Source organism: Balaenoptera physalus (genome assembly GCF_965194825.1).
Source record: "Balaenoptera physalus genome assembly, chromosome: 11".
NCBI lineage: Eukaryota > Metazoa > Chordata > Mammalia > Artiodactyla > Balaenopteridae > Balaenoptera > Balaenoptera physalus.
Window position 1 is genome coordinate 61,763,160 of NC_138896.1, and position 224,648 is coordinate 61,987,807.

General features: G+C 44.4%; 4 protein-coding genes and 1 pseudogene across 17 annotated transcripts in view; 3 read left to right on the plus strand and 2 right to left on the minus strand.

Annotated features, from left to right (window-relative positions):
- The window catches only part of MLH1 (mutL homolog 1), a 49,261-nt gene extending 42,785 nt beyond the window's left edge, over positions 1-6,476 (minus strand). The window contains exons 1-3 of the mRNA XM_082412821.1: positions 6,250-6,476; positions 4,338-4,428; positions 2,046-2,144 (exon numbers count right to left, since the gene is read on the minus strand). Of these exons, the coding sequence (XP_082268947.1) occupies positions 2,046-2,144; positions 4,338-4,428; positions 6,250-6,365 (306 nt within the window). The 5' untranslated portion in view covers positions 6,366-6,476. The remainder of the gene's footprint in view (positions 1-2,045; positions 2,145-4,337; positions 4,429-6,249) is intronic.
- A 241-nt stretch (positions 6,477-6,717) lies between these two features.
- Positions 6,718-14,616, plus strand: EPM2AIP1 (EPM2A interacting protein 1). Of its 6 annotated transcripts, none has more exons than XM_082412876.1 (3): positions 6,718-9,450; positions 12,565-12,790; positions 13,444-14,616. In XM_082412876.1, the coding sequence occupies exon 1, from the start codon at positions 6,849-6,851 to the stop codon at positions 8,673-8,675; it is 1,827 nt and encodes a 608-aa protein (XP_082269002.1). In that variant the 5' UTR covers positions 6,718-6,848; the 3' UTR covers positions 8,676-9,450; positions 12,565-12,790; positions 13,444-14,616. The 6 variants fall into 6 exon arrangements, with proteins under 6 accessions (XP_082269002.1, XP_082269003.1, XP_082269004.1 ...); XM_082412877.1 differs by having other exon boundaries at positions 12,762-12,790; XM_082412878.1 differs by having other exon boundaries at positions 6,718-8,956; positions 12,762-12,790.
- Positions 14,617-46,915: 32,299 nt separating this feature from the next.
- On the plus strand, positions 46,916-133,875 carry TRANK1 (tetratricopeptide repeat and ankyrin repeat containing 1). Of its 8 annotated transcripts, none has more exons than XM_082412704.1 (26): positions 46,916-47,134; positions 49,466-49,546; positions 67,767-67,898; positions 70,139-70,189; positions 72,177-72,303; positions 74,034-74,184; positions 76,594-76,712; positions 79,244-79,327; positions 79,924-80,062; positions 81,817-81,948; positions 83,899-84,069; positions 90,261-90,422; positions 90,964-91,218; positions 92,989-93,165; positions 93,806-96,688; positions 103,181-103,380; positions 103,664-103,801; positions 109,317-109,463; positions 110,774-110,930; positions 114,560-114,648; positions 116,958-117,061; positions 117,170-117,302; positions 124,062-124,207; positions 127,293-130,342; positions 131,202-131,300; positions 132,352-133,875. In XM_082412704.1, the coding sequence occupies exons 3-26, from the start codon at positions 67,768-67,770 to the stop codon at positions 132,450-132,452; spliced, it is 8,946 nt and encodes a 2,981-aa protein (XP_082268830.1). In that variant the 5' UTR covers positions 46,916-47,134; positions 49,466-49,546; position 67,767; the 3' UTR covers positions 132,453-133,875. The 8 variants fall into 8 exon arrangements, with proteins under 8 accessions (XP_082268830.1, XP_082268826.1, XP_082268833.1 ...); XM_082412701.1 differs by lacking the exon at positions 46,916-47,134 and adding an exon at positions 63,260-63,324 and having other exon boundaries at positions 47,711-49,546; XM_082412703.1 differs by lacking the exons at positions 46,916-47,134; positions 49,466-49,546 and adding exons at positions 47,711-49,342; positions 63,260-63,324.
- Positions 133,876-148,168: 14,293 nt separating this feature from the next.
- On the minus strand, positions 148,169-153,367 carry LOC309637731 (transportin-1 pseudogene; annotated as a pseudogene). Its single transcript has one exon. The product of its transcript is annotated as a transportin-1 pseudogene (transcript).
- A 376-nt stretch (positions 153,368-153,743) lies between these two features.
- Positions 153,744-203,524, plus strand: DCLK3 (doublecortin like kinase 3). Its single transcript, XM_082412808.1, has 5 exons — positions 153,744-153,966; positions 186,649-188,498; positions 198,735-198,867; positions 200,109-200,276; positions 202,916-203,524. The coding sequence occupies exons 1-5, from the start codon at positions 153,885-153,887 to the stop codon at positions 203,107-203,109; spliced, it is 2,427 nt and encodes an 808-aa protein (XP_082268934.1). The 5' UTR covers positions 153,744-153,884; the 3' UTR covers positions 203,110-203,524.
- Positions 203,525-224,648: the final 21,124 nt, after the last annotated feature.

The following is a 224,648-nucleotide window of genomic DNA, read 5'->3' on the forward strand; positions in this document are numbered from 1 at the left end:
AGGACACCATAGCATAAAAAAATGCAACCCAGGCACTGTGATGGGGTCTGTGTGACAGCATCTCAGGAGACAATGAATACAGCTGCGCCAGACTCAGTTCATTAACAAGGACCATGGCTCAGGCTCAGAGATTACCAGGTCCTAGCTGGATTTCCCTGGTATATGTAATTGAGCTAATTTTCATCATTAAAAATGTAAATGATTTTGCGACCTGTGGTAAGGAAGGACATTAAATACATCCAAAACTACAATGCTACCCAACACCAGGAAAAGAAAGGGCCACTGGCAGATGGTCCTGCTGCTTCAGGGGCCTTTGTACCGGCACCGGAGCAAGAGGACAGGAACATAGACTCTGGAGTCAAACTGCCAGGGCTCAATTCCCCACTCTGCCACTTCCTAGCTGTGTGCCCTGGCCATGTTTCTTAAACTCTGTCAGTTTCTTCGTATGTAAAACATGGTAATAATAATAATAGAACCTACTCTACGGAGTTGTTAAGAGTGAAAGGGTTAATACACACAAAGGGCTGAGAACCATGGATGGCACACAGCAATCCCTCAATAAATCTTCCCTATTTAATTACAACCCCAAAGATACCCTACAGCTGGGCTAAGGCTCCAGGAGGCCATGCACTTAGGAACTGACTCAGGAAGTTGCAAAGCCAGAGTGAAACTGCTTTGCTAGGGTTGACCTGAGGCCTACTTAAAAGTCTGGTGGGGGGGGGGGGGGGGACTTCCCTGGTGGCGCAGTGGTTAACAATCCGCCTGCCAATGCAGGGGACACGGGTTCGATCCCTGGTGCGGGAGGATCCCACGTGCCGCAGAGCAACTAAGCCTGCGTGCCACAACTGCTGAGCCCGCGTGCCACGGCTGCTAAGGCCCGCGTGCCTGGAGCCTGTGCTTTGCAACAGGAGAGGCCACTGCAGTGAGAAGCCTGCGCACCGCAATGAAGAGTAGCCCCCACTCGCCGCAACTAGAGAAAGCCCATGCGCAGCAACAAAGACCCAATGCAGCCAAAAATAAATAAGTTTATAAAAAAAAAAAGAACAGTACGTAGCCATTACAATTTATGTTGCCCTACATATACTGAATGATATCTTTATATCCACAGAGTATTGTCATAAAAATATAAGATACTATTTTTATCCATTTTCTATTTAATATATCCCTATGATACATCATATAATTTCATTCACAGATATTTCAGCATATAACTTAAAAGGACTCAAAAAAAAAAACCCGATGAAACTATTTTTATACCAAGAAAATTAACAGTAATTTCTCCTTAATACCATCAAATAACCAATCTGTGTTCAAATATCTGTCTCAAAACAATTTTAGTTTGTGCAAATCAGGACCCAAGTAAGATCAATACATTGGAGCAGGTTCACATGCCTCTTAAATCCCTTCTAATCTATGCTTCTTCCTCCTTTCTTTACCTTTTTTCCCCCATACAGTTTACTTTACAGGAAACAAGTCTTTTATCATGTGATTTCCAGTCTCAGTACCATTTACCATGCTCCCTTGTTCCTTGTATTTTTCTGTATATGGGTAATTGGATCTAAGTATTGGTAAGATTCACATTTGATTTTGGACAAGAAAACTTGGTAGATGGTGCTATCTTCTTCCAGCAAGAGACCTGGGAGGTCTCTGTAGATACAGTTTATGGTGTATTAAGTATTTATGGATAGGGAGGGTGGGAGGGAGGGAGACGCAAGAGGGAAGAGATATGGGGATAAATGTATATGTATAGCTGATTCACTTTCTTATAAAGCAGAAACTAACATACCATTGTAAGGCAATTATACTCCAATAAAGATGTTAAAAAAATAAATTAAATAAAATAATTAATTAATTAATTATTTTTAAAAAGTATTTATGAACAATTCTCAGTTTTGGAAAATTGAATCTAGTTTGTTTAGATTTGCATATATTTAACAAGTAAAAAGTATCATGTCTTATTGACCTGCTGAGAAACATATGCTGACAAATGGCAGAAATGTCATCACAGGAGGATGTTTTACACATTTCTTCAATCCTCAGCTTACCTCACCCCGAAAGCCATAGGTAGAAATATGAGCTAAATCCTCAAAGGACTGCAGTTTACTTGTGGTGAACCTCTCACACACAATCTCCAGATCTTCTTTCTAGAAGGTGCAAAAAAATCAGTGAATAATTATGTTACTCATTTTTCCAAATCTTTTTTAATTTCCCTTTTCTTGATTGAATCCAGGAAGACATTCCTCTTGGGAGAAGAGTTCTAAATCAGCAGGAGCCTCCTCTCTGGGCATCTAGAACTCCATCAGTCCTGCTGCACCTTCTTCCTCTCTCGCCTCATTCCTCAGCCTCGTTTGCTGCTTCTGTCTCATCTCCCCTGAGAGTGGATAATTCACAGTTCCATCCCTGGACCTCTGCTCTGTCTACACTCATTGTCTTGATGATCTCACCCAGGCTCACAGATTTTACAAAAATCATTACTGTATTAGAAAACTTCTTTATTAAAAATCTATAGGTACATTTAACTGTAGTAATATATACATGACAAGATTTACCATTTTAACCCTCTTTAAGTGTACAGTTCTGTGGCATGAAGTACATTCACATTGTTGTGCAACCATCACCAACATCCATGTCCAGAACTCTTTCATCTCCACAAACAAACTGTACCCATTAAACAAAAGCTCTCGGGACTTCCCTGGTGGTTCAGTGGTTAGGGCTTCATGCTTCCATTGCAGGGGGCAAGGGTTCAATCCCTGGTCGGGTAACTAAGATGATCCCGCAGGCCATGCGGCACAGGCCCCCAACCCCCTGGAAACCACCATTCTACTTTCTGATTCTATGCATTTAACTACCCTAGGTACCTCATACAAGTGGAATCATATAGTATTTGCCCTTTTGTGACTGGCTAATTTCACTTAGCATACTGTCTTCAAGGTTCATCCACGTAGTAGCACTTGTCAAAATCTCACTCCTTTGTAAGGCTGAATAACATTCCATTGTATGTATCTATCACATTTTGTTTATCCACTCATCTGTTGATACTTGGGGTGCCTCCACCTTTTGGTTATCATGAATATGTTGCTATGAACATGAGTGTTCAAATCTCTTCAAGACCCTGCTTTCAACTCTTTTGGGTATATACCCAGAAGTGGAATTGCTGGATCATGTGGCAATTGTTTAATTGTTTTGAGGAATCACCATACCATTTTCCACAATGGCTGCACTATTTTATATTCCCACCAGCAACATGCAAGAGTTCCAATTTCTCAACATCCTTGTCAATATTTTTTTTAATTTTTATTGTAGTTGAAATATTTGGTTTTTATTAATTAATTAATTATAACAGCCATCCTAGTGGATGTCAAGTGGTATCTCACTGCAATTTTTATTTGTAGTTCCCTAGTTACCAGTTATGTTGAGCTTCTCTTTATGTGAGTCTCATGGCTTTTAATACCATCAAAATGCAATACACCAAATTTTTATCTCCAGACTCACACATGTATCCAACTAACAGGCATCTTAAGTTCAACATACCCCAAAATGAATTTCTGATCTTCCCCCAAACCTGCTTGTTCCATAGCCTTCCCATCAGTAAATGGCAACTCTTTTTTTTTCTATTTGCACAGGCCAAAACCTTGAAGTCATTCTTGACTCCTCTTTTTCTTACTCCCTGTACAAGCAAATTCTGAGAGCTTTGGTCTTCCTCATCAACCCAGAATCTCACTGCTTCTTACATCTCTGTCACAACCAAACAGTCCAAGGCACCATCACCCCTCTCCTGGACTGCTTCAAAAGCCTCCTCACTGCTTCTATCCTGTCCTGCTACAGTCTATTTTCTGCATTGCAGACAAAAGAGTTCTTATAAAACTTGCCAAAGCATGTCACCTCTTTGCTCAAAACCCTCTAAAGAGTATCCCACCTCATCCAGAGTAAAAGCCAAATATTTTACAACATCCTACAAGGTCCTACATGCTCAGCCTGGTTATCCTTCAGCCCTCATTTCCTTTTAGGCTTCCACTCCCTCCACCACCCATTCTAGACACACCAACCCCCTTGCTAGTCCTAAAGCGTGTCATGCAAGCTTCCATTTCGTGGTTTTTGTGTGTATTGTTCTCTTTGCTCAGGATACTCAACCTTTAAAGCTTCATGACTCGCTCCTTGACCTCCTTATTCTCCTGAACAGTGCCCAGCATGGAATAGGTACTCAATAAATATTTATTTTTCAAACAATCCCATCCATGAAAGCCTAAAGTTTCCAGAACAGGGAAAAGTCCCACCACTTCCTGCAGATGTAGCACACGAAGCACACAAACATCCTGCTGCTCTGAGGTTTTCCTTACCCTGATCCCGGTGCCATTGTCTTGGATCTGAATCAACTTCAGGCCTCCCTCTTTAATAACCACTTGAATACTTGTGGATTTTGCATCTAAACTGGCAAATCAAACAAAAAAATAATAATTTATTAGTCTGCAACTACTCTAATGCACATATTTTAATACGAGTCAAGGGATAAGAACAAATTCCAGACAAATATAAGATTCAGTGTGTTTTCCCTTTGTCTCACAGGCTCTGTGACTACACTGTTACCAGTTTACATGCTGTGTGAGAGAGAGGGAAGGAAGAGAGGGACGGAGGGGGGAACCATCATTTCCAATAGGACATTCAGCAACATTTCTGTTCCTCTAGGAAAAAAAGAAAGGGAAGTTAGAAGTGGGACCTTTTAGCACATGCCTCTTTCTTACCTACTTTTCAACTAATTCTACCATCTGTTACTCAAACTTTATTCAGCCTCAGGTTCCTAAATGACCCTTATAAAATGTCATTTAAAAAGATTCTAAATGTTTTTCTCCACTATTTTCTTTATGCAAATATATTTATGTTGGGGGAAAGAAAAAATGGCAGTGCAGAAAGTTCTTTAAGAAGTCAACACATGTTTTCATTCCTTCAAAGAGTAACCTACAAGCATAGAGCACCTACAGAGCTAGAGAAAATAAATCCAGACTGAGGCTGCATGAGAAAGAGAAGTTTCCTCCTCCTCTTCACACAGAAAATTCTTTATTCAGAAATAAGATATTAAGTTACTGAAATATTAAAGATCTTTCTCAGGAGCCCCTGAATTGAAGTTGTACTTAGCCGTCTTGACTTACGTATTAAAAAGAGCGTAACTGGACTCCATACAAAATCTCTGCTTAGAGAATTATAATCCACTGATCTAATATGTGTAGCATTGCTGTAGTTTTCTGGCACAGTACAGTAACAGGCCCAAATCGTTCTGTCAGTTAATTCTAACACTGTAGAAACAAAAGCCAGCCTTTGTGAATTTAAAGTCAAAAGGAGAAACCGTCCCCAGTCTCCCTGTTTCTTCTTTTGTCTACCTTCTAATTCTCTTCCTTTCTCTCAGTGGTCCTTTCAGACCCACTCTTCTTTCAGTCCCATTACCCACAATGGTTGTTTGTGTTTTCACAACAATCCCTTTACAAACCTACCAATCTTTGCTGGGACATTTTTTTCCTTTTAACGTATAGATTTTATTAACATCAATGCATTTTAACACAAAGGATCTGACATAACGTTTAGGGACATTATGAGCCTCTGCCCTTTTTAAAATTTACAGTTTACACCCAACTTTCTTTCCACGTTTTTAATCTCTTCCTTCCACAAGGTTTGTGTGACAGTTCTAAACTTCAGAATCCATAAAATCAGATATCTTCGAAGTGACGCCGCAAAAAGTAAAGGGCAGGAAAATCCTAAGTGGGGTCAATCACTTGGCAATAGGGAAATCACAAGTTAAACCCCAAGTCCACCGTCCTCTCCTAAAATCCCAGCAATTTATTTAGAATAAAACTCAAAATGCATTGTACTTCTGAACGTAGATGGATGACTTCTGGAATAAGCGAGAAACTGATAACACATAGTACCCTCTGAAGGATGAAGGAAGTTTTTTTCCCTTTTTAAATTATAAAATTTTTATACATTTAAAAATCTGCACCGTCCGCATATATAATTTTTAAAGGACTTCTCCTAATGGCAACATGAAAATACTGCGTAACCCTCTCCTTGCCCCGCAACAACCCTAAAGTCTCGCGAGGACGCTCGAGGACCCATGAGGGGCGAAGGCAAGACCCCCGGCCTCCGCCGCCGCGGCCCTGCGCCGCACACGCCTTGGCTCTGGGCAGGGAGGCGTGTCCGCCCTATCCTGAGCATCGGCCCGTTAAGTCGTAGCCTCTAAGGAAGCCTTGACTCCCTTCGTACCAGTTCTCAATCATCTCCTTGATGGCATTAGCCGGGCGCTGGATAACTTCCCCTGCCGCGATGCGGTTCACCACTGTCTCGTCCAGCCGCCGGATAACCCCCGCTACCAGCGACATTTTGGCGCCAGAGGAGCCCGAGTCACGGCGAGAAGCTAACTGGAAGTGCCTTCAGCCAATCCCCTTAGAGATTCGTGCCCACATCTTTCCATCAACTCTGCTGACGCCTCCTGCCCCACCTTCTAGCGGTAGCGCCGCTTCCGGGCCAGTAAGCTATTGATTGGGCAGCTTGAATGCCAGTCAAGTCCGTGAGTTCCGGTTCTCTTAGTCCCGCCCTAAAGCGGCTTCAGTCCACTTTGCAGCTAGAAGGATGTGCGCCTGCGCACTAAAAATCGCTGTCCACTCTTCCTATTGGCTCATGTCTGGGGCTGAGGAATACGAAATCTCCAGCCAATAGGAACGGAGGTGTCGGAGCCGCAGGTTGGTGTCCCCAGCTGGGGTGATCTGGCGCAGAGTGGAGGAGGCGCTTGGGGCTCGCTCCTGCTCCTCCCCTCTCCTTGCGGCCTCCCGGAGGTCGGCCCAGCTCCTGTGGCATCCCGTGAAATGTGGATGACGCCCAAGAGGAGCAAAATGGAAATCGACGAGTCTCGGGGGTTCCGGGCCGAGTGGACCCAGCGGTACCTAGTGGTGGAGCCTCCGGAGGGCGAGGGCGCCCTGTGCCTGGTGTGTCGCCGCCTGGTCGTAGCCACCGGCGAACCCGACGTCAGGCACCACTACGAGGCCGAGCACGACTATTACGAGCGGTATGTGGCGGAGGGCGAGCGCGCGGCCCTGGTGGAGCGTCTGCGTCAGGGCGACTTGCCCGAGGCCGCCCCGCTCACTCCGGAGGAGAGAGCTGCTCGTGCAGGTCTCGGGCTCGCCCGCCTCTTGGCCTTGAAGGGTTGCGGCTGGGGCGAGGGGGACTTTGTACACCGGTGCATGGAGGTGATGCTGAGAGATGTGCTGCCCGATCACGTAAGCGTTCTGAATGGCATTGATTTATCTCCGGAGGTCACGCGGCAGAGGGTCCTGGACATTAACCAAAATCTACGCAGTCAGCTTTTTAACCGAGCCAAGGACTTTAAAGCCTATTCCCTTGCCTTGGACGACCAGGCTTTTGTGGCCTATGAGAACTACCTCCTGGTCTTTGTCCGCGGCGTAGGCCACGATTTGGAGGTGCAAGAAGAGCTTCTGACCATAATCAACCTGACTCATCACTTCAGTGTTGGTGCCCTCATGGCGGCAATCCTTGAGGCCCTGCAGACGGCAGGGCTTAGCCTGCAGCGGATGGTTGGACTGACCACGACCCACACTCTGAGGATGATTGGTGAGAACTCAGGACTGGTGTCATACATGAGAGAAAAGGCTGTAAGCCCCAACTGTTGGAATGTGATCCATTATTCAGGATTTCTTCACTTGGAACTGTTGAGCTCCTACGATGTAGATGTTAATCAAATCGTAAATGCCATATCTGAATGGATAGTTTTGATTAAGACCAGAGGCGTTAGGCGGCCGGAATTTCAGGCTTTACTAACTGAATCTGAATCAGAGCACGGTGAAAGGGTTAATGGACGCTGTCTGAACAATTGGCTTAGAAAAGGAAAGACTTTAAAACTAATATTTTCCTTAAGAAAAGAGATAAAAACATTCTTGGTTTCGATAGGGGCAACAACGGTCCATTTCACAGACAAGGAATGGCTTTGTGACTTTGGCTTCTTGGTGGATATTATGGACCACCTTCGAGAACTCAGCGAACTATTGAGAGTGAGTAAAGTCTTTGCTGCTGCTGCCTTTGACCATATTTGTGCCTTTGAAGTGAAGTTGAATTTACTTCAGAGACATATCGAGGAAAAAAATCTAACACACTTTGCCACCTTGAGCCAAGTTGTTGATGAGCTTAAAGGGCATCTTCAAGAAGACGAAAAAATACTCGATCCTGATAGGTATCGAGTGGTGATCTGTCGCCTACAAAAAGAGTTTGAGAGACATTTCAAGGACCTCAAGTTCATTAAAAAGGACTTAGAGCTTTTTGCAAATCCATTTAGCTTTAAACCTGAATATGCACCTATTTCAGTAAGGGTGGAGCTAACAAAACTTCAGGCAAATACTAACCTTTGGAACGAATACAGAACCAAAGACTTAGGGCAGTTCTATGCTGGATTGTCTGCTGAATCTTACCCGATTATCAAAGGGGTTGCCTGTAAGGTGGCATCCTTGTTTGATAGTAGCAAAATCTGTGAAAAGGCTTTTTCATATTTGACTCGAAACCAACACACTTTGAGCCAGCCATTGACAGACGAACACCTCCATGCCCTGTTTCGGATTGCCACCACTGAAATAGAGCCGCTTTGGGATGATCTTGTGAGAGGAAGAAATGAATCAAATCCATAAACTTTTGTAGTACAACATTGAAACACTCAGCAAGAATCCAATTCTAAAAGCAAACATCTGTTTGATTTTCAAGTTTACTAATTTGGATTGTGGGAAAGCACCACATTATTCATCCAAATTAATCACAATTCAGATTCTTCAGACATATTTTTTTTTCCATCGCAAGAGGCAGCATGGGACTGAAACATGCAGACCTTTTTTTAAAACTTAATTTGATGGCAAAGTCATTATCTTTTGCTTTTATGATATAACTGTTTTTAAAGACATTTAGTACTAATAATGTGAGTTGAATTAGAAGTCTGTTTTTAAGGTGTTTCGAAGAAACTTTAGCTCTTATTTTAACAAAGTGTTAAAATTCTGATGCATATAGTCGGAAATTATCAACTGCTTAAATATATGTTTGAGCCAGTTTGCAGAAACTCACATAGCAAGTGCAGAATTCTCTGAAAAGGAGGAACGTACATACAGTGGAGGTATTTTGTCGAACTATCAGAATGTTTGAGACTATTTTTTTTAGACATATTTCTGAGTCAAAGTAAATATTGACATATTTCCTCCTTCTCACCTCCCTCCCACCCGCCCTAGCGATAATGATATTACTAATACAGAAAATAAGCACGTAAAATTTTAGTCAGAGGAGCAAGAATTTTTTTTTAATTGCTAGTTTAGGAGGCTTCCTGCAGTCTGGAGATCAGACTAACCAATTTTTGGAGGTTTCCCCTGAATTTTTCACAATTGGGTGCTGTTTTATGAGCTTGCCTACTAAAGGACTACGGTAAGTATAGACTCTTAGGGGTTGCCCACTAGTAATTCTTTTTTCTACTCTAGACAGTTTGGCCCTGTCAAAAAAGGATGAGGAAAAAAAGATGTTTGCATCCCAGGATCAGGAGGTGTGAGATATTTTAGCTAATTTGTCCTATCTGCATGAGTGTTGCAGCTTTATAAAGAAATCCTGCTTAAAGGAAACCCTTAAAAAAAAAAAAAAAAAAAAGGAAACCCTTTATTTTAAAGTGATATAATATCAAATGTTGTTTGTTGCTGGAAATGGATTTATTATAAATTTGACACTATCCCACACATTGTGTATTTAAGACAGTGCACAAGTGGAAATATTTAACTCTCAAGAAGCAGCTTTATTTACAGATTGTAGCACTTCGTATTTCTAAGTGAGACATCTGCTTTGTGCTAAAACAGTAATTTTCAAACTTATGTTAACCATGAAAAGGAAATCTTACAGTAAAGCCAAATATGTGAAATGATTTAAGAAGAGGACCGAACTTAGAGATCCTCTCAAGTACAATTTGAAAACTTGTGTTCAAGTCCTGTCTTAACTATTGTAATGAATTTTTGTGTGGCCACTAATTCAGCAAATTCAAGGAACCAGAATACAAACAAGAATTTAGAAGGAACTGAAGCCTGAGCTATCAAAATAGATGCCATAAAGAGCCCAAGAACCAAAATTCTGCCAGTGGTTCTCAACCAGAGACAGTATGCCCTCTTTCCAGAGGATGTTGGGAGACATAAAGGGGACTGTTTTAATTGTCACAGTTATTGAGGGAAGTTCTGCTGGCATGTAAGCGTGAACGACACCCCATACCCCACAGTGCATAGGACAGCACAGCACAATAAAGACTTACTCCTCCCAAAGTGCCAGTAGACCCCCTGTGTAGATCCTCTTATATTTCGAGGGACAGGGCAAATTACCGGTAGAAGCAGAATTAGAAGGGCAGGTTGGGAAAACTGATAATACTTGATAGGGGAAACTAATTCCAACATTCCAAGTTGGCTGGTAAGATGCAATCAAGGCCTTGCTAGGTTCTGGTAGCTCACAATAGCATTTATAAATCAGTAATTGGTATTGAACCAGATTAAAGGGCTCTGTTCTATTATACATAATTGGTTTAGGGCAGAAAAGAATGTGTAATGTATTACTAAGATACGTAGCAAGAAGGGTCAAGTTAAGATTTGGGTTAACAGGAAGTAAACTTAAATATCTGGAAAAACAACATAGTGAAAAACCAAACAACAACAACAAAAATCTACCGGTAATTTCCCAATAATTTGGAGTATTGTCTTTCGTGGCAGGTGCTTTATTGAAAGGATAATTGGAAGACCTGAAAGCTGCTTCTGCTTTCTAACCCCAGTTCCTTAAATATTGAACTCTTGTACATTTTGTGAAGTTCCACTATATATTTTGCTTAAGGTAATAATAAGATTAGTTATATAGTCAGTGAATGTGGGGGAGGCATAAGCTAAGAATTTTAAATTCACCCTGAACAATAGAGAATTACCATAAACTAGTCTTTGTAAAAAAGAAAAACAAAGTGTGTATTTTACTGTTTTCTGTACTAAGTAATTCTGTAGCTGCATGGCAGTCTTTAAAAATTTCTTTTTATGAAATAGTTGTTACTAGTCCTGTTGTATCAGTGAATATAGTTAAAATAAGTACTATTTTTTAAAAAACTCTATGTCCCCATATCTCCCATTCCTACTAGTTTTCTTAAAAGATTTGTCTGTGTTTCCACTCTCCCATATTGCTGCTGAGACTGCTCTACCAAGTTTACTAAGTCCTTGTCAATATTCCTACCCTCTTTACACCACTGGCCACCCTTCATTAAATACTTGTTTAGTTTGGCTTCAGGGAGATATCATCTCCAAGTATGCTTTCTCAGTCTTCTTTGCACGCACCTCTTTCCCTTAAACATCTGTGTCCTTGGGATTTTTAAATTTGGTTTTAAGCTGTCTTATTCTACATCATCTCCGTAGCTGATCTCTTTTTTCTTTCATGGCTTCACTTACCAACTTTACGCAAATGACTCCCAAATTCATATCTCCTTTCTAGACCTTTCCTGATTCCTATATCTAATTGCTAACTTAAGTCCACTTTGCTGTCTCATAGGTACCACAACATGTCCTTGACCTTGCCCCCCAGACCTGCTCCTCCTTTCCTGGTCCCTCTCTCAGTAAATGGCACCACCACTGCCAACCATTCAGTTTCCCTGACCCAAGCCCCAAACCCAGTTAGCCATGACTTTTCCCTCTTCATCCATCACATCCACTCACACACACCTTTCCGTTAAGTCTGTTGCCTAAACTTTTCTTGATTCTACAATGCTACTATCCTGATCAAGGCCATCAACCTACCTAAGTTATAGCACTGGCCTTCTCAGGCTCCATTTCTCTGGCTGTGAGCCCTTTCACACTGCAGCCAGATTGTTCCAAAAGACGTATCTGTCATATCACTCCTCTGCTTTCACCACTGCTCTTGGGATAAGGCTGTTCAAGTTTCAGTTTATATGCCACTTCCTCTAGGAAGCCTTCATCAATACCCTCTAGACTAGGTGCCCCTACTGTGCACTCCCTAAATACCCTGTTCTTCCCCAGCCATATACTTAGCACACTTTGTTGTTCCTTCTTATTGATCAGTGCTAGACTGTAAGCTTCACAAGGGCTGGGAACATATATATGCCTGCGCACTGCTATATCTAGTGCTTAGCACAATGCCTGACATTTCAATAAATGTTTGGATGAATAAATACTTGTATAGTGCTTTACGATCTTTGCAGCCCTTTCATAGTCTCCTTTGACCTTCACAGTGGTCCTGCCATACCTGCTTGCTGGGTAATTGTTATCCACATATTACAAATAAAGAAATGAAACTAAGTTCTTTGTGACTAGGGAATTGTATTCCTAGAATTTAGTTCAGTGCTTGGTGTGTGGTTCAAATATTTACTATGTGAATGTTGTTGAGGAAAACCACTTAGATTGCAGTTTGCCTTAGTAAACGTAAGTAGTAAAGCTGAGTATACTCACATAAATCCGCCATGTAATATTGTCTTTACCTCCTTGATGTAGAAGTCTTAATTTTTTTTTTTTTTAATTTCTAAAGGGAGGCTTGCAAAGGAACCTGGATGAGAAAGATTGGACAACTATTTAGTGGACTAAAACAATACCTCAGTAATTAAAAAGTTGCATTCAGTATTGGAAAAAGATAATGCTGCTTAAGAGTTAATATCCATTTTCCTTCTGTAAGCATCAACCCTAGGAGAAAATGGCATCTTATTTATTTGCTCTTTTCCTTTACAGATAATTTCTGGCTCTTCTGGGATTTTAAAGTAAGTAAATTTAACAAAATGTTAGAAGAATGACTCAGTCAGCCCTTCTGGTCACTAGATATTCAGTTCACTTGCTTTCCTACCTGCAGAATGTCCTCATCACCTCCCCAAGGAAGGTAACCCGAAAGTGACATCTGGTCAATGTGTACTTAGATTTGCTATGTTTCTTTGCTTTCTTGTTCACATGCCTCTCTGAACTTACTTTCTGGGTAACTTGGGCTTTCAGGCTTTGTGGGAGAGCCATACCCTTAGTCTCTTTTTCCCTGAGCCATTTTTTTCCAGTTTAAGGGATTAACCAGTGTTACACTCTTCGTTGGACTTTTAATCTGAGGCCCATTAATTAATTCAGAGGTTTTAACAGTAGGTGTGATAGTCATCCAGTGATTTGATCCTTGCTGCAAAAGTGGGTTTTAGTCAACCTTTGGCGTATAGGATTTCTCGCTTTTATCTCTTTGTAATTGAGAAGTAGCCTCTTCCTACCCAGTAAGTACTTGAGTTTGTGAGCTCTCTTTATTCCCTTGCTTTTTTGCTTGCAAACTGATGAATTCTTTTCTGAGTTCATCTCTTTCCTGTCTATTTTGTCAAAAGGGGCCAACAGCAACCATAACATATTTTGTTTTCTTGTCTTTTTTTTTTTTTTTTCTTGAGTAAAGGATAGATTCTCTGCCTTCCAGATTCTCTCGGGACAGTTTCATCACTCCATTAACATGCATCGCCCCTGCATAAGTTATTTCTTCCATCTTCCACTAGCAATTCTTGAATGCCTGCCAACTAAGCCAATGTTCAGTACGCTAGGTTTTTCGAAAACAGAACCAGTTTCTGTATCAGATTGGGCTAGGTTGCTGTGCGGTAACAACCCCAAAATCCCAGCTTTTCTCTTGTAGCTTGGCTAGGGGCTTTGCTCTAAGTCAGGGATTGAAGAACTATGGCCATGGGCGAAATCTGTCCTGCTGCCTGTTTCTGTAAATAAAGTTTTATTGGAAAATACCCTTGCCCGTTTGTTTATGTATTGTCTGGCTGCCTTTGCTCTACAGTGTCAGAGTCGCGTAGTTGTGGAAGAAACTACAAAGTCTAAAATATTTACTGTGTGACCCTGTACAGAAAATGTTCACTGATCCTGCTCCAAGTGGTCCTCATTCTAGGACTCAGGCTGACCAAGCAGTTGTCATGTATGGTGTGGCTACTCATTTTGGGAAATGAAAAAGTCTGACAAATCACTTACAGGCCAGCCCTTAAAGCACTTTCACTGGCCAGAGGAAATCACATGGCCACACCAAAGTTCAAGGAGGAGTGTAATCCTTCCTCGTGCCTTGGAAGAGAACCCGAAATATTTGGAAGACAATACTACCGACTACACGTATAGTTATATCTCCCTATTTGTAAAATTTCTTTGAAAATATTTTTTCTTTTTAATTGAGGTGAAACTACATTCAGTAAAATGCAAATATTTAATGTACACCTCAGTGGATTTTTATATACACCCTTGAACCCATCACCCAAATCAAGATACTGAACATTTCTAGTACCCCAGTGCCCTATGCCCCCCCACACACACACACAAATAACCGCTATTCTGACCTTTATCACCGTGGATTACCTTTGTCTGTTTTAAAGCTTCATGTAAATGTAATAATTATATGTACTCTTTTGTTCAACATTGTGTCTGTGAGCCATCCATGTTGCGTGTAGCAGCAATTCGTTTTTTACTTCTGTGTAGTATACCATTGTATGACTTATACCACAATTTACGAATCCATTCTACTGTTGATGGAAATTTTGGTTGTTTCCAGTTTGTGGTCATTATGAATAAAGTTGCTATGAACATTCATTTTTGTGTCTGTCTTTCAGTGAACGTGAGTACCCATTTTTCTTGGTATTCTCCTTGGTATATACCCTGCTTCCACACTTCCCTCATAATTATTCGCACAGCAACTAAACTGATCCTTATTTTAAAATATAAATCAGCATGCCAGTCCTCTGTTCAGAATCCTCCAGTGGCTTACTATCACAATTAGAATAAGATCCAAGGTCTATCATGGTCTGCAAGATCTGTACCCACACACACCCTTTTTCTTCCTACCCCATCTTACATCATATCCTTTATCCCTTCCCTTCCCCCAGCTTGCTCTGCTGTGTACTAGACATTGCTGGTAAATTGGGGATTGAAGATGAATGGTTTGAGCCCGTCGTTAAAGTGGTTGTAGTCTACATAGATAATTTTAACAAGCCATGACACTGGTTTATGTTAAGTCAATTACTACTTCTGTAGGGAATAAGAGGCAAATACGCCCTATGATTAAAATAATTAGTATAACATAATTTACAGTAATATTTAACTCCTGGAAGGGATTTAGAGAAGTAAGATTAAAATGTAAAACCCCGTTGATAAATTCAAGAAATGTGTAAGGTCTCGCATTTTAGTTCCACTGATTATGAATTAGAGTTCACCAACTTGGTTTACATTATTACAATTTACTATTACATGTTCACTTCCGTGAGGGGTAGGTGGGGGCTGAGAGGGGTGAACAGGGGTGAGAAGGCATTGGAATAAATAAGTGCTGATATTAAGCACAGTCCAAAATAGCAGTCATAACAAAGGCCTCCTTAAATTATTGGTACATTATTGGTTATTATAAAATAACTGAAAGAATTCGACTTAAGCACTTACCACATTTTTTATAACTTTACTGATGTATCGATACAATGAAGTAACAATAAACTGCACCTATTTAAAGTATAAAATTTGATTTGTTTTGACATAAATGCATGAAACTCACCACAATCAAAACATTTCCTCACCCGCAAAAGTTTGCCATTTGGTTTTGACTAATGGGAAGGAAATTTTACTTCAATTTAAGGGGGAGGATGTCTCTCAGAACCACCACTGTCAACTTCCCTCCATTTGCCAGCCAGCCTTGTACACCTCCGTGGCTCTCCATCACTACCCGACTCCAGGGCCACTGACCAACTAACCCAGTCTCATATGCCAGTTCCACATTTCCGGGCAGGAACTTGTGGCAGTCCAGTCTTTGATGTCTTCCCTGAGGCCAGAGTGATGGTTGTGAAGGGAAGGGTCCCATAATGTATTTGATAGGGATTTCTGGTTGTGAGAACCAACAAGCACTAGCTTAAAGGGAAAGAAGGGAATGCTTAGAGAAATACAGAAGTATTTTACAGAAGGCATGTGGGGGAATTGAATTCAGTGGTCATTCAGCAATTATTTAATGAAGGCCCGCTAGAGCCAGGCACTGGTCTGGACACTGGGGATTCAGATTTTGAAGCCAAATAAATTTCCTACCCTCATGGATCTTGTGTGTTCCCTCTGCACGTCTGCTACCTTCTCTTCTCTGAACACCAGCCTCCACTGCTCATATATATTTTTTTAATGGGAGAACATTGTTACGACTGGAAAGATATTTTTCTTGAAAGGGATCCATAACATACAGCTCCAGGCCCCCAGTCCTGCGGTTGGGGTGGGTTGAAGAGGAAGACTCTACAGAAGAGTTTGGGCTGGGCAGACACACCAAAAGTTGTCTATCACATCTCTGGTGGTTAAGCAACCATTGATATTCAAAACCATTCCGATGGATTTATTGTCCCCTGTTATCAGAGTTCTCATTGATCCTTCTGAGTCAGAATTTATAGAACTGAATGTTAAAGAATCCATAGAAAGCTCATTTATCCCAACTCCTTTACAGGTAAAGAAATTGGGTCCCAGATTGGGGCCTAAGGTTATTCTGAATTACACAGCAGAACCGGTTCCCCCTCAAGGGATAACACATAACAATATCTTTGAGCTGTTTAGCAGATACAGAAACGCCCACCAGGTGGGAGAAGTTAAGGACAGTATGCCACCCACAAGCATGTAGACCCCAGGCCAGTTGGAACCAGAAGGTTGATGATGCTGACTCCCACTTACCTCACCACCAACCAATCAGAAGAATGTCCACAAGCTGATCATCCCCTCTTTGAACCATTACTATAAAACTTCTCACTACCCCTCTAGGTTGGGACACAGAGTTTTGAGGACATTAGCCCTCTGTGGCCCCCTTTGCCTGGCAAAGCAATAAAGCTATTCTTTTCTACTTCACCCAAAACTCTGTCTCTGAGATTTAATTCAGTGTCGGGGGCCAGAGGCCGAATTCAGCTTCATTCTGAAACAGTTTAAATACTGTACATATTACTGGTTTCCTGAGGGCTTGGGTGGGGCGCAGGGCACAGCCTTTAAAAGAATGACAGAGCCATTGAGGATACAATAAAACTGGTTAAAACCAACTAGGTCCAAGATGGTCGAAAATTCAACTTCCAGTAGACCTTGAGCCTCATTATGCGCTCATTGTAGCATATTAGCATATGCTAAATAACACACCCACAGGCACCATGACAGTTCCGAGCCTCCCATAAAAGGCTCAGAAGTGGATGGTGGCCCAATTCCTGGAAATCCCTGCCCCTTCCCCAAGCTAGTTGGAATAATTCTCCCACTCATTAGCCTATGAAATTACCCAGCCCCTAAAAACAAACTATCCCATATTTTGGGGCCGCTCTCACCTTCTGAGACGACCTACACTCTATGGAGTATCTCTCTCAATAAACCTGCTTTCACTTTACTACGCAAAGCCCCACTTGGTGGCCCGTCCCAGGAACTCACCTGAGACCTGGGTCATGACCATCCTCTCGCACCCCATTTTCCTGCAACCTCTTTACAAAGGATTTTTTAAAAAATAGACACTTTATTATATACACAGGTGATAAAATCCCAGAGTCACCGTTAGGCACATAAATATAGACCCTGCTAAATATTTAATATTATCAAGCTTGTACAACTTGAGCATGGTTTTGAGGCCAGCAACCTCAATGTCTATCTAAATGGGGGTCTGATCTTGCTAAGATGTACTATCACTTTTTTTTTTATTGGAGTATAATTGCTTTACAATGTTGGGTTAGTTTCTGCTGTAAAACAAAGTGAATCAGCTCTATGTATACATACATCCCCTCCCTCTTAAGCCTCCCTCCCACCCCCCCATCCTACCCCTCTAGGTCATCACAGAGCACCGAGCTGAGTTCCCTGTGTTATACAGCAACTTCCCACTAACTATTTTACACTGGTAGTGTATATATGTCAGTGCTACTCTCTCAGTTTGTCGCACCCTCCCTTTCCCCGTCCCCCGTGTCCACAAGTCAGTTCTCTACGTCTGCGTCTCTTTTCGTGCCCTGCAAATAGGTTCATCAGTATCATTTTTCTAGATTCCATATATATGTATTAATATACAATAGTTGTTTTTCTCTTTCTGACTTCACTCTGTATGACAGACTCTAGGTTCATCCACATCACTACAAATGACCCTACTTCGTTCCTTGTATGGCTGAGTAATATTCCATTGTATATATGTACCACATCTTATCTATTCATCTGTCAGTGGACATTTAAGTTGCTTCCAAGTCCTGGCTATTGTAAATAGTGCTGCAATGAACATTGGGGTACATGTATCTTTTTGAATTATGTTTTTCTCAGGGTATATGCCCAGTAGTGGGATTGCTGGGTCATATGGTAGTTCTATTTTTAGTTTTTTAAGGAACCTCCATACTATTCTCCAAAGGGGATGTATCAATTTACATTCCCACCAACAGTGCAAGAGGGTCCCCTTTTCTCCACACCCTCTCCAGCATTTATTGTTTGTAGATTTTTCTTATTATTTATTTTATTTATTTATTATTTTTTGGCTGCATTGGGTCTTTGCTGCTGCACGTGGGCTTTCTCTAGTTGTGGCAAGTGGGGGCTGCTCTTCGTTGCGGTGCGCGGGATTCTCATTGCGGTGGCTTCTCTTGTTGCAGAGCATGGACTCTTAGTGTGCAGTCTTCAGTAGTTGTGGCTCACAGACTCAGTAGTTGTGGCTCGTGGGCTCTAGAGTGCAAGCTCAGTAGTTGTGGCACACGGGCTTAATTGCTCTGCGGCGTGTGGGATCTTCCCGGACCAGGGCTTGAACCCGTGTCCCCTGCATTGGCAGGTGGATTCTTAACTACTGCGCCACCAGGGAAGTCCCATTTGTAGATTTTTTGATGATGGCCATTCTGACTGGTGTGAGGTGATACCTCATTGTGGTTTTTATTTGCATTTCTCTAATAATTAGTGATGTTGAGCATCTTTCCGTGTGTTTGCTGGCCATCTGTATGCCGTCTTTGGAGAAATGTCTATTTAGGTCTTCTGCCCATTTTTTGATTGGGTTGTTTGTTTTTTTTGATATTGAGCTGCACGAGCTGCTTGTATATTTTGGAGATCCATTCTTTGTCAGCTGCTTCATTTGCAAGTATTTTCTCCCATTCGGAGGGTTGTCTTTTCATCTTGTTTATGGCTTCCTTTGCAATGCGAAAGCTTTTAAATTTAATTAGTTCCCTTTTTTTATATAAATTTATTTATTTTATTTATTTATTTTTGGTTGCATTGGGTCTTTGCTGCTGCGTGCAGGCTTTCTCTAGTTGCGGCAAAGGGGGGCTACTCTTCGTTGTGGTGTGCAGGCTTCTCACTGCAGTGGCTTCTCTTGTTGCAGAGCACGGGCTCTAGGCACACAGGCTTCAGTAGTTGTGGCACATGGGCTCAGTAGTTGTGGCTCACAGGCACTAGAGAGCAGGCTCAGTAGTTGTGGCACACAGGCTTAGTCACTCCGTGGCATGTGGGATCTTCCCGGACAAGGGCTCGAACCCGTGTCCCCTGCATTAGCAGGCAGATTCTTAACCACTGCACCACCAGGGAAGCCACCCATTTATTATTAATAAATCTACTTCTTACCTATCACTTTGCCTCTCACTGATTTCCTTCTGCAGCAAGACACAAAGAACCTGAGCTTCATTAAGTCCTGAGACCAGGTGTGTGGTTTCAGTTGGAAGATTGTGGGTTTGAGTCCCATCTGAGGTGTGGTTTTAACAGGGCTTACACAGAAAGCCTTTAGGAATCTAGAATTCTTTGAGATATAGCTACATGAGGTATATAATAAAATTATAAAATTTTCATATTTTGATGTGTATTCTGAAACAGTTTAAATACTGTACATATTACCTGTTTCTGGAGGGTTTGAAAAAATTTATCTGAAAAGAATGAGACTGGAGCCACTTTAGAGAGTTCTTTGACAGTTTTTCCATTTCCTCTTATATCTCTTTTATATTGAATTAATTCCAATTTTTGGAATATTCCCAGGAAATTTTCCATTAAATGAAGGTTTCCAAATGTATCAAGTTGTTCATAGCATTTTTATTTCATCTCCTTGGTATCTCTGGTTATACTCTCTCTCTCATTCCTAATGTTTGAGCTTTCTTTTTCTTAATTAGCCTCACTGCAGAATTTTTTTTTTTTTTTGCCCTTTTCAAAGAATTTGCTTCTGTGTTAATATATCAGTACCATTAGTTTCTAATTCCTTGATTTCTGCTTTTATTTTCTTTAATTCGTTCTTCCTGTTTTCTTATTCATTTTTTCTGTTAATGTATTTTTCCCACATCCTTGAGATGAATACTTTTACACTTTGTTTACTAACTAACCTATCCTCATTGTACCTCAAACCTATTATCAATATAAAATAAAATTTTAAGGCCTATATTATGCCTTTCATTGCCCTGAATTATTTGACTGATATGGATACTTTGCCACGCCACGACAATACCTATTTCAGCCCTGAAGTTCTTATTTCATCTTTAAAAAAACAAGAACATTTTCTTCTATAATTACAATGCTACTGTCGCACCTAATAATAATTCTTCGACAAAAACTAATGCCTAGTCCATATGCACGTGCCCCCATTTGTTTGTAAAAATGACTTTTTAAAAAAACATCTTTATTGGAGTATAATTGCTTTACAATGGTGTGTTCGTTTCTGCTTTATAACAAAGTGAATCAGCTATACATATACATATATCCCCATATCTCCTCTTGCATCTCCCTCCCACCCTCCCTATCCCACCCCTCTAGGTGGTCAAAAAGCACAGAGCTGATCTCCCTGTGCTATGTGGCTGCTTCCCACTAGCTATCTATTTTACATTTGGTAGTATATATAAGTCCATGCCACTCTCTCACTTTGTCCCAGCTTACCCTTCCCCCTCCACGTGTCCTCAACTCCATTCTCTACATCTGCATGATTATTCCTGTCCTGCCCCTAGGTTCCTCAGAACCTTTTGTTTTTGTTTTTGTTTAGATTCCATATATATGTGTTAGCATACAATATTTATTTTTCTCTTTCTGACTTCACTCTGTAAGACAGTCTCTAGGTCCATCCATCGCACTACAAATAACTCAATTTCGTTTCTTTTTATGGCTGAGTAATATTCTATTGTACATATGTGCCACATCTTCTTTATCTATTCATCTGTTGATGGACATTTAGGTTGCTGCCATGTCCTGGCTATTGTAAATAGAACTGCAATGAACATTGTGGTACATGACTCTTTTTTGAATTATGATTTTCTCAGGGTATATGCCCAGTAGTGGGATTGCTGGGTCGTACGGTAGTTCTCTTTTTAGTTTTTTAAGGAACCTACATACTGTTCCCCATAGTGACTATATCAGTTTACATTCCCACCAACAGCGCAAGAGGGTTCCCTTTTCTCCACAACCTCTCCAGCATTTATTATTTGTAAATTTTTTGATGATGGCCATTCTGACTGGTGTGAGGTGATACCTCATTGCAGTTTTGATTTGCATTTCTCTAATGATTAGTGATGTTGAGCATTCTTTCATGTGTTTGTTAGCAATCTGTATATCTTCTTTGGAGAAATGTCTATTTAGGTCTTCTGTGCATTTTTGGATTGGTTTGTTTGTTTTTTTGATACTGAGCTGCATGAGCTACTTGTAAATTTTGGAGATTAATCCTTTGTCAGTTGCTTCATTTGTAAATATTTTCTCCCATTCTGAGGGTTGTCTTTTCATCTTGTTTATGGTTTCCTTTGCTGTTCAAAAGCTTTTAAGTTTAATAAGGTCCCATTTGTTTATTCTTGTTTTTACTTCCATTTCTCTAGGAGGTGGGTCAAAAAGGATCTTGCTGTGATTTATGTCATAGTGTTCTGCCTATGTTTTCTTCTAAGAGTTTGATGGTGTCTGGCCTTACATTTAGGTCTTTAATCCATTTTGAGTTTATTTTTGTGTATGGTGTTAGGGAGTGTTCTAATTTCACTCTTTTACTCTTTTAGCTGTCCAGTTTTCCCAGCACCACTTATTGAAGAGGCTGCCTTTTCTCCATTGTATATTCTTGCCTCCTTTATCAAAAATAAGGTGACCATATGTGTGTGGGTTTATCTCTGGGCTTTCTATCCTGTTCCATTGATCTATATGTCTGTTTTTCTGCCAGTACCATACTGTCCTGATTACTGTAGCTTTGTAGTATAGTCTGAAGTCCAGGAGCCAGATTCCTCCAGCTCCATTTTTCTTTCTCAAGATTGCTTTGGCTATTCGGGGTCTATTGTGTTTCCATACAGATTGTGCAATTTTTTGTTCTAGTTCTGTGAAAAATGCCTTTGGCAGTTTGATAGGGATTGCATTGAATCTGTAGATTGCTTTGGGTAGTATAGTCATTTTCACAATGTTCATTCTTCCAATCCAAGAACATGGTATATCTCTCCATCTGTTTGTATCATCTTTAATTTCTTTCATCAGTGTCTTATAGTTTTCTGCATACAGGTCTTTTGTCTCCTTAGGTAGGTTTATTCCTAGGTATTTTATTCTTTTTGTTGCAATGGTAAATGGGAGTGTTTCCTTAATTTCCCTTTCAGATTTTTCATCATTAGTGTATAGGAATGCAAGAGATTTCTGTGCATTAATTTTGTATCCTGCCTCTTTACCAAATTCATTGATTAGCTCTAGTAGTTTTCTGGTAGCATCTTTAGGATCCTCTATGTATAGTATCATGTCATCTTCAAAGAGTGACAGTTTTACTTCTTCTTTTCTGATTTGGATTCCTTTTATTTCTTTTTCTTCTCTGATTGCTGTGGCTAAAACTTCCAAAACTATGTTGAATAATAGTGGTGAGAGTGGGCAACCTTGTCTTGTTCCTAATCGTAGTGGAAATGGTTTCAGTTTTTCACCATTGAGAACGATGTTGGCTGTGGGTTTGTCATATATAGCCTGTATCATGTTGAGGTAAGTTCCCTCTATGCCTACTTTCTGGAGAGTTTATCATAAATGGGTGTTGAATTTTGTAGAAAGCTTTTTCTGCATCTATTTTTCATTTCTATTTCTATTGATTTGAGTCTTCTCCCTTTTTTTCTTGATGAGTCTGGCTAATGGTTTATCAATTTTATCTTCTGAAAGAACCAGCTTTTAGTTTTATTGTTCTTTGCTATTGTTTTCTTTGTTTGTGTTACTGTCGATTTCCCCTTGTATGGCTATTAGCATTTGCCTTATGTATTGAGGTGTTCCTATGTTGGGTGCATAAATATTTATAATTGTTATATTTTCTTCTTGGATTGAACCCTTGATCATCATGTAGTGTCTTTCTTTGTAAAAATGACTTTTTTTGGGGGGGGCTGTGTTGGGTCTTTGTTGCTGTGTGCGTGCTTTCTCTAGTTGTGACAAGTGGGGCTACTCTTCATTGTGGTGTGTAGGTTTCTTATTGTGGTGGCTTCTCTTGTTGCAGAGCATGGGCTCTAGGGCGTGTGGGCTCAGTTGTCGTGGCACACGGGCTTCGCTGCTCCACGGCACATGGGATCTTCCCGGACCAGGGCTCAAACCCATGTGCCCTGCATTGGCAGGCGGATTCTTAACCACTGTGCCAGGGAAGTCCAAAAATGACTTTTTATAGTTCATCTCTTGCAATCAGTATCCAAGCAATGTCCACAGAGGATATTTGTTTGCCATGCGTCTTAAAACTCATTTAATCTAGAAGGGTCCCTCTGCCTGCTCCTCATTTTTTTCATGCTATTGTCTTGGAGAAATCATGACAGTTGTTGGATAGAATGTCCCATGTGCTACATTTATTTGTTTTCTTCCTTGGGTTTAATTTGTTCCTCTATCCTCCATGTTTTGTGTTGTCTTGTAGTTCATTCTCAAGTCTTGATGAGATCCAGATTTAACCACTAGAACACTGAAAAGGTGATACATATACTTCTTAATTGCCTCACATCAGGATCACAGACTATGTGGTCGTCCCAGGTTTAGTAATGCCCAGGTTGGTCACTGGCTTCAGGTGGTCACAGCCTGATCTTATCATGTCAGTTTCCCTATCAGTTTTTCACCTGGTGCTTTTGATCCATTGATCACTGTCACCTGAATCTATTATGTCATTAGGACTTGCAATATTGATAGTCTAACTCTATCATGCCTTCTACACTTATTAGCATGAATTCTTCTGTAAAGTAGAACTTTTCCTTACTAACTGGGACTATTTATTTACCTTGAAATATAGTGTTAAGCAAACATGCTAAGGAGTCACAGACAAGATCCATGAGGTAGGAGTTTATTTTGCTTTTTACTGATGAGTCTCTAGTACTGAGACCAGTGCCTGGCACTACTAGGTCTTCATTAAATAATTGTTGAAGGCAGAATAAATGCTCAATTCGTCCCCTTTAATTACTAATTTTCAGAGTTAAGAGTTGGTGTCTCTCTCCTCTTTAAACTTGTGGACTTTTTATATTTTAATAAAAATTTTTATTTATAAACTTGTAGACTTTTATATTTTTAATTGTTTCAGTTGCTTTGCAGTCATTGTTCTTTGTGACACTCCTGTTGCCTCGCCTTTGACCATTGGGAGCTTCTTTGAGTTGGCTTCTGTATCCTTTGCCATGATGCCATTAATCTCTGACAGCGTCCATGCATTTCTGCATAAGGTGTTCTAGGCTCATCTCTACATTCCTACCCCATACTTGGTTGGGAGCCCCATTTCCCTGAAAATAGAGAATTGTAGTTAGAGATCACCATGAGAATGTTGGTGTTGTTTGTTGTTCATTGGTGTCATTGCTTCTAGAACTTTCCAGTGCACAGAACTAAGAAATACACATTTTAAGGTCATATTGATATTTCCAATTCAAATTTAACGTTGCAGAGTTTTCATTTAACTTCTTTGACTTCGTACCGATATTTCTTTTGTACTTAAAATATTTTTCCTAAAATATTAGCGTAATAACTTATGTTTTATCTACAATATACATAAAATACTTTCAAAATAACATTTAAAATAATTTAGTAAAATTACAGTAAGATTATCAAATGAATTTGAGATTTCTGTGCAGTTCTGGTTTTCCTTACAATATATTCCACTAAGAATGTACAGTCAAAATACTGTGCACTAGGACTTCCCTGGTGGCACAGTGGTTAAGAATCGCCTGCCAACACAGGGGACATGGGTTCGAGCCCTGGTCTGGGAAGATCCCACGTGCCGTGGAGCAACTAAGCCCAAGTGCCATAACTACTGAGCCTGTGTGCCACAACTACTGAAGCCCACACACCTAGAGCCCATGCTCTGCAACAAGAGAAACCACTGCAATGAGAAGCCCACACACCACAACAAAGAGTAGCCCCCGCTCGCCATAACTAGAGAAAGCCCACGTGCAGCAACAAAGACACAATGCAGCCATAAATAAATAAATTTATTTATTTATTTAAAAAAAATACTGTGCACTAAAGTCAATTGAAATAATTTCTTTTTTCATTTTTTAATTGAAGTATAGTTGATGTACAATATTACATGTCACAGGTGTAAAACAGTGATTCACAATTTTTAAAGGTTACACTTCATTTATAGTTACTATAAAATACTGGCTATCTTCCCTCTGTTTTACAATACATCCTTCTATCTTATTTATTTTATATATAATAGCTTGTGCCTCTTAATTGTTTGTGTATATTGTTATGTCACTAAGCGGGCTTAGGATTGGCTAGTTTGAATAATTTCAGCCTGTTCTGGGATACTGGGGCTGTCTCTAGTTGTCTAGTGCCCAGCAATATTCCTCTAGGGCAGAGGAATATTGCCTCCTGGTGTGTAGTAGTTCAGAGTATAGGCTCTGGATTAGCTGTTTTGCATATGAAAGGCATTGCGTAAAGGAGAGTAGTTTGCTGTGTCTAAGAATTAGCTAGCCCTAGGAGGGGCATTCTCCCCTGGGCCAGCAAGGTCCCAGATGCCAGAGCATCAAGAATACAGAAAGTAAGAAAATATAGTTAATAGGAGGGGTACCTGCCATTCCTGATCCCATGATTTCCTGGCAGGGAAAAGGCAAGTCCCAGTTCAGGGATAGCTGATGTATGCTTGCAGATATTCAGGGAACTCATTTCAGGAGTTTCCTATTCAAAGGATGTCTGACAGTTCTTTCTTCAAGCATGGGCATGTAAATTAAGGGCAGGTCAGTGGCTTGATGGAGAATTCATTTCTGGCTTTTGTGCTTGGCTTGGGTTCCTCAAGTTTCCATGTAACTGACAAAGTCCACCAGCTCACTAATACTGTCAGATTAAGTACTGCCTACAACATTTGGTTTAGTCTCCATCTGGTGAATCACATGGGTCACCAAGACAAATCAGAGCCTTAGCCTCCTCCTACAATGAGAAAATTGTCTGTTAGTTGGAATATGAAGGGTACAGTCTGAGGGATAAGTGATACTGAGGGTTCCTTTATGGCCCATTGGTTGTGACCTTCCTCTGCTGCTCCTTTACCAAGTATGCTTGACTGTTATTCCATATTTTGAACACAGGTGGAAAGACTGGACACCATTTATCCATCCTTATTGGTCAGGCAGCCTGCAAAAAACTGTTCCTAGTTGGCAGTTCCAAATAGGTCTTTGTCCCTGCTTTCACAGCTACTGTAAAGAAGGTATGTCCTTCTCTACCTGCTATCAAATGTGAATAATTGTGGGTACCTGGAGGTCCTTCATCTTTTGTGTGTGCTTGAAAATTCCATAACAAAAGAGGTTTTAAAAAAATGAATCAAGTTTACACCCATTAGGATGGTTACTAAAACAATAACAACAAAAACAAAAACAGAAAATAAGTGTTGGCAAGGATGTGGAGAAATTGCAACCCTTGCATACTTTTGGTGGGAATGTAAAACGGTGCAGTCACTATGGAAAAGAGTATGGCAGTTCCTCAAAAAAACAGAACTACCATATGATCCAGTAATTCCACTTCTGGATATATATCCCAAAGAAGTAAAAACAGAGACTTGAAGAGATTTGTACACTCAAGTCTGTAGCAGCATTATTCACAACAGCCAAAAGGTGGAAGCAATGGATGAATGGGTAAACAAAACGTGGTGTATACATACAGTGGAACATTATTCAGCTTTAAAAAGGAAGATAATTCTGAAATATGCTCTAACATGGATGAATCTTGAGGACATTGTGCTAAGTGAAATAAGCCAATCACAATAAGACAAATACTGTTTGTTTGATTCCAAATTTGACACCTAGCAAATGAAATTCATAGAGACAGAAAGTAGTAGAAAGGTGGTTGCCAGAGGCTGGGGGACGGGAGAGATGGGGGTTATTATTTAATGGATACAGAGTTTCAGGTTTGCAACATGAAAAGCCTTCTGGAGATGGATGGTGGTGATGATTGCACAACAATGTGAATGTACTTAATACCACTGAACTGTACCCTTAAAAATGGTTAATTTTATACTGTGTGTATTTTACCACAATTTAAAAAGAGAATCTAATTTGACTACCCTATAAAGTTAAACATAACCCCTCCCCATAACTCAGAAATTTCACACCCAGCTATTTACTCAAGAGATATGAAAACATACGTGATAAAAATTTTCATTGTTAAGGAACGTTCATAGCAGCTTTATTCATAATAACAAAAAACTAGCAACAAACCAAATGTCCATCAATAGTAAATGGATAAACAGTATGTGTTCTGTTCATACAATGGGATGCTATTCTGGAACAAACTACTGATACATATAACAATATGCATGAATGTGAAAAACATTATCCTGAGCAGCAGAAACCAGACAACCAGACACAAAAGGGAACATACTATTTATATGAAGATCAAGAACAGAAGAATCCAAACTATGGTGTGTGTGTGTGTGTGTGTGTGTGTGTGTGTGTGTGTGTGTGTGTGTGTTATTGACTAAAAAGGTCCAAGAAGGAACTTTCTGGGTTGATGGAAATATCTTATATATTGTCTGGGGTGTTAGTTCTACAGGTGTAAATATTAATCACAACACTTAAAACTGTATATTTAAGATCTGTGCATTACTATATGTTATTTATACCTCAACATAATTTGTATTTTTTTAAAAAGTCCTCTCTCTGCTCTCCCCCTGGGGTCAATGAAACGAGTATGGAAAAAGTAATGTGATTTTTAGCCTATTCTCTGTGCTTTGATGAATATCATTTAGACAAAAGTGCTACTCATTTCTCATGAGCAGGTTTGCTTGTACCAACATAGGGTGGCAGGTCATGCTGACTGGCATTAGCCCCCTTAGCCAGGGTCCCAGGCCACAGAGAGGGAAGTGAGAGATGGCAGGTGTGAGCTTCCTGCAGCTGGGCAGCTCACACAGGGGCAAGAGGTAGTTCAGAAAGGTGGCATGGCTCAACAGCTGGGTGAACAGTTTTTTCTCTGGTATCAGTGAAAAGCCGGTTTCCCTGACAACCGAGACCTACTTATTGAACGGTGTTGGGCTCAGGCATGACACATCCACAGCACGTGTACACAGAAGAAAAACTCCTCCTCACCAAATACTCCCTTTCAGTCTGCATACTCAGGTCTATGGATTTTTTTTGAGGGGGAGGCCGCAACACGCAGTTTGTGGGATCTTAGTTCCCCTATCAGGGATCAAACCCAGGCCCCAGCAGTGAAAGCTCCAAGTCCTAACTGCTGCTCTGCCAGGGAATTCCCTATGGATGATTTTTAAAAATCAGAAAATGCCAAAAGACATGATAGAAAGCTTTGGTGCCCTCACTTCTGACCTCCTTCATAGCTAAACTGTGCTAATAACCACTTGTAATTTTTTCCTATATTAGTTCTTTTGGTTTCAGATGTATCTCTATATACCACTAACTCAATTTATCAACTCTAGACATTGTTTCTTTATTTCCCACTATGATAAGTAAGGACTTAGCAAATTCATAGCAATTCATACCACCCCATTTCTCCTTTCCTACTCCTTGCCTCACTTTTTTATAGTTGTGCCATTGGATTTTGTTCTATTCGTTACTTTTGCAGATTTAGATTTTATTCTTAAACTATATGTTTGTCCTCTGTCAACATTCACCGTGTCTCTAGGCTCTGCTGCTGCCCTTGACTCCATCTCTCCTCCCACCTCTACTTCCTAGTACCTCTGGCCATCCAGTCTGAGGTTAGAATTGAGGGGACTCCGCTCTCACATTTACATTGCCAAGGTTGAAAAATTTTACATTCTGTTCAGAAATAATAACCATCCCCCACCTTTGGTCTCTAGGTTGATGATACAAGTTGAAAATTAATAAATAGTAAGTGGTTATGACATATTATTACATTTTCTCCTATACTTACAAAGTCACGACTCTCGACCCCTCAAAGGACAATGTTCCTAGAAAATCATCAAATGGCTTTTCTTTTTTTTTTTAACTTATTTTAAATTTTTATTTATTTAACTTATCTTGGTTGCACCAGGTCTTAGTTGCGGCATGTGTGCTCCTTAGTTGCAGCATGCATGTGGGATCTAGTTCCCTGACCAGGGATCGCACACGAGTCCCCTGCATTGGAGGGCAGATTCTTAACCACTGCACCACCGGGGAAGTCCCGGCTTCTCCTTTCTGAAACTACCACAGTTGCTCAAATTTTTACCACACGTTAGTTTACTTCAAATTTGGATGATAATTTTCTTGTCTTCTTGGAATTTTTCTTTATTGTCCTCCCTCACCCCCAAATGGGAGAAGTAAAAGCCTTTTCATTTTGGCACTGACAGTTTCTTTTCTATTATAAAATAGCTCAGGGTCTATTCTAGAGCTCTTCATAATGACATCTTTTTGAAGCCCATTGACCTACTGTTTTAATTTGGACAGATTTCTTTCAAAACCTGCTGCAAACTATCATCCTTGGATTTCTTTCCATTAGATTAACAAGGTTAGTTCTATCATTCCTCATTTTCTACATACTCCTCATACTTGGTTTCCTGGCCAACATTTTCAGTTATCTCCTTCAAAAAGGATAAACAGTAGATAAACTCTCTGAATCTTTGTAGATGTAAAAATGGCTTTAGTCTGTCCTCAATCTTGACTGCTAGCTTGGCTACGCATAGATTTCTAGGTTCAAATTTGTTTTCCCACAGAACTTAGAAGGTGTGCTCCACTAATTCATTAAAGACTTTGAAACTGTGAAACAGAATACATATACAGAAAGATGCCTAAACACAAATGTACATCTTGTTTGTTTGTTTGTTTGTTTATACTGCAGGTTCTTATTAGTCATCAATTTTACACACATCAGTGTATACTTGTCAATCTCAATCCCCCAATTCAGCACACCACCATCCCCACCCCACCGCGGTTTTCCCCCCTTGGTGTCCATACGTTGGTTCTCTACATCTGTGTCTCAACTTCTGCCCTGCAAACTGGTTCATCTGTACCATTTTTCTAGGTTCCACATATATGCATTAATATACGATATTTGTTTTTCTCTTTCTGACTTACTTCACTCTGTATGACAGTCTTTAGATCCATCCACGTCTCAACAAATGACTCAATTTCGTTCCTTTTTATGGCTGAGTAATATTCCATTGTATATATGTACCACAACTTCTTTATCCATTCGTCTGTCGATGGGCATTTACGTTGCTTCAATGACCTGGCTATTGTAAATAGTGCTGCAATGAACATTGGGGTGCATGTGTCTTTTTGAATTATGGTTTTCTCTGGGTATATGCCCAGTAGTGGGATTGCAGGATCATATAGTAATTCTATTTTTAGTTTTTTAAGGAACCTCCATACTGTTCTCCATAGTGACTGTATCAATTTACATTCCCACCAACAGTGCAAGAGGGTTCCCTTTTCTCCACACCCTCTCCAGCATTTGTTGTTTGTAGATTTTCTGATGATGCCCGTTCTAACTGGTGTGAGGTGATACCTCATTGTAGTTTTGATTTGCATTTCTCTAATAATTAGTGATGTTGAGCAGCTTTTCATGTGCTTTTTGGCCACCTGTATGTCTTCTTTGGAGAAATGTCTATTTAGGTCTTCTGCCCATTTTTGGATTGGGTTGTCTGTTTCTTTAAGATTGAGCTGCATGAGCTGTTTATATATTTTGGAGATTAATCCTTTGCCCGTTGATTCGTTTGCAAATATTTTCTCCCATTCTGAGGGTTGTCTTTTCGTCTTGTTTATGGTTTCCTTTGCTGTGCAAAAGTTTTGAAGTTTCATTAGGTCCCATTTGTTTATTTCTGTTTTTATTTCCATTACTCTAGGAGGTGGATCAAAAAAGATCTTGCTGTGATTTATGTCAAAGAGTGTTCTTCCAATGTTTTCCTCTAAGAGTTTTATAGTGTCCAGTCTTACATTTAGGTCTCGAATCCATTTTGAGTTTATTTTTGTGTATGGTGTTAGGGAGTATTCTAATTTCATTCTTTTATATGTAGCTGTCCAGTTTTCCCAGCACCACTTATTGAAGAGATAGTCTTCTCTCCATTGTATATCTTTGCCTCCTTTGTCATAGATCAGTTGACCATAGGTGCGTGGGTTTATCTCTGGGCTTTCTATCTTGTTCCATTGATCTATGTTTCTGTTTTTGTGCCAGTACCATATTGCCTTGATTACTGTAGCTTTGTAGTATAGTCTGAAGTCAGGGAGTCTGATTCCTCCAGCTCCGTTTTTTCCTTCAGGACTGCTTTGGCTATTCGGGGTCTTTTGTGTCTCCATACAAATGTTAAGATGATTTGTCCTAGTTTTGTAAAAAATGCCATTGGTAATTTAATAGGGATTGCATTGAATCTGTACATTGCTTTGGGTAGTATAGTCATTTTCACAATATTGATTCTTCCAATCCAAGAACATGGTATATCTCTCCATCTGTTGGTATCACTTTTAATTTCTTTCATCAGTGTCTTATAGTTTTCTGCATACAGGTCTTTTGTCTCCCTAGGTAGGTTTATTACTAGGTATTTTATTCTTTTTGTTGCAATGGTAAATGGGAGTGTTTCCTTAATTTCCCTTTCAGATTTCTCATCATTAGTGTATAGGAATGCAAGAGATCTCTGTGCATTAATTTTGTATCCTGCTACTTTACCAAATTCATTGATTAGCTCTAGTAGTTTTCTGGTGGCATCTTTAGGATTCTCTATGTATAGTATCATGTCATCTGCAAACAGTGACAGTTTTACTTCTTCTTTTCCAATTTGTATTCCTTTTATTTCCTTTTCTTCTCTGATTGCCGTGGCTAGGATTTCCAAAGCTATGTTGAATAATAGTGGTGAGAGTGGACATCTTTGTCTCGTTCCTGATCTTAGAGGAAATGCTTTCAGTTTTTCACCATTGAGAATGATGTTTGCTGTGGGTTTGTCGTATATGGCCTTTATTATGTTGAGGTAGGTTCCCTCTATGCCCACTTTCTGGACAGTTTTTATCATAAATGGGTGCTGAATTTTGTCAAAAGCTTTTTCTGCATCTATTGAGATGATCGTATGGTGTTTATTCTTCAATTTGTTAATATGATGTATCACATTGATTGATTTGCATATATTGAAGAATCCTTGCATGCCTGGGATACATCCCACTTGATCATGGTGTATGATCCTTTTAATGTGTTGTTGGATTCTGTTTGCTTGTATTTTGTTGAGGATTTTTGAATCTATATTCATCAGTGATATTGGTCTGTAATTTTCTTTTTTTGTAGTATCTTTGTCTGGTTTTGGTATCAGGGTGATGGTGGCCTCATAGAATGAGTTTGGGAGTGTTCCTTCCTCTGCAATTTTTTGGAGGAGTTTGAGAAGGATGGGTGTTAGCTCTTCTCTAAATGTTTGATAGAATTCACCTGTGAGGCCATCTGGTCCTGGACTTTTATTTGTTGGAAGATTTTTAATCACAGTTTCAATTTCATTACTTGTGATTGGTCTGTTCATATTTTCTGTTTCTTCCTGGTTCAGTCTTGGAAGGTTATACCTTTCTAAGAATTTGTCCATTTCTTACAGGTTGTCCATTTTATTGGCATAGAGTTGCTTGTAGTAGTCTCTTAGGATGCTTTGTATTTCTGCGGTGTCTGTTGTAACTTCTCCTTTTTCATTTCTTATTTTATTGATTTGAGTCCTCTCCCTCTTTTTCTTTTTCTTTTTTTTTTTTTTTAATACATTTATTTATTTATTTATTCATTCATTCTTGGCTGTGTTGGGTCTTCGTTTCTGTATGAGGGCTTTCTCCAGTTGCGGCAAGTGGGGGCCACTCTTCATCGCGGTGCGCGGGCCTCTTCACCATCGCGGCCTCTCTTGTTGCGGAGCACAGGCTGCAGATGCGCAGGCTCAGTAGTTGTGGCTCACGGGCCTAGCTGCTCCGCGGCATGTGGGATCTTCCCAGACCAGGGCTCGAACCCGTGTCCCCTGCATTGGCAGGCAGACTCTCAACCACTGCGCCACCACGGAAGCCCTCCCTCTTTTTCTTGATGAGTCTGGCTAATGGTTTATCAATTTTGTTTATCTTCTCGAAGAACCAGCTTTTAGTTTTATTGATCTTTGCTATTGTTTTCTTTGTTTCTATTTCATTTATTTCTGCTCTGATCTTTATGATTTCTTTCCTTCTGCTAACTTTGGGTTTTGTTTGTCCTTCTTTCTCTAGTTCCTTTAGGTGTAAGGTTAGATTATTTACTTGAGATTTTTCTTGTTTCTTGACGTAGGCTTGTATAGCTATAAACTTCCCTCTTAGAACTGCTTTTGCTGCATCCCATAGGTTTTGGATTGTCACATTTTCATTGTCATTTGTCTCTAGGCATTTTTTGATATCCTCTTTGATTTCTTCAGTGATCTCTTGGTTATTTAGTAACGTATTGTTTAGCCTCCATGTGTTTGTGTTTTTTACGTTTTTTTCCCTGTAATTCATTTCTAATCTCATAGCGTTGTGGTCAGAAAAGATGCTTGATACAATTTCAATTTTCTTAAATTTACTGAGGCTTGATTTGTGACCCAAGATGTGATCTATCCTGGAGAATGTTCCATGTGCACTTGAGAAGAAAGTGTAATCTGCTGTTTTGAATGGAATGTTCTATAAATATCAATTAAATCTATCTGGTCTATTGTGTCATTTAAAGCTTCTGTTTCCTTATTTATTTTCATTTTGGATGATCTGTCCATTGGTGTAAGTGAGGTGTTAAAGTCCCCCACTATTGTTGTGTTACTGTCGATTTCCTCTTTTATAGCTGTTAGCAGTTGCCTTATGTATTGAGGTGCTCCTATGTTGGGTGCATATATATTTATAATTGCTAGATCTTCTTCTTGGATTGATCCCTTGATCATTATGTAGTGTCCTTCCTTGTCTCTTGTAACATTCTTTATTTTAAAGTCTATTTTATCTGATATGAGTATAGCTACTCCAGCTTTCTTTTGATTTCCATTTGCATGGAATATCGTTTTCCATCCCCTCACTTTCAGTCTGTATGTGTCCCTAGGTCTGAAGTGGGTCTCTTGTAGGCAGCATATATATGGGTCTTGTTTTTGTATCCATTCAGGAAGCCTGTGTCTTTTGGTTGGAGCATTTAATCCATTCACGTTTAAGGTAATTATAGATATGTATGTCCCTGTGGCCATCTTCTTAATTGTTTTGGGTTTGTTTTTGTAGGTCCTTTTCTTCTCTTGTATTTCCCACTTAGAGAAGTTCCTTTAGCATTTGTTGTAGAGCTGGTTTGGTGTTGCTGAATTCTCTTAGCTTTTGCTTGTCTGTAAAGCTTTTGATTTCTCCATCGAATCTGAATGAGATCCTTGCTGGGGAGAGTAATCTTGGTTGTAGGTTCTTCCCTTTCATCACTTTAAGTATATCATGCCACTCCCTTCTGGCTTGTAGAGTTTCTGCTGAGAAATCAGCTGTTAACCTTATGGGAGTTCCCTTGTATGTTATTTGTCATTTTTCCCTTGCTGCTTTCAATAATTTTTCTTTGTCTTTAATTTTTGCCAGTTTGATTACTATGTGTCTCGGCATGTTTCTCCTTGGGTTTATCCTGTATGGGACACTCTGTGCTTCCTGGACTTGGGTGGTTAGTTCCTTTCCCATGTTAGGGAAGTTTTTGACTATAATCTCTTCAAATATTTTCTCGGGTCCTTTCTCTCTCTCTTCTCCTTCTGGGACCCCTATAATGAGAATGTTGTTGTGTTTAATGTTCTTCCAGAGGTCTCTTAGGCTGTCTTCATTTCTTTTCATTCTTTTTTCTTTATTCTGTTCCACAGCAGTGAATTCCACCATTCTGTCTTCCAGGTCACTTATCCGTTCTTCTGCCTCAGTTATTCTGCTATTGATTCTTTCTAGTGTAGTTTTCATTTCAGTTATTTTATTGTTAATCTCTGTTTGTTTGTTCTTTAATTCTTCTAGGTCTTTGTTAAACATTTCTTGCATCTTGTCGATCTTTGCCTACATTCTTTTTCCGAGGTCCTGGATCATCTTCACTATCATCATTCTGAATTCTTTTTCTGGAAGGTTGCCTATCTCCATTTAGTTGTTTTTCTGGGGTTTTATCTTGTTCCTTCATCTGGTACCTAGCCCTCTGCCTTTTCATCTTGTCTATCTTTCTGTGAATGTGTTGTTTTTTTCCCACAGGCTGCAGGATTGTAGTTCTTCTTGCTTCTGCTGTCTGCCCTCTGGTGGATGAGGCTATCTAAGAGGCTTGATGGGAGCGACTGTTGGTGGGTAGAGCTGACTGTTGCTCTGACAAATGAATATCTTAATGAATTTTTTTATACATTTATTTATTTTATTTTTGCCTGCATTGGGTCTTCATTGCTGCATGCAGGCTTTCTTTAGTTGCAGCGAGCGGGGGCTACTCTTCGTTGCAGTGTGCGGGCTTCTCATTGGGGTGGCTTCTCTTGTTGCGGAGCACAGGCTCTAGGTGTGCGGGCTTCAGTAGTTGTGGCATGTGGGCTCTAGAGCGCAGGCTCAGTAGTTGTGGCTCACGGGCTCAGTTGCTCTGTGGCATGTGGGATCTTCCTGGACCAGGGCTCAAACCCGTGTCCCCTCCATTGGCAGGAGGATTCTTAACCACTGCGCCACCATTAAGCCCCTATCTTAATGAATTGTTATGAAGTAAATACCCATATAACCACCATCCAGGGCATAAAATAAAATTTTGCCAAAACCCTAGAAGTCTATACCAACATTCTCACCTCCCAGCTTATACTCCCCTTCCTGATCACAGTGCTGCCTTTCCCTCCTAGAGGGATCCATAATTCTGACTTCTGTGTACATGACTTGCTTTCTTTCAAAAAATAATATTATTGGGAACTCCCTAGCAGTTCAGTGGTTAGGACCCAGCGCTTTCACTGCCTTGGGCCCAGGTTCAATTCCTGGTCGGGGAACTAAGAGCCTACAAGACGTGTGGCAAAAAAAAAAAAAAAAAAAATTATCATTTAAGTATGCATCCCAAAACGCAGTCTAGTTTTGCTTATTTTAAGCTTCATATAAATAGAAGAATATAGTATATATTATATCTGACCTCATTTGCTCAACATTATATTTTGAAATTCATGTTGTTGCATGAGGCTGCAGCTCATTCATTTTCATTGCTGTATTCCATCAGATGAATCTAATACAATGTATTTAGCCCTCTACTGCTGATGCATATTTACATTATTTCCAGTTTTTGCTACTGTGTATAATGCTGCTATAAAATATCCTTGCCTTGGAGATTTGTAGAAGAATTTTTTATGGGTTACTAGTATAGCATTGTTAAAATCTCCCACCAGCATTGCAAATTGCTCTTTGAAGAAAAGGTCTGACAACTTTTGCTTTACACATATGGAGGTAGTTATTTGGTACATACACATTTAGAACTGTTCATTCTTCCTGATGACTTGAACCTTTTGTCAGCATGAAGTGGCTGTCTCTAATGCTTTTTGACCTAAATTCTGTTTTTCTGTTTTTTGTTTTGGCTGCGTTGGGTCTTCATTGCTGCACCCGGGCTTTCTCTAGTTGCGGCGAGCGGGGGCTACTCTTCACTGCGGCGCATGGGCTTCTCATTGCGGTGGCTTCTTTTGTTGTGGAGCACGGGTTCTAGGCACGCAGGCTCAGTAGTTGTGGCTCGTGGGCTATAGAGCTCAGGCTCAGTAGTTGTGGTACATGGGCTTAGTTGCTCCGCTGCATGTGGGATCTTCCCGGACCAGGGCTCGAACTCATGTCCCCTGCATTGGCAGGCAGATTCTCAACCACTGCGCCACTAGGGAAGCCCCTAAATTCTGTTTTGTATGATGTTACTAAAGCGAGACCAGCTTTCTTTCTTTCTCCCTTTCTTTTTTCTTTCGGCCATGCCATGGGGCTTGTGGGATCCTACTTCTCCAACCAGGGATCAATCCCGGGCCCATTGCAGTGAAAGCACTGAGTCTCAACCACTGGACTGCCAGGGAATTCCCCTCTTTCATTTTTTTAATTGTGGTAAAATATACATAATGTAAAATTTGCACTTTAGCCATTTTAAAATGTACAACTCAGTGGCATAAAGTACATTCACAATCACCACTATCTCATTTCAGAAATTTTTCATCATTCCAAACAGAAACTCTATACCCGTTAAACAACAACTGCCCCTCCCCCTTTCCCCTCAGTCTCTGGTAACCACTATTTTACCTTGTCTTTATGAATTTGAGTGTTCTAGGTACCTCACACAAGTGGAATCATACAACCTTTGTCCTTTGGTGCCTGGCTTATTTCACTTGTTTTTGGAGCTTTAAACAAACTTGCTATAAGACATCACCTTCATATAAATGCACTAAGCAGAGATTTAAAAAAAAACAAAAAACACCCGCTGAGCATAAGGCCCTGTGGTAAAGCAAAAATAAATAAACCACTGTCCCTACAGCAGAGGGCATGGTGGATTGTGAGATGAGTGGCGTGTGGTCTTCCTTTTGCTTGACCTCAGCTGCTGTAAAGAGAAGTCTGTGTATGGCATTTAGATGCCACTGAAGTTGCATCCCTAAGCGTGCGGGGTCAGAGTGGTTTTCACTTGATGGAGGTAAATCCCGAGTCCACTACCCAGGTGTAGCTGCTTGCTCCGGCCTCACGGTGGCGCATTTCCAAAGCAGCAAGGGTGCTCCTACCAGGGGAGGAAACAAACCCCTTCCCAAGTGCGGTGGCCGTCATCAGGGTGCTGCAAGAGCTTTCTTCCTTTCATGATGCCACCTCCGTCGTCCCTACACAACCCTCACCCCACAGTCCCCCTTTAAGAACCTTCCATTACAGTCACTGCCTTTCACCTGCGGTCTTAACAGCTCCCCCCGCCATCCTCACCATCACAGCCCACTAGGGCTGTCCTTTGAGCCTTCAGTTTCATTTCGGGATTGTTCTTCTTTTGCTCCTCCCTCTGCCCCATGAGAATCGGTTTCCACGTTGAAATGCAAATTTCTTGGCAAAATCCTGCTGAACTTTTTTTGTTTGCCCCACTCCTAAGCTCTTAAGATGAGACACTTACTGTCACAAATACCAACTTGGAAATACAGTCAGCAGCTTCGAGACGTGGGTCTCATTACTGACATGTATTGTTTACTCATTCATTCCACAAGCATTGTGTCAGCTAAGTGCCAGGGAGCTGGCAGCACAGAACCAACAAGATAAAATCCTAGGGTTCGACGTATGTGCTCTCCAGGGGTAAATAACAAGTAAACTGTTATAAAACAACGTGGTAAGGGCTGTAAGAGAGAATAAGTGGCAGTGAGCAGGAAGTGCTGAAGACGGGGAGGTGGGGCTGGTGGATGGTCAGCTTAGGCTTCCATGGGAAGTGAGGATGGAGATGAGTCATCCAGAGACTTCTGGAGTTTACCAGATGGAAGAGGGCAGCAAGGTCATATCAGGCTGCAAAAATAGCCCCTGAAAACAACATTATTTCCTCATGCCTGTCTGGAGTTCAAGAGGTCAGGACAAACCACGTGTGGGGAGCTCCCTGCTTGCCTCGGCTTGCCAACTGGGTCTGGCAGGGGTGTTTAGTTTTATTAGTGATGATAAATGTGGCTGATCTATCTTGCCCGTATTGTTGCTCTCTCTCGGTATTTTTCATCTCTTGCGCACTACCAGTTGCCCCACCGTCCACTCTAGCCTCCAGTTTACATTACTGAGAAATAGTCTGGTACAGAAAATCGCTGTGGTCCCTGTCGGAACAGCTTTCTCACCAGTTGGGCTCAGTGGGAACTGGCCAGTCGGCCATGGCTGCCATTGGGATAGGTGCCTGCCCACCCTTGTCCAAGTAGCTGTGTCCAGGGTTGGGATCTTGTGGTACAAACCATGGCCAGTTGTCCCAGAGGAAGCAGCCCCAACTGGTTTATTAGCAAGTTGCTGAGGCCAGGACAGTTGTCCCCTGCTTCTTCAAAGGCAAGGTTTCCCAGTCTCGGCACTATTGACATTTTGGGCTGTGTAATTCTTTGTCGTGGGGGACTGACCTGTGCATTGTAGGATGTTTAGCAGCATTCCGTCCCCCTCTCACTGAGTTATGATAAGCAAAAATGTCTCCTGGGAGAAAACTCATCCCTGGTTGAGAACCACTGTTCTAAGGGGATAGGAGGCTTCAGGATTGGTCCTTCCAGGTGGATGTAGTCAGTGGTCAGGACTGTGAGAATGAAGGCTACTGCGTATATACCTGCCTCTGCAGGGCTAGCTCAGAGGCTGAGAGGGGCAGCTCCTGCTGTGGGCAGGGGTTTGAATGGAGCATTGGTGGGTTCAGACGTGAACAGCTATGCTCAAAGTGGGGAAACCAAGACAGAGTATCGTGTGTGTGCGTGCATGTGTGTGTGTGTGTGTGTGTGTAGCTGCATGGATTTGAATGAGCACGTGCTTTGGTTTACTCTTTGGGCACATATTTCTGAGAAGGTGCAGTTCTCAGTGTGGGTGTACGTATATGCATGAGGACATAGATATCTGTGTGTTTCAAGGTTGGACTGTACATAGTCCACACTGCCCCTCCTCCTGTGTTATCAAGATAAATTAGTGTCATATATGACACTTAATTGGTACTCTCAGAATGCTAAGATTCAGCTCTACTGAAGCTGAAATGAAACTTGGCTCGGAGTGGTTTTTCCTATTGTGTAGACCTGTCTATCTCTAGACATATGTAATGTGTAATAAATGGGTGATAACCCCAACGGTCTCCAATGACATCATGCTTCTTCACCAGAATCCAGGGTGGACTGAACTCAGGGTCCAAGAAGCACAGCCAAGCCCATTCTGAGCTCATCTGTGTTCTCTAGTCTCAGCCCTTTGACCAACTGGTTGTACAACAAACCACTTAACCTTTCATTTCTTTAATTTCCCTTCTTGTAAAGTGGAGTTAATTAATATCCTTCTTAGGGGACTCTCTTGAGTACAACTTACATTATCATAAAGACTTACAAAAATAGTGCTACATAAATGTTGAGTGAAAATAAATTGTTCTTCCTCATTATATAAGCTCTTACCTTAAAAAGTCAGCTGACATTTATTTATGTACTCTGTGTTCCTGCTACTTTATCTAAATATTTGTCTTTCTTACTTGGTTAGCTATGTGGATTGGGTCTGTATCTTCATTTGGTATAGTGGCCATTGTGGCCACTAGTGACTCAATTGTCATTCGTGTTCATGATGTTTTTGACAGTGATGATTCTGGCCTGCCTAATTCCCCAGATCATCAATCAATTTGAAATGAGTTCTTGGACACTTTCAAGAGAGAAGAGCTTGTATTCTTTCAACCAACCAACCAATCAACCAACCACATGTGAAAAGCAGAAAGATACGTGGGTCAAGACTCTGGCCCTGAAAACACGATAGTAAGGGACAAGGCACAGACTTGGAGGAGAGAGACCTATGGATGCTCTTGCCAGGTGACTTTCCTGCTCTTTTAAATTAATATTTTTTTTTTTCCCTCCAACTCTACTGAGGTACAATTGACAGATAAAATTGCTTATATTTAAAGTGTACAACATGATGATTTAATATATGCATACTTTGTGAAATGATTACCACAATGAACACATCCATCACCTTATGTAGCCACCGTGTGTGTGTGTGTGTGTGTGTGTGTGTGTGTGTGTGTGTGGTGAAAATGTTTAAGATCTATTCTGTTAGCAAATTTCAAGTGGTCATTGTGGGTTTTCTTTCTTTTCTTTTCTTTCATTTTTTGGCCACGCTGCATGGCTTACAGAATCTTAGTTCCCCGAACAGGGATTGAACCCGTGCCCTTGGCAATGAAAGCTCAGAGTCCTAACCACTGGACCACCAGGGAATTTCCTCAAGTGTTCAATATAGTATAGTTAGTTATAGTCATCATGCTATACATTATATCACCAGAACTTATTCATCTTACTGAGGCTTGTATCCCTTGACCAGCATCTCACCATTTCCCCCATCTCTAGCCCCTGGTAACCACCATTCTACTCTCTGTTTCTATGGGATTGGCTTTTTTTTCTTTTGATTCCACATATAACTAAGATCATACAGTATTTGTCTTTTTCTGTGAAGCTTATTTCACCTAGCATAATGTCCTCTAGGTTCATCCGTGTTTTTTGCAAATGGTAAGATTTCCTTCTTTCTCATGGCTGAATACTATTCCATTATACTCTATCCATGTATCTATCTATCTATCTATCTCATTTTCTATATCCATTCCCTATCTTGGCTATTGTGAATAATGCTGCAATGAAAATGAGAGTACAAATATCTCTACAACGTACTGATTTCATTCCCTTTGGATAAATATCCAGAAGTGAAATTGCTGGATCATACAGTTCTCTTTTTAAGTTTTTTGAGGAAACTCCATACTGTTTTCCATGGTGGCTGCACCAGCTTACATTCCCACCAACATTGCACAAGGGTTCCCTTTTCTCCACATCCTTGCCAACACTGGTTATCTCTTGTCTTTCTGATGATAGCTATTCTAACAGGTGAGGGGTGATATCTTATTGTAACTTTGATTTGCATTTCCCTGATGATTATTGATGTTGAGCACCTTTTCACGTACCCATTGGTCATTTGTTCGTGGCTTTTTTCAATAGTAAATACTACTACACGATCTGCAGTTGGTTGAATATGTGGAGGCAGAACCTCAGATATGGAGGAACCTCGGATATGGAGGAACCTCGGATATGAGGGCCAACTATAAGTTATACGTGTATTTTCGACTATGCGGAGGGTCAGTGCCCCTAACACCTGCATTGTTCAAGGGTCAACTGTAGTTATTTATTTATTTAGTTATTTATTTTGGCTGTGCTGCGCGGCATGCAGGATCTTAGTTCCCCAACCAGGGATCGAACCTGCGCCCCCTGCAGTGGAAGTGTGGAGTCTTAACCACTGGACCACCAGGGAAGTCCCCTGTAGTTATTTTTAATACTTTTGTTCTTTAACCTTTATACTAGAATTAAATGATTAACACACCACTATGTTACAGTATTAAAGCATTCTGAATTTGATTATATACTTACTTTTATTTTATATTTTCATATTCCTAAGTAGCATCCTTTCATTTCAGCTTTAGGAATACCTTTCAGCGTTTCTTGTAAGGCAGGTCTATTGGCAATGAATGCCTTTGGCTTTTGTGTGCCTGGCAAAGGCTTTATCTTTCCTTTGCTGCTAAAGGACAAACAGCTTTGCTGGGTAAAGTGTTCTTGGTTGGCAGTTTTTTCTTTCAGCACTTTTCTGTATCATTCCACTCTCTCCTGGACTGCAAAATTTCTGCTGATAGCCTGTTGAGGGTTCCTTTGTATGTGAGAATTTGTTTTTTCTCTTGCTGCTTTAAAAATTCTCTCTTTGATTTTAGACAGTTATATTGCAATGTGTCTTGGAGAAGATCTCTTTGGGCTGAATCTGTTTGGGGACCTATGAGCTTCATAAACTTGGATGTCCAAATCTCTCCCTAGATTTGGGAAGTTCTCAGCCATTATTTATTTAAATAAGCTTTCTGCTCCTTTCTCCCTTTCTTCTCCTTTGAGGACTCCAGTAACGCATTGTTTTGTCCGATGGTATCCTATAATTCACATAGACTTTCTTCACTTTCATTCCCTGTGATAGCTTCTTTGCTTTCTGGAACAACAAAGTATCCCAGGATCAACCTGTACATTTCTGCCCCCAACATGGAATTAATGATTTTCTTTAAAGAGTCCTGGCTCCTTGTATTGATAGAAAGGAATGTTGTTTAGGGATCACCTCCTGGGTGTCAGGGATGCATGTGGTTATTAAACCCAGCAATAATGCATCACATCAAGGATGAATAGAATGTACAGAGCCAGACAATAAACTGCAAGTTCATACTGATATTTCCAATTTAGTTTTCAGATTATAGAATTTTCCCTCACTTCTTTGATTTTATATTTGTATTTCTTTTCTCTTACACTGAAAATCTTGATTCTGAATGAATTTACTATAATTGATTATTTGCTTATTCTAACTTATACACATTACTGAGTAATAAAAATATTTCCAAGTCATATCTCTAAATACATGTTTTTAAGAATGTTTGTAAAACATACCAATATTACTTAGTAACAATAAGACTATGAAATTCAAGATTTCTCTGTTGATTCTTTCTTTCCCTTAGGGTATATCCCTTTGGTAAACAGAACTGTGTTTTAAAGTCACTTGAAATAATTTTTGTTTGGTTGTGCTACCCACTTGATATACAGTTAAGTTCATTTGTCTCAGTATGGTTTCAATTTTAGGAACTACTCTTCAGATATTAGATTTAACTTTTCAATTATATTAAAGGTTCCCATGGTTTCAAAGTCAAAACTATAAAACAAGGTGTATTTAAAGAAGCCTAGCTTCCCTATCTTTCCCCTCTACTCTGTTCCTCCTTATAAGTGACCACTTGTCTTAGTTTTTGGTTTTCCTTCCACTGTTTCAGAAAATATAAGCAAATGCATAAAAATATCCACCTCTTGTTATTACTCTAAAGGTAGCATACTATAAACACTTTTTCCCACTTAGTATTTTCTGCCCACTAGCCCATAGTGTTTTATCCTAGTGATCCTCCTCATGACTCAGTGCACAGTTCTCTATGGTGTGAATATATCATGGTTTATTCAATCATTCTCTATTAATGTACATCTGGTTCCCTCATTCTTAATCCTGAGCAGATAACCATCTGAGGAAAATCCATAACAAGGAAAATAAAACAAAAAACAAAAACAGAAAAAGGAACCCGGAGAACAGAGCCTACGTAGAGAAAACAAAAACTACTATATCTGCAGGGAAATTAGAAAAGTTATGTAACCATGGAAAAGAGAACAGGGTACTCCAATGAAGGAATGCTTACAGAATAAGAAAGAGCTCTTGGAAAAATCAAAGTGTGGAGTCAGAAATTTAAAAAAAAAACAAAACCAAAAACTTCATTAAGAAGGATCAGAAGATAAAGTTGAGGAAAGCTCTCAGCAATTAGAGCAAAAAACCAAAAAACCAAAATCCCATAAAGATGGAAAATAGGAGAGAAGTGATTTGAAAATCAGGGGACTACATCATAGAGATCAGTCCTGGAAGTCCAATATTTGAATAATAGGATTTCCTAAAAGAGAGAATAGGGAAAATGGAGGAGAAGAAATAACAAGATTATTTAAGATAATTTCCAAGAACCAAAGAGCTTGAGTTTCAAGACTGAAAGAACTCACTCAGTATACAGTGGATGGATGAATAGGCTTGCATTACAGAATATCATTGTACAACTTCAAAACATTGGGGAGAAAAAGAAGATTTTTTTAGGCTTCTTAAAATTAAAAAAAAAAAGAGGTCACATAAGATGAGTAATTGAATGTTTTCAGAATTTGCAACAGCAGAAGTGGAAGCTAGTGGTCATTGGAGTAATAGCTTTGAAGTCCTGAAGGAAAATGATATCCAACCTAGAATTTTATACCCAGCCAAACTATATTGAGGGTGAAGGTTTTCAGACAAGCACAATCTAAAAAAAAAATTACCCGATGATGCATAAAACTGGAAAAAAAAAACCCCAATAACAAGAAGTAGAGTGTTATTTAGAGACACAAACACAGCCATCAGAACGATCAGCTAACAGAGGTAAAAGTGGTTGCCCCTGGGAATAGATCATGTGGGAGGGGGGGAATGCTCTTTTAACTGTGAGAATGAGTAATTTTGATAAAAATATAAAAATAGCAGATAAAAAATATCAGAGAGAGAAGAAACAATTTTTTTTAAAAAAGATGACTTTTGAGAACTGTTTTAAGTTGATGTGACTGTTTTGAAGACTATGATAAAAGATACAGAGGAAGAAGTATGACTCTGAGATGTTTATGGAAACTGGTTAAAGCATCAAAGTTTAGAGGCACCTTTTAAACCATCTGCACTCACCAATCTCCTGGCTTGCCCTCCTTGATGTAAGAACCTGACTAGGCCTTCTGGAAAAAGAGACTCCTTGCAGTTGGCAAAAAAAAAAAAAAAAAAAGAGAGAGAGAGAGACATGCTGGAAGAGGTGGCATGGGCCTTTCCTAAATACAGAACTGGGAGATGTTGGGAAAAACATTGAAGAAAGGATATGTCAACTTTCTTAAAAGTGAAAGGACCAGTGATGCCAGGGAAATGCCAAGTAGCTACAATGATTTGGAGACTAACAGTGTTTCCCAAATTTATTTCATGTTATAATCACCAGGGGAGCCTTTAAAAATCCTGAGGCCCATATCATACCCCATACCAATTAAATCAGATTAAGATTAAGTAGGAGTAGGGGCCAGACATAAGTATTTTTTTTCTTTTTTTTTTGGCCATGCCGGGGGACTTGCAGGATCTTAGTTCCCCCACCTGGGCCCTCAGCAGTGAAAGCATGGAGTCCTAATCACTGGACCACCAGAGAATTCCCCGACATCAGTATTTTTTGAAAGACCCTCAGGTGATTCCTGTGTGCAGTCAAGTTTGGGAACCACTAGGGTAGAGTGTGTGTATGAGGAGGATAAGACTGGAAGGATAGGGTAAAATTGTGAAGGGTCTCAAATGCCCAGCTACTAGAGGGCAATGGAGGTGCCACTGAAAGCTTTTGAACTGGAAGTGATTCAGTGTGGTACATGGGGAGATTAATGCATAGAAGAAGTGGGAGGAGGTGAGTTCCAGAAGCACGGAGAACACTGGCTAGACTGAGAGTCTAGTTCTTAAGTCAGAGGAAGCAGCGCAGAGAAGTACGCAGGCTGTGTGCGTTTGGTGTGTCCACGGGTCACCGAGTGCTCCCTGCCTCATTGGAAACTACTGTTCCTCTCTCTCAAGCTCCACGGGGCCCGTCCGGTGTAGTGGTCCGCCAGATGGGTGGGAGAACCACTAGGAGGCAGTGTCGGCCACAGCCCCGCCCAAGAGAGGGCGGCGGGCTCCGCTCTCTGATTGGGCCAGATCCCCGGCGTGGAGGAAAGTGATCCCCGTCCCAGAGAAGTTGAGGACCAAGCAGGGGCGGTGGGTAGGAGGCTGTGCAGCTTTTTGCGCCAACAACCGAAGGGGCAATGACAGCCTGAGGTCGTCCTAACTGCCCCCCAACTCCTTAGGTCGTCACTGCCCTTCCAGGAGGTTCCTTGCTATTCCCGTCTGCGGTGAGAGGTTCACTCCTCTGCCGGCGCTGTGAACAAGCCAGTGAGCGTCTAGAAGTCGGCGACCTCGCTGGGCTCTTCCCACCCGAATCCCCAGCACCCCTACAATGGAGAGCCGAGCGCACAGTAAGTACTCCATATGCAAGGAAAGACTCAACGGAGGCAAACAGGAAGTGGGAGCTGCTGGGCACGAGGGCCGTCGACCCCGGGCTTGTCCCCATAGCTTCTTTGTTGTCGGGGACGGGAGGCCAGGGGCAGAGGCGGGCCAAGGCCGTGGGCTGACCATTTCCTCAGTCCCCCCGACAATCGCGGCGACCTAGCTAGGGCGAGAAGTCACGGTGACCGAAACCTGTCGGAGGGGTGCTGTATGCTCGCCCGGTCCCTCGTGGTGACCGGCTCGAAGCACTCGTTTTCCAAAGGCGGCCGAGAGCCACCCTATTGGAGCGCTCGCCCGCAAGATGGGATACATCGAAACGCCTCTTTTGAACACACGGTGACAAAGACCCCCTCCCACCCAGCGGCGACGTGCACGTGACAGTTTTCGGGCCGTCGCAACTACGTGGGAACATGGAATAGGTCTGCGGCTGCACACAGCCGGGCGCCGGGGTCCCCGCACCCACACCCCGCTCGTCAGGGCCCGGGGGCCGAGCCACTGCGGGCAGGGGACCCCCACCCCCACCCCCGCCGCGCCTGTCTCCCGGGAAGCGGCTCCCGAGGCGGCGGCGGCGGCCATGTGGGACTCGCTGGCAACCAGGTGCGTAGCGGCGCGGGAAGTGCGGGGGGCGCCTCCGGCCTTCCGGGCCCCGCGCCTCTTCCCGGAAGGAGGCGGACCCGCGCTGGGGCTGGCTACCCCCGAGGCGGCGGCCGTGCGGGCTGCCCTCGCGCTCATCCAGGTGCAGACTCCGGCCTGTTGCGCGGGGTTGGGCGCGGGGGGCGGCTACGGCCTTCCAGGCGAAGGGGGACCGGGCGCGCGCTGCGACAGGACTGCGGCGGCGTGCGGCCTGCCTCGTCCCCACCCGGGCACCGAAGCTGAGGCTCCAGGGCCCACCTCCCGCCTCCTTCCGGGGACCCCGGGGCCGCGAATGAAAAGACCAGGGAACGCGCCCCCGGGGCACGCCTCGGGCTGGCAGGCGCCTGGGCGCGGGGCGGGATTTGTGGGGAACTTGGGAGAGTGCTGGCCCCTTCCCGGCCGGAGGAGGTTGGCGATTCCAGCTCCAGGCAGGCCTCTCCCCCAGCCTGCTGGATCGTGAGCTGGGCTTGCCCGAAAGGGGCTTCACGGCCCACCGCCCTCGGCTAAACGAGTGGGGGGAGGGGATTGCAGTAGGGGCTCGGGGCTCAGAAGCAGAGTCCCCAGAAGCCCAAGCTTCTGCTTCTGAGCGTTTGCAAACGCGGGCTCCCGGAGCCTGAGAGGCGCAGTCCGCCCCCTTGCCGCGCGCCCACTAGGAGCCCCGAGCATTTGCAACCCGGATGAAATTGTGCCTTTCTGCAGCCCCGCTCCCAGCTGGGGGCGTTTCTGGGAGGCTGCAAGCTTTGGTGCTTCCTAGGGAAAATTTTTCGGGAGATGTGCAATTTGAAAAAAACCCAAAAATTTAAAGAGGAGAGAGAATGGGGGGCTCTGAGGTCTCTAGTCCCCAGCCCAGTTGCCTGTGGTCCAATCAGTCCATACTCGGGAAGAAAGCAGGGAGCCAAGGGCCTTTCGTTCCCAGCACCCAAGGTTCTGCCCCTTGCCTGGTGCTGAGCCTCCAAGGTGGCAGACACCTTTCTGAAGAAAAGCTGTTACCCGGATGGCTTGGTCTTTTGTAGTTCACACTGTTTTGTGCTTTATAGGAAGTACTACCTTGTAGGAGAGTCAGAAGTTTGTTTCAACTGTTTTGTAGTCAACTCTGTTTTGTAGAATTGCAGGATGGATGCTTGAGCTCTGAGTACCCTGTGCCGGCCCTTGCATCCTCCACAGGGCATGGAGGTGGGATGGGTGTGTGTGGCATTCGTCCCTAGGGTCAGATCCCTCTGCTTCAGGCCTATGATCTTTTCAGTCTTTTCCTGATCAAGATCCACAATAGAGAAGCACACCCACCCACATACATCTATCAGTACAAAACTGCAAGAAGAGCTTCACAGGATATTTATTCTCTCTACAGGGAGAGGCACAGTGATATTTTCTATTCTATTTTCTGTTTTTTAAGAAAGCTAGTCATAATCCCTTAACTTGATTTGATGACTGACTAACCAATTCTAGGTGGCAAGCTTTCTTTGGGGCACCCCCAGAGGGTCTGAGGAGAGAGCATCAGCATTTCCCTGGGAACTAACTTTGGAAGGGATAAGCTGGTTGATGAGGAGACATGAAGGAGGCTGAGATGCAAACTTGAGTAAGGAAATTCCTACTTGAGTAAGGAGAGTACTATAGGTTGTGGCTGCAAAGGCGGGTTGAAGGGTACTTCTGGTTACTCTGGTTCCATGTGCCTGGCCCCGCCAAGCTGGCCGCCTGCCATAAACACAGTGAGAGGGTCTTGTGTGAGTGCTGGGAGGTAGGGGAGTAATCGGTTCTTGCCATTATGTCTTTTTTCTTTTCTTTTTGAGGAAGAAGGAAGGTGAGTGCTGAAAGGCTGCCACAAGCTCTGGATTCATAAATTCGAAAGGGAACTCTGTTAAGTCTCTGCGCAGAATTTCACAGCAGGGTCAGGAGCAGGGCTGTGAATATTTTATAGATGAAGAGGCTAAGGCCCATCACCTGGTAGTCATTATAGCTAATTAGTAGTAGATCTGGGGTTAGACCAAAAAGAGACTTTGTCTTTGTGGAATTCTTAAACTTCTCTTTGCTGCCCAGTTCTGTTTTCCTGCACTTGCTACCGAAGTCCCATGGCTATGCTGTGTACCCTCTTATTATTTTATTTTTGCTTCTTGGGATGAAGATTCTGTTAGCAGCCAAAGTAGAGCCTGCAAACCCCATGTTTGGGTGGGGAAGGTAAGTGACCCTGAGGATGTTTTTAAAAACTGAAGTGGGGTTGGGTTGCGGGCCTCTGGTCATTGTCATGGTGTGCATTGCTTTTATTGACCTCGAGGAACAAGCTCTCCTCTGCCTTTCCAGATGAAGAAGTGGAGCTGACAAATCAGTGCCCTGCCTCTGGGTTTCCAGTCAGTGACACAGCTGACCGTGGCTCCTTTTGTAGTAAGTTTCCTTGAAGTGTAGCCTGAGATTCTTAAGGCCAAGAAATCTTTGTTATGAGAAATCTTTACAAGAAAGAAGACTTTGGGGGAAATGGACAGTCTCTTTAGCAAAGATGACACTTTACGTTACTGCTGAGATTGATGGTGTGGACGGTGGCAAGGGTGGGGAGAAAATTTGGGTTTAAACTTTATTTTTCTATTTTTTATTTTTGGCCGTGACGCATGGCTTGCGGGGTCTTAGTTCCCCGACCAGGGATTGAACCCGCGCCCTCAGCAGGGAAAGTGTGGCGTCCTAACCACTGGGCTGGCAGGGAATTCCCTGTTTGTTTGTTTTTTAATATTTATTTATTTATTTGGTTGTGCCAGGTCTTAGTTGCAGCACGGAGCTCCTTAGTTGGGGCATGCAAACTCTTAGTTGCTGCATGCATATGGGATCTAGTTCCCTGAGGGATCGAACCCGGGCCCCCTGCATTGGGAGCACGGAGTCTTAACCCCTGTACCACCAGGGGAGTCCCTCCCTGGGTTTAAACTTTAAAAAAAAGGTATTGAACCAGGTAAACAGACATCTTGTGAACCCCAGAATCTCACAGTGCCCAAACCAAGAGCAGTGTTCTTCCTTTGGTTAGTGAGGTCGTCCATTCTGCCTGATCAGACATTTTCTTTGTCTCAAATTTCCTAAGTAAGCATTGCCTTGTTTCCTTGATTTTGTGGAAAATCTGGAAGTGTGAATGAGCCTTACCTGTGACCCCCTGACCCAGCTTACCTGATCTACTCCATCTTTTGCCTGGGCGTTGAACGTCAGCATCAGTGCCCACCTGCACCCCCGTGGCACATTTGTCTGAGCTTCCATGAGCCTGGCGAGCTGGTGGGACCTCCCGTGTGTCTGTTGGAGACAAGCCACGTCTGGGTTTAGCTATGTCTGTGTTTGAAGTTCCAATGACATCTAGATTGAGATGTTTTTATCTTTTAAGCACTGAGTCCTCCCATCAATGGGGGCAGCACTTGGAAAGTGGGCAGGATTGCTAGCCTTAGAAAATGGTGATGACCTTTTGAAGGTGTAGGGGCAGAAAAATGTTCCCTTCTTTTTTATGTTCTTTGGCTGGTTCTAATAATTAAATTGGCATAAGAGATTAACAGGAAAAAAAACAAATTTAATTTCCTGCATATGGGAGCCCCATAAAAATATGAGACTCAAAGAAGTGACCAATACAGGAAGCTTTTATACCTTTTAGGCAAAGAAACAATACATTTGTGAAGCATTGACAAGATAAAGGGGCTTGGGGTAATAAATTGGTGAAAAAGTAACAAGGTTTGTTTATACAGCCCTCTTGGCCCTAAATTCCCTGTCTCTGGTGACAAGGATGCCTTCTACCCTCCTGGTACAGGGAGGGTGCCTTTCACATGGGAAATTTATTTTCTGCTTCCAGGGGGACAAAGGAGGGTCACAGTGTCCTTTTCGCACTGGCTGTTTGTCAAGTACCTTTAATTAGAAATAATCACTATGCCAGAGGGGCATATCATTGGGTGGCATATTCAGAGGAAACCATGCCATTTTGGGGGAAACTGCACAACAACAGAAAATATAGAGAATTATGTGCTCTACTGAGCAGGTGGATTTACTGTGGAAAATACTCGGATCACAGCCTTGAACTGGGATGACCTTCGTGTCCACCTGCGGCCCCTGGGGCTGTCTCCTTTGGTCACCCTTGGGCCAGCTCATCCTCCGCCATCAGAGTCCACTCTGCCTGGAGGCTCCCAAATGGGTGACTTCCAAGGCTTATTGGCGTCTGGGGTCTGAACTTACTGTCCAGGTACTAAGGGTCCTTAGTCTGGCCTCAGACTTTCTCTCTAATGTACCCTTTCTTCTCCCGTCAGTTATCTCACCTCTTTTTGCTTTTCTGTTTTCCAAGGCAGTTTCTCTCCTCATATACCTGAGGGCCCGTACTGGCCGATGAAGGGTGTAAACAGCCAAGATGTAGGCGCTGCTAACAGGGTCAGAACAGAGGCAGTGCCAGGCAGCCCTGTGAGAAAGGGTGAGTGGACCTGCAGACAAGCCCTCCAGGAGGGTTCCCAGATCCTGAATCCTTCCCAGGACGAAGTCTGGGAGGTCAGCTTTGAGCTGTGCCCGGACAGGTGGAGGGCACTTCCAGCAGGCAGACTGAGGGGCTCCAGGAGCGAGAGGGGACATTGCAGGTAAAAGGGGCAGCTGCTTATGAAGAATAATGGCGAGCACTGTTTCCTTACATACAGACTCGAGGTAATAAGACCTTGAGAGCGTATTTGGAGGTTCTGACTAAGGAGCGCAGCCGCTATTAAACCCTGACTGGAAAGTGGTCCTCCTCTATGGGGGAAGGGCGTCGTCTTCCCCGGGGCATGCGCAGGAGGCCGTGAGGGAGGAGCCGCGGCAGATGCCGTTTAAGGGTACAATCTTAAAACTACTAGTTTTGGAGACCTAATGCACAGCCTAGTGATTATAGTCAACAGTATTGTATATAAATCTCAAAGTTGCCAAGAGACTGGATCTTAGTTGTTCTCACCACAAAAAAGAAATTATACTTGTGTGTCATAATAGAGGTATTAGCTAATGCTATGGTGGTAGTCATATTGAAATAGATAAATATCGGGAATTCCCTGGGGGTCCAGTGGTTAGGGGTCCAGTGGTTAGGGCTCCATGCTTTCACTGCAGAGGGCGTGGGATTGATCCCTGGTCCGGGAACTAAGGTCCCACAAGCTGTGAGGAGGGGCCAAAAAAAAAAGATAAATATCAAATCACAGTGTACACCTTAAACTTACAAAAGGTTATATGTCAGTTACATCTCAATAAATTTTTTTTTAAAAAAGAATAGTGGTGAGCAAAAGGCCTTATACGCACCAATATAATAATAATAATAATGATAATAATAGTAGTTGACTCTGTGCCAGGCTCTATATTAAGTGTATTTCATATATTATTTTATTTAATCCTCATAAAAATATTACAAGCAGTCTCCATTGTACAGGTTTATCTGCACCAGAATGTAAGCTTTATGAGGGCAGCAGAGGTTTGGGTCAGTCCTGCTTATTCCCATGTCCCAGCATCCAGCAGAGTGCCTGGCACACAGGAGGTGCTCAATACTTGTTGCCTGGCGGAGGAAGGAGGGAGTCCAGTCATGTAGGTGATACTGTCCCTGTTTTGCACTGAGGAAACTGAGGCCCAGGGTTAAGGGAATTGGCTACGTGACACCAGGCCTGGGAGAGGCCCAGTGGACCTGGATCCCAGGTTTCTGGACTTTCTCTTCTGTGAGGAGGAGAGAGACACTCCTATCCTCCCCATGGTGCTGGCCCCGGCCCTGTGACACGCTGTGCAAAGGCATGTGACAGGGAGAGAGCCAGATGAATTTGGGATAATGTGGTTACAATATGGAGAAGGCTGGAAACGGAAGTTGAAAGGGGTGTGTGTGTGTGTGTGTGTGTGTGTGTGTGTGTGTGTGTGTAACAGCTTTGTATTTTATTTAGAAGGCTGGGAGAGTGGATGACCACATCTTTTCAGCCTGGCCCAAGTTCGTATTTTTTTCAAGGCCAAGTGCAAAGCCCTGTGTTTCAGGAAACTGTCAGCTGGTGTTAGAACTTGGGCTAGACCTCAGGTCCCCCCATCACTGCTAAGGGATCTCCCTTCGAGGGGGTGCCCTTCAGGGACACCTGTAGACTCTTATTTATGCGGAGCTCCTGGGCACCTCTAGATCCTTCCCATGCCCCAGTGGATGGTGTGTCAGGCTCTCCGCTGGGTTTGTCTTGCCTTTCAGACTGAGGGGAAAGCAGGTTGCTGTGGTCTTAGGGGTGGGAGGTGGGACAGAGGCCATTAATCTGCATCTAAAGTATTACAGAGGGGCTTGGGGAGGGATGCGGAGGTGAGCCTGACTGGGCTGCTGTTATCCAACTTGAGCTCTCCTCTGAATGAGAAAGCACCTTTGTTCATGGGCTGTCACGGGGGCGGGGTGGGGGTGGGGCTTATGCCCTTGTAGGGGCTGCTCCAACTTCACAACCGTCTGTAGCTCCCAGGTGCTCTGAGGGAGAGCGGGAAGCCTAAATGAAGGGGTTGTGGCAGTAGTTGGGCAGCCTGGATTTAGCAGAGATACTGAGTCAAGACTTTCGAGCAGCCTGAGCTGGCCGATGTGTAACTTCCTCATTTATCTTGGGGCAGAGTGTGGAATGCCAGCTTTTCATGGTCGCTTTTTTGCAGGTTTGATTTTAATTTTCAAGGCCACCCTTCCTGTTTCCCCCAGTCCGCCTGACTGCTTGTTCACCTCATCTCTCTGGGGTATTGTGAACACAGATTTTGGTATCAGACTTGGCTTTGTGCCTTGTTTGGAGAAGTCCCTTTTTTTTTTTGTCCTTTTTAAAATAAATTTATTTATTTTATTTTTGGCTGCGTTGGGTCTTTGCTGCTGCGCTCGGGCTTTCTCTAGTTGCAGCAAGCGGGGGCTACTCTTCGTTGTGGTGCGCGGGCTTCTCCTTGCGGTGGCTTCTCTTGTTGCAGAGCATGGGCTCTAGGTGCGCGGGCTTCAGTAGTTGTGGCTCACGGGCTCAGTAGTTGTGGTGCATGGGCCTAGTTGCTCTGTGGCATGTGGGATCATCCCGGACCAGGGCTCGAACCCGTGTCCCCTGCATTGGCAGGCAGATTCTTAACCCCTGTGCCACTAGGGAAGCCCCCCCACCCCCTTTTCTTTGATTAAACCTGTTTTCTGATCTGTAAAATTGGGATCATAATTATACTTCCCTCACTGGCATTGTCAGGGACATTTGATGAGAAAATGTCTGAGAAGGGCTTAGCACAGGGCCTGGCACATAGTAAGTGCTCCGTGAATGTTACCTGTTATCACACAGCTGCCTGGGACTACTCTCATTCGCACTGAGCAGTGCAAAAAGGCCAATCTGTGACACACATGGAGGAGAAATTGTGCCCACCCCTAGCCACCAACTGGGAGGGGGGGCCTCCTTATGGCCTTCCTCTTTGGAGGTCAAGTGATTGAGACTCCACTTCAGAGCCAGGAGTTGAGATGCATCCATCTTGGCCCTTCAGCGATATTTCTTGAGCATCTTCCAGGGACCCGGTGGTTTTAGGTACTTGGAACATCTGCCTCTCAGGGTCCAAACCATCTGCACTCTATCCAAGACTAAAATGTGCTGGAAAGCTCTTAGCTCTTCCTTCCTTGAGAATGAATTTCTTTAGTCTGAGTTTACATTCTTCCTCCTATTTATTTATTTATTTATTGGAGTTAAAATACTCCTTCTCTTGTGAAATTATGGGGACAGCAGATGGTACACCTTTATTTATTTCTTTATAAAGATGGTACACTTAAAAAAATGTTCTGATTTGGCAAATTAAGGAGTTGGCAACCTTATTTAGATTCCCTTCGATTTCTTTTCTGTGTGTGCAAATGTTACTGTTTGTCAGTTCCAAAAGTCTACCAATGATCTACAGGGTTATTCTTTGCTTTTAGCATTTCTGAATCTCTGGGACTATCATTTCACAGGTGATACGTGGCCCTGTTTGCTGACTGTGAATTTTCAACAGGTGCTTATAAATTTGGGTAAACATCTTTCTCCTTTGTTTTCCCCAAATTGCCAACAGCTTTGACAGTTTTATTTTGGTTGGAGTCATCCAGTTGTTTCTGGTTTGTACTTTGTGTGGTTGGCTTTTATTAAATTTGTGTCCTTCTCCGAGGGAACAATTGACGTTTCTTGGCTTTCCCAGAGATGGCCAGAAAGCCAAACCACCAGTGAAATCGGCTAGTTTAAATGAAACCCCCCCAAACCTTTCTTCCGCTCCCATTTCTCCCGCTTAATCATCTGTTTCTGATAGGTAAAGAAAGCCAGAGAATCATTTATTCAGGCAACAACGCTGAGTCCTCGGTTGCAGAAATAATAAAACTTAGTAAAACTTAGTTTCTGCCTTAAGGGTTCAGGCTACTGGGGAAAGGCAGAAAAACAGTGTCTAGCATGGAGCTTTTGAGACCTAGCACAAGGCCTGCAATATCGAGGTTATGGAGGAAATACATGTTGAAAGAATGATTAGATCCTAACTCAGAGCGTTAAGTGGTTATAAAAGCTACACACAGGGCCTGACAGAGGCGTTCAGAGCAGCAGTGGTGACTTCAGCTGAGGTGAGCATGGCCCTTGACAGGTTTGCAGGGATGTAGAGTGTAGGGGAGAAGGTGTCTGGGGAGAAGGGCCACAGAGTCTGAAAGTCCTTTGGAACTTTCATGGAACTTGTGCTTGAGAGGAGGTGGGGGTGGAGGAGGCCTCATTCATGATCCTGGAGGCTTTTTTAACCTGGGCACAGCACATGATCTGATGGATCTGGGGACTGTCTTGCTGATGGCGATGAGGAGGCTGAGCAGGAACTGGGTGAGTGCGGAGCAGGGAGAGCTAATTACAAGGCCGGTATTGTAGCAATGCAGGCTGATGGGGACGATGTCTCTGGAGGGTGTGTCTGAACCCAGCTTGGGGACACCTGTTCCGGGGCCTGCATGCCTCTTTAGGGGAGACAAAGCTGAGGGTGAGGTGGGGAAAAAGTGACTCGCTGTAGGGCACTTTGGGTGTTCATGCTTGGATGCACAAATTGATTTTGGCCCAAGTCTTTGTTATGCAAACTAGGAATGGCACACAGGATTCATCTGGGGCATGAAAGTGTGGCCACCTAGAATGAATGTTGCCAAAAGGATTCTGAGGCCTCCTCAGGCCCTGTGGGCATGAGTACTGTGACCAGAAGCATCAGGTGGGAGGGGCAGGACCCCGGATAGGGACCCTTGCCTAACGCGAAGTCGTAGAGAGGGGTGAAATAGGCAAGCCATTCTCACTTCCTTCCTTTCTAGTGAATGAAAGAAAAAACTCCAAGGACTTAGGCCAAAGGTGGAAAGTTCTGGAAGGCTGCTGCTGTCTTTGGCAACCAGGGAAGGTACAGGGCAGCTGCTGGGCCTCAGAGGCAGGGGAATGTGGACTTGTGGGGCCCCAGAAGGCCCTCCTTCTCCCTCTCCTCTCTCCAGGTATAGGAACTGTCATCTCTCTCCCAGAGTGGTTTCTTCTCTGGGTTGGGGGTAAGGCCACACACACCCCTCTGGAGCCTCCTACCCGAGCGGCCACCACCAGAGCAACTTTTCCCAAAGTTCCAGTCCAAAACCTCCCCGGAAGGGGGACTCTCTGGCCTGGAGGTCTGGCACCCAGAGCCCACTCGAGGCCCTGGGCCTGCCTCCACGTACTTGGGCCCATTCTTTCAAAGGAGCAGTCCCAGTAGAGAAAGACTTGGGGCCATTTTCAGATGTTAACACCGCTGATCCCTCCCACCCTTCATTCAAGGCCTTTCTCAGCTGCTTAACTGGTAATTTCAGGGAACCCTGTGAAAACCGGCAAATCCTAGGGCTGTGGTTTTGCCCCCCCTCCCCTCAGGGCTATGTATATATGCTTGTGTGTGTGTGTCTATATATATATATATATATTTGTTTTTTTAATTGGAGTATAGTTGATTTACAATGTTGTGTTAGTTTCTGCTGTACAGCAAAGTGAATCAGTTATACATATATATATATATCCACTCCTTTTTAGATTCTTTTCCCATATAGGTTATTCCAGAGTGTTGGGTCGAGTTCCCTGTGCTATACAGTAGGTCCTTATTATCAATACTTACCTGTTTTAAGCCAGGACATGGAAGCAACCTAAGTGTCCATCGACAGATGAATGGATAAAGAAGATGTGGCACATATATACAATGGAATATTACTCAGCCCTAAAAAGAAACGAAATTGAGTTATTTGTAGTGAGGTGGATGGACCTAGGGACTGTCATACAGAGTGAAGTAAGTCAGAAAGAGAAAAACAAATAGCATGTGCTAACACATATATATGGAATCTAAAAAAAAAAAAAATGGTTCTGAAGAACCTAGGGACAGGACAGGAATAAAGATGCAGACGTAGAGAATGGAGTTGAGGACACGTGGAGGGGGAAGGGTAAGCTGGGACGAAGTGAGAGAGTGGCATGGACATATATACACTACCAAATGTAAAATAGATAGCTAGTGGGAAGCAGCTGCATAGCACAGGGAGATCAGCTTGGTGCTTTGTGTCCACCTAGAGGGGTAGGATAGGGAGGGCGGGAGGGAGACGCAAGAGGAGATATGGAGATATATGTATATGTATAGCTGATTCACTTTGTTATACAGCAGAAACGAACACACCATTGTAAAGCAATTATACTCCAATAAAGATGTTAAAAAAATAGTTTTCTATTTTATATTCAGTAGTGTGTATATGTCAATCTCAATCTTCCAATTTATCCCTTCCCCCCTTCCCCCCTGGTAACCACAAGATTGTTTTCTACATCTGTAGCTCTGTTTCTGTTTTGCAAATAAGTTCATTTGTACTGTTTTTTTAGATTCCACATATCAGCGCTATCATATATTTGTCCTCCTCTGTCTGACTGACTTCACTCTGTATGACCCCAGGGCTATGTTTTTAACAAAATATTTTCTTTTTGCTGGGTAAACAAAGCAAAGGTTCTGTAAATGCTTCAGGGATCACCATGGCCTGTACTGCTAACCTGAACCTTCCTGAACTGGGGGCAAGACCAGGTTCTGGTCCTGGCTTTCCTGCCCACCCACAGGCGGTGTGGCCCAGGGTGCTGGGTGGGGGCAGGAGTCAGCCCGGGTCTCACCCCTGGTGCTCACCCCAGTGTGACTGTGGTCAGGCCCCCGAATCTCTGAGCCTGGGATTCCTTGCTCTGGAAAGTTTAGTCCAATCATCTCACTTTCTGAAATCCTTTCTCTTTATATAATTCTGGGAATATATTCAAAGAGGTGTTGTATTATGTTCCTAGGTCTGCAGGAAGAAATTGTGCAACCACAAACTGGGTGACTTGACAGAAAGGTATTCTCTCCTCGTTCAGGAGCATCTTCCCCATTTTTTTCAGATTTGCTCCTCAGAGATCACCACTCGTATTCATTTCTTAAGTGCCTTTCCAGAAATTCTCCCAATAGATCAAGTCAACATATACACGTCCACAAATCTATCCTCACTCTCTCCAAGTTGTTCTACAAATTGTTCTCCAGCTGGCTTTATTCACCTTCATTGCATATCTTGGCATCTCCTCCTCTTCCTTTAGATCAGCCTTATATTTTTAACAACTATAGTGTTCTCTACTGAGCTGTACATTCTTTATATAAACGTCTCCACTTGTTGGACTTTTGGATTTGTATCCTTTTTGCCTTGACAAAGAATGAGGCAATTAACATCCTCATGTACTTGAATGAAATAGGTCTGTAGAACAAGTTCCGAGCGGCTGTGTGAGAAGTTTGTGCATTTCTGAAGACAGATGCTGCACCACTTAATCTTGCCATTAGCTGTATGTGAGAGTAATTCTCCACCAATAATCTTGCTACTTAGGGTGTTATTAAACAATTTTCAGGGCTTTTTGATGTACAGAAATTTTAAATTTTTAATGAATTCATGGCTATCACTATATGGTTTCTGCTTTTGGTATCATTAGAATGGCCTTCTCAAATGTGAAGATTACATAACAATTTTTTCATTGCATTAAAACCTTTTCGAATTTATGTAATTCAAGAATCAAAAAATACAGAAAGGTTACAATGAACAGGCAGGATTAGGTCTCCCCGCTCCCTCCTCCATCCCATACCCCAATAAAGGTAAATAATTTTATTTCTGGTGCATCCTTCCAGAATTTCTTTATGCATATATAAGCAATTGCAAATATATATTCTTTTTTTTTTTAAATGTGTACTCACAATTTTTTTTAAAATTTATTAATTTATTTATTTATTTTTGGCTGTGTTGGGTCTTCGTTTCTGTACGAGGGCTTTCTCTAGTTGTGGCAAGCGGGGGCCACTCTTCATTGCGGTGCGCGGGCCTCTCACTATCGCAGCCTCGCTTGTTGCGGAGCACAGGCTCCAGACGCGCAGGCTCAGTAGTTGTGGCTCACGGGCCTAGTTGCTCCGCGGCATGTGGGATCTTCCCAGACTAGGGCTCGAACCCATGTCCCCTGCATTGGCAGGCGGATTCTCAACCACTGCACCACCAGGGAAGCCCCAAATATATATTCTTATTCAGCCCTCCCCTCTGTCTTTTAAAAATTTTGCAGAAAATGGAGCATAATGTACACACCGTTCTGCATTTGCTTTGTGCAAATATATTTTGCAGATTATCCCAGATGAGTAAATACAAAGCATCTTCTTTCTTTTTTTAAAAAAACTTGTGTAATACTTCACTGTGGGGGGGGGGGCTACGCTATAATTTATTAAACCAGTCCTCTGCTGATGGGCATTCAAGCTGGTCCCAGTCTTTTATTATTGTAAACAATTTGACAGTGAATAACGTTGTACATCTACCATTTCCTGTGTGTGCAATCGGTTTGTAACATTGATTCCCAGAAGTGGAACTGCTGGGTCAAAGGCCCTATGTATGTTGCACTTGATTAGATCTGACCAAGTTTCCTCCTGGAGCGGTTGAAGATAATCTAAAATTTGTAGCTGTGGTTTCTTTCTCTCAATGCTTTTTAAAAAAAATGAGATATTTGCATCTAATAAAAGGCACAGATTTTAAGGGCACTGTTCAATGAGCTTTAAGCAATGTATATACCTGTGTGACCACCATCCCAATCACAGTAGAGAACATTCCCATCCCCCAGAAAGTGCACTCACACCCCCTTTCCAGTCAGTCGTCCTCCCTCCTTCCCTAGGCAACCACTCTTCTGCTTTCTTAGATATGCCAGTTCTAGAGCATCAGCCAAATGGAGTCACACAGTATATAGTCTTCTGAGTCTGGCTTCTCTTGCTTAACATAATGTTTTTGAGGTTCTTTGCATGCTGTGTGTGCCAGCAGTTTCTTTTTATTGCTGTGGTGCCTTTCATTTTTTAACCTTTTTTTTTTAAACATTTTTAAAAATTTTATTTATTTTATTTATTTTTGGCTGCGTTGGGTGTTCGTTACCGCACGAGCGCTTTCTCTAGTTGTGGCAAGCGGGGGCTACTCTTCGTTGCGGTACGTGGGCTTCTCATTGCGGTGGCTTCTCTTGTTGTGGAGCACAGGCTGTAGGCGCGCGGGCTTCAGTAGTTGTGGCACACGGGCTCAGTAGTTGTGGCTCATGGGCTCTAGAGCGCAGGCTCAGTAGTTGTGGCGCATGGGCTCAGTAGTTGTGGCTCGCCGGCTCTGGAGCGCAGGCTCAGTAGTTGTGGCTCACGGGCTTAGTTGCTCCGCAGCATGTGGATCTTCTCGGACCAGGGCTCAAACCCGTGTCCCCTGCACTGGCAGGCAGACTCTCAACCACTGCACCACTAGGGAAGCCCCTGCCATGGTGTCTTTTTAACACTAGCATTTTTTTCATTGACTTAAACGAATTTTCGTATATGATGTATTAGTTTTCTACGGCTACCATATTAAATGTCCACGAACAGTGGCTGAAAATCATGCAGATTAATTACCTCACAGTCTGTAGGTGAGACATCTGGGTTTGTGCAGCAGGTTTTACAAAGCTGAAATCAAGGTATTGGCTGGCCGGGCTCTTACAGGGAGGGTCTGCCAAGAATCCTCTTCTTTTTTTTTTTTTTTTTTTTTTTAAATATTTATTTATTTATTTATTTGGTTGCACCGGGTCTTAGTTGTGGCAGGTGGGCTCCTTAGTTGCAGCATGTGGGCTCCTTAGTGTCAGCACATGGGCTCCTTAGTTGCAGCTTGCTGGCTCCTTAGTTGCGGCAGGCAGGCTCCTTAGTTGCGGCTCACTGGCTCCTTAGTTGTAGCACATGGGCTCCTTAGTTGCCGCAGGCGGGCTCCTTAGTTACGGCTCCAGGGCTCCTTAGTTGTGGCATACATGTGGGATCTAGTTCCCTGACCAGGGATCGAACCCAGGCCCCCTGCATTGGGAGCGCAGAGCCTTATCCACTGTACCACCAGGGGAGTCCCCAGGAATCCTCTTCTAAGCTCAGTCGTGTTGTCGGCAGCATCCAGTTCCTTGCAGCTGTAGGACCAAGGTTCCTGTTTCCTGTCACCCAGGAGCCTCTCTCTGTTTCCAAGGCCACCTGCATTCCTCCCCACGATGCCTCCCCTCCATCTTCGAGGCACGAAGTGATGGGGCTAGTCTTTCTCGGGTTTCACATCTGCTGCTGCATCTCTCTTGCCTTCCTCTTCCCCAGCATCTTTCTGACTCCAGCCAGAGAAGGTTTTCTGCTTTAGAGGATTCATGTAATTAGATTGGGCTCACCCAATCCAGGATGATAGCCTTGTTTTACAGTCTGTAATCTTGATTACACCTACAAAGGCCCTTTTGCCACACAGTGCATTGACAGGTTTTGGAGATTGGGGCATTGACATCCTTGGGGAAGGGGGGATGTGTGTGTGTGTGTGTCTATTATTCGGCCTATCAAATAGTATGAATTAGAAATTTAACGTCTTTTCCAGATATTTCACCAGTTGTGCCAACGGATTCATTCTTTCCCTATTTTAAAAGCTACCTTTTTCACACATGGAATTCTTTTATAGTGTATGTTTATTTCTGGATATTCTGTTTTGTTCCACTGATCTGCTTGCTTTCACGTTAGTATCAAACTTTAAAAATTAGTTGTTTTATGAATACATTTTAAAATGTTAGAGAAGGTTTTTCTCTCGATACTTTTCTTTTTGTTAAGAATATCTTGGCTATTCTGTCTTGTGTATTCTGAGATGAAATTGAGAATTCTTGCATTAATTTCTTTAAATATCCTGTTTTTTAATTGGAATTTTGTTGAAAATACATTAATTAATTTAGAGAGGATTTGATATTTTATAATAGTGAATTTCTCCAGACAGAATAATGAGTATTAAAAGTTAAAATTCAAGACTATTTTTTTGAGTAAAGTTTTATTTGTTTTTTTCCATATCAGTTTTGCAATTTTAAGAGTGCTAGTGGCTATTTCATAAGGAGATTTTTTTTTTAAGTTTCTGTGAGAATCTTATGTGTAATATATACTTACTTTTTTTTTTTTAATTAATTAATTTATTTATGGCTGTGTTGGGTCTTCGTTTCTGTGCGAGGGCTTTCTCTAGTTGTGGCAAGCGGGGGCCACTCTTCATTGCAGTGCGCGGGCCTCTCACTATCGCGGCCTCTCTTATTGCGGAGCACAGGCTCCAGACGCGCAGGCTCAGTAATTGTGGCTCACGGGCCCAGTTGCTCCGTGGCATGTGGGATCTTCCCAGACCAGGGCCCGAACCCGTGTCCCCTGCATTGGCAGGCAGACTCTCAACCACTGCGGCACCAGGGAAGCCCTACTTACTTTTTTTAGTTAAAATTTTTCTTATTACTCTGTTTTTTCTTTGAAAATCTGTGTCTGTTGCCTCAGGCTGGACAGATACAAGGTTTTTGTTTCTGCTTATTTGGGTTTTTTTTTTTTTTGTCCTGTGTTAATTTAAGCCTGCAAACATCAAATTGTAAAGCAGTGTAAATATAACTGACTTCCCAGGAGTCCTGCTTCTGCTTTTCTCCACATAGTGACATGTTCCATTTGTAATCGAGAATTTAACAAAAAACATGCTTTTAAGTACTGGTTAGTTGCAGGACAGGAGTGAGTCAATCTGAGGTGAATCGAGTCTTAATATGAATATCAGGGGAAACAGGACTTTCAATTGGCAGTATTGACAGGTCTGAACAGTAGGGATCAAACTTGAATAGTGGACTAAAACTATTCTGTCCCCCTCAGACAGAAACCAAGCTGCTTCATGAAATCACGTCAGAACCTTTCCTTCTTTACGCTTGCTTCGCAAGGTCAGTAACAGCTTAATTGACTTGTATCTTGCTTTTGCACGTCTTTGCTCTGTTTAAGGGAATAAGTAGGATGGAAACTTAAGGTTGTGTATGTATGGGGAAGCTATGGAACAGTGAGCTAGTTTCTAGTTGTACTACTGCGGTCACTAAACGGAGGATATATGGCAACCTGTGACCCCACGTTCTATGCCGAAATGTGGTGCAGAAGTAATTCCATGAGAACTTAGCTCCTGATGGCAGGTATTATTCATCCCAATGTGTTAGATGTTGTGTGGGATAGAAAGACAGCACGGTGCTCAGAGGTGGGAATAAGATAGTGCAAGGAGCGTGGAAATTGCACCCCTTCCCCCAAGAGAAAAAGAAAGAAAAACAAAGAAAACAAATTGGAGTCCCTAGAATGAGTTCTGACTTTCGATATTTATCCTGGACTGTCTGTACCCGCCTTCCTGTGGGGAGCAGGAAGGAGTCGGTTTTAAGAATTGCTGTCTCTGGCCTCAGTCTGGAATTGTCTGTACACCCAGCTTTCCAGAGTTGATCTTGGATCATCCACTAATTTGGGGGTGTTTTGAAGGGATTTTAATTTTTAAAACAACCACCACCACCAAAAACCAAAAAAAGTAAACACATCTGCTGTTAGGATGTCAAGTCATACCCAGATAAGGGATAGGAGAAAAGTGTCTCTCTGCCACTTTCAGCTGCTCCGAGCCCACCCCAGTTTTCAGTTTTGCTCCTACAAGTCAGTTATAGAAAACTTCATGTGTGTATACACAATGGAACTATAATGGAAAAGAATTGAAAAAACAAGAATAGATATATACATATATATTTGTAACCGAATCACTTTACTGTACACCTGCAACTAATACAACATTGTAAATCAACTATCCTTCGATAACCAAAACAAAATAAACACACACACACACACCCCCACACAAAACTACAACAACCTGCATCTGCTTTGTTTCAAACCTGCTTGTTTCAGAACCTCCCCAGTGCATTTGCATTTTTCTTGCATCTACTTCCTCCGTTGTTGCCAGGCAGCCCTGGCCACCTCCCAACAACTGGACCTTGAATCCAGTTCCACGTAGTGAAACTGAGCAAAAGACAACTCTACCCCTGTGAAACTGCCTTTACATTCTAATCTTTTAGCTTTAGCTCCGCTGACAAAACTGAAAGTGCAGGGGTGTGATCGCTCCGTGCCAGCAAGTGTCCCACTCTGAGGGCTCTGGCTGCCTGCTGACCATTTAGCCTCTGCCTTGGCTCTTCAGAGTGGAGTCAAGCTCCCAAAGTCAGCCCACCTACGTTTGGATTCCAGCACTACCACTGTCCCTGGGACTATGGCAAGGCGCTTACCTCTCCTTGCCTGTTTCCCCATATTGTGTCAAATGGGGACACAGTCAAGCCTACCTCCTGGGGCTTCTTGTAAGAATGAAATGACGTGATGTTGTAAAGCATGTAGCAGGTGCTAACTACATATTCGTTCTCAAGGGTATTGGCATTATGGTAAATTATTACCACTTGTATTTAACAGTTTCATCCTATAAATAGACTGCTCACTTGTTAAAAAGAAGACTCAATAGCTGAGCCCTAAGTATTCGAAGGCAGAGATATAAAGCATTCTCCCCTGCAATGAGGATGTAACTGTAAATATATCCTACTGAGAAACAAAAAGCCTTCCCTGTGGTTGGCAATCTCCCTTTCCCCTGTCACGTGATTGCACCAAGAAAAAATAGAGATGTAAGTGGATGAATACATTTGATGTCTACTCACATAACGTTAAGAGCTCACTCTTGGTTTCTAGAGGAGTATGAAAAAAATTTCTGATGTGAATAGTTTTTATTGTATTTGTAAATACAGTGGAAAGGTTTTGTGTTTGAATTCTTCAATTAAGCCCTTAAAGAGTCTCATTTTAATAACATTTATGGTCTGATTATGAAGGTGGCACATTCTTGGGCAACTGGAAATTCAGAAAAGCATGAAGAGGAAGATTAAAACCCTGCCTAATCCCTATGGTGTGGCTGTTAACATTCTGGCGTGTTTTCAATACATTAGATGTGTTTAAAATTTAATTTGGGATTATACGCCTTTTTATGTAGCCCATATCTTTCATTTACTAACTTAGCCTATCATTAAGTGTTCTTTTACAACATGACTTTAAAAATAACTGTGTGGTGTTCTACCATATGGATCTTGTACAACTAATTCAAATCCGTTATACATTATGGAATATTTAGGGTTATTTCTGGTTTTTCACTGTGGCGAACATCCATGAGGCTAAAAATATATCAGCAATGTAGTATATTTACCCTGTAAGCAGGATACGACCGCTCCCACCATTTGGGGTCATTCTTTTAAGTATTTCCCAGTGGTACCTTGTCATTTTAATTCTTCATTTCTTTGCTTACTAGTGACGGTGGACCTGGGTATCCATTCTCCATGTATTTAGCAATTACTTGTATTCCTTTGTGAATTTTCTGTTTAGGGCCTTACACATTTTGGTCAGGGTTGTTGGTCCTTTCTTGCAGTGAAAAGGTATTTATAAAAGAGGGGTATCGGGAATTCCCTGGCAGTCCAGTGGTTAAGACTCAGCGCTTTCACTGCCGTGGGCCTGGGTTCAATCCCTGGTCAGGGAACTAAGATCCCACAAGCTGAGTGGTGTGGCCAAAAAAAAAAGGGGTGGGGTATTAACCCTTTGTCAGTTGTTACAGCCATTTCCCTTTTCTAGCTGTCCAAAAATGGCCAGTTTAAAATTATTTATTGGACACACTGGCCTGCAATATTTGAAAGAGAAACATGTTTTTATTCTCTATTCAATCAATTCTTTAAATTTTTTTCATGTTCTACTCTGTCATCTCTGTATAAATGTGAGCCATAAAACTGAGAGATTATTTAATGCAAAGTCTAGGTGGAATTTCGTATTCTGACTTGTTTAGCGATCACATGCCTCATTCTGGTACAGCACTGCCTGAGGAACACAGGAATGCAGTTCAGAAGCCCAATAAGCTCATATGGGTTTAAAATAAGCCCCCACTTCTATCTGCTTGAGTCTGCTTTCCCAGCCCCAAAACCCCTCAACAAGATTTGAAATAAGAACAATAAGAATTATTCTCTATCCAAGAATTGTGCTGGTCGAGAAGGCCTCTTTTAATTGTATGACCCCACAGGTGCAGGGCCTATGCATCCACCTGAAGTGTCCCCATTTTTAAGACCCTCCCTACTGCCTGGCCTTTGCTGCTGCCGTCTTGGGAGGAGAAAATTCTAAGGGACATCTCTTCTGACCCCTACCTTTTTTTTGGCCACAGCGCGCGGCATGCAGGATCTTAGTTCCTCCAATAGGGATCGAACCTGTGCCCCCTGCAGTGGAAGCACATAGTCTTAACCACTGGACTGTAAGAATGAAATGACGTGATGGAAGTCCCTGACCCCCACCTGTTCCCTGCCTCGTTGGCAGCTGCTTCTCAGGGCTCTCCAAGGCCTCTCCTCTCCACTACCTTGGTTCAACAAACACTTGCTGAGGCCCATCATGTGGGCAGGGCTCCAGGCCCTTCTCTCCAACCACCCAGGCCACACCAGAGAGAATCAGTAACAGCCTGTCTGAGTCTGGCATTCAAATTCATTACACCACAAATATTTAAGTACCCGTTCTGTGTTAGGCCATAGCATTACAAAATAAATAAAACAAGAGTCATGAAAGAGGCAGGTGCTTCCTGGGGGATGCAGACAGGTAAGCAGGCAGTGGCAGTCTCAGAGACAAATACTCTGAGGCTTATTTTACTAGTGTTTTTAGGAAGAGAGGAGGGTGGGAGAGGCAGTGGTGGTGGCCCCGTGTCCTAGCCCCTTGAGGCCTTTAGGACTGTACCTCCCCTCCCCTTTCCCTCCTTCTAAGAGAGTGGAAGGACTGTCAACTCCTTGTATGAGTAGGTGATGCAGGACAGGGTCAAGGGCAGAAACTTGGAATTGGAGTCAGAATCAGGGAACGCCATTAGCAGATCCTTAGGCAAGTGACTTGAACCTCTTTGAGCCTCAGTTTCCTCATCTGAACAGTGAGGACAGAGCCTCCTTCTGGGCTGCTGTGATGGGTAAATCAGAGAGTAATACTAGTGGCGGTTATGGGAAGAGCTGCCACTAGCTGCCAGCTTTATGTCGTCTTGTGCATGGAAGCAGCCTCCTTGCTCAGAGCCTAGCTGGTCATTAACACAGAATAAATGGAATCATTCTGGCTGCTGCTCCTGAGGTCAGAAGAGAACTGAGGAAGAAACCGTCTCATCAGAGCAGACACCCAGTCTGGTTCCCGGGTGGTGAGGGATGTGGTCAGGGTGTAGCCTAGGCCGGTGGGAGGGGCCAGGATGAACAACCTGCCTCCCCAGACTCAGCGATGCAGATGTGGAGGGGAAGGAGGCCTGTTCAGGCGGGCAGCCAGCCTTTCCTCCGTCTCCTCACAGGATGGACCCCACAGCTTACGCTGAGCTGTTGAAAGAATCTGGCAACCAGGTTTTTAAGAATGGGAACTTCTCTTTGGCCATCAGAAAGTACGATGAAGCCATCCAGATTCTCCTGCACTTATACCGGTGGGGGTAAGTGTTTGGATTTTCTCCCTGCCTTTTGTTTGTTGTTGTTTTTTTAAGTAAACGGGGACTCACGCTCTTACTCTTGTTTTTTTCTCATTTGTTATCACACCACCTAGTTTCTGTTTCCTTTCTCCTTCCACTTTCTATTTGTCTTCTCTGCAGTGTTAGCTCAGAGACTAGAGGAATTCAGGAAACAGAAAGTGAAACTCAGGGGACTGTTGATGAACATTACAAACTTCCGCTTCTGTCTGGTTCCAGGATCAGAGTTCCTGGGATGACTGAAGCCCCCAAGCCCCTCACTTGTCATTCATTTCATCTTGTTTATCCATGCCATCAACCCCCTGGCCACAGGGCACACCACCAGGAACTAAGCCTCACCTCTTCCCCTGCCCCTTCAACTTCTAGCAGACCTGTTCCTGAACATTTCAGGATCACGACTGCTTACAGGCAGGACCCCAAAGAGCTTTTGTTGATGTAGTTTGTAACTATCAATAAAGCCCATATTAGAACTCAAAACTGAGAAACATTTAAAATATGTATTTATTCATCGTTTTAAAAATAGCAGTAATAAACCCATGACATGTTAACATAAGCAACATTTTTATGAGAAATAACTATTTTTCAAAATGAAAAATTTGGTGAGAAGAGTTTTACATTTTATATTTTCGCAAGTCTCTTTAATGTCTGTCTCAATGGAAGATATCTGTCTTCTCACATCTGCTTCTGCATTTAGTCTGTTGTGATGCCACACGCCAGGTAGCCTCTGGAAGATTCCCTATCCACGTGTGAGAGAATGAGTGTGAAAAAGGCACACACTGTCTTGGTATTAATTGTATTAGTTTTCTGTTGCTGCTTTAACCAATGACCACCAATTTAGTGGCTTAAAACAATACACATTTATTATCTTACACTTCTGGAGGTCAGAGGTCCGAAAGGAGTCTTACGAGGCTAAAATTAAGGTGTCACCAGGGCTGGTTCCTTGTGGAGGAGACTCCATTTCCTTGCCTCTTTTACCCTCGAATGGCTGCCTGTATCCTTGGCTTGTGGTCCCTTCCTGCATCCTCAAAGCACATCATTCCAGTGTCTGCTTCTGTCGTCACATCACCTTCTCCTCTGCTGTGGCCGGCTCCCTCAGTCTCCCTCTTATAAGGACCTTTGTGATTGTATCATAATCCAGGATAATCTCCTCCTCTCAAGATCCTTAAATTAATCCCATCTCCAGAGTTCTTTTTGCCATAAAAGAAAACATTATTTGACATATATACACTAATATGTATTAAATGGATAATTAATAACCTGCTGTATAAAAACATAAAATTCTAAAATTCAAAACAAAAAAAAACATCCTTTGGAAACCGTTATTCAACCAACTACAATTGTGAAGATATTTTGACGTTGGGAACTACTTGAAATGGTCTTGGGGACCCCCAGAGGTTTCCAGATCGTACTCTGGGGACAGCTGTAGTAGAGGAAGCAGAGGTTGGCATTTGTAGGGTGTATGCAGCCTAAACGTGTACCGAGAAGTGGCACCGAGTTGAATTCCCGACACATGGCTCCCACCTCCTCCCTCCTTGGTGTCTACACTCCAGCTGGACTTGAATTGACTGTAATTGGCCTGAGCCTGTGTAGTTCTGTCATTCTGCCCCCTCTTGTTTCAGGTCAGAGCTTTGTCAGAGCTGGGCCTAGAGCTCCTCATTCGGGGGAAAACATTGACCTTTCTTGAAAAGGTAATGTTGTGTCGTGGTTGTGGCCAAAGACTGACCACACTGTGAGTACTCAGATCTCAGCGCCACCACTTACCAGCTGTGTGACCACTAACGGGACACCTGCCTGCACCGTCACATGCTGCCTGTCATGGGACCTTCCTGACACAGTTCCCCGGGCCCATCACTGCCTTCCTGCTGCTGCCAGCTGACATAGGGGTTTAGGGACTTGTGGTTAACTGAGCAGGTGCTCTCAGGAGAAGGGGACTGAGGGAAGCAGGATAGGGCAGGGATGGTGTCTCCGCTGGAGTCAGCTGCAGCCTGATCCCCTGGGGAGCTCTGGAGCCGGAGTTGTACTGCAGAGCTGTCCCACTTTGGGACAAGGAGGCTGACCTTTTAATTCCCATGTCAGTCAGTCACCGGTTGTAGGCTGTCTGGCCCCAGGAGTTGTCCTAGGGAGTGGGGCTGGCTTAGTCAGCTCAGGCTGCAGTAACAAACTACCACTGACAGGGTGGAATAACAACAGAAATTTATTCCTCACAGTTATGGAGGCTGGGAAGTCCAAGGTCCAGGTGCCGGCCAGTTCAGTTCCTGGTAAGTGCCCCCTTCCTGGTTTGCAGCCAGCCGCATTCTCACTGCATCCTCGCATGGTGGAAAGAGAGAACGGAAACCCTCTGCTGTCTCTTATAAGGGCACTAATCCTATCGTGAGGGACCCACTCTCCTGACTTCATCTAAACCTCATCACCTCCCCAAAGGCACTCTCTCCAAATACCATCACTACGGGGGCTGGGGCCTCAACGTATGAATTTGTGGGGGGAGGGACACAGTCCCTAACGGGGGTGTAACTTTCTGGGGAGAGGGCAGCTCCCATTAGGCTGAGGATAAATCGCTGGAGAACGGGGCGTCAGGAGACCCTAGCTGTAGCCAACACTCATTCCTGCTGGGGTTGGCTGCACTGGCCAGGGTGTCTGGGCTGGACACATGGCGTCTACTACACTGTGGCCACGGCTCCATTGTCAGTTACCCTCTGACAGCCCCACTGCTTCTTCTGTGCTTCTGGGCCCTCATCCTTCACTGGGAGGGAGTGATGGGCAGTGAGAGGAGCCGGATACACCAAGCACTGCGGGTAGGGACATAGTAGAGGAGATTTTTGCTTTGCTTTATTTTCGTGGGTATCTGTATTACCTAACTTTTCTATTTGTATTATTTTTACAGTTAAAGTATTCAATAAAAAAAAAAAAGAAGCATAAGCCTTGCTTTTCCACCTTGTGTGTCTTGAATCAACAGCACTTGGGCTTCTGTTGACCTATTATGGTATATTTTGTGTTTTGCTTCTTGCAGCCTGGTTTCACCACTAACCTTGCATCTGTGTGACCCCCTAGACCCAGGCAGGAGGGGCCCTGCCCTGCCAGGCTTTACAGGCCTGCTTTGGCCGTCCTCCAGCTGTACCCTCCCCACAGGTGGGAGTCTGGGGCCAGGGGCTTTACCCAGCCAGAGCCCTTGCCTCCTCTTTCGTCCACACTGTGGGTACCAGGCCCCTGGAATTCCTGTCCATGGACCCTGCTCCTAGGGCCTACACAGGCCTCTTAGCCGCAGTCCATTCTTTGGAGCGCTGTCCAAGGTCAGGAGTGTGGACAGAGCTTGGGATTGTGTCTTCTGCAGTGCAGGATGAAGGCTGAGATGGAAAGAGAAGAGGGAGTGGGCAGGGGTGCCAGCTTGGCCCACCCTGCCCTGACAGTGCCTGTGTTCTAAATTTGAAGCTTGCCTTTCAGTTATTATAAAGTAGAAGGCTAAAAGATATTTTATTGAACATCTGTAAGCTTGAGTTATGGCCTTCAAATACTTAGACTAGCACTGTCCAGTAGGACTTTCTGTGATGATGCAAATGTTCTATAGTAAAGAATTTGGCTATTGAGTACTTAACAGGTGGCTAATACAACTAAGGTACTGAATTTTAAATTTTATTTAATTTTAATTAATTTTAATTTAAATGGCTACACATGGCCTGTGGCTACTGTATCGGACAGGGGTTAGCCACATGGTGTGAGGGCCTCCTTTTGCACTCTGGCCCCGGGTCCTGCACGCATTTGGGTGGCCCTGCCTATGTAGTAGAACAGTGTTCATCCTGCATCTTTCGCAGGGCCCGTGGGGACAGTGTGGTCATGTGTTCTGATGAGCTCTGCCTCCGTGCATGTGGGGTGGCTCCCACGGAGTCTGTTCTCTGCGAGGGCTCGGTGGGAACGCCCATCCTCTCCGTCCTTTCGTAGCATCTTCTCCAATGGTCTCTAAAGGATAAAAAGACCTGTGGAGATCAGTAGGAGGTAGACCCAAGGTGTTGAGAACATTTGTCACGAAAAGATAGGAACAGGATTTGGGAGTGAGGAAGGGAGACTGGGGCATAGCAAACATCCCAGGCTTTCCAGGCTATGAGGGTCAGATGTCATAGGCATCATTGGGACACTTCCTACTGAAACCCTATCACGATGGCAGCAACCAACACCAGAATGGTGGCCTTCAAGGTTCTGTATTTGCAGGATGAAAGAACTATTTACCGACCACCAGTTTGTCCTTTCTCACAGGGTTTCCTCCAGGGACTTGGCTGTGCTGCTGTGCAACAAATCCAATGCGTTTTACAGCCTCGGGAAATGGAACGAGGCCTATGTGGCCGCCAAGGAGTGTCTCCAGTGGGATCCAACCTACGTGAAGGTATGGTGACCGCCAGACACTGCGGCTGCTGCCTCTTCCTCTTAATCTGCCTCCTTCCCTTCCTTCTTTTTAAAATGGAAATGCTAGGAGTGCTTCTCATTCAACTCTCTTTGCACTTAAGACAGATGTGCACAGAGCATGCGTGCTGTATCTGGAGAAGAGCAAGAAGGATGGTGGCCAAGTGTTGAAAGGCATTTGCAGGGGAGAGCGGAGCCGGGCCTTTTGGCAGATGGAGTCCAGTGGAGATCCTGGTGGAGCTCATTTTGTTCTGATGTAGTTGCACCAATATTCGTAGTCTGTTCATGTTCTTTGCAGTTTGCAAGTTTCACTGTCTTCTTTGTGGCCATAAGAATTCTCCGGGAGAGGGGATTTATGGCAATCTTTATTTCTTGGAGTTTCTGCTTCTAATCAGAGAAGGGAGGCTCCAGGAAGGCTCCTTTCTTTCTTTCTTTCTTTCTTATTTATTTATTTGGTTGTGCTGGGTCTTTAGTTGCAGCAGGCAGGCTCCTTAGTTGTGGCACGTGGGCCCCTTAGTTGTGGCAGGTGGGCTCCTTAGTTGTGGCACGCGAACTCTTAGTTGTGGCATGTGAACTCTTAGTTGTGGCATGCATGTGGGATCTAGTTACCTAACCAGGGATCGAACCCCAGCCCCCTGCATTGGGAGTGTGGAGTCTTAACCACTGTGCCACCAGGGAAGTCCCAGGAAGGCTTCTTTCTGCATCTGTTGAATCTCACATGCCTTCAGCTCAAAAGAATCCTTATGCCAAAGTGTCACATTTTGGGGTGATGTATTCTGATCCCCTTCCCCTCCCTCCAAAATAAAAGGTGAAACTTAGAACTGAGGAAGGCAAAGAAATGGGAAATTCTGTACCAGCTTGCTTGGTTGGGGGGGAAAAAGAAAAACCACCTTTTTTTCTTTCCTTTTTCTGATTGTTATCTACTGTTTTAGACTTTTAAATGACGGTGGAAACAAATCAGTAAATAATCAGAGATTTGGTATTAAGTGGAATTTCAGGTGCTTGCTTTTTTATGAACCCAGTTGGTGAACACCTTGTGTTATCTTAGACAGAAAATTGTTTTGGTAGCTCTTGATACTGATTCATTTTGATGGTTAAAGTGGGGAAAGCAGTACGAATCATTTTGTTCCTTCTCAAGAGTTTGACAGTTTGTATACAGGCAAAACTGACCATTTTCTTGTATTAATCATTGTAATTTTCCTCTCTCTCCAGAAACCAAAAAAATTTTTTGGCCTCTGGTGTATGTTGCCTATAATGTGGGGCTGGGTAAACCTCAGTGCTTGCCATTACCATTGGAAATTGTGTTTACTTTGATTGAAAGGAGCAGGGAACAACTCCTGTGCTGACATGACATCTCATTCTTTTCCAGAACACTGTATTCGTAGGATTGGTTTCATTCCTCCCTTCTTGGCCAGGCTGCGATTTGAGGCATGAATACATAAACCACACATGTCATTGGAACCAGGCCCGCTCCCTCTCTCTGGGTCCTATGTTAGATGCTGTGCATGTCATGGACTCGAAAGGGATTATTTTCTTGCCAGTTAAAAAATGGCAGGAGCAATGTGGAAATCCTGTATCCAGAGCTTGTTAGAAATCTGTATGTACCTAGAAGTCAGACTCCTGCAGTCTGTTTCCTCACAGCCTCAATCTTGCCTTCAGCAGCAGGTCAGAAGAGATGCGGGTGTGTTACGGTTTTGCTTTTCTTCGTTGCAGGGATACTACCGAGCTGGTTATTCCTTGCTGCAGTTGCTCAAGCCTTATGAAGCCGCTCACATGTTTTTCAAGGGTCTGCGACTCGTGCAAGTCAACCAGGACCAGACCCAGTTTGCTGATTTCTTGGTGGGAGTCTTCACCACGATGGGCAGTAAGTCAGGACTGGGGGAGGCCCGCCCTCTTTCTTTCTTTTAAAGTGCTTGTGATTTCTTTGAAAGCCTCCTGGGGACTCAGATTTCTGGGGAGATAATTACAGGGTGTTTTTCTTTTTTTTTTTTTTTTTTTGGGTGTTTTTCTTTGTGGCTTATTTATGTAGCTTGAATGAAACTGGTTTTTACACTAGAAAGCACATGGGAAGCTTTGTTGACTGGGGCCTTTGTGAAAACAACTGGGTCTTTTTGCACAAATCACTTAAAGCTGTCCCAATTTTCCAGTTTTGTTTCAGACTTATCAAGTTTTCTGTGTTGCTAGCCATAGGGATTTCCCTACTTATACTGCGTGTTTTACGTGATTTTTGCATGTATCTCTCCAGTGTGTCAAGAAAATGTTCCTGTTTGCTATGAAAACAATCTGAAAAGGCTGAGGGAGGGGCCTGTGGAAGCTGACAGTCTACGAGGGACACACTGGGTTGGGCGGAGGGTGGCGGTTTGCATCACTTATTGGGTTATTAGTCTGAAGACCTGACCCGTGAGACGGCTTTGTCAGTGGCCTGGAATTGGCAAAAATAGACAGTTATGAAACACAATGTAATATGCTCCCTGCCAGGGACCAAGGAGCTCTTTCCCTGGTTATCACAGCGCAGTCTAAAGTTCTGCCAATGGTCAGGCTGTTGTTTCCAAATACTGTGTTTGGTCAAATTTAAGATTGCACTAATTCAAGATGCGCCACTAATTTATGTTCTGCCGTTGAGACAGCATTGATAACAGCACATGCCCTGATTCTAGAGATGGTAGAATGTGAGCAACGGCACATGTTAGAATTGCTGGAGAATGCTCTCAGCTTCGAAATGGGGAAATTACTGCTGACGATAGACTCAACTGATATAGATCCAGCTCTTCCCATTGCAATTGTGGGGAAGCAACTTTTGTGGTCCGTGGATGGGATCCTACAGATTTTTGGCAAGTTCGGCACAGAGAAGGGGCGAGAGCAGTGTCAGGCAGTGGATGGGAAGGGGTTAGAGGTGGTCTCAGCTGTGTCTCCCGGCAGAGAAATAAGTGTCCAGACAGGTGCTAATGGGTCGCAGCTTTCCCGTCAGCCTTTTGCCGACAGTGACTAAAGCCTGCTTCCCTTTCCTCTGAACCTGATGGCTTGACCCATTCCCTACACTTCTTCATTGTCCTCTGTGTCTTTTAAAAGCCACTGTTCTGTCAGAAGCCAGGCCAGAGTTATGGGAATTCCAGACAACTGTCTCTTGGTGACTGCCCCTCTAAGAAATCTGGATCCTGAGGGGGGCAGTTAACAGGATTTCTTAGGGTAGTGCATCCCAGACTTTTCTACCAGAGTATACCTGTTTGGAGGATGAATGTTATGCCCATGGCCCAATTTCTAAATTTTGAAAAATGTATTTATGAAAATTGTGTATCCTTTTTATACAACATATGTTTGTTTTGCTATTTACTCATTTTTGGAAATTGATAATCCTAAAAGAGGTGCCATGTTATTCTGGCCCCTGACCTGTCGCCTTGGATGTTCTCATCCACGAGTTTGCAGGGTCATGAAATGCAAAAGGCCACTAGCTTGAAAGAGTGCAAATTGACTCAAAGAGCTGCTTGACCTGGGTTCCCGTCTTGGTTTTGTCACGAACTAGCTGCACGATAAGCCACGAAGCTTGATCTCATTTCTCATAGTTTCTCACTGTTGGATGAAAATGATATTTGTCACCTTTCTTAAAGGAAGTGAGTTTTATAACTTCCCTTAAGCGCCCATTTCCTCTTCCATATATGGAGGTAATAGGCACTGCCTTATTGGTTTGAGGGATTAGTATAACACCCATCACTGGGCTTGGCAAATAGAGAAGCTAAGTGAGTGTTAGGTCACATTATGCTGCCTTAGGGGACTGACTTTCACTCAAACTTAAAATGATTACCACTTCAATTATATAGGATTTTATATACTTTGAAAAGGCTCTTCTTTTTTTATTTAAAGTTTTAAAAATTTTTATACAGTTTTTAAAGGTTACTTTCCATTTACAGTTATTACAAAATATTGGCTATATTCCCTATGTTGTACAATACTTCCTTGAGTCTATCTTATACCCAGTAGTTTGTACCTCCCACTCCCCCACCCCTATATGGCCCCTCCTTTTTTTTTTTTTTTTTTTTTGGCTGTGCCACGCAGCTTGCAGGATCTTAGTTCCCTGACCAGGGATCGAACCCTTGCCCCGTGCAGTGAAAGCATGGAGTCCTAACCCCTGGACCACCAGGGAATTCCCAGTTCTCTTTTCTTTTTGATATCTTAAATTTATCATTTGTCTATGTGTGGTCTTAATTGGACTACCTTTTCCTAGATGTTCTAGACTTTCCCCAAGTTAAAATTTCTAAATTCTGGAACTTTCTTTCAGGTGACCCTGTTGTTTTGCAAAGCTTCTTGCCCTGCTTTGATTATATTTTCACTATTGGATTCTCAACTGAAGTGTGGCAATCTGTAATAGAAAAGTTGGCAAAGAAAGGATTATTGCATGTAAGTGAAAGGAGATGGCTCTCTTGTGGGGAAAGTACATTCTTGCTTAAATGATTTCTTTCTGCTGCCACTGGGGGATTATAATTTAGTACTTGCTTATCTTGATGCCAAAGTAACTTTTAAACTTTAACCTCATTAAAGATGGAAAGTCACTGAGATATATTAGTTCGCCAGTTTCCATTTTTTAAGCTAGGAAAAGTTTGTGGCAGCCTCACTCTTTGCTGTGTCTCCACTGTCATCAAAGAAGTGTAAAGTCCAGATGCTAATGGTGATGTGGAATGAGGGAAATAAACAATTGCCTCTTCATCTTCATAATCCTCTTTATACGGCATTTGCTAGCCAGGGCCTGATAACGTGCCTGTGCTTCTCAGAGGGTTGCTGTATGATTTCAAGGGACTGTTACCCTCAGGTAGCAGCAAGGCTGTAGGACCTGAATCCAGAGCCAGGAATCCAAAGGATGGAGGAGCCCAGTGGACTGTGGAAACTGGGCTTCAGTGCCACACAGGTGCCTCCGTGAATCCAAATCCTCCCCAGTCTAGTCTGGGCTAATTCCTTCCTCTCTGAGCCTCATTTCCTCATTTGGAAGTTGCAGGATATAAACCTATTCCCTCCCAGTTGAGGTGAGGATTAGAAATAGTGGACCAAAAGCACCTGATAATAATGTTCATTGAGGGTTTACAGTGTGCCAGACACTGAGCCAAAGGGGTTTTATAACACCTGGCACCTGTATGTTCAGTGCCCAATGAGTAGTAGCTGTCATTGACGGCAGCCTATAAGCGCTCTTGAGAATGGGCTGGCCCAGGCTGGGAGTTTGGTTAGAAAGGGCCTGCAGGCTTTTTAAAGCCAGGCGGTCCAGAAAAGTCACCAAAAGCCAGGGCAGCCTGTAAGGACTCTGGACCCAGGAAGGCTGGATGACTGTAGGATACAGGATTCTTCGGTTTTTGAGAAGGTCACGGGTGCTATTGGGAATCTAATGAAATCGATGGGACTCTCTTTGCACACACACATACACACAATTACGAGTGTAGCTTCAGGGAGTTCATGGGAACCCCCTAAAGTCTGGCCACGGGCTCCCAGAAGCACATCCCCATATTACAGTCTCGAGAACGTGGCAGTGAGGGGGCGGAAAGCAGGCTGCACTCTTGGGGAACCAGGAATCAGAAATCCGGGGCCCTGTTAACAAGAAATCTGGGATCTTCTCTTTTCCGATAAGATGAGTAAACTAAGAGATCTTTCTAGCTTTATTTTAAAAAGTGCTAAAATTCTGTGATTCCAAGTGTTAGGGTAGATCTGTTAGTGGGAGGCCCTAGGCCTCATTAACAGGAAAATAGTTCCATTTACAGCCCCCAGGAAAGAACCTTTTACGTCCCCTCTTCCCCACGTGGGATGAACGTGAATAGAGCTCCATAGTCTATGTAGAGAGGGAGGGAGTGGGAGCCCAGTAGTTCCTGACGGCCTATCACCCAGCCACGGAGGCCCAGGAATCCAGCCCAAGTGGTGGTCCCGTATCCTACCAGCAGTGGAGCCTAGGCCATTTTCAAACACTGCAGACGGAGGCACCTTATAAAAGCCAGGTCAGCCATCAGGATTGTCAGAGCCCTGAACCTGTCATCTGAGAGAGTCTGGGCAGTGGGGTCTGTTGAGGGTGAGCACTTAAGAGTGGGCATCAAACTGAAAGAAGCTGGAAGCAAGATGTAGCCATAGACTGAGTTCCTGTGGTGCCACGCCCACCGGCAAGAGCATACGTCAGGGACGTGGATTTTGAGACTGGGTCTCCAGTCATGGCCATGCCAAGCCTAGAACTCCTGGACCAGCTGCGTACCTGGATGATCCCAGTAGGGGCCTCTCAGGATTTGCTCTCTGTGTGACCTAGGGAAAATTGCTTAACTTCTCTGGGATTCAGTTTAGGTTTAACAACGGACTTTCTGAGAAAAAAAAAAAAAGTCCTGATCTGCGGCATTTGCCACTTCCTGTGGCGTAAATTCTCTCGATTTCAATGGCCAATTTCAAGCTGCTAAGTCGACTGGAGGACTCAGATTTGGCAAGAGATGTGCACAGTGAGCTCTCACTTATAGGAGCTGCCCCAGCACACCACTCGATAGGGTCTCATGGACCCCAAATAGCAGTAATGTGCTAAAGAATTAATTGGGATGGGCTATTTCAAAAGGATTTGATTCTTCTACTTGCTAAGCTTTAAAAACTTTGCAGGAAATTACTTGTTTACCTCCCTGCCCCTGTACTGTCCCAGTGCTGCCTGCCATCGGCTGCTCCTGTCCTCAGCAGGCTTTGAGGAAAGGTGGAGAGAGCTTAGCTCTCAGCACCAACAGGAAGTTTGCCAGACAGAGACACTTTGGTTATCATGGCTCAGGCTGAAGAACTTGGCAGGTGACTTAAAAAAAGAGACAGGGCTAGAGGGTGTCTTGTTCTGTGTTTTTGTTTCTGTGTTTTAAAGCTCAAGATTACTTTTGTTCTAATAACCCATGTGGAGACCATTATTGTTCCAGCTTTTTCTGTTTCTCCCCTTTCATCAGTCATTTCTACTTCTGTCAGCGAGAAAAGACCGGCTACCGAGAAATCTCCGCGTCCCAAATTTATCACTGAAAAGTCTCTTTGAGGTAAGGTGGCTTCTTGACACATACGGTTTCAAGTCAGGCCACTTCCGGCCTGTGGTGTTTGGGACCTTCCCCTTCAGCTACCTCACTGCAAATTTGTTATTTATGGTAATCTGAGGCTGGGGCCACAGCTAATCAGGGGTTTACTGATTCTAAACTTTATGAGTCGGGGGGTGGGAGAAGGGGGAATTGGATGAGGGCGGTCAAAAGGTAACCACTTCCAGTTATATGATAAATAAGTCCCAGGGATGTCATGTACAACATCATGAATATAAGGAACACGGCTGTATGTTCTGTATGAAAGTTGTTGAGAGAGCAAATCCTGAGCCCTCTCATCACAAAAAGAATTTTTCTTTTTTTAATTTAATGTTGTATGTATATGAGATGGTGGATGTTGACTAAACTTGTGGTCATCATTTCACGATGTAGGTAAGCCAAATCATTCTGCTGTACACCTTAAATATATACAGTGCTGTATGTCAAATTATATCTCAATAAAACTGGAAGAAAAAGAACCCCAAACTTTATGGGGAAGGAGTTTGAAGTTTCATATTGATATGGCAACTGCCGTAATTCTTCCTGTGTTTTTTTTTTCCCAGAAATATGTCTTCATTGGACTTTATGAGGAAATGGAACAGGTGCCCAGGCTAGTCCAGTGGCTCATCTCCATGGGTGCAAGCATCGAGACCATAGGACCGTACCCTCTGCATGCCCTCATGCGCCTCTGCATCCAGGCCAGTGAGTTCTCTCCTGGTGGTACGCCCACCACACTGCCCTCCAGCTCGGACTTCAGGGACTGCACTTAGCTCAAGTGAAACCAGAGTGTGGAGTATTCAGATGATTTGAATAGTTCATGATTTGATCATTCAGATGAATGAAGGCAGCAGGGAAACAGCATCATTTTTCTTTCTCCCAGGACCTCATAGCTAGAGGCCCACACTGAAAGGATTCTGTGTTCTCAGACAGATCCTGGCAGCAGAGTGGAGCCCTGGGATTCAAGGACGGGACTTGGGACAGACAGCCTTTGCTGGACAGAGCTCTCAGGGGAGCTGTGGAGGGAGTCTCCTCCCGGTGACAAAGGCAGCCATGGTCTTTTTCCAAGTTCATTTCCTCTCGGCTAGAGGACCAGCTACTGTGGGGAGTGGGAGGGGGGAAGCCCCAAGGGGAAACACTGGCTATTGCTGATACAGTTTGCTTGTGGTTCTTTTAAAGGAATCCTATTTTCATATATGTATATATAATTTTTTTTTAGTCTTCACCACCTGGCTATAGGATTTGAATTTTAAAATATTTTTATCATTAAAACACACACATATAATATCCACATTTACACTTTAGATAGAAGTCTGTTTTTCTTTTCTAAGCATATGTAGCTTCACTGTTGGACACTGACCCACACTATCTTAGAGCCAGAAGGAGCCAAGAGAACTTGTCTACACTGTCTTCCTCTTCTAGGCTGTAGCATCTCCTCAGGATGGGAGGGGGGGTGGCCAGTGGCTTGAAGACCTGAGCCCCCATCTCTGCTTCAGCCAGATTTGCCCTGTTGTTATACATTTCATCTGTTGGAGAATCCATAAAAGGTTTCACTCTTATACAGTGGATAAAACATGTAAAAGTATGAAGTCTGATTAAAAGCAATCTGATCCAATCCTCCCAGTTTCAAATTAGGTGTGCCTCTGGGTATGAAAGTCACAATTCTTCTCTGTGTCTACTTTTTAAGTTTGCTCCTGCGGTTAGAGGCAGGTGTGGATGAGATCAAGTCTTCAAGTTTATCCCCGATTCGTCTCTCAGAGGAAAACTGACATGGTGACAAATGGTGTCCACAGAGTTGGCAGAATTATGTGGCTTTCCAGGACCTACAAGGAAGGAGTCTGGGGAAAGAATTTGAAATCTTCGTCCTATTGATAGTAATGTAGTGGGGTAATGATTGTTGCCCTGCCCAGGTCCTCTTTACGACCAGTGCCCCCAGCCCCACCTGCTGCAGCACAGCTGCCTCCTTTGCCAGGGAGCTGCTCTTTGCCAATAGGCACCATCTCCCTCTCTGGAGGCGGTTCTGTAGCTCTGGATTGATTGACACCGGGGTACAAAAGGTGAGCCCCTGCCTCAAGGTGGGTCAGCACTGTAGTGTAGTTCCTGCTCCACAGCTCCCCGTGGGATCAGGCTGAAGCCGACTCAGCTGAGGCCACATCTCTGCTTGCCTTCATCCCCTGCCCTGCCCTGCTTCCCTCCCCGTCTTTCTCCCTCTGTCAATAAATCACACGTACAAGAATCCCTGTCTCAGGCTGTGCTTCTAGGGAATCTGACTTAAGTTTCCTATGAATAACTTTATATGACTCATCCTTTCAGTGCACAAACTCTGTGTCTCCACACCTGTTTGTGGCAAGTGACAATGTGTGTTGGATGCCCCTTGGGTTCCCTCGGTGTGGTGCACAGTGATTTGCTTTGCAGCTTTTCTGTGTGTTGAAAATAACATCAGTAACTCATTCCTTCAGGGGAAAACCATCTTTTCAAGTGGTTAATGGACTACAAGCCCGAGTGGAGAGGTCGCATCAACCAGAAGGACAACGATGGCTGTACCGTCCTGCACGTGGTTGCCGCCCACTCCCCAGGGTACCTCACCAAGCGTAAGTGGCAGCTCCGTTCGGAGCTGTGCTGTGGGTGGAGTGACTTCAGGCGCTAGGGAACCCACACAACTGACCGCTTTACCCGTGCCATCCCGTGACAGGCTTTAATAGTCAAAAATATCAAATTATGCATTCCTTTTTTTTTTTTGGATCATATGTTCAGTTTGCTTTTCAGAAAGAAGTTTACTCTAATATATTTTATCCTTGAAAGTCTTATCCAGTGATACTCTTCTTGAGCAAAAGTACTTACGTAACTTTAAATTTTAAAAAACTTTCTGTGATTTAAGACTCTAAGCATTAATTTTTTTTCTGGATTTAATTATTACAAAATTATTATTACTACAGAGATCACCAAAGCAACATAAATATATTAAATTTTCTATAAGTAATTGTTAAAAAAAATAATTTTGGAGGGAGGTGAGAGAAGGATGTGTCATGGTGCCTTTTAAAAGGGGCTTGGCAGCTACTTAATTTTCCCTTAGGTTGATACTCTGGAGGTCAGGAGCTTTCACCTCCTTTGGGGCAATACTTTGGTAATTGCATGGGTTTTCTATACTATGTAACAAATCACCGTAAACTTAGTGGCTTAAAATGACACTCTAACTCTGTAGGTTAGTAGTCTGACGTGATCTGACTGAGTTTTCTGCTCAGTGTCTCTTGAGACTGTAATCAAGGTATTGGCTGAGGCTGCATTCTCATCTGGAGTTCCAGGCCTTCCTTCAGACTCACATGATTGTGGCAGAATCCGGTTCCTTGTAGTTGTAGGACAGAGGTCCCGTTTTCTTGCTGGCTGTCAGCTTCTACAGATCGCACACATTCTTTGTCCTATGGCCTCCTCTGTCTTCAAAGCCAGCAGGGGAAAACTTCTTGCGCATCAGATTCCTCATACTTTGAATCTCTGCCCTCTCCTGTCTCTGACCTCTAAACCTTTGACCTTTAGGGCTCATGTGATCAGGCCAGGATAATCTCCCTATCTTAAGGTCAACTGCTTTGGGACCTTAAATACATTTGCAGAGTCTCATCATAGCAGAGTTTAGATTAGTATTAAATGGATAACTGGGAGAAGGTGTGTGTACACCAGGGGTTGGGAATCTCAGGGCCTGTCTAAGAATTCTGCCTATCACAGTGAGGTACTTGATGGGTAAGAAGTATGACTTTTTAATTTTGTCTTATTTTTGTAAAATGGGAGGAAAGCATTTGTGACTGGGGAGATGGGGAAGGAGAGCATCACCAGCAGGACGATACCTGGAGTAGAGGTGCTTTGTTAAGGTGGTGAATTTTAGGAAAGCACGGGTACGGAAGCTGGGAATTGGGCATTGATTCCTTTAACCCTCTGTGCTCACATAAGTCTTGGTACCTCCAGGGATACACCTGTTACATTCTGAAATCTGTTGCACCTGTGATCACAGAGACACCTTGATGCTTGGCAAATAGATATGTCAAAGCAGCAAATGGAGCTGGCAGCCAGAGGTGGGGCTGCAAGGGTTGAAACAGTGACAAGAAGACCCTGATGCAAAAGCAATTGCCACTTCTTCTCTTGTCTCCAGACAGGCTTTTTTTCTGGAAGTATATTCTGTTTCCTCTCTAGGGAATAAAGAAATCTGAAGTCACAGCTTGCTGTCATCCTTACAGCTGTAACTGTTGCCTAGTAACCAGATTCCCCCTCTCCTTGCTTGTTGCCAAGGAGAGGGGAGAAAGGTAGAGGGGAGTGCACTTCTGAACCTCTTAAAAGCTATTATCCTTCACACTCCACACAGGTCTCCTTGCTCTGGGGACTTGGCTGAATTGCCCAAGGCCAGCAGTTCAGTTTCTATAAGCAGAGGGACACTGGTCCCCTTGCCCCGGGCTGTTCAGGCCGGGAACTGGGAGGAAGTGCACTCATGGGGATGTCTCCTTACAGAAGCAACCATGACAAACCGCCCCCCCGCTTCTCACTTTGGCCTGCTCTAGGACAAACAGACGATGTGCAGATGCTCCTGAGCTTTGGGGCAGACCCCACTCTGCTGGATGGACAGTCCCGGTCCGCCGTGGATGTCCTGAAGAGGAGCAAGAAGTTCAAAGCCATTGAGAAAATCAACAGTCACTTGGAAAAGCTGGCAGCATGTTCTAAGGACCTCTCAGGTACAGTTTCCAGGGAATTAACTCTTTAGAGGGGGCAAAACTGGTACAAATCAGTTTATCTTTTCTTGGTACATGAAGATGGAAGTGAGCACCCGCCCACACACAATCTTTGGAAAACTTGTTTGCTGTTTTTGAAAGATAGAATGAGACAACTCTTACTGTGAGAGTGTCTACCACTTTCTGGAAACTTGGCAAGTCTACATTTGGGCAGTAAGGGTGATTTTTTTTTTTTCCATGCGTGCACACAGTAAGAAAGAAAAAATTCAGACAGACCATGAGATAACAAAAATCAAGCCCACTTTTCAGAAACAACCATAGCTAACAATTAAAACTACACGTATAGCTCTATTTTTTGAGCTGTCAGTTTGGGACAGCATATATGGACTAACTGCTGTATAAGGTAAAGTGCAACAAGTCAGCCCTCGTTGTTGAATTTTGTCTAGTAAAGTTATTTGTGTCATTTACATCCTATTCCTTAACTCTGGGTTTTCTGTGCTTCATCTGTAGATTGATTCTGAACATTGAAAACCATTAAATCACATTTACATGGTAGTATGATTTCTACAAATAGTAGCATAGTTGGACCCATAAAAAAGAATCACCAAATGCCCCGAGAACTTTGCTCTTTAAATGTGATACTCTTTAAGCATCCTGGCTTGATGAAACATATACATACACATTATTGTATATGTGTGTGTATATATGTATGTACACACATATATTTTTAGACTTTGTTTAGACTTTAGTTTAGACTGTAGCCCCAGCACATATATATTATGCTTCTTTTAGTTCTTGCGCTCATATGTGGCTCTTGTGGCTCACGCTGTCTGTCTAGATTTTTCTCTTACTCTGCTAAGTACCAACCCCAGTAAGTTTTTCATGGAGGAGATATGCATAGTAGACTCGTGGTGTTTTTGAAAATGTCTTTATCCTTAGATTGAGAATTGGTCTGCATATAGGCATTGTATTTTATCGATCCTCAGCTGCACTTTCCCCCCACATTTTGCCATCTTTGAAACTGGAATGTGTTTCACAATCAGTGACGTGTCACAGTTTAATGGCAGCGTTTTCTGGTGTGTCTGACAATCTGGGATCTCTTAGATTTATGAAATACTCTGTAAAACCTCGTTCCTTACAACTTTGTATTCTAGCCTCCGTTACTGATTAGAAGTGATGTCAGTTTCATTTATTTTTCCCTTTTAGAATTTTCTGTCCTTAGAGTTGTGGAATTTCCCTGGGATGTGTCTAGACGTGGGTCCTTATGCATGCTTCTTGCCTGGCACCTGCTGGCCTCTTTCAATCTAACTTTTTTTAGCTCAGAGAAATTATTTTCTATCATTTTGTTCCCTTCCAGCATCTCTTTGTCACCACTTTTACGTGGATGAGCTTCCTGAATTTATAACATGTCTCTCTACTTTCCCTAACGTCTTCTATCTCCTTGTTTTCTTTCGAGATCTTTAACTAGGACTTTAGCGTTTCCTTTTATAATTCAGCTTGCCTATTGCATTTTTTAATTTGGAAACTCAGTTTTCATTTCTAAGAACTCTTTCTGGTTCTCTGATTGTTTCTTATCTGTGACAACTTGTGCTTGATTGACATTTGCCACTTCTTCTTGAATGGCCTCTAAGAATGGTGAGAATTGTTTTAAAGACCGTTGTCCTCTCTTCTGTGAGTTATTTATGTTTTTTTGGGGCTTAGTTGATCCCTCTTCTTGCTTCTCTTTTGTGCTGTTGCTTTTCCTATTTTATCTTCTGATCTTTGGATGGTTTGTATTTATGAATGAACAACTAGACTTATTAATACTTAATAGATGGTTAGTGCACATTTATTGAAGTTATTTGGATGTGTTTCTCCAGAAACACTCCCCCGCTGGAATGGGTGAGTAGGCGGCAGGTTGTAGGCAGCACATGGGGTGTGTGTGGTGGGGAGAGTGGGAGGCACCCTGCCAGGCTGGGGATCGTGGCAATTTTCAGGGTCAGGAAAGTTTTATGTGAGGGAGATTGGAGCTGCTTTTCCTTTAGCACTGCCCCCTGTTTCCCCATCTATGTTTTTTATTTATTTATTTATTTATTTTTTGACTGCGTTGGGTCTTCGTTGCTGTGCATGGGCTTTCTCTATTTGCAGCGAGCGGGGGCTACTCTTTGTTGCGGTGTGCGGGCTTCTTATTGCAGTGGCTTCTCTTTGTTGCAGAGCACAGGCTCTAGGCACGCGGCTGCAGTAGTTGTGGCACGTGGGTTCAGTAGTTGTGGCTCGCAGGCTCTAGAGTGCAGCCTCAGTAGTTGTGACGCACGGGCTTAGTTGCTCCGTGGCACGTGGGATCTTCCCGGACCAGGGCTCGAACCCATGTCCCCTGCATTGGCAGGCGGATTTTTAACCACTGTACCACCAGGGAAGTCCCCCCATCTATGTTTTAATTTTTATTCATTTATTTAAAATATCTCCTGTTGTTTCTGTGAGAACATGGGAATAAATGTATTTGCAGAGTCCTGTTTTACTGGGATGTTCTTTTAAAGCTGTGATATGTCATGTTTAGTTTTTAAATGACTTCTCTTTTAAGGAATTGTAATTGTAATTCTGTGAGGTGGTGTAATTAATAAATTATTGTGAGAGGCCTCCTGAGAGCTTATACCTGTAACCTCAGTTTCAGGATGGTTTCTACTGTTTGAGAAATTGAAACTAACCAAACAGATTTCTCTGCCAATGAATTTCAAGGTTTTAAAATAAACTTTTAGAGAAGGACCACCAGTGAATGGTAGAAAATGGCTGATGTGCTTGCAAATTTATTGTTCATTAATTCTAATCTTAATTCTTAGAATGCTGTAGACTTTAGCATGTCATGCACTTTTGTTTTTGTTTTTAAAGTTTTGATTTTTTTCAGTTTCCTGGTATAATAGAATCTTAAATATCTGCTGATTCTGCCTTTCTCACTAGCTGCTGGGGGAAGCCAGAGCCCACGGGGAGTGGGCAGGGTTGGGGTGTGAACCTGAGTGGTCCTGGTTACCTCTCTTTCCCGGCCTCTCACAGCCACCACTAGATGGCAGCATGTCCACCTTCTCCAGCAGCTGATGCCCGACTGTCCTCAGGACCAACAAGATTGGAGTCTTTGTTTTTCTCGCAGTTGTTTGTGATTTTCTCTGATTCACTAGTGCGTGGCCTTTCAGAGTGAGAACGAATCCAGGCCTCTGAAGCCTTTCTCTCTGGTCCTCCCCTGGGCGCCACCTGCTTTCTGCTCTGTGAAGGCGCCTCTAGCTCTGCACTAAGAGGACGCGGACCTTCTCTGTGTGTCTGTTTCCCGCATAAACGAAGCCTGTGACTCAGAGGCCATGGTGTGTCATCCTCAAATCCCTCAGCATCACACAATGCCCTGTTTTCAGTAAATGCAGATGTGCGGTATTGATGATACTGTTTCCTCATTATAAAGCAATAGATTCTTTTTTAAAAAAGAAAATTTACAAAACATAGGAACGGAAGACAAGAAAATATTAATTCTGCATAAGCCCACCTGCCTGAAAAAATTAGTATAGTTGTGATTTAGTCATTTACTCTTATTCCATGCATTTATAGTTACACATTTTTATTTTCTTTTATAAAAATGAGATGGTTACATAAATTTCAATTGATAAAACATATGTAATAAAACTTACCAGTTTCACCTTTTTTAGCTCAAAAGGAAGATTTCATGCAAAAACAAAATCTCTTTGAAATGATTTATTTCTATTTTCTAACACTTCTGAGTGCTTGCAGCTTCAGAAGATCTCTTGTAGTTTTAATTTTTAATTTCAAATCTGCTTGTATATATCTACTAAATATGATCATTGTAGAAAATTTGTAAAAATTTCATTTTATATAAAAACAAAAATTTATTGTAATTACACCTTGGCATATTTTTATCCAGTCTTTTGGTTGCTGTTCAGTACTTACGTAGTCATCTTTTTTAAAAATCTTGATTATCATGTATAAGCAACTTTATATTCTGATGTTTCTTTTCTCTCTTATTAAGCTTATGGAAAATTTAGAGGAAAAAAAAAACCAAACAGACAAGTTCAGAGTAATAAACAAATCACCCGTACCTACCCAGAGATGCTGACCTAGGGCTACCATTGTCAGTGTTTCAGCACCTTTCCTTTTATGCTTTTTTATGTTGTTGATATGCCACTCTGGTTTCTTTTCTGATTTCAGGACCCTTCTCTGATCTGACCCCCTTCTTAATTATTCTGAACCACACAACCATGCGTTTATTATACAACTGCATCTAATTGTCTCCTTTGTCAAGCTTGGTATATTTCCGTTCAGTTTCAAGTGACTTTTGTACTAAACTAACTGCCCTGGTGAAGGAATGATGCCCTGAGGCATGAGGCAGGGGGACAAGTCGCAGCTTTCCATCTGCCTGGTGGTGAAGGAAGTTCCTCCTTTACCAAGCGTCCTATTTTCCTGATTCGTGAGTTTTCACTGTTTTCTGTGTCTTCATAGGCATTCTAGGATGAAGGTGGGATGCCGAACCCAGGGGTGCTAGTCGATCATTGGTACACCACACAGTTCATGTCCTTTGCCTCAGAATAGGCAGCTCACTGAGGTGATATAGTCTTCCTTTGCCAAGGTTTTCCATTTTCTTTTCTCTGGAGATTAGTGCTAGGGTTAATGTTAGTTCTTGCTTCCATCTGGCACCGGAAGGTCTCTTGATTAGAGAGCAGTGGGCGTTTGCCCCAGAAGTTGGGGTGTGTGTGTGTGGGTGTGTGTGTTTCTGGTGCTCTGATCTGTTGAAAGGTGATCCAGGTGTGTATCAGAAGGCAAGCAGCTGACATCGGAACTCTGCTTGGGTCCCCTGCGTCCTTTCCCATTGTTGTGTGCTCCCTGGTGTGCCTTCACTTTGCAAAGCCAGCACCTAAGGCTCATTCTCAAGGAGAACCGCCTATGGGTTTATGGAGCCTGTTTTGCTCAGGCTCCTTCAAACCAGAAGTGCCTGGGAATTTACATCCTCCCAAGGCAGGCTGTAGCCGGTGGCAGAAAGAGGTGAGAATCTGAAAGCCCGGTTCCCTTGCCTTGGATGGCACAGCTCTGAGGTGTGACTCACTCCAGATCCCCCCAGGTGTCAGGCAGTGCACCCCCCCCACCCCCACCCCGTGGGACTCAGCCTGAGCTCACACCCTGCTTGGTTCCTCCCCGACCCTGACCCGATCCCCCCACCCTCACTGGTCTCTTCCTTCATAAACTACTTGCACACAAATCCTTGCCTCAGGGTCTGCTGTGGGAGACGTGGCTGATAATAGGATGCTTTTATTTTTTCCATCTCCTTTAAAGTGTTCCTGTTCTGTTAGAACATGACATTGAACATGCGTTCACCTGTTCACCACATGATAGCACTTATGCTGTGGTCCAGGCCCATCTCATTGGGTGTGAAAACAGATGTCCAGTTATCTGTTCAGTAGGATTCCATTTTAACCAAGAGAGCTTTCTGAGTGTATAATCTGATACCAAATAAAACATTTGCCCTTTTTCAACCTTTCTTCAGTGGTTGATTTCTACTCATGACTACTTTCTCAGTAAATTGAACCAAGGGGATAATGTTTTCCCTCTTATGGCCAGAGAGGTGGCTCCTTACTCTTGGCTTTTTCCACTTGCCAGTTAGATGCATGGGTGGCTGGCATGTAGTTGGATGTTGCTGCTGCAGTAAGCCACCCTCCTGCCATCACTTCCCTGAACTGTTGTATCAGTTATCCATTGCTGCATAACAAACAGCCCTCAAACTTAGTGGCTTAGAGCAACAAGCACTTATTTAGCTCATGATCCTGCAGCTCAGCCATTGAGGCTGGGCAGTTCTCATAGCCTTAACAGAGCTCCTTCAAGTGTCTGCTTCTTGCTGATCTTAGCTGGGCTCTTTCACATCTATGGGGCTCAGTTTGGACAACTGAACTGATTCCTCTTTGTTTTATGATGTTTCTTATCTAGCCTGGACCTGAATAGAACTAAACAAGGCCTCTTGAGGCCCAGGCTCAGAACTGGCGCAAAAATCAAACCTGCTGCATTCTCCTGGTCACAGCAGGTCATGAAGCCAGGCCAGAGTCAGGATCTGGGAGGGGAACAGGCACTTCAGTCTCCTGGCTCCACAGAGGAGTGGAAAGGTGTGGTCATCCTTGCAATCTACGAGGCTGTGATCTCTGCAGTCACAAGCAGCACCCGGGGGTATTTTGCAGGACTGAGCAATGGCGAGGGACCAGCTAGCGAGGGCGACATTTTCCGGAAGGCCTCTGAGCAGCTAGTGACGTACATGAATTCCGGAAGCCGCTTGCTGCAGAAAAACTTTCTGAAGCAAGAAGTGGTTCAGCGGTTCTTGCGCCTCCTTTCTTCTCTGCAAGGTAAGGTTTCTCACAACCTTCCATAGTGTTCAAAGATGCTCTACGCACCTTAAAACTCTTTTCTACTATCTGTTTAAACATTGATTAAAAAATAAATGTCATGATCTACATGTAAAACATTCAAACAACACAGAACATTCTTCAGTGAAAAGTCGATCATCCACCCCTGAACTTCAGTCTCTAAATCTCATCCGCAGAGGCAACCTCTGTTATTAGTTTTTCATGCAGCCTCCTGGAATTTGCATATACTATCCTTACTTAAAATACCACAGATGTTTCTCTTTTCTATTGGCTAGAACTCTACACTCCTTGGGTATTTCCAACCTTCCCAAGAAGCTCACACGCCAGTGCTGACACTGAGGTTCACACGTGGTTGAGCAGCATGACCCAAATAACTAAGTACTTGTTTATGGTTTCCCCACGTCTTAAAAATACTGATCTGTAACTTGGGGTGATGATGTCCCTCTGTGTTGGGTTTTGGCTGGGGACAGAAATCACATGAACCTTTTTCTGGAGTGTGGTGTGTTCTTGTTTTTGAAAGAAATCCCTCCCGACCTGGTCTATGACATTGACCGCGACTGTGCCAACGCCTTCATCCAGTTTTTACTGGAAAAACAGAAATGGCCTGAAATGCTTCTGCTGCTGACCCGCAAAGTGAGCGGGGAGCCACCGTTCGGGGACTGTCTCATCAAAGGCTGTGACCTCTCGAACCTCGACCTCTGTGCCATCCTCCCCCACCTCAGCGCCTGGGACCAGCGGAGAACCCTGCTCCTGGGCCACCTGATAGACCACGGAGGTGAGTCCCAGATGCTGAGTCAGCAGTGGGGGGGACATCCCAGGGGAGTCTAGGTGCCGCAGTTCATGGGGCTTTTTGCTTGATTTCAGAGATCCTTTAAATTCTGCCTCATTCTCTTCCTCCTCCCTATCTTCTCATTGGAAACAGTGATGGGTTCGATGCGCTTTTGTGAATTCTTCCCTTTCTCTCTTGTGTAAGAAACCTCAGGCCTGTGGAGGGGGCCTGGGCCCTGGTGTAGCCACAACGGTCATTTCCTCCCAGCCTCCAACTGGACTTTTCCCTGCACTCAGTATGCCACCTGGGTCCTTGTCAAACTCTGTGACATTCTTTTCTGATCCATGGATTGGGATTTGTGATGCTTGTTTTTTAAAGAAACAGCCAAATAATGGGTGGGTGGAAACATCTGCTGTTTTAATCAGCACAATCAGACTTGGCTGGATGTATGTCTGGTGTGTGCAGACGTCTTGCTGGATCAGGTTTTATTTTAAAACGAATTTGGAAGCACTAACCTCCTCCTTACGCTCCCCACTACCCCCCACTAAGGCCACTACTAACTGGCCTTGGGCATGCTATTTATGCCTCCGTGTCCTCATTTATAAAATGGGAATGAAACTAGTCCCCCTTTCTTGGAGCTGTTTTGAATATTCAATGAGTTCATGGATGCAGAGTCTTGGCGGAGCGCCTTGGCTGTGTGGTTTTCCGCCTGCCTTGCCGTTTAAGGGGAAATGACCTTCAGAAAGAGTGATGCCACATTGGTCCCAACTCTCAAAGTGACTTACAACGCCTTCAGGCGTTGGCTCTACCCACGGGTTTCAGGAGATAGATGGAAGGTCGCCTGTGGTTTATGTCTTCAAACCCATTCCTTGCGTGGAGTGTGTTACTACCTTTGCCCAGAAACGATGGCGGTTATGGAATTCCTGTTTTGTTCCTGATGAAGCAAGCACTTATTGAGGGCCTCCCTGGGGTCGGGTGCCAGGGCCCCAGGATGGGCAGTGAACATATGGTTGCTGGTGGGTGGCAATGCAGGAGGGCTGCAGTCCTCGGGGTGGAGGTCAGGGAGCTGGCAGCGCAGAGGGGAGGTGTGGACTGAGCTAAAAAGAAGGTGATGTGGCAGTAGGGATGTGTCAGGGAACATGGCAAATGAGGGCTGATGGGCATTCTCGGGAAGAAGCTTCCTAGAAGCAGAGGATGTGGGAAGCACGCTCACGTCCTGGTCACCGAGTGTATGTCCAGGACTGTGTTGGGCAAACACTGGGAGTTCCGTTGTTCACGCCATCCCTACTCCAGTGCTGATGGTGGTCCTGTGGCGGGGTGGGAGGGGGAGCTGGAGAGACAGAGGAGGTGAGGCCCAGGGACAGGACACCTGAAGGGGGCAGGCTTTCCCTCCAAGGGCACTGGGAAACCCTTGCCTCCCAGAAAGGGGGCGTGGCAGGAGGGCCTCAGAAGTCAGGTCAGCACCCCCTCTTGATTTGGGATAAAGGGCAGAATCGCCCTGGTTCGGGAAGGGAAGATCCCACATGCCGCGGAGCAACTAAGCCCGTGCGCCACAACTGCTGAGCCTGTGCTCTAGAGCCCATGCTCTGCAACAAGAGAAGCCACTGCAGTGAGAAGCCCGTGCACTGCAATGAAGACCCAATGCAGCCAAAAATAAAATAAATAAATTAAAAAAAAAAAAAAAAGGGCAGAATCGGTCCCGCCCCCCTCAGGTGGGCCCTGCTGACCTTGGCTCAGGGATGCTGCTCACCGGGCCCTTCTCTCTGCCTCCCCCAGCCTCGCCCGAGGGTCTCCAGGGCAGCCAGGAGCAGCCGCTTGCCGTGTGCCTGAAGCATGGGGACTTCGAGCTGGCCTTCCTCCTCTTGACCAAGGGTGCGGACCCCCGTAGCATTTCTCTCACGGAAGGCGACACTCCTTTGCATGCCGCGCTCCACATCTTTCTAGATATCAAAGGTAGGCCTTTATTTTGTAAGCAGTCTTTTTCTTGAGGAGGAAGCTGGGTGTTAGAATGGATGCTGTGCTCCTTGGTCTTTCCTACTGGGAAAAGTAACCATCTGGAAGAGGCCCATTTCTTGGCCAGGCCTGTATCTCCTGGCCCCTCACCCATAGCTTGATGGGAAGAAGTGACCATCATGGTGAACGGTCAGGGTGGGTTGATGGAGGAGGATTCTTAAGTTCCAAAGTCGGCTGTCCATAGCTGCAGATACTTTCCATTTATTTACACCATTTCAAGGGTCCTGACATAAAGGCTCTTACTGGAATATTTACGGTGATTTCTGGGTTTCTCCACCTTAGCACTATTGACAGTTGGGCAGGATAAATCCTTTGCTGGGGGCGCTGTCTTGTGTATTGTAGGATATTTACCAGCATCCCTGGCCTCCACCCACTAGATGCCAGTAGCACCTCCTAAATTGTGACCATCAAAACTGTTTCCAGACACGGCCACCTGTCCATTGGGGAGCAAATCGCCCCCAGTTGAGAACCACTGGGTTATCAAATCCTTGGGGAAGTTCTGTGTTCTGAGGACCCCTGGCTGGCGTCTCTGCTCCCCAGAAAAGCCGTTCAGCACTCACAGGATTTTTGTGTCTTTCAGCTGACATCGGTTTTAACTTCCTCAGCCACCTGCTGGATCTGTTCTGGTCCAAGCCCACCGAGTTCTACTATCTCAACCCCAATATCCAGGACAACAGCGGTAACACGCTGATGCACATCCTCTTCCAGAAGGGCATGCAGAAGCGCATGGGGAAGCTGATAGGTCTGCTGGTGAAATTTGACATCAACCTCAACCTGAAGAACAAGGAAGGCAGAGACGCCCGGCACCGGGTGAAGAAGAAGGACGCAATGCTCTTGGCCTGGAACAAAGCCCTGCTGGAGAGCAGGCGCCGGGGCCGACAGGACGCTGCCGCCCACCCGGGGAAGCCCCCGCGCTGCACAGCCCCGGCTCACACGGCTCAGCTCAAGGGCTCCTCCAAGTCGCTGCCCTGCAGCGGCACTGCAAGAGCCCCACCCAGAGGAGCCGGGGTCCCTGAAAGCTGGGAGACCCTGCCGGATGCCCAGACTATGAGGCCAGAGCCTGGGGCTGCCAGGCCCTGTTCACGGAGAGACCGCCTTGTGCAGGACATCACGGCTTTGATTCAGCAGGTGGAATTGGATCCGTCCCTCCAGGAGGACTGTCCACAGGACTCCGAGCCTCTGGAGACAGGAGCTGGCACCGTAGGAGAGAAACAGGAGCTACAGGGCGCCCCGGGGGGCTCTGACTGCAGCGGGAACAGCCCTGCAGTCCTTGAGGCCGTGGAGGGACATGAGCAGGCAGGCCTCGGGACCGTGCAGCTCGTGCCTGCTGGTCGCAGGGGGACAGAGGGCAGCGACGACCAGGACGACCAGAATGTGCCGGAGATGGAGGCCTGCCTCCTGGACTTCGAGAACATGACGTGGGAGATCGAGTGCACTTCGGAGATGCTGAAGAAGCTGTCCAGCAAGGTCATGACCAAGGTCATGAAGAAGAAACTTATCCTCGCCATCCAGAAGCTCGGCAATGGTGAATGGACCAGGGGCCTGCGGAAGCGGCTGAAGAACTTGAAAGGAAGCATCCAGCTCTTCGAGGCCAAGCTGGACAAAGGGGCCCGGATGCTGTGGGAGCTCACCATTGACTTCTCCCCGCGGTGCAGCGAGAACCCCGAGAAGATCATGGCTGCGGAGCGCAGCGCACACCCAACCGAGAAGGCGAGGCAGGTCTACACGGAAATCATCCGGATCTGGGACATCATCGTAGATCACAGCAAACTGTCGGACTCCATCAGGGCCATCTGTAGTGCCTACAACCGGGGCCTGTCCTGCATCCTGCGTAAGAAGCTGAAGGGTATCAACAAGGACCAGGTGTCCACCAGTAAGAAGATCCAAAAGCGGATACCCCGCTGCTACGTGGAGGACACGGAGGCCGAGAAGGGCGGGGCGCACGTGGATCCTGAGTACTTCCCCCCTGCCAGCGCAGTGGAGACGGAGTATAACATTATGAAGTTCCACAGCTTCAGCACCAGCATGGCCTACAACATCCTCAGCGACACGATGGCCACGGTGGAGTACCCCTTCCGGGTGGGCGAGCTTGAGTACACGGTGATCGATGTCAACCCCAGGCCAGCAGAACCCATCATCCTCATCGGGCGGAGCGGCACCGGCAAGACGACTTGCTGCTTGTACAGGCTGTGGAAAAAATTCCATGGTTACTGGGAGAAAGCCGAGCAGGCGGGAAGCCCACTGCTGGCCAGGCAGATCTGGCTGAAGCGAAGGTTGGAACTGGAACCCGGAAAGGAGGGTCCAGGTGGGGAGGAGGAGGAGGAGGAGGAGGAGGAGGAAGGATTCACTGAGGTGGAGACAGTGGACAGCCTAGAAGAGGAGCAGGAGAGTGAAGCCTGTGCAGGGGGAGCCAGTGGGGAGCCAGGGGACTCCGAACAAGGGGTGGAAGGACCCGCCCCAGAACAGCCCCACCAGCTGGAGCATTTACATCAGATCTTCGTGACCAAGAACCACGTCCTGTGCCAGGAGGTGCAGAGGAATTTCATTGAGCTTTCCAAGTCTACCAAGGCCACCAGTCACTACAAACCACTGGAACCCAGTGTCCACAAACTCCAGGACCTACGGGATGAGAACTTTCCTCTGTTTGTCACTTCCAAGCAGCTGCTCCTCCTGCTTGATGCTTCTCTGCCCAAACCATTTTTTCTGAGAAATGAAGATGGCAGCTTGAAAAGATCCATCGTAGGATGGTCCATGCAGGAAGAGTTGACCATCACCAACTGGCAGGAAGATGAGGAGGAGGCTGAGTCAGACGACTACGGTGAGGAGGAAAAAACTGTGGAGACACGCCCATGTGACAGTGACCCCCGGGTGTACGTGACATTTGAGGTGTTTGCCAATGAAATATGGCCCAAAATGATCAAAGGGAAGACTTCCTACAACCCTGCCCTGATTTGGAAAGAAATAAAGTCTTTTCTGAAGGGGTCTTTTGAGGCCCTCAGCTGCCCCCAGGGGAGACTCACAGAAGAAGCATATAAGCAATTAGGGCGGAAGCGGTGCCCCAATTTCAAGGAAGACCGGAGTGAGATCTATGGCCTCTTCTGCCTGTATCAGCAGATCAGGTCTCAGAAAGGGTACTTTGATGAAGAGGATGTGCTATACAACCTGTCCCGGAGGCTGTCGAAGCTCAAGGTGCTCCCATGGTCCATCCATGAGCTCTATGGCGATGAGATCCAGGACTTCACCCAAGCGGAGCTGGCGCTGCTGATGAAATGTATCAATGACCCCAACGCCATGTTCCTCACCGGGGACACGGCTCAGAGCATCATGAAGGGCGTGGCCTTCCGCTTCAGTGATCTGCGCTCTCTGTTCCACTACGCCAGCAAGAACACCATGGACAAGCAGTATGCAGTGCGCAAGCCCAAGAAGATCTACCAGCTGTACCAGAACTACAGGTCCCACTCGGGTACGTCCAGGCCTTGGGCTCTCCCTACAGGGGAGGTGCTTGGGCACTGACCTTGGGCTGCTTTTGAAGCTGTGGCCTAGCTTTTGTTGGGTTCTTGTAGCTAAGGATAATATTTTGGAGTTTGTTAGTAACTACCCATATGAACAAGAGATCTTATGAGTTTTGCCACTAATTCTTTTCTTTCTCTCGCTCTTTTTTTTTTGGCCACTCGGCTTGTGGGATCTTAGTTCCCTGACCAGGGACTGAACCCGAGCCGTCCGCAGTGAGAGCGCAGAGTCCTAACCACTGGACCGCCAGGAAATTCCCCTTTTTTCTCTTTTTTTTATTGAAGTATAGTTGATTTACAATGTTGTGTTAGTTTCAGGTGTACAGCAAAGTAATTCAGTTATATATATATATTTTTTGTCAGATTCTTTTCCCTTATGGATTATTACAAGATGTTGCGTCTAGTTCCCTATGCTATACAGTAGGTCCTTGTTGGTCATCTCTTTTATATATAGTAGTGTGTATATGTTAATCCCAAACTCCTAGTTTATCCCCTCCTTCTTCCCCCTTTGGTAACCATTAAGTTCAGTAGTCATCACTACTCATTCTTAGGTTGATGATTTAAGCTGTGGTTGAATGGAAATGAACCTCTAAGTAATTACAGCTTAAGGTGTTGGCCATGACATGAAAACATTTCAAGGGAACATTTAAACTGCTTGAGAACTTTTGTTAAAGCACTTTGGAAGCACCTGCTTCTAAAATGTAAAGTAATACGTCAATTACAAGTCATTAATCCTGAAAGAAAGCAGCTTTTCTCCCGAAGAGAAGCAAGAAAATATGGGGGGTGGGGTGGGCAGGAGGTGGTGGGAGATAATGCACTCTCAGGTGCTTTTAATTTGTGCCTCACGTGTGCCCCTTCCCTGTGCCAGGCAAGATGCCAGGCAGTTGACATAGGTACCTGCTTTTTTTTTCTTTTTTTTTTTTTTGACCATGCTGTGCAGCTTGTGGAATCTTAGTTCCCCAATCAGGGATTGAACCTGGGCCATGGAGGTGAAAGCCCGGAATCCTAACCACTAGGCCACTAGGGAACCCCCATGGGTACCTGTTTTTAATCCTCCCAGCAACCCTACAAGGTAGACATCATTCCCATTTTACAAAGGAAGAAACTGAGGCACAGAGAATACTTCCTTTGTGGTTTATAGAATGCTCACCAATTCACCTCCTATGTCCTGCATGTGTCCATGAACAACATAGAGTATTATTTTACACATTTAAAAACTTTGTTTAATGGACTCATACCAGACGTACCTTTCTGCAACTTCGTAATTTTGCTTATAATAATGTTTTGGGATTTCTGCATGTTGATACCATGGAGCTGCAGTCCGTGCATTTCTCAGTGCTGTTAGTAGTCTAGTTCATGCCTGCACCACGCTTTGTTATCCACTTTCCAGACAAAATTATTCTTCCTTTATCCCTCAACAAAAGTATTTTCGTTTTTTATACTTCTCTTGCTGACAACGCATATCCTACTTGCTTTACACACTGAAATGCTTCCCTTATCATTTTTACATATTACAGTTTTTAACTTAAAAGACCTTAACAAAACCAAGAAACAAGTAATTGAGCTATTTGTTTATATCAGCATTTTCTGATTGGCAAGCGTAAGAACATAACATATTCCATAACCTCTAAAAACATATATTTTTCTCATAGCACAATTTCTTTTTAATGCGGTACAAGATGCTGTTTAAGGAACCCAAACATCTTTTGTAGTTCTGCTAATTAACCCAAGGCTGAAGTCTCAGGCGAAGTGGGCTGTGTTTGTATTTCAAGGACATGATAAGAGTTAACTTCAAGCTTTCTCCTAGGCATATTTTTGTTCTCTCAGGGTCAGAATTCTGAAAACAGTATTTTATCAAGCTAGCTTTCTCTAACTGCATATGCAGAAAAGAACCAGTTTAGAGTGTCAAAAGAGTTTCATCTTAACCAATTTTCTCTGGAGTCTGAAGAATACTGTTGACCCACAGTGTTAAAAAGAAAATCATCTTTTTCTTAGTCATAGGTTCATAGCCAAAATTTTTCTTAATGAATTGAACCTAAATTTCCCATTTTACAAAAAGCAACAAGAATACCAATCCCACAAATGGAATACACACTCACACACCAAAAGACAGAACTGTCACAAATGCTCTGAGAGGATGACGGATATGGAGTCCCAGACAAACACTTCCCAACACAAATGGTCCTCAACGTCAGACACACATCAGAACCAACTGGCAAAATGCCCAGATAGCACCTCATGCTCAAAAGAAAAGTTTGCCATGTGCGCACCGGTGCCCTTACTCAGTCTTGGAGCTCGTCAGCTCGTCCAGATGCATGTTTCCATTGCACCAAGGAAAAGCATATGTTGGCAGCCAGTGCCGAGCAGGGAAGAAACAGGGAGGATCTCCGAAACAAATGGTTAGGGCAGCTGCTAGGAACGTGCCCGCAAATCCCCCTCCCGAATCCAGTGAGCCACGAGCAGTGGGCTCCTCACAGCCTTCCCAGTGCTGCTTCATGGCGGCAGCTCTTCTCAGGAAAACCCTGGAAGCCAGATATCGCGAGAGCGCAGCCTCACGTTGGGTGTCAAAAACTTACCGCAAGTGGGTCCAGCTGCTCGCTGCTCAAAAGCCAATAAAGAGGTAAGGTTGGGGGAAAGGAAAGTTTGCTTTATTTCAGAGGCCAGCAACCCGGGGCTGGGGTGTCAGATTCACGTCCCAAGGCCAACTCCCCTTCCCCCCACCCTGCCAATCAGTGGGCAAGAGCTTTTATAGAGGGAGGGAGGAGGCTACGTGCAGAAACAGCACAGTCAGCTCTGACCGTCGTCTTGAAACTGGTCGTCTGTGGTCTGATGATGGTCTTACTTAAATCCTTCTGACCTGAGGTTAAGGTAACCTCCTGTATAGTCTTTTAATGGTTTTAAATTGTGCCCCTTATATTTAGGTAGGTGTCAAAATTTAGGTAAATTTAATTAATTCAATTTAAAATGCGTGTGTGGTGTGACATTGTCTTTATTGAAATAACGCTTCTGTGATCTAATTTTCCTTTTTTCCATAGGGATAAACAGTTGTGCTGATGCCATTTACCTCATGGTCCATCCTTTCCCCTCATTTGCAATTCTTCCTTTTCAAATACCTGTGAGTCCGTTTCTGGGCTCACTATTTTATTTGATTTGTCTAATTTGTCTATTCTTGTACTATTATCACACTGTCTTATTTACTGTATTATCAAATTTCTCCAGTGACTCTTTGTAATTTTGATTGGAATTGAATTTCTCACTCTTTGGGAAGAATTCACATCTTTACATTGTAGGGATTTCTGAACCATGACCTTGGCATATTTCTCCGTTCAGATTTTTTTTTACTGCCTTCAATAATATTTTATAATTTTCCCCAGACATTTTACACAGCTGTTTGATTTGTCCCAGAAACCTTATACTTTTTTGTTACTATCATGGCTGCACCTTTTTTCTCTTTTTAAATTTTCTAGCCATGTCTTGCTGGTATAGAGGGATGCTGTTGGTTCTTGTGTATTGACCTGGTATCTCACAATCTTGCTGAACACTCTTACTACATTTACCATTTAGATTTTGACATTTTTATGCAGGTAAGGGCAGGTTTGATCTTCTCTTCTATACTTGTCATTTCTTTTTTGTATCATATTTTATTGGTTAGGACCTTAAACAGAAACAGTATATAGGCATCCGTGTGATATTCCTGAAGTTAATGTGAATATTTTTTTAACATTTCACCATTTAAGTCTGGTGCTTATTGTAGGGTTTTGATAGATTCTCTTTTTCTGGATGCATTTCAGGTAGGCTATGGTTTGATGAAAAGAGAAAACACACACAGACCACACACACGTACATGCACATACACACACACATTGGTACTCTTAACACCCTTACAATGTAAAAGTAGATTAACATTCTGATTTGTTTAGCCAAGGATTCAGAAAACAATTAGAAGTCAGGTGGCCTCCCAGAGAGTAGCATACACCACACAGCTCAGCCCAGCTTTCCAGGGCTCTCACAGTCTTCCTGGTGTTGCCCGTCAATTACAGGGTCTGCCTGGGTCCGAGCCGCTCAGCTTCTTGCTCTTCCATGACTTTCTACTTGTGCTGTGCAGGAAAAACTGGCACAAAGAAGTTTATGCTCTTAACAGGAAATATGAGACTTCATCCATTCAGGAAACATATATTGAGCTCCTCCCCTGCCTGGCACTGTGTAGGGGCTTGGTGACCAAGACGTTCACATTTCTCTGTCCCCAGGGGGTAGCTCCAGATGGCACCCCCCTTTTTTGTTGTCGGACTCTGTAGAGGGGACCTGGCATGAGTAGTTGAATGAGCCCCTTATTCTGATGTGTACGTGGGTTCAGCACCACTGGTCTGGGGCAGCAGCCTTTATGATCAAGATAAGAGTATGGCAAAGGGAATTGTCCTGTGAGCAGTTTTTTTTGTTTTTTTGGTTTTTTTTATGTAGTAAGCAACCCATCCAGATGATCACTACATAAACTCCATTTTCCACCTCCTGTCAGGATAGAGGGAAGACTGTGTGTAAATGTTTCTGTGTATAGAACCAGAAAAAGCCCCAATAATATGTATTAGATTTGAGAGACTTTAGAAAACACATAAAACGTTAAAAAAAAAATTCAAGCCCCCTGTAAGGCTACTCACTACTCACATTTTGTTTCATTTCCTTCTGATCTCTTTTCTGGCCATATACAAATATGCATTTATCACACACATTTATTGATTGATTATGTATATTTACATAATCAATGTTATGATTGATTAACATTGTTTAATCAATCATAATTTAGTGAATATTTAGTGAATATTTCCCCCATCTTTTATTCTTTTTTAAATTGAGATTCACATAGCATAACATTCACCTGTTTAAAATGTGCAGTTTAGTGTTTTTTTAATATATTCATAAGGTTGTGCAACCATTACCACTATCTAATTCCAGAACATTTTTATCACCCCCAAAAGAAACCCCATAACCGTTAGCAGTCACCCGTATCCCCTCCTCACCCCTGTGAACTACCAATCTACTTTCTGTCTCTGTGGATTTGCCTATTCTGGACATTTCATATAAATGGAATCACACAATATGTGACCTTTTATGTCTGCCTTCTTTCATTTAGCACAATGTTTTCAAGGTTCTTCCATATTGTAGCATGTATCAGTACTTCGTTGCTTTTTATAGCTGAACCATCTTTTATTCTTTGAGCATGTTTGTATAAGAAATTTTATCTAGTTCCCTAGAAGGGCATTTAAGTGGATTCCAGTTTTTCACTGAAATGAACACTTCCATGCTTTTTTCTGATTCTCTCATTAATGTACATCTCTGAACCACAGTTGCAGCTGATCTGCTTAAATTCAACAGTTTCCACTTGTATTCTTGATTTCTTTATATTGCATAGTGTTAATAATAATAGCATTGGATAGTAAAATTTCCCTTTACTATTTGGTAATAGCAGTGGGTACACATATGCCCATTTCATAGAATTCTAGCTGGTGTTGGGCAAAGGGCACGTGGCCCCTAAGAATAGTGGGAGACCCAGGATGATCTGTATTCAGTCCAGCTTCTTTTGGAGGTGTTTACTAACTTCTCAGACCTTGGAGTCCCTGTTTGTAAAAGTGGGGTTGTCTGGTCTGTCTCACCGGGCTGTTGTGAGAATTAAACAGGTTAATCTTTATGAAGGTGCCTCTTGTTTAGTCGACATCACTGTCAGTGTTACTTCAGCGCTTAGACAAAAATGGGACCCAAGGAGAAAGCTCGTTGGAAAATCCTTTTAACAGCTCTGACAATTATTCTTAGTATACTCCTCTCTCCGCTGGGTATAAACCTGGTGGAAAAGGGCAATGGAAGCCGAGGTTGTTGCCCCACCTAACATCCAGCTCTTACCATGTAACGTCTCCAGTGCTCTAAGTACCAACGACAGGGGACAGGATAGTTCTTATTTTTTAACTGTGTATATTAGCCCCTGTATTAACATTCTAACAGCTCTAGGTGTTTAGTTACATTTCTGCCTTGACTCTTCTTCATGAGGTCATTTTCTCTCACATGAATATAGTCCAGGAATGAGATTTACAAAACCTTCTTAGGACAGCAAACACATCTCTGCCTTTGTCCGCGGTACCCGGAGTAATACAGCTCGGAGCCAAAGTGATAATCTAACAGGATCTGGAAATTAGCTGCAATTGTATGTACTCTCAGGACCAATACTGCTTCTCAGGAGAAAAAGCAAAACCCAAATAAGAAAACAAAATGTGCGGGAGTTCCCTGGCGGCCTAGTTGGTTAGGATTCCGGGCTTTCATTGCCGTGGCCTGGGTTCAGTCCCTGGTCAGGGATCTGAGATGCCGCGAGCTGTGCGGCGTGGCCAAAAACAAAACAAAACAAACAAATCAAAAAACCCAGCTATGTTGGCGTGATGTACAGTGTCTGACTTGTTTTATCCCAGGAATCCTCAATCTGGCATCTGGAGTGGTAGATTTACTTCAGTTCTATTTCCCGGAATCTTTTGATCGCCTTCCAAGGGATTCTGGCCTCTTTGATGGTCCCAGACCAATTGTCCTGGAGTCCTGTAGTGTAAGTGACTTGGCAATATTGCTTCGAGGCAACAAAAGAAAAACCCAGCCCATTGAATTTGGAGCCCACCAGGTGAGTTTCTTGAGATTGTATGTTTTAAAATAAAAGGCAGTTTGCAGTTGAAAAAAGGTTTGAGAAGCTGAGTTCTTCCACAAGGTAGAATTCAGTAGCCCCTGTCCCAGAACGAGGAAGTTTCAGAGATGGGTGAGTGACTAAGTGTTATTAATACTCCCACCACGACGGCCGCTCCTCTTCAAAGACATTAATTGCCTCCCTCAGAAATAGACTCAGCTTTACTAGATTTCTCTTTGTACAATGTGAAGTTTTTTCTCTTCTGTCCCCCTTTGTTTCCTAGGTAATCCTTGTAGCCAATGAAATGGCAAAGGAGAAAATTCCAGAAGAGCTGGGATTAGCGCTTGTGCTAACAATTTACGAAGCCAAAGGCCTAGAATTTGATGACGTCCTCCTTTACAACTTTTTCACTGATTCTGAGGTATGTCATACTGAATTCTTTTTCTCACAGCGCATGTGTGTGTATGAGCTCCGCTTCCACTCCAGGAAAGAGAATTTTGGAGCTGAGTAGATGAGAGTTTGTCACAGGTGACCGTTTCTCTTTTGGAGCACCATCCATTTGGTGTGGGGTTTTGTGTGTTTGGATGCGGCTTTTGACAATGTCTGTGGGTTGTTTCATAGTGTGTTGTGGGATGGCTCTCCCCGTGCCTTGCCCTTCCCTGTTTTCTTGTATTCATCTTTTCTGAATGCCTGGTACCCAAGCGCCAGCTCCCGGTTTTCACTAGCTACTGTTATCCTTGACTCCCAAGGATCCTCAAGTTGGAGCAAGGTCTAAGGAGAGCCTTACAAATGAAGGCAAGGATAGCAGTGTCCACCCTATGAGGACAGAACCAGGCAAGGTCATTCATAGGGAGACAACTGCGGGAAGACACATGAGCCTTGGTTCCTGCCCACAGGATCAGGTAATGCAGGGGACGAGAACAGCCATCCTGCCTGAGCTCCCTCCGGGCATGGCTTTGCCACCACTGCTTGCCACCCTTGCCCACAATGGCAGCAAAACAGTCCCCGGACTGACCCCCGGTGACCTCTGTGCCAGCCCATTGTTTTGACTTGGCTCCTGAGTTCTTGTGATGGTTTTTCTTCCCGACCTCAGTACATTATAGGTAGAGCCGCCAGCTCAAGGCCATTGTCCTCAGTTTCATAGCCACTGCCGTCTCTTCACCACCGTCTTCGGTGGAGGCTCAGGTTGGCTGCTGACCATGCTGTGGGGTCTCCTTTGGGGACTTAGCTGGCTGTACCCTGGTCCCCGTTGCAGACTTCCCGCTGCACGCAGTGGATGCTTGAAGGGGCTGTTTTCATACCCAAGTCAGGAGCACCATTAGCTTTGACTCCTTAAAATCTGCCCCAGAACTGACCCTTTAAATGGAGTCCTTTGTTTTTTGTTTTTTTTTTCTGGTCTTTTTTTAAATGTCACATTTGCCTCGATAATACCTATGACTAATATTGCTATGGATGTTTTACAGTTTATAAAGTGCTTTTTGAATGCATTGTCTCAATTTATCCTCCACCAACCCTCTGACGTTGTGTGTATTTTTATTACCCTCATTCTACACATAAGACTGAGGGTCATGGAAGTTACATAAGTTGCCTGTAGTCGTAATGTAGGTGGCAGAGCTCGGAGATGAACTCAGATGCTTTGAGTTCCAAATCTCAAGATCTTTCCACTGTACTCCCTTCCTTTTAATACCCTGCATGCAAATCAGCTTCCAGAACCTTCCACAATGAATATATCATTACCATACCTTGAGTGCACTCCTTTTCTATTGACTTTTCTGATAAAATCAGATGCACTCTCATTAATCCTGGAACCATTTTTAATCTCCGAGGACTAACTTTTTTTTTCTCATAATACATCCTTTGGTCATGGTTGGACTGAGGCTCTCCTAAAAGAGGAAGGGGTAAGACTTTGTTGTTCGTGTCCTTTATTAAGTGCCAGTTGTATGCTTGTGCTAGTAAGAAGCTCCAGGAGCTCTGGACTTATGGATCGGTAACTTGTGGTCAACTCTGTTTGTGAAAGAAAAATCTACTTAATTCTCTCTCACCTTGACCCTGGAATGGCACAATCCTGGATCCCTTGACCCTAAGCTCCCACCAATGGATCAGTGAGTTGCATGAAATTAAAACAATCACAAATTAAGTCTTGTGGTAACATCCACTTCATCCTGTACACAGAATGAGAATTCTAAAAAGACTTCTGATGTGATGCTTCCCAATTACCAGGGAATGGAATCGTGCATTCCCCAGCACAAAGCACACCCTCAGTTTATCATTTACAACCACAGCACCAAAAGGCACCAGTCAGCAAATGAGAGGAGATGCTACAATCAAAGGAGAGGAAAAACAGAGGTCACATAAGTCCCCATGCGCCTGTTGTCTGGCTGCTCACATGGGGTTTCTTTTGGGGTGATGGGTGAAGGCTGCTGAACAGTACTTGCTGTTTGACACGGGAGACTGTGGAGGACTCCTCTCTCCATCCCTGGCCTCCTCTTCCACCCCCGTTTATGTGTCTGGCAGGTGCTGTGTGTGTGTGTGTGTGTGTAGGGGGCTTCTTGTTGCCCTGGCTTGTGATTTTTCTCTTCACTGTTACCTGTTCAACCACATGGACACCAGGGTCATCTTCTGAGATGAGGAAGGAACCAAGGAATGGTTATGTCAAGGCCTTCTCTTGTAGGATTTTGCCTCATTTGGGGGAGGGGCAGTGGTTCTCTGGTCACCCCCAAACTCTCCTCCTGTGGGGACTTGGAGGGGTGCTTGCCATTGACACTCTGCCCCAGTGGGGAGTCCCTTCCTTCACACTCATGTGTGACCAGGACAGGAGAGGCTTTCAAAACCACTACTTTTAAGGGTTGCTGAACTAACCTAGAGAACAGGCCCCACAAAAGAAGCCTTGCTGGTAGAGTCTAAGCCCTTTTCCTTCATAATTATTAATCCCCAGAGAAGAAGCTGGAAGACTTCTAGATGCTTCTTCCTTTTATTGCCGGGAGTGCTGCAGGCCTGTATTCTTGCCAGAAACACACGTGCTCGCTCCTGGGAGGCTCTGTCTTGAGAGGGAAATGTGTTTTATTCATGGAGACAGGTTAGTCGTGTGCCATACAAGCAGCTTCTGCGCCTCCTCCGAGCAGTTTTAAGATACAGGTGCTTCAGTGGCCCTTCCAAGTTCAGGCAGCCTGCACCTCTTGCTGTCTGCCGGACCTCCTCAGTTGTTAGCATGTGTGTCTCTTGCCTGCTTTCTTTGGCAAACAATTAAGTTGGGTAAACAGCTTTACAAAGATGAAAAGATAGTCACAGATGTGTCCTGAAGATTTTTTTTTTTTTAACTTCCAACTACTAAAATTGATTACATGACTCACATCTCTTCTCAGAACCTGGTGATTAATTCCCTAATTGGTTAGTAGCATAACCACTCTTATTTAATAGATAATGTTTAAAGCATTTAACCTAATTTTTTTAAAATTAATTTATTTTATTTTATTATTTATTTTCGGCTGCATTTGGGTCTTAGTTGCTGCATGCGGGCTTTCTGTAGTTGCGGAGAGCGGTTGCTACTCTTCGTTGTGGTGCACGGGCTTCTCATTGCAGTGGATTGTCTTTGTTGCGGAGCACGGGCTCTAGGCGTGCGGGCTTCAGTAGTTGTGGCACGTGGGCTCAGTAGTTGCGGCTCACCAGCTCTAGAGCGCAGGCTCAGTAGTTGTGGCGCACGGGCTTAGTTGCTCTGCAGCATGTGGGATCTTCCCAGACCAGGACTCGAACCTGTGTCCCCTGCATTGGCAGGCGGATTCTTAACCACTGAGCCACCAGGGAAGTCCCTAACCTAATGTTTATAGAGTTTACGTTATAGAGGAACTGAAGGGAGGTAATGAACTGTATCCACTCCACCTTTCCATCATCCTTGAAAAGATACATAGGTGGCAAGTAGTGCCATTTTATAAAAAGCTGAAGGATAGGAGAATTGGCTGCCTACTCCCCCAAGACACACGATAAAGTATGAAATCTGAAATTTCATGGGAATTCTTCACTCTAAATACTGTGTATAATCTGGTCACATTTGCCTCCCCAGGGTCTGCAAACCATGGCCCGGGGGCCAAACCCAGCTCACTGCCTGTGAGCTAAGAATGGTTTTTACATTTTTAAATGGTTAAAAAAATCAAAAGGAAAATCATATCCTGTGGCATGCGAAAATTGTATTAAATTCAATTTTAGTGTCAAAAGATAACGTTTCATTGCATCACACTTGCCCATTCATTTACTGTTGACTAGAGCTGCTTTTGCTCTACAATAGCGGAGTAGAGTAGTTGCAATAGAGACCATATAGCCCACAAAGCCAAAAATATTTATCATCTGACCCTTTCGCAAAAAAATTTACGGACCCTGGTCTACAAGTCACCGTGGTTTTGTGGTTTGATTTGGGTAAAGGGTAAAATGGCTAAAATGTCAACTCTCTATCAGGCATTGCAGAGACACTTGACATTGATTATCTCCTTTTATTTTTCCAACAAATGTGGTTAGTTCTGTCATCCACATTTTACAGAACAGGAAAATGAGACCTAGAAGAGGCATTTGTTCAAGGTCACATAATAAGTGGACAAATTGGGATTTAATTTGTTCCGTCTGACCTCAGAGTCCACCTTGCACAGTGTACCCCACGGCTCCTGAATTTCACTCCATCCTTTTTTTTGAGGGGGGGGGGGCGCCTTGTGGCTTGCGGGATCTTAGTTCCTCAACCAGGGATTGAACCTGGGCCCTCTGCAGTGAAGTGCAGAGTCCTAACCACTGGACTGCCAAGGAATTCCCGAGCTCCATCCTTGATTGGATCACTTGGTTAGGAAATTTTGTCACGTGTCTTTTTTTTTAAATCATAAGAAAATAATTTTAATTTTTTATTCTTACATTTCCTAACATTCATATTTTCAGTGAAAATGTTTCAAATTATTTACAGTTTGAATGCAGTTACATCTCTTAATCCTGGGCATTTAATGTAACACAAATTATGTGAAAATTCAGTTATAACACAACTAGTAATTTTGCTGACATAAGGGCAAGACTATATTTTGCAGAATAGATGTAAAAATAATTTATGAATTATTACATCTTTATTTTATTACTCATCTAAACATGGCTAAACTATCCACATGTAACAGCAGTAATTATATTTTTATTATCTTTGTTATTTGTGACTCTTAGTCCATATGAAACCCAAAGCTTAACACAAATTATTTTGTATTTATATTTTTTTAGACTTATTTTTTATTGAGGCAACACTGGTTTATAACATTATATAAGTCACTCGTGTACAAGATTGTATTTCTACTTCTATATAGCCTACAGCATGCTTACCACCAAAAATTTAGTTTCTGGGACTTAGGGAACTAAGATCCCACATGCTGCACGGCATGGCCAAAAAATTGAAGGAAGGAAGGAAAAATAAAATGAACCTTAAAAAAAAAATTTAGTTTCCACTTGTCACCATCGAGTTGATATTTTGCCATTTGTGACAACATGGATGGGCACCGTGGGTACCACCCTAAGCGTCACATGTGTCTTAATGACTGACCCTAAGTGGCATTTTTTAAACACATTGTGAAAAGAGGTGAGGACACTGGTTTTCTCTCTCCATTCTGCTTGTGGACATTCTTTCAACAACAGGAACCTCCAGGCCCTAAACACTCGTGCTAGAAGTGAGCACATGTGCCTGCTTCTTGGCCGTCTTAGCTGAGTGTCTGGGGGTCTTCCCGGTAGCTGCCCTGATCCCTGCCTGCACCACCTGGGCTCCAACCCCCACTCTGAGGCCATAGGATGGCCACCTCCTCACGGCTGGTGCTGAAGCCCTGGCCGCCGTGCCAGGCAAAGGGGGCTCAGTTCTCTGTGAGGCCCAGGGAGGCTGGGTGTGCACTGCAGAAACAAATTCTGCTGGTCTTTCATTTGTCTTTGTTGTTCAGGCTTACAAGGAATGGAAGATCATTTCCTCATTTACCCCTTCATCCTCTGAGTCCAGAGAGGAAAGCCGGCGGCTGATTGAGGTGCCCCTAGAGAAACGCAGCTCCTCCCAGGGCAGGGCTCTCATGGTGAATCCGGAAATGTACAAGGTGAGTATCAGCCACGGGTCCATGAGCTTGCTTGACAGGGAGCCAGTAAGCAGGGTTTGGCCGATAAGATGGTGTTAAAGATGGAGCCTGTGGTGCGGGTCTTCCTGCCCGTCAGCACTAGGGGGTGGAGGTTGGGAAAGGGAATGTGGGCGGCTCAGCGCTGGCGACCCCCTCTTCTCAGCAGAGAGCCAGGCTTGATGGGGGGTGCCGAAGGGGGAGGGTGGCACCTTCTGTTCGCCTCTGGAGCTCTGTTCAGAAACTCTGACATTGCTGACGGGGAACTCAGAAGTGAAGTCCGTGACTGTAGTCAGTGGAGACCATTGTCTTCCAGCCTTGTCTGTGAAGGGACCCTGTCTCCCTTCCCCTGGGCGTCCCACTACATCACCGAGAAGTAGGCCAAAGCCGAAAAGCTCTGTGGAGTTCTAGACCGATAGAGGCTGACAGAGGCCTCAAGAGTGAGGGCAACACCACAGAAAACCGAACCAGAGAAAACCAAAAGCTTTGGGAGAAACTACTGTCCTAGTTTTATGTCTCCTACATAGTAGAAAACAAATAAACAGAAGAGCAGTTATCCGGTTATTTCTGTAACTACCTGGAAGGCTCTGCACATAGATGTTAAATCATCACCAAGCTGTGCAGACCTCTGGGTAGCCACAAATCCGTTGTTTTGAAATGTGCGTGATTTAATCAAGGAGGTCCTCCCTGAGTCTAAGACATAGTCCCCTTACACCCAGAGTCCTCAGTCATGGGGTAGGTCAGGAGTAATATAGTGCTAATAATAGTCACAATAGCAGCGTGGGACTGCTCCAATTTTTTTTTTTTTTTTTCAGTTTTGGCCGCGCTGTGCAGCTTGTGGGATCTTAGTTCCCCGACCAGGGATCGAACCCTGGCCCTTGCCAGTGAAAGTGTGGCGTCCTCACCCCTGGACCGCCAGGGAATTCCCACTGCTCCAATTTTTTAAAATAAGTTACAGTAATTGGGTAGGATCTGACTCTTGGGGTAAACTGAGTGAAAGGTACATGGGACCTCTCTGCAGTATCTTTGTAACCTCCTAGGAATCTATAATTATTTCAAAGTGGACAAGTACAGCAGATTCAAGGGTGGGCCTGTACTGACGCTGCCCCCCTCGCTAGAGTTCGCTTCCCTGTGCTGCAGCCACAGTGGGCTCCCCACGTCCTGCTCAGGCCTGGGCTGTACTTCATAAAACTTACTTTTTGAATATTTCTCCAAAATCAGAATAAGCCCGTTGAAGTGAGACACGTTGTACTGTAGCCTGAAGGCTCATGCCTTTGTCCTGATCTTGTCTTTAGCTCCTGAACGGGGAGCTGAAGCAGCTGTACACGGCCATCACCCGGGCTCGGGTCAACCTCTGGATCTTTGATGAAAACCCAGAGAAGCGGGCTCCTGCTTTCAAATATTTCATGAAAAGGAATTTTGTCAAAGTCGTGAAAATGGATGAAAATAAAGGTAAGCGCTCATTAAAATATTCTGGCTGTTGGACAGAAAGCATATTACTCTCAACTGCTCTATGGCCAGGGGTAAAGGGTATAGTTTTTGGAAAGCACTTTCTTTCCACATTCTTCTGAGAAATGAGTGTTCCTATTTATTGCTAAAGTGTGTGGGAGACTGAAGTTGTAATGAGATTGGGAGGGTTAACTCCTTCAGGGAAGAACTTTTATTTGTCCTTTAAAAGTAAGGATCATGGGCAAAGAATAGACAAAATAGGCTTTATTGGGAGAATACAAATTAACTGTGGGCTTTTGGACAGCTGTTTGGCAATATCTATCAAAATAAAAAATGCACAGACCTTTTGACCCAGTAATTCCACTTCTAAGGATCTATCCAGAGATACTCTTTTATAAAATCTCCAAGATAACATGCACGAGAGTACTCGTTACAGCCCCGTTTGTAATGATAAGAAACTGAGAATGACTTAAGTGTCCATAAAGGTGAAAGTGTCTGCAGTGGCTCCTCTGGTGCTGGGACCGGTGGGTGTGAGGTTGTTAACTAGATGTGGACCTCTTTAACTTTTCACCATTTCTGTGCTGTTTGCAGTGTTTAAAAAAAAAACCAACATCATTATGTATTTCATAATTTACAAAGGCTAGCTAATTAAAAAATGAATGAAGGTCTCCTGCTGGGATAACTGGGAGGTAAATAATCAGCCCTCATGAAGGAGAAAATTGTTCTGTTTCTTGGGGGTTAGCTGTTGAGTTGGCCGCTCCAGGCCATGGTGAATTTCTCCAAAGATGGGGGAAAGCCCATGGCTCTGTGGCTGCAGAGAGGTTTGTTGGTTTCCTGAGCATTTTCCAGCCAGTTTTATGGAGAGTGTTTCTGGTTACAGCCAATGACTCAGTCGGGGACCAGGATTAGATGCTCTTTTCCTGGGACCTTACTGTGGTGCCATAATGTGAAAAGTCGAAGGCTTGGGGTTAACCTGGCTTCTCATTAGAACTTTCCACCTGTGCAGCCATGGGACTTAATTCAGCTACCACTTTCTCCCCCTGGGCCTCCACTTCCTCTGCTAAAAGGAAAACGAGTGCGTTGGCCTACCGTGGTGGTTCTTATTCCTCCCATCATCTCAGAGTCCTTTTATTCTCACAATATGTTCTGGCAACCCATTATAAGAGATCAAGATTGGCGATTTTTTTTTAATTTAAAAATTCAAAATGAAAAAGGATTACAATTAATATTATCTCTTGTTTGCATTAAGAATGCAAGAAAAAGTCCCGTCTTAATTGTGAGTTATGAGTTGCACGTGGTAAAGTCTTTGAGGACATCTGTTCTCACTGTTCTGGGGAGCTGGGGACGAGTGTGGTGACTTTGCATTTGGGGGGTCTCTTCAACGCGGCACCAGTAGAGGTCACCGGCCAGATGCAGAGATACTGTGTGGGGCTTTGCTGTGGGAATAAGATGTCACCTGGACACTCACAGTGCACACAGCACCAGAACAAGATGCCGCAAAGTCAGCTTTGCACACGGTGCGTGCGGGGGGCTGCAAGGATTGGCGTGTGTTTTTGCATCACCTAAACAAAGCTGGCCTATCTGCCTGGCCCCTCTAGTTGACATCTGTTGGCTGAGGGGACTCTGACCTTCCGGCTCAGATTTGGCTTCCGCGTCGTCCTGATATCCAGCCTTCTGTGTGTTTCATGAAGCTGTGGCTCGGAACCCCCAGGGAGTGTCGCCTCTGCCCCCACCCCCAGCACCGCTGGCAGTGCTCAGGGGTCCTCAGCAAGGGGGGCCAGCGCAGTCACCGCCAGCTGCTGAGGCTGACAGACGGGACCAATAGCAGGTGGTGGCAGTGGTCAACGTCCACCAACCAGAATGTGTCAGATTGCTTGCTGTGATGAGGGCAAAGTCTGCACATTTGGAAATACTGTCACATCCTATCACCTTGTCCCTTGCTAAGGCCCCCGGCATGGGAGTTTGCCAAGAGCTACATGGCTTTGGGTTTTCAAGGAGGAACTGGAAATTGCTGTCTGTCTTCTAATTCGTATCTCTAGGAAAGGAAGGCAGACCAAAGTTCAAAACTCAAACAGCATCTTTTCTCACCTCCACCTCCTTCTCCCAAAACCCACCACAACCTGGCTTGGTAAGCTACACTCTACCTTACATGAATGCTAGACAGACAACATAGGTGTGTTCGTTTGCTCAGGCCGCTATAACAAATACCACAGACTGGGTGGCTTACACAACAGAAATTATTGTCTCAGTTCTGGAGCCTAGAAGTCTAAGATCAATAAAGCTGTCAGTGGTTTGATTTCTTCTGAGGCCTCTTTCCTTGGCTGTAGATGGCCTTTTCTCTGTGTCAGCCCCCTGTGTCTCTTTGTATGTGTTAATCTCCTCTTCTTAGAAGGATGCCAGTCAGATTGGATCAGGGCCCACCCATATAGCCTCATTTTACCTTAATCACCTCTTTTTTTTTTTTTTTTTTAAACATCTTTATTGAAGTATAATTGCTTCACAATGGTGTGTTAGTTTCTGCTTTATAACAAAGTGAATCAGCTACACATATACACACGTTCCCATATCTCCTCCCTCCCGCATCTCCCTCCCTCCCATCCTCCCCATCCCACCCCCCCAGGCGGTCACAAAGCACCGAGCTGATCTCCCTGTGCTATGCGGCTGCTTCCCTCTAGCTATCTATTTTACATTGGTAGTGTATATATGTCCATGACACTCTCTCACCCTGTCACATCTCACCCCTCCCCCTCCCCATATCCTCAAGTCCATTCTTTAGTAGGTCTGTGTCTTTATTCCCATCTTGCCACTAGGTTCTTCATGACCTTTTTTTTTTTTTTTCCTTAGATTCCATATATATGTGTTAGCATACTGTATTTGTTTTTCTCTTTCTGACTTACTTCACTCTGTATGACAGACTCTAACTCCATCCACCTCATTACAAATACCTCCATTTCATTTCTTTTTATGGCTGAGTAATATTCCATTGTATATATGTGCCACATCTTCTTTATCCATTCATCCGATGATGGGCACTTAGGTTGCTTCCATGTCCTGGCTATTGTAAATAGAGCTGCAATGAACATTTTGGTACGTGACTCTTTTTGAATTATGGTTTTCTCAGGGTATATGCCCATTAGTGGGATTGCTGGGTCGTATGGTAGTTCTATTTTTAGTTTTTTAAGGAACCTCCATACTGTTCTCCATAGTGGCTGTATCAATTTACATTCCCACCAACAGTGCAAGAGTGTTCCCTTTTCTCCACACCCTCTCCAGCATTTATTGTTTGTAGTTTTTTTGATGATGGCCATTCTGACCGGTGTGAGATGATACCTCATTGTAGTTTTGATTTGCGTTTCTCTGATGATTAATGATGTTGAGCATTCTTTCATGTGTCTGTTGGCCATCTGTATATCTTCTTTGGAGAAATGTCTGTTTAGGTCTTCTGCCCATTTTTGGATTGATCACCTCTTTAAAGACCCTTGTCTCCAAATACAGTCACATTCCGAGCGACTGGGAGTTAGGACTTCAACACTTGAAATTTTGGGCGTAGGGAAACAAAATCGAGCCCATAACAACAGGTTTCAGTGAAGGAATCCCCAGAGAAGCAAACCCACGTTTCTCTTTCATCTTAGACCTCGATGATAGCATGTTTGTTAAAACCTCAACCGCTGCGGAGTGGATCGCCCAAGGAGATTACTGTGCTAAACACCAGTACTGGAAGGTAAGGAGAGAGAGGTCTGCATGACCTGTGGCCTCGTCAAGCCTCACCAGCAGGTTTCTCATCACTGCATTTGTCACCAGGTTGGGGTGGGGGTCGGGGTCATGGTACTTGTGCTGCTGCCCCTTTTGCGACATCAGGTCACCCACCATGAAGAGGTCTCCCTGTCCCGCTCCCCACCACCCCCGTGCGGTCGTGACAAGCCTTCCTTTTGGCCAAGTGCCAGCGTGTGATCATAGGAAGAGGAAGGGTCCTGGCCTCTGCCCGCTGAGGAATCCTTCTATCGGGAGGGATGGGGAACAGGCTGCACTCCCGATGGGGGAAGCTGCAGAGTTGCCCCATAAGGGGGCTAGGTTGGATACAGAGAGGGCTGAAGGCCCGTGGTCACCCCTGCAGTCAGGTGTAAGCGAGGAGAAAACAGTTTGCACTGTTGTGTGTTTGGTCGTGTCGGGATAGTGTTTCCATAAATATGCAGCTGCAGAAGTTGACTGAGCCCTGCACTGTATTCTCTGCCCATCCTTGTTGTAATTGGCAAGGAATACTAAACACCTGGCTGTTGTTATAAAACCAAGATTTTTTTTTTTCAGAGAGGGGGTAGAGTGGGACAATGTGGGCAGCAGGTGTGGGTGTGAAATTAGAAACCTATAAAGTCTTTCCCTTTCTCGCTTCAGAATACAGCTGGTGTTATATGCATTGCCCGTGGATTTCCAATTCTTTATCCCTTGAAAGATACCTTTTGAATCTAAAATCTTTTGAGGGGAGTAGCACAGATGAGAATGTTATAAAAAGCCTCCTCCTCACCTGACTTTATTTTGACTCCACTAAAGGGCTTTGGGACTCAGGAAGTTTATTGTTTTTGGCTGCATGTCAGTAAGTGTCTCAGAACCACCATACAAGTGGAAACCCTTGAGGTCCATTCATTCAGCATATCCTGTGGAGCTGTGGGCCCAGCATTGCGTTTAGGTCATGGGGATGTGACAGTGGGCAGGACAGGTGTACAGAAGAGGGCACAGTGGCAGCGGTTCCTGATGTCACATGTGAATGACAAGCTGCCTCCAGAACCGCCTGTCCTGGACGGTGTGGCCAGGGAAGGCTACTTTGAGTGGGAGCCTTGAGCTGGGACCTGTAGGGTAAATGAAGTTAACCAGGCAGAGGAGGGATGGAAGAGCATTTCACTCAGAGGGAAGAGTGTGTGCAAAGGCCCTGTGGCAGAAAGGAGCATTTTGCGTGTCACAGGAATGAAAGGAGACCCACGGGGCTGGGGAGGCTGGCACAGAGAGCCCGGGGGGAGAGATGCCATCCTGCCTGTGTTATCAGTAAGTGCCACTTAATCCTTCTCTTGCCCACACTGAGGCCTAATCTCTACATGCTGGGCAGAACATGAACTTTCTGCCCTGTAGTCCATACTTGGAGACATGATGTCAGCAACTTTCTGCTGATGGGGAGCAGGGAGCAGGCTGACTCCCCTGGGACACTTGTCTGCCCATCTTTTATTTGCTACATACAGGGCTGCATGTGCCGAGGATCTGGTCATTTATCTTCTGGGATGTGTTGGGACACCATCTCTGTCCCTGTTTCTACCATAATAGGTGCACTGCTCCTGCTCCACCAACACTGCCCACTAGCCTTGGTTGTTACCAACTAGAGGGGACCTATGTTGAGCCCAGAAAAGCCACTGGGCAACCTTGGGCCAGTTGCTCCATGTCCTTGACCTGAGGTTGCTACCAAATACAGTGGGAAGGATGAAACATCTCACACGCGGCTATTGAAGATCAGATGAGGGTGTTATTATGGTGACCTGTAAAAATACGTCTGATGTGCCTTTTCCATGGCTCCTCGGTGTTTCCAAAGGGAAGCTTTGAGTCCAAAGTGTTAGCTGGTAACACAATTAGGCTTTATCCTCTGGGGCCGTTTTCTCTTTTCTTTTTTTAAAATTTTTATTGGAGTATAACTGATGTACAATGTTGTGTTAGTTTCAGGCACACAGCGTAGTAAGTTATCCATATACATATATCCACTCTTTTTTAGATTCTTTTCCCACATAGGTCATTACAGAGTATTGAGTAGAGCTCCCTGTGCTATATAGTAGGTCCTTATTAGTTATCTATTTTATATGTAGCAATGTGTATATGTCAGTCCCAATTGAGGCTGTTTTCTTTAGTGTTTCAGCACCTTCCTGCCCCTCCCTCTCGGATTTGGCTGGGGTGAGGCCCAATGCTTTGTCCGTGCAAACATGGAATGCGTGCTTTAACTCTTGTTCCTGTGTCACCTCTGTGACCTTGCTGGAAACAGAAACCTTTGGTCTGTTCCAGGTTGCAGCCAAGTGTTTCCAAAAGGGAGGTGCGTTGGAGAAAGAGAAGCTGGCTCTGGCCCACAACGCCGCCCTGAACATGAAATCCAAGAAAGTCAGCCCCAAGTAAGAGCCTCGGGGGTCATTTCGGGTTTGCTCTGATGAGAGAGAGCTGCAGGTTCAATCTACTGGTACCATATTTCATGGAAACCCTGTTCTATTTCCCCCTCCCAGGGAAAAGCAGGTGGAATATTTGGAACTGGCTAAGACGTATCTGCAGTGCAAGGAGCCAAAGCTGTCCCTTAAGTGTCTGAGCTACGCCAAGGAGTTCCAGCTGTGTGCCCAGCTGTGCGAGAGGCTGGGAAAGGTACGTTTGGCCCACGGCTGCTCCTAGGAGAACTGGGCTCCGTGGGGCAGATGGAAGGGTGGCCCCCAGCCTCCGCCTGTGTCAGGAAGGGCTTCCATCCTCCTAAGTGGAAGAGGTTGGCCCTGTCGATTCTGTGGGTGGCCCTTCTTTCTCCATCTGCTCAAGCATTTAGATGGTTTTAATGACTGTGTGTGTGTGTGTATGTGTGTGTGTGTGTGTGTGTGTGTGTCCATGTCTACAGATGTTTGCGACCCGTTATTAACCACAGGGAGGCCAAATGTTCACATCAAAGGGAAGAAGGGTTTTAGAATATTCCTGCCTTTTCTTTCTCCATGTTCAGTCTGGAGTCAGCCTGGGTGGACGGTCTGGTAGTTACATGGTGGTTTCTCTGTGTCCCAGCAATTACTCTAGATCTGCACTGACCCATCTGGTAGCCACTAGGCACATGTGGCTACTTAATTAAACATTTAGGTTAACTAAAATGTAATAAAGTCAAAAATTCACTTCCGCAGTCTCACTAGCCACGTCTCAAGTGCACGTTGTGATAGAACACTTCCATTGTTCTAGAAGCGCTAGTGGACAGAGTTGCTGGTCCAGAGCACAGGGCTCACAGTGTGGTCTGCAGGCTGGCACAGGCCACAGACTCTTATTATCTGCAACAAGATTAACTCCAAAGAGGAAAGTAGACGGAGATTTTTATGGCAATTTGGCATTGCTGTGACATCGAGAGGTGATGATTTTCTTAGTGATTCATTTTTCTTCTTTTTATTGAGATATAATTGATGTATAATATCAAACTGGTTTTAGTTGTACAGCATAATGATTCAATACATACATAAATTGCAAAATGATCACCGCAGTAAGTTTAGTTAATGTCCGTCACCACACATAGTGATGATCTTTTTTCTTGTGATGAGAACATTTAAGATCGTTTTCATTTACATGTGGAACCTAAAAAATAAAACAAATGAACAAAGATAACAAAACAGGAGCAGACTCACTGATACAGAGAACAAACCAGTGGTTACCAGAGAGGAGTGGAGGTAGGGGCGAAATAAGTGAAGAGGATGCAGAGGTACAAACTACCAGAGGTAAAATAAATAAGTACAGGATGTAATGTACAGCACAGGGAATATAGCCAGTATTTTATAATAACTTTGTATAGCGTGTAATCGATAAAAATATCAAATAACTGTGTTGTATACCTAAAGCTAATATAATATTGTAAGTGAACTATTACTTCAATAAAAAATAATAAAACAAAAATAAATAAAAATTTTAAAAGATCTACTTTCTTAGCAACTTTCAAGTACACAATACACTATTATTAACTACAGTCACAATGCTGTACAAAAGCAGTTCATTGTTTTAATTTTAATTAAAAAATTTTTAAATTGAAGTATAGCTGATGTACAGTAATATGTAAGTTACAGGTGTACAAATATAGCGATTCACAATTTCTAAAGGTTATACTCCATTTATAGTTATTATAAAATATTGGCCATATTCCCCATGTTGTACAATATATCCTTGTAGCTTTTTTTTAATATATATATATACTTTTAAAAATTTATTTATTTAATTTATTTATTTTTGGCTGCATTGGGTCTTTGTTGCTGCGCGCAGGCTTTCTCTAGTTGCAGCGAGTGGGGGCTACTCTTCATTGCAGTGTGCAGTCTTCTCATTGTGGTCGCTTCTCTCGTTGCAGAGCACAGGCTCTAGGCGCCTGGCCTTCAGTAGTTGTGGCACGAGGGCTCTAGAGCACAGGCTCAGTAGTTGTGGCGCACAGGCTTACTTGCTCCACGGCACGTGGGATCCTCCCGGACCACGGCTCAATCCTGTGTCCCCTGCATTGGCAGGCGGACTCTTAACCACTGCGCCACCAGGGAAGCCCCTATCCTTGAAGCTTATTTTTTACCTAATACTTAATCCTCTACTTCTGTCTTGCCCCTCCCCCCGACTGATAACCACTAGTTTGTTCTCTAAATCTGTGAGTCTCCTCCTTTTATGTTTTGTTCACTAGTTTGTTGTATTTTTTAGATCCACATACAAGTGATATCATACTGTATTTGTCTTTCTCTGTCTGACTTTTTTCATTTAGCACAGTACTCTCCATTCATGTTACTGCAAATGGCTGAGTAGTATTCTTTTTTATGGCTGAGTAGTATTCCATTGTATATATGTACCACATCTTCTTTATCCATTCCTCTGCCGATGGACACTTAGGTTGCTTCCATATCTTGGCTATCGTAAATAATACGAAGCAGTTCATTTTTACCGTATCCGTTGTAGTGGGTTGGACGTGAAACCATCCGGTCCTCACCACGGGTGCTGCTGTAGGGTTTCCGGCTGCAGCTGCTGCATTTCCTCCTGCGTCAGGTGTTATGACCGTCCAGTAGGGAGGGGGTCGTTCATGTCTGTATGTGAACTGGAGGAACTCCTGGACCCTCAGAGCACCCTGGGCATTGGGCTGGGTTGGGGTGGGACCTCCTGGGAAGTTTGAAGTGTGGCCCCAAGTCAGTGTCAGAGAAGATAAGACCGTCCCAAGGCTGCCCTCCCTGCCCCATGTTTAGTATGGGACGTGACTAGTTAGCATGTGGGAGAAGGGGGTGGAATGGGGATTTCAGCGTGGGAAGGAAGTTTGGGTCATAAGATTCCAGGAACTAAAACGGTTTCTGAACTCTCCATGTTCCTTTGTCCCCTGGCCTCCATCTCCAAGGCACCCCCTTGGGCCCTAAGCAGTGACAGCGACAGGGGACAGGCCCGAACCTGTTGCTTTCCCCTGTTTGCCTGACAGCGCCCATCCCGGCTGAGCCAGAGCCCCCTTCCTTATCTGCTCACCTTGCCTCCCCAAGCAAGGCCTGCGGAGCTCCACCTCTGAAAGCGGGGTGGGGCCCAGGAGACCAGATGTCCGGCCCGCGTCCCCTTCTCCAGGACCTCAGTGCCTTCAGGATGTGGAGGCCGCCCTGGTCCTAGAGACACAGGCTGCCGGCCTTCCTCATGTCCCCAGGGTTGACCACCGGTGCCAGCTCCTTCTGCCTTCTCTCGCCAGCACATTCCAGTAGCTCTGAGCCCTAGCCAGGGAAGAGTCTGGTCCCTTTCTTTGCTCAGGCCCCTCCCTGGCAGGATATTCAACCCACAGACAGCATCAGACCTCTTGCGGTCATCCCACCAAACTAGCCAGCATGATTCAAGTTGACCACCTTTTGCAAAATCCTTAGGCCACACCGCCTCCCTGTTTACGGTCCCCAGACGTGTGCTGACCCTGGGAGAAGGGTTTGTGAGGCGGCTGTGGGAGCACAAGGTTTCCTTTCAGGGATTCCTCTGCCTTGCCTGCTTCCTGCCTCTCCAGAGGTCAACACTGGTTTCCCTGGAAACCTCTCAGGGCCCTTGCTCTGGGCGGCAGGAGCCCAGAGACCCAGGCAGGGGGCCTGCTTAGAGCCAGCCCTCCTCTCTCTCGACCCACTTGGGTGCACGCTTGCACCTAAGGGGGCCTGCGTTCACCCTGGGGGTTTTATTCTGAGTAGTCAGCCTTGTCAAGGAGAGGAAAAGGTGGCTAGGGGTTATGGTTATGGGGTTTGATTGATGTGGCAAAATGGGTCTGGTAGCTCCCTGGTCTGTGAGGTCTCTGGACATAGAAGAACCTCACACCTGGATCTTGTTCGTATTTTGGTATTTCGTGTAGCTTGTCTTGTTAAATAAAACCCAGCTGAGATTTATTAGAGAGTCTGGCATATGCATTTTGTTTTGTTCCATTTTGATTCTGTTTTCTCTTTGGATGTCAGGTGCAAGCAGTTGAGTTAGGAAATGAAATATTCAACAAATAGGTAGCCCCCCGCTGCCCCTCCCCAGTGTGTGCCAGGCACTGTGGGCACTTGGCAACCAACAGGCAGCAGAGCAGGGGCCTCTGCCTTTTGTAGTTTTCCTTTCTAGTGTGGGAGAAAGGTGACAGAGCCAATAGTACAGAAGATGTCAGCGGGGATGAGGGCTGGGGGAGGGGAGAGAGGGTGTCAAGCGTTGCCGTTTTAGGCGCAGGCGGGCTCAGGGAGCTGACTTCTGCAAGGAGACCACGAGAACAGCTGCCTCCGGAGGACATTGCAGATAAAAGCCCCCAAGGTGGGAGCGTATGGGCGAGTTTGAAAAACAGCAAGGAAGCCAGTTTGGCCAAAGCAGAGTGAGTGGGGTCAAACTGGTAAAATGAGCCAGAGAGTGTGGCGGGAACAAATCAGGTAGGACCTTGTGGTCCGTGGTAGGGACTGGATTTGTTCCGGGGTGAGGGGGAGCCAGTGGAAGGTTTTGATTGGAGGGGTGACATGAAACTAATTATTGGGATGCTCTGTGGAGAGCTCTGTAGGCAGCAAAAGTAGAAGCGGAAAGGCCAGTTAGGAGGGGTGAACAGCGGCTTAGGCTGAGATGCTGTGGCTTGGATTGCCTCCATGGTGGTGGAGGGGCTAGGAAGGGGTCCTGTCTGGGAAATGTTGGGAGAGCCAAGCCAACGGGATTAACTGATAAGCTGGGCAGGAAACGTGAGAGGAAGAGGAGTGGAATATACTCTTCTGTTCACGCAAACCCACCATCGTTTTATATTCTTCATCCTCTTCCTCCTCATGGCCATTTCCATTCTCTTCTCATTGGCTGCCATTCCAATGCGGTTAATATATGTCCCCATCCACATGCATAACCAAAGAATAAATAGTATTCTCTGTACATATTTATTTTAAGCGTAACTTTTTCCACCCTCTGCTATGGTGTTAAGGTCTGGCCAGGTTTCTGACCACTGTTCGTATTCCAGAATGGGCATCCACTGCGTTTGACTTACCCATTTCCCTAGTGGTGAACATCCGAGTCGCCACCAACTCCCAGCTGCCACACACAAGCACTGTGACACAGCGCATTCCCTTCCAGTGCTGTGAACTGCTAAGAGTGGGCTTGCTGACCCCAGGGGGTGCATGTGTTTAATTTCACCAGGTGAAAGTTGAAAGCCACTTTGCTTTCCAGAGCAGCTGTACCACTCCGTGCATGAGGGGTCCTTGTGCCCCATATCCATGACCACGTTCAGAGGGTTCTGATTTTCTAATTTTTGCAGACCTCATGGATGTATCTCACTGTGGCTTTAATTTACATTTCTCTGGTTATTAGCAAGGTTGAGCATCTTCATTTATTTGTTAGTCATTTAAGTTCCCCCCACTGCAAACTGCCAGTTCATACCCTTTGCCTAGTTTTCTGGAAAGTCTTTTTCTTGTGTTTGCAGGAATCCATTTTATGTTCTGGACCTGCCCACTCTAGTACAGTAGCCAGTGGCCACATGTGGCAATTTATATTAACATTAATTAAATGAAATCGAAAATACAGTTCCTCAGTTACAGTATCCACACATTTCCTGTGCTCAGTGTTCACACGTGGCTAGTGGCTACCATATTGGATAGATAGATACAGAACATGTCCATCTTCACAAAAGGCTCTGTCTGACAGTGCTGGGCTAGATGTTAATGTTTGTCTTCTCTCTGTTAGCTTTATTTGATGTGCTCTTTGTTGAACAGTTTTGATGTACAGTTGACCCTTGAACAGTGCGGGTGTTGGGGCACTGACCCTTGGCGCAGCTGAAAATCCACATATAGCTTATAGTTGTCCCTCCACATCCGAGGTTCCTCTGTATCCTTGGTTTCATATCAGGAATTCAACCAACTGCAGATCATGTCACACTGTAGTATTTATTATCGAAAAAAAATCCGTGCGTAAGTGGACCCGTGCAGGTCAAACCTGTATTGTTCAAGGGTCAACTGTAATCAAATCCATCAATTTCTCCCCCAAAGTTTGTGTGTTTTGAGTTTTGTTGAAGACTTTCTTTACCTCAAGGTCACAAAGATATTCTCATACATTCTCCTCCATTAGCTTTCTCATTTAGACCTTTAACCCATCTGGAGCTTCCATTTGTGTATGGTGTGAGGTTGGGATTTCACTTTATTTTTCTCCCTATAAAGCAGTAGTTTTCCTAAATTACCTATGTTTTAGTATTTTTCACTAGATTCTAATAAATCACAGACAAAGGAACATCCTCTTTATTATTCATGGTGTTGGTTTACTTTTAAGATGAAAAGCTCTATTTACAATAGCCAGGACATGGAAGCAACCTAAGTTTCCATCAACAGATGAATGGATAAAGAAGATGTAGCACATATATACAATGGAATATTACTCAGCCATAAAAAGAAACGAAGTTGAGTTATTTGTAGTGAGGTGGATGGACCTAGAGTCTGTCATACAGAGTGAAGTAAGTCAGAAAGAGAAAAACAAATACCGTATGCTAACACATATATATGGACTCTAAGAGAAAAAAAAAAAGGTCATGAAGAACCTAGGGGTAAGATGGGAATAAAGACACAGACCTACTAGAGAATGGACTTGAGGATATGGGGAGGGGGAAGGGTAAGCTGTGGCAAAGTGAGAGAGTGGCATGGACATATATACACTACCAAACGTAAAATAGATAGCTAGTGGGAAGCAGCCGCCTAGCACAGGGAGATCAGCTCGGTGCTTTGTGACCACCTAGAGGGGTGGGGTAGGGAGAGTGGGAGGGAGGGAGATGCAAGAGGTAAGAGATATGGGAACATATGTATATGTATAACTGATTCACTTTGTTATAAAGCAGAAACTAACACACCATTGTAAAGCAATTATACTCCAATAAAGATGTTTAAAAAAAAAAAAGATGAAAAGTTATATTGTAAATACTCTGAGTAAAATTTTACTCTGTCCTAGATAAGAGATGCCGCCTCTTTCTATAAGCGAAGCCAGTGCTACAAAGATGCTTCCAGATGCTTTGAGCAGATTCATGAATTTGATCTAGCCCTCAAAATGTACTGCCAAGGGGAACTTTTTGAAGAAGCTGCTGTGGCAGTGGAAAAGTAAGTGGTTTTATTCTCTTCCTTTCTCCCCCACATGCCCCCAAGCCCTGCCCTCCTGTTGCTCCTTGAGGAGGTGTTGTCTTGCTCTTCTGAAGTGGCTTGACCATGTCACCCTCCTACCACTTGGGTGGTGGCCTCCGTGCTGAGTCAAGAACTCCTTGAATACAGCGTCATGAGGAGAAGGGGCAGAAGAAGATGAAGGGTGCGTTACGAGTGTCTATAACATGCCCAGCAATTTTGTGCTTAATGATAGTTCTGTCCTCTCCACCTTTACCTGCTGAGTTGACAGTTTCACTGATGTGTGGGTGGATAGAGGTCAGAGCACTAGTGGGCGGTCAGGATTCTGCTTCATCGTGATTTACTGACAGATGCCCAGCCAGGCCCTGATACATATGTGTATGATATGTATATACACATGCCCTCAGTTGTAGGACACACAAGTTTCATACATGGCCCAGTGGAGCCTCCTTGAGCCTTCAGCCTAACTGATGTTGCAAAGGTGAAGTGCAGACGGGTGGGGTTAATGGATGACAAGTAATCTGGAAACAGCATGTAGTTGATGCCTGTCGGAGGTCTTCCTGGTGGAGTGTGACAGCTAGAATTGTAGAGTCTGCTGTTCTGTATTTCTGCTCAACAGCTCATGGAAAAGTAGGCTGTGGCTTAGTTCTGTATTTTCTTTGCCTTCTACCAAATTATACATGTGACAAAATGAACATGATTGACCAGGTGTTCAAACTTTATATTAAAGTTAGCATTTATTAAAGTATATCATATATTTTTAAAAAGCACGTAATTTTCACAAAGTAAATACACTTGTATAACCAACACCTAGATAAAGAAATTGAGTTTTATTTTTGGAAATGGAAAAGAAGGTGTCTAGTGCCAAGGTTGGTAATTGAGCATATTCCTTTATCCAGGTCTTTGGTTCCATTATGTGTAAGATATACACAGTGTGTATGTATTAGTCAGCTCAGGCTGCCATAATGAAATGCCATAGATTGGGTGGCTTAAACAACAGAAATTTATTTTCTCACAGTTTTGGAGGTTAGAAGTCCACCATCAAGGCTCCAGTCAATTGGATTACTGGTGGGAGCTCTCTTCCTGGCTTTCAGACAGCTGCCTTCTTGCTATGTCCTCACGTGGACTTCCCCTGGTGTTTAAGCATGGAGGGAGAGGGAGGCTGTGGGCGACAGAGAGCTCCCTGTCTGGTGTCTCTTCTTTTTTTTTTTTTTTTTCTTTTCTTTTCTTTTTTCTTGTTTGGCCACACTGCACGGCTTGTGAGATCTTAGTTCCCCAACCAGGGATTGAACCCGGGCCTCGGCAGTGAAAGCACAGAGTCCTAACCACTGGACCACCAGGGAATTCCCTGGTGCCTCTTCTTATAAAGGCACTAATCCTACTGGATCAAGGCTCCACCTTTATGACCTCATTTAACCTTAATTACTCCCTTAGAGGCCTCATCTCCAAATACAACCACACTAAGGGTTAGGGCTTCAACATATGAATTTTAGGGGACACAAACTGTCATCCGTAACAGGGTGCCCCCTGTGACATTGATTGGGTGCTGTGTACCCTGAGTAATCAACCAGGCCAATGCCCTTGTGAGGCCATATGACAAAACCACCTGAGAGGGTTTTTTTGTACTTTCAATTATTTAGTTAATCTGTTCTCACTTTTCCAGGAGAGCATTGAATAATCATAGATTTTCCCCAGAAACATTTTTTGGGGGTCTCTCATTACTTTGTTTATCTTTATCAGCTTTCCTGAGGTATTCAACTGACTCTTTTTAATAATATGTTGAGTTGAGATCTAGTATCGTCAGTATTAATTGGAGCCTCGCACTTGATTTTTCTGAGTGTCTTTTGAATGCTCTACATACTGGATGTAGAATTCAATTGCTAACTGGCCTGACTCAAAATGTAATGAGGACATTTTAGATTTGAAAAGAAAATACCTAAGAAAATTTTCTTAGTTTAAGAATTTTTTTTTCCTTTGGCCACGCCACGTGACGTGAGGAATCTTAGTTCTCTGACCAGGGATCGAACCCAGGCCCCCTGCAGTGGAAGCATGGAGTCTTAACCACTGGACCACCAGGGAGGTCCCGAAAAATTTTTAAACTTGCTGTAAATACCCCCTACTCCATCAGCCAAAGCTCACGAGAGAGGCTCATCCTCAGTTACACCCCTTCACAGAGGGCCTGTTATACGAAGGGATCTGATATTTGTGGGATGACCCTGGGACAGCAGGAGGTCCCTGGGCACCTCTCTGGTTGTGAGGAAACGTGTTTTGTCTCCTGTGAGAGTTCAGAAGTAAGCGTGTTTCATTGGATTGGCCCAATGCCTTGAAAATTCGTATGTGGGATATACTCACTTTGATCAGCAGAGTCAAGAGGAGCTTGACTTCAGGGCTTCATTCATCTACACTAACTCAACTGCATACATTCCTGGCAAAAGAGAAAAGTCACAGCTTGGTTAATAAGAGGAAGATTGATGTAATGGCTGGTGTGTCTGCAGCCCCCATCTCCACTCTTTCTCATTAATCAGGTATCAGACTCAACAGGGTTGTGTACCCAAAGTGATTAGCAAGCTTTTATGCAAGTTTAAGGGCTTTTTTTCAAGGATGATTTTGGCTATGCATAATTTCTGCCTTACAGATTGAATTTCCAGCGTAACTGTCACTTGCCTAGGTTGCAGCTCCACTATATTTCTTTTTTTTCTTTTTTGTTTATTTTTTCTTTTTTTGTTTTTGTTTTTTATTTTTATTCTTTTTTTGGCTTTTGGGAGGGGTTTGTTCTTTTGTGTGTGTGTTTCTTTTTTGGGTTTTTTTCAGTATTTTTTCTTTTTCTGCAACTCCACTATATTTCATTAATTAAGCATACTATTGCTTGGTTCTTTCGAGGAATAAAGAATTAATTTTATCAGTGTAAAATGAAGCCTTGATAAACATGCTGGATAACTTTAGGTCCTATTCTGCAGGTCCTATCTACAAGTGGTCATTTTATGGTAAGTTGTTCTGTGCTGCATTTTGTAAATTTTCTATTGAGTGATACTGAGTTGACATTGGTGTTGTCTGTCTGTCATTGCAGGTATGAAGAAATGCTAAGGGCCAAGACCCATCCCATTTCCAAGCTCTCCTATTCAGCCAGCCAGTTTTACTTGGAAGCTGCAGCCAAGTACCTGAGCGCAAATAAGATGAAGGAGATGATGGCTGTGCTCTCGAAGCTCGACACGGAAGACCAGCTGGTGTTCCTGAAGTCTCGGAAGCGGCTTGCAGAGGCTGCTGACCTGCTCAACAGGGAAGGTCGGAGGGAAGAGGCTGCCCTGCTGATGAAGCAACATGGTTGCCTCTTAGAGGCTGCCAGGCTCACCGCCGACAAGGACTTGCAGGCCTCGTGTCTCCTGGCGGCCGCCCACCTCAACGTGGCCAGGGATTCTGATGTCGACCATACCAAGGCCATCCTCAGAGAAGCCCTGGACCTCTGCCATCAGACCAATCAGGCGTCCGGCATCGCCGAGGCCCACTTCCTGCAGGGAGTGATCCTGAGAGACTTTCCAAAGCTCAAGGACGCCTTCCTGAGGTTTGGCACCCTCAACCACTCGGCAGGGGCAGTGGAGGCACTCTACGAAGCCGCCAGCCGCTGTGAGGCCCAGCCCGAGGATGTCCTTGCCCTGGCTCCGGCGGGCCTGGAGGTCCTTCTCAATCTGGTCAGGGCCCTCAAAAGAGTGACCAACAACGCGGAGAAGGAGATGGTCAAGTCTTGCTTTGAGTTTTTTGGGATTTCGCAGGTGGATGCCAAGTACTGCCAGATAGCTCAAAACAACCCCGGACCCATATCAAGAATCATTTTTGACCTGGATTTGAACTTGAGAGAGAAGAAAACGAAAGAGCATTTCTTGATAATGACGGACCAGGTGAAATTAGCCTTAAACAAACACCTTCTGAGCAGGCTGTGTCAGATCACACGGAGCCTGCTTGGGAAGACCTACCTGGGCATCTGCACGAGGTTTATCGTGGGCTTAAAATGTGAGGATGGACACTGTGAAGATTTCCACAGGCCTTTGCGGCGTCATGAGGCCAAGCGTTTGGTTCAGACAAAAATACACCTGGTGGCAATCAGCGGATTGCTTTTGGAAGCCAAGAAAGTATTCCCTAAAGTCTTAGCTAAAGAACTTGAAGAAATCGATTATATTTTGTCTCCGGATAAATATGGCCTTTGCAAATCCCTGCTGAATGTCCTCTTCCCTAAGCATTTCCATCAGAGAGTATTGTCAGAAAACCCCATGGCATGCAAAGAAGTCCTGAAACCACATTACAAATCCTTCCGGTCCTACAGGTCTGCTCTGAAAGAGTACATCCATGTCCTATTTCAAAACGAAGGGGCTCGAAGCCGTCGGGAGTCCACGGACCTGTGGCTGAGTGCCATGCAGGCTTTCCTTCTCTCTTCTAGCTACCCTGATGAGCTTGAAAAGCTGCTCCACCAGGAGGAGGACTGCTACAACCGGGAACTCAAAGCCTTCCAGGCTGAAAAAGAGGAAAGGGGCAGGGGGAGAGGCAGCAGGATGAAAGGAATAGAAGGGAAATTTGGCATGCTGACGCCCAACAAGGATGATGAGAGCGTGGAGAAGACCCACCTGTGCTTCATCCGGCTGCTGGAGGATTCCATCCACCAGTTCTACGTGTGCAGGAACCCAGAAGACTACAAGAGGCGCTTTTTCCGTTTCATGAACGTCCTTGTCAAGAGGTGCAAAGAGCCACTCATCCCCAGCATTGGGAACACGGTGGCCCTGCTGGAGTTCCAGTTCGTCCACTGCGGGGCGGTCCTGGCCCGCCTCTGGAAGAACGCCGTCCTGTGCCTCCCCAAGAGCTACATCGCGCTGTTGCACTACTGGGAGTTCCTGTTCAGCAAGAAGGACCGGGAGCCTGGGGATGTGTTCGCCATCATTCAGGAATACAGACCCAAGGATGTGACCAGAGCCATTCAGGATTTCCGGTTCCACCTGTCCTACCTCGTCAAGGTGCTCTGCGGCCGCGAGAATGAGAACTTCAATGTCCTGCTCGATGCCTTCAGTGAAATTGACTACGTGGTGTCCGGGGAGGCAGAGCGGACCCTGGTGCTGTGCTTGGTGATGCTCGTGAACACTGAGGGGGTGCTGCAGCCATCATGCAAGCCTCTTCTGTCAAGCCACTTCCAGGAGATCGAGGCCAGGCTGCAGCAGATGAGCATGGGCTTCCCGAGCCAGGTCCCCAAGAGGCTCCTCAGAGTGGTGAAGCAGGTGCAGCTGGCAGTCAACGTGAAGTCTGTGGCGGAGGCGCTGCAGGACCTGCTCTTTGAGCGGGATGAAGAGTACCTGATGGACTGCCGCTGGCAGTGGGACAGCGGGCACGCCAAAGGGACCACGGTCCGAGGCCTCTACCACGAGGAGGTCAGACTGAACCACCTGTTCTCCGTGGACCCCGTGGGCTACTTTGTCGAGCCCGAGTACGAGGTTGGTCAGGACGAGATGGAGGAGCTGGCCTTGGAAGACCGGGACCACCTCCTTGCCACCATCCTGTCGCAGAAGCAGTGGAAGGCTTCTATCCAGCGGAAGCTGCGGAGGGCCTACCTGGTGGTGTCCCTGTGCGTCAGCTGGAGGAGGAGGGTGGGGGCCCAGACCGAGCACTTCAGGGAGGAGGGCAGGGAACCCAGGGCTGGGAGCTTCAAAAAGGCCGACGTGGACAGGACCCAGTGCGACCTGTGTGGGGTGAAGTTCACCCGCGGGCCCGAGAACTATTTCGGCCCTGATCAGGCATTTGAGGGAGCAGCTCCTGAGGCTGTGGCCCTTTCTGGGGCCGAGCTGGAAGACGAGCAAGGTCGGGAGAGGAGCAGTGAGTCTTACGAGCAGCACATCCGCCTGCAAAGCCACCAGAGGCAGCAAGTGGCCTACCAGAAGTACTCAGACTTTTTCCACAAGAAGGTGGACCCGGCTATTGATGAAGGCAAGCTGGTGGTGCAGGACATGGAGCAGAACATGTGGGTCCGCAGCCACCTGGGCTCCAAAGAGCACAGCCACGTGTTGCAGAGGAAGGTCCAGGAGAACATCAAGAAGGTCTCGGACATGGTGGAGGACCTCTACAGGCGGAAGGCCTGGGCTGGTGGTAAGGGCCCTCAGAAGTGGGGCACAGATGGTGTCAGAACCCGGGCTTTGAGAACACATGTCCGACTCCAGTCCTTTGTAGTGATGTCTGACCTGGGGATGATGGAATCTTGGCATTAGCAGAAATACAAGTGAGGACCATGCGTTCTCCAATTACAGAAAAGCCCCATTGTTTGGACCACCCCTCCCACAGTTAACAATGTGTCATCACCTTGGGTCAGGATGGTTTCCCCTGGCACAACAGACAAGAAAAGTGTTTGCTAACCAATTCTATGTAGAGGATAGAGGGGGAATGTTTCAAGTCTTGAGGAAACTCTTTAAACGTCCCCTGACTCATTAATTGAGTGATCGTTTCTTGAGCACCTACTATATGCTGAACCCTTGACTAAGATCTAGAGGTGCGTAGCTGGTCTCTTCCGTTTAGGAGGGTCCTCACACCGTACCCAGCGTGAGCCTTTAATAAGAATTCTTATGTGGTCTGTGAATCAGATTTCCTCTGACATCCTTATTAGCTACGACTTAGCAATGCTAAATGGAAGTTATGTATAAAATCAGTGAAATTGCATATTTTTAAATCGTTCTAGGATTCACACACTCTGGTTTAAGATAATAACAGTTTGAACAAAAGCTTCCTCGAAAGGCTTGCTACTGGCAGTGTCTCCAGACAGGCAGGACTGGTATCAGGCTGGCATCTACCTGTGGTTTCTGCTCCTGGTGGCAGACAGTGGCCTTATGCTGCCCTTCTCCACAGGGGAAGCAGAGACGAGCTCCCAGGAGCTGGGGGCTTTGGCTCTAGTACTGAGTGTCCTGGTCCCTACAGCCGCCCTTTCACTCAGAGCTCTCGTTCTTTGGTTCCCTAGCGGAGGAGGTCATGGCTCGGCTGGTGAACGTCCTGATCCCGTCCGTCAGGGATGCGCGGGAGTGGCTGAGGAAAACAGAGCTGCACTTGAAGGAAGAAGGTGAGGAGTCCTTCACCCCAGGGTGATGCTCTGGGTCTTGTGGTTCTTGATTCTGCTGGCTCCCAGGTCAGTCTGAAGTAGGGCCGCCTGTGACGTGAGCAGTGGCTGCTCACCATCTAGAAGCACCGCCCCCAGTGACTCAGGTCAGTAGTGATAGAGTGGCTGGGTTCCCCCATCTGACTGTGAGGGCTGTTACTCAGGGCTTCTGCCAGTTGCTTTTCCAAAAACGTTTGCCACTCATGAGCTGTTATCAGTGATGCTCTGTCACTACTCCCATGGTGGGCAAAGTGTTGCAAAGCCATCCCTAGATAAATGTTTGCCTGTGCAAACCATTCATGTAAGTCCATGAATATGTATTGAGTGTCTAGAATGTATCAGTACTGTTCTGGGCTTGGGGATATAAAACAAATTTGTGAACAAAACACATAAAATCATTGGGGAAACTTGCATACATCTTCCTTCAGAGGGTTTAAGGCTGGTGTTTAGGGAGTTGAGTTTCTTTCCTGACAGTCAGACTTATCTTGCCGAGTTCTATTTGGTGTGGAAAGTCTCCCCCTCCTGGGGAGACCTTATTTCTTCTTCCTCCCAGTATCTCACCTGCCCCAGATTGCCCTTCTGTGAGTCCTCACAATCCAGATGCTGCTGGAAAATCCAGACCCCCGAGCTGGGGAAAACTGGAAAGGACTTGACACAAATGTCTGTGCCAATAAAAAATCTTTAGATTGTGGTCCCTGCTGGCACTATGATTTTTGTGATTGTTTCAAACAGGAGAACATAACTGGGATACCAACTCAAGGCTGTGGTTGATTTTAGGCTTTGTTTGACTAATTTTTCATTTAAAGGGCTTCTAAAATAAGGCCAGAGGAACTAGCCTGTAAAAGAACATTCTGGAGAAGGGTGTTTACTTTGGCTCTGGCTTTTTTTTTTTTTTTCTTTAATTTAAAACGACGATTATAGAGACATCAGGTTTTACTAGGATGTTATATGTTGCGGTAGAGTGAAAAAGATCACCACTCTGCACTTCATTTCTGTTGTTTTGCTTTTTAAACAGGTGTCGTTCAAGAAGATGATTACGAAAATGAAGTGGAAGACTTTGGTGAGCTCCGTCCCAGAAGGCGTTTTCGGAAATGTGCAAAGCAGAGAAGGTGGTAACGTCCACGCGGCTGCTGCTTCCTAAACCTTCAGGACGTTCCATCCTGACTTAGAATCCCGAGTGCTGGGGCAGATGAGGAGAAGAATATACATTAGCATAAGAAGTGGCGGGAGGGGTCTAACAATGCCTTTGCTTTTCATTCTTGTTATTTCTCTCTCTGTGGTGGCTCAGGGTCTGACTGCTCCCTCAGAGCGGGGGCCTCTTAAGTGTTTTTCAAGTTCAAGTCCAGCAGTACTGGGTCCCCCTAAAAGAGGCTCAGGCGAGAGGAGTCATGGCTGGAGGGAACCTTGGGATCCTCCCCCCGAGACCCCCGGGTTCTCTGGCTCGTCATCACCATGACACCGGTCATTAAGTAGCAGGGACATCCCTCACCTCAGAGTTGCCACGGCCCTGGCCCTGGCCCGGGAACAGTGCCCCCAGATCCTCTCATCTCTCTTCATGCTGCTGGCCACCCCCGACTCCAGGCCACACTGGTCACCTCTGAGCCCACCTGTGGCTTAATTCCTTCTCTTATATATGTTAGCCTTTTCTCTCGGTGACAACGGTTCTGCCTGCCTTCCCCCCTTTTTTTGAGACCATCCTCAGCTGCCCGTGCAAGTCGCGATTAGACTACCTCAGAATGTAGTCAAGAATTCCCCATTGTCTTCTGGGCAGCCAGCCTCAGGACCAGCCCCCTAGAATGAAAGGCTGGGGGATGTTGCCGGGGGTTCCCAGCCTGTCTCTCCAAGGTTGTCCCAACTCTACCTTGGCTCTGGTGCAGACATTCCAAACAGTGTTTTGTATGTAGCCCTCTACGTCTAGTTTCCTTGGGTCTCCCTGGCAAGTTAGCTGTCCTAGCTTAGCTTGACATTCCGATGAGTTTTCCCCCACTGAGCTCTCCACGGGAGCACCGGGACCTGCAGAGCTGGAGGTTGGAGACAGGTAGACAGAGGAGAAGCCAGCCTTGTGGTGCCCATCCATAAGCATTTGGCCATGAATCACTGCCCCGTGGCCAGCAGGTCTGGGAAGAAGAAGGGGCCGTGGGCCTGTTTGCAGGAGGCCGTTGCTGCCCACTGAGCCATCGGTTTGTCCCTTTCTGGAAGCTCTTCCGCCTCTCTCATGGTCACTTCCCTCTCTGTCCCCCACCCTTCAGCCCGGCCTGGTGCCAAAGGTCAGGCTCACATTGGTCCGTCGCTGTTTCATCATCACCACAGAACCAGCCTTCTCCCCATGCTGCTGCTGCTTTGGCTGATCTTTGTTTTTTTCTTCATTGTCTTTCTAAATGACTCTGTTTTCCTTGAAATGTATGGTTTCTAATTTTTATTAGTTTATGGTTCTAATTTTTATTCCAGGTGTTTTTATTAACTTCACTTGCCAAGAAAAAAAAAAAAATCAAATCTTGCTGTATGATCACATTTTTATAAAGTTAAATCATTTCTCTTACCTTTCTCTCCACTTGTTTATTTCTCATCTCTACTTAGAGAGTAAAGGGGTAAATCGTGGAGCAGGTTCTTTCTGGTCAGCTGGTGGACAGAAGCTTGCCGTGTCTTCTGAAACTGAGAAATCCAGGGGCCCACAGCTGCAGCTGACTGCACCATCTCTTGAGGGCCTGCCTGTGTAAATTCTTTCCCTTTGGGTGTTTCCAAGCAGGCAGGGTGTGGACTGGGAGGGGTTTTGTCCGTGCCCCACAACAGGAACATTTCCCTGGGAGACGGGAGACCTGGAATTGAATCCTGGTCCTGCCCCAAGGAGCTGTATAGCCTGGGACAAGTCAGACCCGGCCCACACTCCCTGAGGTCTAGAATGCGGCACCACCCCCGAGGGACTGGGGATCTGGTGTGGCAGGTTTGGGGCACAATATTTAATAACAACACAGCATTGTGCCACTTGTGCTGGTCATTTCTCTTCACGCATCTGTCTCCTTCAGGGTTTTTGCAAGATGGGAATCTGGCATTCCTGGGTTCTCCAGCCATGACACCATCTTAATCTCAATGCCTAACCTCTCTCTGTCTCTCACACACACACACGCACACGCACACGCACACACACACACACACACACACTCACTCACTCACTCCTCCCTGGCCGTCTCCAGCAGGCTGACTCAGGGTCTGAGTTGCCTGCAGCGTGTTCCCAGATACCATGTAGTTGCCAGAAATCCACCCCTGGGTCGTCCTTAAGTTCCTGATCCAGAGGATGGGTAAATCAACACAGCAGGTAACGTTGCTCTCCCTCTGCCATAAGTATCTTTCCTCAGCCCTGAGACTGTCTTTGTCCGATCCTGTCCCTCTAAACATGCTTCGGAGATTCTGCCTGTAGAGTGCAAGGCAGGTGGGGACACCAGGAGCCATCTCCCCACCCAGGAGCCCCCGTAGCAGCCGAGAGGTCGAACGTCCATGGTGGGGGGGGGTCTCCCTGTTGAACTTGACAGACCCGCCCACCTTACCACAGCAGAGACAGCAGGCCTGCCAACAGCAGTATAGAGCTGAGCCTCACTCCCACCCGCCGCCCAGAAAAACGTCTCCTCGCCTGCTAAGGGGGAGGGAAAGCCATCAGCCAGGTACTGGGTGTTCTTTAGGTGGGTTGTTGTTGACAGACCTGCCTCCCGGTTCTGCAGAATCCTAACTGTACTCAGAATCCTATGTTCTCTGCTTAAGACACAGCATCTCACCCTCCTCAGTGGTGATGTGACCTGAGCATCTGATAGGACCTTGTGGGCGGATGGGCTACACTAAAAGGAGAACTGTCATCACGGGATCTTGGAAGTGAGCCATTAAGATTGAAATTTGGCTTCTTTTACTGGCCATGGGCATTCAGACATGTTATTTAAAATCTCTGAGCCCATTCAGGCATTTATAAAACGGAAATAATGACACAAGCTTGGAGCTTGCGTGTAATTACATTACCTTCCCTCCTCCCCTGCCTCCCTTCCCTAGTGGGACCAAGAACGCAAAAAGATTCCAGGCATCTATTTCCAGGGCAGGGAGGGGTGGCCACGAAGGATGATGAGCTCTGGGGACAGAGCTGGGTCAGCTTTGTGATGCCTGGACAGAGGTGGGGACATTTCTGAGAGGGCTTTGTTCCCAGGGGCCTAACCTTTTTAGAGACTGAGACTATTTTTAGCCTAAGTTTTTGTGATTCTGCAGGACAGCTGTTTCAGGCAAGTATGTAGGCCACCCTGTGGTATTTGGAGTCATTTTAAGGTTAGGGAGTGGGATGGGGGAAGAGAATGAGAATAACTCCCAAGACGTTTCCTTTGTGGCTACTCTAGAGCGTCTGGAGGGGCCGAGCAGGTGAACATCCTTTTTTTTTTTTTGGCCGCGCCATGCGTCATGTGGGAATCTTAGTTCCCCGACCAGGGATAGAACCCGTGTCCGCTGCAGTGGAAGCACAGAGTCTTAACCACTGGACCTCCAGGGAAGTCCCCAGATGAACAGCCCTTTTTACACTTCAAGTTGAGAGTCAATGTCTGCCCTCTTTCCATTTTTCTGCCATTCCGTTTGCCAAAGCCAAATCATGATGGAGAAAAGATGGACGACACCCGCCCTGATGAGGCTGTAGGAGGTGGGCTTACCCATGGCAGCGGGAACGAAACCAGGACAGCCTTCCTGGAGGCCATGCGACAGTATCTGTTAAATTTAAAAACGGATTCAACTTTGGACCCAGCATTCCTACATTTTGTTTTTTAATTGCAATCATTTTTAATTGTGGTAAAATACACACAACATGCAATTTACCGTCTTCATTTTTCAGTGTTAAATACATTCACCCTGTTGTGCCCACCATCACCATCCATCTCCAGAACTTTATTACTTTGCAAAACTGAAACTCTGCACCCACTGCACAACAACTGCCCACTTCCCCTCCACCCAGCCTCTGGCACCCTCCATTCCACTGTCTGTGTATATGATTTTGACTACTCTAGGGACCTCAGGGAAGTGGAATCATACAGTATTTGTCCTTTTGTGACTGGCTTATTTCACTCAATGTCTTCAAGGTCCCTCCATGTTGTAGCATATTGCAGAATTTCCTTCCCTTTTAAGGCTGAATAATATTCTATTGTATGTATATTATCAGCATTTTTACTTTTAGGGATTTTTTTTTTTTTTTTTTTTTGGACTGCCAGGGAATTCCCTAGGGATTTCTATTAGCAAAACATTCCTACAAGTGCCCAAATAAACGTCCACTTCTGGAGCCTCCAAGAGAGCACAAAATTGCAGACAACTCAAGTATTCAGCTGGGGTGTGGCTGAACATCGTGAATATGGGTCAGGTTTTAGAAAGATGGAAATGCGCTGGCATGGAAATGTGGCGAAGGTCAATTGCTCCCTGAAAACTCAAGCTAAAGAGGAGGCTCTGTGGTTCAATCCACTTTTGTAAAACAAAAATTTAATTCCAAATTGTTGTTGATGGTGATCTTGAGTACTCTGTAAGACGTGGGATTTTAAAAATAGTTTGGAGTCTACGTGTGGTCATAAAAAATAAAGATATTTCTGGAGATCAAAACGGAGAGGTGCAGGAGGGCAAATATTTGTTGCTCAAAGAGGCAGTCAGAGAAGAACGTGCCCCCCATTGACTCAGGTGCTTACAAAGCGATATTAAGAGGTGATGATAATCCAGTAGGAAAGGATGCTCTTCAAGACACCCCTTGAGGCCTCACAGATCAACTCTGTCCTGTGCTTCTCATCCAACTGATCCCCATCCAACTGGTGTGCATCTGCAGCCAGCAGTAAATAAGAGGGCACCTCAGCTTCTAAGGTTGTCCGTCAATTACACCTTGAACTTTTATCACCTGACCCTGCTATGTCCTATTCTTAGTAATCTTGATTCAAGGATACTCCCCGAGAGCATCCTTGCCCTTGAGTCTCCCAAATGATGGCATCTTCCTGCTGCCTTCCCTAGCTTCTTTCCTAAGCTCTAAGGACACACTCACCTAGCTATGGGGCTTGAGACAGAGCAAACAACAACAAGAACAGCTGTCGTTTAGTAAGTGAGTACTTTAGTGGTGGCTTATACAGGTACCGCCCTAGTGAGTACTCATAGCAGCCCCATGAGGGAGATGTCATGATCACATCCATCACACAGATGAGAACTGAGGCTCTAAGAGCTCCATCTAGCCCCGTCCCTCAGGACTCTCCTCTCCAGCACTAGCCCATGGGGATCACAGGTAAGTTTGTTTGAACTGTACACAGATAAAAAGGGTAGAAGTTTTCTTGGAATAAAAACAGTTTTCTTCCATCTTCTATTCCACCAATTTCCTCCTCCCTTCAGTTTTCCTTCATGCAGATGTCATCGTGTTTCCAATTTTCTGGGGTCCTTTGACCATTCTGACTGCTGATCTTTCAGGTGCTAATTTGGCAGCTGTGGGGGGAGCATGTTTTTTGTCACTGCTCACAAAGTCCCTTTCCCTGGGTGAGAGCTTCAGGGCTTCTTTCCCACCATGTCTTTGGTCTCATCGGCCCAGGAGTGGGACCGCGGGGCCAATACAGGGCTTGGCCATATCCAAGGGAGGGAAAGAGCTTCTCACGTAGAATGTTCCTGACTCTACAGAGGAGAGCTTCTGGGTCAGAGTGAGGGGGAAACACTTTATCCCTCCCTCTGGGGCTGTGAGATGTCTGAACAGCTGGCCGAAAGGGAGAAGATGGCAGTGTGCCTTCCTCAAGTTTGTGTGCCTGATGCCAAACATCGGAATCCTTGGAATCAACCACGGGATGGGTGACCTTGATCATCAATTCTCTCAGCTCATCAAAACTCAGCTCTTAAGGACCCAAGTCAGGTTAGAATTTTTAGGGACACCTGAGTTTGTAATTGAGGCATTTTCTGGAAGAACTCTAATCTTCCTCCTATCAAGGGCTTTCAAATAAAATTTTGAAAGAAGAAGAAATCCTATTAGAATAAAAGTAGACTCTGGAGATGTTAGTCTGTCAGGCTGTCTGTGCCGCAGGAGGGGGAATGTGGCCTGGCCCCAAGGGCACAGCTGTGAGTAGGCAGGACACGTGTGTGTGTGTGTGTGTGTGTGTGTGTGTTTGTGTGTAGGGACCAGGACATGGAGGAAGAAGGTGCATGTGGCTGAATTTCTCATCCCTTCTGTTCCTTCTTTGTATTTAACTCAAAGGAAAAAAAAAATGCACAGGCTGCCCGGGGGTGTCCAGGTGGAATGAAGCCACCGCAGTTTAGTCCAAGTGAATGTCAATCCGCAAATATATCTGAGAAAGAGTCTTTGCCAAGGGACGAACACTGTCTACCCTTTTCACAGGAGATATTTTAAAAAATCAAGTGAGAGCCGGCAATCTGAAGGGTCTACACGCCCTTTTTTCACCCTGCACTGATAGGAGTAGGTGTGTGGGGTAGGGTCGTCAGGGAGGGGCAGGGGGAGCTCTGTGCAGTGCGGAGGCGGCTGCCTTTTCTACATATGGAGAGAACTAGAGCCCTTCTTGGCTAGGGCTGTCACCCCACTAATGATAACCAGGTATATTAGTCTGTTTATATTGGGCTGCCATAAGAAAGTACCACAGATTGGAGGGCTTAAACAATGGAAATGTATATTCTCACTTCTGGAGGCTCGAAGTCTGAGATCAAGGTGTTGACAGTTTGGTCTTTCCTGAGGCCTCTCTCCGTGGCTTGTAGACGGCCGTCTTCTCCCTGTGTCCACACATGGTCCTCCCTCCGTGCGTGTCTGTGTCCAAGTTTCCTCTTCTTATAAGGACACCAGTCCTACTGGATTAGGGCCCACCCTAATGACCTCATTTAACTTAATCACCTCTTTAAAGACCCTCTCTCTAAACACAGTCACATTCTGAGGTACTGGGGGTTAGGATTTTAACATACAAATCTGGGGGAGGGGGACACAACTTAGCCCATAGACCAGGTTACGGCATCAGCTTTTCTGAGCCACTCGAGGAAGAAGGAGTTTGGTTGAACCATTAGCCTCAGTTGTCAAGTCACAGAGAGCAGAGCCTGGGATGAAAGTTCTGGCTGAGTGAAGGGGACCAAAGGCTTTAGTCATCTGGTCAACTAGGATGCTGCAGGTGCTGCAGGAGCTTGGACAACTGGCTGGCGGGGGCGCAGGAGCGGTAATAAATACTGTCCTTTGAGGTCTGCCTTCTGCCTCCCTTCTGTCTTTTCTGATCTTACTCCCAAACGTCTCCATTACTCCTGGGGCCTCAGTTTCCTTGCTGTGCTCATCACTTCTTGATCAAGTCTTCCTGTCCCAACACCTCTTCCAAAGACCTGCTGATACCTTCTTAAAGTTCAAGGTGTAGGAGGTGCCATCTTTCTGGGAACCAAGTCTTCTGTCACAGATTATGTGTCATTTGCTTTCATTTTTTAGAGAAAGCCTTCTTTCAACCATATCTTGACTTTTTCATTACCAGTAATTTCCATTTGTACTCTTCAACTTTTGTTTTCCTAAAGACTAAGATAGTGTCTGTTCCTGCAAGGCATTTGATTGATGTTAACCTTGTTTTGCACTAGAGATCTCTAGAGGTCTGAGGCACCAAGTTCTGTAGACACGAAGGAATACAATGAATCCCACCCGTCCCTTTAAACAAAAGTTATCTTGCTGCCAAGTGCTGTGGAATTATATAATTATCAGTTTTGCTTTGTTAGATAATTGTGATTTTTAAATGCTTTCCTGAAAATAGCTTTAAAAAAATCTACATTTTTCTACCTTCTCTGAAACTTAGGGATCATTTAAGGTTGTTTTTTTTTTCTCCAATTTTCTTGTTGCTAAAATGCTGCAAGAAATGACATTATTAAAAATGAACCAGAACAAAGTTAGGGCATTTTTTTTTTCTCTGACACAGAAGAGGCTCTTTCATTTCCCTGGGTCTCCTGTTCTCCACCTACTCTCAGTGTAAGTGGGATGGTCTAAAGATTCATGGAACACTTGCAAAATTCTTGAAATTTCAGACTGGGAAAGTTCTATGCAAGTGTGAAAAACAAAGAACAGGACTACACACAGAACAATGGCTAACCAGACGCAGCCATGGCTGCCCTGCTTTCATAACGCAAAAATAGCTGTGCTGCAGTCGCTTTTTGTTTGTTTTTAATATGCTTATTTGAGAATTTATTCTGTTTTTAAATTTAGACAACTCATGGGAATTTGGATCACACCATTTACCAATTTTAGGTTCAAAAAAATCATCACAACTTTCAAATATTACAAGGCATGACATTAAAAACTCAAGATTAATAATAATAGTTTCAGATCACCTAAGAGAAGAGTATTTTTTTTCCCCCACTAAGGTATCTATATCTGCCAGCTTGAATAGTAGGCCATGCTAACTCTCCAGCTGTTTTCTTTTCTAACTCTTTGCTTCTACTAAATCCTAATCTTAGGCACACAGGACACCAGCAGGTGTTTGATAGCTCTGTTAATTGGTTTGGATATTGGAGCAATTTCTTACTGAAGGCTGTACTCCAAGCCTGCTAGGTCGACCGTTACACTGCATTGGGATCCCAGGAGGGTGAATGTTTGAGCCTGGAAGGGAACACTGCCTGCAGTCCTGTTCTGCCCTTGATTGACTTGGCCCAGGAAAGAATTTCTTCATGGTCTGGTACAGTGTTTGAATGTGACTTTTTAACAGGTTCAGTAATATATTGACTTCTTTCTCTGATGAATGAAGAAAATAAATGTTGAGGAAAAAAATCCTACTCGGTGATAGAGTCTTTTGTACCACAGTTCAACCTCCTTGTGAAATTCTGATACCTCTTTTTTTTTTTTTTTGGCCATACCATACAGCATGTGGGATCTTAGTTCCCCAACCAGGGATCAAACCCGAGCCCCCGGCAGTGGAAGCACGGAGTCTTAACCACTGGACTGCCAGGGAATTCCCCTGCTATCTTATTTTCAGCATTTACAATTGTGAGGTTTGAGGTTAGAAGCTCAACCATCTCTAAGCATGTCACTGACACTTGCCACTTGGAATCACCGAAGAAGTCTTTCTTTACATTATCAGCGACATGAAAAAACCATTATTATAACCTCATCCTCCTCTCCATAATTTAATGGAAGCACATCTCTTCTTGACTGCTATCATACTTGAGTATGTTTCATCTAAATCATGCAAAACAGATTCTTGTTGCCCATTTCTTCTCACAGCATGCCGAGAGGGCAGAGGCTAAGTCGCTGTGATTTGATCATGCTCGTGATTTTCAGTGGCTCCCTTGACATGATACCCCGACCAGATGGCATGTTGATGACCACTGCCTGACCTCTGTCAGTAAAGCTGTGTATGGACTGGCCTGCAGCAGCAGGCCCTGAACTGTACAGAAATACTCTTTTTTGCTTCAGGTGTGGCTGATGCTCCATTAACCCCAACCCAACACTTGTTTTCTAGTTTACAACACAGCTGCCCAAACAATCTCTCCTCCTGCTGCATGAAAGTCACTGAGCGCTTCTCCCTTGCGTATGTGCCACGCTTGTGTCAGCAGTTAGATTACATTTTGCAGTGTTTTGTCCCAATCTGAGTTGAAGAAACTTCTATCATGCACACACACACGATACAGATTGCTCCTTCCTCTTGTATGTCCCACCGATTTAACGGGACTTCCTATGCTGTCATTTGGTAAGGATTTTTGCCAATAACCATCTCTGCTTTGTTTCTAGGCATAATTTTGTCCTGACTACTGTGGTTGATTTTACAAGATACTTACTCCTGTTTTTGCTATAAGGAGTTCAAAGTGGAGTGATGCACGAGAGCCTTAGTCTTTTTTTCAGCCATTAATTAATAATTGGTCAGTTTCACACTGGAATATGTGACTTATTCTGGGGTGAGTGGGGAAGATTTGGTTTACCTGTAACTGTGGTTCTGTCACTGTGCTTAGTTTGAGAATAACAAATGTATAGATAACTTCCTGCCAACTGTTTGACAGTTTCAAGATAGACAGTTCTTGAGCATTAGGGGTCAGTAGATTGCCGATGCAGTGATGATCAGATTTCACATATTCACTGTTGAGCCTCCTACTTGCTTACTTTTTTATTTATTTAAATTTTAGTTTATTTTTTGGCTGCACTACCTGGCTTGCAGGGTCTTAGTTCCCCAGCCAGGGATTGAACCCCGGCCCTCAGCAGTGAAAGCGCCAAGTCCTAACCACTGGACTGCCAGGGAATTCCCATCCTACTTGCTTTTTTAAAACAAACAACCTTTCTGACTGTGTGAAACCACATACCAGTCACTTGTTCCAGCACAGATCCACATTTGCTGTTTCTACTGGAATCTTCACTATTTACATATAAAACACTATTTAGAGTTGCAATGTGTATAATACTTTTTTTTTTTTTTTTTTACCACTTTGAGGATTCTCTGAAAGGCTTCATACAGCTATGAAGATTCAGTGGAAAGAAATAATATAATCATCCCTTAAGTAACCAGAGCTGCTGTTGGAAATTAAAGATGCTCTGTCAAGATTGCAAAATGAACTTCCAATATCTTCAGCATTAGACAAAAAAAAAATTGCCCAAGACTACATTGAAGAAATAATGACACCCAAGTTAGAGACTAGGGAATAGTGACTGTATGTCATCACTGTCTGGTGGGTACCATGCCAACAGGACACCAGAATTAAGTCTGGTATGGTGGTTAATAGAAATTCAAAGGTAATCTAGATTTTTAAAAACTAAATTGGTTTGAGAAATTGCTTTAATTCATGAGCCAGGTAACTTCTCTGATATGATGTCAACAGTCTATATATTATGCTTATACTTCAGGGTTACAATCTAATTAGTCAACACTACATCTTTTAGGAAGATATAATCATGGAACTATCTTTCATAAGGATATGGTTACTCTTAATTTTTTAAATTAAATTATGGATTGAGGGGATTCTGACCTGGGGGAGGTCACATCAATCTTACTTGGAATGTATCCCTGGTCAGTTCCTCTTCATTGTTTTTCGTGATCTTTGTGTCCTTGGGGTCTGACATAATGACTGAACGTAGCAGTTACCCCCAAAGTGTTCAGTGATTATCCACTGAGTGAATAAATGAATACATTGATCAGGCAGCGAGGTATGGTGGAAGGAGCATGTGCACTGGAATCAGACAGACCCGGATTCCAATTCTGCCTCTGCATCTTATTATGCTATTGTGTGACCTTGGGTGAGTTTCTTAAGCTCTCTGATTCTCGGCTTTCTTAAGTGTTTAAAAACAGGAGACAGCCTCAGAAGAATGGCAAAAATGACCCTATCTCACAGAGTTCTGGGTTTTAAAAGAGGGGTCCCTCTGTGGAAGCTCCTGTTAGATGGTTCAGAAATGTTCATCTCTCTTCCCATACTGGGCTTCTCCACTTGGTAGAGATTTTAAGAATATTCTGAGAAGGAGCTAAATCTACCAAGTGGGTTGGACACCAAAAGGGTTAGATTAAAGCAAAATGACTGTCGCAAACCTGAGAATGAGAAACTTTAATTTTTTTCCAAAAAAGTTCTCATCATTATTCAACACATAAAGGAGCAAAATTTGGTGGCTTGCACTTCTCCATTTCATCCAAAGACAGAACACAGAATGTGCTGACACAACAGCCGGGGTCTGCAAACTTTTTCTGTAAAGGACCAGATAATAAATAGTTTTGGCTTTGTGGGTCATATGGTCTCTGCCACAACTATTCAAAAGCAGCATAGACAATATGTAAATGAATAGGCATGGTTGTATTCCAATAAATCTTTATTTACACAGGTTGGCACCAAGCCAGATTTGGCTGCACTGTCTGTATAGCTTGCAGACCCCTGTCCCACAGCAGCAACTTTCAGCTAAATATAAGAATCAAGAAAGGTCTGTCTACTTTGTTTCTGTTTAGCTTTGAGGACAGCACTCATATCCGAGGTGAGCTTCCATCCTTTATATGATACTAAGACGAACAGGAAGAATTTATTTGAGGCCAACTGAATCACTAATATATTTATTTAAAATTTTTATGTAAGAGAATTTGAGCCCTAACTGAGGAATTTCTTTATAACATTCTCAGTTTCAGTGTGGCCCATACATAGGCATGAACCATACATCACATTTTGCAAACATGCTTGTGTATATGTACAGCTTTAACTTTGTGTGCCTATGTGTTTTATTCTGGAATCTTAGGACTGGATATCATTTACTTATTATCTCTTCTTTTTTTGGAGGGCAAGTTTGGTAATTCAAGAGAGATTACACATATTTTTGTACTACAGTCTATCTTTTTCAGACTTAAGCCTAATTTTTCTAGCTTTTGTGCCTAATTATAGGCAGTGTTCTGAGAATGTCATGTCCTATGATACTTGAAATCTTGCCCTGAATCTGCTACTATACTGTAAGGGCTGGAGAATATTTCGGACTTGCCTTTTATTACCATTCCACATTTGAAGATCATTTAGTAGTTTTGCAAATGAGTTTGTTTTTATTGCTATAATACAGAAACAATTATCTGCATCTTGCTTTTTACCTCACCGAGTGCCATATTCTTGTGCATCGGGAGGGCCCAGATGGTAAGTTTAGCAGACATCGGAAATAAACTGATTCGTTTAAAAGCAGAAGCTTGTATCCAGGAAAAGTGGTATCGTATCTTTGATATATTCCTGAAATCATGTCTACACACAGCTGACACACAGTTATCTGAACCAGAGTGAGAAGAGTGATTGTATGCATCAATGTCCCCCACAGGAAATCCTTCGTTTTATCTTAGGCAAGAGTTTCGACTTCTTCCTTGATTTTTGGTTTTTTGGCCATGCCGCTCGGCTTGCGGGATCTTAGTTCCCTGATCAGGGTTCAAACCTGGGCCCCAGCAGCTGAAAGCAGTGAAAGCGCTGAGTCCTAACCACTGGACCGCCAGGGAATTCCCTGACTTCCTTGTTGAAAGAAGTCTACTGGAGTGAGTGGACTTGGGTCAAATGGGATGAGTCTGCTGAAGCCAACCGAGGCATGCTGACTGACTTCAAGGTCGATAGGAATCACCGGCTGAATGGAATGTGCCACTGACTGGGTCACTTTGTCAGTACTAGAGGGAAACCAGATTGACCACGATGCAGCCATTTCAAACACCCTGCTTTCCTATCTTCCTGCTGGTAGGGAGGGCAGAATAGTTAGGGCTTGAATCGTGCATTGGCAGTTGACTTAGGGTGAGGAGAGGATGACTGAGTAAGGGCTGCACAGGGGCAGATGGAGCAGTGGATGGAAACAGATGCTGCCCGAGACAAAGCAAGGAATTTGCGCTATAGCTGGAGCCCAGAGCATCCCTGGGGGACTGGCAGGAGGTGCGGGTTGAGAGGTAGACAGTGAAACTGAGTCCCCCTAAAACGGAGTTCCCCTGCTAAGTTTCTATCCAAAGCTTTATTCCCTTTCTTCTCCCGCCCCTGTACCCCTCAGGATGGAGGAGTATTAAAGAAAAGGTGGGGGAGGGTAACACTGAGCAGGTCCCTGTGGGCCCTTTCCAGATACAAAAGTCCCCTGGGTCCCCTGTTTCTTGTTTGTAGAAAAAGGCTTTAGTCTCCTAGGCTTTTCCTGAGTTCCAAAGCGGACTCAAGCAGTTACTAATTAGGGACGTGAGGGAATGCAGAAACAAAGGAAAAGCAGTCAAGCAAGAAAAGTAAGGATAGCTTAAAGGATAGTTCAATGATAAAACAGAGCCCGGGTTCCTCCTCAAGGAATATACATAACAATCTGATGCATATCTGGTTTTTCTTTTTAACTGAACAACGATTTATTCACAGGAATACATGTAAGTAGAGAAAAATAACAGAAAAGCTAAACAAATGAAATGAAGAGGATCCAAACCAACTTTCACTCTATAGCTTTTTACTTGCACCCTGTGTGCATATATCTAGGGCACAGAGGGCCACCAACATGTGCCAGTACAGTGTAGGAACCCTGCATTACATCCATTAACTTAAACATATCTTTAAGATCATGCTTTGAACAAAAAAAGAAAGCTTAGAAGGCAATGTGTTGAGTGGGAATAAGCATTGAAATATAGCAATCATGTCTTCAACTTCTACAGTTGTCTTTATGTGCCAACTAACATTTATGCAGCCTCTTACAGATCCTTTACCATGTAATTTAAGTTTTAGAAGTTTTGATAAAATCACTAGTAGTATATAACCATGCAGAAAGCACATCACACTGACAGCACAGAGGCAAAGATTTTGCACAGGTATATCAGCTTTCCACATTGTGCAGGTTATACACAATACAATATCAATCTTATTCCTAACAGATCCTAAAAAGATATTTCAAGCAGGCCTAGCTGTAAACTACAGTACTTTATATCTATATTCTTAATAAAAGTAAAATCCACAAATCTTAAAAAGGAATTTTAAATGCAGGGCTATATTGAATTGGTAAACTGGCGCAACAGAGGTAACTGAATACCAATCTCACTCTATGTGATGCAAGCATGCTACTTTCCCACTAATTTAAGGTACTTTCAATCACTATGAGCCAGAATGCATGCCTGAACCTTAAACTGCACTTTAAAAATGACGTCTTGGCCGAGAAATTAAATCTAATGAAGTACAACCATCAAATTATATCCACTACATTAATGTCTTAATGCAAAGTCAAGATGTCAATCTTTAGTTTGTTATGTCCAACCCCATTTATTCCTCCCTCCCTGCCCATCCCACAGAGGTAAAAGGAGTGACTCATTTGGCATTTCACAGGGTGCTTCATTGTTTAAATTTGTTTTGTTTTTTTTCCAACTTTTTGGGGTACCTTAAATTGTAACTTCCAAGAACCTGCTTCTACTATGGGTAGGCAAGCTGATTTTAACTCTTATTAGCTTTCATTTGTGTAGTTCTTCATCAGTATGCAAAAACAAATCCCCATCATCTGGGAAATTTTATAAAAACCTTTAAATTAAAAAAAAACAACTTTACTGTTTTTTAATCCCCATTCTTAGGTTTCCTTTATTGTGCTATAGAATTTTTCCTCTTTCTCATCCCTATGCATCATTTCTTGTTCTTGTTTTGGTACAATTCCCCATAATATTCCAGAATGTATTGTTTTGTGAGTAGATTGAATAACTTTTTCTCTTTTTTTTTTGCCTCTTCACATCTAGTGCAGAGTTGTAATTGGAGATAGATTTCCACCCACAAAGGCTCCAGATGTTAAAACATTTCCCAACAGTGACTTAATACAGTGATGGCAACACCTCCCTCCAGCCCCTCCCAGTAGGGCTGGGATTGTACCGTATTCCCTACCGGTTTACCCTACCTCCCTGTAAAGGGTAACATCTTCCCTGGGTGCAGAGGCTCCCTCATAGTCTCCAAGACTGAAGGACCCCTAATTATGGGACTGCAGCGTAAGTGTATGAGATTAAACACCATAAAAAGCTGCAAGACGCTCTTTTAAGGGAAGTGGAAACTGGTCAGAGAAACGCCTCCAATTTTCATCCCCAACTTGATTTTTAAATCCATGAAGGATCTTACAGAACATGTCTTGCAGATCATCTTTTGGATGATGCAAGAGCATCACAAAAAAATATAAAATCTTGGATTACTCCACTGGAATTCACACTGATCATGGTACAAATCCCACAAAATGCTGAATCCTTTTCCTCATCGTCCCTTATGTTTCTCAGAGAGGTGCACCAGGGTCTTATAAACTACTGTAGCATGGGGGCCACATCTTGAGGACAAACATAACCAAGACGACCAACTGTTATTGCTGTATTCTCTAACAATGTCTTTGGCGTGTTGGGTCTGGTGCAAAACTGGTGCAACACCATAGGAATATAAGGCTGCATCTCTATACCCATTTGAATGGAGATTTCTCCAATTGCCCATGTGGCATTATTGCAGACTGAAATGAACTCTGGATTTAGGTAGGTTCCCAATATTGGCATGAAATCAGCTATACAAGGCTTAACATGCTGAAAGCAAGCTTTTGTCAGGTCACCTAACAGGGTGAAGGAACTCTAACATCTGGCATTTTATCCTGCATGCACTGATACATTAGTGTTAGAGTGTTACTTCGGGCTACTAGCTGTTCAATGTTGCCTCCAAGTCCTTCAGCCAGGCCACTGAGTAAATCAAGCGCCACTATCATAAAATCTTTATCTGGAGCCTCACACTGATCTCGTTGAGCATTGTTCAGCATTGCTTGTGCAAGAGTCTTCTGTACTAGGTTTACACAACGCTGATACACAGGTTCACAGTATGGATGGAAGCCAGACTGCAGGGCTGTGGCAACTGAAGATAGGCACTCAAGTAAAGGGAAGAGGTCTTTATCTTCATCCTTTAACATGTTCCATTTCTGGATCAGTGGAGGCATTAGCATCTGAATATATTCAGGTTTGTTTAAGTGATGTCCTACTGAATCTGCTAACGTTCCTATGGCATCATAAAAAATGAGCAGGTTTTTATGCTGGTATTTACTAAATGCAAAGACCAAGGTATCAAGTATATAAGCAAGGTAAGGAACAAGTTCTGTACAAGCCTCCTCTTCCAGGGTAGCAAAGGCACTGCAGGCAGCTTCTTGTACTCTCTTGTTGCTATCCAGGATACGCTTTAGCAGTTCTGTCATTAATGGCTTCAGGTACGTGTCAGGGGGCTGGCTGACCACCCCGTGTGCATAGCGGCTAAGAGTCCAGCACGTTATGGAATGCACAAGAGACTTTTTATCAGAGAGGCACTGAATAAGGGGAGGAATGAGCTCAGGTCGGTATGGAATCATGCCCAGCATGCAATCTCCAGCAATTGTTCCTAAAACCAAAATGCCTGATTCTTTAACAACCCATTCATGACGACAAAGTAATTCTTTCAAAAGGGGCAAAATATGTGGCAAAAGCTCATCACAATACACATTTGCAAGAACATCTAGGGCAGCCGCAGAACATTTTCTTAGATTCCAGTCAGAAATTGTATCATTATCATCAATTTCATCGTCATCATCATCTTCCTCTTCAATTCCATCTTCGTCATGCTGCTGAGCCACTGTCCTTGATCGATGAAAACGTGGCCTTGTATCCTGTTCACTCTGAGGAATTGTTTCATCTTCTTCAACATCACCCTTAAGTAGGATAATATCTATATCTGAGTACTTCATGCCATTCACTAACACAGGAATCAACTTAGGAAGATGCCTTATGAGTACATCTTTGCATATTGGTTGCTTAGCCAAAGTAAGCCAGAATTCGCAGGCTTCTAAAGCCACATTTTCACCTTGATCTTGGGGCCTCTGTAGCATGTACTCAACTATATTATGCATGTGAGGAGGCAGGCGATCCATTCGAACTTCAAGCAACATCACAAGTGCCTGGCACACATTTTTCTGTACCTCTGGTTCTTCATCACCAGCCAATGCAAAGAGATTCTCAATAAAGGAATCAATGTGCAACATCAGAGCTTGAGTTCTACTGATGATAAACTGATTGACACATGCAACAGCATGAGACCTTATTTTTGGACTACTGTGCTTGAAGAACTGTAAAAATTTAGGAATCATGCTGTTGAGAGGACGATCTAAAACATCACTATCTAAAAATCTCAGCAGAATCTTCACAAATCTTCTGAAGGGCACCAAATGCTCCCTCACAAGTGTTGTAATCTTCATAATCCAACAGGCTACAGAGTTTTGGTAAGAGATCAGGCCAATTCTGCAGTTCTCCTTGGAGGCTATAGTTGTAATCAAAATGCCTACAGTAGCTCTAATCAGAGGAGAGGAGTCACCAATAATGTTTAAACATTCACTCTTAATAAAGTCTGTTACACCATTTGGGAAATACTGAAAGTGTGCTTTCACTTTATTCTTCAATATGAGACCACTCAATGATCTTGTGGGTTCATCTTCAGATTTTAATTTTGTAAGAACAAGAATCAGGTAGTTGTTAAAGTCTGGATATTGACTGAGTTGTTCCAGTTTCTAGAATGGTTCTCTGGATGGTGGTGTCAGGGGGTTGGGACTCCTTCAGCAGCTGCGGGATCTGCTGAAGCCCTTGCTCATCAGGTTTCCACTCATATTCCATCTTGGTTTGCTGCCTGGGGTGCCCTGAAGGAAGTCTGGGTCGGTGAAACCCAGGGGAACTGATCCTAGCAGCTGGGCTGCCAATGTCTGCTGCTGCTGCCGCGGCAGCCGAGCACAAGGAACCAACGCATATCTTTAAATTGTTCTGCAGAAACTGAGACCAACTACCCAGATAGAGGATGGTGACTATATGCTGACCTCAAGCAAGTAGACCCCAGACGGGTTGGAGCCAGAAGGTTAATGATTAAGATTCCTGAAACATCACCCTGTTACCTTACCACCAACTAATCAGAAGAAAGTCCATGAGCTGCAACCCTCATCCCAAATGTTGCCTTTGAAAACCTGTCCCTAAAACCATGGAGGTGTTCAGGTCTTTTGATCATGAGCTGCCCGTTCTCCTTGTATGGTGTCCCGCAATAAACACTGTGCTTTCCTTCATCACAATCTGGTGTCAGTAGATTGTCTTTGCTGCGTGGCAGGTGAGCGGACCCTAGTTTGGTTCGGTAACAAAGGGAGGCTAGAAAATCTATTCTTTATTCTAGGTTGCAGTGTGGTCAGCTTAAAATTGGGGTCTGTTACTAGGTCAGAAAGGGAGACTAGGAGTAGGTAACCAGCATTTTCTTCCAGTGTTCAAGAAGATGTATCATGTTTAGGGACTTCCCTGGCAGTCCAGTGGTTAAGACTCCATGCTTCCACTACAGGGGGCATGGGTTCGATCCCTGGTCAGGGAACTAAGAATCCACACACCACATGGTGTGGCCAAAAATTAAAAAAAAAAGATGTATCATGTTTATCCTCACTGCTGGGAGGCAATCTGATAACTTGAGCTAAGTTGTTCCTTGTATATTTAATGTGTATATATAATGAACATATAAATGATTATCTAGCCAGTAATTCAACATTGCTGAACTGCTGGTTTTACAAGAAAGAAAATACAAGTCATCTGAATTCTCCTCCATGAGAGTTAAACCTTTCCCTAAAACTCAGATTTTAAAACTTTTGTTTACTCCTAAATCATAGGGCCAGGAAGAGTAGCTGCAATGGCTTCTAAAAAGGAAATATTTAAGTAGCTGAGGGGCACTTACCTCCAAGAGAAGTTTCCAAATAGTTTCTTCCTTCAGGCTTTTGGTCAAATGTCACCTTGTCAGTGAGGCCTTTCCTGTCTGCCCAACTTAAAATAACAACAGTCCCCACTCCCTATTCCCTTCTCCTTCCTTTGTTTTCTCCACGCCATTTATCACCCTACTTGCTATTTCATTACCTGCCTCCCCTAACTAGAGGGGAGCGACTGGGAGGCAGGTCCTTTGTCATTTTGTTCACTGTTAGTGAACTGGATTGCTGAAAATGGCCCTTGATGATCACTTTGGGTTGTCTGGCCATCAAACCAGCTGGAAGCAGAAGTTCCTTTGCACACAATGGCTTCCAGAGGTTGTTGCAGCCATTTTGTGACCCTGAGGCAACAGTCTTGAGTCTGAGGAGAAAAGGCAACATGTTGAAGGGGGCCATGTGGAAGCCTGGAAAGAGATTTATACCTAAGGTTACCCCTGAGATGCTGAACCAGCACGGAATAGCCTTCTCCTAGACTTCTTGTTATGTGTGAGGAAGAGAAAGACAGACCCTGACATACGGGAGCAGATCTGGCCTCAGTCTTGGTGTTCTGCGGAATGTGAACAACTTCACAGAACACCAGCATCAGACAAGGCCACTCTGTGACCTGATGGATCAAGGCAACATCAAGATCATTGCTGTAATCATGTCAGTGGCCATGTGGAGATGTGGGTGTTGGAGAGAAACAAATTTTCCTCTACCTTCTAGGATCTTCTGGCTGGTCTCAGAATTGACATGAGACAGACTAACAGGAGAAAAATCAAGCTAAGTTGAATAACATGTATACATGAGAGAGCCCCAGAAAAACTTGAGTAACTTTCCAAATGGCTGAAGCCCTCACCTTAAACACCATCCTCAACTAAAGACAAAAGAGGATCTTGAGGGTGTAGAGGTTACCATGAAAAGCACAGTAAACAAGGGGAAGGTTGTGATGCAGATTTGTCATTGCTTTCTCCATTGATTAGAATTTCTAGGGAATTCCCTGATGGTCCAGTGGTTAGGACTCCGTGCTTTCACTGTCGAGGTCTGGGGTTCAACTAAGATCCCACAAGCCTCGCAGAGTGGACCAAAGGAAAAAAAAAAAAAGTTTTTAAATACCTTTCCATAGTTCTTGCACATGAACTCTCATTTATTCCTTCTATAGAACCATTTCTTCATGATATATTAATATAACTGTGTGCTCAAATAATTTTGGAAAATAATACTTGCTCTACATCAGGGCCTTTTAAAAATGTTGAGAAATAATAATATATGTTTCATATAATAATAAAAAAAGAAAAACTCAGAAATGAGGTGACAATACTCAGGAAAGACTTAGAAATGAAAGAAAAAAAAAAGAATTTTGAGAAATTTGGTCCTTCTCCTCTTCCAGGTACAGTGAAGGAGACACCTAATAAATGGAGATTTCCTTTACAAATGTAAATGTTTCTTACACAGGGGTAACTCCTACTTGGTTTTCAGAGTTTTTCCCATGTCTGCTGTTTCTCAGAAAATAACCAGCTTAAAATAATATCCGAAAGAGACATAGTTTGGGGTGGCAAATTCTGCTCCCCTACATGGGCATGGTCTGCCCTGCATTAATCATCTCTCCCAGGAGGGGCCTGGGAGCCAGTCTTTGAGGAGATGGGATTGTGACTGCAGACATGGGGGATCTGCAAGTGGGAGGATTAGACCTGTGGTGGGCTTGGAAGGGGTAAACAACGCAAGGGGCTTTGAGCAGCTTTTAGATGGTACCAGGAAGACGTGAGGCTGGAGGGAGGTCTGCAGGCTGTATCTTTGAGGTCACGGGTGTGGACAGAGTGTGAGCAGTTCTCTGAATCTGTGGGGCAAGCAGGATATAGGATGGCTGCAGGGTCCATGTGTGAGCGTAGCGGGGATGGGGTAGGAGGAAGGGATCAGTGAGGGAAGCCTGGTCTCTGAACGACCAGGAGGGGCAAGGACTGCCGGGGTCCTGGGGACACTTTTGGTCCGCCACCCACAGAGAACGTGGGCGAGGCTCAGTTTCAAAGCCCGACCGCGCCTGGCTCTAGGGCACGCCCTGAGAGCGGAGACAGGCGGGCTGCGGAGGGGTCCCCGAGGGCCACCTCGGGCGCTCCCTGGAGAAGACTGGGAGTGCGGGAGCAAGTTCATAGCGGGCCCCGCCCACCTGCAGCGCCCGGCTCGGCGCGCGGAGCGGGGCGGGGCGGGTGTGGGTGCGTGGAGAGAGGCTGGGCGGCGCGCGGTTGCTAAGCCGGCGCCCCCAGAGACGTTCCCCGTGGCTGTTGCCCGGCGCTGCGCGGCGCGGGGCGGGCGGCGGGAGGGAACGAGGAGAGAGAGCGGAGCGGGTTCCTCGCCGCTCGCGCCGCGCCCGCCCCGCCGTCGAGCCGCGGCCCCGCGCCTCCAAGCCCCGCGCCTAGCTCCCGGGCCTCCGAGCCATGCCTGCCGCCGCGCCGGCCCCGCGCCCGCCACCGCCCCCCGCACGACCCGCCCCCAGCTGCCCCGCTCGGCCCGCCCCGGGTAAGTGCCATGCGCTGTGGCGCCCACCAGGTCGGGGCCGCCGCCGGGGTAGGGGGAGCCCTTCTGTCTCCCCAACTCGAGGCCCCGCTCCGTGCGCTGTGGGGCCTCAGTGCCGGTCCCGCGGGGGTGCCCGGAACAAGCGCGGTGCGTGTGTGTGTGTGTGTGTGGCCACACCAGCCGAAACTCGCCTGCTCGGGGTCGGGATTAACGCTGTCCCGATGTGGGTTCCTGTCCCTCGCTGTCCAGAGGGGCCGGCCTGGGAAACGCGGGGGCATCCTGGGAGGTGCGGTGGGGCTGTCGGAGAGGGAAGGCGCCCGCGAGGGAGCCGGGCTTTACTGAGCATCTCGACATGTCAGGTGCTTTACCTAGAGCTGACCTCATTTCATCCATCCTCTCCACAGACCTGTAAGGAAGGTGGATTTATCCCCATTTGTCAGATGAGAAAACAGAGGTTCCCAAGGTCACATGGCTTAATAGCGACCAAGCTGGGATTTGAACCCAGGTTTCCACAGCTCTTGTGACCCAGCTAAAGGAAAGGAAATTCTCCTTAGAACTAGATAAAGAAACACACAGAACTAAAGACTATAGGGGAAAAGGCTAGAGGCAGAGAAAATGAGTTCGTGAAATATCCCATCAATAATTTCAAATATAGGACCGCATTTATACTGCCTTGGGTGTCTGGCTCTGGGGGCGAGGTGTTGTGAGGTGGGGAGAAGACTGTGCAGGGCTGGGCAGAGGCATCTGGAGACACCTTTTCAGGGTATCCACCTGCTGGGAGTGGGGGGTGAGGAGAAGTTGTGGAGAGAACTCCGCTGTTATTCATTTCCAACATTAGTTCTCCCTCTGTCTTACCCCCTTCCCTGTGGATTCCATCTCCTTTCATTTACTTGCTGTGTTGTCCAAGATGACAGCTGTCAACTTGAAGCTGGGTCCTTCCTTCCTGATTGTCTTGGCATTAGGTGGTCCTGCCTTTATGGTTGTGTTAGGAGCTGTGAAGTTAGTCCACGTCACTGCTTACAGAGGTGATCTGTTGGTGAGTGTTGAGCTGACAATCACAATCACAATGAATGGGGCATCTAGAGTAGTAGCCAAGCATTGTGCTTATCCTTAAGCGGCAAGGTAGCAAGAAACAGGGGCCCCAGGAAGAAAGAAAAAAAGGAAAAGGATGTTGGGTTTGCCTGGCAGCCCAACTTCATAAAAGCATTTCAGTTTAATATTTGGATTGCTTTGGGTGGTGCCAGAAAATGCTTCCCTGGAAAAAGAACAGAGAGGCAGAAAACGATATCTGAAAGATGCTCTGTAACTCATTCCATGAAGGTCTGAACGGTCTTTGAGCCAGGTACATTTATGGTGAGCTCAAAGAAATGTGAGAACCCCGTGCGGCCGCAGAATAGCTGAGATGGAGTCAGCATTATCATGGTCAGGCTTTGGGCAAAACTTGGAGAAAGGAATACTGGACCCTGGACTGTCACAGGTACTTCAGTGTGACACAGTGTCCCCTCAGAGCCCTTTGTGCACACTGGTACCCTGGGTGCTTTCACTCCCAGCCGCCAGCCCCTCCCCTTCATTGGAGGATGACCCTCTTTGTTGGGGCTGCTGGAGTCTGCTTGGTCTGAAGGAGCTGAGAGCAAGGCGGGCCTGGGAGTTGCCATCTCCCCTGGGGGCAGCCCCTAACCAATGCCTGATGGGTGCCAGAGTGTATATTGTCCCACTCCCTTGCCCTTGATTGGGACACAGCCAGGTGTGACATACTCTGTCTGTAGAAATCTGCTGTGGAGTGGTGTCACATTGATCTCCAGGGGTCATTGCTGGGCTTGCTTCTCTTTCTGGACTCACTTCTTCACTCCCCTACCAGTTTCTTCCTAGGAATACTTCCCAATAAAACACTTTCCTAGGGATTCCTATCTCAGGATCTGATTCTAGGGAACCCAATCAAACATTTCTCGAGTAGGGCTGTATCATCAGCACTGGGTAGCCTGCACTAGCCTGCAGAGTGCCTTGGTGTGAATTTTCACAAGGTGCCTCCTAGCAGATGGAGCCCTGTGCCCAGGCCATTAACTTCTCATCTGGGTGCCTTCGGCGGTGCCCAGTGGGTGGCATGGTGCTTGGGCGTAATGCTCAGAAAAGCAAAACAAAATGGAGAGTTGCTTCACTGTCCCAAGATCTCACTCTTGGCTTCTCTCATCCCCCTTTTAACCACTTCAAGGGAAATTTCCCTCCTATGTTTTCCTAAATATTTGAATATTTCAGGCAGGTGTGTTGCTTTTCTCTGGTTACATGTGGAGCTGATTAAATGTCTTAGCTTCTTCCTAAAGACAATAAAGGGAAAGAAAGGACTGTCTTGATCAGTGGAACCACAATACCACAGACTCCAGGGAGGGTGGGTGTGTCTCCACCAGCCTGGCCTTCCAGGGGGCCTCTGCCTTGACATGGGGTCATTGTGAGGGGTTTGGATGGGCTTCATTAGTCAGAGGCTCTTGCCTGATGATGTTTCCTTTCCTTGCATCCAGGGGGCTATTGTATCTGGTACCCAGAGTTTCCCACCTTTTCCTTTGGTGGCCTCCTATTAATGTCTAAATTTGGCCCATCTGGTGGTAACACAGAGCCCCTTTTGAAGATGCGTATATGGGGGAGTTCTTTGACAAGGATGTTTTTAACTGCCTGGTAATGTAGGTCAGAAGAGGGAAATACAGGGAGAGTGGAAGGGTGGGGAAGAGGACGTCTGTCCTGGGAGTCAGGGAGTTCAGTTCCATCCTATCCCCAGAGGTCTGAGGCTTCCTGGTGATCTGGTGCAAGTCATTGAACTTCTCTGGGAACCTCGGTGTCTTCACCTTTCTTTACTTAATAATAATTATCCAGCCATCCTCAGAGGGTTGTCTGATGAAGAAGGGGAAATATTTTCATTGACTCATCAAACAATCATTTAGCAAGCTCATAAAATCCTTGCCCAGGGAGAGCTGGCAGTGTCTCAGGGACAGTGGTGTATGTGGAGGCATGGTGGTGTTGGAAGTAAGTGATGGAATAGAGGGAAATACTGTCCAGTGGCTGTGTGAAGGGGCACGGAGGTCTCCAGAGCTGGTCTGGAAGGCTAAGTGCTTGTGAATGGCAGGGTGCCGTGTAGTGGGTGGTGATGGGGGTTACAACTCTTGAGTCCAGCAGAACTGCCTTCAAATTCTGACTCTGACTCTTCAAAGCTGTTTGATGGTGGGCAAGGTACCCAGACACTTTGAGCCTCAGTTTCCTCATTGGTAAAATGGACATGAGCGAATTGTTCCAAGGATTGAGTGATACAAAGCAGGGGTCCCCAACCCCCAAGCTGCGGACCAGTACCAGGGCTTGGGAGGGGCTTGGACGGGCTTCATTAGTCAGAGGCTCTTGCCTGATGATGTTTCCTTTCCTTGCATCTAGGGGGCTATTGTATCTGGTACCCAGAGTTTCCCACTTTTTCCTTTGGTAACCTCCTGTTAATGTCTAAACCATCTGGTGGTAACACAGAGCCTCTTTTGAAGATTCGTATGTGGGGGAGTTCTTTGAAAAGGCCGGTCCGTGGCCTGTTAGGAACCGGGCCACACAGCAGGAGGTGAGTGGTGGGCCTGGCAAGCAAAGCTTCATCTGCCGCTCCCCATTGCTCCCCATCGCTCGCATTACTGCCTGAACCATCCCCGACCCTCGCCACCCCCCGTCCTTGTCTTCCATGAAACTGGTCCCTGGTGCCAAAAAGCCTGGGGACTGCTGATGTAAAGCACTTTGCAGATATTATTACGAAGAGAAAGTATTGTTATTTTTTTTCATGAGTTTGTTTCTTCTTCCAGTTTTATTGAGATATAATTGCATACATCAGTGTATAAAAGTATTGATATTAAAGTTACCTTTCAGGTTGGAGGGATTCTGTTTGGGTGCCTTGGGCCAGTGCCTCTCAAATGTTATTGGGTATATGAATCATTTGGGGATCTTGCTAAAATGTGGATTCTGACCCAGGAGTTGGGCTGGAGCCTGAGGTTCTGCTTTTCTCACTAGCTCCTCAGTTCTTAAGTGTGGACCACACTTTGAGTACAAGGCCCTAGGCTGCTCCCCTCATCCCCCGACCCCGCCGCCCCCGCCACCCCAGGTAAAGTCTCAGTCCTTCCTGGGGGCTGAAGAGCAATGTGTTTGGGGAGATGATGGGGAGGGTTCAGGATTCCTTGGTGGGTCTGGCCTGGGACTGGGGCAGAGACAGCTGAGACTCACTGGACTTGTTGCTGTTGAGTCAGGTGTTTCCTCCAGGGGGGTGATGGATCTGACTTAACTTCCTTCCAGTGCCTTAGGACCAGCCCCCTGGAGGAAGCTCTTCCTGGCCAAATGGCCAAATGCTGCCTACTTCTGCTGCATGCTGGTCTTGATAGTGTGGAGATGAATAAGCCACTGACCCTGCCACAGTGTGTTTGGAGGTGGGGTAGGGACAGGCATGTAAACATGTAATTATCACATGGCAAGATAAGCATTCTGTAGAGTTAATGGGTAATGGTGAAGGGGGGAAGAGGGTTGGAAAAGGGAGGAAAATGTCCTGGTGGTAATTATATCTGAACTAGGTTTTGAAGGGTGAATCACAATGGCAGGATGGGGAGGAGGGCAGAAGAGTGTGGGGAATGGCATTCTAGGATTAAGGAACAGCATGTGCAAAGGTGAAGTGGTGCCATGAAACAACTTGATGTGTTCAAGTCATTGAACTAAAAGTTGTTTGGAGCCTGGAGTATGATGGGAAGGGCTTGGTCAGTGAGGTAGATTGCTGTTCCTGAAGATATATTAGTCAGGATAGGCTAAGCTCTGCTGCAGTAACAAATCAACTTCATCATCTAGTAGCTTCACACAACAACAGTTACTTCTCACTTCCACTATGTGTCCTTCATAGGTCAGTGGAAGGCCAAGCTGACAGAGCTTTCCCATCTTGCAGCCACACCATTTGGAAAAATTGGCCTTTGTGGTCACCAGCGGAGGAAGAGATCGTGGGAGAGTTGCTCTCTGGCTCTTCTGTGTTTCAGCCTAGAGCTGATGCATCGTTGCTTATGCCACAGCCCATTGGCCAGAACCAACGGTGAGGGGGCTGGGAAACAATGAGGGGTGTGTGGATGAAAGTTCAGAGAATGTCACTGTCTCTCCCACGTATGCCTTGTTTTGTAGCTTAAACCTCATTCTGAAAGCCCGAGTTTCTCAAATGGGAGTAATATGTGAATTTATTTAAAGGAAAAAGAAATCTTATAACATCTAGTGGTGGCTTAAATTATTTTTATTATAGTGCAATTCAAATATGTCTAAGCACTTTATATTTAGAGCTCTCATATGACCATGAAACCAAAACAAATATATGAATAAAATATCAACACAGCTACAAATCGAGTAAATTCAGATTAACTCCATGAATTTAATGTGATGGATGAAGTCATTCTTGCTAAAACCAAGTCACTGTTTCTGGGTCTAAAAACAGTTGTTCCATTCTTATGGCAGGCTGTGTGCCGTACCACAAGGGTTATATGATGGCTCAATTTTCTCATCAGTTTCCTTTGTCTGTATTAAGTCTGATTTGTTGTTTTCTCATTAGCCTGTGACAATTAAAATAATCATCATCATCATATTTCTTATTGCCAGCTATACCATAAATGCAGGAATACACACAGTGGAATTATGTGGCAGCACTTGGTCATGACATGCTCATTTGGATGTTCCAGAATATGTTTCTATTGATATTCTATTAAAAAGATGCTCATTAAAGTGAAAGCACAAAGTTAAACAAAAAATAATTTTGGAGAACTTGTGAACCCCCAGAATATGTCTGAGGATACCCCAGAATTTGAGAAACAGGTGGAAACCCACTGGAGTGTTTAGTTGGGGCAGGGGAAAGATGACCCACTTTATGGTTTAGAGACCTCACTTTGTCCAGGTGGGTGGGTAGGTGAGGGGTAGGAAGAAAAGCCAGAGACAGATGGTTCAGGTCCGATGTCATGGTGGGGGAAGGGGCATTTAAGCAGCAAGTAGTTAAGAGAATGGAGAGGAGGTGTCAGATTTTTTTTTTTTTTTAGTCAGAATAATTCTTTATTTATTTTATTTATTTTTTTATTTTTGGCTGCGTTGGGTCTTTGTTTCTGTGCGAGGGCTTTCTCCAGTTGCGGCAAGCGGGGGCCACTCTTCATCGCGGTGCGCGGACCTCTCACTATCGCGGCCTCTCTTGTTGCGGAGCACAGGCTCCAGACGCGCAGGCTCAGTAGTTGTGGCTCACGGGCCTAGTTGCTCCGTAGCACGTGGGATCTTCCCGGTCCAGGGCTCGAACCCGTGTCCCCTACACTGGCAGGCAGACTCTCAACCACTGCGCCACCAGGGAAGCCCCGAGGTGTCAGATTTGAGAGACATTTAGGAAGTAGAGGGAGTTCCCTGGCGGCCCAGTGGTTAGTACTTGGCACTTTCACTGCTGAGGGCCCAGGTTCAATCCCTGGTAGGGGAACTAAGATCCTGTAAGCCATGTGGTGTGGCCAAAAAAAAAAAAGTAAATGGCATCTCCAGGACTTGGAGTGGAGGTTGACTGGATGTGGGCAGTGAAGGAAGGGAATGGGAGTCCCAGCTGACTCTTGGTTGGGGGGGTGGGCAGGGGACAGGGTTGATGGTGCCGCTGCCCAGGGGGAGGAGGGGGATCACCACACGCATCCGCGGGAAGAACAGATGAGCTTCAGGGCAGAGCTTTGTTCAGCCATATCCACCATCCCGCCTTTGCTAACTGACTTGAGCCCTCCTGAACCAGTTTCCTAGGAGCTGTTGCATCTTGGGGTATCTGTTTTTTCCTCTCCAGGACATTTAGTTAGTGTTCATTCGGATGCTCTGAGTTAGCCTGTCTCTTGTGAGTGCTGCTTCTGACCCGTGGGAGAGGGCTCTGGCAACACTTTGCCTAATTAATCACACACTTTTTTTGTCTTCTGTATGTTTGAGGAAAGTGAAAAACATTTGAAAAATTGGGGATGGTTTTGAGATTGAAGCTGTCATCCCATATCATGTGAGCTTAGTGATCTGCCTTCAGTTTTTAAGAGCAGCAACGATTCACTTTCCACTCTGTGTTTTTGGACAGAGAAGCTCAAAATTCTCCGAGGAGAGAGCAGGCGTGCTGCCAGTTAAATGGTCTCTGGGTAATTACATAACAAGAAGTATGGAAACTGCACTTTGTTGAAGCAGAGGGCAGAAAACACGAGGCCACCCAAACACACAAGTAAAAATGTCACAGAAACAAATCTCTGGTGGTTAGAGTGAAGTCTTGTGTTAGTGAAAGTGTTCAGCATTAATTAATTTAAAAGGTAACTTGGTATTTCCTCTCTGTGTGAATTACTAACCTAACACACCAACGGGACCAAGCTGCTGGAAGTGGCTTCCATCCTGCCTGTCCTCACGCCTGACAAATTTCCACTTGTCTCCTGGCCTCTTCGTAGGCATCACCTTCATGGCAGCACCTCCCAGGCCCTCCAGGGATACGTGTGCCCTTCCTCTGCTCCGTCTCTTTGGAACTTGTGATAAATGGTTTGTAAGCAAGTGCTTACCGGTCACCCCCAGAGACCACATACTACTTGTGAACAGGCTTGGAATCCCCCCAAACTTGTGGAGCATTTTTCCTAACAGCCATCTCCACACCCACAAACTAGTCCAGGACACCCTTCAAGGAGCATCTTTGGACCTCAGGGCCGATTGGATGAGCAGATCTCCCAGCAATAATAGCCTTGGTTTTAGGAGTGTCTTTCCAGGAATGGGTTGGATGAAGCTGGTTGTTCAGTTTCATTCACATGCTGTGTTGGTTTCGGATTGGCTACAACCAGAATCCTCTGGTGCTTGGGTCTTTATAGAGAGACAGCTGGTGCACTCCAGATATCCACATGCTTCCCTTCTTTAGCAGATGCTATAAGTCCCTGCCCACAGTCCTCGTTCTGATGTTTCCCCTACAATGCACTGCAGTCCTACTGGAAGGCTTTCTCTGGTTGCAGGGGCGTGGTTGGACCATTCTTGGGGAAAGCCAGAAGTTCTGGGCAGTTAGTGCTCCTAGAAGCAGCCCTGAACCACTGATGGAGGGAAATGGGTGGATACATATCACAGTTTCCTTGCCCCACTGGTGGGCTAACCCTTGGGCATGCTCTACCTGTTCTCCCCAGAGGTTCCCAGCAGAGCTGAGTTCAGGTTGCTCACAGCAGAAACCTGCTTATTCATGCTGCTGTACTGCCTCATTTCTTTTGCCTCCTCCAGTACATCCCAGGATCACCTCCCCAGTAAACCCAAATCCTTTCCCCAGCCTCTGCTTTGGGGAGAGTCCAACCCAAGACCTTTGGGTTGGTTGGGGCCACTGGACTATGGGTGGAAGTGCTGTGTGTCTCTGCTCATGAAAGCAGGCACTGCCACTGTGTCTCTCCCACCACTGCGGCAACCCGGGAGGATGTGATATGGAGGCAGGCTGCTTAGTCCGCATGAGATTTCATAGGAGCAAGAACCTTTTATTATGGTAGCCACTGAGCTTCTTGGCATTTATCAGTTGAGGCACCGGCCTGACACATAGCATCAGCCCTGTCCCTGTGGGGTGCCAACACTTAAGTTAGCCCATCCTTCATTTCTCCATCCTGTTCTGATACATAAGAACTCTTGGGATCTTTTACCTGTGATCTCCTTTAATGTTTCTAATTTCCAAACGTGTTCTTTCTTCGGTGGCTTGATTAATATTAAAGTACAATTTATTTACGTTTGTCTATGGCTTTTGATTCATCTGGAATTTATTTTGGTACATGCTTGTCAAATAAAAATCCAAGAGCATTTCATTTCCAAATTATTATCCAATTGTTCCAATATTGAATAAAAATTGTTCTTCCCTTCCCAATTACTCTGTAATGATCTTTCATTATACATTAAATTCTCGTGTGAAGTAATATCTATTTTGGGGCTACAGTTTTCTTTTTCCTTAAATTCAGCTCTTTTTCTGTCAGTACCAAGATGTTGTAATTATAGCTCTGTAATATATTTTACTATCCTCGTTACTCATTTCCCTCCTGTCTTCAAAAATTACATTAGTGCTTAAACTGCATCAAACCTGCAAATCCCAATTGAAAAGAACTGATATGTTTAACCTATTAGGACTTCACATTCTGGAACAGACAGTCATTTAAATGGATGTATTTCCTCCCTCAGTTTTGTAGTTTTCCTTATGTTGATCATATATATATTTCTTGCTAACGTTATTGCTAGGAATTCTATGTATGTTGACATTATATATGTTCTTACTTTTAAAATTGTATTTTCCAACTTATTTTTGCTATTATATAGGAAAGCTTGATAGAAATATAATTTTAAAATGTTGGCCTTATAGCTGGCCACTTTCTAATTATACTTTGAAGTGAAAAATATTAAACTTTCATCAGGTTCCATGTGCTCTAATTGCCTTTCCAGGTGGCTCCAAATAAACAAATGGATATATTCTAGAATTGAAATAAATTCAGGGGAATTCCCTGGCGGTCCAGTGGTTAGGACTCCACGCTTCCACTGCAGGGGGCACTGGTTCGATCCCTGGTCAAGGAACTAAGGTCCCGCGTGCTGTGCAGTGCGGCCAAAAAAAAAAAAGAAAAGAAAAGAAAGAAATTCAGGGAGGGAGAGAAGGAGGGATTGAAAAAAGGTATACAAAGGAGTTGGGCACATGGTAAGAATCATCAGACCCCACCCACAGTCCAAGCGCAGAGTTACAGATGCCATGAGACAAACGGCTTGGGTTCATTGTGTGTTTTCTCTTTGAGACATAGTCTCTCACGAATTTCAAACTTGCTTGGAGGTATCTCTGACTGGTTCTAGGCGTCAGTAGCTCCAACGTCATAGTCTTCCCTTTGACGATTGATACTTGTTAGTAATAACATGTTTATATTTTAAGTCTGGATAATAAAAGATGATTTCAGAGGATGCCCGCAGTGATGCTAAAGACAGGCCTGGCAGATAAGACTGGTTAAAGTAAAACAAAAGTAAAAAGAGCCCTGGTCAGGGTCTCACCTTGTGTTTGAGTTAAGAAAACCAAAATCATTGGACATATTAATTTAAAAAGAAAAAAGTAACAGGAAGAAACCAAGTGCACTAGATTGCAGCTCCTTTTTCTTTGTAGAACTTGGAGTCAAGTGATGCCCAGGGGTTGCAGACCTCCCCAGTAAACTAATTATGAGGAAGCTTCCAAGTGCAAGGTTATGTGTGCTGTGTGCTGCCTGTTAGAACCTTTAGTGCTTTCTCTTTAATGCCACTAATATTAAATTTAGAATTCCAAGGAATTGCTCATTTTCTACAAGAACGGTATAACGGAAGAGGTTTGCTGGTTTTGAAGATGGTATTTTCCAAAGCTGTCCTGTAGCATGAATGGAAAACAGGAGTCCACAGTCACATTAAGGAGAAATGGGGAATAAGTAAAAAATCTTGAGACCCAGTGGAAAGACCCCTGCAGTTTCCACGTTCTCAGGAAGGTTTGTTAGTTATTTGCCTTTTTTTCCCAGTTGCTTTGTCTATATTACAAAGCAAAGAGCATTGGCTGCCTGGTTCTGTATGTTTAGTGTGCTTTCTTCATCAGAGTACAAAGTAGGTGTCTTTGTTAAGGGGTTTTCTTAGAAAGGCAAGTGGAGTCTTTGTGTTGAGGTGGGGAGGGGTGGGTTAGGAGGCAGTCTGGTATCTCTTTCTCTTGCCTCAGCCTGTTCGTTCGGCCATACACACAACGTGTGGGCTTTTAAGTGTTCTTAAGTGAGGATGTTAACAAAGCAAAAAAAATACATGGTGGCTTTTTATTCTATGGGGAGGAGAGAGTGGGGTTTGAAATACCTGCCCATCTCAAGGGGAAAAAAAGGAAAGTTTTCTGTTTTCCATGCTGCCTTGAATAACTGTCAGAAATTCTCAGCAGTTTCTGGCTAGCTAGCTGTCTCCATCTGGAGGCTGGCATTGTGTTTTTTTAACTGACAGTTAACTACCCTCTGCTAAAAATTCAACCAGTAATAGTCATATGCTTTCATAGCTTTTCAGGGAACTTTTTTGTAACAGTTCTCACATTTCTTTTCCTACCCTTGAGAATATCAGTTTTTAGTGTAAAAAGTTACAAAATTAGATATTAGGAAATCACTGATGATCACCAGGAACCATTCTTTCACTTACCTTTATTTATTTATTTATTTATTTTTAATTTTTATTGGAGTATAGTTGATTTACAATGTTGTGTTAGTTTCAGGTGTACAGCAAAGTGAATCAGTTATACATATACATCTATACACTTTTTTTTTTTTTACATTATTTTCCCATATAGGCCATTACACAGTATTGGATAGAGTTCCCTGTGCTATACCGCTGGTTCTTACTAGTTATCTATTTTATATATAGTAGTGTGTATATGTCAATCCCAATCTCCCTATTTATCCCTCCCCCCCCATCCCCTGGTAACCATAGTTTGTTTTCTACATCGGTGACTCTACTTTGGTTTTGTAAATAAGTTCATTTGTACCCTTTCTTTTGGCTCACGTATATTTATTGAGTGTCTACTATATGCCACTGTGGTAGGCACAGCAATTTTTTTTAATTAATTAATTTATTAGTTATATTTGGTTGCATTGGGTCTTTGTTGCTGCGCGCGGGCTTTCTCTAGTTGTGGTGAACGGGGGCTACTCTTCGTTGCGGTGCGCAGGCTTCTCATTGTGGTGACTTCTCTTGTTGCGGAGCACGGGCTCTAGGCCATGCGGGCTTCAGTAGTTGCAGCACGTGGGCTCAGTAGTTGTGGCTTGCAGGCTCTAGAGCGCAGACTCAGTAGTTGTGGCGCATGGGCTTAGTTGCTCCATGGCATGTGGGATCTTCCTGGACCAGGGCTCAAACCCGTGTCCCCTGCATTGGCAGGCAGGTTCTTAACCACTGTGCCACCAGGGAAGCCCCCACAGCAATTTTTATTAATTTCAATTTAAATTGAAAATAGCCACATGTAGCTGATGGCTATTGTATCAGAACAGACCTAGAGAGCTAGGGAGACAGATTAAAGCATCTGTAAATGTTGTAGAGCAAAAGCAAATGTTGTAACACCAATAGTGGTAAGTTTCCATGAAGAAGAAGCAAGATGAGTGAAGAAGGGAGGTGGAGCCGATTGAGGGTCTTCATACATGTTACATATACATATTCATACATATTGAGAGTGGGCTGAAGGCTTCTTGGAGAAATGATATTAGATCCATCGCAGACCTGAACAAAGATAAGAATGGTGTGTGAAAGAAATAGCTTGAAGACACTCCAGGCATCTCTGGGTAATTAATTGCCTTTTGTTTTTAATGAAACACAAGAGAAGGAATGCCTTCTACTTACGAATTCGGAAAATGCCACGAAACACAAAACACTTAGAGTTCATTCTTTTTTTCAAATTTAAAGACATCTTGGGACTTCCCTGGCGGTCTAGTAGTTAGGACTCTGCGCTTTCAATGCAGGGGGTGAGGGTTCCATCCCTGGTTGGGGAAACTAGGATCCCACATGCCGCTCAGCGTGGCCCTCCGCCAAAATAAAATAAAATAAAATAATAAAATATAAAGACCTCTCATAATTTGGGGCAGTGGTGTGGGTCTGTTCCCTAGAAGCAGAACCTGAGACTGGGATTCTTGTGCATGTGATTTTGGGGGGAGGGCTGGCAGGAGAAGGGGGTAGGGGAGCGAGGTGAGCAGGAGACGCAGCTAAGCAAGGATGTGGTCTCAGCTGGGAGTTCTGGGGCTTGCACTGCACCAAGGAGCTGGTCTCACCGTGGGGTAAGGAGCCTGTCTTTTGTACCCTTCCTGTCACCATCAGTCATAAGAGCTGGTGGGTGGCAGCTGCTGCCTGGTAAGAGCATCTGGGTGGGCACCTGCAGTGTCCATGACTGTGCTGACCCCATAGTGTGTTGATGACTGAGTAGCTTTCGATAGATTTGGGGGCGGAAACAGCTGAAAAATCCTGAGTACAGGACTGCTTTGATCACCCGGCACATTCTGAGGATTGTGAACTCAACTGCGAGGCTGTTTTCCTGCACACGACTGTGGATTTACTGGGTTCATTCATGCAATACCTGTTTATGGACAGTCTACCACACGTGCCTGGCATCAGGGCTGGGTGTTTGGAATCTTGCCAAGCAAGGCCCATTTACTTAGTAGACTCCATCCCTGCAAATCCTATATTTTTGGGCAAACGCCAAGAGATAGCATTGCAAGGGATCCTGAAGAAGCTTAACCACAGCTAGAGAAGCCAGAGCTGCCAAGGTCTACCCCTATCAAGGCTCGGAAGGCAGCAGTCTTTGTGGAAATATTTGTAAATGATGCTCTCGAAAAGCCTAGATGCAGCAGTTGGTCTGTTTGAATGAACCGCCTAAGTTTCTGCGCACTGAGATTGGCTTCTTTTTTTTTGGCTGTGTTGGGTCTTCGTTTCTATGCGAGGGCTTTCTCTAGTTGTGGCAAGCGGGGGCCACTCTTCATCGCGGTGTGCGGGCCTTTCACTGTCGCGGCCCCTCTTGTTGCGGGGCACAGGCTCTAGACACGCAGGCTCAGTAGTTGTGGCTCACGGGCCCAGTTGCTCCGTGGCATGTGGGATCTTCCCAGACCAGGGCTCGAACCCGTGTCCCCTGCACTGGCAGGCAGATTCTCAACCACTGTGCCACCAGGGAAGCCCAAGATTGGCTTCTTAATAGAAGAGCTGTTGCCTTGGTGCCGCCGTTGTCAATCTGATTTAACCACGAGGGACTGAATGCTTACTATATACAGGTGACCTTCTGCCTGTCATCTTGCTATGGTCTTTGTAGCCATCCTGGGAGGCGGGGCTGGTGGTGGCCATGCAGGCTCCCATGGCAGTGAGGACCACCAGGTACTCTGCCAGCAGAGGTATAGGCGAGGCCCCCCGTGGCTCTGGCACTCAGGGTGGATATTGGGGCCACTGGTAGAAGCTTTACAGAACCTGTTGAATGCAGTCAGGGTCTTGGCACTGTGATTTCCCCTACTTTCCAATGAGAGGAAAACCAAACCCAGTTTTAATTCCCTAAAGGAAGAAAAGTTTGTACCTTAATCTGCTTTCCCCTAGCATCACTCTTCGTTTGGAATCTTAATTCACTTCAGGGAGTTGTTTTTTTAGATCATCCTGTCTACGGGGATATCAGGGACGAGCTCACTTGTTTATTGCCAGCTGCAGGAACACTGGGTGACTTTATTTTGCCAGGTTGGGATGCTGGATGGCTTAATAATTGGAGTAAAGCTAAACTGAAGCTGCTTTGCGTAGGTATTGTTGCCTGTTGATGAGTCTGAGTCCGGCTGCATTTCCTCTGGATGATCCCGTGAGCTTTGCTTTATTCCATGGTTACAAATGACTCCCCCAAACCTGTCTGAACCATTGCTCCAAAAGATTCAGGATCTGTGGAAGAATTCTTTCAGTTCTTACTAACTAGCCGTGTGGCCTTGGGCTAATTACTTACTCTCTCTGGTCAGCAGTTGTATCTAAAACTTGCGGGTGTTGGGCTACTGGCCCTTTCAGATCGAACACGCAAAGATTTTCACCCACACAGCCTTTGCGTCCAACACACGGGTCCTTCTTAAGATCCTCCTTTGCCTCTTTCTTAGATTGGATCCATGGCATTACTTTTGTTTACAAAAGATGCATATTTCCACATAAGCAATTTACCAGGAAATCCAATCAATCATGTAATGACCATGCCTTAAATATTTATTTAAAGTTCTTCCTCAGCCTGGTGTATCTAGACCTCAGATACTTAGGGTATTTATTTCTTCTTGAGTGAACTTCGATAATACGTATCTTTCTTGGGATCCATCCATTTCATTAAGTTGTCTTATTTATTGGCTCAAAATTATTCATCATATTCCTTTATTATTATTTTACATGAGCAGCCCCAGTGTTTTCCAAATGTGTCACTTCTCCTGAATATGAATGAAAACTATGTATATTTTTGTAACATTTCCTCTTAAATTGTTTTACTCGCTTGCTATTTAATTATACGTTGTACGTGGAGGTTGTCTTACCAAGAAGTCAAAATCGTTTAAAAACCACTTTCTAAAGAATCCACAAGCTTTTTGCCTCCTCTGTCCTTACAATAATGGCAGGGTTTTTTTTATTTTATTGTTTTTTGTTTTTTTCCACACCGCACAGCATGTGAGGTCTTAGTTCCCCGACCAGGGATTGAACCTGAGCCCTTGGCAGTGAAAGTGCAGAGTCCTAACCACTGGACTGCCAGGGAAGTCCCAGTAATGGATAGTGGAGCTCTGTGCCTGCCCCTCAGATAAGCATCTGATAATGAGGGGTGAGAGTCTGCAGGGAGGCACTAGCAGATGGTGCAAATATTCCAAGTGTCTTTACATCAATCTAAGATCCGTCCAACCAAAGCACAGAGATGTAGAAATGAATGAGAAGTGCTCATCTCTCTAGAACAAAGATGATGGAGGAGTTTGCTTTTAGAATGATTTCTGCAGCCTCACCTATAGGGATGGAGTGTGGTAAAGCTCTGTCTAGCCCAATGTTTGAATGTTGTTGTGACACAGTCCCGTGGAGATCAGTAGGCTGGTGAAGGCCTTGGGGTGCGATAATCAGACAGAAGAAAGAAAATAGGAAGCCTTGCAGGCATCAAGTCAGCTGGAGACAGGTTCCAAGGTGGGATGTACTTTAGTGCTCCCTTTCCAAATAAACACACCCCCTTGAGCCTCCCTGAACAGTACTGAGAAAGGCAAAACTCAGCCCAAATCAAGGCTATTATGAATCTCTGATCTGCAACAGACAATTGGGATTAAAAATCCAGATCATAGGAAACCACAGCCCGGCCTGGGAGCCGTGCCCTCTTGGAATTTTACTGAGTGAGTGGTGACACCCCAGGGATGCGATCGTGGGTGAGTTGGCAACTGTTGGGAGGAAACATTAAACCCAGGGGTCAGACCGAAAGAAAAGCTGTCCCCAGGGGAAGCCTCAGTCAAAGCAAACCGGTATCGGATGTCACAAAGGAGGACAACGTGAGGGACAACAGTGGCACACAGGGCAGCAAGCAAAAAGAGGAGCATGAAGGCTTCGTGTGACGGAATAATCAGAAGGTGGGAGAAGGGTTCATCTGGAGGACCAGCAGTTGGAGAGAAGGTTATTGTCGTGGTCACTGGCATGTCCGAAGCCTCACCAGCCTGGGGGCAAACGAGGCCATGTTAATATTAATGCCCAGCGTGGAGTCCCAGCGGCCCTGCCTGCTCTCACAGGACCTCAGCCTGAGTCCTTGGAGTCCCCTGGGGAGGACGTCACCTGTGCTCAGGTGCAGCGTGGCTCCTCTTCTTCCTCCTGTCATGATGTCACTCCTCACTTCCCCTGGCCTTGCTGTCCCCTGGCTGCCAATGTGTCCCCAGGGCACCGCCTTGCCCCCTCCTGCTGTGCTGGGGAGGCAGGGGGCTGGTTCTCTGCTTACTCTGTTGTACCTCCGCATTTGGGTCCCAGTGCCTCACACAGGCTTTCAAAACACATCTCCCTCAGCGTCCATCCTTAACCCTGTGCTCCAAGGCTTGGAGGGCAGGGCATAGATGCCAAGCTGTCCCCTCTTTTGTCATTGCCCCTCGGCCTGATCTCCTCCCAGGTGTCCGTGATACCTGGGCACAGAACATCTCCTTTGCCCCCTTCGCCCACTCCCTTCCTGCCCATTTGGCAACTGGTGCAAATAGGTCCTGGCCCTGGGCCACTGGCTGCCTTGGATCCCAGTTTGGATTTGGTTGGGTCACACTGCCATGCTCTCGGGGTTAATCAAATGGATACGTACTAGTCCAAGGACATTCTGATCCCTCCTGTTGTGTTCTGTATATTTTGGTTCCACTAACCGGTTTGATGAAGTAAGAGACAGTCCAAAGCAGTGCTCCTCAAACTTCAGTGTGCATCGGATCATCTGGGGATCTGTTAAAATGCAGAATCTGCTTCTGTAGGTCTGGAGTGGGGTCTGAAATTCCGCATTTCTAATGATCTCCCAGGGGATACAGATGCTGCTGGTCTACTCTGGGTAGTCAAATCCTTCATCACTCCCTCCCCCGTTTCTCTTTGCCGTACTTGAAAGAAAACCGTTTGGCAAGGAAATCATGAGTGGATTTTGTGTTCCACTGCACAGGTGATGTCCTGTTTTGACTACCTATCACACATCACTTATTCACATTATGAAAATAAAGAAACTGTTTGTTATAACACTACTTTAGGGAATCGTTTATGGGCCGCTTTCAAAATGCTAATGGTTGACCAGCATTCCTGGAAGGATACCTGGAACTTCTCTCTATAGCTTAGCTCTGTAGCTTTGCTTCTCAAAGTGTGGTCCTTGGGCCAGCAGCACTGTATCACATGGGACCGTGTTAGAGCTGCAGAATCTCAGCCCCACCCTCGACCTGGACTGACTGAACTGGGACCTGCACTTTAACACGGTCCCCAGTGGTGTGCGTGCACATTAGCATTTTAGAAGCCCTGCCCTGTAGAACACGGTATATCGGAAATGGGAGGTGCTGGCTTTGCCACTTTCGCAGGATGCTCAAAGGAGGCAGGTGAGTGACAACAGGGAAAAGTTCATACTTCGGTCGTCAGTCTTTTTTGTCTTGGTGTGACCTGGGACGTCTGGGGAGAGAGGAGAATACCTTCTGGCTTGCATGGAGCATGAAGATTCTTCAGATAAAATAAAACTAGCAGAGGAGGAAGTGCAAACTGTGATGTGATTATGAGATGGGTAGCGTATGCAGGACCAGATCAGGGTGAGCAGAAAACTGAGGGAGGGAGGATGAGAACTATTGAGGGTGGTCAGAGATTAGCTTTGAAAACGAGGAACAACATGTAAGCTGGTTCACTTTAGAATCCCCTTGTAAACAACAGAGGCATGCATAAAATGCATCACAATTTCGAGGTAGCTGGGACAGTAAAGGTCATCGTTAAATCAGCGAGTAGCTTAGAAAAAATGTATCAGGCATCTGTTGTAACAAGGACTGGCAAACATCCCGCACCGAGAAACCATAGAGGGCTCTCGTGCCAACATGCTGAGAGGCACTTGGGGAATTGGCATGGGAAGGTCAGCAGATAAAAAGCAACCCAAAACTGGGGCACTTCTGAGATGAGAACTGGAAAACGTCTTTTTAATTACTCTGTTTCTGATGGCTTGGTTGATGTCCTGCTGGTAATAAAGAAGATTAGGTAGCGATGACATTAATTAGAGTGTCATCAGTGATGACAGACAATAAATAGCATGGCATTTCATTTTATTACCTTACCCTTGTTAATTTCCCCAGTTTTGATCAATACAGCCATTGGCCAGGCCTCCCGCTTACGAAACAGTAGCATTCTCAAGGCTTAGTAAAAGGCTGCGTTCCAATTTTTTATTCGTTTAGGAAATCCTCCTTGGGATGTTTGCATAATCAAATGTAAGTTCGCAAATGTTTCTCCTGCCTCAGATTTGCATATGAGCAAAATGAGTTTGTTCCCAAACAGAGCCCTGGAAAAAGCCCAGGACAAATGATTACTCAGTGAAAAGGAAAATGATTTCAGCCAGTTCCACTCCATCTCCCACAGAAGAATGGAGGTGAATCGTCTCTTAGCACTGCCTACTGAGGCCATAAGTCTGGTGACACCATTAAGGAATGAAAGGTTGATAAAAGGGGAAGTATTTCAAGTGGAGCTTCCCTGCTAGGAAGGGGGATTACATGTCATTAGATGCATTACATTGACTTTTATTTTCCAGGCATTTTTGTGTTGTTGCATTGCATATTACCAGATGTTTTAAAACACCAATTTCCATTTCTTTTAATACTCAGGATTAGTAAATGCTTAAAGAGTGATTATGTATTATTTATATCCTATAGCAATTTGGGTGTGATTCTCCCATTTCTTTTTCTAGCATGTTATTATAGGAGCCAAGGCAAGAATTCCAAAGTGGATGCTGACCTTGGACGTAGTTTTTCTTTGTGGTGTAATTAGGCATATGGGTTATGGTTAAAAAATGACTAGGAAGGGACTTCGCTGGTGGAGCAGTGGTTAAGACTCCATGCCCCCAATGCAGGGGGCCTGAGTTCGATCCCTGGTCAGGGAACTAGATCCCACATGGCATGCCGCAACCAAGAGTTTGCATGCCACAACTAAGGAGCCTGAGTGTCGCAACTAAGGAGCCCGCCTGCTGCAACTAAGACCTGGCGCAAGCAAATAAATAAAATAAATAAATAAATAAATAATTTTAAAAAAATGACTAGGAAAAGGTATACTCCCTTTGTTCTGATGAAAGAAGATACGGAAAAGATTCATTTTAGCAGTATATTTTCATTACTTTGTCTTGACCCTAAACTTGATGATTAGCAGCCTGAACAGAGGAATAATAAATGATTAGAAAAGAAACTGGGTTCATGTGATTTCCAGTCATTTTCGTAGCCTTTTCAGTGGAAAAACATAGAGGTGACCGTTGTGAAACTGGGTTATGTTAATTCATCTGAATTGTGCTATCAGATAGGAGGCACAGTCGCTAGGAGCCAAACCCATTAGAGGTAATAACAGCAAAATGCTTATGTAGTAACTGAGCTTATTGGCTCACAACAGTCAGGTAATTCTAGGATCAGTGAACGTGAAGTTTCTCTCCCCACAGGAGCCGTATGCTTAGATCTGCCCAAGTGTTTCTCTTAATATCCTGTCCCTACTGGTTTTCTATTTCAGTCACTAGATAAATGACAAATTCACCCTGCTGAGTCACATTTAGCATCGTGTCCTCTTTGCCCTTGACATATACGTGGATTTGGGGGAAACCCAAGGTTACAAGAGGTTGGAGAGGGAGAGGGAAGAAAATAAACACAGTCTGAGTGCCCACTCTATGCTAAGCAGCAGGCAGGGGTGAGGTACCAAGTTTAGCCCATGTAGAAACTGAGGCTCAGAAAGATCACATAATGTTCCCAAGGTCACACAGCTACTTAGAGCCTGGTAGGACCAGGATTTAAATTAGAGCTTCTGACCCCACGTTCACATTCTTTGTGCAACTCTAAAATGAAGCTTTCACAAAATTCTGAAGAAATACACTGCTCTTCCCTACCTGTATTAGTTGTTCTTGACACATGCTACCTTGGCACATTTACTGGTAGTCAGTGGATGTCTGTGATTGTGTTTTCTGTCAACGTTACTTGTTTCATCTAGTTAAGATCTGCTGTGGGATGTCTACCAATGTGGAAACGAATGACACTCAATTATTTACAAGGAGAGCCAGAAGCCTGAGACATGATATATGTGCTCATGTTAGGACTGAAAACGGGTTTCCCAAATCTCATGTACTAGGACAGAGGAAGAGAGTTTGCATAATCCACAGTCTCTGCCTTTGGAGAGCCTGAGTTTAGTTGAGAATACTTACACCTTTGAAGATAAAGTAACAGTGAGCTGAGGTGTGCAGGAGGAAGGGTCTCAAGCATTCATGTGAAATGTTTAATGAATGAACAGAGCGTCAGACGAGGGAGCTCTGACTGTGAACTTGTGAAGTCAGGGAGGGTTTGGTGGTGGATACGGGTCTTAGGTCTTACATGATGGTGAGGCTTGGATGGGTGGGAGAGTGACAGTGGAGTCGGGCTGGGATGGGTGAGGGGCCGCTGGATGAGGGAGCGCCTTCCACGTCAAGGGTTTGGCCCTCAAAGATGTTAATAAGGAGCCACCATAGGCTCTTGAGCAGAGGAGTGGCTTCGTGAAAGTTCTGCTGCATGCATGCGCTTGATGGGTGCTGGGGAAAAACCCTGTAGACATTTGTATTGGGGGCGTTTGAGGCAAAAGCAGCAGTATTGTCAAGTTGAGTCAATTTACGTTGCTGTAGGAAATTAACCAAAGAATGATGCTACAAGAGCACTTTTTTTCTGTACCCTTTCCTGGAAGCTGCTGGCTAGTGGCTGAGGACTGGGAATTAGGATGTTTAATTTTTACTATCTATACCTCAAGTAACTATTTATTGTTGGTGTAGGGACACAGGAGGAGTTATTATCCTAGATCATGTTAGGTTGAGCCATATGAAATTTCCATTTTGGGGTAATTGGTAGAACTACTGGTAATTTCATATGGTTCCACTTAATCGATTTTGTAAGTTGTTGTTGGAGACGAGTGGACACAGGTTATCTGGGTAGGTCCTGGGATAGCACTGCTTACAGTCAGCCCCAAAGGCCTTGAGGGTGCTGTTTTCCCTGGGAGATGGGACTGTTCCTGGAGACTGAGCCCAGGGCCCCAGGGACGTGCCAGGCTCTTCCTATCCCTAATATTTGCTCTCCCTGCCTATGGACCAGGCATTCAGAATCTGCTGATTTTTTTTCTAAAGGAGAAAAATTTGCTCTGGACCAAGAACTTTAAAGGAGGAAGGAGGGCTTGTGGAATAGAGGATAAAAATAGTTGCATCTTGGGACTTCCCTGGTGGTTCAGGGATTAAGACTCTGCACTTCCACTGTAGGGGGTGCGGTTGGATCCCTGGTCGCAGAACAAAGATCCCGCAGGCCCCGCGGTGTGGCCATAATAATAATAATAATAATAATAATTGCATCTTGAGGTTGTGTTTTCCCAGGACTCCCCAGTAGCACGATGCAGACAGAACCAGAAGTGCCAATCCTGTAGCTCCTAATTATGTTGGGAAGGAGAGGGACCGAGTTCTCACTCTGGCCCCAGATTACAGAGGCTTTAAGTGAGTTTGAGAACGCCTGGGCGTTGGGCTGGGCATGCGTGATGGCGGTGATACAGGCTGAGCTGCGCTGTCTTCACATCCTTTGTGTCTGCGCCCCGGGATGGGGCCACTCCTGTGGAGCCTCTCCTGGATTCAGGGGTGGAGTGTGCCCACAGTGCTCTCCTAACCGCCGGAAATCAGGACAGCTTCTGAGCTAGGGTCTGCAGAAACTGGCTGGGCACAAGCATCCCAGAACGTGCCCACCCCTCCCCCCCCCCACTGCCCTCAGACTCTGGGTACCACAGGGCCTAGTCATCTGTCATTACACTCAAACTGCGCAGGTTCACTATTTGGGACCCTGAGGTCTCATCACGACTTGCCTCTTTTGTCCTAAGTCACCACTCAACATGCGACCCACAGTGTCTGTCCTGTTCCAAGAGTACTGGTGTGTGTCTCCTGACATCCCATCTTGGACCTCCTCTGGGCCCCTCCTGAGCCCCCTTCCATGCTAAACTCTCCTGCATCCCTAGGGTATTCACAGAATGTTCCTTTGTCCTCCTGGTTCTCCCCTGAACCTTCCCTGGAATAGAGAATTCTTTTCCCTTTCCTTAGCCTGACAAATATGTATTGAGGGTCCCACTCCGTGAGAAGCACACTAAGGAAAACAAATGAGAAGACTTAGTGCCTTTGCACACGTGCATCTGAAGGTTACCTTCCTTGGCATCCTTCCTGTTTCCTGAGGAAACATGAACTAGTGTGACTGCTGGAGACCTCTCTTCTCCTCTCTCAGCATCAACCCTCTCAGCCAAAAATGGAGGCAGATCAGAGAGACTATGAGAAGAAAGGAACGACAGATGTACATAAATAAATAGTTTAACTGTAAACATGACTGGTAAGCTCATAAATCCTGTGGGAAGATCAGTACCGGCCACCACTTGTCATCTAATCTGACACCTGTGTCTAGATGGAAATCATCTCAGAACAGATTGTATGTTATAATTAAAAACCAAAAAACATTCTGTGTCAATATGCTGGGCCAAATTGCCCATGCTGGCACAACTGGACTTTCTGCTACAATTCAAATGCACTTAAAAATTATCATTTTGGGGGAGACCTTCAAGATGGTGGAGGAGTAAGACATGGAGATCACATTCCTCCCCACAAATACATCAGAAATACATCTACATGTGGAACAACTCCTACAGAACACCTACTGAACACTGGCAGAAGACCTCAGATTTCCCAAAAGGCAAGAAACTCCCCACGTACCTGGGTAGGGCAAAAGAAAAAAGAAAAAACAGAGACAAAAGAATAGGGACGGGACCTGCATCTCAGGGAGGGAGCTATGAAAGAGGAAAAGTTTCCACGCTAGGAAGCCCCTTCACTGGCGGAGATGGGGGCTTGCCAGGGGGAAGCTTCGGAGCCACGGAGGAGAGCGCAGCAACAGGGGTGCAGAGGGCAAAGTGGAGAGATTCCTGCACAGAGGATCGGTGCCGAGCTGCACTCACCAGCCCGAGAGGCTTGTCTGCTCACCCACTGGGACGGGCGGGGGCTGGGAGCTGAGGCTCGGGCCTCGGAGGTCAGATCCCAGGGAGAAGACTGGGGTTGGCTGCGTGAACACAGGCTGAAAGGGGCTAGTGCACCACAGCCAGCCAGGAGGGATTCCGGGAAGAAGTCTGGAACTGCCGAAGAGGCAAGAGACTTTTTCTTGCCTCTTTGTTTCGCGGTGCACGAGGAGAGGGGATTCAGAGAGCCGCTTAAAGAAGCTCCAGAGATGGGTGCGAGCTGTGGCTACCAGCGCGTACTCCAGAGACGGGGCATGAAACGCTAAGGCTGCTGCTGCAGCCACCAAGAAACCTGTGTGCAAGCACAGGTCACCATCCACACCTCCCCTCCCGGGAACCTGTGCAGCCCGCCACTGCCACGGTCCTGTGATCCAGGGACAACTTCCTGGAGAGAACACATGGCGCATCTCAGGCTGTTGCAACGTCATGCTGGCTTGTGCCGCAGCAGGTTCGCCCCGCATTCCGCACCCCTCCCTCCCCCCGGCCTGAGAGAGCCAGAGCCCCCTAATCAGCTGCTGCTTTAACCCCGTCCTGTCTGAGCAAAGAACAGATGCCCTCAGGTGACCTACATGCAGGGGCGGGGCCAAATCCAAAGCTGAACCCCAGGAGCTGTGCGAACAAAGAAGAGAAAGGGAAATCTCTCCCAGCAGCCTCAGGAGCAGCGGATTAAATCTCCACAGTCAACTTGATGTACCTTGCATCTCTGGAATACCTGAATAGACAACGAATCATCCCAAAATTGAGGCAGTGGACTTTGAGAGCAACTGTAGACTTGGGGTTTGCTTTCTGCATCTAATTTGTTTTTGGTTTTATGTTTAACTTAGTTTGGTATTTAGAGTTATTGTTCTAGGGTCTGTCTGTCCGTTTTTTGTTTTTGTTTTTGTTTTTTAGTATAGTTTTTAGTGCTGGTTATCATTGGTGGATTTATTTTTTTGTTTGGTTGCTCTCTTCTTTTTATTCTTTTTTTAATTTTTAATAATTTTAAAATTATTTTTTATTTTAATTATTTTATTTTTTTCTTTCTTTCTTTTTCTTCTCCTTTTTCTTCTGAGCCATGTGGCTGACAGGGTCTTGGTGCTCCAGCGAGGTGTCAGGCCTGTGCTGCTGAGGTGGGTGAGCCGAGTTCAGGACATTGGTCCACCAGAGACCTCCCGGCTCCATGTAATATCAAACGGCAGAAGCTCTCCCAGAGATCTCCATCTCAGCACTAAGACCCAGTTCCACTCAACGACCAGCAAGCTACAGTGCTGGACACCCTATGCCATACAACTAGCAAGACAGGAACACAACCCCACCCATTAGCAGAGAGGCTGCCTAAAATCATAATAAGGTCACAGACACCCCAAAATACACCAGCAGACACTGTCCTGCCCACCAGAAAGACAAGATCCAGCCTCATCCACCAGAACGCTGGTGGAGGCACCAGTCCCCTCCACCAGGAGGCCTACAGAAGCCACTGAACCAACCTTACCCACTGGGGGCAGACACCAAAAACAATGGGAACTACCAACATGCAGCCTGTGAAAAGGAGACCCCAAACACAGTAGGTTAAGCAAAATGAGAAGACAGAGAAACACACAGCACATGAAGGAGCAAGGTAAAAACCCACCAGACCAAATAAATGAAGAGGAAATAGGCAGTCTACCTGAAAAAGAATTCAGAGTAATGATAGTAAAGATGATCCAAAATCTCGGAAATAGAATGGAGAAAATACAAGAAACGTTTAACAAGGACCTAGAAGAACTAAACAGCAAACAAACAATGATGAACGACACAATAAATGAAATTTAAAATTCTCTAGAAGGAATTAATAGCAGAATAACTGAGGCAGAAGAATGCATAAGTGATCTGGAAGATAAAATAGTGGAAATAACTACCGCAGAGCAGAATAAAGAAAAAAGAATGAAAAGAATTGAGGACAGTCTCAGAGACCTCTGGGACAACATTAAACGCACCAACATTAGAATTATTGGGGTCCCAGAAGAAGAGGAGAAAAAGAAAGGGACTGAGAAAATATTTGAGAGATTATAGTTGAAAACTTCCCTAATATGGGAAAGGAAATAGTCAATCAAGTCCAAGAAGCGCAGAGAGTCCCATACAGGATAAATCCAAGGAGAAATATGCCAAGACACATATTAATCAAACTATCAAAAATTAAATACAAAGAAAAAATATTAAAAGCAGCAAGGGGAAAACAACAAATAACATACAAGGGAATCCCCATAAGTTTAACAGCTGATCTTTCAGCAGAAACACTGCAAGCCAGAAGGGTGTGGCAGCACATATTTAAAGTGATGAAAGGGGAAAACCTACAACCAAGATTACTCTACCCAGCAAGGATCTCATTCAGATTCGACAGAGAAATTAAAACCTTTACAGAAAAGCAAAAGCTAAGAGAATTCAGCACCACCAAACCAGCTCTACAACAAATGGAAAAGGAATTTCTCTAGGCAGGAAACACAAGAGAAGGAAATGACCTACAATAACAAACCCAAAACAATTAAGAAAATGGTAATAGGAACATACATATCGATAACTACCTTAAATGTAAATGGATTAAATGCTCCCACCAAAAGACATAGACTGGCTGAATGGATACAAAAACAAGACCTGTATATATGCTGTTTACAAGAGACCCACTTCGGACCTAGGGACACATACAGACTGAAAGTGAGGGGATGGAAAAAGATATTCCATGCAAATGGAAATCAAAAGAAAGCTGTAGTAGCAATTCTCATATCAGACAAAATAGACTTTATTTTTTTTTTTTTTAATTTATTTATTTATTATTTATTTATTTATGGCTGTGTTGGTCTTCGTTTCTGTGCGAGGGCTTTCTCTAGTTGCGGCAAGTGGGGGCCACTCTTCATCGCGGTGCGCGGGCCTCTCATTATCGCGGCCTCTCTTGTTGCGGAGCACAGGCTCCAGATGCACAGGCTCAGCAATTGTGGCTCACGGGCCCAGTTGCTCCGCGGCATGAGGGATCCTCCCAGACCAGGGCTCGAACCCGTGTCCCCTGCATTGGCAGGCAGATTCTCAACCACTGCGCCACCAGGGAAGCCCCAAAATAGACTTTAAAATAAAGACTATTACAAGAGACAGAGAAGGACACTACATAATGATCAAGGGATCAATCCAAGAAGAAGATATAACAATTGTAAATATTTATGCACCCAACATAGGAGCACCTCAATACACAAGGCAAATGCTAACAGCCATAAAAAGGGAGATTGACAGTAACACAATCATAGTAGGGGTGGGGTGCTAAAGATCATCCAAAATGAAAATAAATAAGGAAACACAAGCTTTAAATGATACATTAAACAAGATGGACTTAATTGATATTTATAGGGCATTCCATTCAAAAACAACAGAATACACTTTCTTCTCAAGTGCTCATGGAACATTCTCTGGATAGATCATATCTTGGGTCACAAATCAAGTCTTGGTAAATTTAAGAAAATTGAAATTGTATCAAGTATCTTTTCTGACCACAATGCTATGAGACTAGATATCAATTACAGGAAAAAAATCTGTAAAAAATATGAACACATGGAGGCTAAACAATACACTACTAAATAACCAAGAGGTCACTGAAGAAATCAAAGAGGAAATCAAAAAATATCTAGAAACAAATGACAGTGAAAACACGACAACCCAAAACCTATAGGATGCAGCAAAAGCAGTTCTAAGAGGGAAGTTTATAGCAATACAATCCTACCTCAAGCAACAAGAAACATCTCAAATAAACGACCTAACCTTACACCTGAAGCAATTAGAGAAAGAAGAACAAAAAAACCCCAAAGTTAGCAGAAGGAAAGAAATCATAAAGATCAGTTCAGAAATAAATGAAAAAGAAATGAACAAAGCAATAGCAAAGATCAATAAAAGTAAAAGCTGGTTCTTTGAGAAGATAAACAAAATTGATAAACCATTAGCCAGACTCATTAGGAAAAAAAGAGAGAAGACTCAAATCAACAGAATTAGGAATGAAAAAGGAGAAGTAACAACTGACACTGCAGAAATACAAAGGATCATGAGAGACTACTACAAGCAACTCTATGCCCATAAAATGGACAACCTGGAAGAAATGGACAAATTCTTAGAAAAGCACAACTTTCCGAGACTGAACCAGGAAGAAATAGAAAATATAAACAGACCAATCACAAGCACTGAAATTGAGACTGTGATTAAAAATCTTCCAACAAACAAAAGCCCAGGACCAGATGGCTTCACAGGTGAATTCTGTCAAACATTTAAAGAAGAGCTAACACCTATCCTTCTCAAACTCTTCCAAAATATAGCAGAGGGAGGAACACTCCCAAACTCATTCTACGAAGCCAACATCACCCTGATACCAAAACCAGACAAAGATGTCACAAAGAAAGAAAACAACAGGCCAATATCACTGATGAACGTAGTTGCAAAAATCCTCAACAAAATACTAGCAAACAGAATCCAACAGCACAGTAAAAGGATCATACACCATGATCAAGTGGGGTTTATCCCAGGAATGCAAAGATTCTTCAATATACACAAATCAATCAACGTGATACACCATATTAAAAAATTGAAGGAGAAAAACCATATGATCATCACAATAGATACCGAAAAAGCTTTCAACAAAATTCAACACCCGTTTATGATAAAAACTCTCCAGAAAGTAGGCATAAAGGGAACTTACCTCAACATAATAAAGGCCACATATGACAAACCCACAGCTAACATCGTTCTCAATGGTGAAAAACTGAAACCATTTCCTCTAACCTCAGGAACAAGACAAGGTTGTCCACTCTCACCACTGTTATTCAACATAGTTTTGGAAGTTTTAGCCACAGCAATCAGAGAAGAGAAAGAAATAAAAGGAATCCAAATCGGAAAAGAAGTAAAGCTGTCATTGTTTGCAGATAACATGATACTCTACATAGAGAATCCTAAAGATGCTACCAGCAAACTACTAGAGCTAATCAAAGAATCTGGGAAAGTAGCAGGATACAAAATTAATGCACAGAAATCTCTTGCATTCCTATACACTAATGATGAAAAATCTGAAAGAGAAATTAAGGAAACACTCCCATTTACCATTGCAACAAAAAGAATAAAATACCTAGGAATAAACCTACCTAGGGAGACAAAAGACCTGTATGCAGAAAACTATAAGACCCTGATGAAAGAAATTAAAGATGATACAAACAGATGGAGAGATATGCCATGTTCTTGGACTGGAAGAATCAACATTGTGAAAATGACTATACTACCCAAAGCAATCTACAGATTCAATGCAATCCCTATCAAACTACCAATGGCATTTTTTACAGAAGTAGAACAAAAAATTGCACAATTTGTTTGGAAACACAAAAGACCCTGAATAGCCAAAGCAATCTTGAGAAAGAAAAATGGGGCTGGAGTAATCAGGCTCCTGGAATTCAGACTATACTATAAAGCTACATTAATCAAGACAGTATGGTACTGGCACAAAAACAGAAATATACATCAATGGAACAGGATAGAAAGCCCAGAGGTAAACCCACGCACATAAGGTCACCTTATCTTTGATAAAGGAGGCAAGAATATACAATGGAGAAAAGACAGCCTCTTCAATAAGTGGTGCTCGGTAAACTGGAGAGCTACATGTAAAAGAATGAAATTAGAACACTCCCTAATACCATACAGAAAAATAAACTCAAAATGGATTAAAGACCTACATGTAAGGCCAGACACTATAAAACTCTTAGAGGAAAACATAGGCAGAACACTCTATGACATAAATCACAGCAAGATACTTTTTGACCCACCTCCTAGAGTAATGGAAATAAAAACAAAGATAAAGAAATGGGACCTAATGAAACTTAAAAGCTTTTGCACAGGAAAGGAAACCATAAACAAGACGAAAAGACAACCCTCAGAATGGGAGAAAATATTTGCAAATGAAGCAACTGATAAAGGATTAATCTCCAAAATTTACAAGTAGCTCATGCAGCTCAATATGAAAAAAACAAACAACCCAATCCAAAAATGGGCAGAAGACCTAAATAGACTTTTCTCCAAAGAAGATATACAGATTGCCAATAAACACATGAAAGTATGCTCAACATCACTAATCGTTAGAGAAATGCAAATCAAAACTACAATGACATATCACCTCACACCAATCAGAATGGCCATCATCAAAAAATCTACAAGCAATAAATGCTGGAGAGGGTGTGGAGAAAAGGGAACCCTCTTGTACTGTTCCTGGGAACATAAATTGATACAACCACTATGGAGAACAGTATGGAGATTCCTTAAGAAAACGAAAAATAGAATTACCATATGACCCAGCAATCCCACTACTGGGCATATACCCTGAGAAAACCATAATTCAAAAAGAATCATGTATCCCAATGTTCATTGCAGCTCTATTTACAATGGCCAGGACATGGAAGCAACCTAAATGTCCATCGACAAATGAATGGATAAAGAAGATGTGGCACATATATACAATGGAATACTACTCAGCCATAAAAAGAAACGAAATTGAGTTATTTGTAGTGAGGTGGATGGACCTAGAGTCTGTCATACAGAGTGAAGTAAGTCAGAAAGAGAAAAACAAATACTGTATGCTACCGTATACATATATATGGAATCTAAAAAAAATAAATTGGTTTTGAAGAACCTAGGGGCAGGACAGGAACAAAGATGCAGACGTAGAGAATGGACTTGAGCAAACGGGGAGGGGGAAGGGTAAGCTGGGACGAAGTGAGACAGTGGCATGGACATACATACACTACCATATGTAAAATAGATAGCTAGTGGGAAGCAGCTGCATCGCACAAGGAGATCAGCTCGGTGCTTTGTGACCACCTAGAGGGGTGGGATAGGGAGGGTGGAAGGGAGACGCAAGAGGGAGGAGATATGGGGATATATGTATATGTATAGCTGATTCACTTTGTTATAAAGCAGAAACTAACACACCATTGTAAAGCAGTTATACTCCAGTAAAGATGTTAAAAAAAATTATCATTTTTAACTTCTTTTTAAAGGAAGCATAAATGGCAGATTGCTGCACGTAGGATATGACATACGGATCCTGTGGGGCAACTTTAATAATTAACCACTCTCATGGTTTAACTGAATTCCACATTCTGTCATTTTCCTGTTTCCTTTCCTGACCTGGACAAAACAGAAAATTGAACCACTTTTGTCTCAAGTGTAGTCACAGCTTGGAGCTGTCGCAGGTTTGGTTCCTGAGCACTGCAATAAAGCGAATATCCCAATAAAGCGAGTTACACAAATTTTTTGATTTTGCAGTGCATATAAAAGTTTTGTTTCCACTCTACCATAGTCTATTAAGTATGCAATAGCATTATGTCATAAAAAACAATGTACAGATGGACCTAGAGAGTGTCGTACAGAGTTAAGTAAGTCAGAAAGAGAAAAACAAGTATCATATATTAACACATATATGTGGAATCTAGAAAAATGGTATAGATGATCTTATTTGCAAAGCAGAAATAGAGACACAGACGTAGAGAACAAATGTATGGATACCAAGGGGGAAAGGGGGTGGGGTGGGAGGAATTGGGAGATTGGGATTGACACCTATACACTATTGATACTATGTATAAAATAGACAACTAATGAAAACTCTACTTAATGCACTGTGGTGACCTAAATGGGAAGGAAATCCATAAAAGTGGGGATATATGTGTAAGTATAGCTGATTCATTTTGCTGTACAGTAGAAACTAACACAACATTGTAAAGCAACTATACTCCAATAAAAATTAATTTAAAAAAAGAAAGTATAAATTGGGAAAAAAGACAATGTATATACATTAATATAAAAATACCTTGTTGGTAAAAAATGCTAACCATCATCTGAGCCTTCAGTGAGTCATAGGAGTAACATCTAAGATCCCTGATCACAGATCACCATCACAAATATAACAATAATGACCAAATTTGAAATATTGTGAGAGTTACCAAAATGTGACATAGAGACACGAAGGGAGCAAATGCTATTTGGAAAAATAGCCGATAGACTTGCTTGACCCAGGGTTGCCACAAACCTTCAGCGGATAAAAAATGCAATATCTTCAAAGCATAATAAAGTGAAACACAATAAAATGAGGTAAGGCTGGGTACATTTGACCAGGAAATACAGAGTCTTGTTTTATTCATTTATTCAGTTTATCAGGAAACACCATGAGAATGAGCACATTCTCATTATTAATATGATTTTGGTTTCTTTCTTTCCTTTTTTTAATACCAAGAGGAAAAACCATTTGGAGAAGACCACCTTGTCATGTTGGCCCATGAGTTCCTTTGCTACCAAAATGAAATGATCATACAAAAGAGATATTACGATCATAAGGACAGGGGACTTCCCTGGTGGTCCAGTGGTTAAGACTCCGTGCTTCCAATGCAGGGGGCGCGGGTTTGATCCCTGGTTGAGGAACTAGGATCCGACATGCCGTGCAGCAAAAAATTTGACATAAAGTAATTGCAAAAAAAAAAAGGGAAATAAATTTGAACTGTAGGAATAAAATCTATATTTAAAAAAAATCATAAGGACAATATTAATAACTGGCTATCACTGTGCCCTTTCTGTGTGTCAAGCACTCATTCAGGTGAATCGTAATCATTTTCTCATTTACTCTTCCCAAAAATCCTGGGAGGAAGATGTTATCATTCTCACTTCAGAGATGAAAAAAAAAACCAGAACGTGGGTAATTTGTCCAAGTTCACGCAAAGAATTAGTGGCCATGCCAGGATTCAAATCCAGATCTGTCTCAAATTCTGCAATCATAACCTCTTCACATCTTGCCTCACCCTGAGTGGGTTGAAAGTCAAGCTGAGAAAACTGTTCTTGGCAAAGAAGTGGGTAAGATTTGGATTCTTTAGTGGTGAGGGGGAACCTGGAAAGGAATAGATACGTATATGTGTGTGTGCCTGGGTCACTTTACTGTATACCTGAAACTAACACAACATTGTGGATTAACTATACTTTAATTTTTTTTAAATGGAAAAAATAAAAATAAAGGCTTATTGACTTAGCAGGGAAAAAAAAAAAGATTTGGGTTTTTTAAAGTTCCAGAAAGTTCTGACCTCTTGTTGGTATTTCCTGGGCAGCAAACGCTGAACCTTTTATCTCAGTTGTAGATTCTTGAAGCTCAGCTTACTTTAGGGTAGCGGGAGTTGCATTCAGGGTTAGGCCTTGCCTGGAAGGGGCCCCCAAGGCATGGTCCGTCCTGCTCCCCGTAAGACCTGAGGAGCCACCTCAGGCCCAGTGCCGACTCCATTCTGCACTCCTGGTCTCTCTTGGAGGAGACCGGGGACTAGACCTAACCGGCAAAGGCTCCACTGTTTCAAGCAGATCCTCAACAAGCACACTTCTAACTTGTAACAGCATCAGTCATTTTTAGTAAAGGTTTGGTGAAGGTCAGAAGGCTCTTTGAACCCCTTGGATTAATACTGTTTTGTCCTTTTTCCCCTGCAGGACATCGAGGTCTCTGTGAACATTCTCTAAAATGTTTAAGCTCGAGAATCACGGAGCGGAAGCTGCAGGGCACGTGGCTGCCTGCTGGCCGAGGGAGCCTGGAGAAACCATTCCTGGGGCCTCGAGGCTCCATGGTGCCCACGTTCAGCCCCCAGGGTGGCCTTCACCCTGTCCACGCTGACAGCAACCTGCTGAAGCCCAGGGTCGTGACCGTGGTCAAGCTGGGTGGGCACCCCCTCCGCAAGATCACGCTGCTCCTCAACAGACGGTCGGTGCAGACCTTCGAGCAGCTCTTGGCCGACGTCTCAGAGGCCCTGGGCTTTCCCAGATGGAAGAGTGACCGCGTGCGGAAGCTGTTTAGCCTCAAGGGCAGGGAAATCAGGAGTGTGTCTGATTTCTTCAGGGAAGGAGATGCTTTCATAGCTGTGGGCAAAGAGCCACTGACGCTGAAGAACATCCAGGTGGCTATAGAGGAACTGTACCCCAGCAAAGCCCGGGCCCTGACCTTGACCCAGCACAGCCGGCTCCCCTCTCCAAGGCTGAGAAGCAGGCTTTATAGCAAGGCTCTGAAAGGGGGTCACCACTGTGGGGAGACCGAGACCACCAAGAGCTCCGGTGAGGCTGCCAGGTCCCAGGCTGCCATCAGACATCAGGGCAGGACCCCCGTGGAGGACACGGTGAGGGCCCAGAAAAAGTGGGTGAGGGGCAAGTGGGAGCCTGAACCCAGCAGCAAGGTGCCCAGGGATGCCACCCTGGAGAGGCATGCTAGCGGAGAGAAGCACCTGGGGGTGGAGATTGAAAAGACGTCGGGGGAAATAATCAGGTGTGAGAAGTGTAAGCGGGAAAGAGAGCTCCAGCAGAGCCTGCAGAGGGAGCGGCTCTCTCTGGGCACCAGCGAGCTGGACCTGGGCAGGTGCCCCGGCTATGACGTAGAGAGGTTGGTGAGGACCAGGAGCTGCAGGAGGTCCCCAGAGGAGAAGCCCCAGGGTGGGGAGGAAGGTTGTAAGGAGGGCACCCGGAGCAGTCCCGGGCACCCGCCTCAGGAGCCGAGGAGACCCAGCAAAAGCACCGACAAGAAAGAGGACCGGGACCCAGGAGGCCAGGAAGGTCATTGCCCAGCAGCAGCCAAGGCCAAGAGGGACGTCGTCGGGGAAGCCCAGCCCATAAGAGAGGAGAAAGACAGCAGGACCGTAGGCAGGAGCAAGCAGGGAGGCTGGCTCCGGAGGCAGCATCCTGCCGACCTCGACCCAGAGAAGCTCCCCAGGACCAGAGGGGATGAGCAGGAGGCGGAAAAGGGGAAAAAGCCGGGTGCGTCCGGAGGGAGGAGGATGGTTTCCCGAGATGAGCCGCCGGCCAGGGTAGAAAAGGAGCCCAAGACGAGGCCGGAGGAGAGCAAGGCGGAGCGGCCGGGCGGCAGGAGGCGGCGGCCCCCGGGCATCCTGGCGGCCGACGTGCGCAAGCAGTATGAGCCGGGCCGCGTGATCGGGGACGGGAACTTCGCGGTGGTGAAGGAGTGCAGGCACCGCGGCACCCAGCAGGCCTACGCCATGAAGATCATAGACAAGTCCAAACTCAAGGGGAAGGAGGACATGGTCGACAGCGAGATCCTGATCATCCAGAGCCTCTCTCACCCCAACATCGTGAAACTGCATCAAGTGTACGAAACGGACACGGAGATCTACCTGATCATGGAGTACGTGCAGGGAGGGGACCTTTTCGATGCCATTATAGAAAGTGTGAAGTTCCCGGAGCGCGATGCTGCCCTCATGCTCATGGACTTGTGCAAGGCGCTCGTGCACATGCACGACAAGAGCATCGTCCACCGGGACCTCAAGCCGGAAAACCTGCTGGTAAGCCCCGCCCTGCCTGCGGTGGAAGAGGGAGGTCATAAAACATGGGATACAGGAAGTAGGAACGGGCTTCTACTCTGGTACCCTTGTGCGCTAGAGCATTACCTTTATGGCCTTTTTTTTTTTTTTTTTAACATACTCGTTTCAGTATTTAAAACTTTGGTTGTAGTTCATAAATTGCAGAGATAAATGGGTTTTGATTAAATTATTGAGAAAGAAGTCTTCCAATTTAAACAAAATAGAAACTGTTTCCTCAAGCCTGGGAGAAAAATATTTTCACCTTGACAGTCATCAGGTGGACTTCATTTCTTGGGCGTTTGCACATCCTCTGCCCTAGGTGCTAGGGGTGTCTGCTGGTAGCAGCTCCCCCTGCAGGCTTTGAGCCCACCCTCCCACCAAAAGTCCCCCTGGCCCTTTTGCAGAAGAGGTCTTGCCGCAGGAGTTCGAAAGGCTCAGTACTGGGAATTCCCAGTCGGTCCAGTGGTTAGGACTCCAAGCTTCCACTGCAGCGGGCCTGGGTTGGGTTCGATCCCTGGCCGGAGAACTAAGATCCCGAAAGCCTCTAGCATCAGTCCTTTCATCTCTCTGGGCCTTTGTTTCCTCACTTATAAAAGAGAAATAGTAATAGTACCTGTCTTAGAAGGTTGAGGGAGGATTGAGCACGGCAAAGGGAAAAGCAGCCTGAGACTACCAGGAGCTGGCCTGGCACACACAGCTCAGCTGTTCTGTTTTTGGATGTAAACAATCTCCCAAAGCACCAACATCAAATAAGGACACTCTAGGACCATGATGGATCCAGACAAAAGCAAGACCTCTTCATCATCATGTTCAAATCCAGATAAGAACAAGATTGTCCAGACCACAAATGGGGCTACATTTTCCCTTTTGGGTGACTATGATTCACTGCCCCACCTTCCTCCCACCTTCTAGATAAGAATTACCAAGATGCCCAATCATAGAATTACCCTCACTTCCTGACAGTATCCAGTTCAGAGCAAAATCCTGCTTTCATGCACCCTCTCCCAAATCACCTAACACAACCCAGCTCTTACAACAAGTTCATTGAACACCCTCTCGCTTAGATGCCTGGATCCCCAAGATGTTGGGGATCTCCCTTGTTGCAATGAGTCAGTGAACCCAGTGTGTTCCTGAATTTCAAGTGTGTTGCTGGTGGGCTTTGTTAGGACAGTGCACTTCACATGTTCACTCTCTGGCCCCTTCGTCCCACTTTCTTCTTTGTAGCCCCGATCACCGCCTGATGCGTTCCATATTTATTCTTCTATTTTCTTTTTCCTCCTCCTGGAAAGTTCTATGAGAGCAGGAACCTTGTTTTATTCAGACTGTACCTTGAAAACTACATCAGTTCTGTCACATAGTGGAGATTCAATAAATATCAGTTGGATGAAAGAATGAATACAGACCCCAGCATGCTGCCTGGCAAGTAGCAAGCATTCCATCAGTGGCAGCTACTCTCATTATTATTATGTTAGGAATGAGTCTGATATTAAGGTGGACATCATGAGGAAGAATCCAAAGCCAGATTGCTGCACATGAAGCCATAGTAAATGGAGACAGTGATCTTCATGAGCCACAGTTTTTTTTTTGGTGGGGAGAGCGGTGGAGGGGAAAGGAGTTAACCTGTTTCCTTTAATTTCATGGCTGTAGAGCCAGCCTGGAAACATCATCCCAGTACATTCATCTGCCTGTAAGCTGCTCCCACAAGCAGAATGAAACGCTGAGTGAGTTGAGCTAATTATCTGGTGAAGTGAGGTCTACATTGACCCCTAAATCAAGCAGCCTTGTTTTTGTCCAGATTCAGAGAATTGCAGATCATTGACTGGTTGCCTGAATGGTCTGAATTACCAGGGAATAAATCTCCCTTTGAAGAATTTCATTTTTGTTTTTTGGTTTTTCTTGGCCGCACTGCATGGCTTGCAGGATCTTAGTTCCCCGACCAGGGATTAGACCCAGGCCCACGGCAGTGAAGGTGCCGAGTCCTAAGCACTGGACCACCAGGGAATTCCCTAAGAATTCCATTTTTAAATCATATTTAAAAAAAATTTTTTTTAATTTATTTATTTTATTTTTGGCTGTGTTGGGTCTTCGTTGCTGTGTGCAGGCTTTTCTCTAGTTGCGGCGAGTGGGGGCTACTCTTTGTTGTGGTGCACGGGCTTCTCATTGTGGTGGCTTCTCTTGCTGTGGAGCATGGGCTCTAGGCATGCAGGCTTCAGTAGTTGTGGCACTCAGGCCCAGTAGTTGTAGCTCACGGGCTCTAGAGTGCAGGCTCGGTAGTTGTGGAGCATGGGCTTAGTTGCTCTGTGGCATGTGGGATCTTCTCGGACCAGGGCTCGAACCCTTATCCCCTGCATTGGCAGGTGGATTCTTAGCCACTGTGCCACCAGGGAGGCATGAGCTAAGTGTCCTCATCCTTCTTTCACTTGCTTTTTGTTTCTGTCTTTTGGGTCTGAGCCCAAGTTTTCCCCATGTGTGATATGCCGGACCCTGTTTACAATGGCACTTTGGAATCGTGACAGAGCGGTGTTCTTTATGGATCCTCTGATGTTTTCACCAAATTGTGTAAGCAGGAGGAATTCTGACTAGAGGCCTGGGTGGGTCCCATGAGCAGCACATTTTGGGCCTGTGCTTTTTTTTTTTTTTTTTTAATTCACGTTCTTTTATTTATTTATTTATTTATTTATTTATGACTGTGTTGAGTCTTCGTTTCTGTGCGAGGGCTTTCTCTAGTTGCGGCAAGTGGGGACCACTCTTCATCGCGGTGCGCGGGCCTCTCACCATCGCGGCCTCTCTTGTTGTGGAGCACAGGCTCCAGATGCGCAGGCTCAGTAATTGTGGCTCACGGGCCCAGTGGCTCCGTGGCATGTGGGATCTTCCCAGACCAGGGCTCGAACCCGTGTCCCCTGCATTGGCAGGCAGATTCTCAACCACTGCGCCACCAGGGAAGCCCTGGGCCTGTGCTTAATAAAGCATCAGAACAGTGATACACGTTCTCGAGGATGTGGAGTGAGATCCTTTACCCTATAGGATTGTCTTCTTTTGGGGACAGTCATCTGAGCTCGCATTTTCTCCACAGGGTCTTGGAACCAATCTGTCGAGCTGGCCCATCTCTTGGGCAATAGAGACTCTCACTTGTGTTAAGGGACTGACTTGTCAGCAATTTTTAAAATGGAGAAAGTCAGCACTTGCAGATGGCATGGAGAGATTTGCTTCAGGAAATGAAAAATTGCAAGGAATACATTTAGTGTGGACAAGCTAGCTGCCTATGAGAAGTCATTTGGTGATACCTTCATGGATTTAAATGTCAGTTCATATGTGTTTTAGTGCCCTTAAAGGCAGTGAAGTGTGTGTGTGTGTGTGTGTGTGTCCTGAGAGAGAGGAAAAACTGCAGCGGAGCTATAATTTTTCAGTCTAATACATGAATTGTTTATTGGTGTTAATTGTAATTGATATTTCGACCCTTTTTTTCTGATTTTAAAGAAAACCCACTTTTTTTTATTGTATCTTTTTTTTACATCTTTATTGGAGTTTAATTGCTTTACAATGTTGTGTTAGTTTCTGCTTTATAACGAAGTGATTCAGCTATATCTATACATATATCCACATATCCCCTCCCTCTTGCGTCTCCCTCCCACCCTCCCTATCCCACCCCTCTAGGTGGTCACAAAGCACCAAGCAAGAAAGCCCACTTTTTGTTTTTTTAAATAAAAAACTTTCTTTCGTGGTGGTAAGTCTCCTTCAGAAGCTGCAAAAAGCTACAGATCTGAGCCATCTTTGGTGGCATAGGGTAACATCTTTTCTGTCTTGTGGATAATCTGTCAGCTGGTGTTTTTCAGAATGAGTGGGCCTGTCACATTTCTAAATCGGGTCTGTCCTTTTTCCAGATGAGTAAAGTTGAATATATTGTTATGTCAGACTTTAAATGCTACCTAACATCAGTTCTTTGTGGTTTTTCAGGCAAAGATCTGGGGAGTGTTGGATTTGACAATAGACTCATTGTCTGAGTTTAGAAAGGTGTCATCTCTAAACCTGCTGTTAGGATAATTATGTTGCAAACTTGGCTGGTCTTCTGAGAGTTAATATTAGTAAATATCACCATGGTGACTACTGTCCATCAATTAATGTTCTTTAGTTGACTTTAATTTAGTGTTCTGCTCTTGTGCTGACTTTTGTATTATCAAAGTAATTGTTTCTTCCTTTAATGGATGGCTACTGCATGTATCAATACTTCGCTAAACTTAGGAGACTGATGATGTTAGAACTAACTTTTGATTACGTGGCTGATTGTGGCTGCTTTTAGAGACTTCCAGAATGTGCTAGGAGCTCTTAATGGATCTAGCAAGCTTACCATGTTGTTTTCACCAGCAGAAATATTTATATCTGATAATTGGGCCCTAGAGTAAAATTTTAGGCCTGTATTACTGAGCTTATCTATTTCTAGTGATCACATTTCCTGATAAGATGCTAGTGCCCCTCTTCCTTTAGGGCTATTTAGACTCCTGAAATCTTGCAAAAAAAGTTTTAATTATGAGAATTTCCAGCTTGAAGAAATATCAGTGTTAATTGCTTCTTCTGCCAGCATGTGCTCCCTTGGAGAGGTTGGAATGTGCTGTGTGGTGTTGACTGGGCCCTGGGAGAAGCAAACAGGAGCCAGAGAGGTGATGATGTGTAGACACCAAAGGCATGTCACAGGCCGGTCATGTGACAGGTCCTGGGAAAACTTTGTCCCCACTGATTTTTTCAGTCATTCTTTGTATTACGCTATCTTTTGCTGTTGAAATGTAAATTGATTTTAGGCATTGGCATTTCCATGTGAATTGGTTTCTAAGATCATTTCCGTCCTCATGGCCAGTTGGAAATGGAAACTTGGAGGGAGAAGGCCAGAGGAAGTATGAAGGATGAAGTAAGAAGTCGACAAAGATAAATAAGCTCTACCCCTTTTCTTAGGGGGAGCCGCTTGCTGTTTGGTCTGTGCTCTGCTTCCATCTGCTGTTCAGAGATGATCATTGATCAAGATCACATTTAAATTGTGCCCTTGAAGGAGAGGAGGCTGTTAATGGCTCAGAAAAGGAAAGATTCCTTTTGAAGCTCTGAGACTGTCCAGATGTGATCTGGCTGCTTATGTAAATGTAGATTATCTGGATTCAAAGCAGGGTACTTTGGTGTGGCTGGAAAAAGGGATGATGGATGCAGATGGACCAGGAGTCATTAAAGTACCATGTAAATTAATCTCTAACACACTTTCAGTTAGAGGGCAATTGAAGACGTGTCCCAGAAGGAATGTGACCCAGAGCAGTGAATTTAGATAAACCTGTAGATAGAGAAACGGAGGTGTGGGGTGAGGGCAAGGTCAGATGTGTGCACTGGGGCTGTGGCGTCGAAGTGGTTCATTTAGTGGGGTCTTTGCCTTGATGGCCACCCAGTGCTTGTCAGCTGAGGGTACCGAGACTCACTGATTTGTTCAAATCATACGTGGTATATGGTGTTCATTTCTGGGCATTCTTTGTTAAAAGAGGCGTCAATGAAATAGGGATTATCTAGAACTTTACAGTACACAAGAATCGCCCTGGGGTCTCATAGAGATGCAGTTCTGTTCCGTGGATCTGGGGTAGCCTAAGGTCTCCAACAAGCTCACAAGTGATGCTGGTGCTGCTGGTTCAAGAGCCGTACTTAGCGTAGGGAGGAGCGAGAAGGGGATGATGGGTCAGGAGACCTGATCCTGTAAGGATAAGCTTGAGGATTCTCGGATGTGAACTTCGAGAAGCAGCATTGGTACCACCTGGGAGCCTGTTAGAGAAACCAGAAGCACCCTGGGGGGAATCCTGGTACTTGTTTCCCATCTTTGGAAGTGGTGTGTCCTTCCCAGAGGGCAGATTTAGAAAAAAGGAGTGGAGGTGGAATTCTGGATCAACGTGGGGTGAACCTCCTCCCAAGTTAATCTGACTATGATCTGGATGGTCTGCCATGTGAAGCTATGGGATCTTTTCCATCTTGAGATTTCAACCAGGGGTGAACGACAGTCTGGTGGGAAGATGTTGTAGACAAGTTTCCTGTTTGGGTGGAGACTTTGATGGTTTCAGAAGTTCCACACAATGTAAATTGGTGCAGCCACAATGGAGAACCGTATGGAGGTTCCTTAAAAAACTAAAAATAGAGCTACCATATGATCCAGCAATCCCACTCCTGGGTGTAGATCCAGAAAAGATGAATTCTCTAATTTGAAAAGATACATGCACCCCAATGTTCATAGCAGCACTATTTACAGTAGCCAAGAAGCAACCTAAATGTCCATTGACGGATGGATAAAGAAGATGTGGTACATATATAAAATGGAATATTACTCAGCCATAAAAAAGACTGAAATAATGCCATTTGCAGCAACATGGACAGACCTAGAGATGATCACGCTAAGTGAAGAAATTCAGACAGAGAAAGACAAATATATGATATCACTTACGTGCAGAATCGAAAATATGATACAAATGGACTTATTTATAAAACAGAAACAGACTCACAGACTTAGAAAACAAACTTATGGTTACCAAAGGGGAAAGGGTGGGGGGAGGGATAAATTAGGAGTTTGGGATTAACAGATGCACACTACTATATACAAAGTAGACAACCAACAAGGTCCTACACAAGGAACTATATGCAATATCTTGCAATGAACTATAATGGAAAAGAATATGAAAAAGAATATATATATATATATATATATATATATATATAAACTGAATCACTTTGCTGTACACCAGAATCTAACACAACATTGTCAATCAACTATACTTAAATTAAAAAAAAAAAAAGTTGCACAAATACCAGAAGGAAGAGTTATTCCAGGAGAATGTCAGTCATTTGAATTCAAGGATTAAGGTAAGAACTGTTCTGAATCCAAGAATGTGAGGTGCCTGTTGGAAAACAAAAAACCAAAAAAACCAAAAACAAAATTCACACTGTCAGTGTGTGACCCTAAGTGTAGTTAAGCTGCTCATGTAAGCGAAGTAAATAAGTCTCAAGTCACACTGACAGCTCTGAAAAATGTTACATAAATCCCGGGACTTCCCTGGTGGTGCAGTGGTTAGGACTCCACACTCCCAATGCAGGGGGCCCGGGTTCGATCCCTGCTTGGGGAGCTCGATCCCACATGCAGGCCGCAACTAAGAGTTCGCATGCCACAGCTAAGGAGCCCACCTACCGCAACTAAGGAGCACACATGCTGCAACTAAGGAGCCCACCTGCCGCAACTAAGGAGCACACATGATGCAACTAAGGAACCTGCCTGTTGCAACTAAGACCTGGCGCAACCAAGTAAATAAAATAAATTAAAAGATAAAATAAATTTTAAAAAAATGTTACATAACTCCCGACAGCAGAGGCTGGAGACAGAAGAATTAAAAACACAGAACATTCTCACTTTCCGGAAGGAACAAATGACTCTGTGGATCCTAACCACCCTCAGGTTCTGCTACGGGTCTCATCATCCTGAGACTCAAAGAGAAAAGCTATGGAGACAAGAAGCAGCATAATATTATTTTAGGAAGGCCATAAAATAATTTTTAAAAACAGATTTGGTATTTGAAAATGTATCCGTCAGCATCTGGACATTTAACATAATACATTTTCAAAATAAATTTCATGAAAAACTTCAAAATAGTTAAAAGACCAAGTCTCCATCATGTTTCATCTGCTCCTGACTCAGTGGAGCCGGGTTTTGGAATCGGGGGTTGGGGGGATGGGGGGGTTTGAGGAAGGAAATGCTCGTCATTTTGCATAGGGATTCATAGTTTATTTTGGTGTATTCAATCAGCCAGATGCTTTTAATGCTGATCATTTGGTTGGGAATATTTACAAATATTTGTGAGGGACAGATTTTTTCAGCAGTCACCCAGCAAATGGGACTCATGTAGGTGGTCCATCTGGAAACTTAAGGCAGCACACATTTTTTTTGTCCTTGCCTTCCAAAGTAGATTTTCTAGTGTAAATTTTTCTAATAATTACCTCTCCAGTCTCCTTTAGGGCTGTGTCTGTCTCAATACACAGACCAAAGCAGAAGTGTGTTTTAGTTCTACATCTGTGATTTCCATTAGGTTAGGTTAATTATGGAGATATTGATTAGATTGCCTAGCAGTGACTTGGGCTCAGTGGTTAAGACACATTCTGCTTACAGAGATGTAAACTCTCTGGCAGGAGCCAAAGCAGGTTTGGAGCACTTACCCTTGGCTGAGGACATCCGGGAGTGGCTGCCCGCCCCGCATTTTCGGGTGTGGGTCTGATGCAGCACAGGGAGAACCGGAGCCCTGCCTAATGCCCTCCAGCCCCCCAAGTGCTGGTCGGTGCATTGGGAACCTTGGCCCCCGTTCCAGTCAGGATGCAAGGGTGTGCACCTGCAGACAGGTTGATAATTTCTCCTATAGCCCTGGTGGCTCCAGTGAGTCTCACTTGGATGAGATCACCCAGGCTAATCCCAGTGAGTTTCCCATAGCGCTGAAATTAACCACTCAGCTCACCTTGGCCTGAGCCATCAGCTTCTACCATGAGATGCGGGCCCAGTTAAAGCAGGGGAGGAGGATGGAGCCTTGACAGCAGAGGATGGACCAGGGCCGTGCCTGGGAAGGAGGCCCTCGGTTTGGATGAGGAGATCCTAAAAGAGGAGGAGGAAGATAGCAAGGCTGACTTTCTTTATCAATACTTCCTATTTTGCGTGAAGTCAGTCCTGCTCTGCAGAGGTGAACTATTGTGGAGGGTAAAATTATGATATTAATTCATTTAATCTTGAAACCCAGACAGCCCAGCAGATGCTCTGGAGGTCTTGGCCACCCAGCAGAAATGCTCCCAGGGGCAAGGCCATCTCTCCCCCAAGAGGGACCACTCCTGGGCCCAGCACAGCCTGAGGGATTTACTGCAAAAGCCCTTTTGGTAACAACATGGTAAAACTCAGGGTCAAGAATGGCTGGCTGTGCCCCCTGATGGTGGAGGTTTGCCTCTGTTCCACCTGCTTCCGATTCTTTGGGGGCCTTTGGATGAGACCTCCTCAGCCTCCTGCAACAGAAATAACCCTTTGCTGGAAGATTCGGCATCATACACCAGTTACAAGCACAGACTCTAAAGCCCAAGTGTCAGGGTTCAAACTCCAGCTCACCATTTACTATGTAACTGTGCCTCCATTTCCTTATCTGTAAAATGGGAATGTGCGTGGCCTTACAGGACTGCAATGACGATTAAATGAATTAATTTTTTTTTAATAGTAATCTTTTATTTATTTATTTATTTATTTATTTTTTATTTTTGGCTGTGTTGGGTCTTCGTTTCTGTGTGAGGGCTTTCTCCAGTTGCGGCAAGTGGGGGCCACTCTTCATCGCGGTGCGCGGGCCTCTTCACTATCGTGGCCTGTCTTGTTGCGGAGCACAGGCTCCAGACGCACAGGCTCCAGACGCACAGGCTCAGTAGTTGTGGCTCACGGGACTCGTTGCTCCGCGGCATGTGGGATCTTCCCAGACCAGGGCTCGAACCCGTGTCCCCTGCATTGGCAGGCAGATTCTCAACCACTGCGCCACCAGGGAAGCCCTGAATTAATATTTTGTAAGATGTTATAAACAGCGCCTGGCATCAAAGAAGCACGACAGAAGTGTTTGCTAGGTAAACCATATAATTTTAGCCTCCACTGCTTATTTGTCTACTTTTTCATTCCAATTCCCACTTCTTTTTCCTTTCTTTTTTTCCTCTGCTCCGACTTTGCATTACCCACAGGCATTTTCTAGTTCTCATTAAAGCTAGTCTGTGCTCAAAAATATCATTGATCCTTGTTCTAACTCAGTGCTGCCCAGTGGAGCCTTCTGTACTGATGGAAATGTTGTAGATTTGCACGGTCCAATATAATAGCCCTTAGCCATGGATGGTTATTGAACACTTGAAATGTGGCTAGTGCATCTGAGAAACTGAATTTTTAATTTAATTAGATTTTAATTTAATTAATTTAAAATAAATAGCCATCTGTGGCAATATGGTGCTACCATATTGGACAGCAGAGAAAATCTAACTCATTGGTTCTTTAGTGAGCACGTGTCACTGAGATCAAGTTGGATTTGTCAGTGTTGGGTTCATCTATAAGCTCCTGTGTTTTATTGTTTGCTTATCCTGAACTTGCATGGTTGTTGTCCTATTAGTTTTCCTTCTTTGTTCTCATCACAGTTTTGGTGGTTTGGGGATTTTGATTTCTTACAGGTTCAGCGAAATGAGGACAAATCTACCACCTTGAAACTGGCTGATTTTGGTCTTGCAAAGCATGTGGTGAGACCTATATTTACTGTGTGTGGGACTCCAACTTATGTAGCTCCTGAAATTCTTTCTGAGAAAGGTAAGGGTTACACGTTGCTCTGTGGGACTCCAGCTCACTTACTAACCAAGGTTTAACTTTTAATATTTAAATTTTACATTTTTCAGCATGGAGCAGTCAGAAGTCTCAGAGCGTTGGCACTAAGCTTGTACTTGGATGTTAATGGAAATATTTGAAATAGGTCTTCTTGACCAAAGCATGAGAACTTTTTCCTCACCAGGGCTGCCCTTATTACAGAGAAGGGATTGTGGTATATGTGTGTGTGTGTGTGTGTGCGTGCGTGTGCACGCACACATGCACGTGTGTTGGCAGGACGGTGAGATGGAAGATGGTGGAGAATTGGGTGGGGAACGCAAGCAAGCAAGGCCATTTGGGCACTCACCCAAGGTTACCTCTAATGGAGACAATTGGAACAGGTCTTACGGTAATTGGCTTAAAAATTCCTTTACCAACCTTGCGTTTAAAGGAAAAGGAGGTCCCGTTTCAAACCCAATGAATAATATTTATTACAGGCCTGTATATTGTATGAGGGTCCAATGGACTATTTTAGTGACACACTCTGTAAAGGATATACAAGGAAATCATTAGCATTATTATTATTATTATATGGCTCCAAGTATGTGAATGCCTATTTAGCCATCCTTGCACTCCAGGAGAAATCAGTTTAGCCACCCTATGATGGTTAAAGATGGGAAGGCTCTGGATGGGTTGTAGGGTTGGGGGTAGGGAGGAGGGAGAGATTTTGTCCCAGCAGCAGAAGCATCAGGGAAGCCAACATGCAGAGACTAGACTATGCATGGAGGTTGGGTGGTAGAGACATTGAGAAGACCAGCCTCAGTGGAGCAGCGGGAATTGCAGTTGGATGGGTAGGTTGAGTCTGGATTCCCCACAAGTGAGTTTGGACTCGGTGTGGCCAGCATAGTAGCTGTGGTAACGTGGTGACAGTGGGACAAGAGAGTACTGAGCGACTATAGACATTTTAATGGAGGCATTACTGAGCTGGATAAGAGAGGAATGAAAGCAAATAGTCTACGTGAACTCTGGGAAGTCAGGATGGTAGGGCTCGCACCAACTAACACAGGGTGTTGGAAAGGTAAGCTCTTTTGGGAGATGGGGATGGGGTGAGTTAAACTTTGAACACACTGACTCTGTAGAGATATTAAGGTGGATACACAGAGTTGTCTGGTGTGCTTTTGAGACCCCTCGATACAGAGATGGCAGCCAAAGTGGTGAGATAATGTGTCTCTGCCTCTACTGCACAGGTTATGGGCTGGAGGTGGACATGTGGGCCGCGGGCGTTATCCTCTACATCCTCCTGTGCGGCTTCCCCCCATTCCGCAGCCCAGAGAGGGACCAGGATGAACTCTTTAACATCATCCAGCTGGGCCACTTCGAGTTCCTGGCTCCTTACTGGGACAACATCTCTGACGGTGAGACCTGAGGCTTCCCAGGCAGGAGGGAAGGGGATGGAGAGCTGGAGCCCCTCCGGGGATCAGGTCAGATGTGTAAAACGCCACCCAGAGAACCCGCTCTGGTACCTGGGCTGTCAGCATCTTGTGCTTCATCCTTTATTTCCTGCTAGATTGGTGTAGATTTCCATAGCATTCCGAACACGACTTGCTTTGAGATATAACGAAAGATTCTCACCACCAGTTGTAGTCACCAAATACTTCTCCTGAAGCCAATTAAAGAACCTCAGAACTGAAAAATAAGCTGAAAAATATCAGAAATGTGTAATCCTCATTTGGAAAGATCAAAGCCATCTCATAGGGAACTCCCTGGCGGTCCAGTGGTTAGGACTTGGCGCTCTCTCTGCCGAGGGCCCAGGTTCAATCCCCGATCGGGGAACTAAGATCCCACAAGGCATGAAGTGCGGCCAAAAAAAAAAAAGAAAAGCCATCTGCCATCTCACATACAGAAGTGTTTGGGAATTGGACAGACTGGAGATGCTTATTTTACCTGTGAATAATCAGGGTCCTATGGGGGCATACTTGGGGCACAGGGGCTCTGGAAGGTCAAGGGAGAAGGTCTCAGGTACTTTTTAGTGAAGCAGAAGCATGGTGGTCCTCCTCCTTTTTGGCCCTTCCAAGTGGAATTTTCCCCCTTGTTTCTACTGATTTGTATGTACTACCCACTGCCCTTGTAAAATTGAGAACTAGATCATTGGGGGTTTTGAGTCTTTGAGTCTTTAGCTGAAAAAGTAGAATAGGAGTGATAACTTTTCCCCAGTTTCCCATAAACACATCATCTAAGATAAGTTATTCATCTTCCCTTGTCCTCAGCTCTGGCTCCTAACCTGGGGTTGGGGCTTGTGGGAAGGGAAGAGCTTCATTTTTTTTCCACTTAAATAAGGTGGGCAGAGGGTAGCTTGCTGCCCGTAGAGTAAGGGTCTTGAGCTGATCAAGGCAGTGGCAATTTGGGAATTGAAGGACTAAAAATCATTTTAGAAAGTTCTATGCAACACTGTTCTTAGATTTGGTTATGGTGGCCCCTGCCCTGAGTCCCATGCCTTAGAGGGCCTGCTCTGGTTACATCTCTCCCCAGAAGTGAGGACACTCTGGGGACAAAAGGCTGTGCCCCCCGCCAGAGCCCAGGCTCCCCCTTCTAGACCACTTAAGCGGGACCCCAGAATTTCCTGCACAAATGGCCCAAGCCCACTTCCAAGGCTTGTGAGACCTCTTTTCCCAGCCCCTCCCCACAGTGCCCTAGGGTGCCAAGGAGCAGCTGTTTGGGGGGCGTAGTGGGAGCACAGATATTGGTGGGGTGTCCAACTGTCCACACACAGGCATGTGAGACTGAGAATTCCGTTTAAACCTGGGCTTCTACCCCCTGAGTCCTCCGAGCACCTTGAAGGAGTGATGCTGGGATGGATGGGGAAGGGGTACATTGTGGGCGGAATTTGCCCAGTTTGAACGGGGTGGGGTAGGAGAAATCCTGTGGTCTCCGTGCTCAAGAGGTGGCTGGACAGTGGCCATACAAGCGGGGCAATTGGTGGGTGAACAGCTGACCTTGAACAAGAGGCATCCCCCAATAAAGGTAAATAAACATGGGTATCTTTTTCCCCATGCATTCTTTTTTTTTTTTAAATATATACATTCATGCCTTTATTACATCAGGTTTTTTTTTTTTTTGGCCGTGTTGCACAGCTTGCAGGGACCTTGGTTCCCGGACCAGGGATTGAACCCGTGTCCCCCTGCAGTGGAAACACGGAGTCCTAACCACTGGGCCGCCAGGGAATTCCCTCCCATGTATTCTTGAGTAATTGGTTAAGAGGCTCAGGGAGCCGGCCTGGGAGAGCCAGCGAGCCAGGGAGAAATCTCTTCTCCTCCCCGTCTGCCACCTGACCCACCGGCTGTCACCACATCTCTCTAGAATCAGTCATGGTCTTGGGCAAAAAATGAAATTCATTTTGAATTTGCACTATTTACTATTTACTTTGCCCATGTTTTTCAGTTTTGTCAATCTGGAGGTATATTTATCAATTTAGGAAGGAAGATTGGACATATTTTATTTAACAACTTGATAGTTTGATTTACAAGTTTTAAATATGTAGACGTATGCTATGTGGCCTCCATGTGTCCTCTGGGGCTGGGCGGCGCCATGGGTGTTAGTTGCAGGCCTGACCTCATGACTCTATGTTTAACATGGTAGCCCTTAGCTGCATGTGGCTATTTGAATGTAACTGTAAATTAATTAAAAGTAAATGCAATAAGAATTCAGTTCAGGGAATTCCCTGGTGGTCCAGTGGGTAGGACTCTGTGCTCTCACTTCCCAGGACCCGGGTTCAATCCCTGGTCAGGGGACTAAGATCCCACAAGCCGCTCGGTGTGGCCAAAAAAAAAAAAAAAAAAAAAAAGTTCAGTTCGTCAGTTGCACCAGCCATATTTCAAATGCTCAGTAGTCCCAAGTGGGTAGCGCAGATGTGGAAAGTTTCCATCGTGGCAGAAAGTTCTCTGATCCAGCCATGGCGCTAACAGGAAAGTTTGTGTCCTTATTTCCTGTACGGGGAAGGAAAACTCCAAACCACCTGCATCCATCTCATTTTTCCATCTTTCTCTCATTCCAACAGCTGCCAAAGATCTGGTGAGCCGGTTGCTGGTGGTAGACCCCAAAAAGCGCTACACGGCCCACCAGGTCCTTCAGCATCCCTGGATTGAAACTGCTGGAAAAACCAGAAGGGCAAAGCTACAAAAGGAGGGGCCCCCCAGCATCGAGAACCACTTCCGGAGCCAGCACTCGAGGGCTGCAGAGCAGGCGTCATAGTCACGGCCTCAGCATTCGCTCAGCCCTCGGTTCTGCTCGGGGACAGAGAAAAGGATAGATGTCAAGGAGAAAAACAGTGAAAAAGCCTTCCTCCCATAACTGGAGAATCAGGGGAAGGAGAGAAGACACTCAGTATATTTTAAAGCTTATTTTAAAAAATAAACTTGAGTCAATGTTAAATGTTGTAACATATTTTTAGATTTGAAGACTTTAATACATTTTTTGGGGGGTGAGGGGGAGACTTGTTCTCAGTGAGGAATTTTTGGTAATAATGATGTGTTTTGCTTCCTCCTTGTAATCAAGTTCATAGTATACTACATGAGTGGTGCTTACCAGGGTCTAAACTCCCCCTGTGAGATAAATAAGCTGAATAGTGGTCCTTCTGTGTTAATAAAATGTGCTCTGGATGACTGAAGTAACTGTATTCTGATTACTTCTTAATGCTGGTGATGAGAGCCAGGGAGTTATAGTTCAGACATGCCTCCCGAAACCACTGTGACTATGTATAAATGTGCTGATGGACCCTTGATGAACTGGCCAGGTCTGTTTAGGATGTGCTGGTCTTGGTCTCTAGCATTTTAGCCTTACTGAAAATCAGATTTGGTGCAGCCTGAAATGGAAAGAAGAAATCATTGGGGGCTTCCCTGGTGGCGCAGTGGTTGAGAATCTGCCTGCCAATGCAGGGGACACGGGTTCGAGCCCTGGTCTGGGAAGATCCCACATGCCGCGGAGCAACTGGGCCCGTGAGCCACAACTACTGAGCCTGCGCGTCTGTAGCCTGTGCTCCACAACGGGAGAGGCCGCGACAGTGAGAGGCCCACGCACCGGAATGAAGAGTGGCCCCCACTTGCCACAACTAGAGGAAGCCCTTGCACAGAAACGAAGACCCAACACAGCCAAAAATAAATAAATAAATAATTTTTTAAAATAAAAAAAAAAAAGAAACCATTCGGAATTCCCTGGCGGTCCAGTGGTTAAGATGCCATGCTTCCACTGCTGGGGGCACGGGTTCGCCTTCTGGTCAGGGAACTAAGATCCTGCATGCTGCTCAGCATGGCCAAAAAAAAAAGAAATCATTGATTTATTCCCACCCCTTCAGGACCCATTTAGACTGCGTTTCAGCCGATGATCCCTGAGTCTGAGTCCCGTCTACGTGAAGTTAGGCACTCAGGTGTGACTGTGTTAACATTTTCAGATCACGAGGGAGCCATCTAGTGCATTACTATGTCAGAAACGCAGTTGATGTGTTACACCCGGGCTGGAAGGAGCTCAGAATGTTCAGGCATGTTCCTATCTGCAGGGCAGACTGTGGAGGGCATAGGACATGTTGGTTATTTCACTCTGGACTTCTGTACCAACAGATGACCCTGGTGTACGTATGAGCTGATAGCAAAACATCATCCTGGTATTTCCCAGCTTGACCTTTCTAGGTTATATGTAACCTGCTCAATAGGACACAGAATCAGCCCCAAAGTGCAGGTTTCTCACCCCTCCCATCCCTTCCCTCACAGTGTAGGTGTCACCTCAGTGGAGGAAGTGCATCCGACAGGAAACAGGAACAGCACGAGAGTTTAGTATAAGGAATTGCTGGAACAGGCGTTGGAAAATGCAGAAAGCACACAGGAAGTAATTCAGAGATGGTAACTCCTAGATGAGGAGCCAAGGGAAGAGACTGGGGCGATTGGAATATAGAAGCTTGGAGGAGAAACCCTTGCAGCACATTCTGACTGTGCCACCCAGATCCCCCCTCAAGGCTGAAGGGAATGAGCTGTGGGGTGATGCTGGCTGATAGCCCTCAGCGGTCACCAGGGACAGGAACTGCCCTTAGCTGGCAGGAGTCACCTCACCCAGGATCACACGCCCCTCCTGGGAATAGGCTGCACCCAATGATGGGTCTATATAGGGCTCGGCCAGACAACACTGAAGGGCCATCCAGCTTCACAGCTCCCTGCGGGGGTTGGCTGAGCCCTTTGCCCAGTCCTGCTGCTTTCCCTTCTCTTCCAGACGTGATGGCCCTGAGATCACTCCCTAATGAAACTTCTGCATGCTAATCTCCATCTCAGAGTTGGCTTCCCAGGGAACAGAGCCTGGGACACCCCCTAGGAACTTAGAACGACTGCAAAGAGGTACCAGCTGGTGCTTTGATCTCAGGGGTCTGAAGAGGGGTCCCATGGAGCTGGGACCCAGACACCTGAGGAGGGGGTGCTGTCCGCAGGCAGTACAGTAGGACTCATTCTGGAAATGTGGAAAGAGGCTGGAAGCTGGAACCAATTGCTACTGGAACATCTTTTGATAGTGTCACCAAAGGCACTAAATCCAAAAGAGAATTTTCAGACCTCATAGGGCATCATTTGATTCTACTGACCTCTCTTTGAATCATTTCTCCAGTTGGCTTCCATAAGTCATGCATTTTCTTGGTTTTCCCCCTACATCTCTTTTTACACCTTTGGGTCTTCTGAGTAGGTTTAGTCTTCCACTTGTTAAAAGTTGTAGCTCCATTATTAGTCACTAGGGAAATGCAAGTCAAACCCACAATGAAATAGTAGTACACAGCTATTAGAATGGCTAAAATTAATTGGCTAAAGTAAAAAGATTGACACTGCCCTGTATTGGTGAGGATTTGGAGCAACTCTTGTATATTGCTGTTGGGGATGTAAAAATGGTATTCCTTTTTTGGAGAACAATTTGGTAGTTCCTTCAAAAGTTAAACATACACCTACCATATAATCCAGCTATTCCACTCCTAGGTATTTACAAGAGAAATTAGAGCATATGTCCACACACACACACTGTACACAAATATTCACAGGCACTCTATTTGTAGTAGCCTCAAAGTGGAAACAAACTGAATGTCCCTAAATTGGTGAGTGTATAAAAAAAATTGTGGTAGGTCCATCCAATGAATACTCTTCAGCAATAAAAAGGAATGACCTGCTGATACATGCAACAGAATGGACAAAACTCAAAATAATTAGGCTAAGTGAAAGTGTAATTGGGAAGAACCTTTGTATCCTATTACAAGGTAATCACGAAAGGGATGTTGCCTGTAAGTTTAAATTATACATAATGGCCCATCTCTGGGAACCCTGCCTCCCAGGTAATGAGTGTTAAGCTAAAATACCCTTGTTTAACTCGCAGAAAACATCCTGACCAGGCCCACCTGTGAATGACCGCAGGGAGGAAGAAATTAACACACCCACTCGGGAGGCTGACGGGAACCAGGAAATGTTTAACTTTACTCCCTCCCCTTTTAGTATAAAAGAAGCTTGAATTCTAACTCAGGCAAGATGGTTCTTGGGGGTATGAGTCTGCTCTCTTCTTGGTCTGCTGGCTTTCCTAATAAAGGCACTATTCCTTGCCCCAGTAACTCGTCTCTCGATTTATTGGCCTGTCGTGCAGCGAGCAGTACAAGCTTGGACTCAGTAACAAATTTTGGCAGGCCAGCCAGCCAGGAGCCTTTCTACTTGTGGCCAGCTGGCCCTGGTGGGGAAATTTTCAGGTAAGGCCCTAGCAGCCACTGGGACCACTTGTCCTGAGGATTTTCCCTTCACAATTCTCCAAAGCAGTACCGGCTGCCCCAGCTCTTGCCAGTTGGGGCAAGGAATCCACATTTGGTAGCTGATGGGCTTGATACAGCAGGGTAAGTCGTGCTGGTGTATACAGCCGGGAACTTTATTTCCTCTCCGTTTGGAGCTTTTTCTCCAGAAGAAGCCAATTTGTTCACGTACCTTGTTGGAGAGAGGAAAGAGTTATTGGACTTTTACCCAATTTGTGAACTTGTTCGTTTGTTTTTTTGGATGCTAGCATTTGTATGTGCCGTTTGTGTTTTATTTGTCTTGAAAAACAAGGAATGTTTCAACTATCCCTAAAGAAAGTCCTCTGAGGCGCTTTTTGGATAAGTGATCTGATTACAGCTATGAACCCATGGGTGAGAGGAAGATGATACTTTGTATCATTGTAACCATGTGTGGCCATAGTACCTGTTAGGATCTCCACAAGGGATTTAGGCAGGGTTACCTTGGGACCCTATGCACCATGTACCCTTGCTGTGTTAATTACGTCATTCATGGTCTCCTGTGTCATTGGTATATGTAAAACCCAAGACCAAACTTGAGGGTTCATTTAGGATTTTGTTTGTCCTTCGAGTTTTTTGTTTCATTTTGTTTGGTACTGTTTCTCCATTTACAGCCAAATCAGCTTTGTGATATTTTAAACTTTTACTGATGTCAAATGGAGGAAAGAAACAGACAAAAAAACCAAAAACCTGTCTGTTCTTGTCCAAGAATGGGACATTCCCAGGAAGAAGAGAAAGGTTCTACTTGGTTCCTAAAGTCACCAAATGCTACAAATGGAAATAGAAGTATCTTTTCCGTAAATATTAGTAAAAAGGGTTTGCCATCTGAACAGGTGACCTTGATTTGTCCCATCTGCCAGAAACCCTGTTTGAATCCAACCTCTTTTGTAACTGGTGGGTTTTACATTGCTGCACCTGATTCATGGCTGACATTTTGGAATGGGAATTGAAAGGTACCTGTGTCTGAGTTTGTATGTGAGTTATAGATGTGTGACATTGCCAAAATTGATTTTCGGGGGGGCTCTATTTGATTGGCTTGAAGGAAATTATGTGCTTATATTCATACTCAAACATGGAAGAGATGGACCAGAATGACTTTTGGGTTCATGTGATCTAGGAAATATTCAGTATTGCTTTAATATCTGGAGTTAAAGTTAGCTGAAACTTGTTGGTTTAATACAGATATGTCTTTAGAGTTATCAACATTAAGTATCATACTTTCATTGTACCTAAGTTTACTAGAAATCAAATAAGACCTTTATTATTCCTGTTAAAAAGTTTGTCAGCAAGGAAAATAACAATATGAAAATATTTTTTTAAAATATTTATTTATTTATTTTGGCTGCACTGGGTCTTAGTTGCAGCATGTGGGATCTTCATTGCAGCATGTTTAGTTGTGACATACAGATTTCTTAGTTGCAGCATGCATGTGGGATCTAGTTCCCTGACCAAGGATCCAACCCGGGCCCCCTGCATTGGGAGCATGGAGTCTTACCCTCTGGACCACCAGGGAAGTCCCATGACAAAGACTTTAAGTAAATAAAATAGAGGTAAATGAGGTAAGAGTTTTAAGTAAACTCTATAGGAATAATTATGTTTTGGGAATGTCTATCTAAAATAGTCTCTCTAGATTTTCGTAACTTTAAGCTAAATGAAGAGAATTCATTGACTATCTGGGTCATTTCAAATAGGATAAAATATTGGAACATTACTTGCTGGGCAGGTCTAAGTTTACCTACCTTTGCCTTCTCAGGAGAGGAAGACTAAAGCATAAGCTTGTTAGTCAAGAAATGCAGGTATGATAAACAGTTTACGATTGCTTGCTTCTTGATTTTCGCTAGAGATTAAGGTTTGAAGGTTAAGAATTATGAGGGAAACATTTCAGTATGCAAAAATGTAGGATGTCTGTTTTCAGCAAAGAGCATGAGGAATGAAAATGCATTTTGTTAAAGGGAAAAACGTGGTTTTGTCCTAGAGCTGGTTGTTTCTGAATGGAAAAGAAAGTGAGGGGCAGATTAATATGGACACAGAAAATTGTGGAAGGTTTGTGGAGGAGGAACACTGAAAGAGTCTTGTGCATGGTTGAGATTGGCTAAGATGAGATTGAACTTAATTAAGAAAATGAATTTTAAAGGTAAAGTACAGAACCTGAATTTGGTTCTCTAAGAAGACAAAGTTTTCTTGAAATATTGAACTGTGTTTGGTAATTAAGTTTCTTTAAGTGATCTGTATTTGTCATTGATCTTTTATCACTGGTTAAAGCTTTTTGATATTTCTGACAAACTTCCCAAAGATCAAACTCTAAATGAAGTTCATTTGACCTCTAGCTAATATTGAGGCTTTTCAAAGGGTCCCTGGAAGCCCTCAAATTATTTGTGTTCTCTCCATCTCAGAAATAGTAAACTAATTAGGCTTATTTGGTATGTTGAATTACATGGGAAGCATTGTCAAATAAGTGGTGGTAAAATTTCTTAGATTGTATCACATGGGTAAATGTTATTAATATACACATTTTAGAAATTATATGGAACTCCTAAAATTCTTGCATATCTTGGTAAATGATATCAGTCATAATTTTAGTAATTATCTTAAATTGTTGTGTCACAGCAGTAATCAAGTACAATTACAGTGTAATGCCAGTGGGTTGATGCCAAAGCAAAAAGGCGTCCTTTTTTTTGACAACATTTCTAGTTTTTTTTTTTTTTTTTAATTTATTTATTTATTTATTTATTTTTGACTGTGTTGAGTCTTTGCTGCCTCACCAAGGCTTTCTCCACTTGCAGTGAGCGGGGGCTACTCTTTGGTGTGGTGCGCAGGCTTCTCATTGCAGTGGCTTCTCTTGTTGTGGAGCACAGGCTCTAGACGTGTGGGCTTCAGTAGCTGTGGCATGTGGGCTCAGTAGTTGTGGCTCGTGGGCTCTAGAGTGCAGTCTCAGTAGCTGTGGCACACGGGCTTAGTTGCTCCGCGGCATGTGGGAATCTTCCCGGACTAGGGCTTGAACCCATGTCCCCTGCATTGGCAGGCGGATTCTTAACCACTGTGCCACCAGGGAAGTCCCTCTAGTTTTTTTTTTTTAATGGATTCTAATTTCTTTATAAATCTAGATTATGGAACAATGATTGTTGTTAACAATATTAATTCCAAAAGGCATCCTTTTAACGGTTAGAGATGATCAATTGCTATTTATGGTTTTACAGTGACTTTTGAATGACTATAGCTATTTTGTGAAGAAGGGAAGAAAGACGAAATCTTTTATGTGCAAGCATTTGTACTATTATCAGAGAAAATAAGAAAAGGAAGGGAATGAGAGTGAGATTATGTTGCTTCAAACCTTCACTCCTCCAGGTGAGCTGGCTCTCCCAGCTGCTCTGGCCGCCATACCAATATATCTACCCCTTCATCACCTTCTGTTCCTATTCAGCCCCAATTCCTGACATTGGGGCTCAGGACTGTCCCTGCTTATACGGATCAATTAGAAAATCCTGTGTTAGTTTCTGGGGCACAGGGACTTGGTCTGGTATTGCCATCTAAGACCAGACAGGGCACCCAACTTGGGCCGGGAGCCACTCCCAGGGCAGGGAAATTTCCCTTCCCCCATTAACTCACAGGGAACCTAAATGCAAATGATCAGCCAGCTGGGTTTCTCAGACTTGTTTAATTTGAAAGATCATGACCCTCCTTATAGGGAGGATCCTCTACACCTGAAGCCCACTTGGCAGCACCCAAATCGGAACCAAATTGGGACCCCAACGAGGGAGGAATGCCCTTATTAGAGCATGACTTATGAGTGCACCTTGGCCGGGCTTTGAAAAGGGGAACCAAAGCAAGAGTTTGAACAAAATTCAAGAAATTCAGCAATAAACCAAATGAAGACCCCTCTGAATTTTTGCAAAGGATTTATCGGGCCTACAGACATCAACCTAATGCAGATCCCAAGGCCCCTGAAAATATTAGAGAGGTTAAATTTGACCTTTTGGGGGCAAAGTGCCTCAGATATCAGGAGAAAGTTGCAAAATTTAGATGGTGCATTTGGAATGAAGCCCTCTCAATTGGTACATGTTGCTTTTAAAGTGTTCAACAGAGAACAACAACAGAAGAAAGAAGATGCAAAACAAAAATGCCAATTTTCTGGCAGCAGCATTGGATTCCCGGAAGGTGAGTAACTCAAAGAGAGGTAAGTCCCCGTTGGGGAAGGAACAATGAATGCATTTACTGTAAGGAGGAAGAACATTGGAAAACAGATTGCCCTAAAACAGCAGAACAATAAAAGACGAGAGCCTCTCATGTGGTAGAAAGAGAAGAACACTCTGAATGAAGGGGCCCAGGGGCTCCCTTGGACTTGAGGTGACTAATTCCTCGCAGGAGCCTCGGGTGAAATTGTCAGTGGGAATGAGCTGATTAACTTTCTGATAGACCTCACCCTGAAGTTTTTCACCAGAACAGCCTGACCTCAGAGTCCCACCAGAACACTCTTGAAGCCTACAGGTGGCACCCATGAAAACCCCAGGAAAGGAGACAGAGCTCTTTCCCCCAAGGTCTGCAAAAAGGTGTTAGTTTCATGTGTCCAGCAAAGTGATTCAGTTATACATACATATTTTTTTTCATGTTCTTTTCCATTATAGGTTATTACAAGATATTGAATATAGTCCCCTGTGCTATACAGTAGGACCTCATTGTTTATCTATTTTATATATAGTAGTTTGTATCTGTTTATCCCAAACTCCTAATTTATCCCTCCTTCCCGCTTCCCCTTTGGTAACCATGTCTGTGAATCTGCTTCTGTTTTGTAAATTAGTTCATTTGTATCAATTTTTAGATTCCACTTATGAGTAGTATCATATGATATTTGTCTTTCCCTTTCTGACCTACTTCACTTAGTATGATCATCTCTAGGTCCATCCCTGTTGCCGCAAATGGCATTGTATCGTTCTTCGTTATGGCTGAGTAATATTCCATTGTATATATAGACCACATCCTCTTTATCCATTCACCTACCAACGGACACTTAGGTTGCTTCCATGTCTTGCCTATAGTAAATAGTGCTGCTGTGAACACTGGGGTGCAAGAAAATCTTTCAAAGGAGAAAGTGGGTCCTATTCAGCCCTCTTCCGAGATTGCAACTATAGTGAATGTTCCAGAAAGAAAATCAAGTCATATGATTACGCTTAAAAACCTTAAGTGAATTACCACTGCCTCCAGAAAAAGTCTAAGGCAATTGTCAGGGCTTATAAAGCCTTTCATGGATTGACCTCTGCTCACCTCATGCCAGGCCCTTCCCTGCTGAAGCATTTGCTGCTCCCCAAACATGCGGTGCTCTGTCTTCACACTGAGTCTTTATGCTCTTCTTCCTTTGCCTGGAACACTTTTCTTCCCCCTTTCTTCTGGAAACTTCACATCAGTGATTCAGGTCTTGGCTGAGATGAGACATCCTCTTCGAAGTCTTCCCCAGGAATTCCCTGGCAGTCCAGTGGCTAAGACTCGGCCCTTTCACTCTTACTTACACTGCTGTGGGCCTGGATTTGATCCCTGGTCAGGGAACTAAGATCCCACAAGCTGCATGGCACAGCCCAGAAAAAGGAGTCTTCCCAATTCTGAGCTCCCCGAGCCCCTTGAGCTTCCCCCCGTGCTACAGTCTCACCAGTGTGGTAGATGCTACCTGTTTACCTTCTGTTTAATCCAACAGAGTATGAGTCTGTTGAAGGCAGGCAATGTCTCTCCTTCATTAGAACCTGAAAAAACTGTAACAGATATTTTTGAATGAATGAAAAAATAAAACTCAGCTTGGGACACGTTGAGTGGAGGTGTTTATGCAACACAGAAGGCAAAGGCATCTGGTTGAACAGCGATGTGCTGATAAGTGGTTATCTGCTGACTCTTGACAAAGCCCTGGTTGGTAGCCTTTGTGGAATGCCATGGTGTAAATTGCATTTCAGTTTCCATGTGGCTGATTTCAAGCTCCCAATGTGACATTGCAAAATAGAGTTGGGAAGAGATGTGTACCATTGGCTCTCGTGAGTTGCCATGACAGGGCTCCATTGCACCGCTGCCTGTGGGCAGGTGGGTGTGGGGAGTGGGATGTAGGCTGGAGAGATGGATTTGGTGACCACCTGTGGAGTGATGGTCATTGGAGCCGGGGAGCACCAAAATGACCCACAGAGTTGGCTCAGGGTCAAAAGAAGAAAAGAAGGATAGATTCTGAGGCGACACCAGCATTGATGTGGCCCGTAGAAAAAGAAACCTCTTTGAAGAAAGAGCCAGGAAGACCTGAAAGAGAAAATCAGTAGAACCGGGTCAGTATTGTGTCATGGAAGTCAGGCAATGGGAACCAAGGAGTAGAAATTCTCAAGATCCCCACTGGCAAATAAAGGAGAGTGATTCAGTAATGGGAGTGCTACAAAATGTGTGTTGCATCTCAAAGTTAGCAGGTTGGTGTTATTGAACCAGTGTTGTGAGGATAGCAGCCAGATTTGGAGAGGAAAATATTTGAAAAGAAAGTGTATGTGGCCAGCGAGGCTGGCATTTTGGGTGTTGTATTAGTTATTGATATTTATTATTTCATAACAAATTACAGCTTAATGTTTATTGTTGTTTTAAACTACTATCTCATACCCGCTGTGGGTCAGTGTTTCAGGAACAGCATAGCTGGGTAGTTCAGACTGGGGTCTCTCATGAGGTTGTACTTAAGATGCTGGCCAGTGCTGCTGTCATCCAAAGGCTTGACCAGAGCTAGAGGACATGTTTCCAAGATGGCACACTCATGGGATTGGCAAGTCAGTCCTGGCTGTTGGCAGGAGGCTTCAGTTCTTCCCCCATAAGGAACTCTCCATAGGGCTGCTTGAATGTCCCAACAGTATAGCAGCTGGTTTCCTCCAGGGTGGGTGATCGGAGAAGAGAATGGCAGAAGATGCAATGTCTTTGACATAGCCTCAGAAGACGTATGCCATCACTACTGCAGTATCCTACTGATCACACAAACCAGCCCTGATTCAGTGGAAGGAGTGACACAAGGGCACAGTTACCAGGAGGAAAGTTCATTGGGGACCATCTTGGAGGCTGGCTACCACAGCATGGGACCAGGCAAGCCAGGGTTGTGAGGCCTGGTGGGATTAATTGGCCTCAGGGTTGTAAGAAGAACTCTGATATAAATAGGCTTCATGGAATCACAGGTGTATTTGGGTTCCCTGATAGTTATTAGGCCCTCGATGTGAGTACATCTTCCTGTAGACTTGAGGCTGGTCCCCCATCAATGTGGAGAATTTTTTTCTGTGAGGACCACAAACCAGCAGAGGCTGAGGCCTAACATGAAGGCCCTTGGCTGAGTCTTTTTCAAACACACAGCCCTCTCTTGGAAGGTACACAATGGCTGGACCTAGAAATCTGTGTATCAAGATAAAAGTAGCATCAGTATCAGAATGTACGGAGTGTGTTTACCCTGATTCAGTGTTGTGTTTACCCTGATTTGTGTAATTTTAATGATCAAGTTTTACCTCTTTCTACCTCTTAAGATTTCAATTTTTTTAGTAGCAAAATATACGATTTGGGGGAAATGTTTTGACTTTGCAAGTTTGTGTGTCATAAATCTACAAGGGCTTATCATGTAAGCACAACACCTCCTATAATGTCTGAAGATCTGAATCAAATCTGTGGAAACAGCCAGAATTTTCTATTCAGTCACCTTTGGGGGTGAATTCTCTGCTGCCATCTTGTGGCCACTTAGAATAATAACAACTAGAGCGTTGCCTTTGGTCCAGTGAATCATCCACCAGACAATGTCCAGAATTCCTCCTCCCATGTCCCACCCAAATGTCCTCTATTCTGGGTGAATACTTCCCATGCAGGGTGCCAATTTGCAAAGCAGTCTATACCTATGTTGTAAAGCTTTGATTATTAGAAAGTGCTTTCTGACACTCATCCAAATTCTGCCTGGGTCTAATTTCTATCCAAGCTGTTCTTTTTCTACTACGGTATTTAATTTTTAAGTATTTGAAGGCATCTGCTCATCATATTTCCACACAATTTTTTTCCTAGACTAAATATTTCGACTCCTTCATCATCTCCTTATGTGATATGTTTTCCAGAGCTCCTGTCATCCTGTACTTCTCTCTCAGGTCAGGTTCCCTAGTAGCAGATATGAGGCAGGGATTCTAATGCAAGGGATTTACTGGGGGAGTGTCCTCAGGGCACACTTGTAGGGGCTTGAAGCAGGATGGGGGAGGGGGAAAAAGAAAAATGGAAGAGAAGATATTACCAGCTCATTCCCAATGATCAGTGTCTTGTGAGTCTTTAATCATGGCTGTCCTTCCAAGTGTATGTCAATTGTTCTGTATGCATAATTTTCATAATTTCTTTGAAATAACAATCTAGTAATATCTTAAGAACTCATTGTTCCTTTTATGTCACCTGCCTTAGTTTGGGTTTGCTCAAAAAGCAGGGACTCAGGAGCTAGCAGTCTTTTAGGGAGGTGATCGGGGAGCAGAAGTGAAGGAGTGGAGACAGCAAGACAAGGAAGGGAGAAAAACTAAGACAGGAAGAATACAATGGAACACTACTCAGCCATAAAAAAGAAGGAAATTTTGCCATTTGCAGCAACATGGATGGACTTGGAGGGTATTATGCTAAGAGAAATAAGTCAGACAGAAAGACAAATACTGTATGATATCACTTATATGTGGAATGTAAAAAATACAACAAATTAGAGAATATAACAAAAAAAAAGAAGCAGACTCACAGATATAGAGAACAAATTAGTGGTTACCAGTGGGAAGAGAGAAGCAGGTCAGGGATTAAGAGGTACAAACAATGAGGTATAAAATAAGCTATAAGATATATTGTACAACACAGGGAATATAGCCAGTATTTTATAATAATTATAAATGGAGTATAATCTTTAAAAACTGTGAATCACTATATTGTACATTTGTAACTTATAAAATATTGTAAATCAACTATACTTCAATTCAAAAAATTTTTAAAAAGGGAATTCCCTGGCAGTCAGTGGTTAGGACTGTGAGCTTTCGCTGCCATGGGCACGGGTTTGATCCCTGGTTGGGGATCCCACATGCCGTGAGGCGAGGCCAAAAAAAAAAACCAAAAAAACAAAACTAAGACAGGAACATCAGCAGTGAATGTATAATCAAGAACTTCATTTTATTTTGGCTGCACTGTGCTGCTTGTGGGATCCCGAACTGGGATTGAACCCGGGCCCTTGGCAGTGAGAGTGGGGAGTCCTAACCACTGGACCGCCAGGGAATTTCCCAAGAATTTTATTTTTGGATACACTAAATTTGAAATGATTATTTAGACATCCAATGAAGAAGTTAAGCAGGCACTTGGCAAGAAAAAAAAAAAAAGAAGAAAAGTCTGATTATTCACAGTCAATAAATTTGAGCTGATCACTGGTTAGTTTCTCCAGCAACAAGTCTCTCTTCTGACATAATGTCTGTCACCTCCCAGGCTTTCTTTTCCCTGGCAATCGATGTTAGTTAACTGGAGACGGAGCATTATGTAAGACTCTATTTAGAGTTATTCAAAAGATAAACAGCTAGCCTTTACTGTTGGTGGCAGCTGCTTTCCAGATGCCAAAATCACCCCTAAGTTCTTTTATTACATTAAAAATGGCCCAGATGCTGCTTTCCACAAACTCCATCCTTATGTCTTCTTGGGTGTTTTTCAATGTGTTAGTCCACAGAGTGGAAGGCATTACCACGCTCATTTATTTTTCATGGAGTGTCGTAACAGGAATCCTGGATTCGACAAGTGAAGCTGGAAGCCATATTAATAATGTATGTTAAGTACAGCTGATCAGCACTCCTGTCATCGTAACATCACTGAAAGCATCAGAGCAAAGAGGCACACATGTGGCAATGTGGTCACGTACTGTATCCCTTCTGCCGCAAGATCCGTAATGAAGTGACTAGAGGTGAATCTTTAGCTTTCAGCCTAAGTTAGTTGTTCTCCAGCGTTAGTGAGCCATCCCAGGGTGAATCTAACTCAGTGGGTCTCCATCTATCCCTCCCTCTCTTCCTTCCAACAAATATCTCTTAAGCTCCTGCCATGTATCGGACAATGCCTTAGGCCTAGGAATCTGCATGTAACAAGCTCTGTAAATGATCTTCACATAGGTGGTTCACGGAACACATTGTAGGAGAAGCTGGCCTAAAGAAACTTGTAATTGGTACTGTGGTTGTCTCTCTAGCACCCATTTTATCCAGCCCCCCACCCCCTCACACAGATGTATGTTGTGTTTAGGTGGCTCTGTTCTCAGCCATGTGCTTCAGGAGAGGCTGACCAAAGAGGCATACATATCATCGATGAAGATAGTCAATAAACAATGTGTAATAGGAATAGAAAAGAGTTTCCTGGGCTTCCCTGGCGGCGCAGTGGTTGAGAATCTGCCTGCCAATGCAGGGGACATGGGTTCGAGCCCTGGTCTGGGAGGATCCCACATGCCCTGGAGCAACTGGGCCCGTGAGCCACAACTACTGAGCCTGCGCGTCTGGAGCCTGTGCTCCGCAACAAGAGAGGCTGCGACAGTGAAAGGCCCGCGCACCGTGATGAAGAGTGGCCCCCACTTGCCGCAACTAGAGAAAGCCCTCGCACAGAAACTAAGACCCAACACAGCCATAAACAAACAAATAAATAAATAAATAAATAAAATTAAAAAAAAAAAATCTGCATGACTCCAAAAACCAGGTTCTTAAAAAAAAAAAAAAGAAAGAAAATGGGGTTAGGGGGAGGAAGAACGTTTGAGAACTTTTGTATGTTTGCTTTTCTATTCCAAGCAACATTTATTAAGGGTAGTGAATAGCTAGGTGTGGCAGGGCCAGGGGCTGCCCTCTGTTGCCAAACCTCAGGCTGTGTACAGGGATATATATACAGGGAGAGGGGCTGGATGTAGGGAGAGCACCATGCAGGGGTGGCACACCGGTCTCAGATAGGTGAACTCTACTTGACTTGCTCAAGGCACATCAGGGAACATACTTGAAACCAGGAGGCAACGGCAGCCCACTGGTGTCACGAGCCCTCACCAACCATCACTCTAACAGTGTTTTCCTTTGCAGTCCAATGTCCTCCACCCTAGGGATTGTGAGCAAGTTTTAGGAATAGAGAAAAAGGCCAGTTCCAGAGGACAATCCATCTCTCTGCACATGAGTGATTCTCTCTGGTGGTTGTCAGTTAAGTCACAGATAAGTCAGTGTTATTGGGCAGTTGCTGGGTGGGGGTCAGAGGAGTTGTCCCCAACAGAAACCTCTTCATCTGGGAACAGGTTGGGGACAACTTTTTTTGGCCGCTTCCACGATCGGTCTTGGTTAGGCCAGCTGCTGAGTTGTCACAATTGGTGACACTGAATGTCAACATTTTCACAGTCATCCCACACAGCTGAGCTACATCTCACCCTGGCATCTGTCCCTTGGCCCTGGGAGGACAGGCAATTCTTTCATATATAACGGGAAAAGATACAAGAGAGACACTGTCTTTCTCTCAAAGACTGTTCGAGTAGCGGGCCATTGCACCCTGAATAATGCCCTTTCAAAGGGAGAAAGAATTGGATTCTAGAATCACACACTTCTGGGACATTTAGAGAGGGCAGTTTACTGAGTATGATTTTTGCAAGATGATTGTGTAATGAAATGTAAGCCTCAAAGTCTGAGAGAAAGAAAATGCATTTATTCAGAATATCTCATGAGTGTTTGTATATGTATGTTGAAACCCATCACCCTTCAAGTGTCCTATGGTCAAGACAGGGGATGAGAATTATACTGTATCTGGAAGTGCAGACAATGTTGAGGCTGAGAATGCCAGGCAGGTGGGGATTCCACACCTGGGTGTCCCTTTGGGGAGCTGTGGAACTGGTGTGCCAGGGGTGGTCTGAGGTGAGAGCTCTCCCCGGGGAAGGAATGCTTCTCCGCCTTTCAGCCTTTTACAAGCTGAAGATGCAGCTTGGCCTGGAGGTGCAGTGGGTGGAGGTTTTGACTGAGTCTAGAGGCCCCTGGTGTCTGCCCAGTGTGAGGGGAGGTTGACCCAGCACCTCCTGGCTGCCGTCGGAACTGTGGAGGGTAGCTGGTGGGAAATGACCCCTGATAGAAGGTGGACACACATGCTCTTTCTCTTCTGAAGGTCTAAATGGTGCAGCCGCGAGCATCCCGAACCCTCACAAATGTGTTCCACCTTTCCTTTCTCTCTGGGTTGAAAAGTCAAGCCTGTTTCTTTGAATTATGCCTCATTCACTTTCATTTTCTTCATCTATTCCTAAAGGAACCTAGTGCCTGGAACCCCTGGTCAAACTAAAGATCCTTAGCTTGCATGTTGAAAACAAATCTCCATGGTTAAGAAAATGTCAGTAAAAAGTCTTTATTTTTTAGCTCTAATTTTCTTAAATTAGAAGTATGATCCTTGGACTTCCCTGGTGGCACAGTGGTTAAGAATCTGCCTGCCAATGCAGGGGACACGGGTTCGAGCCCTGGTCCAGGAAGATCCCACATGCCGCGGAGCAACTAAGCCCGTGTGCCACAACTGAGCCTGAGTGCGCTCTAGAGCCCGTGAACCACAACTACTGAGCCGGCATGCCACAACTACTGAAGCCCGTGCGCCTAGAGCCCGTGCTCCGCAAAAAAGAGAAGCCACTGCAATGAGAAGCCCGCACACCGCAACGAAGAGTAGCGCTACCCCGCTCGCCGCAACTAAAGAAAGCCCGCGCGCAGCAACAAAGACCCAACGCAGCCAAAAATAAATTAAAAAGAAAAAAAAAGATCCTTTCAGGATTATCGATGACAGAAAAAGACTTAGTGTTTAGAATGTCCTCTCTTTCTCCAAAGGAGGCAGTGCCTAGTAACCACTTTTTTTGGCTAAGTGCAAAATCAACTTCCTGTCACAATTGCCTCTCCTGTCCAGGACAGACTTAAGTGATAGATGTGGGGATGGAAGACTGGTGAAGTGGGGCAGGGGAAGCACTGCTTCAGGAAAGGAGAGACAGATTGCCAGAGGCCTTGGAGCTGGTGGAGGAGGGTGGGGTCAAACAAGGCTGAGGTCCACATGGGGAGATTAAGACACTGACCACAGAGCTGCAGGTAGGGTGGTTTGAGGAGAAAAGAGATGCTTAATAAGATTATTTGGAGTGAAATACTGTGCACTAGACAATGTAAACCATGACTTTTGTTCCCCCTAGAAAATCTAGACTAGAAATTCTAGATTCTGGAGTAAAATATCCACATCTTTGGTGCTGGGTGTTGTATATATTTTACATCTTAAATATTCAAAGCATGAAGAAACACACAAAGCAAAAAGCGATATTTGCACTTCCCCTGTTTTAATTAATCCCAGTGTTCAGAGTTCACCTATCCAAAGCTAATAGTTTGATGTGTATCCTTCAATAGTTTTCCTAAGCATTTATGGACATATCCATGATTGATTAATAATTTGGCTCAAAAAAAATGAGATTGATGGAGAGAAGGGAACCCTCTTGCACTATTGGTGGGAATGTAAATTGATACAGCCACTATGGAGAACAGTATGGAGGTTCCTTAAAAAACTAAAAATAGAACTGCCGTACGACCCAGCAATCCCACTACTGGGCATATACCCTGAGAAATCCATAATTCAAAAAGAGTCATGTACCACAATGTTCATTGCAGCTCTACTTACAATAGCCAGGACATGGAAGCAACCTCAGTGTCCATCGACAGATGAATGGATAAAGAAGATGTGGCACATATATACAATGGAATATTACTCAGCCACAAAAAGAAATGAAATTGAGTTATTTATAGTGAGGTGGATAGACCTAGAGTCTGTCATACAGAGTGAAGTAAGTCAGAAAGAGAAAAACAAATACCGTATGCTAACACATATATATGGAATTTAAGAAACAAACAAAAAAATGGTCATGAAGAACCTAGGGGCAAGACAGGAATAAAGACACAGACCTACTAGAGAATGGACTTGAGGATACAGGGAGGGGGAATGGTAAGCTGGGACAAAGTGAGAGAGTGGCATGGACATATATACACTACCAAATGTAAAATAGCTAGCTAGTGGGAAGCAGCCGCATAGCACAGGGAGATCAGCTCAGTGCTTTGTGACCACCTAGAGGGGTGGGATAGGGAGGGTGGGAGGGAGGGAGATGCAAGAGGGAAGAGATATGGGGATATGTGTATATGTATAACTGATTCACTTTGTTATAAAGCAGAAACTAACACAGCATTGTAAAGCAATTATACTCTAATTAAGATGTTAAAAAAAATGAGATTGAAAACATTCTCTTCAAAATTTCGAAGGTATTGCTCCATTGACTACTTTTTTTTTTTGCATGTTAAAATTAATTTTTGAATAGTAAATACATGCGTGGGGGATGAATTTGAAAGATAAAAAAGGATACCACTAATACTTCCAGCTGCCTTGTTTCCTTCACTGGTGGCAACAACTGTCACTGGTTTCTTATGTGTATTTCCAGATATATTCTGTAATATCCATGTGTTTACAAATATACATACACACATATGTTGAACCATATTAAATTGCCATTTTTGAAGTTAAAAATCAGCAACTTCACGCAATTTAACCTAACACAGATATATATGAATATAATTTTTAATCACACTAATGATAGTGTGCTGTATACACTGTAGTGCACTTTGGTTTCTGACTTAATGAAACATCTTGAGATCTCCCCATAACTGTATGCATAGAGCTGCCTCATTCTTTTTTAATTTTGTGCCTATTTATTTGTTTTCATGGCAAACTGTTATTATTTTTAAATTTACGTATAGTAAAATTGATTTTAATTTTGATGTACAGTTCTTTGTGTTCTAACATCTGTGTACCCACCACTACAATCAGGAAACAGAAATATTTCAGACATATCTATGTCATCACCACCAATGACAAAGAATACTACTGGCAGGCACCTCAAACCTCCCTCCCGATTGTTATGCCTTTCCTACACCCCGAGACAATATTTCTCTTGACTTCTAACACCGTAGGTTAGTTTTGCCTACATGAAATAAAGGAGTATACATTCTTTTGTTTGCCTTCTTTGGCTCAACATTATGTAAGATTCATCCATGTTGTTATGTGATTACTATAGAACAATGAATTACACAATATTTCATTATTTTATAGCATTTTTTTGGCATGCAGAATAAAAAAAACCCTTTATTATAAACTGTTTTTTTGTAATGGTTTCTGGATTTTGTGCTATACTTAGGAAGGCTTTTAGCACTCCAGGGTTATAAAATAAATCTTCCAGTGTTTTCTTCTAGTAATTTAAAAATTTCATTTTTTCAGGTGTGAGGAATGAATCCAACTTTTTTTTTCCAAGATACTAACTTATTATCCAAATACTCATTTAATCTTCATGGGAAATTTATGATGGATACAATGACATGTCTTCATTTTACAGATGAAGAAACTGACACATACAAAAGTTCAGTCATTTTCCCCCATCACAGAACTAGTAAATGGCAAAGATGCCACTTGAACCCAGTCAGTTGAGTTTAATGCCTTTGTGCTTATTCATTATACTACCCAGCCTTTCCACCCACACAGTATCTTGAGTATGAGGCAAGGATCCAAACATTTGCAAGAGTGAAGTTGTTTACTTAGGAGTCTGATTATCATATAGTTATTCAGTAGGAGCAGAGAATTTGACACTTCACCTCCAGTCCCTCAGCCCTTCTCTTTGTTACCAAGAGCCCTCATTCTTGAAATAAGATTTTTTTTTTCTCAGCCCAGTGTTGGGTTTTCCCTTCCAAGGACTCTTCTCATTAGATTGTTGAGTCATCAGCTGGGTAAACAGCCCTAGGACATGTGTAAACAATTACAAAACTGTTAAAAAATTGAGCAGGGTGTGTCTCAGAGAAGAGAAGGAAATGTGAAACATACTACAGTTGGAGACCAGGATAAAGGGCAAGAAGCCTGAGGTCAGTTTCCACTTCCATCACTGAGATCATATGACTCCGGGAAGGTCACTTTTTGGCTCTTCGTTTTGCTATAGCAATAATAATGTAGCCCTTCACTTTTCCTTAGTTTCCTTATTTCTGCCTACAATGGGAATTAAATTAAAAACAAAGATACCAAAAAAACCCAAACATTCTTTAAAGAAAAGGCCCCAGGCTGAAAAGTAAGCTAAATTCCTGGGAGAGTCACAGTCAAAGTCTAGACACTGATGTGCAGACCTTTCTTCGATGGGAGGTCTTCCAACTGTTTTATAACTTTAATTTTTTTAGTAAGTTTTTGGCCGTGCTACCTGGCATGCAGGATCTTAGTTCCCTGTGGAGTCTTAACCACTGGACTGCCAGGGAAGTCCCCATATAATTTTAATTTACATAGCCATAAGATGTTCTTTTGCAAAGTAAATATTAAAAACATACTGTGTTTCAAAGTGTTCCGGTGAAGTACATTAAAACAGGATAGGAATACAAGTATTTCAGTCTGCTCCAGATCTGTTACTTGCTATAGCCAAAATATGTATGCATATATATTATATACATATATATCCCCCCCCAACCTTACAAATGTTGGCAAATCTGGTATGTGAAGAACAACACAGCTGTAGCACTTTCACATTTGTGGATAAGTGCTCTCAATGTACAAAATATTTTTTCTTTTCTTTCTTTCTTTGCAACCAGGAAAGAATATATGCTGGTGAGGACACTGGATATCAATCAGTAAATCATTTTGGAGCAAAGTATTGGAGAACATAGCGAAATCAATGTCAGTGGTAGTCTATGCCACCATGGTAAGGGATCCAGAGGCAGTGTGGGTGGGTGGTGTAGGCATGGGCTTTAGAGCCATGAGAGCTCTGGGTTCAAGTGCTGCCTCCACCATGTCCAAGCTGTGTTACTTTGGGTGAAATTCTTAACCTCTCTGAGCCTCGGGTTTTTAATTTCCATTTTAAAGTTTTCATACAGTGAAGTTTAGTGTTTGTGGTATATAGTTTTCTGGGTTTTGACAAATGCACACAAAGTTGTGTATCTACCACTATAGTTATGATATGAACTGTTTCATCATCCCAAAGATTCCCTCATCCTGCCCTTTTGCAGTTAACACCACTTCTACCCCAATCCAGTCCTGGCCCACTCAACTCCGAGCAACCACTGGTCCATTCTCCCTCCCTATAGCTTTGCCTTTTCATAATGTCATATAAGTGGAATCTGTTGGGCTGCATCCCACAGGCCTGCAAACCTTGTACTTGCCCAGCTTCAAGACCAAAGAGAGTCCAGAGTCAGTGACAGAGACATCAATGGTTTAATGGATGGGGGATCTTACATGTCTGAAACAAGGTCCTGTAGCGACACCCCACCGTGTGCAGCAGGACACGGCACTAATCTTTGCTTCCGGGCAGAGGGGAGGTTACCAGTTATAGGGAGAATTGACTTCCGGTTGGCTCATCGGTTACCAAGGAAACCAGCAGAGGAGCGTGCCCCTCACCTCCCCTTTGGTAAACTATCATAGTGGCGAGATTCTGATCTAACGATGAGAACAATCACTAGTTGGAGCTGGGGGCAAGTATGCAGGCATTTACTGATGAAGATCTATGATTAAGAGGGGAGGTCAGTCAAGTGAGTAGGGTGTAGGTGAGGCAGGGACTGTACAGAGAGCAAGATATATATGTATGGCTTCTTTTGGGTCACTCAACAAAACTTAAGGAGATCCATTTAGGTTGTTATGAGTATCAGTACTCTGTCCTTTATATTTCAGAGTAGCATTCCATGGTATGGAAGTACCACAGTTTGTTTATCCATTCACTGACCTAAGGGCATCTGGGTTTTGATAATTTGTGTCAGATATTCCCTTATAATATCTGTAGAATCTGTGGCAATAAGCCCTCTTTAACTCCTGATATTGATAATTACTGTTTTTCTTTCTATGAGTCTTACTAGAGGCTTACCAATTTTATTAATCTTTTCTAAGAACCAAATTTTAGTCTTGTTGGTTTTTCTCTATTGTCTGTTTTCTATTTCATTGA

Bases quoted from the DNA above. Each gene is read 5' to 3' on its own strand.
- EPM2AIP1 (XM_082412873.1), top strand. From the start codon at position 6,849: ATGTGGATGACGCCCAAGAGGAGCAAAATGGAAATCGACGAGTCTCGG.
- TRANK1 (XM_082412700.1), top strand. From the start codon at position 47,112: ATGTGGGACTCGCTGGCAACCAG. The intron at 124,208-127,292 runs GTAAGTGGTTTT...CTGTCATTGCAG, and splicing joins GCTGCTGTGGCAGTGGAAAA to GTATGAAGAAATGCTAAGGG. The intron at 131,301-132,351 runs GTGAGGAGTCCT...CTTTTTAAACAG, and splicing joins GCTGCACTTGAAGGAAGAAG to GTGTCGTTCAAGAAGATGAT.
- DCLK3 (XM_082412808.1), top strand. From the start codon at position 153,885: ATGCCTGCCGCCGCGCCGGCCCCGCGCCCGCCACCGCCCCCCGCACGA. The intron at 153,967-186,648 runs GTAAGTGCCATG...TTTCCCCTGCAG, and splicing joins CCCCGCTCGGCCCGCCCCGG to GACATCGAGGTCTCTGTGAA. The intron at 198,868-200,108 runs GTAAGGGTTACA...TCTACTGCACAG, and splicing joins TGAAATTCTTTCTGAGAAAG to GTTATGGGCTGGAGGTGGAC.